The 286,454-nt window shown below is 34.4% G+C and overlaps 29 protein-coding genes, 1 non-coding gene and 4 pseudogenes across 51 annotated transcripts; 14 read left to right on the top strand and 20 right to left on the bottom strand.

Moving 5' to 3' along the window:
• Positions 1-89: 89 nt before the first annotated feature.
• LOC141678517 (uncharacterized) lies at positions 90-3,235 on the bottom strand. Of its 4 annotated transcripts, none has more exons than XM_074484866.1 (10): positions 2,836-3,235; positions 2,433-2,510; positions 2,231-2,335; positions 1,828-2,127; positions 1,667-1,744; positions 1,466-1,544; positions 1,283-1,366; positions 1,071-1,121; positions 837-974; positions 90-770 (listed from the first exon to the last, which is right to left on the bottom strand). In XM_074484866.1, exons 1-4 carry the CDS (start codon positions 3,113-3,115, stop codon positions 2,021-2,023), a joined length of 570 nt encoding a protein of 189 aa, XP_074340967.1. In that variant the 5' UTR covers positions 3,116-3,235; the 3' UTR covers positions 90-770; positions 837-974; positions 1,071-1,121; positions 1,283-1,366; positions 1,466-1,544; positions 1,667-1,744; positions 1,828-2,020. The 4 variants fall into 4 exon arrangements, with proteins under 4 accessions (XP_074340967.1, XP_074340968.1, XP_074340965.1 ...); XM_074484867.1 differs by having other exon boundaries at positions 2,231-2,326; XM_074484864.1 differs by lacking the exon at positions 1,828-2,127.
• A 15,428-nt stretch (positions 3,236-18,663) lies between these two features.
• Positions 18,664-22,704, top strand: LOC141677229 (auxin transporter-like protein 2). The gene is made up of 9 exons (XM_074483057.1): positions 18,664-19,121; positions 19,280-19,472; positions 19,659-19,844; positions 19,954-20,066; positions 20,178-20,361; positions 20,494-20,591; positions 21,286-21,493; positions 21,611-21,868; positions 22,250-22,704. Exons 2-9 carry the CDS (start codon positions 19,302-19,304, stop codon positions 22,451-22,453), a joined length of 1,422 nt encoding a protein of 473 aa, XP_074339158.1. The 5' UTR covers positions 18,664-19,121; positions 19,280-19,301; the 3' UTR covers positions 22,454-22,704.
• Positions 22,705-24,689: 1,985 nt separating this feature from the next.
• On the top strand, positions 24,690-25,615 carry LOC141676943 (small ribosomal subunit protein bTHXc). The gene is made up of 3 exons (XM_074482657.1): positions 24,690-24,897; positions 25,175-25,239; positions 25,361-25,615. Exons 1-3 carry the CDS (start codon positions 24,735-24,737, stop codon positions 25,493-25,495), a joined length of 363 nt encoding a protein of 120 aa, XP_074338758.1. The 5' UTR covers positions 24,690-24,734; the 3' UTR covers positions 25,496-25,615.
• Positions 25,616-29,269: 3,654 nt separating this feature from the next.
• LOC141676942 (uncharacterized) lies at positions 29,270-30,823 on the bottom strand. Its single transcript, XM_074482656.1, has one exon. It carries the CDS (start codon positions 30,598-30,600, stop codon positions 29,335-29,337), a length of 1,266 nt encoding a protein of 421 aa, XP_074338757.1. The 5' UTR covers positions 30,601-30,823; the 3' UTR covers positions 29,270-29,334.
• Positions 30,824-32,210: 1,387 nt separating this feature from the next.
• On the bottom strand, positions 32,211-44,503 carry LOC141677562 (RNA polymerase II C-terminal domain phosphatase-like 2). Of its 2 annotated transcripts, none has more exons than XM_074483555.1 (16): positions 44,071-44,503; positions 42,481-42,951; positions 41,441-41,651; positions 40,931-41,088; positions 40,759-40,829; positions 40,539-40,644; positions 40,361-40,450; positions 40,003-40,135; positions 39,569-39,897; positions 39,380-39,437; positions 38,769-38,890; positions 38,632-38,685; positions 37,762-37,858; positions 36,312-36,472; positions 34,431-34,510; positions 32,211-32,570 (listed from the first exon to the last, which is right to left on the bottom strand). In XM_074483555.1, the coding sequence occupies exons 1-16, from the start codon at positions 44,338-44,340 to the stop codon at positions 32,453-32,455; spliced, it is 2,529 nt and encodes an 842-aa protein (XP_074339656.1). In that variant the 5' UTR covers positions 44,341-44,503; the 3' UTR covers positions 32,211-32,452. The 2 variants fall into 2 exon arrangements, 1 of the variants encoding a protein (XP_074339656.1); XR_012557465.1 differs by having other exon boundaries at positions 32,511-32,570; positions 36,302-36,472.
• Positions 44,504-46,642: 2,139 nt separating this feature from the next.
• Positions 46,643-50,159, bottom strand: LOC141677563 (cold-responsive protein kinase 1). 2 transcript variants are annotated; one of them, XM_074483557.1, is made up of 7 exons: positions 49,780-50,159; positions 48,759-48,871; positions 48,448-48,658; positions 48,127-48,364; positions 47,264-47,414; positions 47,055-47,147; positions 46,643-46,932 (listed from the first exon to the last, which is right to left on the bottom strand). In XM_074483557.1, exons 1-7 carry the CDS (start codon positions 49,841-49,843, stop codon positions 46,846-46,848), a joined length of 957 nt encoding a protein of 318 aa, XP_074339658.1. In that variant the 5' UTR covers positions 49,844-50,159; the 3' UTR covers positions 46,643-46,845. The 2 variants fall into 2 exon arrangements, with proteins under 2 accessions (XP_074339658.1, XP_074339657.1); XM_074483556.1 differs by having other exon boundaries at positions 46,643-47,147; positions 49,780-50,152.
• A 3,731-nt stretch (positions 50,160-53,890) lies between these two features.
• LOC141678064 (uncharacterized) lies at positions 53,891-58,481 on the bottom strand. Its single transcript, XM_074484265.1, has 6 exons — positions 58,109-58,481; positions 57,329-57,464; positions 57,075-57,177; positions 55,838-55,928; positions 54,675-55,607; positions 53,891-54,439 (listed from the first exon to the last, which is right to left on the bottom strand). Exons 1-6 carry the CDS (start codon positions 58,112-58,114, stop codon positions 54,188-54,190), a joined length of 1,521 nt encoding a protein of 506 aa, XP_074340366.1. The 5' UTR covers positions 58,115-58,481; the 3' UTR covers positions 53,891-54,187.
• A 4,587-nt stretch (positions 58,482-63,068) lies between these two features.
• On the bottom strand, positions 63,069-66,421 carry LOC141678065 (vacuolar cation/proton exchanger 3-like). Its single transcript, XM_074484266.1, has 11 exons — positions 66,036-66,421; positions 65,834-65,901; positions 65,398-65,426; positions 64,824-65,020; positions 64,519-64,731; positions 64,257-64,388; positions 64,046-64,162; positions 63,891-63,944; positions 63,695-63,811; positions 63,506-63,596; positions 63,069-63,414 (listed from the first exon to the last, which is right to left on the bottom strand). The coding sequence occupies exons 1-11, from the start codon at positions 66,312-66,314 to the stop codon at positions 63,347-63,349; spliced, it is 1,365 nt and encodes a 454-aa protein (XP_074340367.1). The 5' UTR covers positions 66,315-66,421; the 3' UTR covers positions 63,069-63,346.
• Positions 66,422-76,767: 10,346 nt separating this feature from the next.
• LOC141677675 (GDSL esterase/lipase WDL1-like) lies at positions 76,768-85,732 on the top strand (annotated as a pseudogene).
• On the bottom strand, positions 83,092-85,348 carry LOC141677589 (uncharacterized). Its single transcript, XM_074483590.1, has 2 exons — positions 83,552-85,348; positions 83,092-83,225 (listed from the first exon to the last, which is right to left on the bottom strand). Exons 1-2 carry the CDS (start codon positions 84,603-84,605, stop codon positions 83,191-83,193), a joined length of 1,089 nt encoding a protein of 362 aa, XP_074339691.1. The 5' UTR covers positions 84,606-85,348; the 3' UTR covers positions 83,092-83,190.
• A 1,474-nt stretch (positions 85,733-87,206) lies between the features above and the next one.
• Positions 87,207-91,233, top strand: LOC141677590 (GDSL esterase/lipase WDL1-like). 2 transcript variants are annotated; one of them, XM_074483592.1, is made up of 8 exons: positions 87,207-87,348; positions 87,619-87,755; positions 88,622-88,785; positions 89,705-89,782; positions 89,965-90,105; positions 90,343-90,419; positions 90,501-90,650; positions 90,867-91,233. In XM_074483592.1, exons 3-8 carry the CDS (start codon positions 88,672-88,674, stop codon positions 91,069-91,071), a joined length of 765 nt encoding a protein of 254 aa, XP_074339693.1. In that variant the 5' UTR covers positions 87,207-87,348; positions 87,619-87,755; positions 88,622-88,671; the 3' UTR covers positions 91,072-91,233. The 2 variants fall into 2 exon arrangements, with proteins under 2 accessions (XP_074339693.1, XP_074339692.1); XM_074483591.1 differs by lacking the exons at positions 87,207-87,348; positions 87,619-87,755 and having other exon boundaries at positions 88,515-88,785.
• A 2,548-nt stretch (positions 91,234-93,781) lies between these two features.
• Positions 93,782-100,244, top strand: LOC141678768 (E3 ubiquitin-protein ligase APD1-like). 5 transcript variants are annotated; one of them, XR_012557907.1, is made up of 10 exons: positions 93,782-94,236; positions 94,739-94,845; positions 95,079-95,204; positions 95,289-95,385; positions 96,196-96,270; positions 96,359-96,441; positions 97,462-97,608; positions 97,911-97,983; positions 98,175-98,438; positions 99,212-100,224. XR_012557907.1 is itself a non-coding variant. In XM_074485147.1 (10 exons), exons 1-10 carry the CDS (start codon positions 93,990-93,992, stop codon positions 99,285-99,287), a joined length of 1,356 nt encoding a protein of 451 aa, XP_074341248.1. In that variant the 5' UTR covers positions 93,784-93,989; the 3' UTR covers positions 99,288-100,222. The 5 variants fall into 5 exon arrangements, 4 of the variants coding, with proteins under 4 accessions (XP_074341250.1, XP_074341248.1, XP_074341249.1 ...); XM_074485147.1 differs by having other exon boundaries at positions 93,784-94,236; positions 97,468-97,608; positions 98,108-98,438; positions 99,212-100,222; XM_074485146.1 differs by having other exon boundaries at positions 93,785-94,236; positions 98,108-98,438; positions 99,212-100,214.
• A 1,984-nt stretch (positions 100,245-102,228) lies between these two features.
• LOC141677442 (putative pyridoxal 5'-phosphate synthase subunit PDX1) lies at positions 102,229-103,440 on the top strand. Its single transcript, XM_074483377.1, has one exon. The coding sequence runs from the start codon at positions 102,312-102,314 to the stop codon at positions 103,236-103,238; it is 927 nt and encodes a 308-aa protein (XP_074339478.1). The 5' UTR covers positions 102,229-102,311; the 3' UTR covers positions 103,239-103,440.
• A 3,536-nt stretch (positions 103,441-106,976) lies between these two features.
• LOC141679033 (phosphoinositide phospholipase C 2-like) lies at positions 106,977-112,340 on the top strand. Its single transcript, XM_074485517.1, has 9 exons — positions 106,977-107,423; positions 109,628-109,824; positions 110,062-110,197; positions 110,342-110,584; positions 110,671-110,906; positions 111,015-111,132; positions 111,314-111,466; positions 111,570-111,656; positions 111,942-112,340. The coding sequence occupies exons 1-9, from the start codon at positions 107,103-107,105 to the stop codon at positions 112,233-112,235; spliced, it is 1,785 nt and encodes a 594-aa protein (XP_074341618.1). The 5' UTR covers positions 106,977-107,102; the 3' UTR covers positions 112,236-112,340.
• A 250-nt stretch (positions 112,341-112,590) lies between these two features.
• TRNAS-AGA (transfer RNA serine (anticodon AGA)) lies at positions 112,591-112,671 on the bottom strand. Its single transcript has one exon. It is a non-coding gene; the product is annotated as a tRNA-Ser (tRNA).
• Positions 112,672-113,678: 1,007 nt separating this feature from the next.
• Positions 113,679-117,276, top strand: LOC141676753 (uncharacterized). The gene is made up of 3 exons (XM_074482465.1): positions 113,679-113,925; positions 114,599-114,993; positions 116,671-117,276. Exons 1-3 carry the CDS (start codon positions 113,761-113,763, stop codon positions 117,107-117,109), a joined length of 999 nt encoding a protein of 332 aa, XP_074338566.1. The 5' UTR covers positions 113,679-113,760; the 3' UTR covers positions 117,110-117,276.
• A 1,181-nt stretch (positions 117,277-118,457) lies between these two features.
• LOC141676756 (PHD finger protein ALFIN-LIKE 1-like) lies at positions 118,458-122,660 on the top strand. Of its 2 annotated transcripts, none has more exons than XM_074482468.1 (6): positions 118,458-118,605; positions 118,757-118,869; positions 118,989-119,021; positions 119,653-119,875; positions 121,699-121,819; positions 122,156-122,660. In XM_074482468.1, the coding sequence occupies exons 2-6, from the start codon at positions 118,770-118,772 to the stop codon at positions 122,384-122,386; spliced, it is 708 nt and encodes a 235-aa protein (XP_074338569.1). In that variant the 5' UTR covers positions 118,458-118,605; positions 118,757-118,769; the 3' UTR covers positions 122,387-122,660. The 2 variants fall into 2 exon arrangements, with proteins under 2 accessions (XP_074338569.1, XP_074338568.1); XM_074482467.1 differs by having other exon boundaries at positions 118,460-118,605; positions 122,138-122,660.
• Positions 122,661-122,810: 150 nt separating this feature from the next.
• Positions 122,811-125,447, top strand: LOC141676754 (myb family transcription factor RLI1-like). Its single transcript, XM_074482466.1, has 6 exons — positions 122,811-123,230; positions 123,381-123,457; positions 124,087-124,126; positions 124,224-124,281; positions 124,686-124,755; positions 124,895-125,447. Exons 1-6 carry the CDS (start codon positions 123,125-123,127, stop codon positions 125,318-125,320), a joined length of 777 nt encoding a protein of 258 aa, XP_074338567.1. The 5' UTR covers positions 122,811-123,124; the 3' UTR covers positions 125,321-125,447.
• Positions 125,448-127,967: 2,520 nt separating this feature from the next.
• Positions 127,968-130,327, bottom strand: LOC141680983 (jasmonate-induced oxygenase 2-like). The gene is made up of 3 exons (XM_074487051.1): positions 129,491-130,327; positions 128,827-129,157; positions 127,968-128,342 (listed from the first exon to the last, which is right to left on the bottom strand). The coding sequence occupies exons 1-3, from the start codon at positions 129,988-129,990 to the stop codon at positions 128,094-128,096; spliced, it is 1,080 nt and encodes a 359-aa protein (XP_074343152.1). The 5' UTR covers positions 129,991-130,327; the 3' UTR covers positions 127,968-128,093.
• Positions 130,328-140,913: 10,586 nt separating this feature from the next.
• Positions 140,914-142,181, top strand: LOC141677674 (calcium-dependent protein kinase SK5-like). The gene is made up of 4 exons (XM_074483700.1): positions 140,914-141,081; positions 141,197-141,312; positions 141,705-141,872; positions 141,984-142,181. The coding sequence occupies exons 1-4, from the start codon at positions 140,916-140,918 to the stop codon at positions 142,179-142,181; spliced, it is 648 nt and encodes a 215-aa protein (XP_074339801.1). The 5' UTR covers positions 140,914-140,915.
• A 6,155-nt stretch (positions 142,182-148,336) lies between these two features.
• Positions 148,337-148,789, top strand: LOC141677672 (uncharacterized). Its single transcript, XM_074483697.1, has one exon. It carries the CDS (start codon positions 148,337-148,339, stop codon positions 148,787-148,789), a length of 453 nt encoding a protein of 150 aa, XP_074339798.1.
• An 872-nt stretch (positions 148,790-149,661) lies between these two features.
• On the bottom strand, positions 149,662-151,710 carry LOC141678068 (jasmonate-induced oxygenase 1-like). Its single transcript, XM_074484274.1, has 3 exons — positions 151,175-151,710; positions 150,307-150,637; positions 149,662-150,184 (listed from the first exon to the last, which is right to left on the bottom strand). The coding sequence occupies exons 1-3, from the start codon at positions 151,660-151,662 to the stop codon at positions 149,936-149,938; spliced, it is 1,068 nt and encodes a 355-aa protein (XP_074340375.1). The 5' UTR covers positions 151,663-151,710; the 3' UTR covers positions 149,662-149,935.
• Positions 151,711-163,091: 11,381 nt separating this feature from the next.
• On the bottom strand, positions 163,092-164,113 carry LOC141676637 (uncharacterized; annotated as a pseudogene).
• Positions 164,114-166,826: 2,713 nt separating this feature from the next.
• On the bottom strand, positions 166,827-168,274 carry LOC141677671 (uncharacterized; annotated as a pseudogene).
• A 19,937-nt stretch (positions 168,275-188,211) lies between these two features.
• On the top strand, positions 188,212-190,592 carry LOC141676613 (trihelix transcription factor GT-3b). 2 transcript variants are annotated; one of them, XR_012557093.1, is made up of 3 exons: positions 188,212-188,664; positions 189,268-189,922; positions 190,051-190,592. XR_012557093.1 is itself a non-coding variant. In XM_074482299.1 (2 exons), exons 1-2 carry the CDS (start codon positions 188,386-188,388, stop codon positions 189,835-189,837), a joined length of 849 nt encoding a protein of 282 aa, XP_074338400.1. In that variant the 5' UTR covers positions 188,212-188,385; the 3' UTR covers positions 189,838-190,037. The 2 variants fall into 2 exon arrangements, 1 of the variants encoding a protein (XP_074338400.1); XM_074482299.1 differs by lacking the exon at positions 190,051-190,592 and having other exon boundaries at positions 189,268-190,037.
• A 14,217-nt stretch (positions 190,593-204,809) lies between these two features.
• LOC141680992 (protein RESPONSE TO ABA AND SALT 1-like) lies at positions 204,810-207,998 on the bottom strand. The gene is made up of 2 exons (XM_074487059.1): positions 206,809-207,998; positions 204,810-205,194 (listed from the first exon to the last, which is right to left on the bottom strand). Exon 1 carries the CDS (start codon positions 207,541-207,543, stop codon positions 206,818-206,820), a length of 726 nt encoding a protein of 241 aa, XP_074343160.1. The 5' UTR covers positions 207,544-207,998; the 3' UTR covers positions 204,810-205,194; positions 206,809-206,817.
• A 6,692-nt stretch (positions 207,999-214,690) lies between these two features.
• Positions 214,691-223,601, bottom strand: LOC141678013 (phosphoinositide phosphatase SAC8). Of its 5 annotated transcripts, none has more exons than XM_074484195.1 (20): positions 223,328-223,601; positions 222,231-222,305; positions 221,635-221,762; positions 221,429-221,520; positions 220,721-220,778; positions 219,787-219,843; positions 219,609-219,641; positions 219,414-219,495; positions 219,210-219,316; positions 218,321-218,407; positions 218,081-218,158; positions 217,644-217,708; positions 216,402-216,500; positions 216,188-216,290; positions 215,892-216,000; positions 215,718-215,790; positions 215,542-215,635; positions 215,349-215,432; positions 215,113-215,179; positions 214,691-214,996 (listed from the first exon to the last, which is right to left on the bottom strand). In XM_074484195.1, exons 1-20 carry the CDS (start codon positions 223,476-223,478, stop codon positions 214,866-214,868), a joined length of 1,773 nt encoding a protein of 590 aa, XP_074340296.1. In that variant the 5' UTR covers positions 223,479-223,601; the 3' UTR covers positions 214,691-214,865. The 5 variants fall into 5 exon arrangements, with proteins under 5 accessions (XP_074340296.1, XP_074340298.1, XP_074340297.1 ...); XM_074484197.1 differs by having other exon boundaries at positions 216,188-216,287; positions 223,328-223,599; XM_074484196.1 differs by having other exon boundaries at positions 214,691-214,993; positions 223,328-223,598.
• A 756-nt stretch (positions 223,602-224,357) lies between these two features.
• LOC141678188 (E3 ubiquitin-protein ligase UPL3-like) lies at positions 224,358-227,403 on the bottom strand (annotated as a pseudogene).
• A 1,588-nt stretch (positions 227,404-228,991) lies between these two features.
• Positions 228,992-232,000, bottom strand: LOC141678190 (E3 ubiquitin-protein ligase UPL3-like). Its single transcript, XM_074484442.1, has 4 exons — positions 231,867-232,000; positions 230,388-230,561; positions 230,184-230,305; positions 228,992-230,090 (listed from the first exon to the last, which is right to left on the bottom strand). The coding sequence occupies exons 1-4, from the start codon at positions 231,906-231,908 to the stop codon at positions 229,892-229,894; spliced, it is 537 nt and encodes a 178-aa protein (XP_074340543.1). The 5' UTR covers positions 231,909-232,000; the 3' UTR covers positions 228,992-229,891.
• A 203-nt stretch (positions 232,001-232,203) lies between these two features.
• Positions 232,204-234,306, bottom strand: LOC141677668 (pentatricopeptide repeat-containing protein At1g04840). Its single transcript, XM_074483679.1, has 2 exons — positions 233,124-234,306; positions 232,204-233,039 (listed from the first exon to the last, which is right to left on the bottom strand). The coding sequence occupies exons 1-2, from the start codon at positions 234,304-234,306 to the stop codon at positions 232,207-232,209; spliced, it is 2,016 nt and encodes a 671-aa protein (XP_074339780.1). The 3' UTR covers positions 232,204-232,206.
• Positions 234,307-235,330: 1,024 nt separating this feature from the next.
• Positions 235,331-246,361, bottom strand: LOC141677523 (phosphoinositide phosphatase SAC8-like). 6 transcript variants are annotated; one of them, XM_074483502.1, is made up of 16 exons: positions 245,988-246,361; positions 244,778-244,852; positions 244,181-244,308; positions 243,646-243,744; positions 243,335-243,540; positions 243,033-243,141; positions 242,860-242,932; positions 242,684-242,777; positions 242,491-242,574; positions 242,255-242,321; positions 239,011-242,148; positions 238,820-238,938; positions 237,114-237,311; positions 236,923-236,992; positions 235,858-236,119; positions 235,331-235,476 (listed from the first exon to the last, which is right to left on the bottom strand). In XM_074483502.1, exons 8-11 carry the CDS (start codon positions 242,759-242,761, stop codon positions 242,120-242,122), a joined length of 258 nt encoding a protein of 85 aa, XP_074339603.1. In that variant the 5' UTR covers positions 242,762-242,777; positions 242,860-242,932; positions 243,033-243,141; positions 243,335-243,540; positions 243,646-243,744; positions 244,181-244,308; positions 244,778-244,852; positions 245,988-246,361; the 3' UTR covers positions 235,331-235,476; positions 235,858-236,119; positions 236,923-236,992; positions 237,114-237,311; positions 238,820-238,938; positions 239,011-242,119. The 6 variants fall into 6 exon arrangements, with proteins under 6 accessions (XP_074339603.1, XP_074339599.1, XP_074339604.1 ...); XM_074483498.1 differs by lacking the exon at positions 235,858-236,119; XM_074483503.1 differs by lacking the exon at positions 235,858-236,119 and having other exon boundaries at positions 238,820-238,897.
• A 472-nt stretch (positions 246,362-246,833) lies between these two features.
• On the bottom strand, positions 246,834-254,727 carry LOC141677667 (E3 ubiquitin-protein ligase UPL3-like). Its single transcript, XM_074483678.1, has 15 exons — positions 254,224-254,727; positions 253,962-254,066; positions 253,748-253,864; positions 253,461-253,634; positions 253,247-253,390; positions 252,742-252,915; positions 252,538-252,659; positions 251,272-252,445; positions 249,999-250,046; positions 249,698-249,745; positions 248,279-249,532; positions 247,977-248,183; positions 247,780-247,884; positions 247,345-247,422; positions 246,834-247,235 (listed from the first exon to the last, which is right to left on the bottom strand). The coding sequence occupies exons 1-14, from the start codon at positions 254,725-254,727 to the stop codon at positions 247,351-247,353; spliced, it is 4,248 nt and encodes a 1,415-aa protein (XP_074339779.1). The 3' UTR covers positions 246,834-247,235; positions 247,345-247,350.
• A 14,176-nt stretch (positions 254,728-268,903) lies between these two features.
• LOC141677665 (uncharacterized) lies at positions 268,904-269,908 on the bottom strand. The gene is made up of 2 exons (XM_074483675.1): positions 269,797-269,908; positions 268,904-269,695 (listed from the first exon to the last, which is right to left on the bottom strand). Exons 1-2 carry the CDS (start codon positions 269,797-269,799, stop codon positions 268,904-268,906), a joined length of 795 nt encoding a protein of 264 aa, XP_074339776.1. The 5' UTR covers positions 269,800-269,908.
• Positions 269,909-271,096: 1,188 nt separating this feature from the next.
• On the top strand, positions 271,097-273,547 carry LOC141677662 (uncharacterized). The gene is made up of 2 exons (XM_074483673.1): positions 271,097-272,243; positions 272,349-273,547. Exons 1-2 carry the CDS (start codon positions 271,097-271,099, stop codon positions 273,545-273,547), a joined length of 2,346 nt encoding a protein of 781 aa, XP_074339774.1.
• The last annotated feature ends 12,907 nt before the right edge of the window (positions 273,548-286,454 follow it).

The following is a 286,454-nucleotide window of genomic DNA, read 5'->3' as shown; positions in this document are numbered from 1 at the left end:
TGTTGACATGAATTAGTTAGAATCTCTGGATCAATGTTGGATGAGTTCTGTACATTAATTGACTTCATCCTGTTTTCAACTTTGTTCTCGGTGTCATATATGTAAAGTTGACAAAATTTAGGTGTCTCTCCATCATTTGGTAATAAACTTCCCATCTTGTGATGATTTACATCTGACATGCGAAATAGTTTTGGACCACGACTCCTATTTATTGAATTGTCAATCCTGCCATCTAGGGAAGAAAAATTGATCATTGCATTATAGGACCTTATAGAACGCAAGAATTTTGGTCCCGAGACTCTATCCTTATCCTGGTGAAGGTCCATTAGAAACTTTGGCGTCGGCTTAACCTTTGGAAGCTTGATTTCTCCTTTTCCACAACAGATAGTAAATAATGGAGGACTTTTTCTATTGCCCTTATTGACACGCTCCTTGTCCCACATTATAGCATTACAATATCGGCAGGTTGATGTTCGCGCGCCAAGGCTACAATATTCTGGACATATTGGCGAATGTCTGTTAACAAAATTTATTGAAGTAGAATTTGGATTACCATGTTCAGGATCAGGCATTGTTGATGCCTGAGTTTCTGAACTATGTCAAATAACTGTTCCAAAATGAGAAAAGTCAAATTCATTCTCAAATGGATTTTCATCTTCAGACTCATTGCCAGATACATCAGAATGTAAATCTTCTGAATAACCATCACTTGAAAAATCATCAGATTCAGTGTCAGAATCCGGTGGGTTGAGTGGAAATTCATCTGCAAACTGATATAATGTAAATGAATATATGGTCAATAAAAAAATATTATCAAACGTCTGCAAGAATTATACCAGTGAAGGCCCCTATTTGTGAATGTTCTGTAAATTCTGGTACAGTTTCATAATCATCATCAGAATCCGGTTGAAGCAAATAAGAAAATTCATCATCAAAATCACTAATATAATCCGATTTTGAATATAGGATAGTATCTGCAAGGTGGTAGATTATGCAACTTATGGGTAATTTAAATATTAAAACATGTGTAGGATTAGAAAATTATAATTGCACATTATATTTTGACATACCGTAATTTTCAAAATCCTCGTTTGTATAATATGCCAAATTATCATCCGCATCTGCAAACGACGTATTCAAGGCCCGAGAATATACAAATAAAGTTTCCTTATTTTATGAAATATTTAATAGTTAAATATCTATCACAAAATATGTCTCTTACAATAGACTATTAATGACAAATGTCTTATTGATACGCAAGATAATTAATATAGATTTTAACCTTTTCGTCTTTCTGCACAATTATTGTTGACCATAGACATGGATACATTCTTGTATAACGTCTGAGTTGGAAGAGTTGGAAGAGCTGTAAGAAGTGGAACATATTTTTAGGTTAGTTGTATATACATTCTAACTTAGTATAATGTAGTTCCTTTTGTATATCTCAAAATAATAAATATATTACCGCTTTATTTTGTGATATCACTATTTGGTCCGTCTGCTTACTCTTGAAGGTGAACAACTATCTTGAAACATGGTCAGACCTGCAACATTTAGGTATAAGTGTTTGTAAGAACTGGAACATATTTTTAGAACTTGTTGTATATACATTCTAACTTAGTTAATGTAATTGATTTTTTATATGTCATAATGATAAATATACTACCGCTTTGTTTTGTGATATCACTATTTGCTAGTTTGCTTTCTTTTGTAGGTGAACAACTACCTTGAAACATGGTTCGACCTGCAACATTTAAGCATAAGTGTTTCAGTTCAAATAACGTAATCCTTATGCATACTGCAATGTAGTATAATCAAGTAACCAACCATTTTCAATTCTTGTTCGATTTGTTACTGCACTTAATGGTAATACTGAACTGTTGCTCCAAACAGATTTGCTAAATTTCTTTACAGTGGATACATCACCTAGTATGGCAACTCTGTTAAAGAAGTATATTTGGACTGTACAATGTCTTATAGATTTGTGCACAGATATTAATTATGCAATCCAATTAAACCACTACAGATGAATAAATGAGTTCAGTTGTGTACATTTTTTGCTTTTTGTAGAATGATAGTTGTTCTCACACATGGATACACTCTTGTACAACATATTACATGGAATAGCTGCAAAAAATATAGCATATAATTATATTTGTACTATATATATTCTTACCCAATAAATGTAATTTAAATGGTTTTTTATATATCAAGAAAAAGAATATATTACAGCTTTGATTTGTGATTGGTCGTCTGCTTTCTGATGTCGGGAATGGATACTGCAACTTGAGGCTAGAAACAGGATTGTTATTTTCTTTTCCACCGACTGTATTACCTAACATGTGAATTTTTAAGTGACATATCTATGTAATATTAGAAATCAAAATCAAAATAAAATTATCACTCAATTACAGATTTCTATCACTCATTACCGCTTGGTTTTGTGATATCAATCATTGGTCGTCTGTTTTGTGTTGAAGGTGAACAGCTACCTTGAAATTTTTTTCGTCCTGCAACATTTGGGTATAAGTCATACAGTTCAAATTATTCAATATATGTGAATGTTAGCTAAATTAATAGAGGACTACTTTAATCTTTCAAAAATACTGATTCAGATATATGGAGCCTTCAAATATCTAAGCACATATTTAAACTGAACATTACATAGGTTTGAATATCTAATCGGTCGTATTTATCGTTGGAGTCTTCATATTCTTGCCAGAGTCAGGTTCAATATTCTCTTCTCCACCAAATTTCATATCTAAGAGGGTAAAATCTTAAATACAGATATTTATGAAGCCGTATAAGAATAAATTATAATAGTATCCATGATACCTTTTGATTGATGGTCAGTAAAAAACTTGGTTGATTTAAATCTGCCTTGATTAACTGGACTTGAAACAACATTCTGTTTTCTTGGCCTTTCTCTCTTCTTGACAGGATGATTTTCTGAATTGACATGAGTAACCTGTGCGTTTGCAGATGAACTGTCCTTCCGAGGTCTTCCTCTTTTACTTGGTAGTATATCGACATATGACGCACTCGAATCAAACTTCACTCTGTCGGGAATATCTTCACAAGTATTATCTCTTTTTCGTGATGATGATTGATCCATTACTTTGGATGTATTATCTTATTTTATGATTTTTGACATATTGAAGAACATATGATTCGAGTTCATCCACGAATGCATAAATGAGACCAGTGATGTGTTTTTTTTGTTTTGAATTACATGGATATTCAAAATATGGAAATCACGGATACTGTTACAATCATATGATCAACTGTGATAAATGATAAGCATAAAAACAGGCTCCAATGTTGGATGATTGTATAACTAATTAGGTGACGTGGCTTTTTTTAAGATTTTCTAGTTGTAGTGATTTTACTTTAATACCCTTCAAAAGTATTCAGGAATTATGATATACATAAATGACGAAAATAAATTTGTGAGCGCCGAATAATTTAACTTCATTTACATACTCATTTTTTAAATCAAATGTGAATATTTTTATTAAATATTTGAACCCGTGATATATTTTTTGAGCACAAATTTAAACTCTTGATTCCACCACTTATTTATATAGTTGTCTGGATATATTTCTAACTTTTGATTTTGCTACTGATATATCTCAAAAAGAAAGGTACATTATAACACTTGCTATTAGTCAAATTATAAATTAATTAAAACATTTAGCTCTTTGTAAAAAGCATAGACAATTTTGTCTTTAAAATTTGTTTACATTTATTTCGTATATTTTCATATTTTCGTGTTTACAATAAAATTCGAACCTGATCTGAATTTGTATTTGTATCACCATTCCTCGATTCTGTTCTTCATAAAATTCCTTTTCAATAAAATTCGAATCATGTCTGAATTTGAATTTGTATTTGCATCACCATTCCTTTGATTCCATTCTTTATAAAAATCCTTTTTCAAAATTATTAAAACTTTCGCGAATTACAATCATTTTCCGCACTTTGACACCAAATACTGAATAAAGTTTTTAAGGAATTATATTTCAGTCCTTGAACAAACATAGCCTAGATTCCTACTATATAGTTTGCTTGAGATCAAAGCATTAGGGTCTACTAAGGTGATGATCAGTCTACTGAATTCATATCTCAAGCAATGCAGTGACTTTAACAAGGTCATGACCCATAGAGAGGGACTAGAGCAACTACACATGTATATTTACATGTGTTGATGTGTGTGTTAGTAGGAGAATCCACTAAAAAGATTTGTTATTGACTTGAATTCTATCTTGTTAATTCTTCAAACAAACACTCTGTAATGGAGTTCAGTCTGGATTTCTCAGTGCCGGCCATGATATATACAATCCATTCGTGCATTTGGGATGATATGTCACGAGTCCCCTTTGTGACCCCTTAATAGTCAATAGATAAGACATCTGACAATCTTGCACTTGTTGTCTCAAAGTATTTTTAAAATAAAGTAGAACAAATTAATTTAGAAATATACATTTTCTAACAAATATCACCTTTTTGTATAATGTAAGGTGTGTGTATAAACAAGACTGCACAAAGAAGGCCTTGTTAGTTGTTATATGAGCTTGCTAGCTAGGTCTTATTCACAATGTATATTATAGTAGTGCAGGGTATTAATAATTTAATATTATTGTGTACATTAACCTAGTTTACAGATTGATGGTTTGAGAAGAGGGAAGGAACAAGCCCATTTTTTCTTGGGCTATATTTTATGGATAATTTTTATTCATTTTCAATGAATTAGATTTAAATGACATAATATATTTTTGTATCCATCTTAGTACAAATATAGAATCCAATTTTTGGTAAAAACAATTTATATACGAGAATATTGTTTAAAAAATTCATAATAACTATATTGCACAATTTTCATATTTTCAATATTGTATTTGGCTGCACGACAATATTATTCTCGATACTATAATGTTTTTATCGTGACCAGTAATTATAGTTTTGGTATGTAATAATTTTGCAAATTATTTATCATTCTAGGTAAAAACTTGACATATGCATGAATGAAAGAAATATATATCCAAAGTCAATGCGTATCAGGAACTAACAATCCATCAAGGGTTAGTCAGAAAAAACTAACAATTTGATAAACATTAATTATTTACTTGTATCTATAAAAATCTTGAATACTTTTATTATTATCGATATGGGATATTACATGAAAACGGCTAAAAAAACTATTTTAACATACTTTTTTCTTCCCATGGGGAACCTTTATTCAATTAGTTCCCAACAAACAATGTTTATTTTGACAGTAGGAAAGCATCATTATAATTTATAATAATTTATAATCTGTACAAAATCAAGAATACATAATTGTCTAGTTTTTTCTTCCACCATTACTTTATTATTATTATTATTTTCATGTCTTGCCAGTTGGCCCTACTTGGTATTAGGAAGGGAGCACGCACGTGACATGCACGAGTACCCTTTCGAGTTTCGAATGTCTGTCCACTCTTTATAACTTTAAACCACCATTAGTGCTTTAGCAAGCTCAATAAACAGTCCTATTCCATATTTACCCCTACAAATCCAAAACTAAACTACAAATTGTGGTTGTTTTAAATGTAATAAGGTTATTATTGTAAATTACTTGAACCGTGTAATGTAGTTGGGTCCTCAATGTGAAACTAGGGTAACCCTAATTCTGTCCCTTAACAGCTAATCAAAACCCCACAAATAATTATTAAACCTCCAGGGACTAGGACAAGGATGTATGAAAATCGAAAGGACCTTATACTCAATAGGTCACTAATGGTTTTATTTGCATCCTGATTCTGATTATTACCCGCTAAAAAACTGATTATAATCATTTTACATCTGGCATTCGACTAGCTATGAGCAACCGAGTTGTTATTGGAGTGCTAATGTTGATACAAGTGATTGTAGTATAGAAAAGAAAATAAAAATGATATGGTCCAAATTAATCCTTTATTTCTGTTAGATTTCTATTGGTTATGTTGATCGGATGGAAATGATCACTATTTCCGACCACTTGGTTATGTTGATGATGCAACTAATTCCTATCTCCGACCACCCCTTCACGGTCACTTGTTAAACAGTATAAGATCTTATTCGGTTATTCCTCTGTCACCTTAAGATTTTAGATAGATTAGTTAAATAACATGGTATCAGAGCTCAGTTTAGTGTTAAAGAGTATAAGATCATGTTCGGCCTTCCACAATTACCTTAAAATTTTAGATGGACTCATTTCTTAACAACTTTTCTATCGGTCGAATAGAATCCATTTATTTGTAGTGGTATCATGACCCTCCTTCACAGTTCACAGGGAAACAAGGGCAGTGCATACGGCACAGATACTTTTCAAGATTGAGGACAGAAGTTGGTGCCTGTGTGTGTATGTGTGGGGTTGTCAAAGTGAAGCTTAATTTTCAACCACAAGAGAGAATGATAAATGGGATGGAGGTGCAATGAATACTACTCAAGCAGACAGATGAGAAACACACCCATGCACTCCCAGTAATGTTGTATAAATTCACATTAATACACTCATTTCTCCCAATTTGCAGGCCTTCACCGTTTCCAGACTCTCACTAGCTGATGCTTCTTGTAGGGACTGGGCTTGACAAAGTCAAGTATAGTTTGTTTGTGTGGACTTTAGCATCAGCAACATAAGTACAACTGGGATTGTTTAAGCAAATGGTTTAGTAGTACATTTATAGAACTTCGGTTCGGGTTTATTTGCGCGTGGGGTCAAAAATCTAGCAATGGAGGTCCCATGCATAGAATATCAGATCAGTAAATTTGCATAATTAAATAGCTTTTCTTCTTAAGGTACAGTACTGTAGCCGACTGACAGTTATTCTATATTGTGCATAATATTTTATTATTTTGGGAATTTGCCTAATATTATGGGCTTATTCGATTTTCCTTGTTTTCCAATTATATGTGTGCCTGGTACATTTTTACAAGGAGCAATCTTTTGGTTCAAGAAATAGCAAGTATACTAATTTTAAAATATGTACTCCCTCCATCCCTTAAATATTATACGTTCACTATTTGCATGTATTTCGACACTTGTATAAAGTATAGTTTCATAATATTTTTTTTAAATTTTTTTTAAAATAAAAATTTAAACATAAAACTTTTATTCAGGAAAAAAAAATTTAAAAAAATATTATGGAGTTATGTTTTAAATGAGCATTGAAAAGCGTGCCAAAATGTAATATATAAAATTGAATGAGACAGAGGAAGTATTTGGTTAAGTGCTGAAATGAATATGTCAGTTTAAAATGTTCTAGAGTTTTTTATAATAATTATATTTAAAAAAATAATTTTATTAAAATTTATAAAAAAATTGTTTATTAATTTAAGTTATAAAAAATATTACATTTAATTGTTTTAATATAAATTTAAATATTAAAAAATTGATTTCTCATACCCACCTCATTCTAAGTATGAAAAACTCATACTTGGGGTTTGAGATTTGGGATTTAAGGAATTTGGGATTTAGGATTTGAAATCCTCAACTCTCAAGGATGCTCCAACGTAGATTAAAAGTTATCCTATAGAGCCCATCAGAAGATTATTTATTCCAACTAATAATTACTTCTAAGTTCTAAATATCTAATCAATCAAGTTTCAGCTTTCCCATTTCACATGATATTTGATATTATTCTATTTAAAGGTGAGCAAAACAATCATTTTCAACGTATAAATAATTGGACAGTTGTATATAAACATGGATAAACAATTTTATGTACAAATTCTGATGTCATACTGATGTCAAAACTATGTGTATTAGATATTCTAATAATACAATAAGCCATATTCTGGACCTACCCTATATATAGTGAAATTATTAATTATTGACAATATGTTATTATAACTAATCAATATTCTATATTTTTTGATATAAAATTAAATACCCAACTATAATAAAACTATCCATTCTAAAGTAAATAATATATATTATATTATAATGAAAGATAAAATATAATCAAATGGGAGCTTTTGATTAGATATGTTATGAAATATTTCTATGAGAAAGTTTCACACTTTTTAGAATTTGAATAAAATTTCAAATTTAGAATTAATATTTATTGAAAATTAATTGTTACTGGTTACCGAACTTAAATTAAATATTTGCTTATTACCGAAAGTGTATTTTAAACCGGAATTTTATATATAACATTAATTCTAGATAAACACATTATAAAATTTTTAAAGTGTAAATTGATTGTGAATTATTGTTAGTTAATTAATACATCCTGAGATTTGAATAAGGCGAGGAAAAAAAATCTTACCAAAAAATGTTGTTAATAAAAATGTATTTGTGATATATGTCTAATGAGAAAGTAAAATTAACAAGTTAGAATTAATAATCGATAAGTCATTGTAGGTGTATATGAATTGGTGTAAATCAGTTAATATTTTGTTAATTTCTAAAAAAAATGTATTATCATTGTGGATGATTTTCTAAATATACGTGGGCATATTTTCTGCATTTAATACGTAAGGCAAACAAAGTTATTGATACAGTCGGTAACTAATTTCCACATAAAAAATCAATCATTTTCAAATTTATACGATCGACAACTCGTTTGTATACACAGTCTAAATATATAACTTGTAGTTCGGTTATCGACGATAATGTTGTCAAGATTATCGGGATTCATATTTATGTCGTTCATATGCGGTGAGTTAAAACATATTATATGAGTCTATTCATTTCGCAGTGTGAATTAAGTTAGTCATTAGTCAATATAAACTGTTATCAATAAAATTAAAATATAATCGTGTTATGAATAAATTTCGTAAAAAATAATGATCAAATTTAATCATTTATCGACCACTTTTACTTTTAACTAATATTCTTGTTCTTACAGTGAACGTGCAAAACATGACAGGATCATCTCTTTATTTTGTGATTTAAATCATTTGTGTACAAATTTGTAAGTTTCAACAATAAAACTGAATAATCGATTATAAAAATTAATACCAAAATTCTATTTCACTAAAAGGGTGTTTGAAGTGTGTAATGGGCACATACTAAGGACTACGTTTTATTTAACTTAAGATCATTGCATGTAATAGGATCCGGCATTAACAAGAAATAAAATATGTCGTAGGAGAATTTTGATACAACAAAATAGAAGGTGGTTGTTGGAATAAAGCTGTTAAATGTGAAACCAATTAGTAGCCGCAAGATGAAACTTGCAACTAGGTTACCAAAAAACATGGGAGGTGGTTCCTCGATTAATTGGACCAGGTGTGTTGGATTGGAGTTCAAGTACCTTACAATTTCATGCATGCAGGCAAGTATTCCATTTAGCCTGTCACACAAGAGTATACGTCCCTGTTCACTAGCAAACTTTACGGTCGCCAAAGAAGCCCCAAGAAGCATCAAACACTTCTGATGAGATCCATGAAGCAATTCTTAGATAGCAAGCACTAACTCCCGGGGTGACTTCATAATGGGACCATCAGGTCGATTAAGGACAGCAACACACCTACTCAAGCTTCGTATAAATGTCCCCAGAAGCAAGGAGTACACCCGAAGGATCCACTGGGAATGAATGTGAAGACTGGAGTAGTATCTTCATTGGCCGGAAGGAATTAGTCCCACACATTTCATTCATTCAGTGCCTGCGGTGAGGCGCGACCCACAACAATCGGAATACCCCATAAGGGAATTTTCCTCCACTTCCCCTCGCATTTGTAATGCGAAAGTCATCGGTTCGATTCCGATAGTCGGCTTTTCTCTATTTATTTTCTTCGAGTTTTTACATGATTGAAAATGCCCTTTTGAAATTTGAAATCAAATAATATTGAAAAATATATTTTTATCTTATAGGAACTTACATTTATCTTATGGGAACTTTTACGCCCAACAAGTCTGATGCCTTTCTTGGCCCAACCGGATGATGATTTCTGACAAGTCTTTATGCATTTTTAGAGCAAGAAGCAGATCTTTTTTTTAGGGATTAGGTTGCAGCCAATAGAGAGTCAGCAAAATGCACATGTAGGCCCTTTTGACCCTTCAATTTTCTAGTAGGAAAGCGAGTTAGCTGGTATGGGCGGACCTAGAGGAGGGTTCACCACCAAGGATCAGAAAAGATAAAAAGGGTATGAATCTACCGGGTTAGTTTCTTGATCCCGTACAACATGCTTCTTCAGGCGATGAGCCAAGATCTAATTGTTCGACGTCACATTGTCGGAGGCGGTGTCGGCTCGTCTATTTCGGATTTCAATGGCCCCCCGCCTGAGGCACCCCCCCTCAACCGAGTATCGCCACGCGTCTTAACCTCGTCCTCGGCCCTAAATCGTGTTATCTCCACGCGTCTTAATTCCCTGCATATATATATATATATATATATATATATATACGGGGTCAAGCCCTTATGTGGTTCTTAAAAATGCCTTATCATGATTCTGATGAAAATAATAACACTATATATGATTATCTTGAAGCGGTACTTATCTCAGATTTTCTAGTGACTGTGATTATAGAAACTCGAATTATTATCATTATTCCAAGTATTCATCAATTATTAAGTAAATGCCATGTTTATCTGTTAATGAGAAATTTAATATTGTTAAGCATGGTTGTTTATATTGTAAAGACATTTTTGTAAAAGATAGGAGGATGTTCTTACCCTTATTTGCGGTTAGTTTGATTCCGAAAGCCCGACCTGGTAGGCTCAGGACCGGTAACCTCATATCGATGTATGTTCTTGTAAGCATACCATTTGACTCGGGGTGTCATGAGTTATTTCATAAAGCGTATTTATTAACAATTGTTGTAGGCTACCATCTGGAAGTTTATAAGTCCGAAAACCTTTTGCCAAATTTATATCATCTTGGAAGGGGGTCAAACTCGGGGTGACGTGAGTTATTTCTTAGGACATATCTTTTAGCAATTGGTGTAGTCCATCATCTGAAAGTTTATAAGTTCGGAAGTCTGTTTGCCAAAGTTTTATCATCCCGGAAGTGGGTCAGTCCGAAAATCAATCTTCCGTTAATTATAGATCGGGGATGACTATTTGGAGGAATTTGTACCCTCAAATAACTATCAGTTCTTCCGGGGTAACTATTATGAACTACTCTTAAAACTTTAGAAGCACCCTTCACATTATCTGAATTCCAAGTAGATTGGACCCTAAATTTTATATGGGCCTAAATCTTATCCATACTAAATTTTAGTTACAATGGAAATAAATTAAAATCAGTTAAATTTGTAAAATTTGATAAAGCTCTAAGGAAATATATTTTATAGTAGAAACTAAATAGTCATTCATAGATTCATCATCTTTGAGTGGGAATGAGATGATGAACGGGGCCATGTGAGAGATAAGAGATGGGAACATGCTTCCATATTTTCCTCCATTGATGCGGCTGGCTAATATAAAATCATGCCATTAATCATTGTTTCTCCCACTAGCTTTTAGTTTTCAACTTTAATTCTGGTTGACAATTTTCTTAACGGCTCTGTTCTTATTGCTCCACACCACATCAATTTTACAATATAGTAGTCAAACTTCTAAGTGGATTCATACTCTCGTGGCTACCTCAATCCCGTTAAACGTTTTCTTTTTTGACTTTTTGTACTGTTCACGGTAAGTGATTGACTACTAATTTACGTCTAATTTATAATATCAAACATAGTCATGAGTAATTTTGTTGGATTCGTATTTATAAGTACTTTAATACAATGAAGTTTTTCTATTTAATACTAATACGAAATTAAAGTTATTAACGATCAAAAATGTATATCGACAAACATGTCCAACACAAATAGGAAACATTTTTAGGGATGTATGGAGTATTAAACATGATTTTTAAGTTGATGGCCCCCTTTAGGCTTATTTGTTTTGTTTAAAGTGTGTGTCTGCACACACACATCCTATTTATATACACTATTAGAGAAGCTTAATCATAAAACCAGAAGCATCAAGCAGACAAATCCCAGTTTTAAGGGGGAAACTTTAGGGTTTATGGAAGTAGTAAAATATATCAACATGTGTAATATATGAGTTCGGATTATGACAAATAATTATTACGACATATTTATTATTACAATTTATATATATCTATATGGGCTGAGTTCTATGGAGTCCACCTTTTTATCGGAGTCCTCGGAGTCCATCTACGTTCTGCAAATAAAATATATTGTAAAACGTGTTATTTTGCAAAACATGTTACACAAATAGCATAACTTCAACAAAATCATGCAAATCTCATATATTTACGGTACAATATGTATGTTCTGCAATATGTTCTGCAACATGAACATTTATGTTCTGCAAACTAAACATGTTTTGTAGAATATATATTTTTGCAATGTTCTGCTTGTAAAATGTATGCAATCTACAAGATTTTTGATAGAATAGTGATGTTTGTCGAAAAATAATATGTTTTGTAATATTTTAAGCTATATTTTATTTGCAGAACATAATTGGACTCCGATGACTCCAATTAAAGGTGGACTCCATAGAACTTTACTCTATATATATATATTATCGTAGATAACCCGCAGCCGCTACTCTTCGGGTGCGCACTGGATAAATCTTACGGGTTCACGCAATAGCTCGCAAACCAATTTATATTTTATCTTATTATTATTTGTAATTTATATAAATCCAGATTTTTTAATACCGAATTTTGGTGAAATAACACAAGTCAAAAGAGTTTATTTTATATCGTTCTGATTTTCAGGTTCAATTCTAACTCATTCCAAATTTTAAGTTTAATTTTTGTTCATCCCAATATTTGTCATTTTCCGTTATCATAAGTTAATAACGGAGGCGCAAAGCTTTTGGTTGAATATTGCATAATTTTTTTACTAATTAATTACACACCTAAATTAGGAATCAAATTTATAACAATCGTACAAGAGTTCAATCACCGCACGAAGATCAGCTAAATATCATATGCTTGATCACCTCCATTAAGTTGGTACACTACCATAGCATAGTACCCCTAACATATTCAATTCATTGCTTTGTTTCCTGAGGGAAAAAAGAGAATCATTGAACTGTAATCATTATTTATATTTTATATTGTCTCTCCTTCACTAGATTCTACATGCTTGCGCTTTTATTACTTTTTATTAAAATCGAATAAATTATTTCTTGTTTGCCATTTTGATTACTTTACTATATCAAGCATGGAAACCTGGTATATCATCCCCAGCCTTTTGACTGTTTTTACATTATTCCAAATATTATTGCAATTTGACATGCTATTCTTCTTATCATGATAAATGATAGCTCGGAGCAATATTTTAATTGGATGAAAACACTTTCGGATTTTGGAAAAATTCAGTCATGAATATTCATGTTATTCTTTTGTCATTGGAATGTTAACAAACATACAAATGACAAGATACATTGTCAAATATTTTTATGATAAACAAAATTTAATGTATTCATTAAAACATTAAAAAACAGTTGAAACAAATCTCTGAACTGACAACACAACTTGGTTGAGAAACAAATAAACGAACTAAATAAATAATCGTTTTGTTTTCAGATCGATTAAAAATATAGAATAAATATTTTTGAAATATACATTGTCAAATATTTAAATTAAATAATTGAGATAAAATAATTTGCGTACGAGAACTTTCATTAAATCGACTAATTTTAATATAACATACTAAAATATTAAATATTTTTTATACAGGTTCGAATCTCACGGGAGGAGAATTTATGATTATGTCTCGTGAGTCAGAGTCTGTCGCTTAATTGCGATTTACCTTGGTTCACGTGGTTTGCAAACTATTGCGTGAGCCCGTAAGATTTACCCCGTGCGCACACAAAAGATAGCGGCTGCAGGTTATGTACGATAAAAATAAATCGACTAATTTTTTATTTTTTTAAAATAATATATAAAGATTTTAACATCATTTTATATTATTCAACAACATTGATTGTTGAAATACAATATTTGTATATATAAATATTTCAGTAAAATTATAAATTTTATTTTCTTGTTCCGAAAACAAAAGAAAAATTATATTAAATATCAATTTTAACTAGAATCGTAAACGAATAGAGTTGTTCGAGAATAAGCTCGATCTGGGCTCGATTGACGTTTGTTAAGTTTTTTTTTCAAAAGAGCCAAAGACCAAAGTAAGTACCGATTTTTTTTCATGGCTTTTCATTATTAATTGATTAGGTTTACTTTTGGCAAAAAAAAAAAAAAAAAAAAAAAAAAAAAAAAAAAAAAAAAAAAAATTGATTAGGTTTACGTTTCTAAGTAATCTTTTTTCTTGGTTTGAAAGTATGTATACATCGCAGGTCAGTAATGATGTTTGACTAAGATAGAAATGACGAGGTATAATAGTGGAGTGTTTGGCTTGTGGGGTCGCCACGCCGATTTTAACAGCCGTCTAGACAAGACTGGCATTCCAAAATGATGCGATTGTTTTAGGCCCTTTTTATCTTTCAAGCGTGCTAATTTCGGCGGGTCCTCCTCATCGGCTGCGCTTAACAAAGCGGCCCATCACTAAAATACAAAAGAGAAGAAAGCCACTTTTATTTTAGTTTTTTCTAAATTACAAAGTAATACAACAAAATACCGGAAAAGTTAATAACTTTCGAAAAAATGACAAAAATAGTCAATTTTTTTAAAAAATTAACAAAAATAGTCATTTTGCAAAAAGTGGCAAATTTTAGCCGATTTAATACTCCACTGTCAGTTGAGTATCCCAATTTGTATAAGATACTCCACTGATAGTTGAGTATTTCATATATGGGATACTCCATTGGCAGTTGAGTATCTCATATAAAGTGAATACTCCACTGATATTTGGGTATCCCGTCGGTTAAAGTTGACCAACTTTTTAGAAATTAGTCATTTTTGTAAATTTTATATAAAAATAAGTTAAATTTGTCGTTCACCCATAACTTTCTCAAATAACACGTGCCATTTTTATCCCATTCATGATAAAATAGTCAATAATAAGATGACAACTCAGCATTGAGAAAGAATTCGGAAATTTTTCGAAAATTTTAGCATTTCTCATAATTACAAAGGGATTTATGAAGTGATATATTCGATATTAATTTTTATATTAAAATGATAATGAGATTTATTTGATGGAGACTTTCTAAAAAGTGGCGCGCCGAGCCGTGTAAGATGGTATAATGGGCCTAACTTTAGTCCGAGAAGAAAAGACCATGAAAAAGTATTAAGGGAGTAGAATTTTTAACTTTTAAGGCAGTAGTAGGTTAGTGGGCCCACTAATGAAATTTAATTTTTAACTTTTAAGGCAGTAGTAGGTTAGTGGGCCCACTAATGAAATTTACAGGTCCATCTTCATTCTTCTCTAGTTATTTTCGAAATTCTACCTTGTTGGTATGCCAATTTCTACTATCTTCTCCATGCTTGTGTGTCTATACATTCAATTTTGTAATGTATAATTTGTGCCAAGTAGTATTTCTTTTGTCTTGTTCGATTGTATACGGTTAATTTATGCACGAAATTTAAAATATATATAATTTTATGAAAAAATAGGAAAAGTGATTATAGTGACGAAATTGATTAATATTTAAATAAATGTGTAAAGTGAGTGTGGTGCAAAAAATTATTATTATAAGTCAGGTGTAGTTAATTTTTATTGTATAAAGCTTTATTCCCTCAGTCACGCCAATTGTTATCGTTATTATGAGAGAGTATTCGGCGCGCATTTTAAGATAATATAAAGTATAGTTCAATAACTTGTAAAAAAATTCTTTTTCTGAATAAAAATAGAATGTTTAAACTTTTATTCAGAAAAAGATTTTTTTTTTAAAAAAAGTAATAAAACTATGTTTTCTATTTATCTTAAAATGCGTGTCGGATAGTCTATGGCAAACGATAACAATTGAGAGGGATAAAGGAAATATCATTTTTGGCACAGAAATGAACGGAACTAATAACAACTTATGACGTATCTGTTCGAAGCGTGACACGTCTATATACATGAGTCGTTCTGTTAATAATGACCAAAAATGATATGGTGAACAAAATTAGAGTACTACTTGAGAGTAACGATCCATGCGTTGCAGGGGAAGAGAACACAATCTAATTAATTATAATTTTTAACATTGTTGTTTTGTACTAATTTGCAAGTATGCCCTTGAGACAGGGAGCAAATTATCTTATAATCAAGTTTGTTTCTTGCTACAATGTTAAATTTTACTACACTTAAGCCGTAAGAAATGAAAAAATTTCGAATTTGAAGACTTCGCAGCAGTAGGATCAGTGACGGAATCAGAAATTGAAAATAGTTGGGAGATTTATTGAGGCTTAAAAGAGTTTTTCTACCTATTTTTAACCTTAAATCGTGAATCCAAAAATAAATTTTATTAAAATTTTTGATTCGGTCAAGACTTGAGCCTAGCCGGACGGGTAGTGACTATGGCTCCGTTTGAGAGTGCTGTTGAAAACTGTTGTGTTGTGAGAAAAAAGTTCTAGTGAAAAAAGTGCTGTCAGGAAAATTAGATGACTGTTTGGTATTTTTTTTTAATTTATGCATATTTTGAGATATAATATATAAAAATAATGTTTTTGAGAAAATTTGATGATGAAGCTGATAGATACTTTTTGCAAAAACTGAAAACAGTTTAACAACAGCTTTTAGATAAAAACGCTTTTCCGGACAACAATTTTTGGAATTTACCAAACACGTCTGTTCTAACTGTCTGCAACAACAGTAATAGTTGATGCCTTGAGACAATTTGGGATATTGTTTGACTTGTACCTTTCATGTAAGATTTAGTCTTAAACAAATAAGATCCCACTAATATAATGAAGTTGGATTAGCAAGAAACAAGATAATTATGTCAGCTGAAATCTCTTGATCAAAGACAGAGACTCCCAATACAAGAATCATCAAATCATCAAGTGGAAGATTACACTCATTTTATCCTTCACACCTTGGTTGAAAGGAAAATGTTAATCAAGAGCTATTTTTTATGTTTAAGAGCAATTAAGCTATATAAAAATTAAATTATCAGGTGCTGGATGCACATGACAATTTTAGAAAAAATTAATGCAAGAATAATATAATCTTTTCATAATATATTTGTTCTGAAAATGAAAAAAATGACGGTGAATTTAACATTTTACTAGTTTAACGAATCCTCTCTTCTTTACATTAAACTAAATCGATAGTTTGATCTCTATTGCATTGTAAGAATCGTTAATCGGATCTAATCGAAAAATATTTAAGTTTCGTATAATTTTATAAAGAACAAATGTTGCATAGTTCAAAACGAATCAAGAAAATATTCCAAAATAGTAAATAATAGTTGTTCTTATTCATGAAATTTAATTTATATGAATGCACAGGGATGCATCTCATATATAATTAATAAGATTGAAGGCAATTCATCATTTTGAAAACCGTCAACCGTTAACTTCCTAACTATTAACTATAAACTCCTGTTATGTAAAATTTTAAATATCAAGAATCCATACATCAAATTTGTTGATCCCGATCTCGTTTTCTATATTTATCCAACTCATCACCTGCTCAATCACTCCCGCCTGTTCTTTTCTTTTCTCCATCTACATCAGATCCAAATTTAGAGGTATGTGTTTATTTTTAATCATTTAATTTACTTGAATTAAGGTTGTTGATTTTTTCGTTATTTTGTTGGATTACATCTTTATTTGTTCCTTTCAAAATCTTGTATTATTGTCATAGAATTATATATGTAATTGGATTTCTGATTTTGAAATTTGGGGGTTTCCACCAATTTAACTAGTTCGATTATATTTTTGGGGGGTTTCCACTAGCTTCGTGATTAAAAAACTTGCAGATTTTATCGCTGAAATCTTGTTGAAAGGTAAAATACATTTGTGGTCAACATAGTATGTTCACTAACTCCTGTGTATACTCAAGTTGGCAATTCTGTGATCCGGCAAGTTGACATATTTTCCTGATTTTTTATTAGTAGATTGAATTCAATGTACCATATCATCATAGGCATGAATACAAATTAATGGCCATGAATTTTTTCTGTTTTTTTCACGGGCATACTTATTAGAGTAGTCCAAACGTGAAACACTCGAAATTTGCTAATTTTATTTATCAATGTACCGTTTAAATTTGAAAATAATATTAAAATACTGTTTTTGAAATATAGCTAACACCATTGAAGCACAACATATTACATATTCAGCAAATTTTAGCTAACCATTATTTTACAATATTTTAACTAACCAATTATAACTATCCCCCTCGGAGATACTCTTACTATTTGAATTTGATATATCCTCTCAAAATGCATTGTCACTATCGTATTAAAAAAATATTTTATATTTAGAAAAAAATTGTTAATTATAAAAAAATATACTTTAACTTAGTGATCTAAAATACGGGAATCAGAATTATTCGACGAAAACATGTTATAACAATTGATCAGAACACTAATCAGATGTATTTTAAAAAATACATAAGAATACTTAACTTATTAAATTTAATATATTAATTTAAGAAAATTATGCGGTGATTAATCGAATCGGCTGAATACCTTATAATATGTAATCGGGTGATTAATCGATAAAATCGGAAATTTTTAAAACACGGGTTTAAATTATTCATTTATTGAGATGGTACTCCTGCAACTGCAACCACGTTACAAAAACTTATTATAATACTAGTACTTGGATAGAACATATGATCATGTAGTACATAGATACACAACACAACATAGGTGCTTGTTTATAAATATGTGTAGTCACATAGACTAGCCAAAAGTGTGTGTCATTTTAGAGGGCTTATAGAGAGGAGGCTGGCTGTTACTAGTAGTAGCTGCAGAACATACACACATTTTTATGCTTTTAAGCCACCCTTTAGCCGCCTTTAACATCAAACAAGGCATTTAAGTCTCTTTTTTTCAAGATTTTCTGTAGCCGTTTCTTCTGTAACTGCCATTATGTTTGCAGAAAGCATTTAAAGTTGTGTCAATTGTTGGAACCAAGGATTCTTAAAAAACTCTCTTGCCTTTTTTTCAGTTTTTCAAGTGTACTTGTCTTGAGTTTTTAACTAGTTTAGTTTGCTTGTGAACACAAAGAACCATACAATATAAATATATATAGTTTCATAAGATCTGGTCTAAAGAGAAAGTTGCATCTCAAATAAGGTATATTTTTACATGTTTGCATCATATGTATGCTTATTTTAACTTTGTTCTTGTTTTTCTTTTGGGTTTATAGTATCTGGGAAATGGCCTAAATGGTTCTTGGTTTATGTGAAAGTGGTTTTTTTTAATTTTTAACTTACATGTTTTGTGTTTGACAGATCTTTGTTGATATCAAAGACAATGTTGGGTAATAAGCAAGCAGAGGAAGCTATTGTGGCTAATGAAACAGAACATGAAGCAAACAGAGAGGAAAGTAAAGAAGTTGAAGATACTTCTGTTTTGAACATCAAAAGCTTTCTTTGGCATGGAGGTTCTTCTTGGGATGCTTGGTTCAGTTGTGCTTCTAATCAAGTATGTGAAAACCCAACCAAACCAAGAAAATAAAGATAAAAATGAAAACTTGAACTTTACATGTACTAATATCAAGATTTTTTATGTTTTTTACCAAGAAAATGAAGATAAAAACTAGAACTTTACATGTACAAATTTCAAGATTTTTGTGGGTTTTTTGACCATTTTGTGTTATGTTGATTGCAGGTTGCTCAAGTGCTGTTGACACTGCCATACTCATTTTCTCAGCTTGGTTTTCTATCAGGAATATTGTTTCAAATATTCTATGGACTTGTTGGTAGCTGGACTGCTTATCTGATCAGTGTTCTTTACCTTGAGTATAGAAGCAGAAAGGAGAAAGAAAATGTTAGTTTCAAGAACCATGTCATTCAGGTAACTCATTTACTTATTTTTTTAAAATATTTCTGATTTTTAATTATAAAGTTATGAATTTAGTACTAATAAGAAAACCCCATTATTTTTTTTATTATTACTGTGTCAGTGGTTTGAAGTTCTTGATGGATTGTTGGGACCATACTGGAAGGCAGCTGGTTTAGCTTTCAACTGTACTTTCTTGCTGTTTGGATCTGTTATCCAACTCATAGCTTGTGCAAGGTAAAACAAAACTTATTATTAAAATCTTGAATTTAGACACAAATAAGTACTTAATGATTCTTGTTGTTTGTTTTCTGAAGTTATTGTTGTTTTGTTTTGATTTGGGAACAGTAATATCTATTACATAAATGACCATTTGGACAAGAGAACTTGGACTTATATATTTGGAGCTTGTTGTGCAACTACTGTGTTTATACCCTCCTTTCACAACTACCGGATTTGGTCTTTTCTTGGCCTTGGCATGACAACTTACACTGCTTGGTACTTGACCATAGCAGCTCTTGCCCATGGCCAGGTATAAAATACGACATACTCGTTATCCCGCTTAGAGACTCGTATAAATACACATGTTTCGTTTAAATGGTAAAACCGTAAAATTTAATCTCGATAATCATTTGAATGGTATGTGTTTTGATTTGTTCTTTAGGTTGATAATGTGAAACACTCAGCTCCTCAAAAGCTTGAGTTGTATTTTACTGGTGCCACTAACATACTATACACCTTTGGTGGTCATGCTGTTACTGTGTAAGTCTTTTATCACTGTCCAAGAATTTCATTTCTTTGCTTTATTTATTGTTACTATTTGTTCTTCATTGCTTCTGCTAGCAGCTTTTTGCCGGCCACATTGAGTTTCTTACCAGAAAACAGAATCATGGAAACTACTTTTCCTCTGTTTGCTAGAAGAGAATAAAATCAATCCCCATTTACTTATCTAAACATTATAACAATTTGATGGGCCTTTATTTTACAGTGGTAGATACTCTATTACATATTCATCATTATCTTGATCTTGTTTCTCTTTTACTTAATTTCATCCTTACTTCATGATTATATAGTTTATGGCATATACTTGCAAGTTGTATTTTGGACTTGGAGTACATTATTTCACATCCTACTTTGTTGTTTAGAATCCAATGCCCATACTTTTGAGATATAGCATATTCTCAAACTTTACTTACCTAATAATTTTGACCTATCAAAATTCTGTTTAGTCCCTACTCTAGTTCTGGATAATTAACAAAATAACCATGCTTAAGTATATGTTAAAGTTAAGAGATTCTTTCAGTTTAGACCCGGACTCTTAAGTGATAAATTGGAGGACTTTTATATATATCTACTATCTAGACTATTAATATTTTTGTCGTCTAATTTTATCAAGACAGTGGTCGGTAACTAGATTTTGTGACCTAATCGTGAAAGGTATATTGTCGATTTTCAGTGAAATTATGCACGCAATGTGGAAGCCACAAAAATTCAAGTATATCTACCTAATAGCCACACTCTATGTTTTCACCCTGACACTTCCTTCGGCTTCTGCTGTTTACTGGGCCTTCGGTGATCAGCTATTGGATCACTCTAATGCCTTCTCCCTCCTCCCTAAGACACGTTGGCGCGATACTGCTGTGATCCTCATGCTTATTCATCAGGTCAACTTCATACTTGTTACTTCCACTAGTGTAGATAAAGCACTCGTTATTTATCTTTCAGAAAATTAATATCTTTTTTGAGACCAAATAAAGACATGTATGGTTTCTGAATTGCAGTTCATAACATTTGGATTTGCATGCACACCACTGTATTTCGTTTGGGAGAAGGTGATAGGAATGCACGACACAAAGAGCATTTTCCTAAGGGCACTAGCAAGATTGCCAGTGGTGATACCGATCTGGTTCTTGGCAATCATCTTTCCATTTTTCGGACCCATTAATTCTGCAGTTGGGGCTCTTTTGGTTAGCTTCACTGTCTACATTATACCATCTCTAGCTCATATGCTCACCTACCGGAAAGCCTCTGCCAGACAGGTAAATTGTAATTCTTTCTCTCAATTTTACACTAGTGTACATTTTATAGTTATCGTAAAATTTTAGAGGGTCAGATGTGCCTTCAATAATTTGAGATGCCCATATTAGAATTGTAACAAGCAGTGCCTGAATTATTGAATACAAAGTGTACAATTGCAATAAAGGAATGGATTTGGTAATACATGAAACTGATAGGAAAATAGGTAGCAAGTCTTTTTCATTTAGTTAGAACCTTGTATAATGTCTGAAATTAGCTGGCTTGGTGTTGACCTCTGTATAATTGCATTTGTGACCTTTTCCTATTTTTCCCAACTTGTACCGAGTTTACGACGCAATCAACTCAGTTCATTTTCTGAAATTCTGCACTAAACATTACTGCAGAATGCCGCGGAAAAGCCTCCAAAATTCTTACCTAGCTGGACGGCAATGTACGTGATCAACATCTTCATCGTCGTATGGGTGTTCGTGCTCGGATTCGGGTTCGGAGGATGGGCTAGCATGACAAACTTTGTGAGGCAGGTTGACTCATTTGGCCTATTTGCTAAGTGCTACCAATGCAAGCCAGCACCTCCTCATCATCATTGAGTTAACTCATTGAAACTAAACAGAGTCTGAGCAAAGTCTCTCCATATTTTGTATTATATACATAGGGTGGTGTCAAATAGTTCACCTACATGTGATGTGTGTTGGATTTCTTCATCTTTCTTCATTATTACATAATATTTTTGGTTCTTTCCCCACCCCCCTTAGTAAAGAATAGTGTGGTTGAATTGTAATGATTTCTTTGCTATCAATGCTAGGCCAAGTTATTAAATCTACATATCAATTTATATATAGATCTTTTCTAAGTATTTACATGAATTATGTTCGGCTCGCAGAATGCTAGTTTAATGCGAAGAGTAAAACGTAAATAAAACGAAGAGTATGACATACACCGTCATATTTCGTCTTATCTACTATCTATTCTTCATGAAATCGTACTCTGCAAACCGAGTGAGCTGAATATATTTGATAGAAATCGTGCTCTACGAGCCGAACATACGGAAGAGTAAAATGTACGCAGTCACGAGATTCTTTTGAATTTCAATGAAAAAAGATAATATTGTAAAATTAACATGTGAATGTTGCATTTTTTCCCATTTCTAAGTAATACTAAAGCAATAATGTGGGCTTCAAAAAAAAGAAAGATACATGAGATTCTATATCAAAAATAAAATCTCTTCAACACAGGGAGAGAATGGGAAGTGGGCCTTGGATCCGACCCGTTCACATGGATATAAAACAATTGTCTGCCTCTAATTCACGTGCCGGTCTGTGCTTCTTCCCCTATATTCTCTCCTTGAATCACATGGTATTGATTTATGAATCAAAATGCATGAACTTCACTCAATCCACAACGTGCGGTCGGGGCGGATTCAGGAATTTTTGTTCCGATTTAAAAAAAATATTTTTAAATTTTTGAATTTTAAGGAACACTTTCAATTCTTCATATATTTTCAAAAAGAGTACTACTAGGTACCCCAAATATCTTTTCCAAAAAATTTACTAAATTACGTGGTTGACTGACGGATTTTAATTCATGGGCGCATATAAATGCACGCGGGGTCTCATATTATTATTAGGAAGGTTGCCTAATATTCATATGACACATTAGATTTGGGGAATTTTTTGGTGTAAAAATTTGGGATCTCTACCATTTCCTTTTAAAAAATATAATGATTAAAAAATAATTAATTTTATCTCCCGATACCTCTTACTACATCCTCTGATCATGATTGATCTTCCAATAAATTGTGTATATTCTGGGTCTTAAATTTGACCCTTTTTCATATAGTCTTCACATGATCTATAAGAATAATCAAGTTAATAATATTAATCCGTCAAAGTGTCACACCAACTAGTTAGTAAATTTATATGAGGATCGAAGATTTTCTTGTTTTTATACAGTATTTTAATTAGTTGTTGTGGAAACTAAAAAATGTGTCTAGATTGTGACAGCAGTCAGCAAGCTCTTTGTACAGCTATTATGTAAAGAATTAACACACTACTCCATAATTCACTTCAACTCAGATCAGAAGGGTTTAGTACATTTACAAGTATCGGAATCGGAAATATTTTTTAAAAAAACGAGTGTTCATATCCGATTATCAAGTGTGCGAGATTCGAAGATCTCATTAAAGATTATGAGTAAAATTGGTCCTACCAAATTATCCTATGCTAGAATTCGTACAAATTAATTAATCCACACGGTGATGTGTTCGATAAATTACATGTTTACTTTTTACTTTCTTCATTATAAAAAAAATTCCATTAAGTGATCAGCTCATTGTTCTAAAAAATAGAAACCGGTATTGTTCGGTAGAACAATCTTTCAATAATTAATCGGAGCATTAATCGGATTTAATTAATAAAATAAAAATATATATTTATTTTATTAAACTTAACTTATTAATTTAAGAAAAATGTACAGTGATTAATCGGATTATAAGATCGAATCAACAGAACAGATTAAAATAAATAATCAGATAATTAATTGATAAAATCGGTGATTTTTAGAATAGAGTCAGCATAATAAACAAATTCATATAAATGCAACACAATCATTGTTTTATGACCCATTGTTTTAACAGGAAATGGGCTTTTAAATATGAAGAGTAAAGTTGATGTTCAATTGTAGTATCCTATAGCAACATCAATCAGGCCCATACAATTTATGAGTAATGGTCTTTAAATGATAATTCAGCCCAAAACGTAAAAAGCCCAGTAAATTAACAGCCCAAAAAAGAAAACACCTTATCTTCATTATTATCCATGGTGTCAACATAAAAAAGAGCTTGTGAAGAAAATAGCAGGGGGGATAGAAACAATGGCATCACTCATACTTGGAGTTCCTCCAATGGCTTCTCACTTTAAACCCACTCTCTCTCCTCACATTTCATCCTCACATTCACAAACTTTAGGCCAATCCTTCACTTCTTGCACCACTTCTCTCTCAGTTGCTCCTCTCTCTCCTCCCTCCTATCTCTCTAGTAAGCTCTCTCTCTCTCTCTCTCTCTCTCTCTCTCTCTCTCTCTCTACATTTAAATAAGCTTAAATTGGGTTGACTTATCTCTCTCTCTCTCTCTCTCTCTCTCTCTCCCTTCTCTCCCCAATCTCTCTTTCTCTCTCTCCCTCTCTCCCCCCCCTCCCTATACATGTAAATAAGATTAAATTGGGTTGATTAATCTCTCTCTCTCTCTCTGCTATACATGTAAATATGCTTGAATTGGGTTAATTAATTAATGTGTGTATGTTCTTGATTTTTAGTTTACTGTGGGAGAGGAGACAAGAAGACTGCAAAAGGGAAGCGTTTTAATCACTCATTCGGAAATGTAAGATATGGGTTGTTGATAGAATGTGAAAAAGTTTCTATCTTTGTGTGATTGTATTGGGTATTTGATGGGTTTGAATTGTGTGTTTTGATGATATATGGTGTTTTTGTATGTAATGTAGGCAAGGCCTAGAAACAAGAGCAAAGGAAGAGGTCCACCGAGGGTGCCAGTTCCGCCTGCTCCGCCAAGGAAAGATAAATTCGATGATGGTGAAGTTGTTAAGATCGAAATCGATGAGTCTTTGTTCTCCAACTGAAATGCATTGCTGTAGTTTTTTATTTTAGTTTCAGCTCATGTATTATCTGAATACTGTTATTATGTGTGAACTACTTGTCAGCAATTGAAATTTGTGTATGGTTATTTTTATTGTTTGGTACTTGATCTTTGTTATTGCAATGTGTGTAATTATGTGATATAATTTGTAGGCATTCTTTACTACTGACATCATAACTTCAAAATGATTAGTTTAAGATCCAAATACACCTGGAGCTTGGATAGCTGGCCTGTAAAGAAGTAATCTAGAAGCCTGTAAAGAAGTAATCTAGAGCCTTTCTGGTAAGCAAGTTATAATGAATTTTCCACCCTTTTAATATGAAAGTCCGTTCTTACTGATAAATGTTGAGAATGTACTTACAAAGCTATCGGAACTCGGAAAATTAAGGAGGGGAGAAGAAAAATGACGTTGCATGGCTGCATTGTATACTTTTAGACAATGTTTGGAAAAGGATGGATAAGAGCTTTATGTTGGCTCATATTCAGTCATTTACAATGTACTTAAATGGCGTTAATCATTTTTTTAATGTTATTAATCTACAATAGACATATCTGTGACTGCTACAACCTTCTGTTAAGTAGGGTACTAGGGTGTCTTGGCCAACATTCTTTGCAGGTATTTGTTATTATTATGACTCTTCGCTGCTTCTTGTTAATTAGTAGACCTGGTATAGGTTTACATACTTGTTATGCTGAACTACTCATTAGCAATCAGAGTTTCTGAAATTGTTTTCATTTACAAACATTTGGTCTACAAATATTTGCAGCTATTATGACATATTCAGTTGTTAATATCAGATATATGAAAATAGACATTTATGTGGGCGTTTATCTGAAGTCAACCTCCGAATGAAGGGGATCTACAACAAATAATGGCCGGTTTCTTACAAGATAGCTCTACAAGATGTTTGATATGACTCTTTAAACATTTTAGTCGTAGCTGCTCTATATGCTCTTTTAGTTTTTGCGTTTCCTTTCCTAAGATAGTCGCTTAGTAAATATATCTAATTCACTTTAAAGTGGTGTTTGCTAGTGGTCAACCTGAAAAGCACTATGTTACCCGGACTTAGGTATGGGTGTCGGACACGGGTTCGTATCCAAATGTCGGACTCGGAAATATTCTGAAAAATTTACATGTTTTTGGCCAAGTGTCCAAGTGTCCAATACCCATGTCCGAGTGTCGCACGGGTACTCGAAGCAAAATGAAGAGTCTGGGTAACTAAGGAAAAGCACATTCTTCTGCTGACCTGCTGCTTCGAGTTCCTTCTTCTGTTGCTCTTTTTTCTAACGCACTTTATATATTTCAAATTTTGTGTACCCAAATGCCTTCTAATTCAAATTAGTCAGTCCTTTCGCAAGAAATTGTAGTTATTTCAAATTAATTTTCCATCCCCTCGCTGTAATTATTTCTTATCCCACCTAACTGACCAGTGTGCAATATATTTCTTTTATTTGAAAAGGTCCTTTAGTTAATCAATTTCATTTGTTTACACATATATTATTCTTTGCTTTTTCTAAGTTTCTATAACTGTATTATAAACATCTGCAACCTATAGCGAGCTCATCGTTGTATGCAAATTGCAGAGTCATATTTTACGTCATATATATCGAGTGTCCCCTAGTTTATTGCGGGGATCAGATGACATAAGAAGTACATGGAAACAGGTAGTAATGTTTTTCTATCTAGTCTTTTCTACTTGTCTTTTCGAACTTATCTTGTAGTTGTAAAGTTTGGTAGCGTAAATCCTTCAGGACTAACTAATTGATATCATCTGATTGGTAAATTGTTATGGAAGATGCAAAAATTCATTAGAGGTTGATGAAAGGTGGTGGAATGAAAGATATGTGAACGATAGTGTTCTAGGGGTTGTATATATACACGGCATGGGCCATGTAAATTGAGAAGAATGATTGCCTATTTGCAAATGGTTAATTATGTGACAGAACTTGTAGACATTCATAACTTACCAAAATCATAATTTCGAAGTGATTAGTTTAAGATGCAAATACACCTAGAGCTTGGATAGCTGGCCTTAAAAGAAGTGATCGAGAGCCTTTCCGGTAAACGAGTTATAATGAATTTTCCATCCTTTTAATATGAGAGTCCCATTCTGACTGATAAGTGTTGAGAATGCACTTACAAAGCAATGGGAACATAGAAAAATAAGTAGGGGAAGAAAAATGACATTACATGGCTACATTTTATACATGTAGATGATTTTTGGAAAAAGATGTATAGGAGCTTTATGTTGACTCATATTCAGTCATTAACAGCGTTTTTAAATGGTGTTAAATGGCGTTATTAATCAGCTATAGACATAACTGCACCTGCTGTGACCTTCTGTTGGTAGGGTACTAGGGTGTCTTGGCCAACATTTTTTGCAAGTATTTGTCTTTAATATTATGACTATTCGCTGGTACTTGTTAATTAGTATGACCTGGTATAGGTCTATATACTTGTTACTCTTTAGCAATCAGAGTTTCTGAATGGTTTTCATAGGTCCGTGAATGTTTGCAGCTTCCTCCATTCAGTTGTTGATAACAGATTTATGAAAATAGACATTTATGGGGGAGTTTATCGCAAGTCTACCTCTAAATGGAGGTGATCTCCAAAAAATGTAACAATGTCCAGTATCTTATAAGCTAGCTCTGCAAGATGTTTGAAATGACTCTTTAAAGATTTTTGTCATAGCTGCTCTATATGCTCTTTTAGTTTTTTATGTTTCCCTAAAAAGTAGCTAAGTAACTATATCCGATTCACTTTGAAGTAGTGTTTGCTCTTGTGGGCAAATTGAAAAGCACACTCTTCTGCTGACCTGCTGTTTCGAGTTCCTTCTTCTGTGGCCTGTTCTCTGACGTTTTCTTATGTGTTTCAGATTTTGTGTACCTAAATTCCTTTTAATTCCACAAGCCTTGTAGCAAGGGATTGTAGTTATTTCAAATTTATTTTCCATTCCCTCGCCGTAATTATTTATTATCCCCCTAACAGGTTCTTGAGTAAATTATTTCAATTTATTTACACGTGAATATATCCATTGCTTTCTGTGTTTATATCTGTATTATAAACATCTGCAACCTACAACGAGCTCATCGTTGTATGCATATTGCAGAATCATATTTACTTCATATATATCGAGTGTCCCCTAGTTATTGTGGGGATCAGATGAACATAAGAAGTAGATGTAAACAGGTTGTAATGTTTTTCTATCTAGTCTTTTCTACTTGTCTTTTAGAACTTATCTTGTAGTTGGGAAGTTTGGTAGTGTAAAGTGTAAACCCTTCAGGACTAACTATTCGATATCATCTGATTTGTAAAATTGCAATGGAAGTTGCAGAAATTCATTAGAGGTGGATGAAAGATGTGTGAATGATAGTTTTCTAGGGGTTGTATTTACAAACAGTGTGGGCCTTGTAGACTAAGAAGAATGATTGCCCATTTGCAAATGGTAATAAATCCAAAGAATAGTGCAATACAAGCTGTAGATGTTAGTAGGCACTTGGAAGTTTCTGAGATGATTATATGGCTTATATTAGAAGAAAATTTTAGCATCATGAAATCTTAAAGTAGAATATTTCATCCCATAATTCTTATTTCTGCTGCCTTGTCTGTTACTTCAGTACCTGTCTGTTATAGAAATCGGCAGATTTTTCAAAAATCGCCGATAAATCGCTCAAAAATCGGTTAAAAATCGGTTAAAAATATTTTAGAAATATTTTTTTTAATTATTTTTTTTGTAATTTTCTCAAGGGAAATATATTCATACAAAAAAAGAATCTATTTTTGCATGCTTAAATCCTATGTATTTACAGTTCATGCTTGCCTCAAGAGACATATTCATGCTTGCATATAGTACAATGCTCTAAGATTAACCTGTGCATTATGCTTCCTTGTTCAATTGTTAGTCTGCTACTGTGTTTGTTCCACAGGTGCATCCCATAAGTCTCGTCTGTGATCCGTCCTAGCTTATGTTCAATCCATCTTCGACGAACTTGTTGAGGGCCCTTGAAGAATGCATCAACACGACTCCAGCAAACGGGATAAAATGCCATAGGAGGCAAAACTGTAAAACTGTAGTCTTGAGCTGGTGTCAAATCTGAAACTACTCTGGAGACTAGGTATGGTCCATTATAACCCCATTTGTTTCCATTAAAATTTAATGCAAATTCCTCTATGAACTTGTACAGAAGTGGATGATGCTTGTCAAAGATTAGAACTGCATTGTTTAGCCTTGTCCAGTTCCCTAATGGGTTCATACTTTGTGCTCCGATCGAGTTCCTCAACCCCGAAAAGTCTTTCAAAACTATGAAATCTGTGTCCAAGTAAACCCCACCATACTTGTACAGAACTGCTAGTCTGATAAGGTTTGATAGGTTTTGTGCCAGTGGAATTTCTCCAGGATCCTTGATACCACTCTTCATATCATCAAACCATGACGCTGCTGGTGTATTTTTGAACAGTTGAGACAAGTCCGGAGTCACTGCAAGAACCTTAAATCCTCTATCAACCAAAGGTTTCAGAATCTTTAGTCCAGGAGAAGAATCCATTGTTCTTGATATGATCATCAAGCATCCATTAGGATGAGCTTTAAAAAGACTGTCCATGGTGAGAAACTCCCTCTCCCCAAACAAACTTATCGGGGCAATCCATGTCATAAAAAACTGTATTCTGCATCGATCATCTCCGAAAAACTCCTCCACTCTATCTTCAAACAGCATAGACACTGGAGTAGACTTCAAAAACTCAAACTGAGGCAATTTTTTCTTGAACCAGGCCATTCTTTGTTGTAATGTTACATCAACAGGAGCCACCAAATCACCATAATCTTCCACATGAACTTCCTCTTCATTGATCGCTCTTTTCTCGTAGGGTCTATATCGAAATTCAACATCACCCAAGTTCAATGGATGTCTTGTGCCATGACTTTGCAGCTCTGGTTGAAGTAGATAACTTTTAGAACTCATATTGACTGTAAAAATAAGAAGTAAACAGGTTGCTGCTACAAAGGTGAAATTCCGGAAGATATCGAGCTTGGCTCTGCGAGTTTCGAACATCTTCGAAGAACTCTCAGCTTGAAGAAGATTGATCATAAAGTGAGTACTACGCAAGGCGGAGGTCACTATAAATATAATATTTCTACATACGATGTATAATTTGACACTTTATTGTGTACTTTATTAGGATTAGGATTTGTAAAAGCATTGTTAACTCAGTAATTCTTGTTGAACTCTGCATTGCGCCTCCGTAACTTCAAGATATGTATTAATTGTTTTTCTGATTTTATCCAATTAAGTTTTATAATTACTAGCACTAGGAACTAGGAAGTACAGTCCTTTTAAAATATAAATTCTACTTGTATTTCCGCTCGGTAATCTGATTCTTTCCTGTTATTTATTTTATAAAAATAATGTTTATAGATTATTTTATTTGCTTATAACTTCTTTCTAAATAATAATAGTCGAATAATCATTGATTTAAACGAGTTATGACTTTGTGTATAAATGATTAGCCTTGTTGATATAACATAAAAAGGTAATATTGTTGCTTTTTTTTACAAGGGGTAATATCGTTGCCTAGATATAAAAGAAACCAGATATAATTATTAAATCAACCATGATGTAACAGGGATCAATTTAACAAATAAATATACCAAATAAATATACATTTTACTTTGATCAAACTAGACTTATGTGAGTGCCATGAGATAGCCCGTACTTAAGGGCTTGTTTGTTGTCATCTTAGGTTCTGGTTTCGATTCTCGTTCATCTCAAAATTTGTTACAATAGATACTAAATTGTAAGGCATATAAATCAAATTAGTCAAAAAAATAGACTTATCGAACCCTTTTTTTTGGCTTTATATCACTGCGATCTTTCTTTATTTTTTTCCGTAATTCAGTTCCTCAACCTTGACCACGCAGACGGTAAAATCTACTGAGCTAAGTTTTTCAAGCTTTCATGGGATGATATATAAACTGACAATCGGACCCAGGAAAACAGGCCCACAAGATGTTGCTCTCAATGTATCAACTGATAAAATGTTTTCCAGTTTAAGCGTACAATGATGCACATCCCTTGGCTAAAATCATACTCCCTCTGTCCGGCCAATAGTTTACATTTGGTTTGGGTAGGGTACAGAGGTTAAGAAATATGTATTGCACCCATTGATTTTTAATGTATAAAATGGAGACAGTGGAGTAAAAATAGTGTGAAAAGGAAAAAAATGTGGGAAAATGATTTACTATTTTTGATAAGTTTTAAAATGTAAAGAATTGAAATGTTATAGATAATATGTAAAAAAAATTGTGTCACTTCAATGTGCAATAACCCTTGTAAAAAATTTAGATAATCATTCGTTACAACTTACAAGCTATATTTGTTAAATCAAATTTCTCCTTAGGTAATTTTACCTAACTAATATTATACCTAATACGATTACAGCATTTGTAATTACCCTCAGCTAAAGTAACTATAACCATCAGAGATGTTCTTAGCATGTTGAATCGGGGAATAAAAGATAAACATAAAAACCCAGAAAAGATGGGAGAATAATCAAAGATAAGAAGAATCTTGCAAGTACCTAATCCACCACACATGTTGTGGCCCAAAGGAGTCGTGATTCATTTTCTAGACTTAGGTTGTAGCCTTAGACAGAAAGCTATTAAAACGACAGGGTAAAACTTGCTGCATCTCACAAAAAATACGTGGAAAAGGTAACAATTTATATAAAATTTGACCATTTATATAACAATGAACTCAAAATATTGGGTAATACATCCAATATTTTTTCCTGTGGATTTTTCTGACAGAGAAGGCTACTAGTGCTCACTCATAAAGAGAGAAAATTTATGTAGACCTTAATTTGCTTGGAAGATATAAAACCTCTAGTTATCTGAACCTCAATTTACAAAAAATTATATCTTAATCTCTTGCCATCAAAACTTTAGCTACATAAACCTGTTTTACTGCACTTGCTCTCTTGCCCATTCCTCTGGTAAATGTCGCCTGATTTCCACAATATTTCATCCTTAATTCTCTTCCTTGTATTAGACTCTGATAACCTGAAAAGAGCCAAAGTTCAATATAAAAAAAAACCTTTGACTAGTACCGACAAGGCGAAGATTCAAATGGTAATACCATCACAGATTAACTACAGGCTTGGAGATGCATGAACAAATGTACTTGCATGCATCCAAAATAATTAAAAAGGTAACAAGAAATTCAAATTGCACGAAACATTATGCACAAGGCATGTGTTCTAATTGAAGCACCTGTTAGTTCAGTTTACATCTATGTGACTGAAGTCTATTTTTTCATACCTGACAGAAACCCTAATCATCATTCGGATAACATGGTTTAAAAGAATTGAGACAGAAAAGTAGGTATAGCACTGAGATTAAAACATAAGGAAAAATATAAAAAAGAAACAAAGATGAATTGCAATGCAAAGATGAATTGGAAAGATTCAGGCAGATATTATTGAATAAGGAAATGGATTAGATGATAAAAAGAGAGCACTATAGATGTCAGTGAACTAGAGCAACTTAATTCTCTTTAACTACTCTTGCTGAGATGTGTATAGCACCACTCATCATGTAGCACCACCCCTACAGAGAAAGTTACAGCTATAACTAATCTCTCTGAGATATAGCAATAGAAAAAGTACACCTCGTGGAACTACATTAAATCTCAATGAATCGGGATTATATTTGTTTCTTATCCTTTTAATAACTGAATTTCATAGTGTATAGATAACAGGCAACTGCCTTATCCTTTCCCACTAGATTATTTAACATTGTAGAAATTACATTACCAACCATCCAATCACACCAAATTTTTTTATCGTTCACCAGAGATAACTGACCACAGACAACAATATTGAATTCCTCCCTCCAAGTTACTCAATGTTAAAGCTTTAACAACTTTAGCTGAATGTTAATAACACCATTAATCATGTAATCCTGCAACCCAACTTTAAAGAGAAACTTACAGCTATTACTACTATTTGCTTAGATATACCAATGTCAAAAGGGAACCACGTAAAACTACTTTTAATCTCAAGGAATCAGTATTACAACCAATTTTTATCCTTTTCAAACCGTAACTTATAAGTAAAGAGATGATAGGGGCAACTGCGCTCTCCTTCCATGTAACATGGAGGAACTTACTAGCATTCCAATCTCTCCAATTAATTCATCACTCGCCTTCATATGATAACTGACCAGACATACAATAATAAATTTCCTCCCTCGCCACCAGGGATGAGGCAGGACCTGGTCAGTGTGCCATTGAGTCATTGACACCACAACCTTAAATTTTGGTAATATAACACTACTTCAAAAATAACTATTATCATCAATTTTAATAAGCCCTTTTCTTTCCATATATTTTATTTATGCAATAACCAGACCCCCCTCATTTTGTGCACTAATTAATTGCATTTATTTCTACTTTGTTTTTATTAGATACATTGATACAAAAAGAAACATATAACATTCTTTCACTATTTGCAAGTAATGCTAAGAATTTGTATTGAGTTTCATTGGGAAAAAAATTGTACTCCCTCCGTCCCACTGGGATGTTTACGTTCACTAGTTGCACGGATTTCGAGGCTTCTATAAAAAATAGTTTCATAATATTTTTTTTAACTTTTTTTTGAATAAAAGTTTAAACATTAAACTTTTATTCAGATTTTTTTTTAAAAAAAACATTATGAAACTGTACTTTAAACGAGCATTGAAAAGCGTGCCGAAAAGTAACGTTAACAACCCAGTGGGACGGAGGGAGTATTATGTTTCGCTCTTAAAATTTTTAATTTTGTGATTCCGGACTTGAAAAATCCTAGCTTCACCACTCCTCGCCAACCCCACTCCCCAAAAGAAAAACTGAAAGAAAATATCAGAACATTGCATTGATCTTACCTGGGTGAACAGGCACGTTTTCGGACATGCTGCTGATTTACCTCATCAGGGCAAGAACTTCCAGGTGCTATTTCAACCACCTGCATAGTGTAAACACACATGCTATTGATTATTGAGTACTGCAAAAGAATATTGAAAATGGGAGCACCGAGTAAGAAGGTCTTATAATAATTTTCCAGTAGTTGAGCAAAATATAATTACCCGAGGCGCAAAACCTCGCAGAGCCTACGCGCAAGGAGCACACGTTAAATTGATTAATATTTAATATGTATATAATATTGAAAATCTGTGTGCTTTTGACAACACTGGTCTTAAAGGTATTGAAAAAAAAACTTCCACGGATTTAAAGTAGAATAATGGAAGGGCAGAAGTTGATCTACAAGAAAATTTCACCCAGGGCTAATTCTTATATGAACAGAAGTAGGAAAAAAATTGTGGTCATTTGGTATGGTGTTTAACATTCTTGTTTGGTTGTTAATTGTACAGGAAATAAAACTTATATAGGAAGTTAAAATCCCTATATAATATAGAAAGTGCCTACCTAGCCCACTCCCCTCTTGGTTACCCACAATTCCTGTATGATAAAACACACAATTATCACCTATATATGTGTGTGTGTGTGCGTGTGTGTGTATATATATATATCATCCTCAATTACCCAGAAAAGAAAGGCAAATTTCAGCGGCCTTTGTAGCTGAGAAATAGCCAGCACAAGTATATGTATACATTACACCTATATATATCATATGTTCTATCAATACAGGGAATTCTTTCTGTCAAATCAGTAATTTATCGATATTTATTTATATTCTAGTAGTGCAGAATGTGAGTTCTACCTTTTAAATTAGTATGCTCCAAACTCTTCTGTTAGCAGCTACATTTTGGACTGTCAACATTGTTTTACAAGCATTATCCTTGTTTTTATCGTTTGACAAAAATAAGTTTTGTTGGTATAATTTTATGTTTATTTGATCAACTATTTGAAAGTTATAAGAGGGCTACTGAATAGTTTGCATCAAGAAGCTAATGCTATATACTATATAGTTGTGCATGTAAAGTTCTTTCAAAAAAGTAGTTATTGTCAAGGTCATTACAGTCATTCAGAATAAATTATGTGAGAAGTAAAATCTTATACCAAACAACATGGGGGAAATGGATAACCGGGGAGTTTAATGTTTAATTTCCAACATGAGAACCAAACAGTTTTTTTGCAGTTTCCGGGAATTTGAGACGCACATGAAATTGCACTACCATGTGAAGCTAACTCCCATAATATACCAAAAACCACTTTGCTTTCCCATGAACAACCCCCCCCCCCCCACAAAAAAACCCCTAAAATCTACTACATATTATCACAAAGTTGTCACTGGCATTGCACATAACTTAAAATAAACACAAAACCAATAGGCATAAGGTGTATAGCATGTCACTGCCAACTGCTTGTGTAAATGAATGACAAAGAACTTGGTTGACAAATGCATGTAAACAATGGTAATCCTAGGTGAACATTCGATATAATATCAAATTCATGCAGTCACTCGTTCAATCAAGATAGAAAGAAAGCTGTAAAGTCGACCACAAAATAATACTTGGATAAGGGGTAGGTATTAGGGACATACAACCAAATCCTTACCAATAAACAGGAAGAGGCCTGCCAAAAAGAAAGCTGTGACAATGAGAATGGCGTTCTCACGCTCACCACATTTCCATGTTTTTGCTTTCAGATCTTTGTGCAATCCAGATCCAGGAAAGGAAGTGGTATTTCAAGAAAACCACTAGCCCTTATCTGGCCCAGCCCACATACCCCTTATCCAAGCACAGCCTACATTTTTGAACAAAGAAATTAGATCATGCATGGGCAGCAGCATCACCATTTCGCACCTCAGAAGTGCTTTCCTTTGTCAATGATGCACCATTAACTAGTTGCTCCGATTCAGGACTGACTGTATCCCACAAAAACCCTCTTTCAACTCCATTAGATAGCTTAATCGAAGTTCTGTCTACAGCTCTTGAAGTAGGGGCTACATGTGAAATGTACTTATCTACAGGAAACATACGAAAAAACACAGTTGTTAACATATGAACCTTGAATGTTACATGCATCAATAAGAGCTATCAAATCCTTTATTTTATATTCCACGAGTGTGCACGTCAAAACAAAGCAAAGTTGTTTAAAACATGTCCGATCAAGTAGAACATAAAAGGTAATCAAGACAATCAGTAGTTAACTACAACTTTTCTCAAGTCTCAACTATAAAATTTATTTAAATTCTCTAATTTTAGTTTTTTTATAAATTTAATGCCCGATATGTCCTTAACTTTGGTAACATAATATTAATCTGTCTGTAAATGTCATCAAAATATTAATAGCCTGTGTGAAAACTGGCTTTCGTTTAAATTACCGGAAATGGACAAATGACATGTTTGGATAACCAGAAGAATTTGGATTTCATTTAAATTCAAGACATTTAAATGTAAGTATAAATTTATAATGACAACTTAATTCATGTCATTTGAAAAGAATTACATGTTCCCAAACACAATATAAATGTATTTCCACATTGGGAATAATATATAGTATTCATTTAACCAATCGCACATCGTTGAAAGTTACCTACAAATGCATTTAGCATACATCAGCTTAGCTAGCCATGCAAATTGCAAAGCAAAGGATGAATTTCTACAAGAATTACTACCGATACAATCAAGGCAGAAATGAAATGTGTGTGGAAGTTTACATAAGATATACATACAAATAGAATATGTTGAGCATGCAGGGCGGGTCTATATGCAATTCTAGGTACTCTTGAGGATAATTAGAAAAAGAATAGCACATTATTAGTGTACAACGTTTTAGTTTTGCAAATAAAATTTAATGCTCATTTCAGACTTCTATTTAAAGTTGATTCTGGTCATTTTGTCCGAGGCAATTATATATATTTTATGACTAAGCTTGTACAATATTCTTCTGTCACTGAATCTCATCTGACAACGTTAATTCACACTGCGTTCATTTCTTCTCTTCATCTTCACTTCTGCTAAAATCTCCCGATCCACTGATGAATGTTACTTACACTAGTGATACTCTGATCTCTTAAGCTGATTTTGTAATTTGAAAAATGACCACATCTATCCTTTACTCTATATTACCTGGACTTTAGTTAGCCTCGAGTACCAGTTATCCAGTTATACTATATATAATATGAGGATTGTCTGTAATAAACTACCAGTTTTTGGTTCATGAAAAGACTACTTAAGAACTAAAACAACATATAACTCTAATATCCCCACACAACTTGAATGTAGATTTAAAAAAACAGCAGCAGCTTACCAGCAAGGTTGCGAAGAGCATTTCCAGCAGCCTGTTGCTGAGCATCCTTCCTAGTCTTTCCCATCCCGACACCAATTTTCTCACCAGTAAACAAGACCTAAACCAAGTAGTTGACACATATAGAGCTCAGGGGTGGGACTGAGATTGGCTATAAAACATTATTTTTTTTATATGCGATACTTATATTGCACTTTCATAGCAGCACAGGCAACTTTCCATGAAGTGATATACAGAACAAGCTAGAAAAATTATGGTGTCGTGAACAACTCTTAGTCACAGATAATACTGTTATACACATTTTTTGCAGTTTATACTCCTATATTTTAATTTTTAATACATTAAGAAGCAAGCAAATCAAAGTTTCTTTGACATTTCTTATAAAGTAATTCAATTTTAGAGATATTCATAAAGCGTAACGTCAACTCCAATGAAGCATTCCTATGGTACTACACAAGTGATACCTGCTCTAATAGCTAAATATACAATCCTCTGTTTTTGACTCATAAATAAAGACTTGTATGACCTAATAGAATTATATTTATGCGCACAGATACTATATAGTCACAAACTATCCTGTTGCACATCGAATCAAATAGCCGGAGCACGACAAAACTTGAGAAGCTTTAATAGCCAAGTAGGAAGAATTGTGACTCTCTCATCAATGATATTTCATTTAATTTTAACAAAAGCAACGGAAAGAATTACTAAATCAAATATCTTGGCAGGCAGCAGGCTAACTACCCTCCTTAAATCAAACACTGAGCACAAAACCAAACTGGAAACCATGAAGTATTTAAAGCCCAAATCCTAACCAGAAAAACATATAAGTCATTATGTATGAGTTGAAACAGGGCATCATGTTCCACTAACCTCAACAGAAAATTGTAAATTCTCGCTGGTGCTTAAAACAGGCCTGAACTCGACCTACATTTATAGATAAAAATATAAAACTTCAAAAGCAAAGATGCAAACCACAGGACACACCAAAATATATTGGCATCACATACCTTTGAGTTGCATTTCTCTCCAATTTCTTGCAGCACTTCAATGTAAAAAGGTGGTGGCAAGTTTTGCTTTATACCTTCAGCTTGAAGTTCTTGGCCATTAAAGGATGAAGAATTCCAAGAAACTATCAAAAAGTAAACTATCAGGAATCACAGAGACAGAAACAATGATCCATCCAGTAGAAAACTATTGATCACAATGAATCTCAGGAGTGGTATACTCAGAGTATCACTAAACATATTATGTGCATTGGTATAATTCATGATTTTTGCATACAAAGACAGTAAGGGATGTTGAGGATAACATAAACTGAACCAACAAGGGGAATCATTAAAAGTTATAGATCAGCAATCACAGAACTAAAGTCGGAACCATGATGTCTCAATGAATAAACAAGAAAAATAAACTGAACTGAAACCACAGCATGACATTAGGTGCAAATTCTGAAGCATCTCATATTTTTTATCACTACATCTCAGTGACAACCCAGTTTTAATATCAGAGATGGACTTATCTATTTCCTACTACTAACTGGCACATATTTGGAAACCTCGTAAAAGCTAGGCCCAACCATGTAATCAGTTAACTGTAACAATTAAGTAATCTCAGAAACCTGATGTTGGGATTGTTGATGAAAAATTTTGTTTCTGCAATTCGTGTCCGTGATATACCTGCAAACAGAAAAAATTCAACAATAAGCAGTTAAAGTTATAGTGCTGAAAGTAATGCTACTCTCTGAAATATATGAACGCGGAATTTATATTCACATTCACATTAAAATAGCAGTTCTAGAAATACAAACCTCTTCACTCTTTGGCAAGTGTGATGCAAAATCCACAGCAACCGCTTGCGGTCTATCAGGGTTAGATAAATCAGATCCTCGAACAATTTCTGGAGGTTGATTTTGAAAACGTCTTTTTTTCGCGTCTTCTTCTGCTAATCGACCTCCCACTGGTTGCATTCCAAGTACAGACTGTTGCCCAGGTAACCTTGACAGCAAAGGAGGATCTCCCGAGTCTCTGTAACGTAAATCTTGTCTTTGGTTCATCATGGGGATGCTTTTCTTCACATCAGAACCGGAATCAGAAAGGCAAACATCTCGCCGAGAAGGAACTCCAAGCAAACTGGGTTCTAAAAAAATATAAGGAGTTACAAAAACCATGATTAGACAGAGTAATTCGTACGCCATCTGCAACACATGTCGAATCCAAGAAAAATATAGCACTAGATGCATACTCTCTGAAGGTCCCAAGAACGCAGGTCCCGGACCATTAGGGGTAGTTACAGTAGGATGCTGCGAGATGTCAGCTCTCCATTCAGAATTAGTTGCCACAGGATAAATAGCTGAGTTTACATTAGCCTTCTCATCCTAAATATGATATGAAAAATAAGAACGAAAACACTACAATCAAAACATTAAATGAACTAGAGACATTATTATAATTTTGATTACTGACGAAAACATTAGGCGTGCATGGTTGTAATGGCAACAAAGTACACATGTGAAGAACGCTATCGTAACTAGCATCCCTTTAATATTTTGAATATTTAGGGAAGGGATAATTAAGAACATGAATAATTTTAGGAAGCTTACTATTGAGTTTAATCTCTGTACAGCTTCAGGACCGTTCATTCCCTCGGCCATAGGAGGATTCAGATTGTTGTATGGTACAAAGCTTGCATCCTAATAACAATAAACACCACATTGTACATACACTAAGAAATAAAAACTTCATTGAGAGATTGAAAATCCAGTAACACAAATGGCGTACCTCTGGCATCAAGTAATTGCTCACATCAGGGGCCGAAGGCAAATTTACAACTTCATCTTCATAGAATATTTCAGAGATACTTCTTAAAAGATTCTCATCGAACTCTCTGCTTGGCACATCAAACATGTGAATATTGCAAGTGTAATAAAGGTCAAAATGACAATAATAGATTTTCGTATTGGCCAGCAAACTAATATAAGGGAGTCTTGGCAAAACTTACTTGAAAAAACCACCTCTAACATTGCATGCAACATTTCTTGCCACACATAAAACTGGAACCACATTCGCAGTCTGCCCCAAATATTAAGTTATTAGTAATGCCACGCATTAAAAAAGAATATTATATGAAGAATTTCACAGAGATACAAAAGTACGAAAGCAAGGGATAATACCTCTGCCTGTGGAGCATAATAAGGAGTGAATGCAGGAACTACGTGCACTCGAGGTTGATCCTTGTCATCCCAAACTTTTAAGCGGTCATCAATCACCATTGCCATCTTCGGATGGCAATTTCCATCTTGAAATACATTAAGCAAAGACTTTCTAGCACCTGTCAAGTTAAGATTAAGAATGAAATAGATTGTGATTAAATATACAAAAATAACTGCAAAAATGTCAAGACATGGAAATGGAAATATAGGATCAATAATTATCAGTCATAGCAGATATCAGCATAATACACCTCTAATCAAGTGGTCTCTAAAGAGTATCATGATAAATTGGCCTTACAACCAAAGTGCTCAATATGTGTCTGCGCCTATATATATAGAGAGAGATAGATATATAGAAACAGACTTAAAGTGTGAGAGTAAGGAAAAAATAGAAAAGCATATGTAGTAGTTTTCGACAAGTTCAAAGTTCAAGCAACACATCTGATCATCTCCATATATCACAGTGCTTACCAGATTTGACGCACACAACACGGTCCAATAACTGTTTTGAAGTAATCAGATGGGCATCTGGGTCTAACAACCTCCACATCTCTAATGCATAATCTCTTTCTGCCATGGTACAAACGTAAACTTCAAATCTTTTTCTCCCTTTCGCAATTAAATAACTTCTCAAGTCATCCCAAGCAGGTCTTAACCTAACAAGCACACTAGTATCACGCACCTGAATAACAAATCAACAAGCCACAATTTAGAATATAAACCTTATGCTCCTGAAAAGAACCACAACATAACCTATAACATTCACAGATAAAAACTTATACCATAGCAGTCCATCACAAAGTGCAAGGTATGACAAATATTAATTATTATATAAATTTAAGGGTAACTGAGATACGATATTACAAGTTTCATATGATATATGCGTATCCAAAAAGGCAGTGCAGACTGTTATTGATGACTCCGCCTAATGCAAAGAAATGTGAAATGGAAGTGCATGCAAGTTTGATATGACAGGTTAATAAGATCAGTTGGTAGTAAACGGATCTAAAACTTAGAGTTTAGACTCGTAATCAGTTCTCACCATTTAACGGCACGCATTCCAATCCCCACAATTTTATTAGACTTGATTATCAGAATATAAATAAATTATGTCTCGTGTATGGATTGTGATCCATAACTATTCTCCCTTTTGCGGTTGGGAAACCCTTGGGGTAATAATTCTTCCGCGGCTGAATCACCCAAATTAATGTTGTTCTCGTTTTTATATCATATATTCTATCTTCTATAATCTGTCCTACATCACTTAGACACATGCATACAGTCTAAATTTATATTTAGTTACCACGGGATATTTTACTAAAAGACAGAAATACCGACATCATTGGTGGCACAAATTTAATAGCAAAATTATTTGCATCAAATTAGTGCATAATAAGGCAAAAAGGTAATCCATAATCAATCATGGTAATTTGGAACATCACATAAGCAAATACTAGCCAATTGCACAATCAATCACATTAAAAAAAAATATGTATACATAAATATCTGACCTCCGGGTTTATTCGGGTTAACACTATGTTCTTTTCTGGCATTCTAATAACAGGACGAACAACACGAGGGTGACTTTCCAACACCTTTGGAACCTCCTCCGCTTGGACTGTATACACCTTTCCATTATCAACAACAGAATCATTATCCTTATACTGCTTTAGAAAAGCACGATCCTCTATATACCTCTTCATCTCAGCAGTCATCCCTGCTACCCTAATGGGATCAGTTTCCCTAGAAATCCAACTCCGTAAAACCTCAATCCTATCCTCAAACGACTTCATTGTATTTGCAACGATAAGTGTCTCATCAAGATCAAACACAATCGACAAACACCTCAAATTCAACATCCCTAAACAAGCATTGTATAAACCAGGACGAACCGAATAACACCAAAAGCACGGATAATTCTTCTGTTTACTCAACATTGCAACTAGATGTATCTCTTCCTCTCCCAGTAACACCACAGCGGTCTATAAAAGTTTAACAAACTAATTATTACCAAAAAAATATGTATATAGATGTATTGTTCATAGAAACAAGCTAAGTTACGACAAAGGGAATGATGCTGTTCATTACAAAACCAACTACAATCATACATACAAAATATGTATCTATATGCACAAACATATAATTGAGACCTTCTGTTCATGGAAACAAGTTGAGTAAAGACAGAACAAAAGGGACTGTTAATTAGAAAAGTAAAACAATTAGTCATGCAAGTTATATAGCTAACTTAGCAGAAGCATATTTAAGACCTTCTGTTCATGGAAACAAGTCAGGTGAAGATTATATGAAATTAATTCCGTCATCACAAAAGTATATTATACAATTATACGAGAATCTAAATGTGCACAAGTATAATTGAGACCTTCTGTTTAAGTAAACAATTCAAGTGAAGACTAAGCATATAACGCTGTATCTAAATGCACAAAATTATAATTCAAAAAGTATAATTCGAACCTCGACTAAGCAAATGAGGCAGTCAATTACAAAACATAACACATTAAACATACAAAACACGAATTTAAACGGGTAAAAGTACAGATAAGACCTTTTGTTCACAGAAACAAGTGGAGTTAAGACTAAGCATATGAGGCTGTATCTAAATGCAGAAAACTATAATTCGAGGCTGTATCTAAATGCAGAAAACTATAATTCGAGGCTGTATCTAAATGCACAAAAGTAAAATTCGAGCATCAACTAAGGAAAAGTGGCAGTCAATTACAAAACTAAACACGAATTTAAGTGCGTAAAGCACAAACAAGACCTTCTGCTCATGAAAACAAGTGGAGTGAAGACTAAGCAAACGAGGCTGTATATATACGTGTAAAAGTATAATTCGAGAATCGACTATGCAAATGAGGCAGTCAATTACACATATGAAACACCAAATTAAACTCATAGAAGTACAAATAAGACCTTCTGTTCATGAAAACAAGTTAAGTTAAAACTAAGCAAAAAAGGCTGTATCTAAATGCGCGAAAGCAGAATTGGAGCAGCAATTAAACAAATGAGGCAGTCAATTACAAAACTAAACACAATTACACATACAAAACACGGAATTAAACGCGTAAAAGTACAAATTCGACCTTCTGTTCATGGAAACAAGTGGAGTGAAGACTAAGCAAATGCGGCTGCTCAATCATCGACTTCGATTCGAGCTTACACCGAACTGAAAACGGAGAAATCGTCTGCAAAACAGAAATAGGTAAGCACCGTTCGCTGCGAGGCGACAAGTGATGTATCCGAATCTCATTATTCGGAAACCGAAAGCTCTGATCCTTCACCGGAATAGCTTCTAGTTCTCCTAAACAACAATCACCATCATACACCACTGATTTAAACCCTAAAAAACTCATAATTTCAAAATCAAATCGAATCAACGGCTGTAATTGCACGAATCTTCTCGAATTGCGATGAAATGAGTTGTGATTTCACATTTAAACACTCTCTCACAACTTTCTCTCTCTAGAACTTGTGTTTCTCTCTCTAAAATAAAACCTTATATTTCTCTCCCTCTTTTGTAGCGGTTTGAAACAATGAGAGTGGTGGTGTTTATATACAGAGGCGTGAGGGGTCTTGTTACCAAATACCCTCGGTTTTTCACTTAATTACGAAAAGACCTAACTGTGTCTGTTGAATTATAGGATAAATGTAGGGGTAATAAATAAATTATGTCATGACATAAGTGTGGTGCGATACGGATGAAATCGCCTGCGATGAGTTGCATGATAACTATAGTGGTTTGATATTTTCAGCCGTTGGATTTAAATCTTATTGGGATGTTCACTGATTTAGAGATATGCATTTGTAGGTTAATATTTCCTTGTAAAGGAGGGGAATATTTATTTTTACTGGTAAAAAATGATTACTTTTACTAGTGTTGTTCAATTGTTTGGGCCAGTGTTCTCACACAAAATAGGCTTTGATAACGAAATATTATTTCTTTCAGCAAAAGGTCGTGTTCATTCGTAATATACTCCCTCTGTCTCATTTAATTATATATACGTATATTGGAATGATTAAATACAAATTAAAATAAAAATAAAAATTATGAATCAATCTAAACCATTAGATCTATCTAATCTAATGGTCCCCTTAAATCACCTCTGCATCCTCTTACACCCAATTTCAGTTTTTTTCCTCCGTTTTTAATTTGATTTTTCCCGTCAAACCGTATTTTTTTTTAAAATCCGATTTCACTATATTTTTCTACATCTACCAACGATCGATTTGCATATCATATGTGTTATTTTTCGAATTAGTTTTTTAAAATAATTATTTGGTTTCTAATTTTTATTTTAAATTGGTTTTTATTGGAGTAGCCCCTATATATATATATATTTTTTCAATACTCGACATGTATTTTATAATTAATATAAAACATATTTTTTTATAATTTATTTTATTTTTATATTATAATATTAAACTTTATATTTTTAAATTTTTATTTAAGAAAATAAATTTATTTTTCACGAGCACTTTGCGTGTCGAATTTCAAAGCCTGCCTAAAAGGTCAGATTTATCTACCAAGTTCTTTATTGCAAGTCTTCTGTGTCCCAATTTACATGTTATTTTTGATTTTTTACGGTCAAATTTATTTAATTTTAAACGGAAATTTTACATAATATTTTTCTGAAAATATTTATTAAATTTTAGTATTAGAAAATATATTTAATCTACTTTAATTTGCATCTTTCAATTTTTCAAAATAATGGTAGAATGAGACGAAAGACTAAAATATATCGTTCGAATTAATAATTTTCGTTTTGATATTGATTCCACTGCACCAAATTAAGCACATGTTCATTGTTTCAATTTTAAAACAAATCGAAATGTTGATGCTCATTCCTTTTCGCTCACTCTCTTTTCGTTAGAATCTTGAAATTATTCAAGTATCGCCTCAGTATTGAATTCCAAGGCGTTGATCGAAGCAGAATTTGTATTCTGACATTCTAGAGAACATATACAAAACATCACTTTTTTATTTATTTTCATTAATATCTCGTGTAGTTTTAATGTGCTTAAAAGTAGTTCACATGTTTAATGATCTCTGCCAGCTTAATCTGTCAACCCAAGAGAAATTACATACTGAAGCTGGTCAGAGTTGCTAGAAAGCGACGCGTTATAACGGAAGCAACGAAAGATTATAAAAAACGTAAAGAAATGAACACAAATAGGCAGAAGAGAAAAGTTTTATTGATTTTGAGCATACAGATTACAACATACGTTTAGGTCCCCCAAAATCCAGCCTTTGGGGCATATATCGATTCAAGACATATTCTAGCACCATGGTTCCGAAGATCGAACAGAAATGCACGAAGTGCAAAGCAAAGAAGCCTTCTTCAATTGTTGCTATGAGCCAAAACTAGGAAAAGCCAACTGAACTATCAAGGTTGCACCAGATCCTATTGAAGCTCAACCACAATCCGGCTCCCCGCATTTAGCCTTCTCAGTTAAAACCTGCAAAGGATGCTCAAAGTGGCTCATCATCTCCTGCTACGGCCTCCCACCAATCCGATTGTCCTTGCAGGTCGTCGGCCTTGAGAGCAATAGACGTATGAAAGTAGCGTGAAAAAGTAACTAGGCAAGCGATTAGTTGATAAAGCAGCCGAGCATTGCCATTTTTTCTCAGATTGTAATATAACAGACTTCGCAATGTGGAAAAATTCAGCACCTATTGAGTATCTTTTGATTGGTTTTACGGTTTATTATTCAGTTTGGGATGAATGTAAACATAAGAAATGATCATTGAACTCGGCACATCTCTAATTCATAAATATATGTACATAATAACACAAACAGAAGACATTTGGTATATGTATATATCTTATCTTGGAAGTATAGTGGTTACGCTCTGAAAGCTATCTAATTGGTATGAGCTTACAGAAGGATTGCTCTGTTTCTTGCTTGTGGTTACACCACCACCTGTATGTTGCGATGTGTAACGCCTGTAGACACCAGCTTCTGTTAATAACTTCTCGTTAAGGTTAACCTCTTTCGAGAGCATTTCTAAAACTTGCTTCATGGAAGGCCTTTGGTTTGAAGCTGCTTGAGTACAAAAGAGAGCTACCTTGATGAAACGCAACATCTCAGCTTCCGGATATTCTGTCAGTTCAGGGTCTACTAGATCCAGAAGTCTTTCTTCTTCTTTAAGCTGCCACGCCTGCAATATGTTACACATCATTCAGAATTACATCTAGAACTGGCATATCTATATTATCTGCTCATTTTTCTCATTAAATTAATTATGTAAAAGCAGCAGCAATGTAGCATAATTACCCATTCCACAAGAACCAAAAGATCCTCCCCAAATGCTGCTGTGCTACTACTTTTTCCGCTAATAATTTCTAGTATAAGCACACCAAAACTGTATACATCTGCCTTCTTCGTGAGTTGACCTAACATGGCATACTCAGGAGCCAGGTATCCCCTGAAGAAACAAAGATGATGATAGGACAAAGCTAAATACAGGAGAGATACGTGTGTTGAAGAAAATTTACGCAGGGATGCAATGCAAGTATAAGTTTCAGAGCTGATATACTCATAAACAATAGTTTTCTTGCTTAAACGGTACAGCTAATAGTGATGGTATCGGGGGGTTATTCTAAGGCTAGAGAAAGTATATACAGGTAGTTAATGGTAGTTAAATTGTATGACGGGCAATTTTTGGGACATGTTTATGATAATATTGACTCGCAGTGTACAAAATGTGCCTTTCTATTAGATGCCACCAATTCTCACTCTTTCAATGCAATTTATACTGTAAATTGAACACTAAATTCTGGCAGACTATCAACCTACAAACAATATAATGTCTCACAAAAGAGAATGAAAGATTTATTTGCTCAACCTATATCAATGTCTGTTGTACTTCCTATCATGTACTTCTCGCAAGTCTGCAAATCACTTCTTGACATTTACCAAGTTACAAAGATGAGCTTAAATTCCCAATGACTTCATGTAACATTCACAAACTCCCAAGGACTTCATGTAACATTGTAAGTCCAAATCCAATTATTATTATTGATATTGATACTCGAGAAAAGAGATCTCTAGTCTCTACCTACTTTGAAAATAATATGTTTGGAAGATACACTAGATTAAAATATAAAAGGAGCAATATGCAAAGGAGTCATGCTTACACTGTTCCAGCTACTCGAGTGCTGATATGGGTGACATTGTCTGGAAAAAGTTTAGCCAACCCAAAATCTCCTATTTTAGGGAGAAAATTTTCGTCCAGAAGTATATTGCTGGCTTTTATGTCTCGGTGAACAATTTGCGGGTTAGCTTCTTCATGAAGAAATACAAGACCTGACGCTGTGCCCATACAAATGGTAACTCTCTTAGGCCAATCCAGGTGAACACCTTTACCTTTTGAACCTGATGGTGAAGGACAAAAGTTTGTTATTGATTTTATACATGATCTTCACTTATACTGTATGTACAGAGAAGTCTGATCTTACGTAGTAAAATGCTAGAAAGGCTATTGTTCTCCAGATATTCATACAATAAGATCCGGTTTTTGTCCTCGACACAGCAACCAATCAGTTTAACAAGGTTTGGATGTCTGACAGTTGATATCATATTTATCTCTGTCAAAAACTCTTTGGTCCCTTGTTTGGATTCAGAAGAAAGTATCTTGATAGCAGCAGGAGTGCCATCTCTCAAAATGCCCTGCATTGAGTGGGGTGCAGCTCGGTAAGAATCAAGAAATTTAAGATACTGTAAACTCTTATGAATGCAATATTCATACATCATTTGGCACTGATCATACCCTATAGACAACTCCAAAACCACCCCCGCCTACTTTGTTTGATGGATGGAAAAAACTTGTTGCTGATCTCAAGGAATGGTAGGAAAAAAGCTTCACGTTGCTGATACCGATTTCTATTCATGCAGCAAAACATGAAGACATGATCAAGTTAGCTTCTATCAAAGATGTGATACTGGTAAAAGTAATCAGAAACCTCCTGATGATAAAATAAACAAGACAAAACAGTGTAACAAGGCAAACATTTGGCAATTAGTAGGCAGTAGCACATCAAAAAACAATTTTAGGTAAAACAATCTTAGGTATCAACTGTACGGAACATTTTGGCAACAATTTCATCTAAATTAGACCCAGGCGGGCCTTGAAATGTGTACATGTACAGCAGATTCTCTTCCAAGCAGGGAATGCCATGGTTTCAAACAACAACCCTAAATTTATCCTGCCGCATAGGTCACAAGGTTCATGATTCTAAATTAACCTGTTAAGGAATATCAATAATGATAGTTTAAGACTCGAGAAAGTACATTCATACAGGTTGAATTACAGGGAAGGTAATACAACTATACAAGAGCAATGCTTAAAAAACCAGAAGCAGCTTTTCATGATGCAAACAGATTCTTCAACTTTAATACACTCAAGAACAAAAACTAAACACAAAGCATCCCCTAATATTAGAAGCTAAATCAAAATTGTGAAGCAGCTGTCCTAGTATATGCCACTGAAGGTAAGATTGATCATATGAATCAGAGCAAAAGGTTCTTAACATATCAACATGTACTACTCCTAATTCTTTATTTTACTTGTTCATTTGTTTAATTCATGAACTGTTTAACATGTGCTAATCCTAACTCTAAGCAAAGTTGTCCTAAAGCAAATAACTCATACTATACTTTTCTTTACTATTCAGTTATTAAATTGTCATCATCCTGACATGTCTAAAAATAGAAAAATGTGATCTTTAAAACAATAAAAAAAGAATAATACATCAAAATAATTATGAATAAAAAGGGTATAAAGTCCAAACCTTGTTCTTGCTCTCTGCTCTTCTTTTTACTTGAATCAAATGCACCAAAACAACAAATTCCCATAGCTTGATATAACCTAAAACAAAGTTCTAACCTTTACAAAACCTTTCAACACCAAAGCTAAAACTTTCAAACTTGTTTGTGATCATGATCCAAACAAACAGATATTCAATGAAAACCCACAATCAAAACCTCAAATCTTGGCACCCCAGATGAAAATCTTGAAATATTATAAACCAAACAAGGCTAAAAAAGTGTGTTATAAATTTATAAATGTGTATTTGTTTAAAGAAAAACTAATCAAATGGGAGGTGCATACATTATATATACATAAATATTGTTGTGCTGTTGAGAAAGATGATGATGAGAAAGTAGGTGGGCCAAAAATATTATGGTTGGATTAAAATAAAAATTGACAAGATGAGTGAAAATGACTTGTAAACTCTGTTGTGTAGTTTTATTGGCCTGACAAACATAAACTTTTTGGTGCACTTGCATGGGACTGCTTTCAGGAAGGAGAAAAAGTCCACTCCATTAACATACTTTTGTTATTTCAATTTTCAAGCTGCAAAACTAACAAGATTATGATGAACTTTTTTCATTACTATAGTATAAAAAAGGATTAAAATATAATAAAAATATTAAACTATTGGAAAAGTAACAATCACTGCTAGATTTGTTCTTGTCAAAACTATAGTAAAACATGGAATTTCAACCATCAAACTTGTACATGTTCATATTTATAGTAAAGTTAGGTGCATTTCTCGAATTCAATTAGGTCTAAGTCTAAAGTCTAATCATAAAAATTGAATCAGTGGTAAGACTTCAAATTTTAAGTATTTTAAGGCAAGATCCGGATTCCAGTACAATATAATTAATCAACAATATATTAATCAGGGGTGGTTATTTTGTATTTTAAAATTTTTAAACTTTTATCACACCAATATCATCAATAAAAATATTTTATATAAAGTTTAACACATCATTTTTTAACTATTTTTAACATTTTTTTACATAACCACTAAAATATCCGGTCAAATACTCTCTATAAGAAATGATAGGTAACCAAAATTGATTCACAACAGGGTTCCAAAATGCTAAGTGGAATGTTGGCGTGTTGCGAATTAATAAGATGGACACTCCTACATTCATATTAAATTAAAATAGTCCTAAATGACACATTACCGATGTTACGTTATTTTTAAACTATTTTTTGGACTCAATTTTGGGTCCCTAATACTGTTGCTAATGTGGCCAATATCTATTTTAGATAGAGCGTGCAATCAGGTCGTGTTGTGTAATTTCGTATTTCGTGTACGTAAACATGAAACTCATATCCGACCCGAAATGATTTCGTATACCCATATGTGAAACTCATATCCGATTCGAATCGTGTCGTGTACTTTCCGTTTACTTTTCGTGTATATTAAATAAAAAATTAATATAATATAAAAAAAATCTATTTTCATATATAATTTAATGAAATATGGAGAGTGTATATATATAAATATATATATATATATTTACATAGTATTTTATAAAAACTTGTAAATATTTATATTATACTTATATTATATACATAAATATATGCATGTGTTATATATACTAATTTATAAATATATTTATCTCATATACTTTCGTGTACTTAAACTGAAACTCATATCCGACACTAAATCTATCGTGTAATTTCATATTCGTGTACATTCGTGTTTCGTGTACCAAAAATTAAAACTCATATCCGTATTTTTCGTATTGTGTTCACGTGTCGTATACCAAATTGTCCGCTCTAATTTTAGAGTACCTCGCATAATTCTAATAAATTCTAATAAATATTAATTTTAAGAGTTTAACAAGAAGTGACATGTTGTCCGATGAGGGCATGACCATCTAGAATAAAGAGGAGCACGAATTGTTAATCTGACATTTTCAGAAGAAAAAATAAGAGTCTTATGTTGAGCGTGCATACTTTCCTAATTTCCTTGTTCGAATAAGAATGATTCTTAAATCTTAAGTGCTTGTAGTCAATTTTATTTTATGCAATGAGACTATTACAGACTGCTTCAATCTTTTACTTTCCTAAAGATTGAACTTTTTTACCTCCATTCAAAGTAAAAAATATTTTTTTTAACAAAAAACACGAAGAATTTGTGCAGTGGTTGAGTACTCGAGTTCTTGATGTGTCCAAAAGAGGTTAGAGATTCGTGTGTCCGAGATTAAATATAAAAAACAGAACGAAACGATCCATTCATAAATCAGGCATTTTTAGTTCAAATTATTGGATATTTAAATACGATTTGTCTAATGCATATCCGCAGCCGGTAATTTTTACCGATCAAAGTCATTCCAGAAAACTATTCATACAAACCCGTCAATGTGTTCATTGAGACAAGGAAGACCATTTTGAATTAGAGTAACATGTTAAATATTTCTCCGTCTCAATTTATCTGTGTTGTTTGATTTTTGATTGTTTAATTGACTTTATTTTAATCGTAAATAAAAATTCATTCTTTCATTATTTTGTAAAAATGAAAAATATATATTAAAGTAAGTTAAACACAGTTTCTGATGATATAATTTTTATAAATATTTTCGATAATGTATTATGTTAAAATTTCAGTTAAAATTAAATTAATTTGACACTAAAAAATTAAACAAGACAAATAAACGGACACTTCCTTCTCGGGCAGCTAGCCAACATTTTTGAAATTGAATCTAAACCTCAATTGTAGCCGGCTTTCAATTATTTGACACCATTTTTTATGCTCTGTTATAGTTAGAGCCGGCGGTCGGGCCGACCGTGCCGGACCGAATTTGAATTTGTGAATGTTTATGCACAACAAAAACAGTGTTGAGATTAACAAGCCGCCTCAATTCACAGATCAACAGAAAGATATAACAATTTTGACTGTATAGATATCTTTATGAACGTGTGATTTGATTATTCCTTTTTATCATAAAAATATAGTAATGCAATAAATGTCATTTCAATGGATAAAAAATTAAAAATGTTTATGTTGAAAGTGTCATTCATAATTGTGATCAGACATTTATATGGCACGTAATAATCCCGGGACACGTGTTCCATCAAAAATAAAATTTTATATTTTATTATTATTAAAATATTTAAATACATATAAGTGCTTCCAAAAGTTAAACAATATAAAAATGTATTCATAAACCCATAATTTAAATCATGGATTATCGTTTATGGGCGAGTGTACGTTACGTATTTTAAGATGAAAAAAAAGTATAGTTTTTTAATCTTTTTTTAAAAAATTTTATTTTTCTGAATAAAAGTTTAACATTATATTTTTATTCAGAAAAAGAATTTTAAAAAAAAATTATAGAACAATAATTTTTATTCATCTTAAAATACGTGTCGAACACTCTCCCAAAAAGAATAACAATTGGGAGAGAGGGAGGGAATACGACGTACCTTTACTTTTTTTTATTTGTGATAATCTCTATTTAACTTTGGATATCATGGTGATATAACCCTGTGCATAGCAAGAAGTTCTATTTATTTTGTATGCTGTGGTTGTGGTTTGCATTAAAATAATTTTAATTTTTTTTTCCATAGTTTTGAATGACCAGAGAAAATTAAAAGCTAGACACTTGTTGTACTCAATAGGAGGTTACTTGTATCTGCTTTGGTGCATGGATCAGATTCTTAATTTTCTCTCATCATGTGTTTGCTTATTGAATAGGACAGGTACCCTGCAACTCAGGAAATGTTATTTAGATACTAACTTGAGCTTCTGGCTAGTATTTGCCAAAAAATTTCATTTTAAACATATTTAATGACAAAAATTGAGTAGATAAATAATGTATAAGCTTATATAGAGTAGAATGAAATGAGTTGCACACTAATCTGGCATTCTTTTAGTGAATCCTGACAAGCGAGCAATTGTTGCAACCATCTATCCGCGATAATTTTCACAAATAGGTTTAACACTGAAATCTTTTGTAAATGTATGGTGCCACGTCATTTATCCGTGGTAAAACTCTATCAGATGAGTTTTTTGCTCTCTGCGAAAAATTATAGCAGATAGATGATTGCTAATGATCAATTGTCGTGGACAAGCTTCCTTTTTTGTTATAGGAATGATATTTCACATAGAAACAGCTATTTGTACTGCATTCTGGTATTTTACACAAAGATAGACTGCAACTTAATGACAAACAGTACATATTGCTTGGTGAAATGATACAATTGGAAATCGAAAGGAGTTCGATGAGACTGCAGAGGATCATCCAAATATATATCCAAATGCAACTCAACAAATACATTTATATAGTAAAATACCAGAGAAGGAAAGAGTTTTTCCAGCTTCTTTTAGGTGATCAGATAGGTTCACTGACTCTTTTGCCTTTCAGATGATAACCAGCAAACTGAGTTGAACTTTGTTATTCGTGCTGGCTGTTAGAAGAAGAGTGTTCTTGCTCACTGCCAAGGTCAATATCTTCCGCTTCACTACCATCTAAATGGGAGTTGATGCTGAAGCTACGTTCTGAACTGGCATCGCTGCTTGTGATCAGAGATCTGGAAGTATCAGATATCCCGACTTTAGTTGACTTAGATCTCAGGCTGTATACAGAAGAAGCAGGAACGTCTTTCATTAGCGATCGCATGTTACCTGAGATGCTGCGCCTGATGTCCTGTACCGTAAGTGTCAATGAAACCAAAAAAGTCAGTTGTAGTAAAATCGGAAAGAACAAATGAAATAGTATACCGATGACCTCTTGGTCTACTGGTATCACCCTAGCTACCCTTACGCGATGTCGAGGATTCACATAGAAAATGTGTGTCACTTGATGCCCATATAGAGTGTGCATTTAGCAGCAACATTTTCATTATTTGAACTAGTAAATGGTGATAGATAAGTCCACATACCATATGCCTTATGGCCATTTCTAACGATTTCTTGGAGAGTGATCGGCCAAATCCAGAACTCTCTTGAGAAGAGGGCTTCTTAGTGGAGTTACCATGATTAGAGATGAGATAATCTTGCTTTGGTGGTGCTAGTTTTCTCATATTCACAACTCTTTCAACCATTTGAGTTCCCATTAAAACAGGGTTTACGTCATCATCAGTGTTGGAGTACTTGCGACTCTTCAATATCACAGGTCTCCCGCTGTTTCTAGAATTTCCACTGGAGACCTGTGCTTTTGATGACAAGTGTGGTTTCTGCCTGGGTTTCTCACTAGAGACAGCTTCAGCAGAAGATGCTTGAGAACTAGGTGCAGACGGCCTTTCCTTAGATGTTGAAGCATGCCTTTTGGACGATGTTGTCCTCAAATTTGGTGGAGCATCAGCAGAGACACCAGGCGCCTCAGAGGACTTCTGTGGTTTACACTTCGCTGCTGGAGAAACAGCACGTGATGGCACTGTTTTTTTAATGATTGTAGCTCTTGACTTTATCAGTGAAGAAGAACGACCGGCAGGAGCAGATGCACTAGACACACTAGATTGGTCAGATGACAGACATGGAGTTGCACATCTTGATGTCGATTTAGAAGATGCTAGTATAGAGGGCCTTCCAGTTGGTGTAGAAGAACGGGCAGTGGACCTTGTTGGCGTAGAGGACCTCTTATGAGGAGCCATAATTTTACTAGAAGGAACTGACGCTGTTCTTGAAGAAGGGGTAGAGGACCTCAAGGGCTTCACTGATGCAGGTAACGTGGGACGTCCTGTCGGTGTTGCAGGTCTAGCGACCGATCCTCCACCACCTGACGACGACGACCTTCTGGTACCAGCACTGGCAGATCTTCTCTGCCTACCTGAAGTTACCTCACTCGACGCAGATTCTAAAGAGGGTTCTGCTAGCTGCAAATGCAATACCAAATATTTTTAGCATGGAATTTTCGCTCACAAGCTACATATAGTCAAGTGAAGTGAAATAGAATCAACATTGACTGCCACAATAAGCCCATGTATTTGGAGAACTTCGTTATTATTTATCAATAGTAAATTTATTCCATAAACAAACACACACACACACCGGAAGCCTAGCAACTTGATAATTGACAAGTCCGACAAAAATATATAGTTCTTACTTTAGATCTTGGAGCAGTGGTTTGGGATTTAGCCTTTCCAGTTGCATTTATCACGCCCTTCTCCAATGTAGTGCGAGGTAATGTAAGAAGCCTGAATTATTTGAAAGTTATTCATAATGCATAGAGTAACCATAGCAATGAAAAGCGAATAATTTATTAGAAACATAGTACATCATATCAGGCCATATATGTTACTTGTATGGTTAATTATATTACTTTGAACTGCATCTCGTCCATAAAAAAGGAGAAATTAAAAATGTGAAGCAACATCTCAAGTGCTGTGGTGTCGTATGAATAGTATCCCATGATAGCTAGTTGTTCTCCCAATTCGAGCCAATAGACACCCAGAAAAATCAAAGAAAATATTAAAAAATATGGAAGATTTATTCAGCAAGGCATGCAATTAGCTCATACTATTGAAGGAAAGACATCACATAAATATTTCTTTTCTTAGGGTTGATAAAAAAAGGCCTGTTTTATGACAGCTGGTTTTAACGTGAGAGTAATATTCATAATGTCTGTAAACTACTACAGACTAACCATCTCCACATCTAGTGATTTCTAGCTCAAGTTGTGCTTATGAGTTTTTGTAGGTGATCTTACGTAAAAAGCATTATTAAAAGGAACTCATTTTTCTTCATAAGAAGTTTTACAGCTCTTAATCATTTGAAGTGTCACTTTAACTGTAATACAGCAAGAATAGCTGACAAAAACATACTTAAGGTATTAAGCATATGCAGAAGTCACAAGTTAAACAAACTTATTATCATAACTATATCTTGAGATGTTACGGCAAACAAACTCTGGTGCATCACTGTCACTTCTATAAATGTTGTCAGCTCCTCTTTATACAAACTAAGCTTTTGAATTTCGAATGATAACAAGCAAAGGACGCATTTATAGCGACGAAGTCATTTAATAGCTCAACAAACTGCACTGTCACTTCTGATTAGTAACTATCAAAATCAGGTCAGCACCATTTTTTCTAAGTTCCAACCACCTAACAAAAGCAAGATTACAAATTTCCTTTTAAAGGATTTGTGTGATTATTTTGTTCGTATAGATGTTTAACTTTTAAGTATCATAGCTAATGATTCATCAATCGCAGATTAATAACCTGATCTAAATGCATTTGAACCTTACAGCAGTTGGCTGTCTATTATACAAAACAAGAGCATCAACCATTAAAGAAAAGAGATCATGAGAATAATGATAAGAGTAAAAATATGAAAACTACCAGTCGTAATCAGTTTTGCCATTTTCAGAATCCAGGAATTCATCAGCTATTGTTTTCGGACCATGCACCGTTGTGTCTATTGATGTTATCTTTGGTTTTGATCCTGTAATCAAAGTGTATCATCATCAATTTTGGTCAACTTAAGCATCAACCAACAGAAGTACAAACATACAATCATACAACACAAATACATACTTATACTTTCAACTTCGTACTATAAATGAATAATGTAAGGACTTGTATTTGTATCATACCAAATGAATCATCAAAATCATCAGAGTTTTGAAGCAATGAAAGATCATTTCTTCCCATTTCACGGTTCCGCATCTCGAAAAACATTGACAAATCATCCTCATTCTCCTTCATCACATTCCTATATTCTACTGAAGCCTGCAAAGTTCACCATAACTCAAACTCTTAATCTACATCAAATATCAATAAAAACACTAGATTCTTAGTGCATAAACACAACAAGAAAAAACACACTACTTCAACTCTAAGCATTAAAAACTGATTTTTTTTTTATCAAAAGCAGCCACATTTCATGGATCTAAGTCAAACTTCAAACTTATTCAACAAACTATCAATCAACACACTAATTATTAAAAAAATATCATCAACTCATTAGAAAACTGCATGAGTTATCAACACATTTCAATAACATTTCTAATCCAGAAAGTCAAGAAAATCAACATAGTTTTTCCCTGCATCAAGAACGATCATTCTCACACAGACACATAGAGGGAGAGGGAGAAGGAGAGGGAGGGAGGGAGCGAGAGAGAGAGAGAGAGGGAGGGAGGGAGCGAGAGAGAGAGAGAGAGAGAGAGAGAGGGAGAGAGAGAGAGGGAGAGAGAGAGAGATCAACATACTAATTACTAAAAGAGATTATCAAATCATTAGAATTAAATGAGTTATCAATACATTTCAATAACATTTCTAATCCAACTAGTCAAGAAAATTAACATAATTTCTCCCTGCATTGAAAAATCAATAAACACACACACACACACACAAACTAAGAAACATGTGCTTACAGCCATTGATGCTGAAACCAAGCTAAAACCAAGATTGGACAAGATGGGCAATCACAAAATCTCAACTTTAGTATAATACAATTGTTCAAACTAAAGAAATATTGAAAATAAAGAAACTTTTGAAGAAAATTTAATTTAAAAGAGGGTTCAATAAATGAGAAAATCTGAGGAGAGTAGCTTTGACAAAAAGGCTTAAAATTTATTTCTTTTTGCTAGAGCGGGGGGAACAAACAGTGTATAGAGGATTTGAATTAAGATGATATAATAAAAATAATAAAATAATATATAAATGTGTGTATATTTATTTTGATTCTGCAGAATGCATTGAAACTCACGATGACATTTTTACCAGAGCATCCTAGGAAGTTGTATGATGTTTATGTTATGTGTGTATGTAGATTGTATGTAATGATGCCACGGTTTGATGCTGTCACTGTGGCTTTCCTGGCCCAACACGACCGGACCCAACTGAGATTTTACAGTGCGTACTGATGTGTACTGTATTGAGTATATGAGATACTGTTCAGTTGATATATTTATTTGTGATTTATCAGATAAAATCAGATAATTTATTGTTGATTTATAGTAATATGTCAAATACTATTCGGTTGATGTATTTATTTGTGATTTATCAGACAAAATCAGATAATTTATCGGTGATTTACGGAAATCGGTCAAATGCTATTCGGTTGATGTATTTATTTGTGATTTATCAGACAAAATCAGATAATTTATCGGTGATTTACGGAAATCGGTCAAATTAAATATATATTTTTGACCGATTTTTGAGTGATTTATTGACAATTTTTGAAAAATCGACCGATTTTTATAATCATGATTGTATATTCCAATTACTTAAATTTTATTTAACAATAAAATTATCAAGCATTTTGAAACAATATTAGTATTCGTGGAAAGAAATAAATAACAAAAGAAGAAAAATATCAGAAAGTTTGAAGTACTACCTCCATCCTGTTGTTTCTTGGATTTTTGGAAGAAAAAAAAAACTCGATTTGGTATAAATTATAATGACAATTAAAATTAAACGATATTGATATTAAAATGTTACAGATTTAAGTCGGAGTAATTATAAATTACTTCAATTTCAGCTTCTAAATTTTGTTAAAACTGATTTAGGAAGTGTTATCGAGTTGAACTGAGTCGAATATTTTTAAATATCAATACAGATTTTACAAGAAAGTCTAGACACCGTATCGGGTTTGAATTCGATTAAACGATTTTTCTATTTTAATATCAAAACTCGACTCGTAAAAATTTGACAACTTGACTAGGTGTCACATACTTAGGCCCGTAAATAAACCGGATTAATTTAAATCCATATTCATATCCATTCATTTTTTCGGATTCGTATTTGAATCGAATCGGTCCCGGATTTTTTATAAGCCAATTCATATCCGGATCTGTCCGGATCAGATATCCACGCCATTTATGTATATTTACTTTTAAAAGTAACTTATTACAAAAAACTATTAAATAAATTGGATTTTAGACACTAGATTGAATGAAGTATAGAAAACACGCATTGAACGAGGATAAAATTTCCAAATTAGAAATAGTAAACTTTTATGTATAAATCGAATCCGGTTAATAAAGGATCGGATCAACCTAAATTTATATATGCTTCATTTTTAATTGGATTTTTTTTATCGGACCGGATTTTGGGTAGAATTTTTAAAAAATAATTGATATCCATTAAAATAATATCGAATCGGACGAGGTCGGATCAAATTTTCATTCCATTATCTACACATACTCGTATTAAGGAGGTATTTAAATCTGTTCCGCAATTTATATTAGTCCATGGAATGACATGAAATATATGATATGATATGGAATCAATCATGAAAATCCAATATCCATATATTACTATTTTAATGTCAAAACTCGGCTCGTTAAAATTCGATAACTTGGCTCGATGCCACAGACTTAAGTCTGTTAATGGATCGAATTTAGATCAGATTGATTTAAATTCATATCCATATCCATTTATTTTTTTGGATTTGGATCGGATCAGTCCCGGATTTTTTATAGGCCGATCCATATTCGGATCCGTTCGGATCACAGATTTCAGATCAAATATTCGATGCATTTATATATATTTATTTATTAAAGTAACTTATTTTCAAAAATTATTATAAATTGAAAACATATAGTCATCGAATTGTAGAGTATATGATTATAACAATAAAAAAAATTGATATATCGAATTAAATAGTTATTTGAATTGAGATTGGGGTGATATATGGTTCTGAAAAATTAAAATAATTAGAGTATAATATGGAAATGAATTGGACTTTGGAGAGTAGATTGAATGAAGTATGGACAATGCGAATTGACCTAGGATAAAATTATAAATTAGAAATAATAAACTTTTTTATAATATATATAAATTGGATTAGGTTATTAACGGATCGGATCGACCTAAATCTATATACACTCAATTTATAATCGGATAATTGAATTTTTAATAAATAAATTTATATCCACTAAAATTTTTTGAAACTGGATCAGATCGGATCGAATTTTCACTTTATTACCCGGCACATACTCGGATTAAGGAGGTATTTAAATCTCTTCCGCCATTTATGTTTGTCCATAGAATGACATGAAATATATGATATGATATGGAATCAATCATGAAAATCCATATCACATGCAGAGCTTTGACTAGCTAGAAATAAGTGAAAAATGTACAAAAATAGAACACATGGAGCCCAATTAGAAAGATGCAACATTACAAAGAGTTGGCTAAAGTAGTACTCCTCCGTCCCTAAAAACGTTTCCTCTTTGTGTTAGACACGTTTGTCAATGCACACTTTTGATCGTTAATATCTTTAAATTCGTATTAGTATTAAATATAAAGATTTCACTGTATTAAAGTACTGATAAATACGAATCCAACGAGATCACTCATGACTATGTTTGATATTATAGATTAGACGTAAATTAGTAGTCAATCGCTTACCGTGAACAGTACCGAAAGTCAATATAGGAACATCATTTTGGGACCGAGGGAGTAATAAAGTATATGTTTTATAATTTGAAATTTAAAAGTTTGAGGATATTTGAAAGTAGTAGGCTTAACGTGGGTTTGTTTAAACTTGGGAGCTCTTGAGTGCCACTTTTTAATTGTTTCACGAGTTTAAGCATATATAAAAAGTACAAAATGCCAATTAATCTATTTACTTTAATTTTTTTTAAACTAATTTATGTTATTTAATTGAGTTGTTGAAAAGATGAATAGGGAGTTGTGGTGGTGGGTCACCTTTAAAATAAAAGTATCCCTCGAGTACCGTGAGTTTTTGAACTTCGGTGGGCCTCACGTTGAATAACTCCATGATTTGTGGGCCCAATTTGTATAGCCCGATGAGTTATTTAGGCCCCTGAGCAGGATTATCTGTTATCTGAACCCACAGTCCACAGTAGGGTTGGGATTTTCTATAAGTTTCGAATATTTCCGATTTTATCGATTAATCCTGATTAATTGCTTATGAGATATGTAATAGAATCTAAATTTGAAATTTAATTAATTGCTATGAATTCTTCTTAATCAGTATATTAAGAAAAATCTACTAAGTATAATAGATTTAATTAAATTTTAAAAAAATATGAAATATATATATATATTATGATAAATATAGATTATTTCATAAATAACTAATAAATAACGATACTAATTAAGTATAATTTAAAGAGCTAAGTTCCATGAATTCCTCATTTTTTTGTGGAGTTTATAAATTCTCGTAATTAAAATATTACGTACAAAACATATTATTTTGTGAATTGTCTTGCATAAACATCAATATTTTAATGAAAATTATTCATAACACATCCATTTTTTTGAGTTGAAAAATGCAAAACAAGTTTAGTGTGCAGAACATACATGTTTTACTCGTAAAATATATGAGATTGTAAGAATTTCATATAAATGGTGATGTTTATATAAAATGATTCACAAATAATATTTCTGGAAAATTTTACGTAATATTATAATTGCATAACGTAAGTGCACTTCAGGACTTACAAAAAAAAGGACTCCGTAGAACTTTATTCATAATTTAAATATGAATATACAACCGGGTTTTTTCCTCCGATTATTCCTTCATATTTATCCTCGACTTACAGACTAATCCTCAGACTAATCCTAATTCGATATTTCTAAGTATTAGTTCTGATTACCGATTTTTACTACGTTGTTTCTAGTGAATATTTTTTTCGAGATTAGCAAGGTCCTTTGTATTTTCAAATGCCATTTGAATTCATTTTCAAAATGATCGAATAATGGACACAGGAGGAGCCCAAAATGCTAAACTACAAAATACAGTGGTTTACAAAAGTAGGCCCATGATCACGTTAGGCTGTATTTAGTTGGCCCATTCCCACAAAGAAGACAAATTTTGATCATCTCCACTTAAAAAAAGAAATTTGACTAATCGAAGCTTTACAAAACCCCTCTTACAAAAATGTGAAGGGGTTAATTAAAAATTTACTTCCTCCGTCTCGGTTGATTCTTAACATTTGAAATGTAGAGTTCGACACGCATACTCATATCCACTATAGTTACATAACTTATTTTTAAGATTTTTTTTGAATAAAAGTTTAATATTTGAATTTTTATTCAAAAAATTTATTTTTTTATAAAATAAGTTATGTAACTATACTAAATAAGAGTTTTAAAATGCATGACGAATTTCCTATTTCAAATGTTAAGAATTTAGTAGAACGGAATAAGTTAGTAATGCCAACAGGAGAGGACCAAGATCCTTACAAAGAGAAATGTTAGAGTTCCCAAAAGCGTTCTCGAATATTGTGTCGTCATATTCTGTTGTTAATGAAATGGATCTCGTGCATTAATACAAATCACATTAAAAAAAAGTGTAATATATCATTTGGGAACACTTTTGGATCATTTTATGGAGGCATTACTATGTAGAATAAAGACATAAATTTTGGTGTATTAATTTCCAATTGTAGTTTCTGATTAGATGAAGAATCTGTCAGTCTGTCAGAGTTGGTGCTCAGAAAACAATTCAAGAAAAAAAAAGCACAGTTCAACTGTCAAGGTTCTATAGCTGAACACAACCTCATCTCATATCTGCAATGAAACAACAATTTATAAGTCACACTGTATTGAATATTTGATCAGTCCTGCTACAGATCATGCTCCAGACATTTTACATGAACTCTAACTAATGCATCTTCCATTTTTTCTGCAATTCAGACTCCGAAGACTCCTTTAGCTGAGGATCCAAGACCTAAGTCGATATTGTTCTGTTGGTGATCATCTGAAAGATATACGCGAAAAATGAGCAATAAGTTTATGAAAAGGATGCATTACATAAACTATTTTCGACAATTTGTAGTTGAAATGCTTACTATCTGTCCCGGAGGAAACAAAAAAACAAGCTCCAATAACTATGTAGCATAGCAGAAGAATGAGTCCTTTCAGATAGTGAGAAGTTCCATCCTGTTAAAAATTTATCGCGTTAATTTCTGTATCACCATAGTTTTAATTCAGCAAGATTACTTAACTAATGTTGAATTGGAATTAAGATTATCTCATACCTGCAGGGTGAAGGCTGTGACAATAATCGAAAGAGCAAGAGAGCCAGTTTCAAGGAGATTGAAATCAAGATCCATGTTGATTCCCAGTATCCAACCAAACAACACACTTGCTGGTACCTGTGTTCACGAATGTCGTTGAACATAAAGACTAATGTAGAATCTAAAGTGTCATTTGGCTTAAATGCTGTGTTCTTACCACAAACATAGCAATCTGAGTTGCAGAACCTAGAGCAACACCCAACGTAATGTCCTGCATTGTGCACGAAGACAGCATGTGTGAGTGAGAACAGGCCTTCATTATGAATTGTGATCATATAACACATAGAGCTTAATGCATGCAGTTCTACTAACCAACTTGTTCTTGAAAGCAAATATAACAGCTCCAGCATGTTCTGCTGCATTTCCAACTATAGGCAATAAGATGATACTAATGAACGTGACTGATATTCCCCAAGATGCCGAAGCTTCCTGTTAATTGATGGAGATTATTAGACTAATCAACGTCGTTTTACCTAAACTAAACCACACATATGAATAAAAATCCATGAGCAAGTTATTATACCTCAATAGTACCAACAACATACTCAGACAAAATAGCTATCACAGTTGTCATCCCAACAAGCCAAACAACTCCACTCCAAAATCCAATCACCGGTGTTTCTTCTAAACATACAACATCATCATCCTGTTCTTCCTGATCATGCCAGAATCACGTAAAATATACTCCTATTTAACACTCAATTAAGCATATATGCAATATTGACATTGTGCTTAGGTGCGTTCTCTATGTCACTAAATAAAATCAAGATTTATTAATTAATCACCTCTTGTGCTTCGAATAGTTTGCTATGAGTACAAAGCTGGAAGAAAATGTAAGCCATATATGCAACCAACATAATTATACTGCTTGCTCTCGACAATTGAAGAGTCGCCTCAGGACTATAAGCAGCAGATTCACCAGCATACCGGAACATCAAAGGAAGAACATGACATAACAATGCCAGCAACAGAAGAGCAGAGTTCACATCAGCTTGTTTCTGTTACATGTCAGAATCAGATAAATCTGCTAAATTTCGATCAATAGTACTAATAACAATGCATTAGAAATTACGATAAATTAACAATGTACCCTGTCATAATTTTGCTCTTTGTGTAGATTAACAAGGCCACCACAAAACAGAGAAGTTCCAAGAACCAACAGCAGATTAGAAAGAATAGAACCCAGAAGTGAATACTTGACAACATCTACTTTCTGTTGCCATAGAGCAAATATTGCTATTATCAGCTCTGTTGCATTTCCACATGTTGCATTTAGGAGGCCTCCCGCTGCAAATTTGTAATTAGGGGATAAGTAAAATATTAATCCTTCTAAAAATCACCGATTTATCACTCGATTAATCATTCCAATATATTCTGCTGATTTGATTTTATAATCCTATTAATCATTGCATTTTTTTTCTTAAACAATATATATAGTTTACTAAATTAATTATTTTTGTATTTAATTTAACACATTCAATTAATACTCCGATTAATCACAAATTATATAAATAATAAATGAAAGATTACTCTACCGACCAATGCCGATTTCCGTCTTTCAGAACAATGATAATGAGCTACAAATTCAATTAAAAAAAAACATGCATTCAACTTGTAACTATTTAAAATAATTTTTTTGGGTAAGAAATCTAAGAAGAGGGTACCTGTGGGACCAGTGTAGAAAGCAATTTGCCTGCATTCAAACAAAAACAAAAGGAGAAAAATAAGAATCTTATTTAATTTAATTGCAGTTTACTCTGTTCTAATTTGCTATCAACGATAAATCATAAAAGGCGGAACCAGAATTTCACAGCAGAACGGAGAAGATTCACAATTAAAACATGATTACACAAAAATTCACGATACTGTTCATTAACTGCGATGAGGCTAAATAAAATAAATAAATATTTTTAATTTTCGGAAAATTTACCATATACATAAAATAAAATGTTTCGAATTCAATTTTCTAAAAGACCGGAAGGGTCCCGGGCCTGGCACCCCACAAAACAAAAGGTACCCTTACATGTAGACACGCATCAACCATGTACGCATTTACACAAACATATCACGCATCTGGAGGACATAGAATTGAGTTCTTACTCGGTTAGAAAACTGATGCGCTCCGCAAGCATGGTGAGTCCAAGCATACTCAAAGCAAACACCCAAGGCTGATTTCAAATGAGAAAAAAAAAACCACATTATTTTAAATTTACCAAAATCAAATTTCATCGATTCGATCGAGCTACAAATCATTGATAAATATTAAATATTAGCGTTACGAACAATGAATAACATTTCTTACTCTGGCAACCCCGTAGCACTGTGCGATTATCGCTAGAGGCACAGCAGGAAGGAGGACACAGAGCTTGGTTCCGAACATGACCTCTTGTAAATTAACCAAAAATTTCTTAAGCACACTACACCGAACTTTCGAGGCGAGATCGATATCGGATTTTTTCCGTAACGACGAAGCCGATAAATTATGCGCAGTTCGGCTAATCCTGATCTCCTTGCTCACACCTTTCACATTCCCATTCTCCATTTGCCAGGGCTCAATCACCTGTTCTATTGAGTTAGACATAACTATTGCTTTCAAGTTTTAGTATCTACTACTCTTGTATTTATATAATTTACTTTTGTGGATAAATGATAGTAATAATTAGTTGAGGCATTAAAATGTGACAATGCAAGATGATGCATGGATGTATTGGTGTTATGTAAACGGTTATAAATAAAGACAATCATAGTCATTAACGCAGCTTCCAGGAAATTTCGTATTTTATTTTTTCTAATTTAAGGTGAATTTTTAGTTAAATTTTATACACATGAAATTTTATTATTTCCATTTTTTGATATAAATTTTGAGTGATACGGTATATTTATCAAAAAAAATAATTGACAAGGGAGTATCTTACCTTAATAAGGATTTCATGCTAAACAAGATTTGAATTTTAAAAATTGGTCTTAGCACCTTATTATGGTTAGGTAGCCATTTTTGTTGCATGTGTGAACCACCACCTCACGGAAATTAATTAGGGGACGGATTTGTTGGGTTGATCTGGATTTCAACCTGGTTAACGGAATAAAATAAAATTTTATCATAAATTTGTATTGAGATCACATCCTCATTTTCGTTAGCCAAGTTAAAGGTAAATGATACTCTCTCTGTCCGGACTTTTTTGTCCTATTTTTATTATCACTTGTCCTAAAACAATTGCCCACTTTAATAATAATGGTAAAAAACATGCGAATAAAAGGGAAAAAATAAAAAATAAGGTAAATATAGTAATTAAAGATCCGTATATAGTTAAATCTCTTTAAAGTAATAAGGCCGGGACCAAAAAAAAAATTATTTTAACGAGTTTATTACTTTATCATGAGTAGAAATACATTATGTCCATTATGTTGGGTCCGGTGAAAAATATTATTTTAGCGTAATAATCGATTATTACTTCATCGAGGTTTAACTGGAATGGCAAAATATTACTCCCTCAGTCCCGGCCAATTGTTATCATTTATTAGAGTGTCCGGCACATATTTTAAAATAAATATAAAGTATAGTTCTATAATTTTTTTTTTAAATTTTTTTTTTTTAAATAAAAATAGAATGTTTAAACTTTTATTCAGAAATAATTTTTTTTTAAAAAGTTATAAAACTATATTTTTTATTCATCTTAAAATGTATGTTGGACACTCCCTTAGAAACGATAATAATTGGAAGAGACGGAGGGAGTAATATATCTGGGTTGATTGAATACAATGTAGATTTTAATTAATGAATAAAAAACAGGACGGAATGAGTAAAATTTGAAGAGAAATACTAGGAACCCCAAATTTTTCCCTCATGAAATTCCTTTAATATGATGTGTCACATGCATAGATAACAACTTTTCTAATAATAATATAAGACCCTGCGTGTATACATCTGCGCACACGAATCGAAATTTGTCATGTGTCAGCCGCGTCATTGATTAGTGTGAATAATTGGAGATCATCAAAAATCGTTAAAAAGTAAAGGTAAATTGATTAGTGTGGGCCCGCAAGGGTTGACTCAGTTGGTTAAAAAGAGGAAAACTAACCTCTTGGTCACAGGTTCGAATCCCACGGGAGGAGAATTTATGATTATGCCTCCTGAGTCAGAGTCTGTCGCTTAAATGCGGTTTATCTTGGTTCACGTGATTTGCAGGCTATTACGTAAACCTGAATGGTAGCAGCTGCGGGTTACCTGCGATAAAAAAAATAAAAAAAAATTGATTAGTGTGATTATTAACTAAAATTACATATTCATATGAAGTGAACTAGAATCTTGTTCAAGTTGTGCATGCAACGTGAGGCAGAGGCCTAGGTGTATTGACAAATAAGGAATGAACGGACAAAAAAGTGTGTTATGTAGTTACAGGATGACGGATTTCTAATTCTGACATAAATGAGTTGTTTCCAACGAGAGGCGGGGAGAAATTTCGTATGAGAAGTTCCAAAAATTGTAAGAACAATTGCGATGCACATCAGGCCTTATCCGTTTATAGAAAACGGTCGATTTTTTTACGATAAATTATATACATATATTTAATTAATTTCATAAATAGCTAATAAACTTTTAATAAATCAAACAATATTTCAAAATCGCTTATAAATCATAACTTAATATTTCAATTAATTAGTTGCGATTTTCAAAATCGGAAATTAGTATAGTACACCTATTTCAAATAGTTGTCATTTTTATCTACAATTTTCTGGCGACGTTTAAAGAATCAACATAATTTTCCTATAATTCAGCATATTATCATATTATCAATTTTGATAAACATAAAAGTACAAATCTCCACTACATTATTTCTTTTGATGTATCTAAGAAATATATTCAAAATAATAATATGAGAAATGAATATGTCAAGTTACTAGTTCTTCTAAAATCTTAAAATGTATCATGATCATATCTTATATCTTAACCTAAGAGATATGAGATCCCTAACTACTAATTTACCGGATGTTCGGCTAAAAAATGGATGAAACACCTAATAATTCACTCTTCAAACCTGAATAAATGGGTTTTCGAGTGGGGTGTTAAAAAATGAGATATGATCACGATAAGCCCAATTTCCAACATTCTGGAATTTTACGAGAACTGCTAACTTACATGTTATCAGCCGGAGGAAGTAGGAATCAGGTTTGACTTACTACTACCCCCTAATATTCTCAATAATTATTGGAAATATTGATATTGTACCTTGACGGGTCTAAAAACAGGACGAGATCACCACTGGGTAATTAATAAATATGTATTATGGTGGGCTCAAAAAGGGACGAGATCCCCGCCTAGTAATTTACCACAAGCTAGGCCCAAAAATAAACGAAACACCTAATAATTCACTATTTAAACATGAATAAATGGTTAACTTCAAATTTTAGGAAACTGGACATTGCATCAAAACTCAAGTTGGTGATGTTCGACTCACTGCTCTACCACTCTTCAAACCCGAATGTTCGACTCACTGCTCTACCCCTATTCAAACTTGAATAAACGGATTTTTGAGTGGGGAGTTCAGATATGAGATATGATTTTTGTTAAGATATGAGATATGATTTTGATAAGACTAATTCCCAATATCTTGAGATTTTAAGAGAACCAGTAACATGAGAGAATAGGTAATTGATGGTTCTATAATAAAAAACACCCACAAAATATCTCTCCCGGTCATTTAATGACCCCATGAAAAAACCATAGGCCTTTTACCTATGTTCCTCCCTTACAATACCTTTGGAAATTTTGCCGTAGGGAATAAAAGCCTACGCCTACCGAGGGCATGTTCATGCGTAGGCTTCCACTACGATCTTATCTATTATCCCGCTTTACGATCTTATCTGTTATCCCGCTTTACACATGTCATTCACTCAGATATCCTGTCATTCTCCTCACCCCTTTCCTGCCTCCTATGTGTCTCCATAACCCGTAACGGTCACTAGACTATAAACGTAGTAATAATAAGGAGAATAAAAGAGGTGTCTCCATAACCCTTAACGGTCACTAGACTATAAACGTAGTAATAATAAGGAGAATAAAAGAGGGGAAGAGAGAGAGAAAAAACATGCAATCTGGTCAAAAAAAAATAAGTTCAATCCTACGGACAAAAACTCAAAATCAAAGTTACGACCATCAGTAATTATATTGAAATATTTTTTTATGATTTATGTCATGGATAATTATTATTTTGTTATATTTTAAGTAATTAAATGCAACCGATCGACCTATTCACAAGTTTTATGTAAGTGGATTTTTTTTACTCTATCTTGTGAATTTTTCTGGGTAAAAATAATGAGACTTTACTTTAATATATAAAGTCTGTGGGATTTTACCCGTTAATTTTACCCTATTACCCTCCTAACTAAGACCGTATTTACAAAAATATCCAACTACATCTATAACTTATACGGTTTGTAACAGGGCTGTCTTGACAAAAGACAAATGAATGCTCCCCAAATAAATACTCCACTTTTTACTGTGCTGCTTGATATCTGGTTGAAAACTACCGATACACCCACTTGACTACACGAACTGCCATTCATTTGTCAGGATTGAAGCTATATTATTACCGTTTCTTCCGGTCGAAATTAAAGCCTAATGTATTATACTGTAATCCCAAATTTTAAGATACTAAATGTTAATTTCAAATTTCAAATTTGAAATTTGAAATTTGAGCATCACATAAAGTATGATTTCCATCTCAAAACAAATTATTCCACTTTCTTATGTTTTTTACAATTTCAAATTATTTGTATCTTCATCTTCGTCTTTCTAACATATACAGTTTCTATGAATGTATTTTAGATCTTTTACTTTTGTCTCTCATGTAACTTTTAACTTATATATATCCAACAACATCAAATATTATTTTGCAGATTATATGTGAGTTTTTCGGGCAATATCATCTATTATGATACAACTAAAGGTGGTGTTTGTATTTCTGTTGTATTTTGTTTCAAGATTATCATTACTTTTTTTGCATTTTAACCGTTCGATAAAAGTTCTGTGAGTGTTGTTAATTGTTATTTTGGTATTTAGTTCATTCTAAATTATATTCGCAGTTGTAGATGTTATTACTAACCCTTTATACTACTTAATCATGATGTGTTTGTATTATTATTTACATTTGATTATTTTTTTAATGGGTATTTAACAACATCATTTTTTTCTTTTGCCAGATTGTGTAAACTTTTTCAGGAGAAAATAAGGTACAATTATACATTTAAGTTGTTTGTACTTACCTATTTTTGTTTGAAGATGATAACAATTTTTTGCATTTCAATCGTTTGATAAAAGTTCCAACAGAGTTTTACATAATTTGTAGGTTTTAATCCTTTCTAGATTGCATTTATATTGGTTGAGTCTATTTCTAATCTTTTTGATATAGATTGATGTGATACATTTATTTAGGCAGGAGCTTACAAAACAGAAATGTAATATTCTGAATTTAAATATTGAAATGTATATAAGCACTTAACTTTCATACATTATAATAAACTATTCTTGGACTATAAAGTAGTCGAAGTTTATAATCGGTTCTTACATATTGCAGGGAGATATTAACAATATACACCTTCTTACATGTATGAAATAAGTTAAGCACGCATTTTTTAGGTGGCATAAGATATTAATTCTATAATATGTTTTATGTATAGTTACTCTGTTCACCTTCATAGACAATTTTATCATGGTGACCGGTGATATTGTGTTATGTCTTTTTATGCAGGAGAGACTAATTAAATAATATTAAGAAAAATAATACGATGGTGCATATTGTTGTACCATCTTTGATATTGTGGACAATAATTGTTATCATCGACAACATTAGAAGTTGAAGAAACATCATCGAGAATTTAAAAGAATGATAAATGTAACTTATTTGTAGAATGATAGTTCCAAGGTAGTTGAAGCAACATCAAGGTTCATGTGATGGAGCGTTGACAAATTTAGATTCTTGGTTGATTTATAGGTTGATTAAAGAAAACTACTTGATGCAGCTTAGTTTTGTGTGGACGGTCCTTACACCCGAATATATACATTTTAAAGCCAAGTATTCATTTATATTATATCATTAATGAGGCCTTGCAGAATTGCAAAATTTGGGATTTTATTTATTTTTGGTCGGTATTATAGTTTGGTCAGTATTATAAGGGGTGAGATAGTGTGACTAACAATCATTAATATTTTGTGTTCAAATCTGTATGGTTTTTATAATTTTCATCAATAACAACATTTCTCTGTCTTTATGTTTGTTAATTCTTGCCTCTGAAGTTGCATATGGTAATTAAGATTAAAGAAAAGTGTAGGAATATGATTTTTTTGCTTGAAATCCTACCCTGAATAGTGTACAAAATTCACACGGGGTTTTAAACTGGCTCTTCACACAATTTTGTACGTGAATTCATAATCTGTTTCGAAGGGTACATTCGGACAGATCCAACGAAGGCTATGATAAATGTAGTTTTTCACAGGGATATTTTATAAATATATGTGAGTTTAGTTGTCACGAATAATTTTTTCGAGACATTTAAGACAACAAGTGATTGCATAAATTGTTGTAAGTTGACTTCTTGCAATTTGAGTTTAAATTTGACAATTGCTTTAGATCTTTTTAATCTAATTATTACTAATGGCATTCTCTTCTTTCTAGCGAATTAAATGGCGATCTCTTCAGTAATGAATTAAATGGCGATCTCTTCAATTTAAAAGTTCATAGTTTTATGATTATTGCAAGTTTTTACCTGGTCTGCATTCAATGTTGAACTGAAATTTCTTTTGGTCGTCTTCAACTTCAGTGAATTTTCATGTTTTTCATGTTTAATATAAGCATGTGAAAAGGTGATTGGTTGACTCCACTTTGAAGTATGAACAACTGAAGTGTAGAATGCACTATGTATCAGCTAACAAAATTGTGCAAATCTTGACCCTTAGTAGTGATATGCTTATATGCAGCTGTTACGGTGATTGGTGAAGTTGCAGGACTTTAGTAATGTATTTTATTCAAGTAGTGGCATGATAATATTATGTTTAATTTGTCTAGGTGATTTGAAGATCAGGATTTGTACTCGAATTCAATTGTTATAAATTATGCTTATGAAATAAAGTTATTAGCAAGCTCGAAAAGTATCTACTTGGTCCATAATATTTGGTATATATTTCATGTAGTCTATGTCCATGTTGGGAAGAATTTTTGGCTATTGTACTCTTCTATTAACCAGGCTAATGAGTTAGTTAATGTTGAGTCATATAACATTACAAAACACTTCTTACTTCAGAATTTCAGAGACAACTCTAAAGAGTCAAGTTCAAAATAGCTGCATTTTTGAAGACACATGCCATATTGATTGTTCTACGACCCTTTATGATATTGCTATTAATGAATTTCTCAGGATAAATGTATTGAAATCCCATTAGTTACATAATATATTATATGATTTATTCTGGCATTCTTGCCACCTTATGTTATAGATCTTTGTTGAGTTACTGATATACATCCTTCACAATATTATGAAATATAGATATGGATACTTTCACTATAATAGAAATCCAAGTTAATGAAGATCATACATGATTGATCTTCCAACTAAAGAGCACGTCCTAATACAATTTCCCAAATACTGCAAGGTTATAATACATTGTTAAGATATTGTCTCAAATGATAATAAAATTAGAAGGATATCCATTAAGCAGTTGCTTACAATAACATACATCATAATAATGCAGTTTTTTAACATTATCAATTTGATTAAATAATAATCAAACTGAATTCTAAAATGAAATAAAAATTGCAAAATAATTTCGGTTCTATAGTTTATTTTACAATAACTAGCTTACAAATTGCTATTACCATGACTACATAAATGTAATTTTAATATCATAAAATAAATTAATTTCCAAAAAAATGTTGTCTCGGTATTTATTATAATTAAAATTTAATATCTAACTACATTATATCATAACACATAAAATAAAACACAACCTATAAGTCGTCACTAACTAAAAAGAAAAAAACATTACTTCAAGTTATATGTGGAGGAGTATTATTGAGACTCAAGAAATATTAAATCAGGGAGTTCGTCGAAGAATTGAGGATGTACAGAGTACGAATATATGGAATAGTCCATGGTTGCCGTGTGAAAACAACGAGTTTCTTACATTAACACGTTGTTCCAAATTGGAAGAGGTGCATGTGTTTAATTTGATGCAGGAGGGAGGATGTAAGTGGGATGAAATTGTATTACATTACATTTTAAATGAAAGAGATGCTCAGATGATTAAAAAATACCGATCCCTATTGTTCACAGATCTGATTCGTGGTTTTGGCTGCTTGATAATAATGAGAAGTTCACTGTGAAGAGTTGTTATAGAAGGCTGCAAGAAGAACAGACATGGGAAAATCAGTGTTCCAGAAATCGCTAGGCGTGCCAGGGCGGTGAGGATACCTTCGAGAGATTAATCAGTAAGTCGGAGATTAATCGGACCGATTAATCGGAACATTAATCGGAAGAATATAAATATTATTTTTAATTTTTATAATTATATAATGATCAATATGTCAAATATTTGTTTAAAAAAAGAAATTAGAATGGTATCAAACAATATCTACACATTTGACATGCGTTACGTAATAATTATTGATTTACAATATTAACTATATTTTAGTTCACACTTTTAAATTAATTATAAGATGTTATTTTTTTATTTTAAGTAAGAAAATAAATATATTAGATTACTTGTTATTTCTTACCAATACTTTATATTAGAAATTGACATGATATTGTGTGAAATTATAAAATTAATGAATTAAAATTATAGAAACATAAAAAAAAAATTTTTTTTATTATTTTCCGCCTAGAGCGATACCCGCGAAAAACAAAACTTTAACTATTGATATAATTTTAGTTGGTGGAAAGAGTTAAGGGCCGCCTAGGACCGATTTTTGACGGCCTAGCCCGCCTAATCCCGATTTTGACCCGATTTTTTGAAAAAACGCCTAAATCACCGCCTAGGTCCGAGTCGGGGCGTTTTACCACCGCCTAGCGCCTAGGCGCCGCCTTGACCGATTTTTAGAACACTGGGGAAAATACAACGTTTTGGAGGAAGCTTTGGTCACTTGATCTACCAGGTAAAATTATCAGTTTTATGTGGTGCGTGTGTCGAGCATGCCTACCTACAGCCGTGAATTTAATAAATAAGAGGGTCGATATTAGCTCTTTATGCTAGGGCTGTCAAACGGATATGCCAATATCCGTATCCGCATCCGCAATCATTGGATTCGAATACGGATAATATCCGCTTTATTTCGGATACAGATAATATCCGTTTTTTTCGGATACGAATGCGGATATTTCAGACGAATATCGGATTTTTTGAATTTTTTTGTTGCCCCTACCGTTTTGACGATGATTATAGAACATTTTTTATGATTAAAATACAAATAATATATTTATATATGTAAAAGTATGTATACAATTATATAAAATTTGTATAAACGTAGTATTTAATACATTTACACACACTATAAACTAAAAAAATATATTTAAAATTATATTTTTATATAATTTAAATATTATATATGTATTTAGTTTCGGATTCGAATATCCCGAATTCGGATACGGATAATATCCGCTTTTTCTCGGATATGGATACGGATTTTTCGGACGAATATCAGATCTTTCAAATTTTTTTGACAGCCCTACTTTATGCTCCTGGTGTGTATGTTGTGAGGACAGTTTGGACAAATTTAGGAATGCAGAAAATTATTCATGAGGAGCAGCACAAAAATATTTCACATAAAATGCAACAGATTTTCAGTGGGTATGGACGGGAGAAACTGGCATGGATCATTATGATATGTTGGAATCTCTGGAATCGTAGAAACAAATGGGTGTGGGATAAGAATAATGTTTCTGCATTTGGTGTCCAGTCAATGGCATCAGGCATGTTCCAGGAATGGAAAAAATGACAACAGGAGAAGAAGAGTCCCCATTGAGCTCAAGGAGATGGAATCCCCGGCTCCAGAGGTGTGTCAAAATCAATACTAACGCTGCAACATTCACAGCAGACGGTACAAGGGGAATTGGTAGCGTGATACGAGATGCTAATGGGACTTTCATAGCTGCAAGAGCTCAGAAGATTGCTGCACAATTTCATCCAAGGGAAATGGAAGCTTTGGGATTAAAGGAGGCGTTATCATGGACAAAGAGTTTGGGTTTCAAGCGATGTGTGTTTGAAACGCATGCGAAATTGTTAGTGGATACGAATCAGGAAGTAAAAGAGTGTGCTTATTTTCATACTATTGTTTTAGATTGCGTTGAATTATTAAAGCACTTGAATTATGTGCTCGTTGAGTTTGTTTATAAGTCTGCGAACGAGGTTGACCATGAGCTAGTTAGGGCCACTCATTCTATTTCAGATGTTCACGAGTGAGCGGGTGTCCCTCCGAATTTCATTTATGATGTATTTTCTACTGATTTGATCTAATGATAAGAAAGTACGTTTTTGTCAAAAAGAAGAAGAAAAATCATTAATTTCATATTTCCGTTTTAAAAAATAAATTAAATGAAATTTGACATTTGTATTTAGAACAAAAATAAGTCTCTATATCATTCTTACCAACTGTTTTTAATTATTTTTCCAAATAATTATGCCTCAACCATGCGAAGTTCGCATAGCAAGGCATTCTAGTTGGGAAGTATATTGGTTCCACTATGCTCAAGTCTCAACTAGTCAACTTTCTGATAATTGTTAATGGGCCTTAAGTAATCTAATATCCAACCCAAGTAATATTATTTTCATGGGCCATGCCTGTGCTGGTAAAGTTTGAAATCACCGATTTTATATTATTTTAATATTTTCCGCCTATTCGATTTTATAATCCGATTAATCACTTTACTTTTTTTTAAATTTATATATTAATTTAATAATTTAATAATTTTTATATTTTATTAAATATATCCGATTAATATTTCAATTAATCACTGATTATGCGATTAATCACTGAAGATTGCTATACCGAAAAATGCCCATTCCTGCTTTCGAGAAGAATGGTTGTAACTTGTAAATGCTTAGTTGTACAATTGTCCCAAGTGAAAAAACACAAGTAAACAAATCTCTCTCCCTCTCTCTCTCTCTCTCCCTCGTATATATAAGAACACACTAGGATTTGATCAAAGAGGTGAGCGATGGCAGGAGGGGAGAGGCCGAGGTTTGTGTTGTTTGGATCATCTATAGTTCAATATGCTTTCAACAACAATGGCTGGGCTTCTATTTTAGCTGACCTCTATTCCAGAAAAGTCTCTCTCTCTCTCACTCTCTCTCTCTCCCCCTCCCTCTCTCTCCCTCTCCCTCTCTCTCTCTCTCTCCCTCTCTCTCTCTATTATTTGTATAAATGTATTTGTGATTTAATTTAGGAGACTGACTTTTATTTGATCATTATCTTTTAATTTAGTAGGCTCATTTTATGATGATCTTCTTTTGTGATGATTGTTTACAATTTTTTTCATGCTTATGTACAAATGTATAAATGGATATAGTGGCGAAACCATATATTATAATGGTCCCGGACTAAAATTTATGATATGAACTTTATGGATTATTTGGGCTCAAGAATAATTAGTACTTCTTTTTAAGATTAGAAATTTAAAATAAGACTTGAGATAAATTGTTACACCAAATTTCCAGGTTCGGTTTAGCCTGGGAAAAGCTCTCACTAGTTCCGCCACTGCAGGGATATGCTAACATATGGTAGAATTTTATAAAAATATAAAATAGTCATATGATGAAAGGATGTGAGAATTAGAAAGGAAGCGTTTTTTTTTTATCAATTTTTGTAAAATGGGGAAATTATAATGGATTATCTAAACTGCGAAAATTGGAAGTACCATAGTTAGGTAAAGATCGTAAAAGAAAGTGCTTGAAATTAATACAAGAACATTGAGTGCTACCATCTTCGTACCTTAGCCCATACCTGTTGTATTTGTCTATTTTCATTATACAAAATGCCACATCTAGTATCTTTCAGTTTATTGTAAAATTGGATTAGGCTTGAGAATATAACTGTTTCCCTTACATAAAATAGATTAGTTCTTCTTTGCACATTGAGGAGAAATCAGATATGGTTTGAGAATATTTGCTAAGTAATCATAATACATTTCAATATATTTGTCACTCGATGTGATAGTATCAGCTAAAATCTAAATAACTCTGTTCTTATCTTCTAACAAGTACCTGTGAATCATTTAGAACTATATAACTCTCCAACTTGTTGCTCTGATGCCATCTTGTCATCACAGAGACTTATTATATATTGCTTTATCAAAGTAACTAAGTAACTGGTTCTTATGTGTCATTAACTATTACCTTTTCTTGGCTTGCAAATGACAAGTATAGGCAGATATAGTGCTGCGAGGATATGCAGGTTGGAATTCAAGGCGTGCCCTCCAAGTTCTTGACAAAGTTTTTCCAAAGGTTTGCTCCATCATATGATCCTTCTAATATATATATGAGTTGAATGGCCAAAACATAACTAAGCTAAAAGCTCAAAACATAACTAAGCTAAAAGCTCAACTTGCAACTGGATGATCAAACTCAAAAAGCTTGCAATCAGATTTTTTTTTTCTTTTGCTAAAGAGCTTGCAATCAGAATACTAGAGTAATTAAGATTGCATCTAAGTCTTTGAACAAGAAAAAACTTTCACGACCGTTAACTACCATTGACTTTAGACTGAAGTCCAAAACTCATTGTAAATAAATCAAAAAACATGCATGTAGATTACAATACTAATTATAATTTAGCTATTAAACCTAATTATCAACTACTACCTGACGCTTGACCTTTATTAATTATAAAGTGATCTTTTTTTGCAAGATTCATAAATTAGTTTAAGGTCAATCAACTATAGAACTTGCATTATAGCAATCTGATAAACCATCCTCAGTAATATGACTAAACTTTTTCTTTCAAGTAGAATTTTGACATATTGTTTCTTTTCTTACCCTCTTCTTGTATAAACTAGACTGCAAATGTACAGCCAGATCTGGTAATAGTGTATTTTGGGGGCAACGATTCATCAAAACGGCATCCTTCCGGCCTGGGTCCTCATGTACCTCTTCCTGAATATGTCGAAAACATGAAAAAGATTGCTATTCATGTCAAGGTAATTATTCTCGGAAGCATAATATCGTTTTGCTACTGGTAGTCAGTCATGTACCTGCATGTTATAAGTGACATGTTACGCCCATGACTTCATAAATAAGATTACTTGATTGATATAATAAACAATTCTAATTTCTCAGCAAATAACGTGATATTTCTTATGAATCTGCATCCTACAGTTTCGACTATGTATACTGATCATATAACTATATGGATAACACAAAGTGGTATTATGATTTATGAGCTAAATTAACAAAAGAATTTGTACAGACTTCCTAAAAGCATATCTATCCTAGAAGATGCATTAATTAGATATGTAAGTTGTTCAATTGTGACTCAGAACAGTAAACTTGTGGTCTATCAAATCTTGAAAAGTAGAAATGCTGCATTAAAGTGTTGAAATCTGAATTAATATCTGCCCATCGATGTGCCTATCATGTCACAATTGTTTTTTATTTTTGGGACAGAGTTTGTCGGAGAAGACACGGGTAATCTTCCTCACTTCTCCTCCTGTGAATGAGACACAATACTGCGAATTTTTTGGGTGAGCTAATGTTGTCTTGGATATTACTAACTACTTAGTGTAATCAAAGTTGCTAATTTATCATTTGTGAACCCAGCGTTAGATTTGGTTGGCATAGTCGAACAAATGAGTTGTCCGGTGTGTATGCCAAAGCTTGCGTAGATATGTGCAAGGATTTGAACATTAAGGTTATTGATCTTTGGAGTGTACTACAGAAACAAAGTGATTGGTTAACTGCTTGTTTTACGTAAGTCCGCTTCAGTCATATACAATGAAATATTGTGCTCTTGATCCCCTTCCATTGCATTGATCAGTGTCATTGTTGTGCTTTTCATTTCCTTTTAAATGATACATTCTTTTAGTTAATAGGTACTCCCTTAAAGCAACATTTTACTTGTATGGTCTAATTAGCCATCTTGAACAAGTGCATATAAATGAAATTATCTTTTCTATGAATACCTGATCGAAACTAACTTCTCCAGGGACGGGATACATTTATCACCCGAGGGAAGCAAGATAGTGGCAAAGGAGATACTTGCTGTTCTTGAAGAGACCGATTGGGAACCAAACTTGCACTGGCAGTCTTTGCCTAGTGAATTTGATGAGGATTCTCCTTATGACTGTTAGAACTGATAATCATGCTTTATACAATGAACTTGAATTGTAAATGTTAACAATCTTCATTGACAAACTTAAACTCTGCATACAGATCTTCAAGATGAAGTTTTACAATTGTGTTCTTAAAATGTAATACTAACTCACTCACTCTACTAACACAGAGAATGTATTTATCCTCATTTCTAGATCCAGAGTCTTGTAACAAACTTTTAGGCCGGAAGAGAATTGCCAGCTAATTGCCAGCTCAGCCTTAACCATACACCCAAGCCTAGAGTACTCGACTTGCTATTTACTAGACTAGACTTGTTATTCAACATTCCCCCTCAAGTTAGAAGTTAGAGTAGGCAGAGCACTGACAACTCCTAACTTGGACAAAAGAACACGCAATGTGGTGAGTAGAAATCAAACCAGTCTTGAGTTTGTGACGCACAAGATGACAATCGATTTCAATATGTTTAGTGCGTTCATGGAATACGGGATTAGAAGCAATATATAAGGCAGATTGGTTGTCACAAAATAATGGAACTGGAGCAACATCATAGATATGTAGTTCAGATAACAAGGATACCAGCTAGGTAATTTCACACACAGTATCAGCCATACTGCGATATTCAGCTTCAGCTGAAGACCGAGAGACAACATGATGTTTCTTGCACTTCCAAGCAATGACTGTCCCTCCAAAAAGAATGCAGAAACCCGTCAATGACTGACGAGTCAAATGACAGCCACCCCAATCAGCATCACAGAATGCAGTCAGAACCGGATTAACTGAGGCAGCATAGAACAGGCCTTGAGTGGAAGTGGATTGTAAATATCTGATGAGCTTGAGAGCAGCATGCCAATGGATTGATCGAGGTAAATGCATATATTAAGCTAGAATATGCACAGTATAGGATAAATCAGAACGAGAAATGGTTAGGTAGATAAGTTTACCCACTAGTCTTCGATAATCAGATACATCTTGAAGGAGAGGACTATTAGAGTCATGCAACAATTCATGATGCTGCTCAATAGGAACAAGGGACTACTGAGACTTGAGATGAGCAAACTCAAGAAGTAAATCAGATGTGTACTTCTGCTGAGTCATAAAAATACCATCCTTATTCCTGGTTACTTGAAGCCCTAGAAAGTAATGCAATGCACCAAGAGCTTTGATTTTGAAATGAGAACTCAAGAAATCAGTTATCTGAGCCATAAGAACAACATCACTCCCAGTCATAACCATATCATCTACATAAACAAGTAGATAGACAACAGAAGATTCCTTAGAGTAAACAAACATACTGGGATCTCCTATAGTCTGAACAAAGCCAAATGAAATCAATGCAGAAGAGAGAGCAATAAACCATTGCCTAGGAGCTTGCTTAAGCCCATACAATGATTTAAGTAACCTACACACTAACTTCTGACCTGGATATTTTTGTAGAATTAATTCAGGAATCTTATAACCAGGAGGGCAAGTCATATACACTTCTTCATCTAATAGACCATGCAAGAAGGCATTTGTTACATCAAGTTGAGAGATATCCCAGTTATTCATAGCTGTCAAATCTAACAATAATCTGAAAGAGGTCATCTTTGCCACAGGGGCAAAGGTTTCAAAGTAATCCATATTGATAGTTTGAGTAAACCCCTTTGCAACTAACCTGGCTTTATACCTGTCAACTTTACCATCTGACAAGTATTTGACTTTATAAAGCCATTTACATCCTATAGCCTTTTTAGAAGAAGGTAAGGGAACCACCTCCCATGTCCCATTGGCTTCCAAAGCAGCTAACTCTAAACTCATAGCTTGGCACCATTCTGGAAGATCAACCGCTTCCTTATAGTGTTGAGGTTCAGAGATTTTATCAGCAATAGAGACATTTGAGATCAAATGAGCTGGTAAGCCAGTATAATCATTAAACTTGACTGGAACTGTCTTGTGTCGATGGGGTCTAACCACACGAAGCTCATATGAAGGTGTAGAAGTTCTGATAGACTCATCAGAGTAAGAAATATCAGTTGAACTAGAACAGTCAGTGTCTTGCACTGTTGCATCAAGGTGGGAATCAGACAGAATTGAGGTATCTCCAAAATTAACATCAAAATCAGGATGCAAGGGATCATTATCAACAAAGACAGATGACTCAGGAAACAACAAATATGGAGACTGAGCCTCTATAGTTTTAAAAGGAAATACGTTTTCAATAAACTTGACATCCCTGCTAACAACTACCTGTTTGGTAGTAAGATCAAGAACCTTGTAACCCTTTTTTTCATACGGGTAACCAAGAAAAACACCTTTAAATGACCTAGCAGCAAATTTATCACCTGATTTTGGTACCACAGTTGCGTAACACAATGATCCAAAAACTTTTAGCTGCTCATAATCTGGCAGAGAGTTAAAGAGTACCTGATAAGGACTTTGATTATTCAGAACTGCAGTTGGTGTTCTGTTGATCAGATATGCTGCTGTAAGCAGACAATCTCCCCAGAAAACGATAGGCAATCCAGCATGAAACCTAAGAGCTCTAGCACAATTTAGCAGATGTCTGTGCTTTCTCTCAACCAGACCATTCTGTTGAGGAGTATACACACAGGTATACTGATGAATAATGCCAGCAGCTTTGAAAAACTGATTCACCTCCTGATTTATAAATTATGTACCATTATCTGTTCTTAGAACTTTGACTGTTTTAGCAAATTGATTTTGAATCAGTGCTATAAATTCTTTGAGAACAGAAGGAACAATTGTTTTATTTGGTAGAAGATACACCCAAGTAGTTCTAGATTTGTCTTCAACTAATGTAAGAAAGTAATTACAATTTCCATGAGTTTTAAACCTATAGGGATCCCATACATCTGCATGAACAAGTTCAAACAACTCTGAACTTGTAGAGGTACTAATAGGAAAACTCAATCTAGATTGCTTAGCATAATGATAACTATCACAAACACCTAATAGTTTGTCTGAACATACAATGGGTAACTGAAAAACTATATCAGTGGGTACATGACCCAATCTAGCATGCCAAATATCCAAACTTGACTTATTAGTTGAAGTAGAAGCAGCTACAGTCTTCACAGCAATGTTACTCTCTGTCTGATGTTTCTTTAAAATGTCATTTGTCAGCATATACAGTCCATTCTCCTGTTTACCAAGTTCTAGAGGTATCTTCCATGTATGGTCCTGTACATAACAAATATCAGCTTCAAATACTACTTGATATGAGGTATCCAGCACTAGTTTTGAGATAGAGAGAAGATTATATGTAAATGAAGGAACACACAACACATTTGTAAGTGTAAGATGAGCACTAAGCTTAACATTCCCAAAATGAGTAATGTCAGCAGTTGCTCCATTTGGTAGCTGTAAAGTGGCAGTGCAGGGTTGAATGTCTTGAAGATAAGACATAAATGGTGTGATATGATCTGTAGCACCAGTGTCTATGATCCAATGACACTGGTTTGTAGCCTGAATCACACTATAAACTTGAGGAACAAAGTGTCTGTTACCTGTCATTTGAACAGTATTTACTGAGTGATTAGAATTCCAGCTTGGACCATCATTAAAGGGAACAGATGCAATATTGGATTGGTTTCCAGATAGAGACTGTTGTAGCATTTTGATCAACTGATGACACTGCAAATCTGATAAATTGAGAGGAGGAGATGAATTAGAGTATTGAACTCCTGCACTGATAGATGTATTAGTAGTGATTGTATGTGCAGTTATGACATCATCAGGAGAATGAACCACAGTAGCAACCACTGAGTTTCTAGGCGTCAGATTTTTAGGCTTTGGCTTTGGTTTTCCAAACAATCTATGCCAACTGGGATAACCATGAATACAATAACACTTCTCCTTAAGATGTCCACTCATGTGACAAAACTCACAGATAATTGTTGCATCAGAACCTTTCTTGTTGACCTGAAATCTTGCTTGTGGTTTGAAAGGATTGGACTGAGTTTTCACAGACATAGCTACATTGTCATTAGTAACACTCACAGCATTATGAATGTTTCTCTGATTCTCCTCTTGAAGAAGAATAGCATAACTCTGATTTAGAGTTGGAAGAGGCTTCATAAGCAAGATCTGGCCTCGAATTGCAGTATATGTATCATTCAATCCCATCAGAAAATGTGTAAGTTGAACATTTTGCTCACTTTCAATCAGCTTTGCGTTCACTTGACAAGTACACTGAGCACAAATATATCTAGGTTTATTCACAACACTATCAAGCTCATCATTAATAGTGCGAAACCTTGTGAAATATCCAGAAAGTGACAGAGAACCTTGCTCCAGGTGAGATAGTTCTTTCCTCAAATTAAAGAGCTTAGGCACATTACTCTGAGCATATCTAACTTCGAGATCTAGCCAAATATCTCGAGCAGTTATGATATACACCATACTATTTCGTATATCCACAGAGACAGAATTCAAGAGCCATGAGGTAACCATATCATTACATCGCATCCAGTGCATCAAGAGAGGTGCATTTTGTGCAGGTTTAGCACAAGTTCCATCAACAAATCCGTATTTTAGTTTTGAGGATAATGCAATAGACATAGATCTACGCCACTGATTGTAATTAGATTCAGTTAATATAACAAGTTAATATAACAAGTTAATATAACAGCAACAAGTTGCATTCCTGGATTATCTGATGGATGAAGGTAGTATGGATGATTACAATCAAAGGTTGAAGAGGTTGAGGTGGAACCTATGATAGCAGCTGAGTATGATGCAATTGTAGACATGATATACTAGATGTATGTGAACTTTGATCAAACAGATTGAATGCAATTAAATCGATTGAGATAGCATATCAGATTGCAAAGTGAACTTACACAACGAAGATGTGATTAGCTATACATGAGAATAAAGAGATTTTCAGAACGAACTTACACGAAAGTTATGTTTTGAAGATCAGCAACAAGAGATTAAACAAGATTGAGAGAAAGAGTTCTTCGATTCAACAGCGGAATTTTGAGTTCTTCAAGGCTCTGATACCATGTTAGAACTGATAATCATGCTTTATACAATGAACTTGAATTGTAAATGTTAACAATCTTCATTGACAAACTTAAACTCTGCATACAGATCTTCAAGATGAAGTTTTACAATTGTGTTCTTAAAATGTAATACTAACTCACTCACTCTACTAACACAGAGAATGTATTTATCCTCATTTCTAGATCTAGAGTCTTGTAACAAACTTTTAGGCGGGAAGAGAATTGCCAGCTCAGCCTTAGCCATAAACCCAAGCCTAGAGTACTCAACTTGCTATTTACTAGACTAGACTTGTTATTCAACAAATGACCATATAGCTTCTGACGGTAAGACCACCTTAAACGTATCTGACTTGGACTTCTACCGGGAAACTAAATGGAGCTAAGCAAAACGGAAGTCTAGTAATTTGGTTATGTTGTGCAAGATGTCTTTGTCGAATTTAATACATTGTAACCTAAAACATTTTTATTAGTGCTTAATTTTTCTTTATCATGACAACTGCCATTAGGGTGGATCATCTACAAATCAGTACCATTGGTACCTGCCCCTGTTCCAGTGGCACCTATAGTCCTATAGCTTCAACAATACTTTCATCATGATCTGCTATAGACAAAATATTTGACTTCCTGTACATGTACCGATTTTCGTAGCTAAAGCTGTAATCCTTCTTACCAACTAAATAATCCTAATTAATCATGTTCTTGACACCAAATTGTAAGGATGGTGTAACAAAAATAAGTATTGTTCATTAATGATGCTTTAGCAATACCCACAAGATGAGAAAAACAAGAAAACTTAGTTGATATACTACTCTGATGATATACAGGCGGATTGAACCTTACAAATTAGACATCAAATGAAGATTGTATCCCAAAAAACCCATGAAGTTGGCATAGACCCTTTATTTTGTTCCAAAATCCAAAGTACCATAAATTGTCAGACCCTTGGATACACAAAAATTAATGGTTAGAACTATGTCACAAGTTGCTCAGTAATTTTCATTAAGAAACAGGGAAAAAACATGTTAAAAGTACAGTTAAACCTCTTTAAGTAATAGGGTCGGGACCAAGAAAAAATATTCCTTTAGCGAGTTTATTACTTTACCGAAAGTAAAAATACACTGTGTCCATTATGTTGGGACCGGAGAAAAATATTATTTTAGCGAGGTTATTACTTTATCGATTATTACTTCATCGAGGTTTAACTGTAGGGACAACGAATAATAACTGGTTTGGCAAGTTAAAGGATCCTGTGTTTGTGCTATATGCAAGTATAGACAATGAGCATTTGATAATAAAACTGAGAAATGGTGGGAAGTGCTAGGCCAAAGTATCTGGGAAGCGCATGCTGGCTAAATTTGATTAATCTTGGTAATAGTATATTTTGGGGCCAATGATTCATTCAAACCACATCCTTAAATTGTTCTACATGTTAAGGTTATTATTATGAGTGGCATATTATCTTTTTTATTCTAGCCAAATGATGCTGGTAGTCTCCTACCTTATGCTGCAAGTGAAACAGTTTTTTTGCTAATTAATGACACATGCACAGACCAGAAGTCGAATTCTTGACCTCCCGCGAATGAAACAGGTATGTAAATCGTTCTCGAACTTATAACTAAGCTGCTCCGTCTAATGGTTGGTATTCTATTATACTTGACTGATCTCTTTTCTCCCTCCCTCTCTTTTTATGCAGTCATGTGTTTTACATCTGAGTTTGCATCCCACAGAATCAGAATATATTACAATTACATGGAAATAAGAAGCAGAGTTACAAGCTAAATTAGCAAAAGAATTTGCATTGACTTCTCGAAAAATTATCTGAGCACCTGCACCTCTATCCTGAGATCCCAATTTAAAGTAAAAAAACATAGTTACATGCAATATATCTTTACAAGCTGTTTTAAGTACTTTCACCTATTGTGCCAGTCCAAGTTGCAGTAGCTATTGGAACATGAAGAGTAGAAATGTTGCATGCAAATGTTGTATATATTTTATACTGTCACAATCTTTTGTTTCTGGAATAAAGTTTGTCAAAGAAGACAGGAGTAATCTTTCTCAGTTGTACTCCTATGAATTAATTTGTTTAATTTATATGGTATCTTGATCTACTTTGTTGAATCGTAGTTACAAATTTGTCATCCTCGTAAACTTGAGTGTTGGATTCGATGAGCTGCAGTGGACAGATGAGTTGTCCAGAGTATACGCTAAAGCTTGTGTATGGATGTGCAAGAAGATCAATATTAAGGTTATTGACCTTTGGTGTGTACTTCGGGAACCAAAAGATTGGTTAACTACTTGTAAGCCTTCTTCAATGTAATATTTACATTATTTTGCTCTTGATCCGCTTCCTTTGCATTGATCAATGTCATTGTCGATGTTTGTTATCTGCTTCCTGATTATGATATGTCCTACTAGCCACTAGTGGTGTAAAAAATTTGAAGCCATACGGCATACGCACTTCTTTGGAGTAGTAATGCTGATATGATGGTCTGATTAGCCATTTTAAATAATTACTGACAAATGAAATCTGCTTTTTTTAAGTAGCTCACTGAATTTTACTTCTCCAGGGACGGTCTACATTCATCACCTGAAGGGAGCAAGATGGTGGCAGAGGAGATACTTGTAGTTCTTGAAGAGGCAGATTGGGAACCAAATTTGCGTCGGAAGTCTCTTCCTAGTAAATTTGCTGAGGATTCCCCTTCTGGTAAGACCGCATAAAATTTATCTGATTCAGACTTCTACCTTGAAACTAAGTGGAACTCAGGAAATTGAAGTTTAATTATTGCAGATATACAGTGTCTTTATCCGTTTTAAGACATTGTACTTACGAAATTTCACACTAATGTTATTTGATTTCTATTTATCAAAGGCAACTGATATGATGGATCATTATCCAATCATGCTAAATATCTCATTTCCATTGTTCTGAAGTTACACAGGCGTGCACCGACACTTATAAGTTAATCTGTAAGATCTTGTTCAATCGTATTGAGTACCTTTTAGCAGATTTGTCAATTGATCCCATGCCACCAGAAATGGCGGAACCAGAATCTATAAAGATCCGGGGCTAATATGCGTGACTAATATAAATACACTTAAGAATTCAAGAAAAACTACAGATGTTAAGTTACTAAAAGTGCAGTATTGTTATCACTTAACTTTATAAATTAAGGTATTTCATGCAAAATGAGATCGATATTGCAAATATTTCATCAGCCAATAGGTTTGGAGTGACAAGGCTGAAAACTGAAGTAATATGATGTAAGACCAAGATATGGTTGGCAAAACTGGTGAAGAGTTAATCAAGGAATCACATCACTTCAAATCGGAAAACCAAGCTCTGCCCCTAAATTAGGTATTCATTACTAATGCACAATAATTTCTATCTATGTATCAACAACATCACAACTACCTTGTAAATATTCAGCTATATAAGAGAAAATGTAAAAGCTCTCTTTTCATGTTTTGAGTTGAGAAGATTCTGTTACACATATGGTTGAAGTTTCATATTTTCTTTTATCGATTGTTTGGTCCTTAGTTGGTTTAGCATGTTATAAAGTTGGATTGTAGGAACATACTTTGTAGCATTGGATCCTAAGAACTGATCTAAGTGGTTAGCAATGGCCGGAACTGGTCAGAGGCCGAAATTTGTTGTATTCGGATCATCCATAGTTCAGCAGGCTTTTCACAACAATGGCTGGGTTTCTATTTTAGCTGACTTCTATTCTCGAAAAGTAAGTCACTCTCTCTTCATATATACACCTCTTTATGTGTCCATATGTGCAAGCATATCTGTGATTTCATGCGTGCATAACTAATGATTGTACATAGGAGTTAGGATTGAGTAGTTTGAGTTTTGTTGTTGGTGGTGGTGATCATTATATATCTTCTGTTGGGGGTTGTTCTTAAGGTGTTTTATTATAGTGATGTTGGCCCTTTTATTTTACAAAACAAAAATTATTTGACTTTAACTTGCAATTCTGTGGGGAAACAGATGTGTTAGTAAAATCATAAAACGGTGAAACTTGGATAAGGAGTGTTCTTTCTTGTCAAAACTTTCTACTTCTGTTAATTTGACATAGAACTCAGGTTTTCATATGTTCTGTGTAGTCATTATGTGCAAGGAGAAATGGATACAAAAAAGTTGGAACAGCTGAACTGTAGAATTGGAATCTCCAACCTAGACTTATGCCGAATAAATATGAAAACATGAATTGCAGTTACAAGAATCAAAATCTTAACCTCAAAATGTTCAAAACATGGTGCTCAAAGCTTCTAGAATTCCACCTTCCTTTGCATCGGCCTGGTGTTAGATCTAGTAGAGTGGTGAGAACCAGCAGATCAATAGACCCTTACAAAGGATTCCACAATACTTTGTTCCTACGGGCTACGTCCATATCAACTACCATGCTTGTTAATTTTATTTTAGAAAGTTTTCTGGTCCATTCCAAAATTTCATCGGATATGAAAGCATTGTCTCCGTCTGTTTCTGTTAATAAGTACCTTATATATGCTAGAACTGTATAAACCTTCAAGTTGTTTCTCCAATGCCATCTTGTCATCACTTAAACAGTTGGACCTGCCATATATATTGCTTTACTAAATTAAATATACTTGTCATTAACTGTTTAAGCTTTAAACTGATTAATGTAGGCAGATATAGTGCTGCGAGGATATGGAGGGTGGAACTCAAGGCGTGCCCTCCAGGTTCTAGATAAAGTTTTACCGAAGGTTGTTACTCTATATGATTCTTCTAGTAGTACACCACAATTGTACTTTTATCAATCAGTTCAGGACATTCAACTCTAGAACTTGTACTGAAGCATTGTTAAATAATTTGACTAATAATCTCCTCTCAATAAGTAGCCTTCTGATATCAATTTTCTTTCTTATGCTCACCTTATATGATCTAGACTACAGATGTACAGCCCGATCTCGTAATAGTATACTTTGGAGGCAACGATTCGACGAAGCCACATCCCTCGGGCCTGGGCCCTCATGTCCCTGTTGCAGAATATATGGAAAACATGAAAAAAATTGCTCGCCATGTCATGGTAATTGTCTTGGTAGCATATTGTTTTTTTTGTACAGAAAATGATGCCGGAAGTTTTCCTACCTGCATGCTATAAAAGTGACATAATTATGTCCATCATTCCCAACTTTAATACTAAGATGTTCTATTAGCAAAAGAAAACAAGTAAGATGTTTATGGTTGATATACTATAAACCATATGTATGCCTAACATATCTATTTATGCCTTGCCCTATCGCAATTTTTGTTTCTGGACCAGAGTTTGTCAGAGAAGACACGATTAATCTTCCTTAGTTCTCCTCCTGTAAACGACGTCCAATTTTGTCAAATTTATGGGTGAGATGATGTAACATTCAATCTGTTTAATGTATTTGATATCTTTAACCTGCTTGGCTGAAATCATAGTTACATCTCCAGTGTTAAACTTGAAGAGCTGCAGCGAACAAATGAATTGTCCAGAATATATGCTGAAGCTTGTGTAGAGATATGCAAGGAGTTGAACATTAAGGTTATCGATCTTTGGAGTGTACTACAGAAACAGGATGATTGGTCAACTGTTTGCTTCACGTAAGTCGGCTTCAATTATTTACTAAGATACAATTTGCCTTGATCTACTTCTTTGCATTAATCAAATACCTTTGTTGTACACTTGTACCACTCTCCACTTCCTTTGAATTGTTAGGAATTGCTGATGTATTCTAATTATCCATTCTGAATAGCTGCGGATATATAGAAATCTGTTTTATGATGAGTAGCTGATTGAAATTGAAATAACTTCTGCAGGGACGGGTTACATTTATCACCTGAGGGGAGTAAGATGGTGGCAAATGAGATACTTGAAACACTTGAAGAGGCAGACTGGGAACCAAATTTGCACTGGAAGTCTTTGCCTACTGAATTTTCTGAGGATTCCCCATATGATCTTCTAGCTTCTGATGGTAAGACCACCTTAAATGTATCCGACTGGGACTTCTACCGAGGAAGGTAAGTGCAGCCAAGCAGAACATAAGTCTAATGATTTGGTTTTGTTGTGCCAGATTTCATTGTCCATTTCAAATCATTTGGCATTCTGCTTGATTCCTCCTTGTCATAACAACTTGAAGATAGTAGTATTTCAAAGTTTTTAATGTTTATTTGTGGTGATCTCTAATATTTTGTGATCCTTTGTGTTCATAAACTATCACTTTATTACTTTCTATAATGATTTGGTCATGTTGTGTAATATTCATTATCCGGTCAAAAGATGTATTTTCCGGACACTCCAACCGGTACCATGCCAGATCGTCTCAGGCCGAACACATGACATGTAAATCGGACCGACCGATCGGCCGTATACGACCGAAGGCTAATATTCTTTGAATCTTTGCTATTATATAAGCTATAACTTAGAAACAAATAAATTTAGATCCCAAATAATGCCAAAAGAATGTATAAATTTTTCTGACAATTGATTCAAATTTGATTTCAATGTTTTCTGTTCTAAAACATCTGAGACATAGAATAAAACAACCTGCAAATGTGCTCAATTCAGGACATGTACTCATGCAAATTCAAATGTGCAACATTAGCAACATTGCTTATACATCAATGCAATGCAACAACATGAATTTGACCATCTTCTGTTATGTTTTCCGCGAATCTTGTACCATCTTCGTTTGCAAAAGCCAATAGCTCCCCCAAAATCGAATTCAAGTGCTCCACCATTTTCCGCGAATCTTGTACCATCTTCTCTTGCAAAAGCCGATAGCTCCCCAAATTCCTCGATTGAAAAATCCCGGACGACACTTTTTTGCTTTCATCTTCCTTGTCCATAATAACAATGGCCAAAATGGAGATAAATATTTATTATTCCACCACCTTTATATAAAACAATACCATCAGCATTTCTCATTGCCTGAAGCTGTTGAACATCTGGTAATCTAACTCTCTGATTCGATTCCACCTCAAAAATGTCTGCACTTTGCTGTAATTTATCAGATTAATCATCACAGATTTGTTTTAATTGAAGCTATGTATTTGCATTTATGATTTTATGTTTATCATTTTAATCAACATAAACATGGATAATTAAGAATGTTCTGGCTATCCAAATTGTTTGAAGTTGTTTTTTTTTTTCCTTTTTTTAGTAGTACCGTAATGTACCATAAATTAAAAATTATAATAAAAAATGATTTTTATCACCTAAATAAAACACAAATTAAACATGCTTAAATAAACACCTTATAATCATTTAGCAAAAAAATATAAAAAATTAAAATGTCCCTAAATATGTTACAAATGTATGGAATGTTACACAAACTTAAGAAAACCATTATTTCATCCTAAGTGTTGTATTTAATTTAAATTTAAAGTTTTTTATATATTAAAAAGAGTAGTGATAGATTTCCAAAAAGATCTTTCCCAATTAGATCAAATAATATGACTTATACATGACGGATTGTGGGGATGACAACGAAAAAATGCCCTAACTCTCACATTTTCAACTAGAAAGACCCAAAACATCACAAGCTAAAAAAAAGGCCCAAGCTATCACAGATAAACGTCAAAAAAATATGCGTTTATGGGAATTGACCAATTTAGCCCTGACATACATCCCGTAATATGAGTATTTAGCTGAAAAGATATAAAAAATGTGTTTCCAAACAATACATGCTTTAAGTTCGTTTATACTTTTAAATAAAAAAATACTTTTGCACTCTAACCCATGTACTAAATGTGTTTTTGGTCTAACGTAAATTTTATATGTGTTTATGGCTTAAATTGGTTTAACTTTAACTTTAATTTTGTAGGAGACGCAAAGAAAAAATGCATTTCCATTTAGAAATGCTAAACGCAAAAAATAAATGCGTTTCTGTGTGATAAAAAGGGTCTTTCTGCGCGCGCATGAGATTTTGGGCATTTTTTTCAAAAATGTGATATTCAGGGCCAATGCCCGATGACAACCTTCGGTTTATAAATATCAGATTTAAATATTTGATTCATGTATTATTTTTATAAAATTATGTAAGGTAAGAATATGATATTGGATTTTTTTTCCGGATTTCGGACCGAGTTTGGAACGAATTTCAGGTTTCGGGTTGAATATGAGTTCGGTATAGCTAAGATCCAAATTCAGATCTAAACTCTTTCGGGTCTAAAAATAAGACCTGGATTCGGATCCAAATCCAAAAAATCGGATTCGGATCCAAATCCAAAAAATCGGATTCGGTAATTCCTAACGGTTCGAAACGGGTCGGGCATCCGTCAGGTCGGGTAAAATTTTCATCCAAAGCGGGTTTTTATTTTTGCGCACATATTTATACACGGGATCCCATAATATTTTTAGGAATGTTGTTATTCATGGAGTATGTCACACATCGGTATTTGGAGAATTTTTTGAGAAAAAATTTGAAAAATCTAGCAATTCTTTATTGGAGTAAAAATTATCATTTTCATTAATTTTAAAATAAACGAGAATATCCGCAAAATCCCTAAAAGTTTTATTAAAATCTTCCAAATTCTAAAAACCACCGTAATCCCCGTTCAATAATGTAATGAAGATGTTTGACTGGTCGGACAAATAAATAAAGAAAAATAAACTATAACCGTCGTTCTTACAAAACAGTACCTAGCCAACCACCAGCCCTCCCAGACCTAAAAGACAAACAACTTCACTTACCATTTCTACATTAATCAATCAATAAATGTGTACACACATAAATACAACACACTAAAAATAGGTCCCCTGCTTATATTAATCTCGTCACAGTTTCTGAGTTCGATTTTAGCAATACCAAGATTTATAAGCGTGGTTAATAAAATATTAATCCCGTCCCCGTCCCAGTTTCTGGTTCGGTTTTTGCATATATTGTAGAGGTTATGAATTATTATTAGTTTTGATCGTTATTATTTTTGTGATTTTTCTAAATGGATGCCCCGGATGATCAGCGAGAATTTTCGTCCACTCTCTCGCCAGAACTAGGAGTTATGGAGTATTCAGGCATTGCATCTACTTCGAGTTTAGTGTCACTGGTTCGACATGAAGACGAAGAAGGAGAAGAAGAAGAAGATGATGATGCAGAGTTCGAGCCGGTTCGAAACGAGCCGTTTAGTTTTCGAGTTAGTGAGACAACATGCTCATGCATCTGCCTGCTCACCACTATTTGGTTCTTGGGTGGTTTTCTTACTCTTCATGTGAATTTATATTTTGGCTGAGAACAATTTTTATCGCGTAAACACTGACAACAATTGTTTTGCGTTTTTATGTTATTGTTCTCACTGTTCTCGCGCTAAAATGTGTTTTGAGTGCAACCCTGGATAAATTTTACTGTAAGATTTAAACATGGAATGCGCCTTTTATGTGTTTTTTCCTGCAAATTTTTAATTTTAGGGATCTCGGGATTGTTCTGCACAGAGCGCGAGCTGCATATGTGTAATTGTGTGTCCTGTGATGTTTAAGAGTTGATCCAAAGTGTACAACTTGAAAGACAATTATTCGTATTTCAGAGTAATCTTAATATGTGTTCTAAAGTTCACCAACTACACTTTTTAAACTGAATTGTGTGAATGAAGTAATGAGATATGAAGATTGACATGGATTTAGGTTTATGCTGAATGAACTTTATATGTTTGTTCAGAGTCTTCACTAATTTGCTTCTCTGTACATTGTATTTCAGTATCTGTGACACTAATGTTAGGACTATACGGGTCTTCAACTTTAAGACTCGGGCCTAATTGTTCAATACGAATCAGAGCCAACCCTCTTTTTGTGGAATATGTGAAGGTAATCTTATGCATCTCCTAATCCTTGTTATAGTGAATTTTTTTCATGAAGCAGAGAGTTAGTACGGTACCTTTACTATAATGCCATCTGTAGTACCAGATCACTTACGATAATGTGATTAGGTGGGATAACACTTGTTAGTTTAGCAATAATCAATTTCCCTTCTGTTTCTAGTTATGTATGATTCGTATCTGCATATATGTTAGTTTAGCATGTTGTTATATAAGTAACAGGTTAAGCAATTAGATGGTACGAAACAAGGGCCAATGCTGTATGGGTTTTCCAAAGGTCCTCCTCTTGATGTTCTAGTTGTATCATCTGCAAACGAAAGAATGCATCTCCCAGAAAGGTCTCAAAAGGCAAGTTTTCAATTTAAGTACTTCCGTTTGATCCTCTTCTGGTTGATTATTATAGTCGATAAAGTTTTCCCTTGAATTTTACAGGACTGGATATATTTCCTAAATGAAGGGTCTGAGATGAACATATCAATGACTGTAATGTCTTCAAGTTCGTTGCCATTGGAGCTGGCGATCGGTGAAGGTATGTAGAAATTTGTCACACGGTTGTCATCAAGAATTTCATCTCTTATTTTGTTGAGTACAATCTCTGTATATCAAACATGCTTGATAATGTCTTAGGTAAAACATATTCCCCTGCTATCAATTTATCCCTTGCTGTTGTAGTAACTATTATTTGTGGTGCTTATCGGTTAATTTCCTCTTTTCAATTTTCTTTTTGAAGTGTAGGATTTGGGGTTGTTACTTGAAAATTTAAGTATCGAATAATTAAATACCATAGCCAGATAAGCATTTGCTGCATAAGCACATATCTGGTGTCTGAATCTTCAACAATTAGAAATTTACAGCATATATTCTAGAAAACATCAGAACTATCATTTATTTAAATTTAAGTTTAAAAGTTTGTCTGTAACATGCCACTTTTCGCAAAATATGAAGTAGCAGTTTTTGCTGTAAAAGACTCTATAAGACCCCTATGGGGTTGGCTTACAATGCTAAAACCTTGTTCAACATTAGGGGTTTGGTTTACTTTGCCAGAAAAGAAACGATGTGATTCTTTTCACCTTTTGACTGAGAAAGAAAAATGTAGGTTGTAGGCATAAGTAAAATTTATATCATTTAGTAACTCTTTTTGCGTATTAACCAATTATCAGCAGACTATGTTATCTCTCCGCGTCTTCCTTGATCAACATCCTTCCAATGTGGTATAGCTCTATATTCATTGCTGAAAATCATTTAGTTCCTGGCTATACATGCAACATTGATACTTTATGATGCCATTGTGATTGTTTATTATACCTGCAGAGTTCTCTAAATCCTAGATATTTGTTAGGGATTGAAGGTCTTACACAATGGCTTGACAACCCAATGTATCCAAACAACATCTTGTCATCAAACATAATTCATGGTTTGTCATAATAAGTATTCAATGCACATATCTTATATATCTGTTGGTTAATTAACTCTGCACTAACAACGGAATCTGTTTTTGAAAGGCAATGGAACGATCCATCACAGTGTTACTAGGTCATCTAATTACTATGTGTCGGTTATCAATCTGAATTCAGAAATTGTGGAGGTAATCATCATTTTTTTCTCTGAAATAAATACTATATCGTTTTGCGATGACCTGTGACAGGTGCTTTCCAGAAATTATTTCTCAAGAAAGCATTGCATACTATAAGTCGTGTACAGTCAAATGCATCCTTAAAATTATTGTTATTTGGAATTAATTCGTCACTCATCAGGAACTAGCTAAGAGGGAACATGCTGCCCGGATACATAATATAGTGGAGATGTTTTGTTTTTTTCATCGTAACAAAGTAAAGAACTGAGATATTTGGGAAGATGTATATATAGAATCAGAGAGTTTTGGTTAAGATGCTCAGTTTGTTAGACAGAATCTAAGAGAAATTAGAGAGAAGAGTTCAGATTCCAGAGGCTCAGACAGTTACATAATGTATAGGGCAACTGAGAAATAAGACCAAATGAAGTATTGAGAGGGAACCTAAAGTGAGACACAAGGATTTTGGTCGATTTTCAGCTAATATATCCATATTTGGTAATCAATTAACCTACTGAAATACAATTACAAGAATCCGACATTCTAAGTACCCATTAAAGTCTCTTAGTTTTGAAAAAGGGTACTGTTTTGTATTGCTGGTGAGTGATAACCCTTCAGTGTCGTTGTTATATGAAACTTCAGCTAGAACAATAATCATTTAAACGTATGGTGTTTATATTTTCCCTGCAAGGAAAGTTTCCCCGGTGGAATTCATATTGCTATGATTATCAGGAGAAAAATTAGTGGAATTTGGTTAGTGAGCATGGGTTGTTGTTGCTGTTCAAGATATCCTTAATTAGGCACTTGTTATTGTTTCTTTCACAACCATTGAGGACATTTAATAATTCATTTTACACTCTGGGAATTGGGGGGGGGGGTACTCATCTATATTTTCGTCATTTCATTAGTTTAAAAACGGCTTATTTTAATTTGTATCCCCGTCTTATATTTCGTGACAATTCAAGAAGTTGTGATGCCTTTTTAACAGTTTTTCAGGGTTTTGTTCACTCATATCTGACAGTATGTTCTCAATAGATGCAGTTGAACCTCACACTGAAAGCTTTAATTTATAACACAACCTGGGCATATTATAACTGTTCTCTGGCTTATGGTGAATGTACTTTTAGAACTTCATTTTCTGATGGAAATACGGTCGTTTTAACTACTCCAGGTACTAGACAGGTATGTCTTGCTAGCGCGCCTTTGTGTTTTGCTTATTATTATAAAGTTCCTGCTCATCATAAATTTAACAATATAACGTAATATCATTGCTATTAAAGTGGCTATTGTGCTCAGATAGTCTAGCCATACGCCATTCATGTGTATGTTTAATGTGCTATCTCTATAGAGATATAACATGAAACGTGTATAGAAGTAGAGAACTGAGTCCTTGATTTTTCTTTCATTTAAAACAGAATATATAGTATTTCGCAAATATTACTGCATCTATTTAATCACAACAAGCACTTGTTATTTATTTTCAGGGCGTATATTATGATGATTGGTATGTTGAATTGTCATATGGACCACGGTGGATCGCTTATACTGCTGGCTTGGGTACAGTTTTAATATTTCTTTCATAGTATTTCTTTCACCAATCAAAGTCGCATTACATTTTTAATTTTTATTTGGGATGTAGCATTGTATTTGGTTTGCGAGTATTCTATTTTTCATCTTGCAGGTGGAATCGCAGTCCTCATTTTCTTGGTTTTCCGCCTTAGGAACTGTTGTCGACATGTTGATAACAGACCTGAAGCTCAATACAGAAGAGCAAGATCAGAGAGAGCCCCCCTGCTTTCACCTAAAGATGATGATCAGTCGAGTTGCACCTCTTCTTCTGATTTTGTCTCTCAAGATGATGAGCGAGTATTGGATATGCTCGAGGGGCAGTCGAAAGATGGAGGAACTGACTTGAGTATCAGTCGTCTATGTGCTATATGCTTCGATGCTCCAAGAGACTGTTTCTTTCTCCCATGCGGGCATTGTGTGGCTTGTTTAGCATGTGGAATGAGGTAACAACTTTCTAGTTTCATCTTAATTACCCCTGCCTCAAAATCAATTAACAGTGGATTTGTCCTGAATCCTCTCATAATCAAATTCTAATTTAAAAAATGAAAAATATTAAACACTGAGATTCACGTTGCCTTTGACAATACTTGGATCTTCAACCTCCTGTAGAGGGGCGAGGGAGATACCACTAAAGCAAAATTCTTTGCATTTTATGTTGTTATGAACAATTTATGGTTCTTTTAAATTTTATGTTATTTCTTTGAAAAAGAGATTAAGTCATATCTAAGGTCTATTAGGTTAGACATCACATAGAACCAAGAAATTTGCACTTCTCCTAACACAGGGTTAAAACCTGAGTTCTTAGCCTAGAGGACAACCAGCACTCATAGTTGTGCCTTACAAACAGTTAAGTATATCTAGAAGAAACAAGCAGTTAAGCACTCATAGTTGAAACCTGAGTTCAACTATACATGTATTTTGTTGTAGCATGTAATCATATTATTAGAAATGACAGTTGCGTTTCTCAGTTAGGAGCATAGCTTAAACCAGCAATGGCATATCCTGCTTAGAGGCTAAAGCTTAAAATCTTTCATCATCCTATTTCCACCTAAATTTGCCATTTGGTGATTAGCCAGCTAAGTACCTAGCTAATATCGGTGAACTCAGAAGGACTTGAAAGTTTTCTGCATTTTTTTTTCAAAAAAGATCCGCATCTTGACTTTAACGCAGAATAGATGACAATGTTTGATAATATCACTGAATTGTAATTTTGCAGGATTAAGGAGACTTCCGAAACTTGCCCCATATGTCGTAGAAAAATGAATAAGGTAAGGAAGTTAATTATAGTATAGTAGCATGGATTAAGGATAGCTATGCAATTAGGCACAACCACATTATAACAGACTTATACACCTAGTTCAAGTTCTCTTGTGTTACATGGAGAAACACCCTGACTAATTATACTTTACAAACTCTAATGGCTCACTAAGTACTAGTAATTCAACTCTTATGGTATATCAATGGCTATAGTTTTGATCAGATAATTTAGATGAAGCTTTAATTCATGCATTTCTTGCCATTCAAAAGGAAGATAACAGCATTATCTTTTTCTTCCCATCTCTCTCATGGAATGGTTTTGAGTCTTTGTACAAGGAATCAGGTGTGGCCCTGTCTTTAGACGAGTAAGACTTGCGCCTAGGCCCCCGACACTCAAGACCCCCAAAATTTTTTAACTTCTTCAAGTGAATATATATGAATTTCCATGATATATGTATATTAGGGCCCCATAAACTGATTTCGACTAGGGCTACTCGAATCTCAGGGTCGGCCTTGTAAGTAATCTTATGTTTTTATAAATTAGTTATATGATAAAGAGAGGGAAATAAAACAAAAAAGAAGAGGGAAAGTTGGATTGAAAGATGGCCATTCAGCTATAAAGCTATACAGTATTGTGGCAAGTAGAAGGCTGCTTTGCTAGGTCTTAATCATCATGATTAGTGAGAATCTGTATGAGAATTTATCATTGTTTTCACGAAATCTTTCCTCCGTCGGCTTTAATTTTTCTCCTTTTCTCTTGGTCTTAACGATAGATAAGAGAGGTCGAGATTCAAGTTATATTGTAATTTTGAGTTATACTGTAACTTCGAGAATCGATTATGATATCATATGTGATAATTTAGATCAAATTTCGAGTTTTGTACTCGGATTGCTTTTAAAAAAAAATGTTGATAAAAAAAATTTTCTGTGTGATGTTCATGCAATGTGTACAAGTTGGTTTGAAAGACCCTTTACGGGAAAGTAAAGGGCCACATGAATCCTTTTCTGAAATTTTTGGAGCCTTATGAGAAAGAAATAATCAACTTCCCCTTTTGTTTTATTGTTTAATCCTGAGCCAGAAAGTGTATATGGTGGCGAGTCGCCCACATGCAAATTAAAAACATCCAATTACAATGACAAAAACAACTATAACCTCTGTTATATAAATTGGCCGATTTTTCAAAAATCGCCGATAAATCGCTCAAAAATCGGTCAAAAATATTTGTCCGATTTGACCAATTTCCGATAAATCGCTGATTAATCATCCGATTTTTAAAAAAATCGTCCGATAAATCGTAAATCGGTACCTCAACCGAATAGTTCCGATTTCCGAAATCTGTAACACTGACTATAGCCAAAAAAATCAATTACAAAGCCAATATATGAAAAAAACTCATCTTTATATTGATTAAATAACTTTACAAAGATATAACATGTTATTTTTGTTACTATAATTTTCAAGAAATTTGAACTAATTATCATGACTACTATCTGCCAACGCCTTTTTTTTTAATCAGACTTGACCCGAATTGGAATAAAATAGTTCAGTTTCGAGTTCGAACTCGACCAATCCTTTAATTTCAAGTTCGAAACTAGGTTCGTAAAAAGTTCGGTAAGCTTGAGTTCGGCTCCAAAACTCGAATTAATTTTACTAAATATTAAAAGAAACTCAAAATATGATATGTTCGGATCGAGTTTGACTCGAGTTAAATTCGATAAAAAAGTAAACAATACGTAAGAAATATTAAATATTTCTATAAAATTATGTTTATAATTAAAAAAATTAAAAATAATAGAGACCCAATAAGGCTCGCGAACTTTACGAGCCGGACAATTTGAATCTCGAGCTCAATTCAGTTAAAAATTCAAAAAATTTGTATTCAGACTTGCCTCACGAACAGTCTGGCTCGTTTACACCGTGATACAACACGATGCGGGGACGTTTGTCGAGCACCTTAATTCTTGTACAAGAGTAGTTCAAGAACACTGTAGTCATTCAGATTCAGCAGGAGAAATAGATTTGGACTTCATTTCAAGAAGAAAAATATGAGTCCCCAATTGCATTAATATTATGAGGACTGAGCTCGGCAGCGTAACAGAATCAGAGCCACCCCGTCAGACTTTTCACTCTGCGTAGCCCACTGTTTCCCACGTCGCTTCTTTCCAAACCTCAAATTGATTACTTTATCTTCTTAATTTTCTTTTCCAAGTAATTATATGATTAAAATATGACCAACTTATCTGTAATTTAAATTTCAATTTATAATGAAAAAATAGTCAAAATACACCATTTTTCACCTTTAAGTGCCCAAAATACCCAGATGCACGCGGACGGTCTTTTTTACCCACTAAATACGCATTTCTATCATGCGTATTCTTTTTTTTTTTTAAATTAACAAAGGATACGCATGTCAGACATGCGTATCCCCGTTTACTGTAACAGTTGATACGCATGTCTGACATGCTAAAAACAGGGTACGCCTCAGTCAGTATTTTGGGCAGTTTTCCCGCATGTGGGTATTTTGCGCACTAGATGGCGGGTATTTTGGTTTTTTACCCATTTATTTGAAATTTTTACAATCACATATTTTTTTTACAATTTATTTGATATCGACGTAAAATGAATTAGAGAGAGTATTGAACTGATTTTATTATATAAATTTGACTAAACTCAAATTTAAATTTAAATATGGATGTATAATTGTCCAAAAAGAAATCACGTCGACGATTATATTGAAAAAATCTGGTACAAATTATACATATCTTTATTAAAAATCTTAATTTTTAGTACTTATCCTAAAAAAATCAGAATTGAATAACAAAGATACTCTATCAATATCAATAATCAATAATAAATAATAATAAAAAAAGATCCTCATCTATTATCCGTCGGATCAAAATACAAAACACACATCCAACGGCTGATATTAAATTTCCTTAGCACCCCTTATTTACAAATGCATCCTCCTCGTCTCTCTACTTATTACCTTCGTCGCCACCACTCTCTCTCCCAATCTCTCTCTCTCTCTCTCTCTCTCAATCTCTCTCTCATTTCACAAATGGCGGGAACAGGAGTAGTAGCAGTGTACGGAAACGGCGCACTAACAGAAACAAAACAATCTCCCTTCTCCGTCAAAGTCGGTCTCGCCCAGATGCTCCGCGGCGGCGTCATCATGGACGTCGTCAACGCGGAGCAAGCGCGTATAGCTGAAGAAGCAGGCGCGTGCGCCGTCATGGCACTCGAACGCGTCCCAGCCGACATTAGGGCACAAGGTGGCGTTGCACGAATGTCTGATCCTCAACTCATCAAAGACATCAAAAACGCAGTCACGATCCCCGTCATGGCCAAAGCTCGTATAGGCCATTTCGTGGAAGCTCAGATTCTCGAAGCAATTGGTATTGATTATGTGGATGAGAGTGAAGTGCTAACCCTAGCTGATGACGAGCATCATATCAACAAGCATAATTTTCAGATACCGTTTGTTTGCGGGTGTCGTAATCTTGGTGAAGCGCTTAGAAGAATTCGAGAAGGGGCTGCAATGATACGTACCAAGGGAGAAGCTGGGACAGGCAATATCATTGAAGCTGTACGTCATGTTAGGTCTGTTATGGGAGATATTAGGGTTTTGAGGAACATGGATGATGACGAAGTGTTTACGTTCGCGAAAAAGATTGCGGCGCCGTACGATTTGGTCATGCAGACAAAACAACTTGGGAGGTTGCCTGTAGTGCAGTTTGCTGCGGGTGGGGTGGCAACGCCGGCTGATGCTGCGTTAATGATGCAAATGGGGTGTGACGGGGTTTTTGTGGGGTCCGGGGTTTTTAAGAGCGGTGATCCCGTAAAGAGAGGGAGGGCGATTGTGCAGGCGGTAACGCATTATAGCGATCCGCAATTGCTTGCGGAGATTAGTTGTGGGTTGGGTGAGGCTATGGTTGGGTTGAATTTGGATAAAAATGTTGAGAGGTACGCGAATCGATCGGAATAAAAAAGGGGTCGTTTGGATCAGAAGATTACGAGCAGATGTATGGTTGTTATGTGTTCGATGAAATGTTTGGTCTTGTTATGTTTGTTGGTGGTGTAAAAGTGATGGTGTATAATCCATCCAATTCTAGTTTCTATGCTCTGTTCTATCAATTAAGTACTTTGTTTGCCTTGTTATTTCGAATGAAATGAAAACATTGGTATTATCAATTGTTCTAGAAAATAAGACTTATGAAACTTGATTTTTGTTTTCATTAGCAATACTTGTGGTTTAATTTTATTTTAATTTGAAATTCGGAAATCGATCCAATTTGGTTGCATCTTCTAAATTTAATAGTATTGTTACTTGTGGTTTAATTGCAGCTTCAAAATTTGAGTATGGATAAAAATTTTGTGAGTAATGAAAATTTGCTTCGATTGACTCCGATTTTCGAGTACTTTTCTGAAATTTTACGAGTCGAGTAAATATTTTGCTGCGCGGTTAAAAATATATATTTACGATAAAGATTGTGCAATTGAGTGTTGAGTTTGAGGACATGAAAACATATTATTTGTGGCGGCTAATGTGCGGTGTGACCGTAGAACAACTATCCTTCGCATAGAGAACGAGTCCAACGATAAAGGCAGCAAATGGCTTTCGTCCTAGTGGATACATAAATTTGACCCGTATTTTTTTTAACTAGCAGACGCTACCTTCGGGTGAGCACCGGGTAAATTCTACGAGCTCACGTAATAGCCTGCAAATCCCGTCTATTAAGGTAAATCACACTTAAGCGACATAATCATAAATTCTCCTACCGTGATATTTGAAAATGTGAAAAAAGAGGATAGTTATCCTATATTTAACCAACTGAGTCAACCTTTGCTGGCCAGTTGAACCGTATTTAGTGTTAATCAAGTGGAAAATATGCTGAACTTCCACCCTCCGTTCCAATTTATTTGTCTAGTTTGACTTTATGCGTAATTTAAAGTGCATTGACCGCATAGTTTCATTGATTACTTTTTAAATTTTCTTTTTATGAATAGAAATTTAAGATTTGAATATTTATTCACCAAAAAAAGATTTAAAAAATAATCAAAAATTTATGTGTTCATTGTACCTTAAACTACGTGCAAAAATCAAACTGAACAGATAAATTGTGACGAAGAGTAAACAGTATTTTAAAAAACGGTTATTTGGAGAATAACTTTGCACTACTAATCGGATAATCGAAAATTTATAGAAAATACTAATCGGAGCATTAACGAGATATTTAAAATATGCAGTAATAATATTAAATTTATTTAGATTGTTATGTCAGTTTAAGAAAAATATTTAACGATTAAAAAAACGAATTGGGTCGAGTATTTATTACAACTTAGCTATTAAGCAGGCCCAACTATTAAAGCACATAGACTTTATGTTGTGTCACAAGCTCTCATCTATTTACTATTGAAGCCCACGGGCTTCGAACTTGCATGGTCCATATATTCATCAAAAAGTATAAGCCCAATAGCTCATTACCATATTTGAAAATATAAAATTGTACTCCCTCTATCCAATTCATTCGATCTATATATTTCAAAATTTATTAAAAATATTTAAAATTTTATAATATAAAATTAACTACACTCGCTTATATTTACTATTTTTTCTACTACATTAATTTTATATATTAAATATTGATCGATCTCATCACTTTACTCATTTTTCGTAATTTTTCTTAATATTATTCTTTTTTTAACCTGCATGTCGAAACCAAATATACGACGGAGGGAGTATCTTTTTTAGAAATGATATGCAATTTTTCCAGGTACGATGTTGGTAATACATATGTTCGACAATTTTTGTCATTTTTAATTTTTGTACAAAGAATAATAATCTCTGTCCTGTGGGTCAAGATTTCTTATATGTGGACAATTGTTGAGCATTTTATTCCTCTTACACTTCACCAAAACAAAAATGGCGGGCTACCCATTTTTGCATTAAGACAAACTAAAATAATTTATTGCACACTTTATTGTGGGAAGCTCGAAAACATCCGAAAATATTAAAAAGAGTGAAATTTTATGAGTCACAAGAAGATTTTTCTTATATTATATTCAATGGCGGGATCATAATTTCAAAATAAGCGGATATAAAATAAAATATTTGTCAATATTTTGATGATTACCTAAAATTTTCTACCATTTTTTTACCTAAAATTTTCGAAATTAAGCTTGGTAGTTAATATGATGAACACAAGAACACAACTAAACTTTGGGCCACTGAATTGAAAGAGATACCCCTCCGAATAAGTCAAATCGTTCGTGAGTTACTCAATATCGGCTCGTAAAATATTTAAATTTAATTTGGTAATAATCAAACCGAACTCGAGTTTTTTGAATTATTTTCGAGCCAAACTCGAGTTTCAACTTACTCGGCTCTTAAGTTTCGTAAGTCTTATTTAGTTTCTATTATTTTAAATTTTTTATTATAAATATATTTTTATATAGATATTTAACATTTTATTTATATTAATTATATATTTAATCGAATCCATCTATTCATATTTTGAGCTTTTATTAATATTTGATAAAATTTATTCAAATTTTCGATCCGAACTCGAGTCAATCAAATTTTTTACGAGCCGAGTTTCTAATAAAACTTGAGCCGAGTGTAACAGTACACGACTCAGTTTGGCTCGATTACACCCGTTCCTACGCCCACATTCATGAATTGATTTTTGATATTTTCTGAGCGTAGTTAATGACGGTGTGGAGCTCACCATGTGTACCTTATTACGAAGGGGAGAAAGAAGATATCACGTGACATGTAGTCGACAATATCAGTCTCTCTTGCTATATCAACTGCTACAAAAGTTTATGTGTGCGTATGCTCAAATCTGAAGCTTAAAAGATCGAATGAATATATAATAGGGTGAATAATAAATTTAGCCTATTTTTACACAAAATTGACAAAAATAACGAGTTTCTGAAAAGTTGGTCAACTTTAACCGATGGGATACCCAACTGTCAGTGGAATATCCATTTTATACAAGATACCCAACTGGCAGTGTAGTATCTCATATATGAAATACCCAACTACCAGTGGAGTATCCTATACAAATTGGGATACCCAACTGACAGTGGAGTATTCAATCGGCCAAAATTGACCACTTTTTTCAGAAGGGCTATTTTTATTAAATTTTTTCAAAAATCGACTATTTTTGTCATTTTTTCTATATAATATTATCATGCAAGGTCGATCATGTCACAGAAGTAGTTGGACTAATAGAAGAAAGTTTGTAAAATAACTTTTCTATGTGAAAACAGAAGTATAATATCCTCTTTTTTCTTTAATGCTAATTATAATATCTTTCTTGGTAAATTACATCAACTTCTTGCATGTCAAAGCTGCAATATGATACTACTCTCTTCGTCTCTCTCAATTGTTATTGTTTTTAACACATATTTTAAGATAAATAAAAAATATAGTTCTATAATTTTTGAACTTTTTTTCTGGATAACAGTTTAAATATTCTATTTTTATTTAGAAAAAGAAATATTTTTAAAAAAATTATAGAATTATACTTTTTATACGTCTTAAAATATGTGCCGAATCATGTGTCAGAAACGATAACAATTGATTAGGACCGAGGGAGTAATATTGAATTAAATTACATACTCAATTATTCAACTTTCCGCTATATATATGATTATATTCTTTTTTCAGTTACCCTACATAATCATCCAACTGCACCTATATTTCCACCTTCTACTTGTACACACAGTCACACACCCACTTTCGCTATTTATATACACGTAACATAATACTATAAACTACTAAAACACTGCACATTCATCTCTCTCTCTCGATCTCGATCTCTCTGGGCATATAACTAGAAAGATGTCGAAGGAAAGCTACGGAATATGCTGTTGTTTCCTGAGAAGTTACAAGTTTGGTGCAGCTAAGGCACCGCAAGAAATCAAAGAGTTGTTCAAGCTTTACTCTGAGAATGGAGTGATGAGTGTGGATCATTTACAAAGGTTCATGAAGGAGGTTCAGGGAGAAGGTGAAGTCACCATTGATGATGTTGAAGCTGTAATAATGGAGGAAATTGGCAAACACCGTCACCTTCATCCTCTTCGTCGAAAGAATCTTAATATTGAAGCTTTCTTTCAGTATCTTATCAGTGACATCAACTCTCCTCTCCCTTCACCTTCACAGGCATGTTCTCTAATCTTTACAATTCTTGTACCTATCTTTCTTAACTATATTTTGCATTTTGTATTTAGAAAAAAAATCATTTTCATATGAATAGAATTGAATAGAAAGATCTTCGGGTTCGGGATGAAACTGGTAACTTAACGTGGTATCGAAAATAAATCTAACAGGAGAGGTGAACAGTTAGAAATAACACTTCAGAGTTGTGATGAAGTACAGAAACAGAGATATTTAGGTGTTTAGTGAGAATATAACAACAGTAGTCAATTTTAAAAGGTTAATAGGGATCAAAAGATAGACAATAGGCCACGTGATTTGAAGTACTTTGGTCAACAAACTTACAAACTTGAGACACTTTCTGAATTTCTGATAAACTGGAGTTCGGGTCTACCGCAAAATGTATGTTCCAGCATATTATATCGCGATTGTTTTCGAGGATACATATAAAGTAAAAGTAGGGTGTCTGGTTGTCAATGCACGAGGAAGTAGAGCCGCAAATGAATACAGTCGTTCGTGAACAAAATTTGGGATCGGCTCTTTTAAGTGAATTTGGCTCGGTCCGTTTAAATCGAGAACATAAAAACAAGCTTGGATAATTAAACGAGTCGAGCCGAGTTTTTTGTATGTTCCATTCGGACTCGGCTCGGTTCGGCTCGGATAAAATTTTTATATTTAACAAATAATAAATATTTAAATATTTAACAAATAATAAATAATTTGTATAAAAATTTAAATTTTAAATTTTTTTATTTAATACTAATTTAAAGTAAAATGATTAATATTTTTAAAATTTAACAAATAAATTGAAATAGTGAGTTGTTAAAATAAATTATATCATTATAATATTTTTAAGAAAAAAATAAAGTAATTTTTAATAATCATATTTCTCAACCACTTAAAGGGGTTTGCTTCCTTTATTTTGTTTTATAAGTATTTTCTAATCTAAACCAATTTAACTAAAATATCAAAAATTAGTAAATCTTTGACAATCGACATCAACAATTTAAAAGTAATGCACGATTTTTAAAGTTATGAATGTCTCGATAATTTAAAATAAAAATGATTTTGTTCTTAAAACTTGACTTGTGAAATAAATTGATAAAATTATAAGAATTAAGAAACAAGTGGAGAGTGTGGTGTGCGTATATAATTGAAGATGAAATTAATATTTGATATCTATATAACTTATAAAATTATAAATTATACCTTAAGTTTTGTCGATTAGAGAATATATGCGCACTATTAGTGGAAAACTCGACTCGGTTGTTCGTGAGTAAACTCGTGTTCGGCTTGGCTCGGCTCGTTTATAAACAAACCGATCGTGAACATTTTTTTTCGGCTCGGTTTTTAAACTCTGCTCGACTCGGCTCATTTTAAAAAAAATTATGCTCGGCTCTGCTCGGACAAAACTCGACTCGATTCTATTCGTTTGCAGCTCTACGAGGAACCCATATTTTACACATATAACAGTGTGTACTCACATACAATTGCATGTTACAGAAATCGTCGATCCTGAACCATTTATGTTTTATCTTTTTATTTTACTAGAGAGTAGAAAAGATACTTTTTATTTTAAGTTGGAAGAGTTAAAAGTGTGGGATTCATACTGGGATTGTGCGTGTCAGAGTGTCAGTATTGACTATTGAGTAGCAGACTCAGACATCAACTCACCTTCAAGAACCGACTCCAGTAATTAACAACACATTAATTAACAACACATTGAAGTAGGACAAATTATATATTCCTCCTCCCGACCTCTGCAACTTCGTCTCATTTTACTTGTCCCTTTTAATTTTACGTATGTTATGAAATTTAAGAGATCGTAATATTTGTCTAAACCAACATGTAATGAAAAAGAAGAGACTAGAGATAAGAAAGGAGAAAATGTTAAATTCAGAGCTACTTTTTAAGTTTTAGAGCAAATATGTTGTGAAAAGAGGGTATTATCCTCATTAAATTTTTCAAGAGTTATTGATGTACATTCAGGGAGGGCAGTTTAATCTTTTCGTAGCTTATTTGCTCTGGATGTTAAAAACGAGCATTGGATTTAACATTTTTCAAGGGAAATTTTAGAAAATTGTTCATAAAAGTATTGAATATGCAGAGATATATAAATAAGGTACAAAAAAGACGGATAATTAATAATTCAGAAATGAAATTATGTGTAATAATTGTTTTTATCAAAGTATTTTGCTCTAATCCCACAGGTACATCAAGATATGGCAGCTCCATTGTCACATTATTTCATATATACTGGGCATAATTCATATCTAACAGGGAATCAACTCAGTAGCAATTGCAGTGATGTCCCAATTAAAGATGCATTGCTCAGAGGCGTAAGAGTAATTGAACTCGATATGTGGCCTAATTCTACCAAAGACAATGTCCATGTTCTTCATGGAGGGTATGCACTCGTATCATGTTAACCGATGTCTATTGCCGTTTTTCTAGTAGTGGTTCTTGCTTTCGTTGTATACGTTCTGATGCTCATGAGTAACATGCATGCGCGTCACATACTCAAGGCAAATGTACTAATGATGGTCAATATGCGCGATTTTAAGTGTTGATAAGGATTTCATTGTATGCTTCTTTATACGAGTTTGCTATGGACTAATCGATGATTATTCGTTTATGAACATAGGACGCTGACAAAGCCAGTGGAACTCTTGACATGTTTAAAATCTATCAAGGAACATGCTTTTGTTACGTCTGAGTATCCTGTGATACTAACTCTAGAAGACCATCTTTCTCCTGATCTTCAAGCTGTAGTTGCCAAGGTACATTCATGCTTTACAGAAAGAATTTTAAAAAGAAATTAGAAATCGACGTACTCCAGGCAATTACTCAAGGAATTGCCACAGAATAGGGTATTCGATTGCTTAGTATGACACCAAAATCATGTACATTTGTTATCATTGTAGATGGTTACTGAAATATTTGGAGATTTACTTTTTACATCCAAGTCGGAAAGCTATCCAGAATTTCCATCTCCAGAACTATTGAAGAAACGGATTATTATTTCGACTAAACCACCAAAGGAGTATCTCGAGAGTAAAGGTGTTAAAGTTGTACCAAATCATAATCCGAAGGGAAGTAATCTTTTGGAGGAGAATGGGTGGGGAACTGAGGTCGATATCAAAGCTACATTTGAAGAACTATATAAGGTATACTATATTCTTAGCATAAATACTAGTTTGGTAACCAGTACATCTCTTCTTCGTGATGAAATGACTTCAATATGGCATAGCAGAAGTGTGATCCAGAGGATGCAGAAAGTCTCGATGAGGATATTTCAGAAGACGAGGATGACAACTTGAAGCAAAAAGTTGATCCTGAATATAAAAATTTGATTGCTATCCGGGCAAGAAAGCGAAAAGGAGGAGTCAAGGACTGGTTTCATGATGATCCAACAACAGCAACACGGATTAGCTTGAGAGAACAGAATTTGGAAAATGCTGTTATACGGCATGGAGCAGATGTTATCCGGTAAGTATACATATGCATTGATAAAGCATGTTGAAACTGTACATGCATCCTTTTTCAAACACAATCTTGTTTTATCCAATTAGTAACTCATACTTTGAGTTTTTTAAGGTTTACTAGAAGGAATCTGCTGAGAATATTTCCTAAAGGCTCGCGAGTTGATTCGTCCAATTATAATCCGCTAATCGGGTGGATGCACGGAGCACAACTTATAGCATTCAATATGCAGGTTTTCTTCTACTGTTACTACGTAAAGTGGCCTCTAGAGTCTAGAGATCACTTCTGATGAACGCAATAGAGACCCTAATACATTCCAAAACTATGTTGCTAATGTTTTAAATCTCTGTCAAACATATGAAGATTTGAATCTGTGAAAATTGAGTGGAAAAAAACTATGTAATCTGTAACAGGGGCATGGCAGACCACTTTGGCTGATGCAAGGGTTGTTTCGAGCCAATGGTGGGTGTGGTTATGTGAAAAAGCCAGATTTTTTGCTGCAGGATGGCCTAGACAATGAGGTTTTTGACCCTAAAAAAGAATTACCAGTAAAACAAACTTTAAAGGTGGGTAAAAGGATTTGAGAAATGGCATGTCCATCACCATTTCATTGTTTTTCTGTTCAAAATATTGCGAAAATATGTCCTTTAACTTGACATTTTTGTTCAGATTAAGATTTTCATGGGAGAAGGTTGGCATTTAGATTTCAAGCACACCCACTTTGACCAATACTCCCCACCAGATTTCTATGTGAAGGTATCACCACATGTGTTTTCTCTACTTACGCGATAGTCAAATGTCTACTTATCATCGGTTAGGTCTTTTGAAAGGAATGCAATCCTTATATGCAATGAAAACACATTAGAATGCAATCCCAAGGAAGAAAATTTTGAACAAGCATATGGAGTTTTTAGGGTCTTCTTTAGGTTGGTGTCAAGACGATCTTGTGCTTAGACAAATTTGACATGCCTGGGGAAATATATTGGATTACTGGTTGGTTCTTACAGGATAACATAATGAAATGTAGTTATATGCACGCAGGTGGGAATTGCTGGAGTGCCTGCTGATTCACTGATGAGGAAAACAAAGATAATTGAAGACGACTGGATACCAACATGGAACGAAGAATTTGAGTTTTCCTTGACAGTTCCAGAGCTGGCATTACTTCGGATTGAAGTACACGAGTATGACATGTCCGAAAAGGATGATTTTGGAGGTCAGACATGTCTACCTGTTTCAGAACTGAGATCAGGGATTCGAGCTGTGCCTCTTCATGACCGGAAGGGAGACAAATACAAATCCGTGAAGCTACTAGCCCGTTTTGAATTTGTTTGAAACTTTAAATTGTTTTTGTTGGATTGGTTTTGCTTATAATCTTTCTTAATACTGTTGGAGATCTTATGGTTCTTGCTTATAGATTTGCTGCATTCTTGTGTTTAATTTGTATCGTAGTACGGAGTACCTGTTGTAGAGTATAAGATCATGCTCGGTCCTTTCTCTACCACTTTAAAATTTTAGTGTGATTGGTTACTTAACATAGTATTAGAGCTCGGTTTAAGGAGAGACTTGAATTCGAATTCTCCCATATTGGTTATATTTGTTGTTATAAATCGTAGCAAAACGTATCCCTGCTCACTTTTCACGCAAATATTGGCTAGAATCTGCAGCTCAGAGCTGTGAAAGTAAAAAACGTGGTCGGCAGGATTCGAACCTGCGCGGGCGAACCCACATGATTTCTAGTCATGCCCGATAACCACTCCGGCACGACCACATTGATGTTAAACATTACTTTTAAAGATATTAGTATTAAAACAAAGAGGTGAGATATCATATGATGGTCAAATACATGTCTTGGACCTTAGTATCAAATCTAAAAGAAAACAATATACATAAACCTTCAAGGTGTTAATATAAGTGGTAAAATAGTAAGAAACATATTAACATAAGTAAAAAAAGGCTTGAATTGTTTAGAAAATCAAGAAACAAATACTTAAATTTGAATGTCGGTCAATATTCAATATAAACAACTCAAGCATATACTATCTTACTGCCTATCCTATGTACAATTTTTTATAATTCACAGTTTATAACTTTGATAATTTTTAATTTTTTAAAAGATTAATATACATATATTGTTGTAATATTGTCTTTGTATTTGATATTTTGTTATATTATTATTGCCACAAATATGTAAATATCATGAAATATACGTTTGTGAAATTGCATTACAACTATATATACAACTATATATAGTTGAATATCTAATAATATTTTATCTACAGTTATATTATTATATCATATTTTGTTATTTAAATAATAATAAAATAATATAACTCTTTTATATTTATAATTTGTTAAATTTCTAATCATATTATATCTAAAATTGTATTAGTGCACGTGGTTGAATAATAGTAGAAAAATGTAATTAATTTATGTATATGATTTATTAAAAATATATATATTTTTTATAAGTTATAATCTTAATCGTCTATTTTTAATTTTTATCAGATCAAGACAAAAGTTTTGGATTTTTTTTTTAAATTTTATTATATATAAAGGATATAATAAATTGAATTTAAACTCATCAAATTTTATTCAAATTCGATTTTACATTTAAAATTCATAAATCAAATTTATAAACAAAAAAAGAATCACTAAATCATAGTGAAATGGAATGGAATACAATTATGACTTTGAATGGGCCATGCAATATAAAAGCCCAATTGATACAAACAATTGTGAGATCATCAATTCAAGAACCAAACGAAACCTATATACATATATATACAACTTACACACAACTTTTAGTCTCTCTCTAGTCCTTGGAGCGAAAGAGAAGAGAGAGAGATTACAAAGAGCCATGGGAGTTGATTACTACAAGATTCTTCAAGTGGATCGAAACGCAACAGTAGATGATCTTCGAAAAGCTTATCGTAAGCTTGCTATGAAGTGGCATCCTGATAAGAACCCTAATAACAAAAAAGATGCTGAATCTAAATTCAAAACTATCTCTGAAGCTTATGATGTATGAAACTCTCTCTTTTTTAATCTTTTTAATACCCTTTATTTTGTTTTTTAGTTAATTTATTGATTTAATGTTGACCCTTTTATTTGTGTGTTTGTTTTTGTGTTTGTGAAGGTTGTTTAGTATGCAAGATTGAATCTTTTTGATGACCCAGTTTGATTTCTTGGTTAATTTGTTGATTTAGTGTTGACTGTTTTATTTGTGCGTGTTTGTGAAGCTTGTAAAGTATGCAAGTTTGAATCTTTTTACTGACCCATGTTAATTTGTGTAAAGTGTGCAAGTTTGAATCTTTTTAATACCCAGGTTGATTTTTGGTGTTTTGATTGGTTTGTTGTTGTGTTTGTGTGTGTTTTTGAAGCTCGTAAAGTTTGCAATTTTGTATCTTTTTAAATCCCAATTTTGATTGTTTACTTGATTGGTTGATTTTTTTTCTTGATCCTTATAGTTTGTGCGTGTGTCTGCGTGTGTGAAGCTTATAATGTATGCAAGTTCACATCTTTTCGAATTGATTTTGGTTGATGGTTTGATCTATTCTTGACCCTTTAATCCCTTAGTAGTGTGTATGCTTATGATGTATCCAAGTTCACATATTTTGTATACCCCATATGGTTTTTTAGTTTCTTTAGTGATTTAATATTGAACCTTGTGTATATCTGATATTATGTTTTTTCAGGTTTTGAGTGATCCTGAAAAGAAAGCTGTTTATGACCAGTATGGCGAGGAAGGGTTAAAAGGACAGGTGCCACCACCGGGTGCTGGTTTTGAAAGGCCTAATATGTATAAGTTTAATCCTCGTAGTGCTGATGATATCTTTTCTGAGCTTTTTGGATTTGGTGGAATGGGAGATATGGGAGGGGCTCGTGGTGGTGGTCCGTTTCAGAGGAATTCCCCGTTTGCAGCAGAGGATGTATTCGCTTCTTTGAGGAACAATGCCAATGAGGGTTCTGGAAGTACGCCATTGCGAAAAGGGGCCGCGATAGAGAGGACATTGCCTTGTAGTCTTGAGGATTTGTACAAGGGAGCTACTAAGAAGATGAAGATTTCAAGGGATGTCATCGATCCGACTGGGTAAGCTTCTTATTCCTTTAAACTTTTTACCTATGGTAAGGTTTAGATGTTTTTATGGGGTTTAATTTTGTGTGCACGAGCGTATTTTGTGGTATTGATCGACTTGCATTGTTTGTGGAGTTTGCTGATCTAACCATTAGTTAAGTTTATTATTAGGTCTAGTTATATATGGAAATTAACATCAAATTTATGAGTTGTTGATTCTTTTACATTATTTGTTTTAACTTTTTATCTTTCCAATTGGATATCTTTGCTGAGCTTTCCGTATGACAATGTTAACTGAGTTATCTGTATCAATTACCTGCCATTGATTGCCCCCATACTTGTCGGAATGATAGTATCTTTTGGAGTCTAGCTGTAATTATGTAGTCGCCTCTATATCTGATGCTTCTAGCATAACTTTTTCTCCCTACATGTTATGGATTTTTAGACAGTATTTATTTTGTTGTTAGTTTAGTTGACACTAATTTTGTTGTCACTTTTATTTTGTCGCTAGGGTACTCTTTTAATTTTAGTCTCACGAATCTGCGCTAATAGTATTCATATCAACTTCTAAATAGGTAATGTGCATTTACAAAAAAATAAAATAAAACAGTATCGCATCCTTGTAATAAAATACAGTATATTTTTTGATCGTTTCACTGTCTGTTGATCTCTTTAATTGGATACATTTGTTTAGTATTATATAATATTTTCCATGATCCTCAGACCATCCTCTATTTTAGGAACATTGATATATATATATATATATATATATTTGTGCGGGTGTGTGTTTGTGTTTGTGTTTACTGTAATTTTTAGAGGCTTTTGACCGAAACCGTGGCTGATGGTCACAAAAAATATTTCTATTTATACACCTCTGTATGCTTTCTTGCTTGTGTTGACTAGTTGAGTGTGTATCTTTTCACTTTACCCCTAAGATTAGTAAGAATTTTCTTTTCATCGTTGAAGCTAATAAAATACTTCTGTGTTTGGCACTGTGAATTCAAGTGTGTTCGTGTATGAATGTGGTAGCATTGTAAATGTTCCACATTAAAAAAAGTGGGCTTGTTCGACATTAGTTATCTATAATCCTAAATAAAACCAAGACTAATACGAGTACTTGTGCTAACACACTTTTCAACTGACTAGTCCATATTGGACTCGAGTAGGCTAGTATCACAACTTCATAAGTTTAACTGTAGGCTGAAGGGGACATTTAGTAATCACAGCACATAAAAATAGTAAAATCTCTATTTTAAATATTTGATCTCATCGAAAGTTTGTATTTGATTGCATGACTTATGACTATATATTGAGACAATACCGTAGCATTAGCTGGACACTTAAATATATTTATAAAGAAAGATAACTTAACGTTGTAACAGATACAGAAAGATGCCCTACCCCTTTTAATTAAAAGGTACTAAATTAATTTTAGATATTCTAGTTTAAGTTTGTCGGAGAAAAATGATTACATTACATTAAATCTTTCTTTATTGAACATAAATTTTTTTAAAACATATAGAGTCTCACTTTGTTTTTGTTTCCATCCCTGTTATATTCTGGCAACTGCCATTTGTTTTCTCTTCATGGGAAAATGAATGCTGTGGGTTGCCCCCTGTACCGGTGAATCTGCATATCGGTAGTCATGGATGTATTTAACTGTATTGTCTTTCTTTATTTTTATTTATGTAGGAGAACGGGCACAACGGAGGAAATCCTTACAATTGATATCAAGCCTGGTTGGAAGAAGGGAACCAAAATTACTTTTCCACAGAAAGGGAATGAACAACGAGGTGTTATACCCTCCGATCTTGTTTTCATAATTGACGAAAAGCCTCATAGCATCTTCAAGAGGGATGGAAATGATCTCATTGCCACCCAAAAGATCTCTTTGGCAGAAGCATTGACAGGTTACACTGCACAGCTTAGTACCCTTGACGCCCGTAGCTTAACGATCCCCATCAGTTCCATCATCAGTCCAACCTATGAAGAAGTTGTTAAAGGGGAAGGAATGCCCATCCCGAAGGAACCTACTAAAAAAGGGAACTTACGAATCAAGTTCAACATCAAGTTCCCTGCAAGGCTCACCGCGGAGCAGAAAACTGGAATTAAGCGCTTGCTGACTTCCTAATGACACCACCTGTACTCCTGTACAGCTCTCCAAAACTTTTGTATGCTAGAGTTTTTTCTTAATTTTTTTTGCATCTTATGAAGTGGAATCATTGTGCTGATTCAGTTCGGATTTCATCAAAGGAGCTGTTTAGATTTTTGAAATCAAATTATCAATGTTATAGATTATATTGCTTGCCTTGTTTTTTTAAGTTTAGGTCTATTCTGGAATCAAATGTGATTCCGTATTTACCAGTTCAAGTGGGTACTGGGTAGAGAAGTTAATGCTTGATTCGATGTAACACGTTATCCGTCTCCATCTCTATCTAGTTAGGGCATAGGGATTTAGTTTACTAAGTAGGCATTTCAATCTGGTTAACGGAAATGAGTTTCGTTTTTCTTTTCAGATGTCATAACTAGGGCTAACTAGGGCTGTACAGAATTCCGTTCTGGACCCGTAACCTGGACAGGGTCTACTGGTCCAAGACCCGGAGGGAACCGAACATACCTTTGGTCCGGTCCCCGGTCCTTATGACGTTCAAGTAAGGTGTTTACCTTGATAGGTTTCTTTTCATTTCTCATTCACCTCTACATTTAGATTTTTTCTCTATTTTTATTAGGAGTGTGATATTTGCGGGTATAAAGGATCTCACGACTCACGAGAGTCAAGTGGTCTCAGAAAGGCGCCTAGGCTCCCACTTCTGCTATTGCCACTCCAATGCTACATTAAACAACGATGATCAAAATTCATAACTTGTGGATGATGTTTTCATGAGTTTAGATATGATTTTCATTTTGTTTTAAAATCAGATTAGTAAGTTATACAAGCATATATTTGTACGTACAACGGTGTTCCAAAAAGTCACGTGATTAATCAATTAGTTAACCAATTAAATAATAGATAGATGGTTTTGTCTCGATTAAGCAATAAATGGCAAACGAACGGTCATGTCTCGATTAAGTTACAATATAATAGTTTTGTCTCGATTAAGCGACAAACTGTAGATGAACGATCCTGTCTCGATCAAGCGCCAAATGATAGACGAACGGTCCTGTGTTGATTAAGTTACAGTTTAATGATTTTGTTTCGATTAATCAACAAACGGTATACAAACGATCTTCTCTCGATTAAGCGACAAATAATAGACGAATAATTCTGCGTTGATTAAGTTACAATCTAATAATTTTGTCTCGATTAAACGACAAACGGTAGATGAATGATCAAGTCTAAATTAAGCTATAATCGAGTCAACGAGCTGTACTTTAAATATTTGATCATACATCTTGTATCCATTGATAAGCCCATACATGTGATTAAACAAATCCGTACAGAAAATAAATAATAAGCCATACCCATTGATGAAAATATTCTGTTTGTATACATCCCTAGATTCCAAAATTTATATGCTGCTCTGCTAATAGCAAAACTAGAAGTACACTTAACCAAATCAAAATAAAGTTAAGAAAAATAAAAAAAAAGGTAAACAACAGCAGCAAACAAGAACATATCAGCATCAAGTACACATCTTCTCCTCTCTCTCTCTCTCTCTCTCTCTCTCGTTTTTATTAATTTTTATCAAATTTTATAAATACCCATCTTGATCTTTAAGCACATATACACACAAATTTATTGTATCTATACATTTATGCTAAATTAAGGTTTTTTCAGATCTTAAAATTTGATGGAAATGGCTTCCATTTCTTCAACCCCACCAAGTGTTGAAGAGATCTTTAAAGATTATAGTGGTCGTCGTGCTGGAATTATTCGAGCTTTGTCTTTAGGTACTTTCCTGGTTCTTGAAATTTATTATAATTGTGTAAAGATTGAATCTTTTTTAATTTTATGTGTTTGTTTATGTTTTTGGATTGATGGGTTGTTTTTATTTGGGGTTTTTGATCAGATGTTGATGAATTTTATGGACTTTGTGATCCAGGTATGTTTGATTGGTTGAGTTTTGGTTTAAAGTTTCGATTTTTATTTGGTTTAAGCTAGATATGGTAATGTAATTATGTGTGATTTTGACTTGGGCGTGTTTTTAATGGTTAAATTCTGTTCGGAGAAGTTGTAATGTACAATGTATAATTAAGGTCTTGTCGGAGAAGAACTACTAAGTACTATCTTGTGAAAGTTCATATTTTTGGTAAACTTTTTTAATGTGAAGTGGTTAATGTTTGCTTTGGAGTCTTGGACTGCTGACTGAACTTCATGCTATACCATGCTTCCGATTGTTCAAGTTAATTTAGTTGAGAATTGATTAGTGGCGAGGCTCCTTTTATCCCTTCCCCACGGCCTAAGGTCACGGATGGAATCCACACCCCCCCTCCTCTTGTGCAACTTTTAAAATCTGATGTTTTGAAGATCATGTAACGTACCTAAAAGTATAAGTTAAGTTAGTAAATTCATTCTTCTGGTTGATGTTATGAGCCCTGAGTGAGTAGGGTAGACTGGATCTAACTCATTCCTTTGCTATAATCTCAGTTTCAGTTTTTCTGAACAAGATAAACCTTCCGAATTTTTCTTTACATTTCTAATAATCATTTTCTATGTACTTTTGAGTCGTTTAGAGAAAGAGAACTTGTGTCTTTATGGACATCCAAATGAGACTTGGGAAGTCAGTTTACCTGCCGAAGAAGTTCCTCCAGAGCTTCCTGAGCCAGCTCTTGGGATCAACTTTGCAAGGGACGGAATGAACCGTAAAGACTGGCTATCGCTAGTTGCTGTACACAGTGATTGCTGGATGCTCTCTGTGGCATTCTATCTTGGAGCTCGTCTTAATCGAAATGAGAGGTACTATATTTTGACTTTCGTAAATTCACTTTTGTGTTTATCTGCTCTTTTTAAATGATACAGTAAGACATTATTATGTTGTCGTAATTGGCCCAGACAGAGTGAATAGTGGCCGTAGTGTTATTGATCCTCTCATCTATTTACATAGACTCTTAGCCTTGGTCAACCAAATTTCCCTCGTTATTCTTCTCATATCTAAACTAATACTTCACCGTTAGAAAGCAGGGTAAATCTGTTTTCAGAATTTACAAATATGGAAGAGTTAATTTAGATAATGCAGTAGAAGGTTTAAATTGATAAAATAAAGATTCTAGACATGTAGAGGAGTAGAGTGATCACAGTAAACAAAGTACGAGATGAGGTAATCATAATCTTTAACAGGGTGGTTAAAAACGGATTTGTGTAAAACGAATATCTCCAAACGCTAATAACTGGACACAAGGCTTACGATTTTTGTATGTTTCTTGGTTGGGTAATGAGTTTTAACAGAAGCATACAAATTTTGGGATTTGCTGTTTACCTTTTACTTTCAAATGTGAATTTCTATTAAACAGCATGTGTTAAATAGTCCGCAGACCTAATTCATTGGCACAAGCTATGGAACGAGAGTAGGGAAAGAAAAAATGGATCGTGAGGACAAAAAAGGTAGCGATTGTCGTTAATGATGCTAATGTGGTCAGCTGAATGAAGCTGTTTGCATGTTAAGGAGAGTCGGAGACTGCATGTAGATTGCGTCAAATGTTTGGCTGACGAGAATTTTGTTTAATTCGGAGTCAAGTTCTATTCCTGGAAGTAAATCTTATGAATTGGATCTAGCAAAATACTAGTTTTCTAAAAGGATATATGAAGTTAATTTGGCAGTACTTAGTGAATCGTGATGAATTGGCTTGAGATTTTCTCTTACAAATTAGAGAGTTCCGAAATTCAAAACTTACTTGACATATTAGATATGTCAAAGAAAATCATAATGTTATCAGTGCCTGGTGTGTGGTTTGGTTTAGTCACTATTGGGCAGTAGTCGAATCTTGAATTCAAAATTTATTGCACGATTGTTTAACATATGAATAAGGGCCCACATTTTCACATGACCAAGAAGAATGCACAAAGATCCGGAAAAGTTGTGCTACAGCTTGTTCGATTTATAAATGAGTTAAATACTATCTAGTAGTGGCGGGTTTTTTTCCCGCACCTTTGGTTAGTACCATAGTATTAATTTATTGCTCGTTAATAGTTACTTTTGTTGGGAACTAGTTGCTAGATTCCTGGAAATATTATCTCAACTGCATTTTCATTTACAGACTTGGTAAAGTTCTTTACCATATACTTGTTAAAGTATATTAGAGCAAGTCCAATGCAATGCTATCTTTGGTGCTATTGCTATATTATAGCACCAAATGCAAAAATACTCAACTCCAAAGGGGTGCCATACTTAGATGCAAATATGCATATATGCATCCTTGGTTCTATATATATTTGAAACCAAGGATGCATATATGCATCCTTGCCACATCATCTATTACTACAAATGGAGGGGAAAAGTTAAATAATTATTGTCTTGTACATCTTAAAGTATCAAAACAATATTAAATTAAGTAGAAGTTAAAAGATTTATGGAAATTTGAAACTAGTTATGAAACTAGCATTGGAGTGCAACTTTTATTTTAGCACCAAAAAACACTTTTTGGTGCCAAATTATAGCAATGGCTATAGCCATTTTGCATCCAGCATTGGACTTGCTCTTACTTGTTAAACTTCTTTATAGATTTGAGAGAGAATTTTATATGGCAGCTGTTTTTAAGCACTTTTTTTGTTCTGCTGAACAGGAAGCGTCTGTTTAGCTTGATCAATGATCTGCCTACTGTATTTGAAGTAGTATCAGAAAGGAAACCTGTAAAAGAGAAGCTCAGTGGAGATGGTGGAAGCAAATCTCGGGGAAGCACAAAGGTGAGATGAATTAAATCGGTTGATATAATTTCTTATGAAATATCTATTGTCTGTTTGTGTTTTCATTTGTTAATATGAAAATATAATTAGAGAGAGGTTTCAACACAACGCAAACTTTAAATAAGCATGTACTGTACATTGATAGCATTCTTTGCTTAAGAACTCTGACTTTATTCGAGTAACACAAAACTTAGGTAGAGAAGCTTGAGTGATAAGTCTAATACTTTCTAATCGTCATCATTGAGGTTCACCATCTCTATCCATTGTAGTTGAAGTTGTTCATTTGAATGTAATCAATTTTAATATCTTTATTTATAGAGGTCAAGTGATGGACAGGTGAAAAGCATCCCAAAAATGGCTGATGAAATTTCTGAGGAAGATGAAGATGAACATAGTGAAACGTTCTGTGGAAGCTGCGGTGGAAATTATAATTCAGATGAATTTTGGATTGGCTGCGACATCTGTGAGAGGTGGTACCATGGAAAGTGTGTTAAGATAACACCTGTCAAGGCTGAGAGCATAAAACAATACAAATGCCCGTCCTGCATGAAGCGTGGAAGGCAGTAGCGCTAGCAGTAAAAGCAATATATCGGGGGTTAATGGTTCATATTTGTGGCTGACAAAATAGTTTAGCTGTATTACCTTTTAAAAATTTCTGTAACGAATTTCTTTCTATGCGTGTTTGTAACATTTGTTCTTTAAATGGGATGAAGCTATCTCTTCCCTATTGAATTATAGCTCTAGTGATATATATGAATCCATAAATTTGTTGTGAATTTGTGATACTTCAGCATCCTGTAGTCTAAATTGAAACAATCAATTGATGCGTGTGTTTGATTTAGATTGTTGTTTATGTGGTATCCTAGAGTATCTCGCAGACTTATTTCATTTTAGTTCCTTTATCTTATAAGAGGTCAAGTACAAGAATTTGGATCATGCACTATCAGTTTGACACGCCTAATATGATCCACTTGAGAGTCATATTACTTAAATTATCCTATAAGAAGTTTGCATTGTACAGCTGCCATTTCAAGAACCTATTCAGGTCATAATCATAGTTTTCTTCATCTGCTGATATTAACTAGGAATTTGGAATGTGAACTGTGGACTCTGTTATATGCATTTCATTCAGATACAACATAGAGCATCTTAAACCTTACATTCTTGCTTTGTGCTCATCGCCTGAATTAGTCTTCCCTTTTTGTCTGGCAGCTATTTTTTTAGTGTTTCCACACCAGTATAACTCTCCTACATAGTCGCAACTATTTCCATGCCAGGAGGCCAGAAGGGTTTTGCAGTTCCAACATGGGTTCAAGTCGCTCTGATAGTTCTGCAAAGGAGCGATTGAAATGGACACAAGAACTGCATGATTTATTTGAAAAAGCAGTCAACCAGCTTGGAGGTCCTTATAGTAAGTGTGATGTCTTATTTCACTCACTGTCATGCACCCTTAGGTTCTATCCATGGCTTATACCATACTATTGTCTGTCGGTAAATTTCTCTGTATCATCATGCAGTCACTGAACCTATAGAATCGTATATAATTGAGTTATTTCCTCAGGGGCAACACCAAAAGGTATCTTGAAGGCTATGAGAAAATCTGAGATCACGATCTACCATGTGAAAAGTCATTTACAGGTTCTTTCTCTGTGTGTGCGCCGGCATGCATGCATACTGTGTAAAAGATCATTTACTAGTTTGAAGCCTTTGTGTTGTCCCAGTGATGATTATATCGATTTTTGCTGACATTGTACATCTGAATGTCCGAAAGTAGGTCTTGTGTTATTTTTCTGTTACCTATTTTGAAGGGAAATTGGCAGTTTCATTAGACAAGTCGATCTATACACCATTCTTTGGTCAGAAAGAGATCACACTTTTATGACCATCATCATACAGGCCTCAAATGATGACACACATGCACATAAAATACAGTATTTAGATATCAATGATTCTTAGATAGTTGTGGCAGTCCTCGTATGTTACAAGATTATGTTTAATTGATCATTATGCTCATATGACTTGTCTACTTATATGCATTATTGTGTTACAGACTTACAGTTTGGCTTGACCATCACTTATCTGATAATAGTAATAATAATTTTTTGAATGTTTGCATGCATGTACCATGTATGTGTAAGTTTTTCCATTCTATGAAGTGTTTAAAGTGAAAGAAGAAAAACAAAATTTTAATTTCCACACAAACTTGCCACTGCATTATTTAGCTAGTAGATCTATCTGTTTCTTATTCACTTAATTTTGTTCAACAGAAATACAGAATGTCGAAGTTTACCCCGGAAACGCCCAGTAGTAAGTTCTGGAATTTCCTTCATTTGTAAGATTTGATTTGGAGAGTTGAATTATTAAGACCTGCTAAAGTTTATTCTACATATGACTAAAAATGCAGAAAACAAGTTTGAAAGGAGAAGCATTTCAGAAATTTTACCGAACTTCAGTGCAACGTCGTGAGTTGATCCATACCCTGTTCATATACTTTTAAAATTTTTAGGTATAATTTACCCTTGTGTGGAAACTGGTGTGCAATTGTATATTTGAAAATCTTATTATGTAATCTTGCACTGCTAAACAAAAAAGGAACCGAGATTCTAAGGTTGGGAAACTTTTAGTTGCGGATTGCAGATGCATTAGTTGCTAAGAGCTTTTTAATAAAATTCCTTCTGCAACTTAAAATTGCAGATGTGCATCCATTTTTTCTGTATCAAGTATCAACCGATATATCTGTTTTAAGGCGTAGGGTGTTGGTTTAGAAATATGTCTACAACTGTGGCAACTGAAGTTCTCTGATGTATACATTGATAAATGAATTTACAGATGTTTTGTCTCTACTTAACAATTAATATCCATACAGGGGTGCTCAGCTAAACGAAGCATTGCAGATGCAAATGGCAGTCCATAGAAGAATGAATGATCAACATGAGGTAAGGCTTACGTTAAGTTGCTAACCTAAAAGAGCAATGTATTACATACTCGAAAAGTTATTTATTTTTGTATACAGTCCCTTTTAGGAAATCAGATTGTTAGAAACTAATGCAATAAATTTGCATCTCTTCTTAAAAGGTACCGAGGAATTTGAAGGTTAAAATTGAAGCACAAGGAAGGTTCCTTGAGAGGATTGCTGAAGATTATAGAAACTGTCCAAACATTGCAAAGCGTACCAAGATTTTATCTCCTATATCACTTCCATCACTGTGTGAGGAGTCCGAGTCTAGTGCCAAGGACTTTGAATCTGATTTCGAGAACAAAACTGAAATTATGTCTGATGAGAAACTTCCAGCACCAAAGAGGCTTCGGATTGAGTATGATAATTTCCAACAAAGATACGGTAAATGTGCTTCAGAGGCTTCGGATACCTATCTGCAACAATCTGTGCTTTCACCTAAGCGATCAAAAATTTCGTATCAATCTCCAGAACTTAGCTTCCCGTGGAATGCTACTGCTTACTGCCAGTCACCTCTTATGCCAGCTTCATATGGTTCTTTTTAGTTTTACAGTATGTTTGTTGGACTGCAATAGAATTTTGGGTGTCTGATGTATTAAAAATAAAACCCAATCAAATATTTTCAATAAATACCGTCGAGCTTGATAAACTGTCGAATGTTTGTCATATGTGAAAATGATATGAATTTTGTTTGTGTTTTTGTTTTAAGGTATTGAAATTTGTTTGTGTTTTTGTTTTAAGGTATTGTAAAAGAAAATTTAGCACTTCTAAAGTATCCTTATGATCTGGATAAGAAAGAACCCCTATCGAATGTAACGTAGATATCAAAATTTTCATCGCCCCTATCGAATATAACTCTGAAAGGGTACATTTGAAAGCGACCTGGTCAGGAGCAAGCAACTATTCAAGCATATCGCATATTACATTAGAGTTTTTTATGTGCATACATGGAGGCTCATCTTCATATATATTGTGATAATTTATCGTGATATGATATGCTGCTAACAATCGTTTATCTGTGATAGAGGCGATCCCTCTGTGGTCCCGTATATATATATGTGTTAGTGCTCTAAACTATCGAATGTTTGTCATATGTGAAAATGATATGAATTTTGTTTCTGTTTTTGTTTTAAGTTATTGAAATTTGTTTGTGTTTTTGTTTTAAGGTATTGTAAAAAAAATAGCACTTCTAAAGTATTCTTATGATCGGGATAGGAAAGAACCCCTATCAAATGTAACGTAGATATCAAAAGTTTTCATCGCCCCTATCGAATATAACTCTATAAGGGTAAATTTGTAAGGGACCTGGTCAGGAGCAAGCAATTATTCAAGCATACCACATATTACAGTAGAGTTTTTAATGTGCATGCATGGAGACTCATCTTCATCCATATTGCCATAATTTATTGCGATATGATATGCTGCCAACAATTCTTTTAAAGTACATGGGGGAACGTAAGCAATGTGCCAGGCACGACATTGGAATTGATTGTTAAATCTACACCAGATAGTCTACAAGTTCTAAATTAGTCTTCATCAGCTATCTGATCTGAGCATGAACAGTCTTCATTCCTCTTAAGCAAACCAAACTAGGCTTATATCGAAAGCAGCTCATAGTAGAGGATTTTGTACAAGACCTACCCCAAATTGGCTTAATCATATCTGTATCGTGATCATAGAATGAAAAGATGCCCTTTTGATACCATCCAGTCTTGCCAATGTCATCATGCTCAAATCCCTGTGTTGGCCTCATTCTCCTAAGAAATTTGATTTCGCGACCACGATCAAAACCCTTCACACGTGTTTTCCTAACAAACTGAAAATCGTCTGAGTACATAATGTAACTCCATTTACCAAATTCTCCGTCGTCCTCCTTCAAAGAACTTAAACTCAGAGGCCACACTAGGTCATAGTAGGCCACTGGTTCATTACATATGACCAGTAAGGACAGTCCTTTACGATAGCCTCTGGAGCGACACTATGCTGCTGCCATGGAGACATATTTTTCGCAAGCTGAAACACATTATGAGGAATAAACAAGTCTGTCCATAAATACACTTTAGCTTCAAATACTTAACTTGATAGAAGTTGCTTCAAATTACATACATTTGGATAATAGTGTAAAAACACAGAGAATATTCTGTACTTTAGCTTGTATACATCATATATTAACATGTTTGAAAATGTCAAAGAGAAGCTCAAGTTGCCAAGAGGATAATCCCGCATGTTTTTGACAAAATTTGAATTCTCGACCTTCCGAAACATGATCAGAAGAGATATCCCGAATTGAGAGAGCATTTGTAACTTGGAGATTTTATATACAAGTTTACAATTGAACTTTTAGCTTTGAGCGGGGCCGGCCCACAGGGAGGGCAACCGACCGGGACCCATACCTTCAAATAAGTCCAAAATTCAGAAAACCTTAATAGTATATATACATTTCTTTAATATAAAAATCAAAAATATTATAAATATGTCCTTTTACTTGTCTTTTTAGTAATTGTTATTTTAAAATTTTATAAAATTGGGTTTTTTTCCATTTTCAAGTGACACACTTTTCTAATTTTATAGTTTAGAATTAAGATTTAATAATATAGTTTTATTTGCATTATTAATATATTGTTTGGTTTAGAATTACATAATTTATAAATGATATATTTCTTTTCGAACAGTTTCAATTTTTCTTATCGTGACTTTGCTAATATTTATGAAATTATCATATTGAATGGGATCATGATACAAGGACCTAGTTTTCGCTTTTTTATTTTGTCAAATTTAAATTACGTTAACATCGGTATGATATCATATATACTACTCCCTCCTCTCGAAATGTTATTTCCGTTTTGATTTTTTGTACTGTTAATAATAAGCGATTGACTACTAAGTTATATCTAATCTATAATATCAAACATAATCATCAGTTATTTTGTTGGATTCGTATTTATGAGTACTTTAATATAATGAAATTTTTATATTTAATACTATTACGAAATTAAAGATATTAACAATCAAAATGTGTACTACACAAATACGAAACGTTTTTAGGCACGAAGAGAGTAGTAATCTTCATTGGCTTTGAGCCTTATCTCTTGGACAGATGAGCTCATTGTCAGGCGATTTTGAAAGGAATGTTTGGACACAAGTACACAACTTAATCCTGATCAAGTAGGATTTCAGACTTGACCATTGAAAAGCTTCAATAACTACAATCAGAAGATCATTTCATTATTCAAGATGCATCTTGGCACAGTTCAACAACATTCCACACAAGCAATCTACTATCTACATCTTATTTACAAAATGTTCTCAGAACTAAATTTATCGAGGCGACTTAATTGATTCAACTGAAGTTTTTCCACAAGGTCCTCTGGTCCTAATGAACGTTCTGTACTCGTTAAATGTCATGGGGAGATATTCTGCTGGAACTGTGGGTGTGATCAGCTCTGTAGCAGGTTCTATGATTTTATCGCCCTTCGGATTGTAAAAGAAGGCCAATGAAACCCGTTCTGCAGATGAATTTACAACCACACGATGCTCCACGCTCTTGTAATTACCATTACTTATCACCTGCATCCAGTTAACACAAAGTTAAAAACATTAGCACGTATTTAATTTGATATCAGCTGACTGAACAAAATGATGAAGATCATAAACAGAGCTTTTCTATCTGTTATTGTTTAAGAACGGTTCTGACATGTTAAGTAATCGGTCCATCTGAAACCTTAAGGTGATAGAGGAAGACCCGAACAAGATCTTATACTCTTTAACAGAGACTATACACAAAAGATATTGTTTCATTTATTATATTCGAATTATTATCTATATCTGTTAGGAAGAAACACTGTAATGTCGTAATCTGTTTTTAATACAAAAAAAAAGTTAACCAAATCACTGTTTACAAGTCTTTCTCAGTTGTCTTTTGCTTAAACAACAAAAACAACTGTGCTGGCTAGATTAGTATATCTTATCATGACTTAAACAGGGAAGATTTTTCTAAACCATAATTAGGCACGTGTGTAATGACTTATTATAACCATGCAACTAGATATACCTCTAGTTGGTCTCCAATGTTGACAATGAAAGCATTAGGAACAGGTTTAACTGTTATCCAGTTGTCATCTTTCCGAACTTGAAGCCCGGATACTTGATTGTCAGCAAGTAAGATAGTCATGGCTCCGGGATCCGAGTGCGGCGACAACCCGAAAGTCAGGTCCGGTTGAGGGCATTTCGGATAGTAATTCACCCTCAAAGATGCACCAACTTCATCTCCTCCTAAAGCTTGTTGAAGACGGTTCTCTTCTAATCCGAGGTTGATCGATAAAAATTTCATCAGCTCCCTGCATAGCTTCACCAATGCTTCGTTGTACTCTCTAACTATTTCCCTGCAATGACATCAAATGTGACAACATCAATCTCACAGTATGCATCGTAACAAAGTTTTTTATAGTTATATTTTTAAGTATATGGAGCAGAGAACGTGATACGATAGTCTAGTGATAAAGGTTTATCCCTGTCGTCTCATATCCAATTCTCGCTCATCTCCAGATTTGTTAGAACAGATGGTAATTACTTTGTAAGACATGTTCAAAAAAGTATAGGGAGCGGAGAAGTGATGAAAATATAAGAGTGGTTGATCTTTGTCAAAGATCAAACACTCTTATATAGTTATATACTTTGTTTTACTCCTGAAACAAAATTTTACGTTTTTTGCTTACTTGCATGAGGATGGGTAACTAGGCCACTTGTGCTCATTCCTTTGACAAGTAGGAAGGTAGTTAAGAAAATAATAGTCACTCCAATCCAACTTGGCGCCCTTTTCAATGCCGAGGCGGCTGCCATAACCTTCGTAAGTCGTCGGACAGTTCGCGTAAACTTGTTTATCTTCAACCGGAAGGTGAAAGAACTCACGCCACACTTCACGAACACGATCCATCAAGTGGTGGCTCACGCCATGGTTCACGACTTGGAAGAACCCCCACTCACGACACGCACGTGAAATGAGCGCAAGCGTGGTGTTCCGGACCAGAATGTCTTGTGACAACATGTTTTGGAGATCAATGACAGGGATATTGATTTCGCGAGATGGTGGTGTTAGTTTGAAACATGGTTTGGTTGATTGACGCTTAATGTATCGCTCAGGAATCACTCTTATGCCACTGTCGGATAAAGATTGGACCCGAACAATTGGCTCTGGCCAGCTTTGTACACAGTTCATTGCTTCTTTATGCTAGGTTTGACTGAGCGAGAGAGATCGAGAGAGGGAGAAACAAAGAGACAGAGAGACAGAGAGACAGACAGAGAGAGAGAGAGGGGGGGGGGAGAGGGAGAGAGGGAGAGACAGAGAGAGGGGGAAGAGGGAGAGACAGAGAGAGAGAGAATGAGAGAGAATGCGAGAGAGAGAGAGTATGAAAGAAAGATCGAGAGAGAGAGAGAGGAGTGGAAATATGTTACTTTGAAGAACCGTTTGTCTTGATGAGGTGCTAGAAACCGAATGATCATATATAGACGAGATGAGAGTGAAATGATTTGAGTGACCTAGTGGATCAGTTTGAGTTTCGGCGCCGTGATAAACTTGACTCCTCGTGGTCTATTAATGAGTCTATTTTTATTTTTGGCTTATTGTTGCTCTCTATAGATAGCATGTACGTGTATGCGTATGTACCTCTGTTACGGTATATTAAAACATCATTCATCACATAATATTGTATTTGTGCCGACACCTTAATTTAAGAAGACGGAACTTCATTATGTGATATATTTGTCCAAATTTTTTGTGAGAAGATTTCATGTACACATCAAAAAACACGGTCACAGAAAACAGCACGAAATCATCTGTCACCATTAAGTGTACCAGAAAGGGGATCCCGTATAAACGACTCCCTATATGAAATGAATATATTTATTGAATTGTTCAAAGGTCTTATCACTATATTTATTGACACCATAATAATTAAAAGGAAGTTTATGCCCTTCCGAAAACACATCTACAAACTTCAATTGTGTGTTGTGTGTACTTGATGTTACCCACATATATTGTTTCTCCGACATTATTGACATTGTATAAGAATTTAGATGCTTGCTCGTTCGGCTCCTTTCGTGAACACTATTATGCCCTTCCAAAAACACATCTACAAACTTCAATTGTGTGTTGTGTGTACTTGATGTTGCCCACATATATTGTTTCTCCGACATTATTAACATTGTATAAGAATTTAGATTCTTGCTCGTTCGGCTCCTTTCGTGAACACTATTGACATATCCAAAATCTTTCCCTTTAAAGACATCCCTCAACATCTCACATTCATCAAATACATTTTCACGATCGTTCATTTCTTCATTTCTTGAGTCACCTTCTTTTTCATGATAATGCCATATGTTGTAAGTCTCAAGAAAATCAACTGCATATATGTGAAACTTGATGTCGAAAATCAGTTGAAAGAGTTCATTGTTACATGTATTACACGGACATCTAATCAAAAATTCCGGATCATCCGGTTCTTTGCTATTTTTTATTGCAAATGCCAAAAAATCTTTAACCCCTTTATTAAATTCTTCCGTAAAACCATAACCACCGGGAATAATTCGTTTAGTGATCCAATCAGTATCATAAGACATTTACAAATGAAAATAAAATTCTAAATCAATAATATATAAGAACACATACATACACACATATATGGTGAACATGTAAACATTAAAATTTAAATCACACATTTAAATGCATATAAATAATATAAGAGGTGATTAAAATTTAATATTTACAGATTGTTAAATTCGTTGTTATGTCATCATGTATTTTGAATAATATGAAAATATATTTTTGTGAGAAAAAACAAGTGGAAAGAGTGAACTGCCAAAAGGGACAATAGCATTTTGCACATAGTAATTTATGAAAGAATTGATTTTCCGGTCATAAATTTTATTAAAAAGTATTATTTTCGAACGACTAACAAATGTTTGTACGTGGCATTTATTTTGGAAGGTGTGCAAATTTATGACGGAAAACATTTTGTCGTAAATTATATTTAAAATGATGTTGTCAGATCCAACAAAACTTTTATTTTCCTTTTTGAAATTATATTTTATAATGGAATAATAATAAAATCGTAAAATTTACACGACGTCATTCTCCTGAGGGACTGATTGCCATATTTTTTTTATTCACTTGACGGTAGATTTTAATAATAAAATAATAAATTAATGACATATGATGATTTCCGTCGTAAACAATTAAGTCATTACGACAAAAATAATATTCCGTTGCAAGTTAGAATACTGCTATCTTTAAATTTATCATCCCATTAAAATGAATAGATTGAAGATACGAAATGAAAGTGATGCCCTCGTATATTGGGGGCTCTAGTTTTTTTTTGTTGGTGAGATATATAATCTCGAATATAGATTGTACCGATATTGTAATATCCCGTAATCTTTAGAATTAGATTATTAATTGAATAATAGAAAAAAAAAGGGATTAAAATTAGATAAAAACTAGAATTTAAAATTGGATTAGACTAATGGACCTAAAATTTGGATCATATACTAATATGGGTAATTTGTAGGTTAAGATATAGGGTTTGGTATCGTTATAAATACACCCTATTCGTCTGTCTCGCCTTAATTAATAAAATTCGTAGGGTTTTATTCACATAAATCAGCAATCTTGTAAAATTCGTAGAAAATTCATCGTAAGTCGGAATTCAGTGATCCTGGACTTTTCGGAAAGCTGTTTTCGTTCTCTTCAACTTTTGTGTTTCGTGTTTTTCAAGAAAATGTAATTTAGATGGTCAAAAAGAGTAAATTCAGATCTGGTCAGGTTTTGAGGTAAGTTTTCGATCGATCTTGCTAGTGTTTTCAAAATTGTGTGTTGTGCGTTTATATTTGATTATCAAAACTTGGGCTAAGTGATCATATATTTGATATTATTATGTGATATAGAATATGTATCGATGTATATATGTGATGTCTAGACGATAATTTGAGATCTCTGATTTGTGCCATGGTTTGTGAAAATATCGAATAAGAATTTAGGACCGCAGTCACCGGATTGTAGTGACAGTTTTTTGAAAATTTAGGACCGTTATCACCGAGTTGTAATAGTCTTGGCATAGATTATGGATTTTGAATTATTGTTGTTTATGTGGTATGTGTATCGAATAAGAATAAGAATATATATCGAAAGTGTGTGTTTCGTATATCGTATCGTATAAAATATCGTATTTTGTTATATGTGTATAAGTTGCTTGACCTACTAGTTGGATCGATTGTTTTTTCTTGCTGGGCTTCGCCGCTCATTCTTTTAATATTTCAGGTTTCGTCTAAAAAACTTGAGTTGGTTAGTATTGGAGTTCGAGGACCTTAGAATTGGAGTAGATTGACTTGTAGCCTTCCGCTTTTAGCTGCGTTTTTGTAATCGTAATCTTTGTAATATACTTTTGGATTAAAAGTGTATTTTGTATTAGTTTTGGTTTAGAATTAATAGTCCGGAAGTGCGGGCTATTACAGATATACAAAAGAGAAAAAAAGGAGTTTTCTTCTCACAATAAAATTTATCATCTAACCGAAAATCATGCATGATAGTCTCGTAAACTTAGACAATAACGCCTTAAATTCTGAAAAGAGAACACCCAAAAATAAAATAAAATAAAATACGATTATTTATCTGAAATCTTTGCTCCAGTAGACTGCTTGTTAGAGATCCCACATTTTGATTTTCATAACTTATCCATCTACCTTCCTATTAAGATACCCACCTAAAGTATATGCTCTAGTTGAATACAATTGATCTTGGCCTCACATCTCTCTAAACAGAATTTCATGTACCTACAAATTTGTTTATTTTAAAATTTTTATTTGATCCAAAATTCTAATGGAAATTTATGTCTCTGGATTTCTTAGACATTGGCCGACATGATGCTTTTGACAGGAGTATATATATATTCATCACGTTGCAAAATTGCGCCCATAATATTTGTAAATTAGTAGTAGTTAAGTGGGTTAAGAACAGCACATTTCCAGCTTCGAGAATATAACACTTTTGGGCACAAAACATCAATGCCAAACATACGTATTCTAATGTTAACGTTTCACTTGAAAAAAATGGAATCTAAATACTCTAGTCAACTATTTATATAAAAGAAAATATCCGATTTGTTAGTATTGTCAATTCGAAAGGTGCCTCCCTAAATACAGTAATTTTACATCATTTCTTACAAACAAGGTTTGATAAGATAGTACTCCCTCCTTTCCCGTTAATTGTTATTGTTTTTAAAAGAACGTCTAACACGTATTTTAAGATAAACATCATTTCTTACAAATAAGGTTTTATAAGATAGTACTCCCTCCATTCCTCTTAATTATTATCATTTTTGTGTCTGACACGTATTTTAAGATAAATATCTTTTTTTTTGACAATATGGCTTATAGTCTTATAAATGAGTATCTGTTCTTGTAAATCTGCGAGTATCGAACCCAGTACCTGGGATGACTGAGGATATACTCTTAACCATTTGAGTTATCCAATCGTGCTCAAGATAAATCTCTTAATTGTTATCGTTTTTAAAAGAGTGTCTGACATGTATTTTAAGATGAATAAAAAGTATAATTCTGTAAATTTTTTTTTAAAAAAATTCTGAATAAAAGGTTAAAGTTTCTACTTTTATTCGAAAAAAGAATTTTTTTAAAAAAAGTATAAAATAATATTTTATATTCGTCTTAAAGTGGGTGCTGGACTCTCTCTCACAAACGATGATGATGATTGGGTGAGACTGAGGGAGTATATATCATTTATGGACAAAATTCGACAAAAAACAGCGGGGGTGATTAATCGAGGCCTGTTAATTTGTCAAAGGCATAGAGTGGTTTATGTCGAGCAAATGGAGAAGTAGCAGACAATTTAAACATGGTTTGCTAATGCAATTATTATTTTTGTGGAATCTTTCATATCTATCCACTTCAGTTTCTGCAGTAGTATCAGCTGGAAAACTAACATCAACTACTGGGTAGTACAAGTTAGTGCTTGATATTGTGCATGTACCTGTTTTTGACTAATGGACGTACACTCTAGATTCCATCTGGGATTCTCGTTAAATTATACTACCTCCGTCAGTTTTATACGTTTACTATTTGTACGTATTTCGAGTCTGCTATAAATTATAGTTTTATAATATTTTTTGTTATTTTTTTTATTTAAATAAAAGTTTAAACATGAAACTAATTTTATTTAGAAAAAAAAATTTTAAAAATATTGTTGAGTTATATTTTAAAGGAGCATTGAAAAGCGTACCGAAAAGTAATGTATAGAATTGAATAAGACAGAGGGAGTATTGTATAAGTGAAAAAACAGTTGCTCTGAACTCTTAACACGTTGAAATGCCTTTATCAGGATTATAAATTATGAAAATATCGGGATAGTAGAAAATCATATTTGAGCCATTCCCCGGACCTAATACCATATTTAAAAATTAATCCGTCTAAAATTTCAAGTTATCAAAAGAAAAACTCTTTTTTCAGGATCTTATTCTAACCGCTTCTCTAAAACAATTCGTGGATTACAATTTACAAGTACTTTTCGCAAGATCAACATTTAAATTTTACTAAAATAAATCTTAACTAATTTTAACAAGCAATTATTCCCTCAGTTTCGTTTTAGAAGGTACGTTTTTTATGCTAAATACATAATTTATTAAAAGTGAAGTGAAGAAAAATCAGAAAGTGAATATCAGTCAGTAAAATCTAAATAATTTTGAGGCAATATTTTCTCCGTCCCATTTATTTTTTAACAATTTTTTTGTCATATTTGATACATATTTTAATTTTTTTATAAAGTACAACTTTATAACCTTTTTTAAAAAATGTTTTCCCTTTTTTATATAAAAATATAAACATTATTTTAATTATTCAGAAGAAAAAAATTTAAAAACATTTAGAAAGCTATATTTTATAAGAGACTTAAAATAGATCCAATATAAAGAAGCCAGTGTTGACGAAGTAAGTATATGTTAAGGAAATCATTAAATATGAACTAAACCTCCGAAACAAGAAGAAAAATGCTAGTATAATATTTAAAAAGGATCCCAAAATAGTTCTCAAATGTCACATTAGATTCCCTTCGTTATAATGCAATTAAAAAAGATGATTATCATGTATTCATCTTAAAAATATTAAATAAAATAATTTAAACTCTCATATCACTTATGACACAATATTTAAGATTTTTTTGATATTCAATTTAAAATCTCTGCTTGTTAAGAATTTTTTTGACCACTTTTGGATTCATCCTATCAAAAATTATATTTTGGTTGGTACTAGTTTATGTTGTTTTAATTTCTAAATGACCTGATCGTTTATTGGTTTTGGATGCAGCGGGCTAGGGTTTGCGAAGAACAAGCAAACAAACGTAATCGTGTTTGAGTACATGAATAATATATCCGCGTATTAAAACAGTGAACGAAAGAAAGAGGTGATATGAATTAAAAATTCAAGTTCAGTGCTTAATTGTCTTCTTAAAGTGTATTAGGCCTCCTCATATGTGTGAGCGAATCGCTTTCAAGAATAAAACGAGTTATAGTGAGTTGCAGTGAAGTAGAGCGTCATTATCAGCGAGTTTGAACCAAACGAGAAACTACTGTCCACGAATACGGAAAGAAGAGAGGTTTTTCGAATGAATAAAACCCTACGACTTAAGGATGTATATATAGCGATAACAAAACTTGTGCTACTCCACTAATTAATTAAACCGCGTTAATTAGTAATTATTAATTCGTAACCGTCTCGAATTAATATTCTGTCAAAATTATTCATATAAAAATGAATTAATTATTTAGAGCTCAACCCCGGTGGAAATAAGAATTAGCAAAAATATTTCATCATTAGACGACTCAGTTTTCTGTTACATTCGTGTCCGCGCGTCGCCAACGCGACCTTTGAAAGTTTTGAATTAGCCTCGAAATCCCATGATTTGCACCTCTGCACGCACGTAGAGGATGTACCAATACCTTAGTATCACATAGGGCTGTAAAATGATCCAGGTAGAACCGGAAACCCCCGTACTCAAGTGTAGTATAGTTTTAGTTTTAGCGTGTCCAGATTTGGGTCAGGGATCATAATATTCGGATACGAACTGATCCGGGGTAAATGAGGACCAGATTCAAACCGAATATGAGTCGGTATCGTATTTTCATTTCCTAACCGGGTAGTTTATGATCCACCGGAGCCACTAACATTAAGTATCATTTTTATTTCAACTATTCAGATATTTATTAGTATAAAATAAATATAATACTATAAAAATAATAACCATAAAAGTCATATTTTATAGGAAAGTTAGAAATTACATAAGATATTAAGAATTATAAAATGATTATTTACTTACAAATATCACTACGCCATAAGTGCACATAGGCAACGGTTTTTATCCAGCGTTGCACGAAAAGCGTTGCATTACATTGAAGCTACCGTTGCTAATAAATGTTAGTGTTGCGCAGCATGCAACAGTAGAGGTCATAGCGTTGCATTAGATATTTTTTATTTAATAAATGCTGACGTGGAAAATAAATCTGAGGTGGCATGTTGGGGACCCACGGGTGCTGACGTAGCATGTTGATGTGTCATGCCACGTCAGCATTTTGGGCCCCACATGTGGGACCCACTGGTGACGTGGCACTTCAGGCTTTGCATTTGCTTTCTAGTGTTGCAGTTGGTTATTTAGTGTTGCGTTAGTTATTGTACTATTCTTAAAATTTATTTGTTATATTCATGTTCTAATTTTTTTAAAATAATTTTTAATTAATCCAACCGTACGAATGTTGTTTCCTACTAGTTTTAGAGATGTGTAATTTTTTTTAAAAAAATAAATTTTATATCACGTGCATTTTTAATAATCAAATCCTGGTGCACACGGGTTCACATTACGTAGTATTGTTCCGGATGGTGATTCTATTTTTTTAAAAATTTTGTTCAACAATCCAACTGTACGGATGATGATACCTACTAATTTTAGAGATGTCTAAATATTTTTTAAAAAATTTAGATTTTATTTCATGTGTTTTAATAATAGTCAAATTACGGTCAACACGGGTTCATATAACCAAGTCTTGTCCCGAGTGATGATTCTATTTTTTTAAAATTTTGTTCAACGATCCAACCGTACGGACGATGATACTTACTTATTTTAGAGATGTTTATATATATATATATATATATATATATATTTTAATTTAGATTTTATATCACGTGCTTTTTTAATAGTCAAATTACGGTCAACACTGGTTCCTGTTACCTAGTATTGTCCCGAGTGATTAATCTATTTTTTTAAAATTCTTGTTCAACGATCCAACCGTACGGATGATGATACCTACTAATTTTAGAGATGTCTAAATGTTTTTTTAAAAATTTAGATTTTATATCATATGTTTTTATAATAGTCAAATTACGGTCAACACGGGTTCCTATAACCAAGTCTTGTCCCGAGTGATGATTCTATTTTTTTAAATTTTTGTTCAACGATCCAACCGTACGGATGCTGATATCTACTAATTTTAGATATGTCTAAATATTTTTTAAAAAATTTAGATTTTATATCATGTGTTTTTATAATAGTCAAATTACGGTCAACACGGGTTCCTGTTACCTAGTATTGTCATGAGTGATTATTCTATTTTCTTAAAATTCTTGTTCAACGATCCAACCGTATGGATGATGTTACCTTCTAATTTTAGAGATGTTTAAAATTTCTTTTAAAAAAATAGATTTTATATCACGTGCTTTTTTAATAGTCAAATTACGGTCAACATGGGTTCCTGTTACCTAGTATTGTCCCGAGTGATTATTATTATTTTTTTAAAATTCTTGTTCAACGATCCAACCGTACGGATGATGATACCTATTAATTTTAAAAATGTGTAAATTTTTTAAAAATTTTAGATTTTATAGCGTGTATTTTTATAATAGTCAAATTAAGGTCAACACGGGTTCCTATAACCAAGTCTTGTCCCGAGTGGTGATTCTATTTTTTTTAAATTCTTGTTCAACGATCCAACTGTACGGATGATATTACCTACTAATTTTTGAGATGTGTATTTTTTTTAAAAAAATTTAGATTTTATATCGTGTGTTTTTATAGTAGTCAAATTACGGTCAACACGGGTTCCTTGTAGATTCTTGTCTAGAATGATTTCTATTTTTTTAAAAATTCTTGTTCGACAATTCAATTATACAAATAATTGTTCCGATTAATTTTATCATTGTCGTGTTATTTTGACATATATTTTACATTTGTTATACAATTTTTTTTATAATATTTTAAATTGTAAATATTTAGTAAAAAACTGAAAAAATAAATAAATGATGTTGAGACATAGATCTGCACACTTTCCCATGCCAAAAAATTGGGCGGCTATTTCAGATTTAAAAACCTTTTCTATTCGGGTCAAACCCGACGCAGTGCATCAGTTTTAATCTAGTCCGTAGATCTAACTGAGTGGGTGAATCTCGATCGTTCTTTACTTAAATATATAAACCAAAATATCGACTGCTTACATCATTTTCACACAAATCTCTCTGCAGTCTCTCTTCGTCTCTCTCGAACCCTCTCGCCACTGACCCTAAACCCTACTCTTTTCCAGCTTTGTTCTTCTTCAATTCTCACCGGAAAATCTTTCAAAACACTCAGATACTATTATTTCATGGTTTTTCTCTTTGATTTTGAGTTACAGTCGGGCTGCATGCCGAGTTTGATAAATCAAATCTCGATTTCGTCTCAAATTGTCAACATCGATTAATTGATGTTGAGACTACGAGCGAAATCTACATTGTTTTTAAAGCCTAAATCATTTATAAAACTCTCGATTTTGTTTAAAAATCTCGAATTCGATTCGATTTATTTTTCGATTTAAAAACCCTAGTTTCAAATTTATTTGTTTTGATGATAAATGAGTTCGATTAAGCTTGAAATGCTTTAGTTGATTGATTCGAAGTCGATTTTGTCAAAACCCCCAAATTTGTTTTGAAACCCTAGTTTTATCTCTATGAGTTTTGATTCGATTTAACTGTCATTTGAGTGTTCATTGCAGGAGAATGATGAAGCAGGGTCGGTTGTGGTTATTTGAAGATCATTCGTCATTGAAAGTCGCCGACTTCAATGTGGATTCTCGGCGCGTGGTTCGAATATGAGGTGCTCCTAGCTCCGATCTATGGGTTTTGGTACGTCTCGAGAAGTTTCGAGGCCTCGAGCAAAGGTTCAAGGATGTGTGTGGCTTAATTTTGGCAAAAGATATGTAATGCTTGATGTTCGAATTAAAAGTGAAGGTTGTTGTTGAATGCTGCGATTTTTGGATGAGATTTAGTTTGTGATTTTTTTTTATTTATGGTAAGTACCAAGAAGACATCGATGCATTGGGCTCGGGTAATTTCTAAAAATCCCTTGTTTTTAAATTCGAATGTGTGAATTGTTGGGATTGTTGTGGATATTGATGTTTGGAGACACTGTTTAGATGAAATATATATATATATACACACGTTTGATGCTTACTTGACTACATTGGATACTATTTAGTTGAGTTATTTTGTGTATGCTACATGGTTGTGACGTGGCTGTTTGTAAAGATGCATCCTGTTGCACCCTGCATAGGTGCCTCGTATCAAATATGATTGGTGTTTGATGTTGCAGGTGCTCTCATCCTCCTGGTAGTAGCTATACATCTGCTCCATTCCTTTTTAATCTCTATCACTTTCAGAGTTCATGTTGAGTAATCACTTTGGACAATTTTATTCTCATTTGCGAAAGTGGATCATCTTTTCGAAAGGAGCATTACATGTTTTTAAATACATCTAGATTCAAATAATCTCAATACAAATTGATATGTTGGTGGTGCACCATGAGTCCATTACGACTTATTTCTGTTAGCTTATATCCATTTGTTGTCAAGTAATAATACCTTAAAACTAACATTACTTACTATTTTATACTTGTACGTTGTTTTACATCCAGGTCAGTATCTTTCTGATGTTGTTGGAAGTCCTTATTATGTTGCACCTGAGGTGCTGTACAAATATTATGGTCCTGAAATTGATGTATGGAGTGCTGTCGTTATTTTATATATCTTATTGTGTGAAATTGATGTTTTTTTTTGCTTCATGTGCATGATTTCTGCAGAAACCGACTCTGGTATATTCAGACAGATTTTAAAAGGAAAAATAGATTTTGAATCTGATCCATGGCCGCATATTTCAGAAAGTGCAAAAGATTTAATACGGAAGATGCTTGAGAGAAGCCCAAGAGAAAGAATAACTGCCTATGAAGTGTTATGTGAGCCATTGCCCATATGTGTTTGGTATCCAGTGTACTTGTGTTTATTTTATGTTTTTGCTAAAACTCTTTTTAATAAATATACTTCTTGACAATGTAACTGAGTTCATATTAGGTCATCCTTGGATCGTGGATGACAGGGTTGCACCAGACAAGCCCTTGGATTCTGCAGTTCTGACACGACTTAAGCAGTTCTCAGCTATGAACAAGCTAAAAAAGATGGCTTTGCGTGTATGTTCTTTCTCAATGACCTTCTGCATATTTTGCGATTTTAAATTACCTATATTTTTATTAGTACCTGCACATACTTGAAGCATATTGTAAATATTGAGGAAGTTGTGCAGATTGTGCTAAGGTATCAATGTTTAAAATATTTAACAGAAAATGTATAAAATAATAAATATAAAATAATTATGCTGTGGATCATGACTCTTAAATGACATAAATTAGGGAAATTGATCGTTGCAATAAGAGGTTATGGAACAACAAAAATTTTATTCTAAGCATTGGGAAGGATTAGCCATGATAGTCTGATTTGACAAGTCTTGGACGGAAACTTCTTATGTAAATGTCTAAAGTAACATATGTGGTACATGGCTCTCTGTCTCACCTTCTGTTTACAGGTCATAGCAGAAAGTCTTTCTGAAGAAGAAATTGGCGGCTTAAAGCAACTGTTTAGAATGATAGACACTGACAACAGTGGCATCATAACCTTCGAGGAGCTGAAACATGGATTAAGAAGAGTTGGCTCTAATCTAATGGAGTCTGAGATCCATGATCTTATGAATGCGGTACTTGTTATATTCATATTGTGTCTCATTCATTTTACAGTTCTCCAAATTTTCATTATTTATTAATAACTAAATGGTTCAATCAATTCATTAAAATTGTCTCACTGGCAGGCTGATATTGACAACAGTGGCACAATTGACTATGGAGAATTTCTCGCTGTTACTTTGCACATTAACAAGATGGAGAGGGAGGAGAACTTAGTCAGAGCATTTGCTTTTTTTGACAAGGATGGGAGTGGTAACATAACCTTTGACGAGCTGCAACAGGCGTGTAAAGATTTTGAGCTGATTAGTCTTGCATGTTTTTAATTTTTTGTTGTCAGATGGTGAATCTTGTTATTCTTATTTTGTTCATTTTTATTTTCTAGGCTAAAGTTCCATTTAGTTTCCTTGCATCAACATCGCCTCGGGGTCTATTTTTAAAAGGTTTTCATTTGAAGATGTACCACAGTTTCCAGTGATCAAGAGGAAAACGGTACTACAATCATTCAAGGCACTCAAGGCGAAACTTCTTAGTGACTTATTTCTTTGGTATCTTTCTTCGTTTGAAGAAAGATTTGATGTACTTTTGGTGTTTTAAATTTAGAATTGGGCGTATGTATTTTAGTATTTTTTGTATGTTTAAAACTTATTGGATTCCTGATATGGTTGTTTTTGTTGGATGCCACTTATGGCAGGTATAATGTAAAAACAGACCAATTATGGCCAAATTTTTATGTTTTCTAGTGTTGCATATTCCATATTATGATGTTACATATTGCTTTTCACTGTGTTACATTTGATTATAATACTGTTGCAATTTAAAAAATGGTGTTGTATAATGTGGTATATATTGTTGCAATTGAATGAAAATAGTGTTGCATATGCATCAAAATGGTGTTGCATAAATAATATGGGCCCCACATATGACGTGGCAAAAAGGGTCCCACCGTTGACGTGCCATTGTGGGCCCCACATGCTGACGTGGCAGGATGGGACCCAGCAGACGTGGCGTACTGATGTGGCTCTGGGGACCCCCTGTTGCTGACGTGGCATCTGATGTGTCAGTTGCCACGTAGGACCAAGTGTACTATCCTGTCAGGTCTAATGCAACACTTTCTGTTGTTGCCGATAGGTGATTTACTGTTGCAAAATCCACTTGATGCAATACTTTCAAGTGTTGCACAAAATGTTGCATTAGGTGTCTACGGCCACTTCCACATTGGCAACCCCCCTTGGTGTTGCCTATTACCTTATGCAACACCATTTGGGCCTTATGCAACTGTATAGTAGGGGTTGCATATGTGCACTTATGGCGTAGTGTATAATGGGTTAAAAATATTTCTACATATGCGGTCAAATCGAATATGAGCCATGGATCATATTTGGATATTTGTGTATCATCATTTTATGAAAAATAATATGAGACCTAATTTGAAGTGAGTGTATGAGTGCTCATAGCTGAGATCATATTTTATCCGAACTTAATTTTTCTGTCAAATTTGGATCATTTATAAAATGGATACGAGACATGTATCATATTTTCGAGTCATATATAAGCCGAGATATCAGATATTCCGGATCAATTTACAGCCCTAATAACATATTTAGACATTATTAGAGTGCTGTGCTATATAAAGTAATGGAAGCTCCTTTTTCATTTCAATGTATAATATAAAATTTTATAGCAACATTTTCACTTTAGAGGAATGATCTTTAGATACCCATATTCCATTCATATTTCGATCATTTTGAGTAATTTAAAGTGTATCGAAAAATTTTCACGGAGGAACATGCATTCCAAATATCACTTATTACTTACACACAATATTCTCATACATGACTTAACAATATGGGGCTCAAACTCACATTAGGGCTGTACAGATATACCGCTCAACCGCATCCAACCGCTCAACCGCTCGCAACCGAACCGCATTTGCGGATAATCGCGAAATGCGGATTGGTTGTGGATTCAAATTTTAAAAACCGCTCATTCGCGGTTTGGATGCGGTTTTAAATTCTTGAAAATCGCAACCTCAACCGCAACTCGCAACATATATTTATAATAAATTATATTTCCAAAAATGTAGTTGATATCATATAAATTAGTAAGTATACACATTTATTAAATAATCTTAAGTTAATGTTAAGACATCATTCATAAGATTCACAATCATTATAAGATATATAACCAAAAAAATGAAAAATATAATCAACATGTAATTTTTTTTATCTTTTTCTTTTTTCTTTTTTCTCGCCTCCACATTTTTATATGTTTTTAATATTCTTGCTCTACACGGAGCATTATTTTATTTATTTTTTAATATAATTTATCACGTAACTTAAACTTCAATTTATTAATATTCCGAATTTAATTTTTTGCAAATTATTAATTATTTTAAAATAAGTGGTTGAACCGCAAACCGATCCGCAATAACCGCAAATTCGCAACCGCAATTGACGCGGTTAACCGCAACCGCACGTAAATGCGGTGGCGGATGACAATTTTCTAAAACCGCTCTTCGCGGTTTGGTTCAATTTTTACTCCAAAACCGATCCGTTCCGAACCGCGTACACCCCGAACTCACATTTTCCAACACTCAGGTTCACGTACCTAGTTTAGTGAGTAGTAGTCAAGTTGTTGGTGACATTTATACACTGGCCACCATGTTTTTTTGGGACTCCACCAAATTGGTGTTCCTAGCACAAATACACAAATACAGAGTAAAATGGCCCGATCTCACATGGCACACAATTTTTTTGGTTATACAAGTTCCACGTACATCCTTGAGATTTTTATTCCATTGAGCCGCGAATGCTATTTTTGGTGGAAGTGCAGACCTTCATGTTTTGTGGCCACACTTCCATACGACACTGTGTCTATAATCTTCAAGATCCTGCTCGACTTTATTCCGAGTTTTCGAACTGAGTTCTTTTCTAAACTAAGTTTTGATCTCGAACTTGAGTTATTTTCTAAATTGAGTTCTGATACGATTTTAAATAAATAATATATCTAAAACTTTAATATGATAAGGAAAAACTCGAACAAGATCTTATACTCATTAACAAGAATCAGATAATCATAATCTGGTCTTCTTTTCCAAATTCCATATTTATTAGTCTAATCTATTTAGATGAATTTATTTGTTAAATATATGATCTTATTAGGGATTTGTTCTAACACCTTAAGTTTTTAGATAAGCTGGTTACTCAACATGGTATTAGAGTTTAGGCTGACGGGAGGACTAAGGTTCGATTTTCAGCCACCCCCAATATTTTCACAATTTAATGTGGACACTAAAGACAATTAATTCAAGTGAGGGGGAGTGTTAAATATATGATCATATTGGGAATCTTTTCTAACACTTTAAGATTTTAAATGAGCTGGTTACTCAATATTATTAAATGAACAATAAAAAAGAAACTAATCTTACATTATATCATGATTCTCATAAATTCAAGTAAATCACCAAATTGCTAATGCTTTCACCGCCTCTCATGAATAGGTTGAATTCTCAGATTTACAATGACCAGAACAGTGAAAACTAAAAAGAATGTTGCTCATGAATTGGTTGAGCTACCGGATTTATAATGATCAAAACTATTAAAAATTAGAGATCGATTTTGTACATTATATTTTACGTATAGAAAACTAAAAAGAATGTTGCTCATGAATTGATTGAGCTACCGGATTTATAATAATCAAAACACTAAAAATTAGAGATCGATTTTGTACATTATATTTTACGTATAGAGTAGTGCTACATATATAAAATTTGGTATACAAGACATTTATATATGATACGTAATATTTTAATTGAGTTGTTAATGTAAATGCAAGAAATAATTCCAATCAATGTCTATATCTATCATATATTTATTTAATATAAAATTTTATATACAATTTCGTGAATATAATATTATTTAAAGGAGGACGCAGAGTCCTGTTGATTAGTCTAAATTTGACCTTTTCGATAACATAGTAGCTGTAGATAAATATAACAATGCATGTTCCCATCACCACAACGGGCCCCACTAACAGTTGCTTTGGATTAATGAAAACAACAAAAAGAAAAATAACAAAATCTGGAAATTATTATCTTTCCGAATTTACTCCCACTTAATACTCCCTCCTCCGTTTTTTATTATTTGACATTTTGACTTTTGAAACACATATTTATGTGTTTTGATCGAATAACTAAAATTAATATTTTCTTTGTCCCAACTATTTGTTTACATTTAGGTTGGACACGAAAGTTAAGAAAAATGATAAAAAAAATGGTGAAATGTTAAAAAAGTGAGTAAAGTGACGAGACTGATTAATATTTTATGTATAAAGTTGATATAACGGAGGTAAGTAAGTTTATTTTTATATTATAAAAACTTTACTATTTTTGAAAAATTTTGAAATATAAAGAATTGAAAGAGATATCCTAGAAAGAAAAATATAAAGAAATGGTTAAGACAGAGGGAATATATTTTAAATATTTGTATGAATTAAAATTTTGATTATATACCATTCCTTAAAAAAAATTTAAAAATTATTAATTTAACTATACAGTCAAATTACCTAAAAATATGTGCCAAAATTCAAAACGTCAAATATTAAAAAACAGAGAATACTTCCTATGAGATGAAATTTGGATTGTCAATTTTGAGCCCACCAAATAAATAAGAACTGCAGGGCAGGGCGTCGGCACATTAAGAGTACGGCAAGGTGAGAGGTGTGCAAAGCTTGGCATCTTCTTACTAAAAGTGTTTTAGAAGGTAGCGCCTAACAAGACGAGAGAAGCCGATGATATTAATGATATGATATGCCGACAACATTAAGAACTCAACTGATGTAAGTTGATACTATTGTCTTAATTAAGAAAAGCAAACATAGCTGAATGGGTGGTCAACAAAGATTTTGTAGTGTCGTGTATGTTTTTATATGTACGTGTGTTTATCTCCGTCAAGTGGAGTTTATTTACTAGTTACTGGTTGATAAAGCGGATACTCGAATGCAGTTCCACAAGCTAGATACATGTATTTCACACGAGTACAACAACAATAGTAACAAATTTACGACAATAAAAGGTCTAATTAACAATTGCAAACGTAAATTTAATGTCTGGTTTGAGTTTTATCGTAAAGATAAAAAGTACACACCATACCATGATGTTAGTTATAAATGTTACTCCCCGTGTCTCGACCATTTTTTTACACTTTCCTTTTTTGGATGTCCCATCCAATTTTTTATATTTCAAAATTTACCAAAAATAGTCGATGAGTCTCACATAAGACATCGCCAAAACAGCCTTCATCACTCATAAGGCAGTCTATGCCTTCATCATGATGCCTTTCGGGCTCATCAACGCCGGAGCCACCTACCAGAAAATTATGAACACAAATTTCAAAAGCCAACTGGGGAGGAATATAAAATCTTATATAGACGACATGATCTCCAAGTCACTCATAGTCCCAAATCACATAAAAGACCTCAAGGAGTGTTTTGACAACCTGAGGAGATACAACATGAAGATGAACCTAGAGAAATGTGCATTCGGGGTACCTTCAGGCAAATTCCTGAGATTCTTGGTCAGTGAAAGATGAATAGAAGCAAACCCGGAGAAAATCAACGCCATAATAGAAATGAAGATACCTCACACTCAGAAAGACATCCAGAAGCTGGCTGGATGCCTAGCGGCCCTGCGCAGGTTCATCCCGAAGCTGGCGGAAAGATATCTCACATTCTTCGAGTTGCTAAAAGGTGCCCGGAACAAGAAGGTGGTGGATTGGACCCCAGAATGCCACACAACTTTTGAAGAAATCAAGAGGCACCTGATGAACCCCCTGGTGCTATCAAAAGCCAAGCCCGGAGAGCCTTTATCCCTCTACATCGCCGCCAGCCCCAAGGCTGTCTCTTCGGCTCTGGTCCGGGAGGAAGGGGGAATGCAAAGCCCCATCTACTATGTCAACCAAGTCCTCAAGGACACCGAGACTCGGTACCCAAACTTGGAAAAATTCGTCTTGGCCCTTGTGCACTCCAGCAGGAAGCTGAGGCAATACTTCCAAGGCCGAGAGATTAGAGTGGTCACAGATCAGCAACTCAGGAAGATTATCCAAAGCCAGATGCCTGCGGAAGGCTGGTTAACTGGGCCATTGAATTAAGCCAATTTAACATCAAGTTCGTGTCATGCACGGCGATAAAAGCCCAGGCCTTAGCAGAATTCGTCATGGAATGCACCTTCCCGGAGCGACGACTACCCTCCTCTGAAGAGGTAACCGCGGAAGAAACCAACCCGGGAACGGAATTCTGAAAGCTCTATGTGGATGGATCATCCACGGCCGAAAGATCCGGAGCAGACCTCATCCTAATCAGCCCGGAGGGCTTCACCATTCAACAGGAAATAACTTTTGGATTCAAGGCAACGAATAATCAGACTGAATATGAGGCACTCATCTCCGGGCTCAAATTGGCAAAATCTCTTGGTGTTTCAAAGATGATCGTCCACAGTGATTCTCAGATTGTGGTCAAGCAAACCAGTGGAGAATATATTACGAAAGATCCAACACTGGCACAATACCAAACAATGGTACAGAATATCCTAGAAGCCACCCCCGACATCACCATACTTCAGATCAACAGAGAAGAGAACTCCAAAGCAGATGAGCTGTCCAAGCTCGTACAAAATACGTCGGACCTCGCCAGTTCAGTGTACTTCGAAGAACTCAAGACACCCAACACAGAGCGAGCGAAGGTCCTGTGCATCGGGAGCGCAGACAATTGGATGACCCCCTATGTAGCTTACTTAAAGGATGGGACGCTCCTAGAAGACCAGAACAAAGTTAGATACTTAAAGCACAAACCTGCTCGTTTCTTCCTGGAAGATGACCAGTTATACAGAAGAACCTTTTCAGCACCCACCCTGAAGTGTGTGGAACATGCCAGCTAAAATATTAAAAATGTGTTTTTTTAATTTGAGTACTAAATGTTCCAGCAACTTGTAATTTTCTGGAAGTTTACAATGAGCATTTGAATTGTTTAAGTTGATTGTATACGTTAACTATAGATAGGATTCAGAACCGAAACATAAATGACAGCTGAAACTAGATCCCCAACTGTTATATAACATTAAGTGCGTCTTGTATAAAGTTTATTAAGAATCGTTAAAGAGTATAAGATATTATTTGGGTATTCTGCTTTACCAGTTTAAAGTTTAGTATGATTGGTTACTTAATATTTGGACGCTCCTTTTAAATTTTTTAAAAAAATTCAAAATTTTGGAGGGATTTTCAAATTTCATCTAAAAATTCAAATTTAATTTTCGATTGCTTTCGGTCGAAATTAGCAGGTCAAAATTAAACTACTTGCGGTTGAAATTACGTTAAATTCAACCGATCTACAAAATATCACTCCCATATGTACGATCGGTACCAAAACCAGTCGTATTTAACTAAATTCAACCGCTAGCGCTCGAATTCAGTTAAATGCGATCGGTTTTTGACCAGTCGTATTTAACCGTTTCTCTTATAGTGTATCAGATATTGGTTTAGGGATGTATTCGGATTCGAGTCCACTCACTCTATTTATTTAATTTAAATATTATTTGTTAATATTGTATTGGTTATATTTGTCGTTGATAATTATAAATTGAAGATGTGTCAAACACTATAATATCCTGTTTTAGCCTTATTCTACCACTCTAGATTTTGACTGATTACTTAATAAAGCTATTGATAGGATTCCAAGTCTAAACCATTAATCTCCGCAGCAAATCAGGTTATTTACGACAGAATTCAGCAACATCATTCAAAGGGAGACAAGTTAAATTTTCAAATTATACTTTATTATAAGATGCATTTTCTCAGCATTCGAATGAACTGATCAACTGTACATAATCTCATACAAACCAGAATAAAAATACCACCTTATTAGTGTCTAGGGCACAATATTAAATATCAGACACAATTAGGCTAGTTGTATATGCCAATCATATCCCATGGAAGTAGGTTATAGGACTACAATCTTACATACCAGTCATTATTTTACTTATACAGTTAATATTACACAGTGAAATTCGTCCAGTGGAATGGTTAATTTATGGCAGTGATTTGAGTGATTCGACTTGTGATTTTCCCGAAGGACCTTTTGTTCTCATGAAAGATCTGTACTCCCGGAAAGTCATTGGTGGATACAGTGCAAGATTGCTGTCTGATATTAGCTTCTGAGCTGGTGCAATAGTCATATCATCCTTAGGGTTATAGAAAAAGGCAAGCGAAACACGTTCTGTAGTCGAATTCGCAATCACACGATGCTCAATACTCCTGTACTTTCCGTTGCTTATCACCTAGCAAATATTTGAATCAGTTTTTAAAATTGTTAAATAACCAGCTCATCTAAAACCTTAAGGATTCAGAGAAGACCTCAACAGGATACTATGTTATAACACGAGTATAATGCTCAATATACCTGCATTTGATCACCGAGGTTTACGATAAAGGCATTAGGAATAGGCTTAACGGTCACCCAATTATGGTCTTTTCGAACTTGAAGACCCTCCACATGATCATCGGCAAAGAGGAGAGTAATACCACCTGGATCCGAGTGTGGTGAAAGACCTAGTGTAAGATCTGGTTGAGGACACTTCGGATAAAAACTTATTCTCATGCAAGCACCATTTTCCTTTCCTCCAAAAGCTTTCTGGATGTGATTCTCTTCTAGTCCAAGGTTCTCTGATAAAATCTTCATCAACTTTGCACATACTTTCACCAATGCTTCATTGTATTCTGCTGTCAATTTCCTATAATTTTGCACAAAATTTTGATCAGTGCATGTCACAATTACTAAAACTAGATTAAAATTTTAATCTAGTTTGTCTATTGAATCATCCAACGACAGAGAAACAGTTTTGTTACATAAAAGCTCCTGTAAGTGCTTGCCAGGGACCAGGTCCCTTATGTAGTCCCATGTTATTACTGTACTATATATATGTTATTGTGAAAATAGAAAGTGATGAATATAAATTGTATTAGAAAAGTACAAGCAAGTAAAAAGAAAGCTCAAAAGATAACACCACTTTTAAAACATCATAGTACAAAAAGAACAAAATCCATTCTCACATGATCCTGTCTAATTCTCACCTAATCAAATTCACCACATGAAAAACAGGATAATTAAAGGATGTGTATATATGAAGTTTAAGCACATGGTTTGAACTTCTTATATTACATTTTAAGGCAACTGCTCGCTAATATTAGGTAAACATACTTGGTGTACTAATTTAACTGGGAACTAAAGAATTGCATGGGATTACACAAAATTGTAAAATTGCAAGTACCTGCATGATGAAGGAAAACCAGGCCATTTGTTTAGGTTTCTCTGAGAGAGTGGAAGATAATTGAGGAAATAATAATCGCTCCAATCCAATTTCGCATTAGCCTCAACTCCAAGCCTGCTACCATAACCTTCATAATCAGTCGGAGAATTTGCGTAAGCTTGCTTTGCTTCCACCGGAAGGTGAAAAAACTTGCGCCAGACATCAAGAGCTTCTGCCATCAAGCGGTGACTCACGCCGTGATTCACCACTTGAAAAAAGCCCCATTCACTACATGCAGTGTGGAGGAGGGACAGAGTGGTAGGGTTACCGGAGAAAAGCTTTTCGAGATCAATGACAGGAATTTGAGCATGGCACGGGTTAGAGGCTAGTGACAAAGAAGGCCTGTTGCATGGTTTCTGCACGTAGGTTTCAGGAATCATTTGCATGCCGCTGTCGGATAATGTTTGGACCCGGACAACTGGTGCAGGCCAATTTTGCAGGCAATTCATGATTCTAGACCAATTCTTTTATGAGAGGATTGTTGAGTTTAGATGGTCTTGTTGTATGGAGCGCTAGGTCTTTGCTTTATATAGACGGAGTTGAATATGATGAAGTATACAACACAAATTATCAGATAAACATAACACATTATTGATCATGGCAGACTGAAAATAAAGTGGGGCAAATCAAGACTGAAATTCGGCTTAATAAAAAAATCTAGTAGATAATTCTTTTCAAATTTCGACTTTTAATTAAATAACAATAAACCTTTTTTATTAATTAATCTCAGCTAATATCAAAATATTGACGATGTGTATTGAAATTCTAATTACGACAATATCATGTCACATTTATAACGTAATTTTCGTAATTAGAATTTGTTTACATCATAAAATGTAAATATATTATATTTTTTTGTTAATTATTCTAATTTTTGATATCCCGTAAATAGGATAAAATTTCTTACACCAAATGCGGAAGAGTAGTGTGAGATATACAGAATTGTGTATAAAAAATTTGTACAGAATGACATGTGAAATATTTTAATTGAGATTGTTGATATGAATACATATGTCCATTTTAATTAAAATAATATATATATGATTTAATATAAATTTTTTATCAAATTCTGTATATGAAGCGTTTTTGGGTGCGGAATATGGAAAGATATAGTTGCACAATATGTGCAAGAGCAGAAAACGGTGCCGACGGAGTACAAGTTGGTTTATGATGCTTGTTTAGCAAGAAAGTTTGTAATTTCTGCGATTTCTACTTTTTAAACTTGATATTATAAGTTGCCGCACACTATACGCTAGCTATCCCTATAATTAGCTCACGTGTGTAAATTTGTGTACCATGTGTGTATTTAAATTCCTTCCATATATAATGATTCTCTCTTTCAATTGCCTTTTATAGGGTATACAATTCTAGAGGAATCTCGACGAAATCAGAAAAATGTTATCATAAGTGCACTGCACCTTGGAGTCCTAACAAGTATACGTAATGCCATTGGGAAATGGTTATTCAAAGATTGTCAAGAATATAAATATCTTTGTACTTATTCTTTGACTAATAATTAAATTTAATATTATTACATGTGAAAATTGTTCAATAACAATATGTTATTGTTGTTGAAAAGTATAAGATTCTGTTGGATTCTTTCTCTATTACTTTAAGTGTTTAGTACGACTGATTATTTAACATGATATCAAAATTCGGTTCAAGGAGTGTCTCGAGTTCGAGTCTTACCGCCCCCATTTATTTAATTAAAATATTTATTATTGGTATTGGTAATTGGTATGTTTGTTACTGTCAATCGTAGCGAAACGTATCATACTGAGAAGAAGTATTGAAGAGTATAAGATTCTGTTGAGACATTTATCTACTATCTTAAGATTTTAGTGCGGTTTTAGTGCGATTTTAGTGTGACTGGTCATCTGTGACATTAGTGACAAATAAACGTTATTGGAAATTTGTCGATATATCGGGTTTTAGCCAATGTGATAGTAATAAATAAGCAATATCACAGTGAAAAATAATAATGAGATGACGTGATCTTGATAATTACCAAATAAATTCAGTGTTAAATTTATCCGTGAAAAATTATACAAACATGTCATTGCAACCATCAATTGTCGGGACCACGAACCATTAAATATAATGTAAAAATAGAATTTATTTAGCAACAAAAAGTGTAAAAATGTACAAGGCATGAAGTCGTTAACGTGAGCATGCATGGTCCAGATGTTGAAGTATTAAAAAACACGTGAAGATTATAAAAATCTACAATAATAATAGAGTATGTACATAATTCAATTACACAAGCTAGGACGGGACCAATTCATAATGGTAGGCTTTTATATTATAATATATATATATATATATATATATATATAAATACATTCGCCCACAAAAACACCCAAAATAAGAAAGGATAAACATCAGATAACGATGCCTTTTGTTGTAAGATCAATTCGATTGACAAGATTTGTTTACATATATTTAAACTACTACTTGCGACTTTCGAGATATATCAATAGTAGTAGTACCTACGTGATTTAATTGAAACCTAATTGCTGCCTACTGATTTTCTACATTATTGATCCGCATGCCGATTTATATGTATTTTTTTAGTGAGCTTAGTGATGACATGTTGCTATCATTTTACCATAGTTACTTTGTTTTTTTCTTCAACGTGACAAAAATATTGTAGATAAATATTGGCTCAAAGGAGAAGGAATATATTAATATTATAATTGCTCCATGACATTGTCAATGAGTCCACGGGACCACACAAAAGATTATGTTAATATAGTAATAAGATATGTTAGCTAATTTTTTTTGTTAATTAAGGTGAATTGTGCATTGAAAATTTGTATAAATTTTGAAACTCTAATCATGCAAAACCCTGAATGAAGTTGTAGCTAACTATTATATATTCGCTAAATTTGTGAAAAAAGGCCCCAAATGTCACTTTTGGGGGCAAATGGCCATCATTGTCACTTTCTGAATAATTGGCCCCAAATGTCACTCAAAAACGGAGTTTCGGGTGAAATTTTTGTTATTAATGAAAAACGCAATTTCGTGTTCTGTTTTCAATTTTTTTTAAAAAAAATAAATTTGAAAACGCAACTTCAATTCGTGTTTATGGGGGCAAAACGCAATCTCAGAATGAGTTTTTCATATTAACTCATTTTGGATCTGCGATTTGATTTTTTTTTTTTGCATCCTGAGAAAAACTCGGTTTGAAACTGCGTTTTTACGAAAACTCATTTTGAAACGCCGTTTTTATATCCATAAACTCAAGACGAGACTGCATTTTTTACCGAAACAATTTCTGAAATTGCGTTTTCAGCAAAAACTCGGTTTGAAACCATGTTTTTCAAGAAAAACACGAAACGAAACTGCGTTTTCCTTTTATTTAAAAAAAATAAAAAAAAAATTGTTATGGAAAAACTCAACACGAGACTGCGTTTTTCGTCTATTTTTAAAAACTTCACCCGAAACGCCGTTTTCAAGTGACATTTGGGGCCAATAATTCAAAAAGTGACATTGAAGGCCATTTGACCCCAAATAGTGACATTTGGGGCCAACACCCTAAATTTGTTGAATCTATAAAAAGTTGTAACAAAACTATAAACATAAATTTATTATCATAGCCAGTCATATTGAAGCGTAACATCATTCAAATTCGACAAATTTTAGATAATTATTGTTTATATTATTTAGCAAATCATTTTCGCTAACACCGCTAGAGATGTTTATGTAACACCGTTAACAAATTTTGATTTTAATTTTTTTAAGCTCATATCAATAGTGTAACACCCCTTTCCTAAAATAGAAGGAGATATAACATATAATCCATAAATATGTAACCAGAGCACTGAAACAATCTGTAAATAAATAATTAAGTATAAATAATGCTATAAATCCAAAATCCTATTCAATAAAAGACAGGGTAGCTCTCGATCGCACAGTCTCAGATCTCCCTAAACATCTGACAGAAAAAGAATACGACATGAGCCAAACGTTGGGTACGGATTGGAATACAATTTATTAAAAACAGGAGTACAAATAATATTTTGAAATTTATAATAAAACAGATATTTTAATTAAACAAAGCTGAAACAACGAGGGGTTATGATATTTCATACCGAGATCAGAACAGATACAGATACACACATCATAGGGTACCTAATGTGTGCAACATAGGGTACCTAATGTGTGCAACATAACGGATAACGTGTTTGGCATGTACAACGTCACCGTAAATTAAATCATAAATCAAATTCTAGGTGCACCCATGTATCTTGAAACAAATATCAAATGGTCAAAGCTCATCCGAAGAGCTAACAGAAGGATACGCCAGCTTGGAACCATGCACACAAACATGTATCAAACATAATATCTGGACGACTCGCAGTCAGGTAGAGTAATGATCCAATCATTCCTCGATAGTAAGTGATGTCCACCTTTTTACCAGACTTGTCTTGATCAAGTTTTGTGGCAGTTGCCATCGGAGTCTTAGCAGGCGTTGAATCTTCCAAATGATATTTCTTCAGAAGATCTTTGATGTACTTCGTTTGACAAATGAAGATATCATCTGATTTCTGACTCACTTGAAGTCCAAGGAAGAAGTTCAACTCACCCATCATACTTATCTCATACCTAATCTGCATAAGCTTAGCAAACCTTGCAAAAAATGCATCATTCGTAGACCCAAATATAATGTCATCAACATAGACTTGCACAAGTATTGTATTACCTTTATAATTCTTATTAAACAGAGTCTTATCTACGACACCTCTAGTGAAACCATTTTTAAGAAGAAATTCTGAGAGAGTGTCATACCATGTTCTCAGCGCTTGCTTTAGACCATAAAGAGACTTGAAGAGAAAATAGATAAAATCTTCAAATTCAGGATCTATAAAGCCATGGGGTTGCTCCACATAGACTTCTTCTTCAAGCTCACCATTCAGGAAAGCACTTTTCACATCCATCTAATATACCTTTAAGTTTGAATGTCTGCAAATGCTAGACATTTGATATGACACTTTTCACATCCATCTGATATGACACTGTCACGGAAGTGTCATATCACCAGTGCCGCAATGACATGACTGTAGTATTCCTACAACTGGTTAATTTGGTATACCCAATATCACTAATGGTCCAGATAAAATAATTTTGCAAACTTTAAAAATACTTGATACTGATATATCAAATTTTCTAAACAGATTTGTAAGAGGAATAATTTTAAAATCACTGAAACATGTATGCAAATATTTTGAAACGGAAATGAGGCAAGTCTTTAAAAATTTCAGAACAAAACTAAATATATACTTTAATATCTTAAAACAAAACTGAGATAGGCAATTTTGAAAAAAACATAAAGATATATACAAATATTTTAAGAATATTTATTTGAGATTTGTATTTTTGAAAAACACGGATAAAATAAATTTTTAGATATTTTCAAAACAGGTTTTTAAATAGTTCTAAGGAGTCAAAATTTTGAGATGAGAAATAACATAGCGAACAGAAAAAAAAACTGGACGCGTAAAATATATTGAATCCTAATACGAGTAGCGCTGAATAAAAAGAGCTAGAATCCGTAACTCGAAAATATCAAGCTCAAACACTAATGAAATTCGCTACGACCATCTACATTTTTCGGCCCCAACCTATTTATAAAATTACATATCAGCCGTAGCGAATTTGGGGTTTAGGTTTGATCTATTCAAGTAAATATATATGATGGGTGATGATTTTGCCTATTCAATATTACAGATTCAATTTTTATCACCCGTGCCTCTTTTGTGACGCCCTCCAAATCCGGGGTCTAGATTTGGGGGTCACTAGCCCAAAAAAAACTATAATAAAATAATCACAGCGGAATAATATAATAAATATGTCCCCTTGCATGCAACTGGATCGATCACATGTAATAGTATGAAACATACACTAATACAAACCGACTATTATTACAAACCATAAGTCTAATTAGTTTTACAGATTATTCAAATTTTATTACAAACCTCTAGACTATTCAAGCGTCCCAAAACAATCTACCTGGAGAACACACCAAACTATCTACAAGCACTCGACTTCGTGTCAAACCTGGAACTCAAGCCTGCTCTGGCTTAGCTGAAAAATTAGATTGATAAACAAGTATGAGCGAAAGAAATGCTCAGCAAGGGTATAAAGTGTGCTTGAAATGATAAACCACATTTTGATAATAATTGTTCAACATGATAAAATCAATGATATTTGATCAATAATAAAAGCTTCACAATCTATCAGCAATAAACGATAATTTTTAGATTGGAATCTAACTCCGACGGACGTACTATCACATGCTGATCTGCCCGTGTGATAGTATTGGATCATGGTTCGTAGAAACATGTCCCAAAACACGAGTACTCAAATAAAAAGGTAATATATCTGCATGTGGCACAAATTGTGTTATAATATTTCATATAACACATAGAAATAGCCCTCCGCTGGACCGTCCATCCCGGTCACTTACGCATTCATCCAATCCATAAAACATTTTGATCAAAGGAGCTGAACCAAACGACATCATTAACAATATAACTCCCCATTTCTCATGGTCCAGAGCTATCTCAACAATCAATGGCGAAATAACTAGAACAATTAGTTATTCGCTAATCTCAATTCAACGTTCCACTGTATAGAGTAGTTTATAGCGAAATATAAAACGTTTAACTATTCTGAACTTAGAATAGTATGGAAATTGAAGGAATAAAGTTCAGAGTCAATATCACTTGAATGATAAGTGAAGATATAAATACTTGTATAATATGATTCGAAATAAACGTCACTTGAACGATAACCTCTCACTATAACTCTGCTTATAGCTGCTGGCTACTATCTCCGTCTAACACTTGACTGCACTCCTTGCTACTTGATCCTATAAATAAAAGGACTATCTTAACTGACGGAACCAAACTCAATCGACGTATCTATATGTCTTGACCTATACCCGATCGTTTATAACTAATCATAGCATTTTAAAACTGCCAGATAACATGCATATCACGTAACACGTAATCATGTCATTTATATATCACGTAATCACATATTTCATGTAGCACATAAGTCAGGTTGTCAAAACATAAGTTTCAGTACGTTCAGAATTAAAATCAGGTCAATATTAGCGTTTATCGATCAGATACTGACTCAAAAGGATTAACAAATCAAATGACATTGCAATACAAAAGAAATTAGGTCTTAAAAGTATTTTTATTGAAAGCGTGGTGTTTTTCTGAGTCTGTGCGTAATACGGGACGAACATTTTAATTATTATGAATAAAATAAGAAATAAATGAAAATAAATCAATTAATAATAATATTAATTGATTTTTAAATACCAAAATATAATTTTTAAAAGCTTAAAAATAATTTTAAAGAATTATTTGAATTAATTATAAATAATTTACATTTATTTAACTATTTATAAATAAAATTAATTGATTAAATCAATTAATCAATTAATTAAATCCATAATTTATTAACTAAAACTAAATTATAAATAATTAAATCAAATTGGATTTCTAAAAATAATAAAAGAAAATAAATTTATGAATTCAAAATATATAAGGAAATAATTTTTAGAATTTAAGATAATAAATAAATAATTTTTTAAAGTAAAATAAATGATTTTTAGAATTTTTGAAAATGAATTTTGAAAAAAATAAATAGGAAAATTACACAAACAGGTTTTAAGGTTGAGTTTTAGGGGAATAAAAGATCAAAAGCGGGTCGGGTACAAAGACTAAACGGGTCAAAGATGAACAAACCGGGTCGGGTTCGAAGACCACCGGTTTCTGGAAAAACTCCAGATTCTGGCGGCTCCTCGCCGACTCCGTTGAGTTCCATAGCCCCCTCAAAACGCATCCGTTCTCCCCGGTTTTTAAACCAAAATCCATCCCTGACGACCCCGAAACCCAGAACACACGGCAACTACATCAACCGATACTGCAACTCCGACCTCTGGCCAAAAGCCATTAAAGTCGGCGGGACCTTAAGGTTTTCCGGCAAAAAAAAACGTTCTTGATGATTACTCAACTAAAAATCACGTTTTACATACCAAAATAAAGCTCAAATCAATTTCAAACTATTCTAATCATCAAAATCATCAATAACATCATGATTAAATCAAAAATTCGAATAAAAAAATACAAAACCCATCAACTCGGGTTCATCGATCCCGGACTAAAACAACTCAACCAGGTACATAAATCGATCTCAAATATCATTTTAAAGCTATTGGTAACTTCAAAATCATGCAACAATCATCATATTTCGAAATCGAATTTCAAGAATATGAACTAAAAATCGATTTTGCAACATACTTACCCTCTGATTATGAAATTGGTATCAATGGAAAGCTCTCATTAAGAGGATTGTGTTGATTACTAGAGCGTTAACATAGGTTCAGTAAATCTCTCAAAATCAAAGGATTTTTGTCAAGAACAAGATTACACCCCCAAAGTTTGTTCTTAGATTTTCTATTTTTCTGAATTTTTGTTAAATAAAAATAAATAAAATAATCTGATCAGCTTATTTATATTATTGCAGAAATTAATACCCTAAAATAAATTAAGGGTGTTTTTATCCCCTAATTATCATAATTAGGGCCAGAAATAATAATTGCGGGGGAATAATTTTAAAAACGATAAAATATAAAATTGATGTCAAAATTCCGCAAAAATTGTGAGTAATTTGAAAATGCAAAATTATTGGGTATTTGAAATACGAATAATTTTATAAAAATAAAAACACAGATTTTGTGGGGTTTGACGTCCCGGTGGGGTCCTGGTCCATTGAATTTGGAAGCACAGAAACGATCCCTAAACACATAAAATACATTCAAACGCGCATAAAATAAAATAAAACGAATATCTCGATAGAGACACGAATAAATATGAGTCCAAATTATAGATTGATTCATATAAATGCAGTTTAAACACATTTTAATCAATCGAAAAAATTTCTGGTTCGCACGGAAACACAAATAGCATTTTAAAACACGTAATATCATGGCAGTAAACATTTTAACTTATATAAACACATAATATTTATTTATTTAATATAAAATACTCACGAAATTTTCCCGGATATTACATCTTTTCATTCTAGTTTTAATACATTGTAAAAATAATTATTTATAAAAAATACTTTGATAAAAATATATAACTATGTAAGGATAATTAGGTAAATTCAGTGTGTACTAAAAAAACAGGTACTAGTAAATTTGTTGTTGCTATCTTTTTGGAGATTAATATATCCACATTGCTATTTTGTAGGAGTAATTATTATTTTCTTTCCAACTTTTCCAGGAAGTTGATGACCAAGCCTTGAAGATGTTATGTTTATATTCATAAGTTACGATCCCATTGTATCGAATTAAGTTGACGTCATATCTTCACGTCTATTATTTTCTGTCAGCAACTACTCTTTATGTCAATTATGAAATTGTCCATTCTTGAATTCTTCATGTTCGGACGGGTAAAAATTTGATCACACCAATCAATAATGTAAGTTTTAATTTTTAAGCATGTGTTTCTATGCTTCAAAAGGATATTATGGTTCTTGTGACTTTTTGGACCTCTATAATTCTAATTATGCTAAAAAGGATCATTTCTCTAAAATGCATTCCTTCAAGAAAAAAGGAACCATATTTATTAGTTATCGTTCTTTTATTTTGGTGAACAATCATGATAAATTGAAAGCGACATTATATGGTATAAATGCAAAAAAGTTTAAATAGGACCAGCTTTGGAAATATAAGAGATACATGTAGAGAAAATTATAATTTTTTCAATTTAGTAATTGTTGACGACTAATTATAAAAGATACAATTTAGTACTAACAAGAATAATGAATTGATAAGTATCTAATTCATAGGATCATAACAGCCATCTCCTACTGTCAAGAAAATGTATAAGACATGTTACATCTTCAAATGATACTAGATTGGTTATCGCCTTACATACACCTCAACCTTAGTTATTCAATGTGTTATCGCCAAATCTCCTAATTATAGTGAAAGTGATGATAAAGATAATTGTAATTCATTGGAGCACAGGTACAGTATATCCATTTTTTTTACTTTCTTATAGTGGTCCGAATTTGTATAATAGAAGTCTTACATTTGTAATAATCGTAGTAGGCAGACTTTGAAAGTGACGATGGTATGTTGGACGGTTGTGCATGACATATAAAGAATATTTAAGGAAATGGAAAGAAATGAAGATATATATTAGCTCTGAAGAATAGTGGCGAGTGTCCTAGATTTAAGAAAATGATGAGGCAAAATTAGAAAGGAAACAATGTTTAGTTCAGTTTGTGACATGGTCTAAGATAACGTTATTTAGCTACCAGACACTGTACTGAATATAGGCAATTTGAGGTGTCGGATTCAGAAAATGAGTTCCTAAACACAATGAATCAGATGCACATGATAAATAAGACAAGCCCGATTAAAAACAGTGCCTAAACCACGAAAAATCAAATTTACAAGACAAGCACACTGATGCATTTAAAACAACAAATTTTCATTGATTACTTAAAATCAATATAAACAGAACTATGTGGCATGTCAAGAGAAGTTGCCAACTTTTGGCACCCTCTTAGCACCTCCTCTAAATGGAAAAACACCAATAATTACATTAAAAGTATATATTATCCATATCCATTTCATTATATCTAGCTTTTATATTATTTATTTGGGGATCATCTAGGCACCTCACGTGGGATGCCAATTATTGGACTTGAATGGTGTTAAATGTGATATAAATGAAGGAACTATTAAAAAATTATCATATATGATGTGTTGGACATGCTTGGAACCTCTAAAAGGTGCCAATAATGGATATACTCGCCATGTCGTATGTGGCATGTCTGTTAGGTGCATGACCTATTTTTACCATCATAATAAGCCTACTCAAGTATCAATGTTTATTTACATTGCCAAGCGGATTATACTATTTGAAATGTATTTGTCTTGTTTGCTTTGTAGACAACTCATAATGCTATAAGAACTTAGGGAAATTCCCTCTAATAATTATGTATATAATATATATAGGTAAATTAACTTGGAAGAAGTTTAATGGAAATTGTTCAAGCAGCAAGTTGAAGGAAGAAGACTCGTGAAGTCAATAAAATGCAGAAATTCTCTAAGTCCAATATTCATGAAGTCTATCAGAGTTTATGATCGTATTATGAAGTCCATCAGAGTTTATAATCATATTGAGAAGTCTATCAGAGTTTACAACTATATCGAGAAGTCCAAGTTTTGCCTATGTTGAGAAGTCCAAACTTGTTTCAGATTGTGACGTCTGATTTTGTACTGCATCAGAAAGTCAATAAAATGTTACATTGTGAAGTACAAAATTGTTCTATCTCGACAAATCTAAAGTAAACTCTAATAATGTAGTCAAGTCAAATGGAGTTCATGATATCTTCACTCAATCTCTTCACAACAAGACAAATGAAGGTACACATTATCAGAAAAAAAAATAGATCATTATCAGCATATTATACATGGAGTTGAGGACAAGTGTCAAGTCTACAGCTAAACTTAGAGAGAAAGAAAAGATCAAACACACATTAAAAGAAATGGAGCGTATGGAAGAATAAAGTGATTCTTGTAAAAGCTGCAACGTGTCGCCTCTGCAGAATAGGACATCTAGCTATGAATGAGGGTGCCCATCATGTAGTACACATGTTTAATCGTTTACAAATGTTTAATCGTTTACATTATATGATAAGCTAGCTTCAACATAAAATAATGGAAATATATTTTTTATTCCTCATCAAGTGAGTTGAATTGCAGATACATTAATTTCATAAATTAATTAGGACAAGTTTCTCCCAAATTTCACACATCATATAGAAGCATGTCAACTTCTCAAAGCTCGTCTCTAGAGCTAGCTATTCTATTGCTAACAGAAGATGCATATACTTTAATTATGGATTCATAAATTTCAATGCCTTTCAAGTACTCATCCTTGTTCAAAAACTGCAAAACAGAAATACATCAAAGGATCAGCACATAATAAATATGTATAAATTGATTAATGTAAATAGTGATAGAAGCACTACCTCAGTGTGATCATGAAGGAGAATGGGGGTGTTTGCCATCGAAGAAAAGCCAAATGCTAGGAGTCCTCGATTCCTATAGTAACGAGCATCCCTCGAGGCACCAGCAATTTCTGGCTTACCAAGTTTTCCTCCAGCTTTGGTGATTGCTTCGTGTAGTAGTGACCACCAATAATTTGATTCATCAGTAGCTGTGATGATAGGCTTTTCAAACTTCTCATACACGGAAACCTTCTGCTTAAATTCGAACGTCATGTTACGTGAGCTCGGAGCCCATTCTTCAGCAATTCGTCTCTCCAACGATGCTTCGTCAATGGTTGGAGGGACTCAAATATCAAACCCAACCTCAGCTTCAGATGGTTGCATGTTCATGACAAAACCATTTGGAGACTGAGTGCCAGCTTTTAAGTAAGCCATATTCACCGAAACAACCTCACCTTCAGCCCTTAGCCCTGCCTTAACCAAGTCAAATTGAGAAGCCCTAAATCTTCAAACACTCTCAATACTCTTCATCAAATTTTCCATTGCAGTGTTGTCATAAAGATTAGCACCATGTCCAGGAGATCCCGTAGCCCTGATAACGAGCCACCACGGAGACCTCTCTGCATAAAACACTCTATAGTACTCATTAGGAGATGCACCACCCTCATTCAACACAAATTCAACATTCATCTTCTCAAAAATATGTGAATCAACAAATAATTTTTCACCATCCGCCCCTCCTACCTCTTCATCAGGCACGTAGGACAAATAAATATCGCGCATTAGCTTAAATCCAGAAATTTTCAGCTTCCGAATACCCTCCAGATACTGTAACCCTACACATTTCATATCCTGAGAGCCTCTACCATAAATCTTATCACCATCCACAATGGCATCAAAAGGCGGATGAAACCATTTATCTTTCTCAGCAGGAACAACATCGGTGTGAGAATTAAGTAGTATAGAAGGAAGCATAGGGTTTTTTCCAGGCCATTTGGGTAGGATAAGAGGTTTGCCTTTTACAAACTCAATGGATTGGTATTCTAATGAAAGAGACTTGGCCTCAGATTTTAAGAAGTCTGCTGCTTCATAGTAATTGGGATTTGGCTGTGCGGTGTTTATTTGCAAGTATTTTCAAAATCTTGAAATAATTAGTGATTCATCATCAACCTTGGGACTGCTCATTAGTACTCTTTTAATATTGCAGAAGCAGAATAAGCACACGAGTGCTATTAATGCACATGAAAGAAAATATTTTTTTCTCCAAATCGCCATCCTCATAGTTTTAACAAAGAGAAGACTAATGTTGGTAAGCTTATACAAAAGATAGGTGATGGACAAGGTATAAAATTCGCCTTATACTCTAAATAAATGTTAGTATTTCTGAAACAGTAGATTTACCTTTTTATAACAATAAAATTTGATTTTTGTGTGTTTATTAGTTCTTTTTGAAATATTTTCTTGGAAAATATTGATATCTGCATAATATCAATATTTCAAGAGAGGTTGCCAACTTTTGACACCCTCTTGGAACCTCCTCTAAATGGAAAAACCCCAATAATTACATTAAAAGTATATAATATATATATCCATTTCATTACATCTAACTTTTATATTATTTATTTGGGGACCATCTAGGCACCTCATGTGGGATGCCAATTATTGGATTTGAAGGGTGCTAAATGTGATATAAATGAAGGAACTATTAAAAAATTATCGTGTATGATGTGTTGGACATGTTTGGAACCTCCAAAAGGTGCCTTTAATGGATATACTCACCATGTCGTATGTGGCATGTATGTTAGGTGCATGACCTATTTTTACCATCTTAACAAGTCTACTCAAGTATCAATGTTTCTTTACATGACCAAGTGGATTATACTATTTGAAATGTACTTGCCTTGTTTGCTTTGTAGACAGCTCATAATGCTATAAGAACTTAGGAAAATTCTCTCTAATAATTATGTATATAATATATATAGATAATCAATTTGGAAGAATTTCAATGGAAATTGTACAAGCAGCAAGTTGAAGGAATGAGACTCATGAAGTCAATAAGTTGCAGAAATTCTCTAAGTCCAATAATCGTGAAATCTATCAGAGTTTATGATCGTATTGTGAAGTCCATCAGAGTTTATAATCATATCGAGAAGTCTATCAGAGTTTACAACTATATCAAAAAGTCCAAGTTCGTCCTATGTCGAGAAGTCCAAACTTGTTTCAGATTATGAAGTCTGATTTTGTACTGCATCAGAAAGTCAATAAAGATGCTATATTGTGAAGTACAAAGTTGTTCTATCTCGACAAATCTAAAGTAAACTCTAATAATGTAGTCAAGTCAAATGGAGTTCATGATATCTTCACTCAATCTCTTCAAAACAAGACAAATGAAGGTACACATTACCAGAAAAAAAAACAGATCACTATCAGCATATTATACATGGAGTTGAGGACAAGTGTAACGTCTATAGCTAAAACACACATAAAAAAATGGGTGTATGGAAGAACACCATTAAACTTAAAGAGAAAGAAAAGATCAAACACGCATCAAAAGAAATGGGCGTATGGAAGAATAAAGTGATTCTTGTAAAAGCTGCAACGTGTCGCCTCTGCAGAATAGGACAGCTAGTATAAATGAGGGTGCACATCCTGTAGTACATTGTCTTTTATATATTGAGTGCACCACCCATTCTTTTGTTGTGTAACATATAGGAGATAACACTGATATATATGTTCTCTCTCCGTAATATGTTCTTGACAAGAAGCCAAGAAGAACACCATTAATTTTCTTGGAAACTGTAAAATGATTTATTCACACCTTATATAAATTAAATTGAGTAAATATCTCTGCGTTCCTACATAGTTTTATTTCTGCAGTTAATTTTGTTCCCGAATTGTAAAGTTTCATAGTATTCGGAAAAAAATCTTGATCTAGTCATTCACCCCCTTGCCTACCTTGTTTGTTTTCTAATAATGTCACTCTTGGGTACCTTCACTATCAGAGTCACAAGGGTGTCCAAGGAGTGTTAAGATAAATTGTCAACATTTGACACTCTCTTGGCACATCTTCTAAATGGAAAACACCAATAGTTACAATAAAAGCATATATTATCCAATTATATTATCCAATAAAAGCATATATTATCCATGCCCATTATATTACATACAGCTTTTCTATTATTTGTTTGGAACTATCTACCCACCTCGTATATGGTACCAACTATCCAATTTAAAGAGTGTTAATGTTTGGCACAATTAAAGGGTGCCTCTGTTGTAGATACTCTTACAGTCTCGTAAAGAAACCAATTACTAAGATGTTTACAAATTTTCAAAATTGCATGTCCAATGGTTTGTTTATAGTCTTACAATTTAATGTAATCTCCTTGTATTACACATGTTTAATCGTTTACATTATATGATAAGCTAGCTTCAAGATAAAATAACGAAAATATATTTTTTATTCCCCATCAAGTGAGTTGAATTACAGATACATTAATTTCACAAATTAATTGGGACAAGTTTCTCCCAAATTCCACACATCATAGAGAAGCATGTTAACTTCTCAAAGCTCGTCTCTAAAGCTAGCTTTTCTATTGCTAACAGAAGATGCATATACTTTGATTATGGATTCATAAATTTCAATGCCTTTCAAGTACTCATCCTTGTTCAAAAACTGCAAAACAGAAATACATCAAAGGATCAGTATATAATACATATGTACAAATTGATTAATGTAAAGAGTGATAGAAGCACTACCTCATTGTGATCATGAAGGAGAATGGGGGTGTTTGCCATCGGAGAAAAACCAAGTGCTGGCAGTCCTCGATCCCTGTAGTAACGAGCATCCGTCGAGGCACCAGCAATTTCTGGCTTTCCAAGTTTTCCTCCAGCTTTGGTGATTGCTTCTTGTAGCAGTGACCACCAATGATTTGATTCATCAGTAGCTGTGATGACAGGCTTTCCAAACTTGTCATACACAGAAACCTTCTGCTTAAATTCGAACGTCATGTTACGTGAGCTCGGAGCCCATTCTTCAGCAATCCGTCTCTCCAACGATGCTTCATCAATGGTTGGAGGGATTCGAATATCAAAACCAGCCTCAGCTTCAGATGGTTGCATATTCATGACAAAACCATTTGGAGACTGAGTGCCAGCTTTTAAGTAAGCGATATTCACCGAAACAACCTCACCTTCAGCCATTGGCCCTGCCTTAACCAAATCAAACTGAGAAGCTCTAAATCTTCTAATACTCTCAATACTCTTCATCAAATTTTCCATTGCAGTGTTGTCATAAAGCTTCGCACCATGTCCAGGAGATCCCGTAGCCCTGATAACGAGCCACCACGGAGACCTCTCTGCATAAAACACTCTATAATACTCATTAGGAGATGCACCACCCTCATCCAACACAAAGTCAACATTCATCTTCTCAAAAATATCTGAACCAACAAATAATTTTGCACCATCCGCCCCTCCTACCTCTTCATCAGGCACGTAGGATAAATAAATATCGCGCACTGGCTTAAATCCTGAATTTTTTAGCTTCCGAATAGCCTCCAGATACTGTAACCCTACACATTTCATATCCTGAGAGCCTCTACCATAAATCTTATCACCATCCACAATGGCATCGAAAGGCGGATGAAACCACTTGTCTTCCTCTGCAGGAACAACGTCAGTGTGAGAATTAAGTAGTATAGAAGGAAGCATAAAATCTTTTCCGGGCCATTTGAGTATGACAAGAGGTTTGCCTTTTACAAACTCAATGGACTGGTATTCTAATGAAAGAGACTTGGCCTCGGATTTTAAAAAGTCTGCTGCTTCATAATAATTGGGAATTGGTTGTGCGGTGTTTATTTGCAAGTATTTTCGAAATCTTGAAATAATTACTGATTCATCATCAACCTTGGGACTGCTCATTAGTACTCTTTTTATATTGCAGAAGCAGAATAAGCACAAGAGTGCTATTAATGCACATGAAAAAAAATATTTTTTTCTCCAAATCGCCATCCTCACACTTTTAACAAAGAGAAGACTAATGTTGGTAAGCTTATACAAAAGTTAGGTGATGGACAAGGTATAAATTTCGTCTTATACTCTGAATAAATGTTAGTGTTTCTTAAACGGTAGATTTACCTTTTTATAACTATAAAATTTGATTTTTGCGTGTTTATTAGTTCTTTTTGAAATATTTTCTTGGAAAATATTGATATCTACATAATATCTGTCATAAAATCACAGAAGAATATTTAATGAAATCATTTTATCGTATGTTTGTGCGTTTCAATTAAAAACCAGATAGCTGAGCAATTATTTTTAGAACCTTTTATTATTATTTTGTATTTTTTATCGGTCAATGATCATTTGGTCAAATCTTATCTCCCTTTATCTAGATTCAAATTTCGTGGTAGGATATCCGAGTATGAATCTATATTAAAAGAAATTAGTCAATAATTCTAAATCTTTGTTCTTGTGCTAGTGTTTTAGCATAGTGTTAAATCTCGATAAAGTAATAATCGATAAAATAATAATATCGTTAAAACAATATTTTTCTCTGTTACTAATATAATGGACACAGTATATAATTTTTGTTCCCGATAAAATAATAAATTCACTAAAAAAAATATTCTTTTAGTCCCGATCCTATTATTTTAAAAAGGTTTAACTGTATTTTGGCCGTATTTGCATCAGTTTTGCTCGTGTTCCTTGAGTAAAAAATATATTTATTTATTTTTGCTTCACAAGATCACACTCTATAAAAGGTTATCAGGGTCAAAATTTCTAATCATGTTTTTCTTTTTCTTGGGTTTCTGTTTTTCTTTTTCTAGGGTCTATGCTAACAAGTAGTTGTAAGCCTCTGTTTGAATTCGTAAGGCCCAACTCATAAATATTAAGAATCTGACCAACGATTGTTAAAAACTGAATATTTTGTTTTGCTTTAACCCAATTTACCCAAACAAGAAATAAATTAACCAAACAAGGAAGAAAAAAGTATGGATCGGTTCTATTTGGTTTCGGTTTAAAACAGAAATCGTACTTTTACGATTTTAAAAACTAAAAACAAGGCAACGCTAACCAAATAACTGGTTCAGTTTCGGTCTAAAAAATTAGCGGTTTCAATTATAATCAGTTTAGTTTCAGTTATAAAACCGATATATATATATATATATATATATATATATATATATAAGAAAAAATATATTACGTGGGAAACCAAAATTTTTTAATTTAAACTTATTAATTTAAAAAAGATGAAAGAAAAATATTTGAATAAAATTGCACTGATATCCTTTGCGATCCTCGGACAATATGAATAGGTATTTTTTTTGGTCCGGACAATATGAGTAAGTTATTTTTGCCTATCTTTAATGCGAAAACTTAAACCAAACTAAACCAAACAAACATAACCAGTATATTCCAGTGTTACGGATTTCGGAAATCGGAATTATTCAGTTGAGGTACTGATTTACGATTTATCGGATGATTTTTAAAAAATCGGATGATTTATCGGCGATTAATCGGGAATCGATCAAATCGGATCAATATTTTTGACCGATTTTCGAGCGATTTATCAGCGATTTTTGAAAAATCGGCCGATTTCTATAACAGAAGTATATTCTGCTTAACGGAGGGTCCGACAAAAATAAGATGTATACAGCTTTTCACTCATTTCGAAGGATAAAGAGATTGTTTGTCAAAACACCCCACTAGTGTGTCTCAAAATACGTAAAAAGCAAAAACTTAGACACTATTAAAAATACTTAAGTTATTTCTATTCATAAATTCCTCAATTACTTGGCTCGACCTCACGGGTGTGGCGAACAAATCTTATTACGCGTCCGGACAATTCAGCTATAGTAATCGCATGATGACACGTCGACTGGCACAGTCGGTGAGAGTACATGCATGAAAAAAACGCGTTGTTTTTTGAATAATCGATTAAAGTTGAAGAAAATCGCATAAAGTTTTAGATTTTTGTAAAAGTAAAATCAATTTCGGATTTTGTGCGGTGATATTACTACAATTTATGACATATATATATAAAGCCGGTTTTGATGCATGCATGTAAGAGGTCGCGTTGGAGATTTGATCTCCTGATTGATGCATTATGGAAAAACAGAATTTAAATAGACCTAGCAAAAAATAAGAATCGTAAAAATAGAAAATTTATACTAAATTATAATAACCGTAATAAGATATAATTTGTTTCAATAGTTATTTTTTTTTATTTTTTATATTAAATAAAAAAATATTATTATTCATCTAGTAAACTATTAAATTGCTAAACTACTATATATAATTTTCTTATTTTCCTAAACTACACATAGCTTATTTCTAATTATTTTATTAATTTTATTATAAATTTATAATTATTATACATTTATATAAATAGAAGTTAAAGTTATTTTATGATTAGATAAATAAATTTTTAAAAATATTTAAATATTAACGTGAACTGTGTGGGGTTTAAGCTAGTACCGTTAAATCTCAAAATCAGGTAATCCCTTCGTCCCAAAATATTAGTTTCTTTTCAATCTTTACATTCATTAAGATTTTATTTTACTTTTATAAAGAAAATATTAATTTAATAATATATTTTCACTTCTGTCCATCATAAAATGCATGAATGTAGTATATTATTATAGTCTTATTCACCCCTTATCGATTACTCCCTCACTCCCTTTCAATTGTTTACATTTCTGAGACAGTGTCCGACACGTATTTTAAGGTCCATAAAAAATATAGTTAAGTAACTTATTTTTACAATTTTATTTTTCTTAATAAAAGTTGAATGTTTTAATTTTTATTTAGAAAAACAAAATTGTAAAAAAAAATTACAGAACTATACTTTATATGTACTTTAAAATGCGTGTCGGACACTCTCTACAAAATGTAAACAATCGAAAGGGACGGAGGGAGTATTATACAACGTTCAAGAATGATAATTTTGGAAGACTATCAATAAATTTACCTTGAAAGTCGAAAGTAGACATATATTAGGGGAAAAGAAAAATCTTAAAAGAAAAAATTAGCACGGGACAGAAGGAGTAATAAGTATTTTATGAATGTACGCTAAATTTCCTATATTTATACTATATACTTACTATACTATAATAACCGAAATGAGCTACAATTTCTAGTTTGGTTAACCCTCATTTTGTTTATCCCTTTTCATCACGACCGTCAGATCTTCTTCATCAAATAATCAGAGCCGTTAGATCCAAAAACTAAAAAAATAAACTCCACAAGTTCCCAAGTTCAAATCCCGTCAACAACAAACATTTATATTATTATTATAAAGATACATATAAATTCTCAGGTTTGAATCTCATTAACAAAAAACATTTATATTATTATTTATAAAGATGCATATAAATTTTCAGGTTCGAATCTCACCAACAATAAATATTTATATTATTATTTATAAATAAGATTTCATCAATAATATACTATTTATAATATATGAACTTAACTTGAAATTATACATGTTAACGGAGGAATTTGGTAACAACAAAATTTGAGGTTCGTACCGGAAACAAGATCTGTGACGGCGGTTCTTCGTCGGAAACGTGAACAGTAGTCGGTGGATCCGATGAACAGTATTCGTCGGAAAAGATGAACAGTGTTTGGTGGTGGTGATTATTGGGGGCTGAGATTGCTTAGGGTTAGTGGTGGCTCCTTTGCGCTCTCGCTTCTGACCCCTTACAATGTGCCTACGTACCCCTATTTATAGGGGATCAAGCCCACGTAGTTCTTGGGGAACAAGAAACCTAATGGGCTTAGATTTCTTATCCCGAGGCCCAATGGGAAACCCACTGGAAACCGTCTTCTACTAGCTTTAGGAATGTCCGCCGATGAGGCCCAACCACAAAGGCCCAAGGCTCGTCCACGGCTTCGAGACTTCACGGATGAGGCATCTCCCTGGCCAAGGATAACCCTCCGCTACCAGCTGTTTCTCAAGTCCGTGGACGCAGGTATAGACGTGATTCACCCCAAATGTTGGACGCATCCTTGTCCCCCGATAAGGAGCCCCTACCAGATTGCAGGACAAGTGATCCCAAGCTTTTGGGTGCAAAATGCAGGATACTCCAAAATCTCCCAACGAGGACACCCGTTGACTACAGAGACAGAGCTCCCAAAGCACACACCAGATTTCACCCCACATCCCCAATGAGGACACCCATTGACTACAGGAGGAGGCCTTCAGTCCAGGCATACCCCTGGAGGTCTCTGACCACGGACACCGCATTTCCTGTAGATATGCTACAGGAAGGAGTTCTTCAATAGAGTACCTGCATCAAATAGGTTAGTAATAACATTCTCCATCTTCCTTGAGTCTTCCAGAGAACCCATCCAAGCAGCACATAAAAGTTGCATTTATATGTCAAGTAGAAGTTGAGGGCGCGCCCTGACATCTCTGCATGTTGGCGCCGCCCTGTGTCACCAGCATTTGGTCTCTTCTTAAATCATTCTACATCATTGGGCGCGCCAAAAACTATGCATCTTTAGGGCTCGCTCCAATTCTATCCAAGCCAACGAGCAAGTCAATCATGTCCAAACAATCCGTCCACGGAGCCTTCCTTGCCCAAGGCGCGCCCTAAGGCTCACTACACTACAGGTTTCAATTAAGAAATTTCTCTCCTCCTTCTCGATAACTGGGCGCGCCTCCTCCACCTGTTTGAGGGCGCGCCTTTAATACTGGATAATCATAACTGTCAATTCAGTTTCAGTCAATCGGGACGCAATCTTTGGGCGCGCCTTCTATTTATGGAAAGTCAATCTCATCTTTTTCCTAGATTTCAGGCGCTTCTCTTTTAATTCTGCTCATTTTATTAATCTTAATCTAAATATTGTTTATACCAATTTTTGGGCATAACAACTACCCCCCAAATTCCATATGCTATTGAAAATGAGATTGGAATTTTTCTTCACCTTTATTAGAATTTGTATAAACAAATCTTCCAATACTTTTTACAGGGCGCGCCCTGAATAGCAGAGGGCTTCTATATATTCAATATTCTTATTTTCCATGCATTCTAGATTGATGCCAACCTTATAAGGCGCGCCTTCAAGAGGGCGCGTCTTAAAATTTGAAATAATTTGAAACGGTTTTCCTTATTCTTCGGGAATCGTGACTGACATGATAGTTTTAACAGCTGTCCTTTTCACCTATAAATACAAGTCACCATCAGTCATTTCCATTTTTACTTTTTACTTTCTCTCTTACTTCACCCCCTTTTCCTTTTCAAAGTTCCACCACCGGCAGCACTACTCTTCTGCTCGGAATCCTATCTCTCGTTCATCATTTCTCCAGTTTTTTCCGATCATTCCCTTCTCCATTCGAAAAGGTACGTAAAGCTTCTTTCTTTTTTGAATTTCATTGCATAAATCCCATTGCATGCTACTTTGTCTCTTCAACTTCTTTGAATGTTCTTGAAGATATACATAAAATGGTGTATGTACTTGTGTATGTATATATAATTTCAAATTTTTACTGACTTAGATCCAAAATTATTGAATTTAACCGTTAGACTGATGTTTTTGAGAATTCTAATCGTTAGTACCCTTATGTCTTAAAGACCATCAATTATGACCATCCGTGCCTTCAAAATCCGCCAGCAACTTAGGACGCGCCTTATCTTTAGCTTATAATCTGTAAACAACCATAATAAGGCGCGCCTATTTTTAGTAAAACTCATCCTTATGAATAAACTATGATTTTCTTTATGGCGCACCTTCTCATGAGAGGGCTTGTTTTAGAAGGGAGCTGATATAGATCATAGAAAGTACTCTTCTCTTACACCCCCACCTATCTATCCCATTTTCTTTACACTTTTGTATCTCATTCTTTCGTATGGGGCGCGCCCTCAATATTTCTTTTGGTTTTCTTGACAGCTGGAAGACGAGGGCGCGTCCTCTCCCTTTCACCCTTTCAAGAATTTTCTCACCAATTTGGGGATTTATTCGCCCCCAAACACTTACTTCGATCCTCAACCTCCGAACGCCCACCACACTCCTGAATTTATGAACCGGGTGGCGCGCCTTCTTCAGGATTCTAAAGAGGGTACCTTGATGGCAGATTCCTCAGATAACTCATCCACGGACAATACTCTATTATCTCGTAGGCAAGGCAAGCAGAAGCTGGTCCAAAAGGATAGATCTCCAATCCCAGATAGGACAGAGCTGGACGATGATGATTGGTTTGAGAGTTTGAACGCTGATAGATATAGGGGCATTGAGAGGGGCGTCAACGTAGGAGCAGGACCCTCTAAAGTATCCTATAGGACTGTATCCCCAAGTCTATCTCCCCAACACACAGAGGGCGCGCCTACATCTCCCGTTCTTGAGGGCGCGCCTGAAGCAAGTGCGTCCCCTCTTCGTGATGAAGAAAATTTCTTTGATGAAGACTCCTTCCAATTTTCCACTTCTCCTGAACCTTCTCCAATCCCTTTTCACCACTGGAAAGTTTCTGATAGTGAATTGGATTTTGACTGGGATGAATTTGAACCATGCACTGAAGCTGTGAAGAAGCGTTTTAGGAAGGAGCATGGGAAGCTTTTCTGCGTGGGCATGTCCTCAGCTTGTTCAGATGAGCAACTGGGATGGCTTATGGAATTTTATGACATGGAGGGCATATGGGCGCGCCCTTTAAGCATGATGCGGCCCCATATCTTTAATTATGGGAAAAACTTTAAAATTCCCAGAATGGTGACCAGCCCCAAGCTGGTATCTTTGGGTATAGGCGCGCCCTTACATCCCTACCTTAGGGAAGTGATAGAACTATATGATGTGGCTCCACTTCAACTTTCTCCCAACAGCTATAAGTTTATCCTGTCTCTGTTTATTCTCTATACGGACTTGGGTTTCCCTCAACCGTCAATGGCAGAAGTTGCTTATTTTTTCAATCTAATGAAATCTGACCATGGGTACTACTATCTGGTGGTGGACAAGCAGCACAACAAGAAGAGTTTTTCCTCTGGCAAGCTTAGCCATGAGAAAGGCTGGAAGGAAAACTTCTTTTATCTATATGACGTTCCCAGAATAAGGATAAGATTTAACAAGTCACCGAGTAAGGGCGCGCCCTTTTGTCTTTTCCCTTGTGTTATTTTTACATTTTTTCTTTCTTTTCTCATCCTTATACTTTTTCAGACAGACCAGCTTCAAAACCCCTTAAAGGCGAGCCCAAAAAACGAGCTCAAGCCCTCCTTAGAGTGGCTTCTGACAGGTGGAACTTAAAAACCTTAGTCACTCGAACCAACTTGATGCGAGTAGGAATCCTTTCTGATCAAGTAGGAGTGACGTGCAAATATTTAAAATTTAGGAAGGGTGCTCCTGTTTCTTGTGTTATCGACTTAGACAGCGAAGAAGAAGCTGAAGAAGAAGAAGAAGAAACAGAGGATGGCTCCCTACAAGGCCAAGATCCTTCAGGTTCATTCACTGTAGAATATAAAGGCGCGCCTTTTCACTATTGGCGCGTCTTACTTCTTTTTTGTTAACTCTTCATTGCCATACTGAATAGAAAACTTTCGTTCATTTAATCTTTTTGCGTCTTTAAGGCACGCCTTGTTACTCTAGGCATAACATTTTACTCATGTTTATCAATGCTGTCTCTATCAATTGTTTCTATTTATTGCATTGTTCAACATATTTGACTGTCATGTTTAACTTAATATGTCTTTATGTCTTGTGCAGAAGTGGCTCCTCCAAGAATCCCCAAGTCTTTTGGGGTGCGCCCTGGTGATAAGCCTAGGCCCAAATCGAAGAAGGATGCTCCTGCTGCACAGGCATCTGTTCCAACTTCTGCCTCCATCCCTCAAACTGCACCTGCTCCAAAGAGGCCCATCATTGACCTTAGAAAAGCAGGGCGCGCCTAAGAGGCATAGAGCGGAGGACGTGCCCTCTGGCTCTTCTGTCGCCTTGAATGCTCTCGGCCCCATGGGTTCTCTTTATGTTTCGGATGGGGAAGTGGAGCAGTGGCAGGCCATGGACTTGGGGGATGCTGCTCGTGCTTCCATAAAGGCATCTTGCCAACTGTTCATCCATTCTACTCGAGTGGTGGACAAGCTACTGGAAGAGGGGGCGCGCCTGGACAGGTTGTAGGGGGACAATAATATTTTGAGGAATACCCTCAGGGACATCAAGGCCAAGGATTCTGAGATTTCTTTTCTCAAGGATGAGGTTGCCAACCTTACTTCTCAGCTAGAGATTGCCAACAAAAAGTCCGCCTCTCTCCATACTGAGCTTGGTGCAGCCAACCTGAGGGTTGAGTATCTGGAGGAGCAGCAGAAACTAGGCTGGCCTGATGAGAAAAGGGAAATATCTGATGAGGCATTTGTCAGTGGTTTTCATTTCTACAGGGTTGGTTTTGTGGCCAATGATCCAGATTATTCCTTTGAGAAGTTCGAGGAAGAGACTGTTGCTGAAATGGTGGAATTTAAAAAGGAGCATGCTGCTGAAATCAAGGCGAGGAGAATAGAACTTGGGTTGGAAGAAGAAGAAGAAGGGGAGGGCGCGCCACAAGAGGAAGTCTCCAAGGACGCGCCTGAAGTTGATCCAGCTGTCCCTCTTCAATCTATTCCTCCAACAGACCAGTCCCAAGGCGCGCCTTGATCATTTACAGTTTTAAATTTCAAATACTTATGAGGAGCCAGCCCTCTTTTGATGTTGTGCAAAGTTGTATGGCTTGTTTATTCTGCTACTCTTTTATTCTTGCATGTATGACTCGTTGTTGATTTCGTCTTTACTCAAAAATTTGTTAAGGCACTTCGATTTTTCCCTTGGAAATCATATGCTTCCATGGAGTATGTTACTATATGGCGCGCCCTTTAACATATTTTTTTAGTGTAATTAATTTTTGTGTGATCTCAAAGTTTGTCATTGTGTTTCTTTCTTCGTATTGTTCAGATATAAGGGCGCGCCATATTGCAGTTAATATGTACTTGTTCCTTTCCATTAGTACCTTTGCAATATTTTAATTGACTTATTAATCCCAAGGCGCGCCTTTGTTTGGGGGGCTTTTGCTTTAGTCTTATTTTGCTGGCCATGTGCATTTATTTCCTCCATCCTCGTTTACTATGTCTGTCTTGATTATAAAGCAGGAGCTATCAGATAGGGCGCGCCTCTTTATAGGGCGCGCCATTGATGTTTTTCGGATGAGAATTTTCATGTCAAGCAAATATAGTAATTTTTGAAGTAACTTTTCTCTTTTATTGATAATGCGCTCTAGTGCGTTTATTACACCAGTCCCATGGCTACTATGCACTATGGGGAAATTATTTGAAAATTTTTCTTCCTTCTGCTAGTGCCAAGGTTTGCAGTCACATGTACTACCCCCCTAGGCTAGGAGGAATTTATTTGCTACTAGCCTATTACATAAGAATCAAAACAAGAAAATAAGGGGGACACAACCACACCCTACTGATAATACTTCCGCAAATGTTCTGCATTCCATGCTCGAGGGATAAGTTTACCATCCAGATCTTCTAAGCGATAGTTCCCTTTCCAGAGTATAGCTTTAACTTTGTACGGTCCTTCCCAATTAGCTCCAAGTACCCCGTGCTGAGCTATCTTAGTGTTAGGCATGACCTTTCGCAACACGAGATCTCCAACCTTGAATGGTACGGATTTTACTTTTTTATTGAAATACCTTGCGACCCTCTGTTGGTACGCTGCGAGCTTCAATTGAGCGTTTGCCCGGGCTTCATCTAACAGATCCAAGTGGAGTCTCTGGTTAACTCCTGCATCTTCCTCGAAGAACGCATCTCTTCGTAGAGATCCTGGTCCTACCTTTACAGGAACCATGGCCTCATACCCATAGGTCAGCAGGAAAGGGGTTTCACCTGTGGTCGACCTAGGTGTCGTGTTGTAGGACCAAAGGACTATAGACATTTCTTCTGGCCAATCTACTTTCTTCTCTTCTAACTTTGCCTTCAAGGTATGTTTTATGATTTTGTTTATGGCTTCTGTCTGACCATTACTCTGCGGATGATAAACCGCAGCGAAGTCTTTTTTAATCTTTAAATTTTCACAGAGTTTCCTTAACTCTTTACTATCAAATTGTTTTCCATCGTCTGAAATGAGCTTGTAGAGAATACCAAACCTGCACACTATGGAATTGAACACGAAATCCCTTATCTTCTTTTCCGTGATCGTGGCTAGTGGCATAGCCTCTACCCATTTGGTGAAGTAGTCCACAGCCACCATGGCGTATTTCACACCCCTCTTTGCTTTGGGTAACTCTCCAATGAGATCAATCCCCCACATGGCAAAAGGCCAGGGACTTGTCAATGAGGTAATGGTGGATGTCGGGACGTTGGAATAGTTGGCGAACCGTTGGCAGCGATCACAAGCCCGGACAAAATTGAAAACATCTTCCCTTATAGTCGGCCAGTAGTACTCTTGTCTGAGCACTTTTAATGCCAAGGAACCATCCCCCAAGTGATTGCCACAAATCCCTTTGTGCACCTCTCTGAGAATATAATTTCCTTCTTCCCTGTCCACACAACGTAACAGTGGCTGGTTAAATCCTCTCTTGTATAGTACCCCGTCATACTCGACATACTTTGCAGCTTGGTACCGAAGGCGTCGAGCCTGTAGTTTATCCTCCGGTACAGCCCCTGTCTGAATATAGTTATGGATGGAGGTCATCCAGTTTTCTTGTGGGATTTCTTGCGTTTGAAACACCTCCACCTCCGGGATACTTGGAATTTCCTGGATTCCCAAAGGGATTTGTCCAAGTTGAACGTTGTCCATCTGTGATCCCATCTTGGCCAAGGCATCCGCATTACTGTTCTCTTCTCACAGAACACTTTCTAGTCTGGCATTTAAAAATTTTCCCAGTAGGCGTTTTGCACATCTCATATATAGCTCTGTCCGCGGTCCCCGGGCTTGGAATCCTCCGTTGACCTGGTTCACAACTAATTCGGAGTCACTCCGAACTATCAAATTCACGGCCCCTACCTCCAGAGCTAATTTCAGACCGTTGATCAAGGCTTTATACTCAGCATCATTGTTGGTAGCATAAAACTTGAAATGGATAGCACTCATCAAGCGGTGCCCCTCCGGAGTGATCAAGACTATCCCGACACCTGACCCGTTGTTGTTTACGGCCCCGTCCACATGTAATGTCCACCAAGGGTGGGGGAGTTCCTGCTTCTTTTCGTCCTGATGACTTTCTTGCGGGGTTGGTTCTGCCAGCACTATGGCCTTATCATCAACTTCTTCATCGAACTCAAGTACGAAATCGGCCAACGCTTGTCCTTTGATTGTCGTGCGAGGACAATATTCCGAATCAAATTGCCCTAGCTCTACGGTCCATTTTAACATTCTTCCTGACGATTCGGGTTTATGTAAAATATGCCAGAGCGGATAAGCGGTGCGAACTTCTATTCGGTGAGCCTGGAAATACGGTCTTAGCTTTCGTGCCGCAAGAATAAGGGCGTACACTAGTTTTCCATGTTGGTATACCTGGTTTCCGCGTCCAACAACCTTTTGCTTACATAGTATATAGGCCACTGGTGGCTTGCTTCTTCCTTTACCAAGACGGCACTGACGGAATATTCAGACACCGCCATGTACAAAATTAATGTTTCTCCATTTTCTAGCTTGGCTAACATCGGGGGATTTCCCAGTTATTCTTTGATTTTCAAAAAAGCTTCTTCACAGTCCGGGGTCCATAGAAAATCCTTACCTCTCCCTTTGATCGCTTTGAAGAATTCTTTGCACCTATCCGACGACTTCGACACAAATCGATTTAGGGCCGCGATCCTTCCTGTTAGACTCTGTACCTGTTTGACACTGGTGGGAGATTTCATGTCTAGCAGAGCTTTTATTTTTGTCGGGTTAGCCTCAATTCCCCGGTAGTTGACCATGAATCCCAAGAATTTTCCCGACTCTACGCCGAACACGCACTTCTGCGGGTTTAGTTTCATCCTATATTTTCTCAGGATATGGAACATTTCAGTTAAGTCGGCGACGTGATCTTCCGCCCTTTTCGATTTCACGAGCATGTCATCCACATACACTTCCATAGTCTTCCCAATCTGCTTCTTGAACATTTTATTTACCAACCTTTGGTAAGTGGCACCGGCGTTGATCAGACCAAATGGCATTCCGATATAGCAGTAGAGCCCTCTATCGGTGATGAAAGAGGTGTGCTCCTGGTCAGGCTCATACATAAGGATCTGGTTATACCTGGAGTATGCGTCCATGAAGCTGAGCAGGGCATGTCCCGCCGTGGCGTCGACCAACTGATCAATTCTTGGTAGGGGAAAACTATCTTTTGGGCATGCTTTATTTAGGTCGGTGAAGTCCACGCACGTTCTCCATTTGCCGTTGGGCTTTTTTACCAATACTGGATTTGCTAGCCATTCTGGGTAGAAAGATTCTTGAATTAGTCCGACGTCTAGGAGCCTTTCTACTTCTTTTGCCAGGGCTATAGCTCTCTCTCCGCTTACGGCCCTTCATTTTTGTCGAACCCCTTTATGCTTGGGGTCGATATTCAATCGGTGGCAAATTATTTCTGGATCAATCCCCACCATATCAAAATGGCTCCATGCAAATACATCAAGGTTTGCCAACAGAAATATTGAAAGACCTTCCTTTAACCTTGGTGCCAATTGGGACCCTATTCTCAGAACCTTATTTGGGTCTTTTTCATCAACGGGGATTTCGATCGTATCTTCTGCTGGCCCCATCTTTTCCGTCGGCATTGGTATCCGGGGATCCAAGTCAGGGGGATTATAGATCTCCTGGTCTTGTAGAGAGGGTGCATCCCCTTTAGGAGGTGTGCCTTGCGTAGTAGAGTCATCAACTTCTTCAGTATGTTTTGCGGGCGAGGGTGCTCCTGCAAGAGGAATGGCATCACCCTGTTCGAGGCTTTGCAAGACATCGAATCTTCCTTCTAAACGTTCCCCATGGAAATCTGCTTGGACTATGGTATCCATCGCCTCCTCTTCTTCCAACATCTCAATTCTGATTGCGTCTTCCAAGTACAACATTGTCGAGGGCAACTCAGAGGGATGTTCTTCTTCTTGCTCAACATAATAGTGGACTCGGATTTCCTCGGTTGGTTGCTCAATGCTTTTCTCCCGATCCACGTCCGGAGTATCATCGGCGTGTGAGTCTTTTCTGAAACCTTTCATTGCTTGCCTGTAGCACTCCCGTGAGTCATATTGGGAACCCCTGATACTTCCCGCTCCATTCGGCGTTGGAAATTTGATAGTTAGGTGATGAATTGAAGTGATGACTCTCATTTCCCGCAGAAAAGGTCGTCCCAATAACACGTTGTGGGACGATTCCTGATTCAGGACCTTAAATTCAAGCATCTTTGTTACCGACAATGGGCTTTCCCCCAGTGTACATGGGAGCCGAATCGACCCCATGACTCTAACTCCTGCACCTGAAAAACCATAGACCCACGAGTCTTCCCCCGACATATCCTGATTAGGCAGTCCCATCTTTTTGAAGGTGCTGTAATAGAGGATGTTTGTTGAGCTTCCATTGTCCACGAAGGCTCTATGGACATTCTTTGTTCCGATTTGGATGGAAATAACCAACGCATCATTGTGTGGGTGATGTACCCATCGGGCATCTATTTCTCTGAAAGTGATATCCATGGACTCACCCTTAAACACCTTGGGTGGCCGGGTTTCCACCCTATGAATATCTGTGAGAGGCCTGAACCGGGCTTCCCTAGCGTATTTTGCCAAGGCTCGGTTGCTGCATTCCATTCCGGGATCTCCCCCGTAGATTGTTCAGATACTGCCATCTCTGATAAATTTATTTTCCTTCAGGGTATCATTGTTTGTCCCGCGTGGGGCTCATCTTTTCTCTTCCCTTGTCCTGTCATCCTTGTGCTTCCTTACTTCCATGACTACCCATTCTCCGAGATATCCTTCCTTGATAAGCGCTTCGATTTCGTCTTTTAAATATCGGCACTCATGCGTGTTATGTCCAGATGATTCATGGTATTCGCAATATTTTTTCTTGTCTTTGCTTTTCCATGATGATAAAGCTTCAGGTTTTCTAAATAGCCTTTTATTTCTGTTTACCTCGTAGATATGATCGATAGATGCAACCAAAGGCGTGTACCGACTTGTCTTATAGTCATAGTTTGAGGGAGGGCTCAATCCCCTCCTTGTGCTTGCTGTATTTACCCGATCTGGGCTTCGACTATCCCTTCGGTATCTTGGGCTTGGAGACCTATCCCTCTTCCTTCCTTTGTTTCTCTGACTCGACTGTGAAGTCGGTTGTACATCTGCCAAAGATTGTTCTATGGCTTTAAAAGATTCTGCCAAAGCGAAGACATCTGCGAGAGTGGCCGGATCCTTTCCTTGCAAGTGCTTCCAAAAATCTGAACCAACCCTTAATCCTGCGATCAAGAAGCTTTTTAATGCTTCGTCCGATGCTCCCCTCACGCTAGTAGATTCAGCATTGAACATTTTGAAGTACGATGTCAAGCTTTCATTTTCCCTTTGCCTAACGTTAGCAAGAGTTGTGACAGAGGGCGCGTATCTCACCGTGGCTTGGAACTTGGTTAAGAACAAATTCTTCATCTGATCCCACGAGGTGATCACCCCTGGCCCGAGCTTTTGAAACCACTGCTGGGCACTTTCTCTAAAGGTTGCTGCCAAGAGACGACATCGAGCCAAGTTCGGGACTTGGTACACATCCATATCTATATTAAAACGACCCAGGAATTCCACCGGATCTGAGTTTCTGTGGAAACGGAGATCGCTAGTAGTGTTGCGATACCCGGCCGATAATTGTGCCTCTCTTACTGCTGCCGAGAATGGGGAAGGGATTTCGGCTGTAGCTGTCACCCTGCCTTCGAGGTGGTTAAGTAGCATTTTTAGATCTCCTATATTGAAAGTTCCCACGCCAGGAATGGTCTGCATTTGGGGTTGTGGACCTTGGGGTTGCAATGGAGGTGTTTTCACTTGATTCCCCCCGAGAGGGGCTTGCTGCTGGTTCGTATTCTGGGCGTCTTCGGGCATTATGATTATTTCAGGATTTCGTTCTTGGTTTCTTCCTTGATTCCCTTCTCCACCTTGGTCGCGGCCTCGGACCGTACCGCGATCATAGTTTTCTACATCTCTGTGATTATCTTGTTCCGCGTAATCATAGCCATCTGCTTGGTGATTCCAGCTGGAATCATTTTGATCGCGGTAGTTGCCACGACGGTATCCGTCCAAATATCTGCCTCGGCCTCCACCTCTTCCTCTCCATTGAGGCCTTCTCCATCGATCGTTTCCATACCCACGTCCATATCGATCTAGCGATCTGCGGGGAGGAGCTCTCTCATGATCGCGGTGCCGCTCCCGATTTTCCTGGGGATTCGGGGGCACACGCGTTGGATCGCGGTGCCGCTCCCGATTTTCTTGGGGATTCGGGGGCACACGCGTTGGATCGCGGTGCCGCTCCCGATTTTCCTGGGAATTCAGGGGCACACGCGTTGTATCATGGGGCGTCACATCTCCGCGATCAGCTTCTTTATGCCATTCAAGTAACATCATTCTCAAATCGTCATCGCCCAAGCGAATCCCCAAGCGATCTTTCAGAGCTGCGAAGCCTCGTTGCTGATTCTCCGGCATCGACTCCGCCTGTCGGCGTTCCTCGAGACTACGTCCAGAGCGGTGCGGATGGGTGGCTCCCCGGGTATCTGTTTGCAGAATTTCCCGTCCATCAGCATCTTCTTCCACTAGCTCAATGATCGGGGACGTGTCATTAGAATAGTCCAGGCGTCGCGGGGTTATCGGCACACGCCCTCTTTCAGTGTGGCCATGGCCGGCCGAGACATCCCTATCTGTCATGGGTGCTTTTCCAGGTGCCTGAGTCGCTCGGTTGTGGCGAAGACCCCTCCTGGCCTTGCGACGTTCCACGGTGCTCAACCTTGAATCGAAACCATTCAAAGCATCGCCCATGCGATACAGTTGTTCCAACAAGTCGGCGTTGCTGATGAGCACAGGTGGCTGTCCTCCAACGTCCGGCGTGGGACGGTCCGTCATTGGCGGAACGTAGGGTTCATATTCGTAGCTATGATCAGAATCTTCTTCAGAACTTCCATCGTAAAAACTTCCATCGTGATATTGAGACATCCTTCCTCCTAGATGTAGATCTTGATTAGCCCCTCCTTCTAGCGCCAATTTATTGACGGAGGAATTTGGTAACAACAAAATTTGAGGTTCGTAGCCGGAAACAAGATCTGTGACGGCGGTTCTTCGTCGGAAATGTGAACAGTAGTCGGTGGATCCGATGAACAGTATTCGTCGGAAAAGATGAACAGTGTTTGGTGGTGGTGATTATTGGGGGCTGAGATTGCTTATGGTTAGTGGTGGCTCCTTTGCGCTCTCGCTTCTGACCCCTTACAATGTGCCTACGTACCCCTATTTATAGGGGATCAAGCCCACGTAGTTCTTGGGGAACAAGAAACCTAATGGGCTTAGATTTCTTATCCCGAGGCCCAATGGGAAACCCACTGGAAACCGTTATCTACTAGCTTTAGGAATGTCCGCCGATGAGGCCCAACCACAAAGGCCCAAGGCTCGTCCACGGCTTCGAGACTTCACGGATGAGGCATCTCCCTGGCCAAGGATAACCCTCCGCTACCGGCTGTTTCTCAAGTCCGTGGATGCAGGTATAGACGTGATTCACCCCAAATGTTGGACGCATCCTTGTCCCCCGATAAGGAGCCCCTACCAGATTGCAGGACAAGTGATCCCAAGCTTTTGGGTGCAAAGTGCAGGATACTCCAAAGTCTCCCAACGAGGACACCCGTTGACTACAGATACAGAGCTCCCAAAGCACACACCAGATTTCACCCCACATCCCCAATGAGGACACCCATTGACTACAGGAGGAGGCCTTCAGTCCAAGCATACCCCTGGAGGTCTCTGACCACGGACACCGCATTTCCTGTAGATATGCTACAGGAAGGAGTTCTTCAATAGAGTACCTGCATCAAATAGGTTAGTAATAACATTCTCCATCTTCCTTGAGTCTTCCAGAGAACCCATCCAAGCAGCACATAAAAGTTGCATTTATATGTCAAGTAGAAGTTGAGGGCGCGCCCTGACATCTCTGCATGTTGGCGCCGCCCTGTGTCACCAGCCTTTGGTCTCTTCTTAAATCATTCTACATCATAAGGCGCGCCAAAAACTATTCATCTTTAGGGCTCGCTCCAATTCTATCCAAGCCAACGAGCAAGTCAATCATGTCCAAACAATCCGTCCACGGAGCCTTCCTTGCCCAAGGCGCGCCCTAAGGCTCACTACACTAAAGGTTTCAATTAAGAAATTTTTCTCCTCCTTCTCGATAACTGGGCGCGCCTCTGCCACCTGTTTGAGGGCGCGCCTTTAATACGGGATAATCACAACTGTCAATTCAGTTTCAGTCAATCAGGACGCAATCTTTGGGCGCGCCTTCTATTTATGGAAAGTCAATCTCATCTTTTTCCTAGATTTCAGGCGCTTCTCTTTTAATTCTGCTCATTTTATTAATCTTAATCTAAATATTGTTTATACCAATTTTTGGGCATAACAATACACAATGAACGTATAATTATATAATTATTATTTAGTATTTAATTATTTATATAAAATTTTAATAAAATTATATAAAACAGGAATAAATATATATAAACATTAATTAAGACCGTGCATCGCATGGACTTAAGCTAGTTTATCATAAATATGAACAATCATCTTATTACACATTGTATCGTTTGATTCGAGAGATCTCGAAATCACGTTTGGATTTCAGTTAAAAAAAAATTGAAATTATGAATGTGTTCTGATCAATTCAACAACATACCTGATATTTATTGAAGAAAATAGATTTATGGTTCTCATTAGTCAAATAAGTGATTTTTTTTCATACGTTGAGGGGGAGGGGAGGTTAGTACGAGGGAAAATGAGAATTTTAAAATCACAATTATTTATTTACTTCTGCCCATGATTTATAGAAGTAGATTAAGGCTATTTATCATTCGCTAATTTCAGAAAATCACTAATTAATTAATTAATTAGAAAAATCTGACTTTCACTTATTTCAATGCAATTTTTGAATTTTCTAATTTGGATAAAAGTGAACGAATTTTTTCAAGGGCACATGGTAAGAAATAAGAATTCGTATTTGATAAATCGTCAAAATTTTAATGATAGAGAGCTTATTATAAATGATGGACCTTGATGTACAAAAATTTTCACCAATAAACTTTTGACAATTCATAATATATATATGAATTCTTGACGTGTGTCCTTGAACCCGGGATGACAATTTGTACCGAATCGATAGATACCCGATCCGTATTAATTAGACAATTTGTCATATTGTTTCACCAAGAATTTCATCCTTAAATGTATGATCCATTGCATTCTCGAACCTGTAATTTAAGCCCCAATAATTTCAATATCTTCATTAATATGAGTCCCTTCCTTGAATCATTAATATGAGTCCCTTCCTTGAATCAGATCATAGTAAGTGTTCACTAGAATTTATGGGAATCAAAGTGCAATTTGGTAGAGAGATTTACAAAGCCGAATCTGAACTAAACCCGATAAAATCTGATGGGTTTGGGTTTCGGATTTAGTAATTCAGATTTTTCCGGGTTCAAGTTCAAATTTAATAAAAAGATTGGATTCAGATTTAATTTCTGCTAAATTCGTTTTGACTGACCCGATTACCATGCATGTCTTGAACACACACTAAAAAAACGGTTAAAAAAATGTATTATGTATTCGGGTTTTCTAATGTGTGCCCAAGGGCATATAATAAACACTAACTTCCATGAGTTTGGTGGATTTTGATTGGTCCTCTAATTATAAATATTGAAGGACCCCTGCATTTACAACAACTCCACCAATCAAAAATCACCAAAATTATGTGAGTTAGTACTTATTGTGTGACCCTTACATATTTACATTAATTTCAAAAGACAAGACCCAGAGTACAAGGAAGAAACTAGGAACTGAAAACCTTGTATAACAAGTTTATACAACTAGAACTGGTCACTTGAAACCAAAGGTCCCACCCCCAGTCTTTATGCTTCTGCTTGGTACGCTGTCAGCGTGACGCCCCTCAAACGCAATGTGAACAAATGAGAATTGGCTGAAATGCACGGCTAGGATATACGAGAATTAAATTCAGAAGAATTTGGGATGAGCGAAATAAGTGATATATTTTTTGTGTTGATAGGTTGTTACTTGTTAGTATTTGAAATCTCATCGACTGATTTAAAACTCTTATCTTATAAAATTATATAAATTATTTTCTTCGTAATAAATATTAAATATTTAAATTATTATTCAAGAAAAATATTTTTTTTAAATAAATTATGAAACTGTATATATAATACACAATAAACTAAAAATATGTGTCGAATATATTTACCAAAAATACTAACTTTTCTATTTTTTTTTGCGATTTTACTATCTTCTAATTTTTTTTGCAAAAATACGGAATTAACCAAAATCAACCAGATATGCAACTAGTTGAATAAAGTTTTTTTGGTTGATATGAGTTTGCATTTAGTTGCAGAAACTGGTCAAAATTTGTATTCAGTTGATTCTAGTTGCCGAAAAACAGTATTTTTGCAAAAAAAAAATTGAAAAATATTATTTTTACAAATTAAAAAATATTTTTGCAAATTCTTTTGAAAAATGACAGTATTTTTATAAAAATATTTTTAATCTTAGATATTTTTCAAAAAAGCATTTCAAATTTTAATAATCTATTACGGAGCATGTATATCAAAGCTCTCCCTAATATATGTAGATCAGGGTTGAATTTATTTTAATAATCTATTTATCGAATAATAATTTATGAAAGAAAATGATTAATTAAGTTGACGCGTAGAAGGATGAGAGAGCCGTTTGTTGGATTTCACTTTTTTTTTGTTCTTACACGAACAAATAGCAAACAAACTCTTTCAAACTCAAATACCAAAATCATTCTTTTATTCTTCGTTCCCATTTATTCACACTATCCTTCATATAAATAAACCACTTTTTTCTTCTCTAGACCCATCTTTCTCTTTCTGATCAGATCAACCTTTTCTTTATCACAAAGTAATATATGTATCTACACATACTATATTATATATTTGAACTTAGTTTCTAGATATGGATGCAGGGCATCATCACCATCTTCTTCATCATCAACTTCAACATCAGCAAGTGAGTCTTAATATTGATACAGGTGGAGATAGGTTTCCTCAATGGAGTATGCAAGAAACCAGAGATTTCTTGATGGTTCGGGCAGAACTCGACCCGACTTTCATGGAAACAAAACGAAACAAGCTTTTGTGGGAACTGATTGCTTCAAAGATGAAGGAGAAAGGTTATAATCGAAGCGCTGAGCAGTGCAAATGCAAGTGGAAGAATCTCGTTACCCGATACAAGGTACTTTTATTACCGACACGTCTAATCTAGGCTGTAGTCTCGACTGAACTTCAAAATTCATTAGATACTTTATTTTTCAATTTAGATTTTTAGTTTCTATATATCAATAGGATCAAATAATTTAAATCATGACTGATGTTAAAAAATTAACGATAATTTATTTTAGCCCCGACTATTTCATAATTCTGATTTTACCGTAGATTTTCTTCATACGCGTTTTTATGCAAGATTTGAAAACAGGCAAGCACCTGTATATGGACTCTTTTTATTTGTAATCATTCAATCATTGTTCATTTTAAATTATACATGATTGATCTATCAAAGACTCAGAGAAGTGATATAGGAGTATATATATATATATATATATATATATAGCTAGCCTGCACCCTACAAGCAATATATGTTGAGTAGATACTCTATACGCTTTTACACAACACACCTGTTATTTTCTATTACGCGTTTTCTTGCAATGTCAGTACAGATGATTTTTGAATAGATACATTGTACAAATGTTATTCTAACCACACAGTTTGTTCGTGTCGTGTAATTTCGTATTTCGTGTATTCAAACGTTAAACCCAAACATGACTTGTTACACTTTTAGGGATGTGAAACTATAGAGCCAGAAGGAGTGAAGCAGCAGTTTCCGTATTACAATGAATTACAAGCGATTTTCGCGGCAAGAATGCAAAGAATGCTATGGAATGAGGCAGAAGGAAGTGGTGCAGGAGGTTCTAAGAAGAAAGCTACACAACTATCATCAGATGATGAGGATGAGAATGAAGAAAGTGATGGGGATCAAAAAGGAACTACAAGTGGTAAGAAAAAGAGGAAGACAAGCAAGCACATTCCGGGAAGTAGTAATACTAGTGGTGGAAATGTGAATGCTAGTGTTAACAGCTTGAAGGAGATGTTGGAGGATTTCATGAAGCAACAAGGTGAAATGGAAATGCAGTGGATGAAAGCGTACGAGGCGCGAGAGGAGGAGAGGAGAATGAGGGAGATGGAGTGGAGACAGAGAATGGAGGAGTTGGAGAAGGAGAGGATTATGATGGAGAGGAGGTGGAGGGAAAGGGAAGAGCAAAGAAGTGTCAGAGAAGAAGCTAGAGCTGAGAAAAGAGATGCTTTGATAAATGCACTTCTAAACAAGCTTAGAAGAGAAGATAAATCTTAGATAAATCTTCTGTAGAGGTCTTCATATGTTTTTCATCTAGATCAATGTTCTTGTTTTGGACACGAATTAAGGCTTTGCTTTAGAGGTTTGTCTTTGAACTCTCTTCCTTGATATCTCTTGCTAGCTAGGAGAAAATTTGGTTAATTTTATGCTTGGTTTCAAAAAATAACCTGATATATAGGCATCGCTTTTTCATGATATTCTTTCATTTAGTGTTGAGGAGCTTCGTTGTCGATTCTATCTACGTCGCAAATGACCTGATTTGTTGTTGTGCTTCCATTTTTGCCTCTCTCTTTTCTCTATGATTTGTTTTTCTGCAGACATATGTATGTTGCACATACATGCAATGCATCATGCAGGTTAGTATGTTTCAAATACATGTTAATATTTCCGTGATCCTACGCGCTTTTAGTAAATGAAACTCTATAAATATTGCTTTGCATTGATCTGTAGAGGTCTCTGAGAAAACCACAGCTTGTGCATGTAGGGACTGCATATGTTGTGCTACCTGATTATAAAACTGCACGTGATATAATTTTGTCCTGGTTAATCTAGCTTGTCATTCATGTTTAAATTAGTACGCATTAAGCTAGTAATTTAAATAATGGTTTTCTAATGTGTGCCCAAAGGCACACAATAAGCAATAACTCCCATGAATTTGGTGTATTTTGATTGGTACTCTAATCATAAATATTGATGGATCCCCGCATTTACAACAATTTTATCAATAAAAATGCACAAAACTCATAAAATTTAGTGTTTATTATGTGCCATTAAGCACACATAGTACTGAGCTTATCATTTTTATTCACCTTAAAATATATCTAAAAAGTCAAAGGATATTGTATTTTGGGACGTTGATAGTGGTGAACTTTATTGGAAGTTGCTAACCAAAGTAAAGAGTGAGCAATATGCATGTTTATTGAGCTGTTCGTAAGTACCCCTCCATGCATTTTTAGGAGGGATGGGAATTTTACTGGACCCGGCGGATATATCCGGCCTGTTTTGATCCGTTTAGATTTATTTCAACCTGATTTTTTGGATTTGGATCCCGATTTGAATCTTATTTATATATCCGAAAAAGTTTGAATTTGGATTTGGATCTTAGGTATACCGAATCGATACCCGATCTGAAACCCGAAATTTGTTACAAACCCGATTCGAACCCAAAAACCCGAAAAAAATCCGATAGCATATTCTTATCTTACATAATTTTAAAATATAATACATGATGTATATATATCAAATATTTAAATTTGAATATAATGTTTATAATCGGGCGTTGGATAATTATCGATAATTATATTTATTATATTTGACGCTAATATTGAATTATCTAAATATGTAGAGTTATATTTTTTCCGTCGAACTTTTAACCTATATTTAGGAAAGTAAGATTTCGGCCACAGTACAAACCTTTATTGATAATATATAAAATACTTTTTTGTATTCTTAACATTCAAAAAAACGTGTTACGTAACGTATTTGTATAATAATATAAATTTATTTATTTTTCATTAATTACTTTTAAAGTATCCAAATTAAACCCGAAATCGACCCAAAACCCGAAAAAACTTGATGAATCGGATTTTTTTTTAATAACCGGACCCGAACCCGATCCGAACCGAAACATAATGAGTCGGATTTGAATCTTACGAAACCAGATCCGATCCGACTCGTAGCTATCCCTAATTTTTAGTTGTCATATTTGTAAATATACACGTATTAAGAAAAATTGAATTTTGAAAGTTGTTTCTATGCATGCCCCTATTTATTGCATCAAATGCTAAGGTTTAAGTATATATATTTGTTGTAAAGTCAATGTAAGAATAATCAAGGGGTAAATATGAAAAAATATGTATAATATGCATTTGAACAAAAATGAAATAATTATTTAGGGATAATTTTTTTTATAAATACCACAATTAAAAAGGGACGGAAGGATATCTATTAGTTGGCTATAACAATGTTCTAACAATAATTTTTGGATGATTTTGACTATCGATGATGATTTTTTTGCATCCCGGTCCACCGTCATTATTATTTTAAATAATTAACCAATTTTTTCACATAACTCCTCCGTGTATAAGCTCTTCTTACATAGAAGTACAACGTGATCAAATTTGCTTTCTGTTTATCATTTTTTTACATTGCTTTCTTTCCGAAAACTAAGCACAGCAAGTTGAAATTTATTGGTTGAATTTTGATCTTTAAGATAGTGAACTATGTATTTTCTTTTCACTGTCGTTTTCGTTTATATCTTGACAAAAACACTGGATAGGAAGAAGATCATTCCAACTTGGCTAATTTGTCAACAAATTTCATTCCCCACCCACTACAAGTACCTATATACTGTAGTAATTTAAGGATGTGCCATCAAATTTTTTAATCTTTGACATTGTACTATATACTATGTGTTAATGCAAGAATCTACTCCCTCCGTCCCTCCCAATTGTTATCGTTTCTGGAAGAGTGTCCGGTACACATTTTAAGATGAAGAGAAAGTATAGTTCTTTAACTTTTTTTAAAAATTATATTTTTCTGAATAAAAGTTTAAACATTCTATTTTTATTCAGAAAAAGAAAATTTTAAACAAAAGTTATAAAACTATACTTTCTATTCATCTTAAAATGCGTACCGGACATTCTCCCAGAAACGATAACAATTAAGAGGGACGGAGGGACTATCTCTCTAGTCTTCCCTCTATCAATCTAATTAAGTTTTATTACTTCTTCTGTTTCATTTTAACTGTCTCTTAACTTTTTTCACACATCTCAAGATGCATTAACGGCATTTATGAAATTTTCTTTTTATAAATAAAAATTTAAATTGTATATTTCAGAAAAACAAAAATATAAAAATTATTATTTTAACTGTGTGGTCAAAGCACTTATAAATAAGTGTAAAAAAGTCAAATAATTATTAAAAAGAAAAAGAGGGAGTATTTGATTTGCTCTCACAATTTCCGGACACATTATCAATATTTTTACCTTGTAAACTGAGCTATTCAAAACCGAACGACCCGTCCTCGGTAACCCGGTAACTTTAGACTGTACCCCAAATTCTAAGTTCGATTTCAAATTGACGCTTAGACCCGGGCAGGAGGTCATAATAGTGGAATTTTGTACCAGTCATGTTTAGGATTAGAATTAGGATTAAATAGGATTAATCAAGGTGTTCATAAACTGAACCTAATCATTATATTTGACCTTCTCAAGTTGTGGTTAAGATAGGCCTCTTTGATCATGGAATTAAGCCTATAATTCCTTGTAATTTTGTAGTGAATCATGTCATTTAATTAATTTGCATGTCCGAACTTATCACAAAAAATTCGCAACTTCATTTGGCTTTAACTTCTAACAAGCAACAACAAAGATCTGTCGAGTATTCGATTAATAATGAGAGAATGCAGGCCTTTTAGCACTGAAAACCTACTTGTTATATGTTGTGATAAATGAGTCGACTTTAAAACTTTTTTTCCTTAGCGGCCGACAATAGCAATTTAGGTGCATTGTACACGAATTTTGAAAATGATGTCCGGATTTTTTTTTAAGATCGTAATTTTTTTAAGAAAATAATAAAATCAACAGTAGTTATAAACATGGTTGTAAAAATCGGTAATCGGTACTAATTGGTTTAGGTACCGATTAGGGATTAATCGGCAAATCGGGGATTAATCGGAACAAAAATCGGATATATTTAAATATTTTAATAATATTTAATATATTTATCTTATTTATTATGAAATATAGAATTCAAAAATAATTTATAAATATTAATCTGATTTCAAAAAATAGATCGGTCAAATATTTTTTAATGATTAATCGGGGATTCTTAAAAAATCGGGGATTTTTAGAACAGTGGTTATAAACAACAACATGATTTAAAAAATTAATGTGAATATGTATAGGGGTTACTCTAATTAAAATCAATTTTACAATATATAAACTAGAAGCCAATTTTTTTTTTTAAATTACTTCGAAATATATCATATATAGTATGAAAATCGATCATCGAAAGACGGAGAAAAATACAATGAAGTCGGATTAAAAAAAACTTACCATTTGATGAGAACAATCAAATTAAAAACGGAGAGAAAAAGCTGAGATTATGTATGGGAGGGTGCAAATTAATTGGACGTGGGGGACTATTAGACTAGATTAATTTCTAATGGCTTAGATTAATGTCTAATTTCTATTTCTATTTTAATTTTAATTTTTATTTAATCATGTTGTTAATCTACGAGTTTATGATGATATTCAGATTGCAACATAACAGCAGTTTAGAGTCCAGAGATTGCAGTGATTCAGATTTTCCAGGAGGCTATTTCTCAGGATTAAGTTTGTTAGGGTTTTGTGTTAATCTTGTTTATCTGGATAAACCTTATCTCAAACAAACTCACCACCTTATCTTATAAATCAAGTTTAAATTTCTCAAGCCTTATCTCTTTACTTGATTTATCTTTTTCAAACGTACTAACAGATTAGTTTCAAAGATTCATTCAAATATTTTCAAACAAACTTATCTTCCAATCTTATCTTGTGTTTGAAAATAAATCTGTTAGAACTTTGCTTATAAATACAACTCTTCATTTCAGATTTGTTGCTAACACTTTTCACGAGAATCTTTCATCATCTGAAATCATTTTCTTGTTTCATACCCGAGATATTCATATCCAGAAAAACAAGAAACCTAGTTTGAGTTGTAATCAATTTGTTTATTCTTGTACTTGTATTCATATCAACTTTGTGCCGGGTTGTGGCAAGCTTGATTTCAAAGTATAGCAAGGTAGCTAGAAGGCTAAGGAATAGCAGTGGGCTAGGTAACAAGGTAGCTTGGGAAAGGGTTTCTTTCAGGTGCTATATTTGTAATCAAGGAAAAGATTGTAAGTTCTTTTATTAAAGTTGATATAATACATTCTCTATGCTAGTTGGCATGGGGACTTGGATGTAGGCCATAGACTAGGTGTAGGGGCCGAACCAAGTGAAAACTTCTGGTGTTTTTACTTTTCAGTTTTTCAGCATTCTGCATTTTATTTCTGTTGTTTATTTTCTGCAGTGTAATTGAGACTGTCCCATACCCTGTCTCATTTGTAAAGGGACTGTCCCATTTGCATAAGAGACTGTCCCATTTGCCTTGACAGTTAGAATATTATTTTATCTATCGAGCCATCGAATTTCATTTGGTATCAGAGCATGTGCATTTAATTCTCTTTTTAGTGTTTATTTTGCTAGCGATCCATGGCTCAACCAGATAGGTATTCAAACAATTATCCACCACTGCTTCATGGTGCTGAAAACTACAATGACTGGAAGTTTCGAATGAAAATCTTTCTCCAGCGTGATGCATTTGAATGGGATGCTGTAGAAAATGGTTTCACAATTCCTATGAAAGAAGGGAAGCCAAAATCTCTCAAGGATCTCTCTCCCGAAGAAGTGAACGCAATGAATTCCAATGCTAAAGCTATGAATTCACTTCTCAATGGCATGGTAGCTACAGAATTAAGAAAAGTCTCAGCATGTACTACTGCCAAACAGATTTGGGATACGATCAAAGTCAGCCACGAAGGCACGTCTAAGGTACGTGAAGTAAAATTAAGTATGCTAATGAGTGACTATGAAGGTTTCAGGTTGGAAAAAGATGAAAGCGTGCGAGATGCTCAAGGGAGGTTTCTGACATTGATGAACTCCATCTCACTTCTGGAACGGATCATTCCTCAATCTGAGATAAATAGGAAAATCCTCAGAGCAATGCCAAAGAAGTTTGCTCCAAAGGTTACCATTCTGCAGGATTCAACACTGCTTTCGACTATGGATACTCTAACACTGTTCAGTGAATTGGAGGAATTCGAAAATCAGCTACGTAGATATGATGAAGAAGATGAAGCTCCTCGTAAGAAAACTCTTGCACTTAATGCAGATGCAGATGAGTCTCCTGACGATTCTGATGAAGATATTGCTCTTCTAACAAAGAAGTTTCATAAATTTCTTGCCAAACGGAATGCCTCCAAACGACCTGTGAAATCGCAGTTTATGAAGAAGGACTTCAAATCTAATCCGAGCAAGGAGGTTAAAGTGAATCAAAGCAAAGATACTTGCTTTGAGTGTGGAAAGAAAGGGCACTTCAAAAAGGACTGTTACAAGCTGAAGAACAAAAAGAAGGCATTAATTACTTGGAGTGATGATGAATCTGACGTGGAGATCGATTCAGACGATGAAGTTGCTCAACTTTGCTTTGCTGGACTAGAGGACAACTCCAGTGACAATGATGAGGTACAGAATATTAAGTATAATTCAAATATATCTTCATCTATGTTGAATTTGCAGGTCCAGGTTAAAAAGTTAAAAGAAAAGAATGCTTATTTAAAGCAAGCTTTAAGTGAAGTTCTTAGTGAAATGGATGATCCCATGAAGGAAGAAGCCCTAGTTGCTGAGAACAAATCATTGCTTGAAAGGGTTTCAAAACTTACTGAAGAAAATCAATATCTCAAAAATGAGATTGAGATGAAGGATGTATGCCTTGAAGCCTTGAAGAAAGAGTCAATATCTGTTGATTCAGAAACCGTTAAAGAAGACAGTGCTCCTGATCCCCTTGTTCCTGAATTAAAGCAGAAAGTCGAACAGCTTGAAAAAGATTTAGCTAAATGTTTTCATGGAGAAGGAACTTTGAATGCTCTTCTTGGTGAACAAAAATCTTCTCTTGATAAAGGAGGTTTAGGATGTGAGTCAATCAAGAAACGTGCATTTCAAGGCGGTTATAAGCGAGCTCCTATGAAATATAAGATGCCTTATGAGAAATGTCGAGATTGTGGCAAAGCTGGCCATCCTACATCTGAATCTAGATTATGTGGTATCAAGGGCCACTCTTCTAACTCATCTTATAAATCTTCTACTAGATATAAATCTGCTAATACTTCTGTTAATATTGTTCAGATGTGGATTAAGAAATCAGATAGACATTTATATAAGATTTGTGATACTAACCAACCAGGACCCAAGTTTAAGTGGGTACCTAAGGGATAAAGCAATTCTTGCAGGTTTGTTTGAAGGTCCATGTTCCGCGAAATAAATGGATCATCGACAGCGGTTGTTCACGTCACATGACAGGTGATAAATCCAAGTTTCTATCTCTAGTTGCCAAGGAAGGTGGCTTAGTTACTCTTGGAGATTCAAACACCGTCAGAATTATTGGAAAAGGCACCATTGGTAATGACAGGTTTGCCATTTCTAATGTTCGTTTAGTTGATGGTTTGAAATATAATCTTATTAGTGTAAGTCAACTTACTGATGCTGGTCATAAGGTTAAGTTCGATAAAGATGTATGCTATATTGGTACTCATACTAACGAGTTTGCTTTAGTTGCCAAAAGAAAAGGAAATATTTTCGTATTAGATTTTGATGAACAGCAAGAAGAAATTTGTCTTGCTACTGTTCAAGATCAACAGTATCTTTGGCATCGACGTCTTGGCCATGTTCACATGGATCTTCTTCGGAAGATATCTTCTCATGATCTGGTTCGAGGTCTACCAAAGCTGAAGTACAAGAAAATAGAACCTTGTTCAGCTTGCCAACTTGGAAAACAGGTGAAAACTTCCTTTACTGCTAAGAATAAAGTATCAACTTCTGTTCCTTTGCAGCTCCTTCATCTAGATCTTTTTGGTCCAGAAAGGTATGTAAGCTTAGGAGGTAAGAATTATGCTTTTGTTATAGTTGATGATTATTCTCGTTTCACTTGGGTATTATTTTTACGAACTAAGGATGAAGCTTTTGTTGAGTTTAAGGATCTTATTACTAACCTTGAGACTAAGTATTCATTTAAGCTCAAGACTATTCGTAGTGATCATGGAGGTGAATTCGAGAAGGATTTCATAACCTTCTGTAAATCAAGAGGAATCACTCATGAATTCTCAGCTCCTCGAACTCCTCAGCAGAACGGAGTAGTAGAACGCAAGAACAGGACTCTACAGGAAACTGCCAGAACTCTACTGCATGAGAGTAAGCTTCCAAGAAAATTTTGGGCTGAAGCGGTACACACTTCCTGTTATGTTTTAAATAGAGTGCTTATTCGTCCTATTTTGCTTAAAACTCCGTATGAATTGCTTAAGAAAAGGACTCCTAACATTAGTTATTTTCGAGTATTTGGTTCCAAGTGTTTTATTTTAGATACTCAAAATAATCGAGGCAAGTTCGATGCGAAATCTACGGAAGGAATCTTCTTGGGATATTCTACAACAAGCAAAGCTTATCGTGTTTATAATTCTGTCAAGAACAAAGTAGAAGAATCCATCAATATTTCATTCAATGAATCTTCAAGAAATATATCTCAAATTGATGAAGACACTGCGGATCTATCGTCTCATTCCCAAATGAGACAGTCTCATTCCGAAAAGAGTCAGTCTCATTCTGACAAATCAAACAGTCAAGACTCTCCAGGTCCATCTCAGTCTTCTGATAATTCTGCAGAATCTACTCAAGCTTCAGATGAATCTTCTGGCTATCCAAAGACTCCCGATAGTGTTTCAAATTTGAATTATGTTACTCCTCTGGATAAATCTTCACAAGCGGAAATGAGGCAGTCTCTTTTGAATGAGACAACTCCTATTCATTTCCAGGCAGACAATTCTAATGAGGAAGAAATGAGTAATATTCAACTTCCTAAGTCCTCTAGGACTGTGAAGAATCATCCACCAGATAATCTTCTCACTGATTTAGATCAAGGGATTTCTACTCGAAGCAGACTTCATAATCTATGTGCATTCTGTGCTTTTGTTGCTGAGTTCGAACCAAAGAATGCTCAAGAAGCAGTTGCAGACGAACACTGGTCTGTTGCAATGCAGGAGGAATTGAACCAGTTCGAGCGGTGTGATGTTTGGGAACTCGTCCCACCTCCTCAGGATGCCAAGATCATTGGAACTCGTTGGGTTTTCAAGAATAAGAAGGATGAAGATGGCAACATTATTCGAAATAAAGCTCGTTTGGTTGCTCAGGGATACAACCAACAAGAAGGAATCGATTACGACGAGACATATGCTCCAGTAGCTCGTTTAGAAGCTATTCGAATCTTAATGGCCTTTGCAGCTCACAAGAAGTTCAAGCTCTATCAGATGGACGTCAAAAGCGCATTTCTAAATGGCTATCTCAAGGAAGAAGTCTACGTGAAGCAACCTCCAGGTTTCATTCACGAGAAGTACCCTAACTATGTTTACAAGCTCAAGAAATCTGTCTATGGATTGAGACAGTCTCCTCGCTGTTGGTATGAACGTCTCAGTCAATTTCTTGTGAACAATGGTTTCATTCGTGGTACACTCGATCCAACTCTCTTTATTTTTCATAAACGTGATAACTTTCTTTTAGTACAAGTTTATGTTGATGATATAGTATTTGGATCTTCTAACGAATCTTTGTGTAAGTGGTTTTCTGATTGCATGCATAAGGAATTCGATATGAGTTTGATGGGTGAATTGCAGTACTTTCTAGGTTTGCAAATTAATCAGTCTCATGCAGGAATATTTATTCACCAAGGCAAGTACATAAAGGATTTACTCAAAAGATTTGCACTTGATCATGTCACACCTAAATCAACTCCGATGAGTACTTCAGTTAAGCTCACTAAGGATGAACAAGGTACACCTGTAAATGTCACTAAATTTCGAGGTATGATTGGTTCATTGTTATATTTAACTGCCTCACGACCTGACATTATGTATAGTGTATGCTTGTGTGCTCGTTTTCAGTCTCAACCTAAAGAATCTCATTTGAATGCCGTTAAACGTATTTTTAAATATTTGAAAGGTACGAGTGACTTGGGATTATTTTATCCAAGCTCCTCTTCCTTTGACTTAATCGGTTTTTCAGATGCTGACTATGCAGGGTCACAGGTTGATAGAAAAAGCACAAGTGGTGCTTGTGAATTTTTAGGAGATTGTTTAGTTGCATGGCATAGTAAAAAGCAAACTTCAGTAGCTCTTTCTACCGCTGAAGGAGAGTACATTGCAGCTGGAAGTTGCTGTGCTCAAATTTTGTGGATGCAACAAACATTGCAGGATTTTGGTATTTCTTACTCAAATATTCCTATATATTGTGATAATACCTCTGCAATTAATATCTCTAAAAATCCTGTTATGCATTCTCGTACTAAGCATATTGATGTTCGTCACCATTTTCTACGAGATAATGTTTCTAAAGGTAATATTGAGCTTATTTATATTTCTACTGAGAAACAGCGTGCAGATATCTTCACTAAGCCTTTAGCTGAAGATAGATTTTGTAAAATGCGTCGAGAATTAGGTATGTGTTCTCTGTAATTTATTACGTGATTTTATGTATTTTATGTGTTTAAATATGAATTATGTCATAATACTTAAATATATGTTGTGTATTTATTATTTGAGTTATTAGGTTCCTGTTTATAAATTTGTGGTTTGTTATTTTATTTGTCCGTGTGTTTATGCGTGTATATAGCATTAGATTTTGTAAATCTTTTGATTAGACTTTTCATTTCCTTGAAACTCGTGCATGTATCATTCATTCAATACATCACTTCTGTTTTGCACCTCTTCATCTCCTCTTCCATCTCTAACTCTTCAGTTTCTACTTCTTTTTAAACTCTCTTTCTTAATCTTTTCATTTTCTTTTCTCACTCTACTCTCTCATTCTCTCAAAATTCTATCCTTTCTCTCTTAACCCTAAAATCTTCTTTCTTCCATGGCTCGCCGTTCGAGATCCACCGCTAACCAAACCCCGACCCCTGCTCCGTCTGGTTCGAAGCGTCGTCGTATGGCCACAGTCGTCTCCGAAGCATCTAGTGAAGCATCTCCTAATTCTTCCGAACGCCATGCAAGGGAAAGCACTACTAAGGCATGGAACAAGTCCATTCTAAAAGAAAGGTTGTGTGATACTGATCTTCTCTCCAGGATTGGCGTATCATCATTGTTTGAAGCTGTTGGGTGTGCTGGGTTATTATCGCCGTCAGATGAAATCTATCCAGATTTGGTGAAGGAGTTCTATGCGAATTTTTCGATTTTGGCCGACAATATTGTGTTCTCTTCGGTGAAAGGTAGTCCAGTTTGTTTTAAGGCGGATTTGCTGGCCAGGCTCACAGGCGTATCCGATCAAGGTCCCTGCCCGTTTACCACTCATCAGGCGTTTGACGAGATTCCTGGATTGCAATATGAGGAACAACTCAAAGCTATTCTCGGTGACAACTTTGTTTCTGTGTCTGTCAAACCATTGGTAACTGATTTAACTCCTATGTGCTTATTATTGTTTAAATTGTTTCACTCGAATGTTTTGCCTCGTAAATCTGGTCGTGATAGAGTAACATTTCAGGATTCTATTCTTCTGTCAGTGTTTGTTAAGAAAACCCCTTGTAATTTGGCTTCATTGATTATTTCCAACATGAATCATTGTGCTAAACATGAATCCATGCATCTTCCATACCCTGCTTTGTTAACAAAGATTTTTCAGTATTTTCGTGTTCCTTTTGAGACTGCTAAATCAGAAAGTTTGAATGTTGTTTTTGACTTGTCTGTGTTAACTGCGAATGGTCTCGTAGTTACTGAATCAAATGATTTGTTGTTTGATGATGCTTCTAGGAATGTTGGTGGTATTCCTAAGTCTCCTAATTATGCCTCAGACCCCTTTGATCAGCCTACCAATACTCTTCTTAATTCTCTGTTGATCAAATTAAATGAAAATTCTGTTGCTTTGGCTAATCTTAATCAGCATTTTGCTTCTGTCAAAACTCTTGGATCACTAACTTCTGAAGTTAGTATTCTAAATGCTTCTTTTGAGTTGTTTAGGAAGTATGTTTGTTCATCTTTGGATGATATCAATGCTAAACTCTCTGTATTGCATACTTCTGATGTCAAGTTGTCTAAGACCATAGATTTTGAGTTTGGGACTCTGCAGGAAGGGATGATTTCCTCTGCTAAGGCATGGGAAAAGGAATTTGTTAAGTTGTTTTTTAAGCTTGGGTCAGAGACTAAGTTTTTATCTCAGCAGTTGTCAGCCATGCAAGACAAGAGCAAGATGTATTGGCACAAGAAAAGAGACTGGATTGGAGATTGTACTCTAGAAGAAATCACTGCTCCTCTGCCACTCCCTGCCATTCCTCCACCTTCAGTTTTTGGTATGACCAGAGAAGAATACAAGGCTAAGATTTTTGACTGGCTCCGTGAAAGGGACGGGAAGGCACCAGCTAAAGATGCTTTTGACAAGCTCTTTTCAGAGTATGGCTCAGCTCCGGTGTTTCCTTCATCCCAGAACAGAGCTTCTGGTTCAGGCAAGGGGAAAGCTCCAGTTAACGTTGTCGATTCTGATTGAAGGACCCTTTTATGATGAAGGGGGAGAAATTTAAGATGTTTGATATTATATTTTTTTTTAGACGATGATGGGTTTATTTTGGTTAAGACTATGTTTCTGAATGGGTGTTTTTGATTCTGAATGGTTGGTTTATATTTTTGATGGATATTTTTGGATGACTTTGTGATTGACTGATATTCTGGATTTGTGGATTTGTTACAACTGGACATCCTGGTTTAGGGATGGGTTGTTACGTTTTTAGTATTTAATGATTGAGACGGTTTTATGCATATTGTTCTGGTGTCTCATTCACTCTTTAGTTGTCTCATTCTCATATAATTGCATATATCATAAACTGCAATATATTCTGTTGGTTCTAACTTTGTTTTACAGGCCTTTAGTGTTTTTGATAGGGGGAGCATTTATGCTTTCTTTGTCATCATCATAAAAGGGGGAGAATGTTAATCTACGAGTTTATGATGATATTCAGATTGCAACATAACAGCAGTTTAGAGTCCAGAGATTGCAGTGATTCAGATTTTCCAGGAGGCTATTTCTCAGGATTAAGTTTGTTAGGGTTTTGTGTTAATCTTTTTTATCTGGATAAACCTTATCTCAAACAAACTCACCACCTTATCTTATAAATCAAGTTTAAATTTCTCAAGCCTTATCTCTTTACTTGATTTATCTTTTTCAAACGTACTAACAGATTAGTTTCAAAGATTCATTCAAATATTTTCAAACAAACTTATCTTCCAATCTTATCTTGTGTTTGAAAATAAATCTGTTAGAACTTTGCTTATAAATACAACTCTTCATTTCAGATTTGTTGCTAACACTTTTCACGAGAATCTTTCATCATCTGAAATCATTTTCTTGTTTCATACCCGAGATATTCATATCCAGAAAAATAAGAAACCTAGTTTGAGTTGTAATCAATTTGTTTATTCTTGTACTTGTATTCATATCAACTTTGTGCCGGGTTGTGGCAAGCTTGATTTCAAAGTATAGCAAGGTAGCTAGAAGGCTAAGGAATAGCAGTGGGCTAGGTAGCAAGGTAGCTTGGGAAAGGGTTTCTTTCAGGTGCTATATTTGTAATCAAGGAAAAGATTGTAAGTTCTTTTATTAAAGTTGATATAATACATTCTCTATGCTAGTTGGCATGGGGACTTGGATGTAGGCCATAGACTAGGTGTAGGGGCCGAACCAAGTGAAAACTTCTGGTGTTTTTACTTTTCAGTTTTTCAGCATTCTGCATTTTATTTCTGTTGTTTATTTTCTGCAGTGTAATTGAGACTGTCCCATACCCTGTCTCATTTGTAAAGGGACTGTCCCATTTGCATAAGAGACTGTCCCATTTGCCTTGACAGTTAGAATATTATTTTATCTATCGAGCCATCGAATTTCACATGTATCTTATTCAAGGACCGTACTAACAGTTCTTGATCACCGCCACCTTATATGTATATCTGTCACCCGCCTTTAACCCGTATCATTGTTGTCATCTCCATGTCAAAACAAACCACAAAGAATCTTCAAATTGTTGCAAATATGCAAGAGGCTGGAATCCTCGTAAAAAGACACCGATGTCTTGACTCTTCGATGCTGCGATTCGTTAAATAGATGATCAACTTGTGAGACTGAGAACTAATTTGCAGACTTAACTAGTCAGCTTCATAATTGAACGTAGCTGTTGAAAATGGCTGGAGTCTCATCGGTGTTGACACAATTCCAGCTGTACCGTGACCTTTCACTTGATTCACTGGTTATCTAATAGTATAAAAATTCCAAGAATGCGGTGAGATATCGGAAGGATGCATGGGGAAGTTCCAGGGGCATAAAATCCTGTAAAGTTGGAGCTTGTGATTCTAGTGTTTTTGCAGCAGACTAACAGGTAAGGTATGGTCACCTGCAGCTAGTGTCGAGTTGTCTATTGTTCAATCAAATACAGGAACCAGGAAATATAAATTTTTTCACAAATCCAGGAGCATAAAATCCTGTATTGGTCTAAGAATGGCGTGATATTTCGAGAAAATGATTAAATCCCAGACTTTTTCTTATATATCTTTTGTTTTGACCAGGTTGTAAAAATTGATGATCGGCACTAATCGGTTTAGCTACCGATTAGGGATTAATCGATAAATCGGATATTAATCGGAGGGATTAATCGGAACAAAAATCGGATATATTTAAATATTTTAATAATATTTAATATATTTACCTTATTTATTATGAAATATATAATTTAAAAAAATTATCGGATTCAAAAAATACATCGGCCAAATATTTTTTAAGGATTAATCGGGGATTAATCGAGGATTTTTTTAAAATCGGGGATTTTTAGAACATTGAGTCTAACATTCTGGTAAAAATTATCAGATAATTATTTTTAGACCCACAGTGACACATTACGGAATCTTAGGAAAAAAAACACAAATTTGTAAATACGAATTCAAAAATTCACCAAAAAAAGGGGAGAAATTTTTTAAGGATTTTTGATAAATAGGATTTTTGACTAATATTTTAATTTCAATACGTATTTCGCAGAATTTTTTATAAATACTAATTTGAATTTATTAATTTTAGGACCGTTCTTTGCATGCATTATCAATTAGTATAATAATAAATATTTAATAATGACTTTGAAATATATGTACAATACAATATCGCTAAACGTGACCTAGGGTCCTAATTGTAGTAAATTTACAATACAATATGCTTGAGATTAAACTAGTCTTGTACTTTGTCCGGAGTTTGCAGTCGCCGGTCGGCCTTTAGCAGCTTGCAGAGGTCGGCCTGCCCTGCAGGGGTGGGGGGGGGGGGTTACAGTTACAATGCATGACAGAGAGCGGGGCCTCGGGACACGTGAAGCATCTACTATGATTTTTATGAATCCATCTTGTGAATTCAAGTGACTGCCGCAATCGTTGACTTTTGTTTTCAGTTCATTCCCTCTGTGTCGAGAAACCAAAAGCACCCCCTTCGTCACTTCTGTGCTTCTGTGCGTAGTGTAGTCCCCATGTCGATTCTTATCAGAATCTAGACTCGACTTTTTCTTGAGGATTAGACTCGATTAGTTAGTTCGAGTTCGATAAATTTATTGATTAATTTATTTCACACAAACTTCAATAATATACACAAATCGAGTTTTCAGGTGTCCCACCGAAATATATACGTTTGATTTCGGCACGGAGATTAAAAAAAAGTGAAATGTTATGAGAAAAATTAAGAAAAGTGGGTAAAGTAGAGTGAAAAAATCTTTTAAAAAAAATATTCACAGAAAATTCATATTCTTTTGTTCAGTTTAATATATTTGCGTTATGTGGCTCCCATGTTAACATGCCGCTTACATGGTGATGACGTAGGATGTGGCAACATGGTTCGGGAGCTAAAATATATAATATGGAAGTTTTCGTGTGAACTAGGGACGAAGTTTAAGTTTTAAAAACATAGCAAGAAATAGCAAATCGGGTTGTGATGACGTAGGATGTTGCATGTTGAAAAACTTGTTAACAATTTAACTTAATTGCAGCATCAGAGAGCTTGAAGCCCATTAGAAGCCCAATATAAAATTATGATATGCAATTTTAGCCAAACAAAACTATTTCATAAGACTTCAAAAAAAAACTATTTCATAATGTTGGTAGTTTTGCTTATTCAAATTTAATTAAAAATTATATTTATTATTATAAAAACTTCATCCTTAGAATTCTGTTCCATTGCCTACTCTGAATCCTATAATTTAACCCAAAAATTTCAATATCTTTACATCTGTTAGCCCTTTGCTCGAATAAGATCCTATTATTCTTTCAATAAAAAATTAAAGTACAATTTGGTAGAGATCTACAAACCCGAACCCGAACCGAACCCGCATAAAACCCGATCGGTTCGGGTTCGGGTTTTATAATTCGGGTTTTTTCGGGTTCGGGTTCTGGTTTGACAAAGACAATCGGGTTCAGGTTTGGTATTTGCAAAACCCGTTTCGACCGACCCGATTTCCATCCCTCGTTGTTAGTTTTGCTTATTCAAATTTAATTAAAAAATTATATTTATTATTATATTATATAATAAAAATATTACAAACACATAACCAACCTAATTTCAAGGCTTTTAAAAGGATTTAACACTTCTTAGTTACAACTCATATATGTAAAAAAACCAATCCCCCCATTTTGACGGTAAGATATAAATAAAAGAAAAGAAAAGGGCATCAAATATTTAAAAGGTTATGAAAACAATATAGAGGCATGCAAGACAAAAAGAAAATGCTCCTTTAAAGGAAAGGAAAACAGATAATCCCATATTATTACTTAAATTTAAAGATAAACTAGGCCAACTTGCCCTTGAAAAATACATCAAATCAAAGAACAACAATATTGCCTCAGAAAAAAAAAACAAATTAAAGAACAACAAAATTGAAAAATAATAGCAGATCCACGTGTCGCGAACCTACATACTAAGGAAGCAATACAATCCAACATGTCTTCATATGATTGGTCTCAGTGACATGGCACTACACTTTATCACTTTATCACTTTATCTAGTTAAAGATCTTAGTTTCATTTTAATAATAATAATTATTATAATTAATATTTAAAGTAGTGCATGTCACTTCACTTTATCCTTTTTTTTGTTTAAGTTTAAGGTTGAGGCCAGTTGAAAATTGTACCTCAATCTTTCAGAGTTTTACCCTGTTTCTTGCTTCTCTCTGTAACCCTGTAGTCCTAACTCGGAGCTGCATCTGAGTCGCCGCCGCCAAGAACTTAACAGTCTGCACCGGGTTCAAAATCCCGGCAACTCGCTCAGCCGTCCGAGTCCTCAGCAAATCCGCGTTAGAAAGCACTGCCAATAACTCAGTTTGTAACTCATCCAACACCGAGTTAATCTCGCCCATCTCATCACCAACCGGAGCCCTACCGCCCACTATCATAAGCTCACGCGCCGCCACACTTTCTTGAACCCTAGCTAACTCATTATTCAGCCCTTTTACCCCAACCCTAATTTCAATTTTGAGGTGGTCAATCATTTGTTTCTGCTCCGCCGTCATATCACTTGCTGCCACAGCCGCCACCTTGAAAGCTAGGTCAGGGTTGAAACCGGCTATCCACAAGAAGCTTCTCTCGAAAGGAGTGAACCAAGGAGGGTTAAAAACAAGGAAAACATTGTGATTCGACATTCTTGATTTTTCCTCATAGTATTCTTGGTAGTGAGAAAAAACCCTAGCACTTAAATCCTTTAAGTACTCATCATCTTTCGATTCTCCGTGTTTTTCGAGCACGGATTGGAGTTCGTCAAGATAGTGTTCTTGACGAACTAACCAACCCTCAAAGAAAGTTTCGAAATCTGCACCATTTTTAGGGTTAGGGTTAGAGGAAGAAGAGGAAGAACAAGAAGGAGGTGCCATTGATGGAAATATAAGTGTGTGAAGTAATAATCAAGAAACATGTGTCAAATCTAATAGATAAGTATAACTTTTTATAGTAGAGTGTTGTAAGCTTTGATTTTTACTTAATATAGTAGGAAAAGATGAAATTGATATTTTTTTATAATTGCTTAAATGGAAGGAAATGTGTATAGGTGCTTCGAGACTAAGGTAGAGAGTCGACCTACAAGTGGACAAAACAAGGAGGATGGATTCTTATTCTTATCTAGGTGAGAGAGCTGCCTGTTTTTCTTTTCAAAGTCTGTGACATTTGTCTGTAACCGAGGTAATACAACTGTATCCTCAACATGTTCTTCGTGGTTAAGGTTGAAGCTAAAACAGAGTAGGTGTGGTAACTGAAGCAGTTAAAAGAAGAAAGCTTGTGGTTTTACATATGACTTTCAGTTTTTTTGTTAACGAATTTTGTGTGGCGTGTCATGTCATGCACATTGCACACATAATTAATAAGTACAAATTTTTATATTTTTGACTTTAATTGATCAACACTTTTTAATAGTTAGTAATAGTGGTACGGACGCTCCTCTGCATTCAGCACTAATCAAAACATTTCAAATTTAACTAATTCTAAAAAGGTTTTAAGGACAATATCTTATTACTAGATTCATAAATTCGAGCATTCACTTGAAATTAAGTGTCCGTTTGGGAAATCATAAAATAAGTAACTTATCACTTAATTGAATAAGTGACTTATAAGTAGTAAGTAGATGAATACTTATAAGTTATATAAGTGTTTAGATCATAATTTTACTTTAAGTAGTCAGATTTTTTTTACTTAAATTAACTAAAATAAATAATTTTTAAATATAATTATATTAATTTGTGAATTTTAAATTACATTAATATTTTAAAACATATTTTTTAAAACTAAAATTAATAAAAAATGAAAAATCAAAATAATTTTAAAAAAATATATCTTTACTAACATTCAACTTATAAATTTGATCGACAAACACTACTCAATAAATCATAAGTTAGACTTTTAAGCCCGTGCCAAACACGCTATAAAACTGGATGGTAAGTACATAATCTATGGATAGTAAGTACATAAGCCATCCCAATCAACAATTTGTTTTGGTCAGTAAGAAAAAAGGACTTTCTTTCATATATAAAAATTTATCATATTAGAAAAGGTCATAGGTCATACATGATGTCCGACAATCTTAGACAATAATATTTTAAAATAAAAAAAATATTGAAATAAAATAAAATAAAATAAAAATCACTTATGTGAAATATATCTGAAATATATGCTCAAATTGACTACTTGATTAATCTAAATCTTCTTTTAAAAACTTGGGTGGGTCTTAACCAACTAAGCTATACCCATCTATACCCATACCCATGTTGAGTTCGAGGAAGTTCAATACAATACTACAAGTGTTGTTATTTCGTATTTTAAAATCAAATGCTAAAAATTTCAACTCGAGTTCTATCCTAAATATGCATATATGCATTCTTATTTCTAAATTTGAAACCAATGATACATTTATGCATCCATGTCCATCATCAAGTAACCATAAATGACATGTATATTGATAAATTTTAATTAAGTTATAGGAGGGAAAGACACGTAGTTTGCAGACTATTGCGTAAGCCCGTAGAGTTTACACAGTACGCACCGAAGGGTAGCGGCTGCGGGTTACCTACAATTAAAAAAAAGAGTTAAATTTGAAATTATTTGGTTTCAAAATATTACTAACATTAGAGTTGAAATTCCATTATAACACCAAAAAAAACATTTTTTGATATTAAACTATAATAATGACTTTAGTTATTTTGCATTTAGGATTGGACTTGCTCAACGATATGAATGTTAAACTCTCCATTTTGTAGGCATATCTCGAACTCGTGCATGCATATAGTATATAAGAGAGAGAGACATTGTTAATTATATTTGGAGGACATTTGTCACTAAGGGACGGCCCCTTTAAATACACACAAGTCACCCCCACCGTCCTAGAATAGAGAGAAAATGTGAAGAAAGAGGTGATGGCGGTGCCTTAGTCTGTGATTTCAATAAAATTTAATGTTCATCAATTATGTACAAATTATTAATGAATTTTGTAAATATTTTATACTTATTATTGTGTAAAATTTTCAATTATCGTTTTGATCTTTTCTCTATTTTGTTAGAGCATACGCATCCATTAAATTTATTAATTTATCAATTCATGAATTAAATTGATAAAATTGATTACTATTCACACTGATCAATTATTTTTGTTGATTTGTATCTACCCATAAAATTCCTTCAATTCATCAGTTACTATTAATCAAGTAAAAAATTATATTTTATATCATAAATTTTAAAAAAAAACAACGAAAAATAATGAAAAGTAGTTTTATTCCGTGAACTTCACCAATTGATAGACATGGACAAGTTCATTGAAAATTCATGGTCATAAACCGATGGAAAGATGATAATTGATGGAGTGAAAAAAATAGGTTGCATACTATTTTAGTAGAGTGAAATAAATAATGCTCATAAATCAAATTTTTTCCCTGTCAGTGCACATGCTCTGAAGGGAAAGTATTCACAAATCAAACTGAGTGACACTGGAAATTATAACAAATTCTGGATAAAAGTTTAACCCTTACAAATGTCACTAACTTCTTTCTAAACAAAAGAAATACAGTAAAATTTTAGAAGTAGAAAATTGTTTGTATTAGATATGTAATTATATTATTTATAAATGTTATTAGAATTTAAGAATTCAAGGGGACCTATCTTGAGGTACCAGATGTAAGCTTAAATTTCTTTGAAAGAATTTGCCAACTTCACTTTAATTAGTTCGAATTAACACTGACCCAGAAACTAAACTTTTATTATAAATCTTTTGAACTTTCTATATAATACTCCGGTATTTGATCTTTTCTGCACCTAATTTTATGTGTTCTGACTGTTGGCAAAATATCTAAATTTTTATTCAATAAAGAAAATTTTAAAAAATTATTATTATTTTAACCACATGCTCAAAGCAACTAAAATTTCATGCACAAGAGCTAAATTTATCTTATTTGATGGTAGAGGTGGCCAAACGGGCGGTTAGCCCCGCCCCGGCTCGCCCCGACTCGTCAAATAAACCGTATCAACTCAACTCGTAACGGGCCGAATCTAACTCGGCACAATTCGTAAAAAATAACGGGGCGTTCATGGGTTCAGTTTCTAGGATTCGGTAATCGGCACGACACGGCACTCTTAACCGGCACGGAACAAACCCGACACGCGAACCTGCTCGATTCGTTGGAACCGTTCGAATCGCGAACCCGCGAACCAGCTACAACCCGTTCGAACCGTTCGAACCGTCAGAATACGCACGCGCCTGCACGTTCAAAAACTGCCTCAGTCTGCAACTTCTGCAAACCTTCATGCCTGCATTTAAAACTTTTGCAGTGAACAACCTTTCTTCTATGTAACGTAAACCTGAGCCTCTAACGTCTCTTTTCTTTAAGCTTTCAAGTCCAACGGCTAATATTTTCTCCCTATAAATTTTGCACCAGTTTCATTTTTGTTCCACAGGTCACAAAGCCCTCTCTCTCTCATTCTATCTCACTCTCACAATCTCTCATCTCTCATTCTCTCTCACTCTCACAATCTCTCTTCTCCTCGCTCACTAACTCTCGCTGTAAAAAAATTCCGGCGACCTTGTAATTATTCCGGCGATCTTATAAATTTTCCGGCGAAAAAATTAAAATGGAAGAAGGAAGGGGCACAGGCACAGCCTCATCACACGGTTCAACTCAAGCAACATGTATGAGACCACCTCGACCCCTGCAACCTGGTAAGTTATTATTGTTTTTTTATGTTTAAAAAAATATAATTTCGATTATTATTCATTTTTTATGTTTTAAAAAATGTAATTTCGATTATTATTATTCATTTTTTATGTTTTAAAAAATATAGTTTCGTTCGACTTTTAGTATACTTAGTTTTTAATTTTTTTGTTTTTAAAAATATTTGTTCTTTAAATATATTTTTCTGTTGTTTGCTAAAAATGCGAATAATTCAAATATATACTTATTTACGTGTTTTCAAAATAATTTATATATATGGTTATTATTGAAATAATTCGAATGTGTGAGTTTGGTGTTTCAAATTTTGTAAGCCATCCGAATTAAAAAATTTGTAAGTTTGGTTATTATTTTTAATTTTGCAGGTAGTGCTTCCAGTGCAAGACATCAATCACATGTTTGGAATTATTATTCAAGAGAAGCAATGGAGGAAGATCCGAATAAATTTAGAGTGTTTTGTTTACTTTGTATTCAAAATGGTCGAAATCCACAACCTTTTATTCACTCTAAAGGCTCCGGTACGGGTACACTTGATCGGCATTTACAAAAACATCACGACATTACGAAGCAAAGTCACGAAAGTGAAACCGCGCGGGGAGGTTCACCACAACAAACACAAATGGGTGGTTTTGTGACATAGTCTCCCGGTGGAGGTATGCCTTTCGTCTATAATAGAGATAAAATGATTGAATCTTTTGCTACTTATGTTACACTAGACGAGTTACCTTTTTCTCACGGCGAGAGTCCGGATTTAGAGCATATGATTAAAGAATCAATAAACCCGGCATTTAAAAAAATTCCTAGGAATACACTTAAACGTCACACACAAAAATAATATTATTCTCAGCGAGCACAATTAATTGAATATTTTCGTGATTTTGATGGTATGGTTTCTTTAACTAGTGACTGTTGGAGTTCAAGTCAAGGTGAACCATTTATTTGTGTTACGGTTCATTGGATTGATTCCGAATATTTTTTACAAAAACGAATAATTGCTTTTGATGTTATGGATGAGTCACACACCGGTTATAACATAAAAACAAGAATAGTGGAAACAATGAACAAATTTAATTTATTTCACAAGGTGTTTACGATTTCTTTGGATAATGCTTCGGCAAATGATAAAGCTATTTATTATATTTCACAAGATATTCCTACCGTATTAGATGGCGCTTTCTTGCATATTAGATGTTGTGCACACATACTTAACTTATCAGCACAAAAGGGGATTTCACAAATAACAACTTTTTTATTACCCATTAGAAAAATAATTAAATATTTACGGATAGCACACACATTAAAGAGACAATATAAAAAATTATGTAGAGAAAATGGGTTACTACCCAAAAAGTGGGGTATTGATTGTCCCACGAGATGGGGTTCGACTTATAAATTACTATGTGATGCAATTAAATATAAGGTAGTTATCACGGAGTTGTATAATTCTGATCCAAGAAACCAAGTGGAGGATAGATTGTTGAGTGTGTTAATATTGTTACTACTTTAAAAGAATTTGAAAAAGATCAACATTTTGGTTCAATTGTTGTTGATATGAAAATTAAGTGGATAGAATATTTTACTGAATTTCCTTATGTTTATGGTGTTGCATGTCTTCTTGATCCTGGTGTTAGAAAAGAAGGTTTAGAAAATATCCTAGAACATTATTACATGGTGTTAGGAGTTTCATATAATCATATTCTTTATGTAACTAATTGTTTAGATTTATTACATCGTCTTATAGATGTATATACTCCCAAAACTCCAAATCTTGTATCACCTAAGACTAGTAATAGTAGTAGTATGTTCAATAGTAAAGTGATGGATATACTAACTAAAAAACAAAAGTGTAGAATTTCCACTACTTCTTCTGCACCTACAACTTCTTTTAGCATGACTAGAGAGTTTTTTTCTTATCATTATGAGTTAGATGAGCATTTTTCAATACTAATATGGTGGAAAAATCATGAGAACCAATTTCCGGTGTTAGCTAAAATTGCGAGGAACATTTTAGTAGTTCCCGCCTCTACAATTGCTTCTGAATCCGCTTTTAGTGCCGGTAGAAGAGTGTTGGACGAAAAGAGATCAAGTCTATCGCCGGATGTGGTAAAAATATGTGTTTGCAAAAAAGATTGGGATCAAGCCGCGAAAAGACAACAAGGAAGGAAAAAAGACGACTCGGATGGAGAAGAAGAGGTTTGGATGACAATGGACACATCATCGGAATCAGGCATGTCAACAACCGAACAACAAGAACAAGAAGAAGAAGAATTTGAATAAATGAAATAGTAAAATGATAGAATATTTTAATATTGCATTTTTTAATTTTCTTTTAATTTGTATTTTGTTCAAAATGTAAAATGCGGTTTGTTCCGTTTTTTAGAGAGGAGTCCTCTCAAATCAATTGTAATATTTTTGTAATTAATAAAATTTATAGAGGTACCGTCCTCTTTTCTTTTATTTAATTTAACACATGTTGATATTTAAAAAGATAAATATTTAACATAATTATTATTTATTATTATTATTATTAGCCGCAAATAATAAAAGTGAATGATTCAACAACCATTAGTTTTATTATTATGATTCAACCACATACTGAAACCACTTACAAGCTACAGACATTGACATTGACATGACACTTAAATTCTTAAAATAACAATTGCTCAAAAATAAACAGTATCAGACTCGCATAACTCGGTTCAAACGGTTCGAACGGTTCGAACGGTTCGAACGGTTCGAACGGTTCGAACTCGCCCGGCCCGGCCAACACGCGAGCTCGTATAGCTCGTACAAACCGCGAGTTGTACGCGAGTTTAAGTATTTTGATTCGGCACTAACCCGGCACGGCCCGTAACATTGAACGTGCCGACCACGAATCTGCTAATACGGAACCCGCCCCGCCGGAAAACCGGCCCGGCACACACGGCACGCCCGTCTGGCCGGCTCTATTTGATGGACCAGGTATTAAGTAACTAACTTAGGGTCTGCACATATCACTATCCTAAAAATTTCAACACTAAACTAGGCCAGCTCTTATAATTTGACAGTACAATTTTTCTTTCAGAGTTATATGGTCTCCAGCAAGTTCCTTCCTAAAAAATGAAAGTAAAACCTACTCCAAACTCAGCCGATTCTAGTAGCAACCGTAAGACTAAACTTGCTGCCTCAAGAGAGTTGTCATATGAACCGTTACGGACTCCGAAAAGTCTGACAGTTTTACTAATTAGTATCAATGTACCAGCGGTCCAGCACAACAAATTTGGCATTTTCCATAGAAAATACATATATAACTCATATAACTCTCATCACTTGAGAATTGGGGGCTAAAATTTGTCAATCTGATATATCTGCATCCATAATATCATATACTTCATATACGTAGTATATTTTTTTATATAAGGTAAAAGGTGACACATTAATAAAGTTTAGCACAGTTTTTTTTTGGACGCTTATTTCATTCTTATAGAAAAAAAATGACTAAAAATTTACGGTTATAGAAGGCCACACAAGCGAGGCCTAGAACAAATCTGTCTTCCATTTGATTTTACCAGTGCCATAACTCCGGCAGTTGCACTAGCACAGAGTAATGAGGACAAAAAGCTCTGTGCATTCTGTCCAGCTGCTAACAAGACAATACAAAATGAAGTTTTATTTAATAGACAAAAACTATAAAAAGATTCGACCAATTGAAAAGCATATGCAGTGTTTCTACTTTTAAAGCGACACAAATAAAAGTACCTCGATTAAGTGTGATGGACGTCACCGTTAATCCTCCAATTAACAATGCCGATGCAACTGGTAGATACTGCAGGTTTCCAAATGTAACCATATCGACAAAAGCACAGATTAGCAGAATATATATAGGTTTACAATTGGCTATTTACTTCTATTTACAATTGACTAATGTAGCTAAAAATAGCTTAAAATTTTTACGATTTTATCCAACTAATTGAAAGATAGAGGAGAGTGCTTACACTAAGTGCTTCATTTCTGTTTGGCAAGGATGGAGGAGGACCGTATTTGACAGTATAATGACCACTTATAAGATCTATTGCATCCTGAAAACAGTGAGCAAATTTTTTAAAGCCTTCTAATATACAAAGAGCCCCCTCCCATTTAAAATTTCAGAGATCCTCAAGTTTTTAGACTTCAAGTTGAAAAGCTTGCCTGTCGCACACCATCTTGAAAGTTATTATAATAATATCTTGAGAGTGCACTCATTCCATCTTTAATTAGTCCTGCCATGGTCTGCTTCCCAAATCTGTATTTTTGCAAGACAAACAATGCATCACAGAAATATAATAGTATACACTAAGAGAATTGCTAAAACCTAGTCTAAATACCTGACAAGGTCCCGTTTAAGCGCATGAGTTCCCGCATATTCAAGACTTATCTCATCACCTTGCTCAACCCACACTAACAATAAAACAAAGTCAAGCTCAGGATCGATAACATAAAAAACAGGGGATTTCCCCTTGCCGCTGATAGACAAAGGAATATCAGCATAAAGTCCATACAGGTCTTAAAAGTTTCAAAATCTTCTCCAAACATAGTTATGCAGTCAATGGAAGAAAATGCACCAACTCTTTGAAGTTGTAAATTTAACGATTTCCTAGCCAGAAAGCTCTGCAGCAACATAATGGAAACGACAAGAATTAATCACCGGAATTTACTATTAATACTTGGCTGAATTTGCAACTCCAGTCAAAATATATATAGATAAACCAATAGAAGGAACATCTGCTGAATATGTTACAATGTTTTTTAATTCCCTAATCTTTTAAACTATAATGCTAAGAACCAATCCAATTACCTGTGTAACATTTGTTCGATCAAGGCAATCAATGCAGTTCGATCTAATAACTCCTTTCTGCTCTGCTAATATCTCTCCCTTTGATCCTAAGAGAAAGTATCTGCTAAGCTGGAACGCAACAATTAAAATGGGAAACCAGCATATTTGCAATTCTGATATGATTAGCAAGACAAAAAATGAAAAATGAATTAACACCAGTTTGTTCGTTCTTTACCCTTGTTTTTCGAAGTCTTCTGAAATTTCGTCATACAGAAGTTGTATATTGTCGAAGTTTCCATTGCCACATTTTTTATGAAAGTCAAATGAGACATATCTGAATATTAATGAACATCCATCAAAAGTTAGTTTCCTGCTTGTCAAGCCATCTGATCAACATAATGTCTGAACTGAATGGTTCAATCCAAATTGTTGGAGTGGATTATTCTGCTACTTTTGGGCATGATCATATAATTATGGCATCATTCAGCTAAAAAGAGAACACCCAAAGAATTGTAAAATGTGAAGAATTCAGCACAAGCCAATTCTTAATCATTTTGTTGCAACAAATGGCACAGACAAAGTATGAAAACACATTGACTTCAGTATCAGTTTAGGCATCAAGAGTTAATAACGTGAAAGCTAAAGATGTGTGATGAGGAACGGGAATAACGAATTAATATATATGTTACTAATTAGTTTATATTTGTTTAGTGTAGAGATAAATAATGTATTGTCTATATATTTTATATGTGGGGTTGGGAGTTTATTAATTAAGTAGTTTATTTACAATAAAGCCCAATTGTTTACGGGTCTTAGTCTATTAGGCTTATTACTAGGGGTTTATAGTCTATATAAGTGATGTAATCCCCCACATTAGTAGGAAGCTTTGATTATACATTTTTCTTGGGAATAATATTGATCTTATTCTTGGGATTCGTATAATTCATTGCTTATCAATAAATCTCTTTAATCCCTTTGTTCTTGTTTTATAATATAATTCATCTTTTTGAATTCTTGTCCTGCATTAATGTGTCAAAATTCTTAATTAATTAGCCATAAATGACCCTAGTTACATAGCGTAGTTGCTATCGTACTGCATTTTGTAATTTTTTTTTTCTTATTAGCTAGCAAGTTTTAGCCATTATGTTTTTGTAGAGGAGACGATACATGCTCAAATCCGTTATGGGATGGTGATTGGTGCATGATGCAGGACACTGCATCAGTGCATGGTTTAACATCAACATATGTATGTTTATTTATTTATTTATTTAATTTAATAGGTAAATACATTCACACAACAAGCTTGTCTTTGACAAGGTACGGCCCGCGACATTACATAGAGGGAGCGAGGTAGATACTGTTGGACCATGTGGTCATTGGTGTATATTGTACGTTACCTTACTCTTATTCACATCCTTATATAGAAGAGGACAACTGGAAATATAATATTAATACCAAAACAAGAATGACATATCACCTCACATTTTGCAGCTTCTCCATTTCAGCAGCATACGCCGTACTTAGTTCTCCCTCGTCACCATGCTAATAGGTACAAGCAAGAGATTTGATTACTTACAGACTTTTATCGTTGCAAAGAATAGATATATACACACCAGAGCAGTGTGCAGAAACCTCACTTCCCCGTAGCCTCATATTGTGATTATTACAATTCTAGAAGAGTTACAGTTTTACATCTCGTGTGTGTGTGTTTCTAGAATTTATAGGTGTGCAAACCTTCTAGAGTATTTTATTGGATAGGCAATTTCTATAGCATGATCTGTGAATGAGTTCATATCCATGCTACAAAATTATGTAAAGATAGATATATTTATATTCAAATTGATGATCTCCACACTCAGCATATAGGAACATATAATTAACAATACTTTGACTTTGGAAAGGAAAGATAAAAACCTTGTCTGTTAGGTCAACTGCAACAGTCTCTCCATATCGTTGTAAAAGGTCATGAAAATGGCGCTCCAATACCTTAGCCTAATTAGTTGGCATATCAAAATTTCAAAACAATAAAAACATAACTTAAAATATACTACTTTGGGGGGGGAAAGATGAGAATCACAATACAACAGAAATACTTAAATGAGTAGGCACCTATTTTCTACATATAACAGTTTATAAGTTTGAAATAACACTTACGGTTTCCTCATGGCTAATAATGTTAAGTCTTGGCTTATAACTCAAATCAACAATTTGCTCCCATAGAAGTGGAATTGAACCACGGACCTTTAAGAATATAGGTAAATAATAACTAATCAGCCTGAATCATCAGAAACATGAAAAGATGAAAACATTAAAGATAAGTAGATTCTGTTTGTAGTTCCCCTAATATCCTAGAAATCCCAATGCTGGGAAGCTGCATGCACCTGAACATATATACATGTCATATGCCTCCCAACATTGTGAAGTAATTAGCAAGTTTCATCACAACTGTATCTGGATTGAAGTTAAAAAATAGCTAAACAAAAAATAATCCTACAATTATTGTTAACAAAACTGATAATAGACAAAAGAATATTCAAATGCAAGTCTAAATTAATATTATATTTCTTCTTTAAAACCAAATAGACAATAAAATTAGAAGGAAGAAACATCATATATAAGATAACAAATACAATATATATATATGTATATATTATATATGAGCACATATCAATGGACAAATACTACACTCTTGTGTTACAACTTACAATGTACTGCAAAACCTAGTTTAAATAAGGTGAAGTTGAAAGGCTATCAATACTTGATATATTAGAACCAACACATTATTCTTCATCATAAGATAATGGTTTTATCAAATATTTGGGGGGGGGGGGAGATTAACATGTTTACCACACAATTGTGTTCAAACATGCACCAGCACTTGTGATTTATGCCGAAGCTAAAATTACTCCTATTTTCCGAATAAAGCCGTAACTATCAAGGTTGATCAAAATGTTTACTTATATTTGTTAATTTGACATGCAGAAGAAGATATCTGTCTCCATACATCTGAAGAGGTAAGAGCCATACTTTGACATAATAATACCTGCAGAAACGATGAAATAAAACCATCAAATTCTATTAACTGCTCAGTTTCAATAAAATTAGCAGTATCTCCTTGTAGATTAGCTCCTCTTCTCCACATTCTTGTACCTGCATTCAATTATTCAAATAGATACTTATAAAATTTTCCATAGGCCTGCTGTCAGGTATATATATTTATCAACAAATACTCTTCAAATAAATGTACCTAAGCGTCGGGTAGACCTCCTTGAAATCAATGTAACTGTTGCAGGTAAACGTTTAAGCTTCAGCTTACCAGTCTGGAAACTTAGTTTAGGTCAAGTAAAACACCATTATATTAGGTTAAGAGAGCGTAACTGTTAATCTGATTTATCTACACATTATCAAGCGCGCGCACAACTATAAAATTATTAAGGATATTCCCTTGTAGTAGAGGCATAATGAACCCATCAAGCTGCAATAAAAAGGCATGATACATTAAGAAAGAGCTGACATCTACAAGTCAACCTGGGAAAATAGTAGAGCTCTGTTTAGAGGATTTAAAATGCATTCCAAAACTCTTGCATGATACTTTTCTACAAACAAAAAGAATATCTAACCTTATTTTCAATAAGCTCCTCTATAATGTATCTGTTCCAAACATATTGTGGGTCAGCCTGAAACACACATATGGACCCCAGATTAGAAGCCTGTTTGAAAATGATTTAAGTGCTAGCCTGGTAAGAGAATATATGATTAAAAAATAGGCCAAGGAATGGGAAACTTAATATGCAAATTACGACCAATGAGAAATCAATAAACCTTTAACTTCAAATGCAAGACGAAAAAAAGCAACTACGTGATACCAGCAGCGGAGAAAAATACAAAGTCATCAGAGGGGTTTGGAGCCCGATAATTATTAATGGACCATGTGAGTTTATGTTGTCAAAACTTTTTACAATGAATGAGTTTGTCAAATACATTAGCCTTGGTCCTTGTACAAGGAAGTGGGTGCAAGTCTTTCAGGAAAATTCTTCTCTATAATGAATGAAAAAGTTTATGTTTGGTTCCTAGAAGTCTAGAACTCTCTTCACTGATATTCATTAGAACCAATAATTTTCATCAGAATTTTTTTTTTGTGATATCAGTGTATGCTATAGATCTCAGATTGGGAAGCCTGTAACAGTAAGGACACAGCTTCCGGATGCTACAGCCTTAACTTACATAGTTAGTTACACCTAGTTAGCTCTTACAAAGTGATGGTGAACCATTCTACTATAATACAACATTGAAGTATAGAGCTGGACCATTCTCGATAATTAAATTAGATATATGCAGTGTTGAACACCTTCAGTAACTATTATTACTATAAACCAAGTGCCTTAAAGAAGGAATATCCCAGAGTTTGAAAGAAGAAAAAAGAAGAAAATTACTATAAAGCCCCACAAAGGCATCTAACAGTATTGATGTAAATGGTTTTAAAAAATCAATTTCCAGTTGTTGTATATGCACAGCTTATCTTTATGCTAGATTATCTGATTTATGTGAACAAACCTGCTTCCACATTGGCTTATTCATCCATCCGTGGGCCAGCTTGAATCTTCTCTGTAAGCTGGAACCAATCAGTGTAGTTATTTTAGAGACAATAAGGTATTGATTGCCTGAATATATTTATGAGAAATTACCAAAAATACTACTTTTTCTAAGTTTGTTTGCAATTTTACTATCTTTTGAAAATAATTGCAGAAATACGGTTTGCAACCAAAATCAACCACATATGAAACTTCTCTAAAAAAGAACTGATTTTTTTTGTTGCATTTGAGGTTGCATCGGGTTGCATTTGAGGTTGCAGCAGGTTGCAAAATCGTATTTTTGCAAAAAAATTGAAATATCATATTTTTGCAAATTAAAACCTAAAAAAATTGTATTTCTGCAAAAACACGTATTTAAAAAAAAACCTCTATAATTATTATATAAACAGAATATGTAACAGTGTATATCAGTTTTGAATTATTTCAAATATTTATTAAACATGGATACCGCTCTGCGGAGAACACATTTAGGGTGAGAACAGTAATTCTGCAATCCTAAAAAACTGTGTGCACAACTATTGTTCTCACATTTCCTACATTTTTTTATTACATTGTTCTGCACAAAAAGTTCTCACGATGAAAACCGTTCTCAGCCAAATCACTCCCCATTAGACATTATTAATAAATTAAAGAATTGTTCAAAGTCCAAGGGGCTGCTTAGAAATCATACTTCACTGTAATATCTGTTTCATATGAATAATACAAGCCAGGTGTTGATTCCACCATTTTCAACAGGTTCAAGTAGTAAGATTCATCTCTTTTCTGCAAAATAAATAGAATAGAATTTAGTATCATTTAGACAATGATTTAGTCTATAGCAATTAATAGGTGCCTCATTAAATTCAACTTTTATAGAACACGAAAGCAACAACGTACTTCTTCGGAAGTTAAAGGTCTTGAACCCTGGCTACATGATAAGAACTTCATCGACATCACCTGGTAAATAGGGAAACCAAGATAAGTTCCCACTTCCCTTCGAGAAGTTACAGCAAGTATGTAAGTTCCTGGACCAAAACCAAAATAACGAGTTTGCAAATAAATTTAACAAGCAAGCAAAGAAAAATAGTTTACATATGTACATAATTAATTGTTGGACTAGCAGCCTGGAAATGTTGTTTAGAAAAAGAATAGTGATTTCCGTTCAATATGATTATATTTTGTATTAATTAATTCATTCAATATGACATTTCATATCACTATATCAGGTAACAATGAAATTAAGGCAATACGGTAAAATTTGTTTTGTACTGCCACATAGAGGGGAAAAGTGAACGTTTTAGATAGATTAGCTGATCCTTTGATGTCAGATGTTTACTTCTGCAAAATAAACTCCACTACATTGCTAGCAATCCTAATGCATAACTTGGGCTGAGCACATATATTACTATGAGCTTTATTTGCAAGTACATCATCCATTTTCTGGATATTGCATAAAATAGGAAATTAGGTACTCGAGTTGTTTCAGCTGATACCTGCAAGCAACCTAATTGTTCCGGCCACGCCATATATAGTAGAGACCTTGGAGGGAGTCCCTGAACAAGTATCACCTGTTGCAGTATATTATTAAATGAAGTTCCAACATTCACATTTAGATCGCGGCAATCATTTTGAGTAGTAAATCGATCTACTTGTAGCAGACAAAGTAATTTGGAAAGGAAACATTCAATCTGCTTAAGATATCTTCTACACATACTCAATTTATATATCGATAAAAGTTCGGAGAACAACTTCTAGTAATTAGAGAACCGGGGAATGATCATGTTCTGGACCATTTATCATCATGTACTCGGCCAAAATTTGTAACTAAAACTTTCGTTGAAGTTCTAATAATTTCTCAACCACTTAATTGTCGCCAGATGAGATAACTTTGCAGGACAAGAAGTATGTTACTCTAGTTTTAGTATCACGCGCCTTCATTTCCCTACTCAAGTAAACATTAATGCAGATTGCAGAGGACAATATCTATCATGGCTCTCTATAGAATCTTAGTCATTCAAATAGTTCTCCATCGAACCTTATGCAAATCACGCGTTCTCAGTTCTAAGTTATAAGTTGTTTAGCAGATCTCCCCCCCCCCCCGGTACTATTATACTTGGTTACTATAATATGCACTTCTAACTCTCTCTCTCTCTCTCTCTCTCTCTCTCTCTACTATTATAGTTGATGTATCAGGTATGCACTCCTCCTCTCCCTCCCTCCCTCTCTCTTCCTCTCTCCCTCTCTCCCACACTATTATACTTAATCAATAATAATATGCACAACTCTCTCTCTCTCTCTCTCTCTCTCTCTCTCTCTCTCTCTCTCTCCTCCCTCTCCCTCTCCCTCTCCCTCTCCCTCTCCTCTCCCTCACTATTATACTTAATCAATAACAATATGCACAACTCTCTCTCTCTCTCTCTCTCTCTCTCGTATTAAACACTTAAAATGCTAAACTAACACCAAAACTCATACTCCATACCAACATATCAACTCAATCAAAAAGTATACCTAAACAAACTCAAACACACAAACAATACACACAAATTCAACAAAATTGAACTAAATCAAAATACACAAAAAGTGCACAAACCGTGAAGCTCATCTATGTCGCCATCTAAACGAGAAATCGAGAAGCCTTGATCGGGCGAATCAACGGCTTTGATCACAAGCTTGTCTTGAAATTCGTGTAACTCTAATTCACTCCAGAGCTTGAAATGATTTGAATTCGATTCAATCTCCATTATTTCTTGCTAATCCAATCGAGACTAGTAGAAATTAAACCATTTTGAAAAGTTTGTTATATATTGTTGATTGTGTAACGTGAAATGAAAATGAGGAATAAAATAATAGAAGATTAATGAGGTTTGTAAAAGACTAAAAATACTATATACATTTACATAATTGTTATATTAATAATTGATTTGGTGGTCCAACTCATCAGATAAGGATTCATGTGATATTAGTAACTAATTATTGTTTTATTTATTATTATCATATTTAGCAAGCTGGCTAATCTTCTAATTGTATAAGATTAGATAATTTAACCATCTTTCTTTTTTAAATCAAATTTCATTAAAGCAAAAAACAATCAATCATAATATCCTCTAACACATTGGAAGGAGTATCAAGTTCTTATTTTCTATATCAGAACGTAGTTTAATTACGGTATGAGCTACCTTATTTACTTGTTTTCGAATATGTTGAATTTTGAAGTCACTTTTTTTACAAAAAAATGGATCTATACCCTTTAAGAGTATTTCCCACTTCTGATACATAATACTTGAACAAAGCATTCACTACGTTAATCGAATCACTTTCGATAATATATTTCTAATCCCCAAATTAATACATTAAATGAATCACTTTCGATAATACATTCCTAATCCCCAAATCAGAGAGCCAACTTCTTGCATCCCCATGGCTTCCGCCTCCAAAACCTGTCGCCTCCTCACTTATCGTCCTATGCACACCTGCAATGAGTTCACCTCTAGCATTTCTGAGCAATTGAATGAATTGTATGTTTTGTAAATAAGGAAAAAGAGAAATTTTTGATGTTGATCACTTGAGTGCAGTAACTATTTGCGGTATTAGCATTTCTGCCAATTATGCGGAAGCAAAGGAGAATGAAAAATTTCTCTTGTAATAGCAACCAGAGGAAAAATAGACAAAAAACATGGTGTCTTGATACAACTGAGTGCGGCAAAGCAAATCACATAAGTAACAACAAAGAGCAATGAAATGGTGACAGGAAATGATGTTTCTGGAGACGACACTGAAACGCCGATCAGAGAAGGTTATGTTCCTATTCGTTCCGAAACTGGAGGGAGCTAACATTGAAGAGCACCATTGAAGAAAACTTTAAACATCTGAGAACCTCCATGTCGATGAATAAACCACACACTGTATGCAGATAATATGCACAAAATTAGTGCAAAATTGTTATGTGCAATAATTGGCTTCAACAGATAAATTGCATTCCATGTTCCAAAATAACTGAAAAGTAAATTACCTTCCGTTATTTTTAATTACAAAGCATATACTCCAACTCCTTTGCAGAGAAAATTTGCAAAGATGAAATGTCAAACACCTGATTTGAAAAAGCACATAAGTTGCAATTCAAGTGAGAAATGCTGAAAAACCACAGAGGTTATATTATTATTATCACAGTATATTGCAAAAGAATAACACACTTTCATATGACTAAACCATCTAACAAAACTTATAGAAGATGTGCATGTTTAACTATCTTTTTCACAAAACTGTGCTATTACCACAAATTTTTCCAAACTCCGACAGCTTGGAAAAACAGTAGGATAAGAACCTGATGAAATAACCACAGGAATACTAATACTGGATAATCAAATATGAATATTAGTACAGAAATGTGATTTTAACGGCACGGGTTAATAATACAATGAAGATAAAGATAAATGGACCTGCTTAACTCATTAAACCCAGCTCTTAGAGCCTCTAACTGTCTCTTAATTCCCGATCCAGCTGTAAAGTCGAATATATAATCTATATATTCCTTCAAATTGTTAATATACACCTGCCAATTTAAGGGAAATATACTTTCATGAGAAACACCTCTATCAAACAGCAGATACCATGATGTTTTAATTAAAAATTTAATTTAAAGATTACGACTAATACATTCTCAGGGAATGGATAGTCGGGTAGAGTAAAATCATGGTCGGGATCTTCATTTGCATTCTCATTCTCACTAAATTGAATTTCAGAAACTTCATTATTGCCACCCCTTGATCGCGGGAATAATTTCACGTCAACAAGGGCTTGATATCTGAGCAAATTCTTTCCCAATTCAGGATCAAAAGAATTAATATCATGTAAACCGAGGTCCTGCATCAATGAAGAAATTAATACAAACATATTGACGTGACATGGACGGTACGAAACAGCTTTGAACCAAAAATCAGCTTACTTGACTAAGCAAAAGCTTATAGAATGCTGATGATAAGGACAGATCTAAAGGCCTTTTATCTTGAAGAGCAGTTGCCAAAACACGGCCAAGCAATTTAAAGTAATCAACAATTTTTTTAAATGTGCTGCCATCAGACAAATCTACATTCGGAGGCCAAGAACTTGGAAACAGCCCACAAGGTGCCTGGGTTAAAGCATCAAAAGCCATAACAGTATTACCCGTGCTACCTATCTCTTTAACTTCCATCATGGAATTGACGGATGCATTATTTAACCTCCACATTTCAAGTCCTACCTTCTGTAACTCAAGAACTAAAAAGGTGTAGAACTCTAGAGTTGATTCCAACTCTATGTCAACTTCCCCAAAATATACTTCAAGAACATATTTCCTCTGATTATTATCCATTTCCATGACTCGTGCAATAGATTCAAGAGTGATATCTCGGGACACACGAACGTTCCGCTGTCGCAATCTTCCAACTCGCACCCCTTCTTTATTCTCTGAGCCATGACCATTAACACCCTTCAGCTGACAACGATGATAGAATGCGCGGGAAAACTGAAAAACAGTCAAGTAGAATACTGACGCCGCATCTCAAATGGAAACAAGAATGGACATGCTTATGTCAGTTGACAACACCATGATGGAAGATTTTTACTACAAAGTGCAAGTGCATCCTCAACCTGTCCAACTAATTTTAAAGTGAGCCGATTATTGATAAATATATCACCAGGGACAATACCATCAATTCCGGTACAATTATTTAAACTCGACATCTTTCCTTCACAAAAAGGGTTTGCAATTACCTCTCTATGTAACTTTGAAGAAGACTTATTCAACCCCTCTAATACATATAACAGTACCAGTATATTATAAGTTGGATCACTTTTTTCTAGATCACATAGAAGTTCCCTATATAGAATGTTATGCAAGAGTGAGTTTTGCTGCTTTGATGAATCAGCGGGAGACACCACTTCTCTCGATTCACATGGATACATGGAGCATGTTCTTTCAACTAAGACCCTATTGGTTGCGTTGTTTGCACTTTGATATGTAATGGTGTATCTACCACTCATTAGCCCGACTCTATCACTATCTATGTCACTGACAGCCTCGTCAAGTAAAAATTATTGGATGACCTGATAAATTGACATATTCCTACTAAGTTGCTTCCCACCTGCAAAAAACGTTAGCCTGGGAGATGCTACAAGTCTTTCACACCATTCTCTAGTTGTGCTGAAACCCCCGCGTACCTACATATTTAACCAACAGCTCAGCCTAATTTTCCATTCTTCACATTACAAGAAACATAAGTGAACAAAGTTCTAGAGAACTATTTAATCCTCTCATTAGCAGGTTCTCTAGGACTGTTAGAAGTTTGAATTATTAATAATTAGAAGGCGTAATACATACATCATCCTGGTCTTCATTGTCAGAGAAATCATCATTTGACTCCTCGTCCTACAAAAAAAGAATCTAGTTAAATAATACAACAAATGTAAGTAGGAACTGTAAGATAAAGATAGAAAAAAACCGCGGAAAATAGTTGATGGGCATCTATTTTACTTATGGCGAAAATAATTCTCCATTCTTCACTTTACAAGATCCATAACTTCACGGAGTTTTAGAGAAAACTATCTATTTAATATTTCAAACTAATAAATATTTGGATGAATATCAAGTAAAAGGTATAATACATACATCATCCTGGTCTTTGTTGTTAGAGATATTATCATATGAATCCTCGTCCTACCAAAAACAAAAATAGAAGCTGGTTAAATAATGCAACACATGCGAGTAGGAGCTGTATCATAAGATAAAGACAGAGAAAAACTGTGAAAAATAGTTGATGGCATTAACTTTTCTCATGGTGAAAATAATTTTTCATCCTTCACATTACAAAAAATATAAGTCCACGGAGTTTGAGAAACTATGTAATCCTCATCATTAGCAAGTTCTTTAAAATGTTAAAAGTTTGGATGATTATCAAGGAAAAGGCATAAAACATACATCATCCTGGACTTCGTTGTCAGAGATATCATCTTTTGACTCCTCGTCCTACCAAAAACAGAATCTAGTTAAATATAATACAATACATGTAAATAAGAACTGTAGGATAAACACAGTGAAAAATTGCGGAAAATAGTTGATGACATCTATTTTACTGACATATCGCAATTAACCGTTCAACAATCATGACATAAAAGAAATTGAAATACATTACCTTCTGAATGCTGCAGGAAATTGATCATTGAAAACAGAATTTTAACATATATGAGCAGCAATTAGAACCTTTGTAACAAAGATAATGAAGGGTGCATGGCCGGGATATACCCACAAGCCGGTAGCAACTTGTATTTCTTTACATCAGGCAGATGTGCAGTTTGATAAAACACTGTAATGGGACTTCAACAAGATTCTTGGTAGCATATTCATTTTTAGGTATGTAACTTGTGTCAATTCTTATTTTTTTTTCTTTTTAATTATAAACATATACATAGAACATAACATGCATCTACTGTACTTGCAATTATATAAATATGATGTTCAACAAGCAACTCATAAGAAACATATCTTCACCTCCAAGCACGTATCTGATCTAGAATGATCAACAACAGGGATTAGCATAAGCTTAATAGTGACACTAGTCTACAAAGCCAATCACATGTCTAATGTTACTCTATCTAGTTTTAGTAATTAAGTCAGGGACTGCCTAATGCCATCTCGATGATTAGCATTCCACTTATAGTAATTAACTTTCAAGGAAAACCACAATAATCAATTAGTCATGAAGGGTATATTGACCCAATTCAAGCACAACTATTGTAGTAGAATAGTAACATCAATCAGGCCTAGACTTTGGTCGCACTGCACCTACGGCACTAATTAGAGCAGGTTTTCAATAATTCTAAGGTATTAGTCTACAAGCCAGCCTGCCTCACCAATAAACCGTTCAGAATTTGTTAGAAGTGTATGTTGAGATATGGTAAAGTCTTTAAACCAACCCAAGAAAACTAGGTTTCGGTGAGTAGAAAGGAGCCAATTCTGACACTAGAAGAACTAAATTAGATGTTACCCCAAATATAAGATTGACTATTTACAATAGCATTTCCAAATTAACCACTACAGCAAAAAATGTTTACAAATGCTCAACCTAATACTTCAATACCCATAAAATTTATTTCAAACTAAACATTATCAATATATAAATGAGAATTGACAGATGCATTATAAACCTTTGAAGAAAAAAGTATACTTACAATTTTCATTTGTGCACCTTTATCAACTGCTCCTTTACGAGCATCAATTCTCATATGAGTACCACTTTCTTCCTTTTGAGTCAAAACAGTCTTTCCCTTCCTCTTGGATGAGGTATCATTCTTCTCTTGTGCCAACAACACTCTAGCACTAGGTGGCACGATCCCAATTTCGGATGTCTTTGCTGATGCTGAATGATGAATAAACTCATCTTGTTGAACTAGCAGCTAGTGTTGCTAAAGGATTAAATACAAGAACGTGTGAAGAATAATCAATAAGAGATTCGTCTTCCTTTGCTCTACAAAGATGTAAATTACATTTCCGACTTAAAACACTTAGCCCTGATGACAAGTGCCCGTAACCGTTATATGACCTATCACCATGGCTCAGAACAACTGGGAAACGCTCCAGGTAGGACAATGCACTCTGAAGGTATTTAACTAGAATACTCATAGGAGCCATTTTCTTATCTTGAAGACCTAAAGGAAGGGAAACTGTAATGAATGACTTGCATCTTCTCGCTGCTTGCTCGTGGTATAGGTCATTGGAAAGCATGGAATCAGAAATATTTCCATTGGAGTGAAATCCGCAGGATAAATATTTAAGAAAAGCATCTACAACACCACTTTCAATGAACTCAAAAGTGGAATAGTCTCCTTCAATTAAAGTTCTAAGTATCTCAGATATTATAGGAGTAGCCAGATCCTCCTTTGCCTTTGATCCTTTAGATATAACTTTCTGATCATCAAACGTAACCAAATTAAAGCAAAGGCTCTTTAGATTTTGTAGCTCTTTAGAACTAGCATCTATATACTCAGGATTATATTTAGAATAACTAACTTTTAAGGCCTGCGCAGCTGATTTTACGCCAACAAACATATCGGAACTAGAAGTTGGAACTTTTATGAGAATTGGAGGGGAACCAACAGATAAACCTGAATGTTTAAAACTATCCTAATCACATGATAATGATTGAGGAAAAGCAATGTCAGGAGGTCTACTTATTATAATTGTGTCCACTGCCTGCAATACACCTTCCCTCACAAACGTCTCGGAGAATATCGCTGGACATTTGTTCATTAAAGTGTCAGCTATCTGCAAGGCAGATATCAGCACTTGTGGATCTTTCCGTGCTAGAATTCCAGCTAAGAACCTAGACATCAAAAGGAAAATCTTGCATTTCACATTCAATTGACAAAGCTGATCAACATTATTCACATATGTAATTCTGAGAATATATTGTTACCTTGATATGTTTGTTACACTCAAAAGAGAGTTGATCTTACAGGCTCTGGTAAAGTGCATAAGCTTAGAGATAACAGAAAGGCACTTGTGAGGAATAGGACCATTTGAAATCGATCCACATATCTGCATGATGGATATAAAGAATAAACTGACAAACTGTAGGCCACAAGAGCTTTTTCTAGATCTAAATAATCAGGATATTCACCTGCATTAATACGGGAAGAAGATCCATTTCAAACTGCTGAAGGAGCTTGAGCCATTCCTCGGGTAATTTCTCATGAGTAATAACCTCTGTCGCAATCGAGTCATGTCGCTCCGGAATGACAGGCAGAACTAGAGGGGAAAGAAGATCATTTGCTAGGTTCACAATCTCCAAAATCTGTTTCAAGAAAAACACGCATATGCCAACTAAAAACTTATAATATTCAAAACAGTAGAAATGCCATAAGTAAACAGATAAAAATTACCAAAACCAATCAGGTGTAACTATGCGAATGGAAGCATTAATGGATTTATTTGTATATCTGATCCGGTTTTACAACAATTTAACATAGAAATTTATGAGTTATAACTATATTTAGAAATTTCATGAACAATAAAATTTCTTGTTTCACAACATAAATATATTGTGTCTTCTTGAGACAACACATGAGTAAATTAATCAAGGAATTAAATTAGGCTACATTTAAATACATATTGACATGTACCTGCTCCCGAGGTAGACTTATGAATTACACAAACACACATTTACACATAAATTATGCTCCACAAGTTGAAAGAATGAATATTCAAATTCATTAGCCTTGAAGATGACAAAATTCACAAAAAGAAAGAGAATTGCATTTTACAGGCATAGGCAATAACGAAATCATGGCACCTCAGAATAAGGATACTGACTAGAGCAAAAAATGACACACTTGGAAAGTAATTTTTTTCTAGACTAATAATTTATTTTATTAAGAAGTTACCAGAAAAGAAAATTTTCAATTTTTAGAAACTTGGTCAAGCATATCAAGTGTACATTTTAACAATATTCAAAGACTTATTTTCAAGCCAACCTAGTTACAGAGATATATTTGAAAACTGTCAATCATGTGTAACCATATACATATTAGGACAGAAAATCTTGGAAGTCTGACTGATCTTAAATTGAATAAATGTATTTCACAGCATGCCAAGCAATGAAGAAGACTCTAACTAATTCAAACTTGTGCCAAAGCGAGACAGCAAAGTAGGCTGATTTAATATACTTGGTACCTGCTACAAATATAAAAAAGGAATTATATAGGTCATGATCAGGTGACCAGTTGCAAATACATCCACAAACTAATAAACTTCTTTTATTGTCCCCAGACAGCCGAATGAGCATCCTACTATTATGATATTGAGCACAAGTGAGAACCTCTAGTTGTGAACAAAATTCATTCATCCTGAGAACTAGCTGGCTTATTTGTTTCACAGCAATGACCTGGCCATCCGGCAAAACCCCTCTGTACATACCAAATTACTTTTAGCCAAGAAATTAGTTTCAGGAAAGCCATCTATAGCATTTTTTCTAGCTCTGCATAGGTAAATTATTGAAGAGGTTTCCAAATTTGGGTGCTTTATGATGACATATTGAACACAGTGGAGGAAGTTTAGCAGGTGCATGTGGCATATGATATAGTTGCTTTTAGATTCTTACTTGAGTCTTGATTATGCCGGTCAGCCAGTACCTTAGATACATGGTCTTGATTAGGGTTATAAAATTTCCCCATGTGTGCTTCAAACAAGGAATTCAGACATCCACCATGATGTTCCCTCCAAGTACTCTTATAATTCATCCGATGAAAAACCATCTTGCACCCATGCTGGTAACTTAAACTGGTTAAAGAGGAATTAATGTCTTCGCTATCTGTACCACATCAGATTCATCCTGGTTATGATTTCCATCTCTATATAGAAATCTCCCTATCTTTAGATCCCAATTGATGTCGAATATCAAAAACGTTGAAGTGTTCAAATTAAGCTTCAAATAGACAATGTTACCAGTAATCTCGGCATGAACAAATTCCATCCTTGAAATGATGGAATCTCTTTATGTCTCTCAACAAAATTTCCCTCTGACACATCTTACTGACATACTTCATCATAGAATGGCAATCTCCGCACACTCTCAAATTCTTCACGATTCTAATGGTGGCCCCCGGAGTGGTACTAATGAGAGCAAAGGCAAGTGCCAATTTTTCACTGTGACGACCCAGTGACTCTTCCTTGTCTTCTTCTTCGATGTTATGAAGTATCCACTCGGTTTCTGGCATATAGCCCTGCTCCCTTGCACTAAATGTTATGTCCTCCAGTTTCATGTACAGCTCTTCTGTGAGTGCATGGGTACGATCACCTGCTACAAAACTATGAACTTGACCCCCCAACTCAATATAACTCCACCCGGGTTCCTTGTCTGCACCTGTAAACTTCATTTCACTTCTTACCCTCTCAACGTCTTCCCATCTCCCTACTCCAGCGTAGACATTTGACAGAAACACAAAGCTCCCTGGATGTTTATCCTCGAGCTGTAGAATATGTTGACATACATATTCTGCCATTTCAATATTCTTGTGAGCTCTGCAAGCGGAAAAAAGAGCTCCCCACATCACAAGGTCAGGTTCTAGAGGCATATTTTCTATGAAACTAAGAGCTTCATCCAATCGGCCAGCCCTGCCAAACAAATCCACTACCACAGCATAGTGTTTTATCGTGGGTATAATGGAATATTCAAACACCAAGGAATCAAAGTAATATAGTCCCCACTCAACTTGTCCAGCATGTGAGCATGCTGTTAACACCGCAAGGAAGACAACTTTATCTGGTTTCAATCCTGTCGGACACAAAATTGTTAGAGATCCTTCTATAAAGAAACATGCACAACATCATATTGTCGGAAAAACAAAAAATCACACACCTGATAACTTCATCTCATCAAAATACCGAAGAGCTTGCTCAAAGCAGCCGTGTATTGCCCAACCCCATATCATGGCAGTCCAAGTCCGGAGGTCTTTATTCTTAGTCATGGAGAAGACTTGCTTTGCAGACTCTATTAGTCCACATTTTGCATACATGTCAATCAGAGCATTTCCAACATCTATTGCCATCCGAAAACCACTAGTCCATGCGTAACTGTGAATTCTAACTCCATTATCAAGAGCTCCCGCTTTTGAACAGGCTGAAAGTGCAAGAACAATAGTAAGCTCATTAGGCATCACACCCTCGACCAACATTCTAGAAAACATCGCCAAAGCTTTTTTAAACTGCCCCTCACGAAGGAATCCCGAAACCATAGTAGTCCAAGTAACCACATTCCTTTCCGGCATATTATAAAAATAATATTCAGCCACATCAACCTCACCTTTTACCATAAAGCCATTAATCAAACAATTCCACGAACCGACTTTCCTCTCAGGCATTGCCTCAAATAACTCTACAGCCTTCCCCAAATCCCCGACTTTACAACACCCATTAATCAACACATTCCAAACCAACACATTATCTCTTTCACACAATTCATCAAACACCTGCAATGCATAACCCAACAAGTCAACTTTAACATACATATCAATCAAACTCACTCTAACAAACCCCTCAATCTCAACACCCCTCTTCACAACATCACAATGCACCATCTTTGCAACACCCATTTCACCTTTCTCCGCAATCGACTTCAAAACAGAAGGGTAGGTAAGATTATTAGGCCTCACATTACGCCTCAACATACCAACAAAACAAGAAACACAACCCTCAAACATAAAATTCTGTTCAAGCGCTCTGATAATAGAATTGTAAACAAACAAATTGGGGTTCGAAAAATGATTAAAGATTGAAAAGGCATAGCTAATTGAGTTGTTTAAAGAACAGAAAGAGATGAGTTGAGTGACCACCCAACTGTTTGATGAAAGGTGGAGGCGAATAATGTGTGCGTGAAGTGGTTTGAGCTGGTGGGTGTTTTTGCAGGCGTGGATTAGAGATACAAAATGGGTCTCCAGGGGTGTTATATATACATTTGTTGATTCGTTAAGAGAGGAGGTTTTGGCGGGAAAATGTTGTTTGCGTTTTGAAAGATAATTAGCTCCAGCACAAACAAGTTTCATGGTAATTTATGTTTGTTTCATAATTATTTTCACATTATAAAGCATCGTTTCTCTGTGTGAATGTATTTTTTATTATTACTGTATTTTTTATTGCCAAAACGTTAATATATATTACTCCCTCAGTCCTATCCAATTGTTTTCGTTTCTGAAATAGTGTCCGACACCCATTTTAAGATGAATATAAAGTATAGTTCTATAACTTTTTTTACGAATTTTCTTTGTCCGAATAAAAATAGAATGTTTAAATTTTTATTCAGAAAAAAAAAAAATTTTAAAAAATTATAGAACCATACTTTCTATTTATCTTAAAATGTGTGTCGACCACTCTCTTAGAAACGATAACAATTGGGAGGGATAAAGGGAGTATATGTTATAAAAATAGGCTTTTATCACAGTAACTGCGTTGTCTGGATGGATATGATCTAATTTGTTTGGTCAATTTTATAACACATCAAATTTAAATTTCCTTGTAACTAAATTACTAATTATAAATTTCAGTTAAAATGTTTGTATTTGGTTTATTACAACCTCACTATTGATTAGGTAGTTAATTTTGATAAGCACTTTATACTAAATAGTTATGTAGCTGGTGGTGAACATGGCTGAACCCCTTTTTTTTGCCTGGAACACGGATAAAATGTAATATTCATATTTTGTAATATTTACAAAAAAGAATTGAAATTTGAAGTTTCACGAAAGTTAAAATACAACAAATCAGACACTTATAATTTTTTTCATTATCCAAGGAAATTTGAGTTTGGTTATCCAGGAAAATTTGAGTTGCGTTAAATTATACTGAAACAAATGAAACCCAAAATAGCATGGGAGAGTACGGTTTGGTTCGGTTCGGTTTGATTTTTATATGAAACCGGAACCGAAACCCAAGATCTTCGGTTTTAAAAATCGAAAACCGCAACCGCAACCGAATCAACAGTTTCGGTTTCGGTTTCAAAAGTCCCGGTTCGGTTGCAATTTTCGGTTTCGGTTTAAAACACCGGCAAAAGAAAAATAATTATAACTTGAATAAAAAAAAGTACGTTTAATTAAAAAATCCAACCACATCATCTGAATTTTTACATGAATCAAAATAAAAAGTGACATTACAAATTAAACATCTGAAAGCCAAACATTTAAATTCATTATCAATCTTCTCGGAATAACCTCTGGCTCCTGCACAAAAAATGCCATACATCAGAAAGAAGCTTTGTAGCTTTGATTTCAGATATATAAACTTCAGGAAACTGCTTTCTAAATTCTTACAGAAGTGTACCAGTGCAACTCATCGATAATATGACTAGTTTGCAGCAAAGAGAACCCAATCAAATGAACTTACGATACTGTGTTGGGCTCACTGCCCCTTGTAAATGGATATATAATTAATTTTGGAAAAAGCAGAAAATAACCTTCTTAAGAGAAATTCAGAGAAGAGAGTCAGAAGTGCTACAATTAATATGGGATCTGGTTTTAAGTTCTTATAACTTATAAGAATAGGGACCAACCCATAGGCCCCTTGAAGAAAAAAAATAGTACTGTAAAAAGAATGATATTTACCTGGAACGATAGACCTGTGCTGAACATGAGAACAAGAACAAATTCCAGATGGTTTGTTCAAAAAGTGATACTTAAAAAATATGTCTTAGAAAATGACAACTAAACCTTGTAAAAAAAAGAAGATAAGAATACAACTTCAATATGACTAAACCTTAATTTCCCCCTAAATGAAGATGCAAATTAAGAAAACATGACTGGTTCACATGCATTTGCAAAAGTGTGGGGTTTAGGCAAATCCTTTCTTCTCGATTAGGCAGCATGGCTACAAAACAAGGAATAGCCAGGATTACTCCCTTTGTGACTAAAAATTAAAAAACATTCCCTTGAATCTCAAATAATTGCTACAACTTCTAGAACTTCACCTGTAAAGTTGTAGTTTTTATGAACATTTGCATTCAAGAATTAGCTAGATATAATTATATATTTGGATTAAAAGAACAGCTTATTATTTTCTTGCAAATTTTACAAGACAAAGGAACCAAAAACCAGTAACAGTGTTCATTCCAATAACTCATACATTTATCATATACCAATCACTTCCAGTCTTCCATTACAGACCCCAAGTAAAAAGAAAATAGCAAATAAAGAAAACTGGAACTAAATTAGTTACTGGCCGGAAGGACATCTGAAATATAGCTTCTTACAACATTTGCTCAGAGATACCACATTCTTCTACTTGATGTTTTCAAATGACAATTTAATTGACCTATCTGATCTATACATGAATAAGAATAAAGAATAATCTGAATACTGGAATTTGGAAGTTGAGTCTTATTTGATGTTTACTGCAGATTGTGCAAACTTAGTTACAAATGCAACACAGAGCATATAACCATTTCAAGACTGAATGCGACACATATTCAAACATAAGAACAACTCATTGTAACAAGGAAATCATATTATATGCAATTATCCAACATAACCTAAACAATTAGCATTGGTCAGTGGTCACAGGTTTAAAGAACTAAGCACAATATAATAAGCAGTTAAGCACAATATAATTAGCCAACTCTTGTGATTCACAAACAAAAACACACACTGAACTAAACAAAGTTAGTATATTACCCCTATGGGCAGCCTTTTTAGTTGTCAATGTCCAGCTTTTCCATCAAAGTTCCAACAACTTTGAGCTCCGCTGTAACATGATAACATCAGAAATAGCATTAAACAGAAAAGAAGCAGAACATAACACTGAGCGCTGAAACAGAAAAAAAAAACAGAATATAACAGAAACAACACAGAGCAGAATTATTTACCATCTTCCATTTTCTCATATTGCAGATATACTTCTGGTTCTCCCCTGAGATCAATCAAATTTCCAGAAGTGCTTAACCAGTCTTGACTGCAAATCAGGGCTTCTGCTGTTTTTGGTGAAAGTGAACTTCGATACGCGTCAATTGTTCTTCCACCTGTGCTGAATGCTGCCTCTGAAGCAACGGATGAAACCGGCATACCTAAGATTAAACATATGAGCCTTAAGTGTGTGAAATTTATCATCCTTCGACAATTTCTCAAATTGTAATATTTTTTGCAATTTATCTAGATTCTTACGCAACGGCGGTTTAGGACACACTAATTTCAAGTGACTCATCATAGCGGATGTACCATTTCGGAAAGAATTGCACGCAATTATCACACCACAAAATCAGTGGCGGAGGCAGTACCAGACCAGAGGAGGTCTGGGCCCTCCCTGAATCCGGGCTTTACGTAGTTTCTATTCTTTTAACTTAAGGTCCAAACTTCTGCAAAACACTGACTTGTGTCTTTTTTATTTGAACTTAAAACTTCACTTAAATTTATACTATACTATAATAACCGGAATGTGGTATGATTTGTAGTTTGGTTAACCACTCATTTTGGTTATCCTTTACATCACGACCGTCGAATCTTCTTCATCAAATAATCAGAGCCGTTAGATCCACATACTAAAAAAAATACACTCCACAAATTCTCAGGTTCGAATCCCGTTAACAACAAACATTTATATTATTATTTATAAAAATACATATAAGTTCTCATGTTCGAATTCCGTTAACAACAAACATGTATGTTATTTATAAAAATACATATAAATTTTCGGATTCGAATCTCACTCACCAACAACAAATATTTACATTATTATTTATGAATAAGATCTCATCAATCATATACTATTTATACTATTTGAACCTAACTTGAAATTATAATTATATAATCATTATTTAGTATTTAGTTATTTATTTAGAATTTTAATAAAATTATATGAAATAAAATTAAAAATATATAAATATTAACCAAGAGCCGTGCATCGCACGGGCCGTAAGCTAGTAACAATAATGTATTAATACTGGTTCATCTTCATTCATCAAAACAACACTGCAAGTCTCCTATTAATTCTTTCCGGGAATCCACTTAATTTGTCATGTACCTTGTTGAATGTGCTCTTTTTTCAGCTAATTTTATAAATTTGATTAGATATTTTGACCTAGGCATACAATCTGAAATTGAGTGATAGGGATATATTTTTCTTAGAAATTAATTGGTGTATTTACTAGTTTTTGTTGTGAAAAAAATATGGTGTAATTTGGCCCTCCCTCAAGTTTAAGTCTGGCTCCGCCACTGCACAAAATTGACATTTAGCTTTCTCAAAACCTTTTGGACAGCCTGTTACAATATCAAAGTAGTCCCATGCTTGTAAACTTTTTTTCCCAATAGTATCAGATTCCCCCCCTATTATCATCTTCTTTCCCTTTATCATCTACCAAGTCAACATTTATCTACATAAGAACAAATATAAAGATAAATACAGAGTATGCACTATGCAGCACTATAATGACTCAATGTAATAGGAAATTATCCAACAAATTAACTTGTTTCTTCTAATATTACACAAACGACACTTTGTAATTTGTATATCCAACAAATCAATTAATTATATTACACAAATTAAAAAAAAAAGTTGCATAGGATTATAATATCATACCACTGGAGTCGGAGCAGGAGGTACTGTTTCTTGGGAAGGAGTTTCTTGATCAGACATGGCTTGCAACTCGCGGAAAAACTTCAGGAAAATATCGAATTCACAGCTAGATTACTAAGGAACTAGAAAGAACAGAGACAATATAATTATAAACTGTAGATAGCAAAATTAGAATTACAAAGAACCGGAGTTACCTATTCGATAATTGAACCGGAGTTCTGATAACTGATCTCCACTCCATAGACTCCACCTACAGATTTTGAGCGAGTGATTTTGTTCTGATAACCTCAGTCTTGGTGTATTGCTTAGCAAGTGCGGCGATGAGCGGGAGAGCAGCTAACCTAAGGACAAGTCTGGACTCTGGACTACTGGAGGAATATTCAATAACCAATATGGACTGAAGTAACTTACACAGGCCCAGATGATTAAAATTACTGGCCCAAACTTTAAATTCTTAAATTAAATATTATATCTTTATGATATATATTTTATATAATATACATATATATATATATATATATTTATTTATTTATTAATATATTATAATAATCGGTTCGGTTTCGATTTTTTCGGTTCGGTTTAACTCCAAAACCGAAACCGGACTTTAAGTAACGGTTCGGTTTTTCGGTTTTTCGATTTTAATTCGGTTCGGTTTTAGCGGTTCGGTTTCGGTTCGGTTTCGGTTTGGTTTCGGTTTTTCTGCTCAGCCCTACAGAAGACCACTAGACCACTGGGAGAAGACTAAGGCATCTCCAAGGGTATGCGCCTGTTAGCAATAAAACCTACATGGTAATAATAATTTCAAAAATACAGATGATATGTAAAAAAATCACAACTCCAACGGACACACCTGTTAGGTATATTTTTAGATGTCTATAAATAAGCACGTCAAATTTGTTGATTGAAGAACCGTCATCTATATTCGTCATTTCCCTCTCAAAAAATTCTATCATCAGCTTTATTTCTAAAATGAAGAATTATCCGGCTTTATCTAGGACAGATATTGATGTATATATACTTGTTTATCACACAGATATATATATATATATTATTTTAATTTTATGTCATGTGAAGTGTGAAATTATTTAATATAAAACTATATTTTTTTCATTGTTAACCAAATTTATTAAATACTTATATTAAAATTTTAATATATATTTTATATTTTTAAAATATTAATAAACTAATATAATAATAAAATTTGTTAAATATTTTATAATATATACATAATATTTTTAACTAATTCTTCTGATGTTTATATTAAAAGAATAATATCCATAAATATATATTAATTAATTTAATATTTTAGTTTCACATCACTAAAAAAATAATTAGTTTGTTATTAATAATTTCTTCATAACTATATATGTTAAAAACAATCATTTAATATAATTGTTGAAATTTGATAATAACAATAAAAACTCTTTTCAAATATTGCTAATCATTTTAGTTAATACTATTCAAGTATAATTGCTTACAAGTTCAACAAATTTTACATAATATTTATTTTGTACTATTTTAGCTAATGAATATGACTAATAGTCTCGAAGATGCTCTAAAAATAGGAAATATCAACTGCTGTGATATTGGGCTCGGATTGTTAATTTTGCTCGGCCAATTGAATTGGCCCTATTGATCGGGCCTTACTAGGTCTTTGTATCCAACACCACTCGAATCAAAATTCAAAATCCATAAATAAATAAATATCAATGTTGTACTTTTACACTATAAATAAATGAGTATATTAATTCAAACACCAACGTCTCTTCTATAAATATTTTTGCAAAAAACATTTCATTGCAAGATTTTTTTTATAGTAGAAAACCCGCAACCGCTATATTTCAGATGCTCACTATGTAAATCTCACGGGCTCATGCTGCCTGGAGAGATGGACATTTCTCCGACCCCGATCCGATCCCCACCCCGAACCAGACGGGAAATCGGGGATTTTTTCGAATACGGTACAGGATCAGGGAGATATGTATAAAAAAATCGGGGATCGGGGCCGGGGCCGGGGATTAGTGTCTCCCCGACCCCGAATCGTATTTTAAATAAAAATAATATTATTATATATAAATATCTCAAATAAATATTGAAATATATAAAATATATTATTATTTTAAATTTCTTATATTCTAAATGATTTAAATTTACTTATCATTTATGTTTATAATAAATATTATTTCAAATAAAGGTTAAACATTAATATTAATTTTTTTAAAAAAAATCTATATATTATGATTTATTATGTGATTTTTTACTGAAAAATATTATTTAAAATTTAATTTTTGTTAAACAAAAAAAATAAAAAAAAATCCTTGAATCCCCGCGGGGATCCCCGTTCACCGTTTGGGGTGAGAAACGGGGAGTAAAATAATTCCCGTTCGGGGATCGGGGCGGGTTCGGGGATAGGGGGCGGGGATAGCACTTCCCGACCTTAAAATGACCCGATGGTCATCCCTAACTGCATGCAAACCACGTGAATAACGATAAAACGTATTTAAATAATAGGTTCTGTACATAATTATAAATTATTCTTCCGTGGATTCGAACATGTGACTAAGAGGATAATTATTTCCTTTTTATCCAAGAATCTTGAGTTTGATATTTTTCAATTTTTTTAAGTCTGATCCTCATTAATAAATAACTTCATTAATAAATAACTTCTAATACATTGTGTATCAAATAGTCAAAGATCATTTAACGACCCCATTTGTTAGTTTTAATAAATAAATTATTAAAACGGATTAAATATTTCTTCTAAATTACAACCATGCATTACAAAATAAACCCTAGTAGATATAGTAGTTATTTATTTAACAACCAAGAGTAGGAGAGAGAGAGAGTTGAGAGAGGTATATGAGAGAGAGGAGGCATCTAACATCTTTAACTATTTATCCAAATTTGGTGACTTGTTTTGTTCGCTTCTACGCTTTTATCTTTTAATCACTGCCCTTTATCATCTCCTCCTTCATTATTGATTATACATTTACACATATTTTAATATTATTTATTTATTTATTTTGCTCCTCAACTCTGACATTCATGCCAATATATTTATTTCACTCTATTTCTTCCCTTTTTTAACCCCCCTTCTCTCTCTCTGTCATCCCCTTCACACCCTCTCTTTCTATCTCTCTCCCCCCTCACACCCTCCCTCTCTTCTCTCTCACCCCTACACACCCCTCTCTCTCCCTCTCTCATCCCTTCACACCCTCTCTCTCTTCTCTCTCACCCCTACACCCCTCTTTCTCTCTCTCTTCTCACGCACCCTACACACCCTCTCTCTCTTCTCTCTCACCCCTACACACACCCTCTCTTCTCTCTCACCCCTACACAAAATGAAGTTCTTTTAATAGACAAAAACTATAAAAAGATTCGACCAATTAAAAAGCATATGCAGTGTTTCTACTTTTAAAGTGAGACAAATAAAAGTACCTCGATTAAGTGTGATGGACGTCACCGTTAATCCTCCAATTAACAATGCCGATGCAACTGGTAGATACTGCAGGTTTCCAAATGTAACCATATCGACAAAAGCACAGATTAGCAGAATATATATAGGTTTACAATTGGCTATTTACTTCTATTTACAATTGACTAATGTAGCTGAAAATAGCTTAAAAATTTTACGATTTTATCCAACTAATTGAAAGATAGAGGAGAGTGCTTACACTAAGTGCTTCATTTCTCTTTGGCAAGGACGGAGGAGGACCGTATTTGACAGTATAATGACCACTTATAAGATCTATTGCATCCTGAAAACAGTGAGCAAATTTTTTAAAGCCTTCTAATATACAAAGAGCCCCCTCCCATTTAAAATTTCAGAGATCCTCAAGTTTTTAGACTTCAAGTTGAAAAGCTTGCCTGTCGCACACCATCTTGAAAGTTATTATAATAATATCTTGAGAGTGCACTCATTCCATCTTTAATTAGTCCTGCCATGGTCGGCTTCCCAAATCTATATTTTTGCAAGACAAACAATGCATCACAGAAATATAATATTATACACTAAGAGAATTCCTAAAACCTAGTCTAAATACCTGACAAGGTCACGTTTAAGCGCATGAGTTCCCGCATATTCAAGACTTATCTCATCACCTTGCTCAACCTACACTAACAATAAAACAAAGTCAAGCTCAGGATCGAAAACAGAAAAAACAGGGGTTTCCCCTTGCTGCTGATAGACAAAGATATATCAGCATAAAGTCCATACAGGTCTTAAAAGTTTCAAAATCTTCTCCAAACATAGTTATGCAGTCAATGGAAGAAAATGCACCAACTCTCTGAAGTTGTAAATTTAACGATTTCCTAGCCAAAAAGCTCTGCAGCAACATAATGGAAACTACAATAATTAATCACCGGAATTTACTATTAATACTTGGCTGAATTTGCAACTCCAGTCAATATATATATATATATATATAAACCAATAGACGGAACATCTGCTGAATATGTTACAATTTTTTTTAATTCCCTAATCTTTTAAACTATAATGCTAAGAACCAATCCAATTACCTGTGTAACATTTGTTCGGTCAACGCAATCAATGCAGTTCGATCTAATAACTCTTTTCTGCTCTGCTAATATCTCTCCCTTTGATCCTAAGAGAAAGTATCTGCTAAGCTGGTTCGGTCAACGCAATCAATGCAGTTCGATCTAATAACTCTTTTCTGCTCTGCTAATATCTCTCCCTTTGATCCTAAGAGAAAGTATCTGCTAAGCTGGAACGCAACAATTAAAATGGGAAACCAGCATAGTTGCAATTCTGATATGATTAGCAAGACAAAAATGAAAAATGAACTAACACCAGTTTGTTCGTTCTTTACCCTTGTTTTTCAAAGTCTTCTGAAATTTCGTCATACAGAAGTTGTATATTGTCGAAGTTTCAATTGCCACATTTTTGATGAAAGTCAAATGAGACATATCTGAATAATAATGAACATCCATCAAAAGTTAGTTTCCAGCTTGCCAAGCCATCTGATCAACATAATGTCTGAACTGAATGGTTCAATCCAAATTGTTGGAGTGGAATATTCTGCTACTTTTGGGCATAATTTTATAATTATGGCATCATTCATCTAAAAAGAGAAAACCCAAAGAATCGTAAAATGTGAAGAATTCAGCAGTTAATAGGTGCCTCATTAAATTCAACTTTCAGCAGTTAATATCTGTTTCATATGAATAATACAAGCCAGGTGTTGATTCCACCATTTTCAACAGGTTCAAGTAGTAAGATTCATCTCTTTTTTGCAAAATAAATATAATAGAATTTAGTATCATTTAGACGATGATTTAGTCTATAGCAGTTAATAGGTGCCTCATTAAATTCTACTTCTATAGAACACGAAAGCAACAACGTACTTCTTCGGAAGTTAAAGGTCTTGAACCCTGACTACATGATAAGAACTTCATCGACATCACCCGGTAAATAGGGAAACCAAGATAAGTTCCCACTTCCCTTCGAGAAGTTACAGCAAGTATGTAAGTTCCTGGACCAAAACCAAAATAATGAGTTTGCAAATAAATTTAACAAGCAAGCAAAGAAAAATAGTTTACATCTCGTACATAATTAATTGTTGGACTAGCAGCCTGGAAATGTTGTTTAGAAAAAGAATAGTGGTTTCCGTTCAATATGATTATATTTTGTATTAATTCATTCATTCAATATGACATTTCATATCACTATATCAGGTATCAATGAAATTAAGGCAATTCGGTAAAATTTGTTTTGTACTGCCACATAGAGGGGAAAAGTGAACGTTTTAGATAGATTAGCTGATCATTTGATGTCAGATGTTTACTTTTTGCAAAATAAACTTCACTACATTGCTAGCAATCCTAATGCATAACTTGGGCTCAGCAAATATATTACAATGAGCTTTATTTGCAATACATCATCCATTTTCCGGATATTGCATAAAATAGGAAATTAGGTACTCGAGTTGTTTCAGCTGATACCTGCAAGCAACCTAATTGTTCCGGCCACGCCATATATAGTAGAGACCTTGGAGGGAGTTCCTGAACAAGTATCACCTGTTGCAGTATATTATTAAATAAAGTTCCAACATTCACATTTAGATCGCGGCAATCATTTTGTGTAGTAAATCGATCTACTTGTAGCAACATTCACATACTCAATTTATATATTGCGGCAATATTCACAATTTGGAAAGGAAAGATTCAATCTGCTTAAAATATCTTCTACACATACTCAATTTATATATCGATAAAAGTTCGGAGAACAACTTCGAGTAATTAGAGAACCAGGGAATCATTATGTTCTGGACCATTTATCATCTTGGACTCGGCCAATATTTGTAACTAAAACTTTCGTTGAAGTTCTAATAATTTCTCAACCACTTAATTGTCGCCAGACGAGATAACTTTGCAGGACAAGAAGTATGTTACTCTACTTTTAGTATCACGCGCCTTCATTTCGCTACTCAAGTAAACAATGATGCAGATTGCAGAGGACAATATCTATGATGGCTCTCTATAGAATCTTAGTCACTCAAATAGTTTTCCATAGAACCTTATACAAATCACACGTTCTCAGTTCTAAGTTATAAGTTGTTTAGCAGATCTCCCCCCCCCCCGGTACTATTATACTTGGTTACTATAATATGCACTTCTAACTCTCTCTCTCTCTCTCTATTATAGTTGATGTATCAGTATCAGGTATGCACTTCTAATTCTCTCTCCTCTCCCTCCATCCCTCCCTCCCTCTCTCTCCCTCTCTCCCTCTCTCCCTCTCTCCCACACTATTATACTTAATCAGTAATAATATGCACAACTCTCTCTCTCTCTCTCTCCCTCTCTCCCACACTATTATACTTAATCAATAATAATATGCACAACTCTCTCTCTCTCTATCTCTCTCTCTATCTCTTTCCCTCTCTCTCTCTCTATCTCTATCTCTTTCCCTCTCTCCCACACTATTATACTTAATCAATAACAATATGCACTACTCTCTCTCTCTCTCTCTCGTACATAGCAATAACAAATTAAACACTTAAACTGCTAAACTAACACCAAAACTCATACTCCATACCTACATATCAACTCAATCAAAAAAACATACCTAAACAAACTCAAAAACACAAACAATACACACACACACAAATTCAACCAAATAGAACTAAATCAAAAACACAAAAAGTGCACAAACCGTGAAGCTCATCTATGTCGCCATCTAAACGAGAAATCGAGAAGCCTTGATCGGGAGAATTAACGGCTTTGATCACAAGCTTGTCTTGAAATTCGTGTAACTCTAATTCGCTTGAAATGATTTGAGTTTGATTCAATCTCCATTATGTCTCGCTAATCCAATCGAGACCAGTGTTAATCAAACCATTTTGAAAGTTTGTTATATATTCCCACCCTCCCATTTTATCTGGCGGTCAAATTGACCATTTTTTGACTGAAAATTTCATATAGTATATAATCGGTCAAAGTGAATCAATTTGATCACAAAAATCAAAATTGGGACGGAGGGAGTATGTTGATCGTGTGAAATGAAAATGAGGAATAAAATAATAGAAGATTGATGAGGTGTAAGTAAAAAACTAAAAATACTATATACATGTCCATAATTGTTATATTAATTATTGTTTTATTTTATTATTATCATATTTAGCAAGCTGGCTAATCTTGACAATCAACCACAATAGCCTGCAAGGAGGATGAGTAACAAGGATGAGTAAACAATTTTCGTGTACAATTTTCTCATGTTGATCACTTGAGTGCATTAATTATTTGTAGTATTAGATTAAGCAAACCACATATCCGTTACAATTTTCGTGTACAAATTTTATGAATTTGAATGTTCATCAATCTATTCATGTTTGAATTTTACAAATAAATAATTTATCAAACCATTTGGTGCCGACGTATAAAAGCATATAAGAATTCACATCAACCCTTTAAGATTTTTTTTTATTTGTTCGGGATAATTGGCTCTACCAACATAAACCGACTGTCTCTCCTAATACCAACTATAAAATCTTTACAAGCACCATGGAAAATCACTCAGTGATATGCCTGTCAAAGTTATGATCAGTGACTTAGTATGCCAACAAATGTAGGAGCTGCGTTAATAAAAAAGATGAGTGTGCAGATTATGCAGAAGCAAAGGAGGATGAAAATTTTCTCTTTTTAATAGCAACCAGAGGAAAATTAGACAAAAAAACACGGTGTCTTCATACAACTGAGCGCGGCAAAGCAAATCACATAAGTAACAACAAAGAGCAATGAAATGGTGACAGGAAATGATGTTTCTGGAGACGACACTGAAACGCCGATCAGAGAAGGTTATGTTCCTATTCGTTCCGAAACTGGAGGGAGCTAACATTGAAGAGCACCATTGAAGAAAACTTTAAACATCTGAGAACCTCCATGTCGATGAATAAACCACACACTGTATGCAGATAATATGCACAAAATTAGTGCAAAATTGTTATGTGCAATAATTAGTTTCAACAGATAAATTGCATTCCATGTTCCAAAATAACTGAAAAGTAAATTACCTTCCGTTATTTTTTATTACAAAGCATATACTCCAACTCCTTTGCAGAGAAAATTTGCAAAGATGAAATGTCAAACACCTGATTTGAAAAAGCACAGAAGTTACAATTCAAGTGAGAAATGCTGAAAAACCACAGAGGTTATATTATTATTATCACAGTATATTGCAAAAGAACAACACACTTTCATATGACTAAACCATCTAACAAAACTTATAGAAGATGTGCATGTTTAACTATCTTTTCCACAAAACTGTGCTATTACCACAAATTTTTCCAAACTCTGACAGCTTGGAAAAACATTAGGATAAGAACCTGATGAAATAACCACAGGAATACTAACACTGGATAATCAAAGATGAATATCTGTACAGAAATGTGAATTTAACAGCACGGGTTAATAATACAATGAAGATAAAGATAAATGGACCTGCTTACCTCATTAAACCCAGCTCTTAAAGCCTCTAACTGTCTCTCAATTCCCGATCCAGTTGTAACGTCGAATACATAATCTATATATTCCTTCAAATTGTTAATATACACCTGCCAGTTTAAAGGAAATATAATTTCATGAGAAACACCTCCATTAAACAGCAGATCCCATGATGTATTTAATTTAAAGATTAGAGTAATACATGCTCATGGAATGGATAGCCGGGTAGAGTAAAATCATGGTCGGGATCTTCATTTACATTCTCATTCTCACTAAATTGAATTTCAATAACTTCATTAATGCCACCCCTTGATCCCGGGAACAATTTCCCGTCAACAAGGGCTTGATATCTGAGCAAATTCTTTCCTAATTCAGGATCAAAAGAATTAATATCATGTAAACTGAGGTCCTGCATCAATGAAGAAATTAAGACATAAGGCAGAGTTAAACATATTGACTTGACATGGATGGTACTAAACAGCTTTGAACCAAAAATCAGCTTACCTGACCAAGCAAAAGCTTATAGAATGCTGATGAGAAGGACAGATTTAAAGGCCTTTTGTCTTGAAGAGCAGTTGCCAAAACACGGCCAAGCAATTTAAAGTAATCAACAACTTTTTTAAATGTGCTGCCATCCGACAAATCTGCATTCGGAGGCCAAGAACTTGGAAACAGCCCACGAGGTGTCTGGATTAAGGCATCAAAAGCCATAGCAGTATTACCCTTGCTACCTATCTCTTTAACTTCCATCATGGAATTGACAGATGCATTATTTAATCTCCACATTTCAATTCCTACCTTCTGTAACTCAAGAACTAAAAAGGTGTAGAACTCTAGAGTTGATTCCAGCCCTATGTCAACTTCCCCAAAATATACTTCAAGAACATATTTCCTCTGATTATTATCCATTTCCATGACTTGTGCAACAGATTCAAGAGTGCTATCTCGGGACACACGAACGTTCCGCTGCCTCAATCTTCCAACCCGCACCCCTTCTTTATTCTCTGAGTCATGACCATTAACACCCTTCTGCTGACGACGATGATATAATGCGCGGGAAAAATGAAAAACAGTCAGGTAGAAATACTGACACCGCATCTCAAATGGAAACAAGAATGGACATGCTTTTGTCAATTGACAACACCATGATGAAAGATTTTTACTACGGAGTGCAAGTGCATCCTCAACCTGTCCAACTAATTTTGAAGTGAGCCGATTATTGATAAATATATTGTCAGGCACAATGCCATCAGTTCCGGTACAATCATTTAGACTTGACATCTTTCCTTCACAAAAAGGGTTTGCAATTACCTCTCTGTGTAACTTTGAAGATGACTTATTCAACCCCTCTAATATATATAACAGTACCAGTATGTTATAAGTTGGATCACTTTTTTCTAGATCACATGGAAGTTCCCTATATAGAATGTTATTCAAGAGTGAGATTTGCCGCTTTGATGAATCACCAAGAGACACCACTTTTCGCGATTCACATGGATACCTGGAGCATGTTCTTTCAACTAAGACCCCATTGGTTGCCCTGTTTGCACTTTGGTATGTAATGGTGTATATACCACTCATTAGCCCGATTCTATCACTATCTATGTCACTCACAGCCTCGTCAAGTAAAAATTGCTGGATAACCTGATAAATTGACATATTCCTACTAAGTTGCTTCCCACCTGCAAAAAACGTTAGCCTGGGAGATACTACAAGTCTTTCACGCCATTCTCTAGTTGTGCTGAAACCACCGCGTACCTACATATTTAACCAACAGCTCAGCCTAATTTTCCATTCTTCATATTACAAGAAACATAAGTGAACAAAGTTTTAGGGAAAACTATCTATTTAATTCTCTCATTAGCAAGTTCTTCAAACTGTTAGAAGTTTAAATTATTATTAATTAGAAGGTGTAATCCATACATCATCCTGGTCTTCATTGTCAGAGAAATCATCATTTGACTCCTGGTCCTACAAAAAAATAATCTAGTTAAATAATACAACAAATGTAAGTAGGAACTGTAAGATAAAGATAGAAAAAACTGCCGAAAATAGTTGATGGCATCTATTTTAATTATGGTGAAAATAATTCTCCATTCTTCACTTTACAAGGTCCATAACTCCACGGAGTTTTAGAGAAAACTATTTATGTAATCCTCACCATTAGCAAGTTTCAAACTAATAAATATTTGGATGAATATCAAGTAAAAGGCATAATACATACATCATCCTGGTCTTCGTTGTCAGAAATATCATCATTTGACTCTTCGTCCTACCAAAAACAGAATCCAGTTAAATATAATACAATACATGTAAATAGGAAGTGTAGGATAAAGACAGTGAAAAACTGCGGAAAATAGTTGATGGCATCTATTTTACTCATGGTGACATATCGCAATTAAACGTTCAACAATCATGACATAAAAGAAATTGAAATGCATTACCTTCTGAATATTGCAGGAAATTAATCATTGAAAACAGAATTTTAACATATATGAGCAGCAATTAGAACCTTTGTAACAAAGATAATGAAGGGTGCATGGCCAGGATATACCCACAAGCCGGTAGCAACTTGTATTTCTTTACCATCAGGCAAATGGGCAGTTTGATATAACACTGTAATGGGACTTCAACAAGATTCTTGGTAGCATATTCATTTTTAGGTATGTAACTTGTGTCAATTCTTATTTTTTTTCTTATTAATTATAAACATATACATAGAACATAACATGCATCTACTGTACTTGCAATTATATAAATATGATGTTCAACAAGCAAGTCATCAGAAACATATCTTCACCTCCAAGCACGTATCTGATCTAGAATGATCAACAACAGGGATTAGCATAAGCTTAATAGTGATACTAGTCTACAAGACAGAAGGTTAATAAAAGCCAATCACATGTCTAATGTTACCCATTCTAGTTTTAGCAATTAAGTAAGGGATTGCCTAATGCCATCTCGATGATTAGCATTCCACTTGTAGTAATTAATTTTCAAGGAAAACCACAATAATCATTTAGTCATGAAGGGTATATTGACCCAATTCAAGCACAACTATTGTAGTAGAATAGTAACATCAATCAGGCCTAGACTTTGGTCGCACTGCACCTAGGGCACTAATTAGAGCAGGTTTTCAATAATTCTAAGGTATTAGTCTACAAGCCAGCCCGCCTCACCAATAAACCGTTCAGAATTTGTTAGAAGTGTATGTTTAAATATGGTAAAGTCTTTAAACCAACCTAAGAAAACTAGGTTTCGGTGAGTAGAAAGGAGCCAATTCTGACACTAGAAGAACTAATTTAGATGTTACCCCAAATATAAGATTGACTATTTACAATAGCATTTCCAAAATTAACCACTACAGCAAAAAATGTTTACAAATGCTCAACCTACTACTTCAATACCCATAAAATTTATTTCATACTCAAAATTATCAATATATAAATGAGAATGACAGATACATCATAAACCTTTGAAGAAAAAAGTATACTTACAATTTTCATTTGTGCACCTTTATCAACTGCTCCTTTACGAGCATCAATTCTCATATGAGTACCACTTTCTTCCTTTTGAGTCAAAACAGTCTTTCCCTTCCTCTTGGATGAGGTATCATTCTTCTCTTGTGCCAACAACATTCTAGCACTAGGTGGCACGGTCCCAGTTTCGGATGTCTTTGCTGATGCTGAATGATGAATAAACTCATCTTGTTGAACTCGGGGCCAAAGAAACTCTTCCACAGCAGCTAGTGTTGCTAAAGGATTAAATACAAGAACGTGTGAAGAATAATCAATAAGAGATTCGTCTTCGTTTGCTCTACAAAGACATAAATTACATTTCCGACTTAAAACACTTAGCCCTGATGACAAGTGCCCGTAACCGTTATATGACCTACCACCATGGCTCAGAACAACTGGGAAACGCTCCAGGTAGGACAATGCACTCTGAAGGTATTTAACTAGAATACTTATAGGAGCCATTTTCTTATCTTGAAGACCTAAAGGAAGGGAAACTGTAATGAATGACTTGCATCTTCTCGCTGCTTGCTCGTGATATACGTCATTGGAAAGCATGGAATCAGAAATATTTTCATTGGAGTGAAATCCGCAGGATAAATATTTAAGAAAAGCATCTACAACACCACTTTCAATGAACTCAAAAGTGGAATAGTCTCCTTCAATTAAAGTTCTAAGTATCTCAGATATTATAGGAGTAGCCAGATCCTCCTTTGCCTTTGATCCTTCAGATATAATTTTCTGATCATCAAACGTAACCAAATTAAAGCAAAGGCTCTTTAGAAATTGTAGCTCTTTAGAACTAACATCTATAGACTGAGGATTATATTTAGAATAACTAACTTTTAAGGCCTGCGCAGCTGATTTTACGCCAACAAACATATCGGGACTAGAAGTTGGAACTTTTATGAGAATTGGAGGGGAACCAACAGCTAAACCTGAATGTTTAAAACTATCCTCAGCACATGATAATGGTTGAGGAAAAGCAATGTCAGGAGGTCTACTTATTATAATTGTGTTCACTGCCTGCAATACACCTTCCTTCACAAATGTCTTGGAGAATGTCGCTGGAAATTTGTTCATTAAAGTGTCAGCTATCTGCAAGGCAGATATAAGCACTTGTGGATCTTTCCGTGCTAGAATTCCAGCTAAGAACCTAGACATCAAAAGGAAAATCTTGCATTTCACATTCAATTGACAAGCTGATCAACATTATTCACATATGTAATTCTGAGAATATATTGTTACCTTGATATGTTTGTTACACTCAAAAGAGAGTTGATCTTAGAGGCTCTGGTAAAGTGCATAAGCTTAGAGATAACAGAAAGGCACTTGTGAGGAATAGGACCATTTGAAATCGATCCACATATCTGCATGATGGATATAAAGAATAAACTGACAAACTGTAGGCCACAAGAGCTTTTTCTAGGTCTAAATTAACAGGATATTCACCTGCATTAATACGGGAAGAAGATCCATTTCAAACTGCTGAAGGAGCTTGAGCCATTCCTCGGGTAATTTCTCATGAGTAATAATCTCTGTCGCAATCGAGTCATGTCGCTCCGGAATGACAGGCAGAACTAGAGGGGAAAGGAGATCATTTGCTAGGTTCACAATCTCCAAAATCTGTTTCAAGAAAAACACGCATATGCCAACTAAAAACTTATAATATTCAAAACAGTAGAAATGCCATAAGTAAACAGATAAAAATTACCAAAACCAATCAGGTGTAACTATGCGAATGGAAGCATTGATGGATTTATTTGTATATATGATCCCGTTTTACAACAATTTAACATAGAAATTTATGAGTTATAACTATATTTAGAAATTTCATGAACAATAAAGTTTCTTGTTTCACAACAACATAAATATATTGTGCCTTCTTGAGACAACACATGAGTAAATTAATCAAGGAAGTAAATTAGGCTACATTTAAAGACATATTGACATGTACCTGCTCCCGAGGTAGACTTAATGCAGGGAAGATACCGGAACCAGTGAGTATATCTTTCAGAATGCCGGTAATCCCGTTGCCTAACAACAGTTCGGATCCTAAACGTGAGCTACTTGCACAGGTAGAAAGTAAGAGAACCAAGGCCTGCACATTCCTACAGTTACAAAGACAGAAAATAATGCAATTAATTGACAAAATCAACATTAATGATTACCCTATAAGCCGATGTGTTTAAAGAAGCTTGTCCACCTCCAGAGTTCCCACAGGAAATTAGTGTTGCCGCCTGACTAATAAAGTCATTGTTTTTTATGACCTCATCCAGCCTTTGGGGAGATGATACAAGTGTCTTCATAATATCGTTCAAGCAAATTAAAGAGAACTCTACAACCTAAAATTAAACATAAAATTAGACAGGTAAAAGAGCAACTTAATAAGATGCAATTAAAGATACCCTTAGGTTCCACCATTGTCATTATAGCTGACACAAAAAAATGGTCTTGCCTCAGTATCAGGATCCTTGAGATATTGTTTCAGAAAAGGAACGGCACTTGTTCCATATTCAGCAGTATCAGCAGTGAATTTCTTGCATATATTCAAAGCCATGGAAAGTGCAACATGCTGTGTATGAACAAAAATCGTTTATATTTTATTTAGATGCAAAGTAACACGGATGTTTATGAAACTAATCTACTGCATAAAATTTGTAATGAACTACCTTTAAAACTATTGAGCGACGACAGTGGAGCACTGGCATGAGTGCCCGTGCCTTTAAGCAAACCATTGGGTGAACCTGAGATAGCTCTTCTAGCCAATGCAAACACTGTTGTTATCACCACAAGATTAGCAATTTGAAATTTTAGAGAATTATAGTAAGAACAGAGGAACATTATATATTAATCACATAGCAAAGTGTCAATATTTAATACTAGCTAGTTTTAAGCTTTTAGCTGCATGAGAGGTTCTTTTAACTTGCTCACCTGTTCAGCCAATTTGTCATCCTGAACTTCGACATAAGCTTTCACTAAAACGGTTACTCCATCACATTCCACAACAGAGTCACTAGAGGAGGGAAATATTTTGCATATTTTAATGAGCACACTGAATGCAACATCCTGCAATCTAGCTTCACTCTTCGCAATGTCGGGCTGCTTAAGAATTTTCACAAGTTCTTCAACAAAAGAGTGCACTGGAAAATTTATAAGGTAGTCCTCAGGGCAGGTATAAAGATTCGCATTAACTAATTTTAATGCATTAAATTGCCTTGAGTTGTACAGATTTATCTCAGCTTTCTCTGGATCAGATTGCTTGTTCTCTGGATCAGATTGCTTTTTCTTACTTCTCTTCGCATCAATTTTTTTCTTACTTTTCTCTGCATTAAGATTCATTTTACAGTTCTCCACATCAACGTTCCTCTGCCCCTTCGTTGATTTCAGTTGTATCAGTAACTTATTGAAATTCAGATTTTTCGGTACAGTTTCCATTGTTGATTTAGTAGCTTAGAGTATTGGCAATCAACACTACCTTGTCTACGATCAGATATTATCCCAATTATCTAAAATTCAGAACGGAACGCTAGCAAAACGTTACAATCCTTATATTCTGCACAAAAATCAAATTTAAACGGAATTAAACAAACAAACAGACTGATTGATAAAATTATTAGACACATTGTACTAAACAAGTAAGATAGGGTCGATATCAAATAAAAAACACATTGTACTAAACAAGTAAGACAGATCGATATCAAATAAAAAAACCCTAGTTTCAGTTCCCTGATTACAATCAACAAACAAAACATTATAGATAAAAACAACGTTCATTATAGGAATATGTATCTACCTTGATACTGTTATAATCCTTCGTCTCTTTGCGTGGGGGCTTATGGTTTATAGCAAAGATCGTTCGAAATATATAGGCATCGAATTCGACTAAATTCAATTCAAATTCAAATATAAGATTTATTCAACTGGCTGAGGTTCAACTACTTTTTGACTGAGGTTCAGGAACTCCCGGAAAAAAACATTCGAATTATTGGCGGATAGTAATAATCATATTTTCATTAATCACAATCAATTTACAAATTCAAATTTAGGTACAAACAATCAATCAATCATCAATCAATATAATAATAATAATAATAATAATAATAATAATAATAATAATAATAATAATATATAAAGGAAAACCCCCGGGAGCTCCAAAATCATCTGAAAATTATCTATCTATTTTTCTAGAACTACTCTATTTTATTTCAATAAAATTAAATTTACATATATACATTCGAATTAATAGGGAATGTAATAAATTTTTAGAAGTCAATCCTATATAGAATTTGTTTATTCGAAATAATAGGGAAGATTAAAAATATTTACAAAGTCAATCCTATGTAGAATTTGTTTGTTCGAATTATCTTAATAATCTTTATATATATAAAGGAAAACCCCCGGGAGCTCCAAATTCGTTTGAAAACTATTTTTCTATTTTTCTAGAGCTCCTCAATTTTAATTCAATTAAATAAATTTTATTTTATACATTAAACAATTCTCTGCATGCAAAAGAGTCAGGAAAGACCCATTATCATGGAAGTTAAAAGGGGCGGATAGACCATCGATGTACAAATCTTTAAAATTGTTTATCAGAACCTTATTTTTTTATTTAATTTTGCAGGACGTTGGCTCTTGAGTGTATATAAAGATATCCAATACAATATTCTTTATATGTAGAGGTTTGCATCTGTTTATTTTTTTAATATTTAAATACTTTTTTTCTAAATTATAATATTTTTTTTATTAGTATTGTATTTGACGAGAGGACGGCTCAACCTAAATTTTATCTAAATCATAATATATTTTTTTATTAGTATTGTGTTTGTCGGAGGACGGATCAAACTAAATCTTATCTACATTTAAATAAATTTTTCATTAGTATTGTGTTTGATGGGAATGCGACACAAACTAAATTTCATCTTAATTTTAATGATTTTTTCATTAGAATTGTGTTTGACGGGAGGGCAATTCAAACTAATTTTTATCTAAATCATAATAAATTTCTAATAGTATTATGTTTGACGGGAGAGCGGATCAAACCAATTTTTATTTATATATTATAATATTAGTTTATATTAGAATTTATCTAATTAATATTTTTCTATTACAATAGGCGCCGTCCTAACAAAACCTCATAATTATGAGGTTATTATCGACTTATGAAGATGTGATATAAATTGGTATGATGAAGAAAAATGACGCCACTTTGTTATGTTAGGTATATTATAACATGTGTCGGCCTAACAAAGCGTGACACAAAATGAGCAATAATAATTATGATTAATTATTTTTTTAGTTATAGTTCATGTTTTTCTTAAATAACATTCCTATTAAATTTTTTAAGATTTTTTAGGGCCGCTGCGCAGCGCGGCTTTGTCGACTAGTATATAATATATATAAAGGAAAACCCCCGCAACTCCAAAATCGTCTGAAAATTATTTATCTATTTTTCTATAGCTCCTCTATTTTATTTCAATAAAATTAAATTTCCTTATATACATTCGAGTTAATAGGGAATATAATAAATTTTTAGAAGTCAATCATATTTAGAATTTGTTTATTCGAAATAATAGGGAAGATTATAAATATTTACAAAGTCAATCCTATTTAGCATTTGTTTATTCGAATTATTAGGGAAAATAATAAACATTTAGAAGTTATTTATATATTTTTCTAGAGTTTCTCTATTTTAATTCAATAAAATTAAATTTTCTTATATACTTCCGAATTAATAAGGAACGTAATAAATATTTAGAAGTCAATCATATTTAGGATTTGTTAATTCGAATTAATAGGGAAGATAATACATATTAATAGGGAAAATAATAAATATTTTGCAGTCAATCCTATTTAGAATTTGTTAATTCGAATTAATAGGAAGATAATAAATATTTAAAAGTCAATCATATTTAGAATTTATTTATTCGAATTAGTAGGGAAGATAATAAATATTTAGAAGTCGATTTTATTTAAAATTTTATGTAGAATTAAAAATATTTAGATTTTTGACGGTAGGGCGGCTCAAACTAAATTTTACCTAAATCATAATAAAATTTTAATAAATATTTAGAAGTCAATCATATTTAGAATTTGTTTATTCAAATTAATAGGGAAAATAATAAATATTTTGGAGTCAATCCTATTTAGAATTTGTTAATTCGAATTAATAGGAAAATAATAAATATTTAGAAGTAAATCATGTTTAGAATTTATTTATTCGAATTAGTAGGGATAATAATAAATATTTAGAAGTGAATTTTATTTTAAATTTTATGTAGAATTAAAAATATTTAGATTCTTGACTATAGGGCGGCTCAAACTAAACTTTACCTAAATCATATAAAATTTTAATATTATTGTGTTTGACGGGAGACCGGCTCAAACTAATTTTTATTTAAATTATAATATCAGTTTATATTAGAATTTATCTAACTAATCTTTTTTTTATTACAACAGGTGTCGGCCTAATAAAATATCATAATTAGTACGATTATTATCGACTTATGAAGACGTGATATAAACTGGTATCACGAAGAAAAACTTACGCCATTTTGGTATTTTATGTATATTATAACATGTGTCGGCCTAACAAAACGTGACAAAAAATGAGCAATAATTATGAATAATAATTTTATTATTATAGTTCATGTTTTCTTAAATAATTTTCCTATTAAATTTTTTAAGAATTTTTTTTGGGCCGCTGCGCAGCGCGGCTTTGTCGACCAGTACTTATATAAAGGAGAAGACGCAAGCGTTTAGGTGTCGTCGTCTCATTCTAATTTTTTAATTTTCTCAATTTTTTGAGTAAATAAATATGAAAACTACAATTACCATATATTCTCCTAAAGTTTCTACAAAAACTTCTATTAAAAATTTTGAAATCAACTTACCATCATAATATTCTCCTAAAACTTCCTCTTTCTATTTAAAACAACTTACTATCTTAATATTCTCCTAAATTTCTTTTTAAAACTATTTCTCCTCTTTTTTCTTAAATCAACTTAATATATTATGTTTTCCTAAAATTTTCCTTTTAATTTTTTACCCTACAAAATATCATAAGGACAAATATCTATAAATATATAGTATCTCAAAATTTTTTAAAATCATTATATCATCATATTATTATATACTTACACAAATGAGAAGACGAGAGCAGTGAGGTTGTGACTCTCATATCGTTTCAATCTATTTTTGTAATTTTCTCAAATTTTAAATTATTAAAGAGAAAAAATATTACATTGATTAATGACAAATGCATAATATAATTTTGTGATAATTTTTTTGAATAATGAGAGAGCGGCTCATTGGACTAAAAATGATTAACGAGACAACGACTTTTTAATTTTTTTGATTTATTGTATGTATTTATTATTTATAATTTCGGAATGACCAAGATCAGATAAGAAATATATATAAATATATATATATATATATATATATATATATATATATAATAAAGATAGAATGTTATATTAGAAGGCCGTTACGAAACGCGGCTTAATAAACTAGTATTCAATAATCAAAATTCAAACATATTATTCGGCTAAATTCAAAATTCCAAACACAAATCAGGGTGAGAAACGGGTTTCAAGGTATTTTCAAGATTTTCAATTTAAAATGTTATAAAAATTATGGATTTGATTTGATTGTATATAGCTATATATATGGATTAAACTATGTATATCCATATTTGTATCAAATTTCAAATATATATATGGATTTCACTTAAGTTGGAATTTTATTTAATATTAAAATATTTTATATTTTATACATTAAAATATATATTATTATTTATTTTAATGTAATAAAATATGTAATATGTTTTATAATATACTAGCTTACGGCCCGTGCGATGCACGGGTCTTGGTTAATATTTATATATTTTTATTTTTATTTTATATAATTTTATTAAAATTCTATATACATAATTATATACTAAATAATGATTATATAATTATGATTTTAGTGTTTATAATTTCAAGTTAAGTTTATAATAATATAAATAGTATATAATAAATGAGATTATATTCATAAATAATAATGTAAATGTTTGTTGTTGGTGGAGTGCGAACCTGAAAACTTATATGTATCCTTATAAATAATAATATAAATATTTATTGTTGACGGGATTCAAACCTGAGAACTTATATGTATATTTATAAATAATAATATAAATGTTTGTTATCGACGGGATTCGAACGTGAGACCTTGTGTAGCGTATTTTTTAGTATTCAGATCCAATGACTCTGATTATTTGATGAAAAAGATCCGATGGTCGTGATGGAAAGGTATAACCAAAATGAGTGTTAACCAAATTACAAATTATACCTCATTCCAGTTATTATAGTATAGTATAGATAATATCGGGGTATTTTACCGGAATATTCATTTTGAACTTGAAATGTTCAAAATATCTAAAGACGCGAATTTATGTCCTAAATATCCATTGAATACGTATTTGGGATCATATTCAACCTAAATTTTAAAAAGGTCCACGCATGCTGAACAAATTAAAAAAAACAGTATAAACATGCTAGATATACATAATCGATGGGTGTGGGTGTTGTAGGGGAACTTTCCGTCAAATGATATTTTGTGCACATAGGTTAGCTTGCCCCGGCTCGCCCTGACGGCTGACTTGCCTAATTGAACATATGAAACCGGCTCGTATCGGACCGAGTTGATATCGACATGAATCGTAACAGTAATACAGCCGCACACAAGTTTGTATTTCATGATGTAATGAAAGAAAGTATCTATATAGCTACTATTAGAGACAGAATAACATGACATGCAACAGTTTATTATATACTCTACTGTGTGCATACTAATAAAGTGTGATTGATGAGTTGTAAAAATTTTATTGGTGGAGATTTTTTTACATGTAGGGGATCCATAATTATTAATGAGTTATTCATCAATATTCTCATCAATAACTAACTCTTCGCATGTGCCCATGACACACACTAGAAAAATCCTATTATATAAAGTAGATCATAAAGTTGTGTACTTAAACTCAGTATCGGAGATCGTAAAGCATAATGTTTTATATTGTTATTCTTATAATTGTTAGGGTAACCGACTTATCTAAAATTTTAAAATGTTATTTATATTCTAACAAAGAATAGATAATTCATTCTATGCAAAATAGCCCTGTAACTTTCAGCGCATCCCAAGAGCTAAATTCTTTTACAAGTTTTACAACTCATCAGGGTTAGTATTGAAATAACCTGAAATAAATTTAACCATGAATACATGAACACATGAACTTGAAATATATAACTAGCAGCTCCAAAACACATGCAATCATAATTAACAACTGTAATATTTATACAAATATTTATACAAAGGATTTTTCTAGTGATACCAAAGTTTTGTTGGTTTAATCTAAACTAAATAAACTGTTCTTGTCTGATTGTTCAACTGGGTCGTGTGATATGACTTGGTATGCAACGTCTTTGAGAGTTTGTAGGATTCTAGTGGAATAAAGATAGGTGGTGGAGAATTTGTAGGTAGCAGTTTGTGTTAGTTCCTAGTTTGTAGCAGTAGTTTTTTTTTGCTTTATATTTCCTTCTGTAATTCAGTATCATCTCAATGAGACTAGTTTTGAGTTCTCACGTTCTTGTTTTCTCAGTTTAATACATAAACACCTATATCTATATATTACTCTAAGTCACATATATACATCTGGGAGCTATATTGCAGAACCTGTGTCTATATTGTGGTATCAGAGCTAAGGAGATATTAAAGGTGTCTTAAGTAACCGCGATGGAAACAGGAAACAAGCTGAAAGAAGGGGGCGTCGGCCTTAATTACCCGATACTGTCAAGAAGTAATTACACATCCTGGGCTCTAAAAATGAAGGTCTTCATGCAGGCCCAGAATGTGTGGGAGGCAATAGAACCCAAAGATCAAAACACTAAGGTGGATGACAGAAAAGACAGGGTTGCATTGGCAGTTATTTACCAAGGATTACCTGAGGACATACTACTGTCTATAGCAAATAAACGGACAGCCAAGGAGGTCTGGGTAGCCTTGAAAACAATGTGCCTCGGTGCAGACCGTGTCAAGAAAGCAAAGGTGCAGACGCTTAAAGGAGAATTCGAGATAATGGAGATGAAAGACACTGAGACGTTGGATGATTTCTGCATGAAACTAAGTGGAATTGTGACAAACATTAGAGCATTGGGAGAGGAGGTCCAGGAGACTTATGTTGTAAAAAAATTGCTAAGGGCAGTGCCACAAAGATTTCTGCAAATTGCTTCAACACTTGAGCAATTTGGAGATTTGGAGACAATGACGATTGAAGAAGCAGTAGGTTCCCTCAAGGCTCATGAGGAGCGTCTACGAGGAAAAACACAATGCAGCAATGGTCAGTTAATGCTTACAGAAGATGAATGGCTCAAGAGAGAAACCGAAGGAAAACTCCTACTCCAGAGAAGAGTGGGAAAAGAGAACAACTCAGAAAAATAGAAGCGGTGGTAATTCATGGCGTGGCAAAGACGGGCGTAATGGATTCAAGGACAAGAGCCAAGTGAAATGCTTTAACTGCAATGTATATGGTCACTATGCAGCAGATTGTAGGAGACCATCACGACGAGAAAAGGGAAACAAGGTTGAAGAGGTTAACATATCACAAACCCAGGATGAAGAACCGACACTTCTAATGGCAAAGTGTGAAGAGAAACAAGACGGTATCATGCTGTTGAATGAGACGAATACGGTGCCAAAGCTGGGATCAGTCAAAGATAAGAGAGACTCTAACGTCTGGTATCTCGACAATGGGGCAAGTAATCACATGACGGGTACGCGATCAAAGTTTAAGGAGCTCGATGATAGGGTAACTGGTTGTGTGCGGTTTGGTGATGGTTCTTCTGTTGAGATTAGAGGAAAGGGAATTGTATCATTCAAATGCAAAAATGGGGAAGAGAAATTACTAACAGAGGTATACTACATCCCGAATCTTTGTAATAATATTATAAGCCTAGGCCAATTATCAGAAGAGGGGAATAGAGTTGTGATACATGGTACTTATTTATGGGTTTATGATGAGTATAATAAACTAGTGATGAAGGTCAAAAGGTCGGGAAATAGACTGTACAAAATTATTATTGAGAATAGCAACGAAACTTGCTTGCTGACCAAAGCGAATGAAGAAGCGTGGCTATGGCACTCCCGTTTGGGACACATAAATTTTCCAGCAATGACTCTGATGTTCAAAGATAATATGGCAAGGAATTTTCCAGTAATTATTCAACCAAAAGAGGTTTGCACAGGGTGTTTGATGGCCAAGCAAGTGAGAAAATCCTTTCCTGCTAAAGCAAACTACAGAGCCAAACAAGTACTAGAGCTAGTTCATTGTGATTTGTGTGGTCCTATAATGCCGGAGACACCAAGGGAGAATAAGTATATTTTTCTTTTGGTTGATGATTATAGCAGATTCATGTGGGTATATTTACTGAAAAGCAAAGATGAAGTACTTGATGCGTTCAAGAAGTTCCGTGCACAAGTAGAAGATGGGCCAGAAAAGAGAGTGAAGACACTACGCACATATAATGGAGGTGAATTCTGTTCAAGCCAATTTAAATTTTATTGTGAAAATGCAGGGATAAATCGACATTACACGGCTCCCTACACACCCCAACAAAATGGGGTAGTGGAGAGACGTAATCGTACCGTGGTTTCCATGGCCAGGAGTTTGATGAAGGAGATGCGGTTGCCATCATTTTTCTGGGGTGAATCTGTCAGGCATGCTATCTATCTGCTCAATCGATTGCTTACTCGTGCTCTGTCAAAACAAACCCCGTATGAAGTTTGGACATGTGTGAAGCCCAGTCTTAGCCATATTCGAGTCTTCGGATGTGTTGCACATATGAAGATTCCAAATACACAACTAAGAAAATTGGATGATCGTAGCAAATCGGTTATTAACCTCGGGAAAGAGCCTGGTACTAAAGCGTACCATTTGTACGACCCGGAATCAAAACAACTCCACGTTAGTCGTGATGTGGTTTTTGAAGAAAAGAAAGTATGGCCTTGGGAAAAACAACAGGAAGAAGTCACAGTGGCCCAACAGAGCTATTTTACGGTACCTGATTTTGAACCAGAAAGTACAGAACAAAATGATGAAGTAGAAGGGTTTGGGACTCCATCAAGTGTTAGTACAAGCAATGGAAGTGACTCGAGTGGTCAGGAATCAAGAGGAAGTGTGTCAACTGAAGTATCAAGTGGGGAGAGTTCTCAAAGCGACAGTGAACCTCGAAGGTTCAGATTACTCAGTGACATATATAATGATGCAGAAGAGGTAAAACTCGGCGAAGAATTGTTTCTCATGGGCATAGATGAGCCTGTTAACTATGAGCAGGCATGCAAGAAGAAGGAGTGGAAAACCGCAATGGAAAAGGAGATCGAATCCATAGAGAACAACAATACGTGGAAACTAACTGAACTCCCTCCAGGAAGCAAAGCTATTGATTTGAAGTGGATCTATAAATTGAAAAAGGATACAAATGGAATTGTGGTCAAGCATAAAGCAAGGCTTGTAGCAAAGGGGTACGTTCAAGTACATGGTGTAGACTTTGAAGAGATATTTGCTCCGGTTACACGAATGGAAACAGTTCGCTTGATTCTGGCCTTGTCAGCTAAACATGGATGAGAGGTTCACCATTTAGATGTTAAGTCAACATTTCTTAATGGTGTGTTAGACGAGGTTGTGTATGTATCGCAACCTGAAGGGTTTGTTAAAGAGGGTCAGGAATATATGGTGTATCGATTGTATAAAGCTTTGTATGGACTTCGACAGGCTCCTCGTGCATGGTATGCAAAGCTTAGTCGTTGTTTAGAAGAAATGGGTTTGACTAGATGCCCGTATGAGCATGCTGTGTATACGAAGAAGGAAGGAAATGAATCTCTGATTGTGGCAGTGTATGTCGATGACTTATTAATAACCAGCACAAGCACGAGCATCATTGAACGCTTTAAGAAGGAAATGGGTACTCATTTTGACATGAGTGATTTGGGTAAGCTTGCATATTATCTGGGTATTGAAGTGCAGCAAAGTGGGGGTCTTATAAAGCTGAAACAAACTGCATATGCTAAGAAAATGCTCGAAAAGGCAGGTTTAAATGACTGCAATCCGACTAAATATCCTATGGATCCCAAGTTATTGATCACAAAAGATGAGGGAGGAGTAGCAGTGAATTCCACGGAGTTTAAGAGTTTGGTTGGAGGTCTTCGCTACATGGTGCACACTCGCCCAGATCTGGCGTATGCTGTAGGAATTGTGAGTCGCTTCATGGAAAGGCCAACACAAATGCACCTTAATGCAGTTAAGCGTATTTTGCGATACGTAAAAGGTACACTGAATTACGGACTGGTTTACTCAAAGGATAGCAAGAATAACATGATCTCTGGGTATTCTGATAGCGACCACGGTGGGAACCTGGAGGATAGGAAGAGTACTGCAGGAATGGCATTTTATTTGAATGAATGTCTGATCTCGTGGGTCTCTCAAAAACAGAAGTGTGTTGCTCTATCTTCATGCGAGGCAGAATTTAAGGCAGCCACTGCGGCAGCATGTCAGGGGATATGGCTTCATAATTTGCTGGGAAACATTACAGATAATATTATTGGTCCGGTGGTTCTGTATGTTGATAACAGGTCAGCTATAGATTTGGCAAAAAACCCTGTTTTTCATGGTCGTTCCAAGCATATTGACATCCGTTATCACTTCATTAGAGAGTGTGTGGAACGAGGTGAGATTGTGATCAAGCATGTCCACACTGGAGAGCAGAAAGCAGATGTTCTTACCAAAGCTTTGTCCATTGTTAAGTTCGAAAGGATGTGCAGGCTTTTGGGAGTTAAAGATTTAGCTCAAGTAGTTTAGATTAGGGAGGTGTTTGTTGGTTTAATCTAAACTAAATAAACTGTTCTTGTCTGATTGTTCAACTGGGTCGTGTGCCATGACTTGGTATGCAACGTCTTTGAGAGTTTGTAGGAGTCTAGTGGAATAAAGATAGATGGTGGAGAATTTGTAGGTAGCAGTTTGTGTTAGTTCCTAGTTTGTAGCCGTAGTTTTGTTTTGCTTTATATTTCCTTCTGTAATTCAGTATCATCTCAATGAGACTAGTTTTGAGTTCTCACGTTCTTGTTTTCTCAGTTTAATACATAAACACCTATATCTATATATTACTCTAAGTCACATATATACATCTGGGAGCTATATTGCAGAACCTGTGTCTATAAGTTTACACATCTGATTATAAAAATTTCACCAAATACATAAACACGTGTTTAATTATGCAGTTTTAACTCTCAAGTTAACGATAATCAGAGACGCATCTTGGTCACTAAAAGAAAGTTGAATTTGCAGCAAATACAAATAACTATCATTCACTAATTGATAACTGTTGTGATTACATCACATATGTCACGAACCAGGGCACCAAACCACTAAAATGATCAAATATTTTATATCACATTATTAATTACAAGTAAAATTGAAATAAAAGGATGCGGATAGAAGCAGCCAGTGAGGTATAAACTGCTGTCATTCTGTGTCCTAGCAAAGAGCCAAAGGCAAGATGTTCCCCTTGTAAATTTATATCAGAAAGCCTATCTCATCTATCAAATCTTTAAAATTTATTATTCAACTCTTCAAGATTTTATATTTTATATCTTTGTTCCGAATGTTAACATCACTTGATTCTAAAGGATTTCAATATCTAGGAACATGCTTATGCAGTGGATAAAGAAGTGATCTTGTTAGATGAGACCCTAGTGCAACAGCTCCTCTTTCTAGTTGGTTAAACAATGATTTTGTTTATCTCACTCTCAATTTGGTTTAAGATTTTCTTGACATGCAAACTATTACTTTGTTTATCTCACTTTCAACATGATCTATGTTTGTCTAAATATGCAGTCAAGTAACATGTCACAACTGGTCAAGGCTATCTGCATGATTCTGGATAAGTGATACTATTGAATATCTGATTCCTAACAAGACTAGATCTAGTGACCAAGTGACACTTGCTTTTTCAAATAAATATAGTTCAGTAAAGCGATTGTACAAAACACCTTAACTTACATCGACACTCGACAATTTCTATGCTATGCTATGAGAGTAGTCAGCCCATATTCCTATTTAACAAAACATAAAGGTTGTATTTGAAATGCGAGATAAATACACCTGACACTACAATTTAGTCTTACATTCTGCTAGAGTATCTCCGGATCCCGGGAGCAGGTACCATGTCGTCTTTGAGTCGGGAACTAGTTTTCCTGATACAGCAATTCTTGGACGAGGAGAAATTCAAAGATACCGTTCATAAGTAAGTTATTTAGCATATCTTATCTTAGATTTTCGGCTCTATCCTGTTGTTAATTTATTATATTTTTCAATGTAGGATCTTATATAAATTTGTTCGATGGATGTGCAACTTATTTTTTTCAGTTTTGTAAATTGTTATGTGTATTAGTCCTTCTTCAAGACAAAAATCGAAGTCTTCAGGTTTCAAGAACTGCTTAGATTAGACTTGTTTAGTTCATTTGTTATGTTCCAATTTTATATAGTCAATCATTGATCATATTAAGAAAAACATAAGATGAAAAGATTTGAACTATCTGGCACTAGCATAGTTGGAATCTTGATGTAGTTGGAAGGACTAATCATTCTATTTGATGTAGTTGCCGGCCTCACTTTAACTGGCTACTTGGAATTTGGAATAACTAAGGGAGGCGAAAAGTATGGTAATGAGGGTCTGTCATTTGGAAATGGTGAAGTTGTTGAATCGGATAAAGCAGTTGTTGCTGCTGATGATGCGCGGTGTTCAAAAACTGGAGTGTCGATTCTTGGACAGGGTGGACATGCTGTTGATGCTGCAGTAGCAACTGCTTTGTGCCTAGGTGTTGTTAATGCAATGGCTAGTGGGATTGGTGGTGGAGGTTTTATGGTTGTTCGGTCTTCAGCAACTTCACGAACAGAGGCAATCAATATGAGGGAGAATGCTCCTATAGCTTCTTGTCATTTGGAAATGGTGAAGTTGTTGAATCGGATAAAGCAGTTGTTGCTGCTGCTGATGATGCGCGGTGTTCAAAAACTGGAGTGTCGATTCTTGGACAGGGTGGACATGCTGTTGATGCTGCAGTAGCAACTGCTTTATGCCTAGGTGTTGTTAATGCAATGGCTAGTGGGATTGGTGGTGGAGGTTTTATGGTTGTTCGGTCTTCAGCAACTTCACGAACAAAGGCAATCAATATGAGGGAGACTGCTCCTATAGCTTCTTCCCAGGTTATTGGAATGTTAAGTTTCTGTTATAGCATTTATTTGGTAAACCAGATTTTTTGTTACCAGTGATGATGATAATTACCTCAAACCAATTACCGGAGGCTCTTCAATGGTCTTGTAGTATTATGGCATTGTGATTAATTTGTGTATTTTTCAATTCATAGATGAACTTGTAAATTTGTAAAAATATTTAGTTTGTTGATGAATGTATACGTGTCCAGGTTTACTCTCTTTATAGTAATGCAAGAGCTGCAAAATGCGGTCTCCATGAAATGGAGATTGCATTTTGCAGCTTTGTATTACTATAAAGAGAGTACACTTTGATTTGTATGTATTTATCGCCAAACTTTTAGTTTAATAGTTGAACTCGTCCATTTGAGCTAGTATTTTTGGTTTTTGATTTGGTTCATGATTTTTTGATTGTTAGTTTGTTGGTCGAATGATTCATGGTTTGGAAATTTCTTGGTTAAATGTTTTTGGATCTGTTTTGTGGGGACTTGCATATATGCAAGTCAATTTTTTTTTACCATTACTCAATAGACAACGGTTACTGTCACAATGTGTAAAACAATCATCTAAATAAGGTGTTCAGACAACAAGACACAAGACCGGTTGTTTGAACCTCATTTACCCAACACTACTAATAACCATTGTCTGTGAGTTTTCCTTTTAATAATGGTATGTAAAAACCATTGTTTGATGTTCAATAAGATAAGTGTTATAATAAACACTTGTCTAAATTACACAACATAAGGCCAAAAAATGTAGTCTCACACTACCCTAAGTTAGCTTATTAACAACGGTTTTTGACTGTTATGTGAAAGATTTATGACAACAGTGCAGAATCCGAACTGTTGTCTATCTCGGTAAGAGGATGCCACAAAGACAAGTCTTTCAAAAAACAGCTATAACCGTTGTTCTACATGTACTCCAACAACAGTTTTTCGAGGAAAGGAAATTCACAGTTGTCTACGAATTTGGGGCAACAGTTTTTTTGTCAACCGTTGTTTCATAGGTGTTGTCTGATTGCAAATTTCTTGTAGTGTCTAGTGCCTCAACAATGTGATCCACTGCTTCAAGTTTGTGCTTTGGAATTCAGAAACACAAACAATTAGTATAGATGCATCATCGATGTTAAAACATGCTTTGGAATCCAGGAACATAAGTAAAAAGATATTATATCACTCTGGAAACTTTGTTCACTTAAAATTTAAAACACAAGTAACAAATAGATATAGTGGATAAGGAAAACGAAAGTAATATATAGATATAGTGGAGATAAACAAAAAGAAAAATAAAGAGAGTATCAACCCCTAGTACTCATCATCTTAATATATAGTTCCTTAATCCCCTAGTACACTTCTTAATGGTTCGATTAATTGAGGCTCTATCAGCATCCCAAGTGACTTTTACTTGGATGGTTGGCGCTTCTGGATCATCAAGTTGAATAAATTCCCCTTCTTTTTCAGCATCAAACTCCAATATGGCCGAGTAATCCTCACCATCACAATTGAGTACAATTTGCAAGGAGAGCGTAGTATCCAACGGAACAGCCACACGGGATTTGGATAATGGTATAATTCCATCATCATCATCCACATATACTCCATTATCAGCTTCGGCCAAAAATAGTAAGCTTTGACATATGGGTAGAGACGAGGCTGCGCTGTTGCTGGCAGAAATAACTCCGTAAACATCTTCACAAGCAGAGGTGTCTAACAATTTAACCTCGACTTCTGCTACTGTAGCATTAGGCATCAACCCAAAATAAACTACAACGTCTCCTAACCCATCCCGTGATTCAATTCTTTCATCCCACGACGAAACACAACCGCTAAAGGTTTCTTCCCAGTCTACCATAATAGTGCCTTTGTAGGCACTACGGAAGAGATCAAACTCTATATAGAGAGACGCAGAACGTGGGGTTGGTGATCCAACGTTTACCATTATTGGATCCCTATCTTTAATTGATGGATTCCAGGGCATTACTTCTTGCACATTGTATAGGTACTGAACATGATAATCAGATATCAATTTGATTGTGCCAATTTGATCAATGGGCTTTACTTCATCATTGCCTACGTATCTTATTTGATACACCTCCATTAGGGACGCCTTCGAGACAAAAAAAAACCATGGTTAGCGCGCAACACATAAACGATAAATCAATCTTTGTAAAGAATCGATTAAAGAGTTGTATAGAAAGAAAAACAAACCATATTGCCGGCCTGAGAAAAGGAAAACAACGTAGCTCCGCCTTTGTATTTCAGAATCCAAATCGCTAGGGTTACGGTTGATCGCTTATATTTTTATAAGGGAACAGAAGGGAACAGAAAGTAGGGCTTTGTCACGTAGGGCTTTGTGCCTTTGTCACGTATATATAGCTAATAAAAGATTTTCATGCAAGGCCCAAGGCCCTCGCTCTTGTAGTCCTGTGCCCGATTTTTGTTTGCGGGCACGCGGGTGCCCGATTTTTTATGAGAAGATACTCATTTGTAAGGTTATAAGCCATATTTATCATATCATCAACTTATATTTATGATTTATATTTATTTTTTAATTAAATCTAGAAAAAAATATTTCTTACTTATGATTTTTATTTTATTTTTTAGTTAAATGTAGACAAAAATATTTCTATAAATTGTTACAGACTAAAAGTAATTAAGTCTTATGACGGGTATAACCTTTATTTGAGGTTAGACTAGCGGTCAAATATACGTTTCTTCATTATTACCTTACATAAGTCATACTTGTAAATAAGCCGGACTAAAAACAACCGAAAACCAATATTGATCTCCCGAGGCTTGATTTGCTATTGTTGTATGTTTGAACTCTCGTCGCAGACGATGTATCTCACGCTGTCGTCAGGGGCGGAAGGAGCATAAGACCAGGGGTCACCATGCCCCCCCCAACTTTCCAATTTTCTCTTATTAGTAGTATGTATTCTATGTATAAATTAGCTGTGAGATTTAATTGGGGCCCCCAGATTTATAGCCCATTTATATAGGTATAGATAAATTAAGAAACTGGCCCATATTTTCATATTATATAAGAGCCCAATGGACAAGTCAAATGGGTCCAAAAAGAAAATAAAAATGCATATAACAATAAACAATTCAATTGAATAATTGATGTCACAGACTCACGCCTCTACATTCTACAACTCTGGTTACTCTGCACAAGTTCTAGTCTCCGGGTCGGCGGGTCTGCAGGTAGAAACTTTAAACTTTCAATAATTTCATTACTAATTTGTTATCAATAATCATGTATTCATGTTATGTGTTGTTTGTGGACTGATATTAGTGTAAATATAATCCCTAATAATCATTATTATTTTTATTGATTAAAATTTGGGAATTAGGCTCCTGAAATCTGAATGAGTAATGACTGAATGTATACCGCTTTACTTCCCCTCAGTTTAGCATAATAAAAGTTAAATGTCTTCCTTTATTGATTAGAATTTGGTTATTAACTTATTTGGGAATTATTGTTACTTGTCTGTGGTTACAGTACAGAATGGTAAAATCAACTACAATTGATTCATTTTTCAAAACGAAGAATGTTGAAACTTCTCAAACTCATTCTGTACCTCAATCAGTTGATCAAGGATCCAATGTTCCTGATAATTCTTATAATTTGAATTCTCAAAGTCAGCCTCGAAAGTCTCCAAGAATTGATAAAAATGAAAATGACATCAATTCAATTGAGCGAGATCCAGGATTACGACGCCAAATATGGGATTATCCTATTGAAAAGCGTGATGAAATTCGAAGAGCTTACATCAAATCCGGTCCATATCAAATCGTTCTTTCAAAGTATCCAAGATCAAAAGAAAAACATCCGCGTAGTTTTCAACCATCATGGTTTAAACTATTTCCATTTTGGTTAGAATATTCTCCTACTAAGGATGCTGCTTTCTGTCTTCCGTGTTACTTGTTTCGACCGCAGTATGGGCATTCTGCAATTGATGCATTTACAGTAAATGGTTTTCAATCTTGGAAAAAGGTGAGGGATGGCAAAAATTGTGCATTATTGGCACATATCGGCAAAGATGCATCTTCTTTTCATCGCAACGCTGAACGAGCATGTGACGACCTTATGAATCAATCTGAACATATTGTTCAAAGGTTTGAGAGACATACTGCTGAACAGATTATTCAGAACCGTCTCCGATTGGAAGTTTCAGTCAAAGTAGCCACATGGCTTGCATTTCAGGGATGTGCTTTTAGAGGTCACGATGAGACTAAAGATTCATTAAATAGTGGAAATTTTAACGAATTATTGAAGTTCATAGGCTCTTACAATGATAAAGTAGCAAATGTGTTGGCTAATGCTCCAAAAAATGCAACCTATACATCACCAAGAGTGCAAAAAGAAATTTTACACGTCTTTTCAACCAAAGTAATGAAGGTGATTCGTGATGAAATAGGCGATGCAAAATTTTGTTTGCTCATTGATGAAGCTCGGGATGAATCCAAAAGTGAACAAATGTCTATTGTGTTACGATTTGTTGACAAAGATGGCTATGTGGGAGAAAGGTTCTTTGGTCTTGTTCATGTTAGGGACACTGCAACAATTACATTGAAGGAAGCAATTTATAATGTCTTATCTAGTCACAATCTTGATGTCCAAAATATAAGGGGTCAAGGTTATGACGGTGCAAGTAACATGCGAGGAGAATGGAATGGATTGCAAGCTTTAATTTCACGAGACTGCCCGTATGCTTATTATGTTCATTGTATGGCTCATCGTCTATAATTGGCATTAGTTGCTACTTCAAGAGAAGTTATTCCCGTGCATCACTTTTTCAAAAAGTTGAACATTATAATCAATATTGTTGGAGCCTCGTGTAAGCGCAATGATCAACTGAAAGCTGCCCATGCTTCTAATATTGCTTATTTTTTTCAAAATGATGAGATTCAAAGTGGTAAAGGAAAAAATCAGATTGGTACTTTACAAAGGGCTGGAGATACTCGTTGGAGTTCTTATTTGAAATCTGTTTCCAGTTTGTTGAAAATGTATAGTGCTACATGTGAAGTCTTACTCAATATCATTGATGATGGAGTTACGCCTACTCAACGTGGAGATGCAGACGCAACGTATGAGGCATTAACTTCATTTAAGTTTGTTCTAATTCTGCATATCATGAGGAACATTTTGGATATTACTGATTTTCTTTGTCAAGCTCTACTGAATAAAGCTCAAGACATTTTAAATGTAATGCAACTTGTATCTTCAACTAAGTTGTTAATTCAAAAGTTACGAGATGAAGGATGGGATAAGCTACTATCAGATGTGAAAACTTTTTGTGAATCAGTTAATATTCCAATACCAGACTTAAGCGTTCAATATGTTGCAAGAAAAGGAAGAGCTCGACAACAACAAGACAGATTTACAATTGAGCATCACTATAAGGTCGATATATTTCTTGCCGTGCTAGATTCTCAATTGCAAGAATTGAATATCAGGTTCAATGAACAAACCACAGAGTTGCTTATTTTAGGTACTGCTTTAGATCCAAAAGAGATGCTTATATCGTTTAGGATTGACGCTATTCAAAAGTTGGTACAAAAATTCTATCCACAAGATTTTTCTGAATATGAGATGGCTCAATTAAGGATGCAATTAGAGCATTTTGATCATGAACGACAACATCAAACATTTGGAACATTGTCAACAATTTCAGATCTGTCTCAGTGGTTAAAAAAGACAAAGAAGGCTCACGTGTATCCACTTGTGTATAGAGTGGTAGCTCTTATTTTAACTCTTCCGGTTTCCACAGCTACTACAGAGCGATCATTTTCAGCTATGAGTTTTGTCAAAAACAAGCTTCAGAACAAAATGCATGATGAATATCTCACTGATTGCCCAATATTGTTTATTGAGAAAGAAATTGCTCGTACTATCAATGTAGATTCGATTATATATGATTTTCGTGACTTGAAAGAGCGGAGATCTCTATTTTAATATTTCAAGATTATATGTTCCAAATTTTTTTTATTATGGTCGTCTTATTTTTCTGCCAGATTTTTTATCTAATTTTTTTTATCAGACTAGGTTTTTTATTTTGGCATTACAAGTTGTTGATTGAAATTTGACGAAAAAATGGCAGGATCATACTGGACAAATATACTCAATTGCCTGCTGGTAAAATGGTAAATCTTTTAATTATGTTTTTTTCTTCATTACATTACTTGTCGATGTTAAAAAAAATGTTGGCCCCCCTTTTCATTGAGTCTGCGTCCGCCCCTGGCTGTCGTTCTAGCTTAGCTTGTAGAAGGCGAGTTTCTTTCTCCAGGCGTTCGAGCTCTTCATCAGAGTACATTAGTTCCTCAAGTTCTTCCACCTCCTGTGACTTTATGTGTTCAACCTTCTCCAAGTGTAGGCGCATATCGCTGGAGACTTGCTTATCTTTGATGTTTGAACTCGTCGGCGTTGATTTGGTTTGTACTTGCATTTTCTCGCTGGCGGCTCTGTGACAGTCGGATCCAGCAATTGGTCGTGAATAGCTTACTCTGGTCGAGGAAACAAACGTCTCAGATGTAAGAACGGCTGCTTCTACGGTCCTTGATCGTCATGATACTTTGGAATTGTGGGGATCTCCACCGTGATCTCTGTTAGGAGCACCGGTTCAGCTTCTTGCGGATCGATCTCCTCCACAATCATTGTTTGTTTGGATTTCAGGAATAAATCTCCTTCTGCCTCCAAATGATGTACCCGAATATTTACCAAATATACGAGAATAATATTTAAGGAGGTATTTTCTTTATTCAGTTGTCCAACCCTTATATTCAGTTGTCTAACCCTTACAAATAAGCCTTAACTCCCTTTTTATACGAAAGCCTAAGGGGCTTTTTAGTACAATTAGGCCTAATGTGCCTTTAATTAAATACTATCTATTTATTACAATAAAGTCATCTTGGATCTTTTGCTTTGAGACCATGGTCCAACACTTAGCACTGCATAGTGTATTGCAATGTTTCATTTGAAAGTAAATAAGAAAACTTCATCAGATTCTAAAGTAAAGGTCATATCGCCCCAGAATGGTTTCTCTGCCTAAGTAGTGAAACGACCTGAATTAGTGAGTTTGACAACCTACTTTGTTCAAATTCATGCAAGTATATTATAAAGGAGCTGTGTGTAGGCTCCCCGTCCACAATGTATACTTTCTAGAGGGACAGAGGGAGTACATACTGTTAGATATATTTGATAATGTCATGGCTAATATGTTTTATGTTTAGATTTCAGATCTTATTTGAACAGAACAAATCAGTACTTAACTAATCAGTACTTATACTGGACATCAGAACTTAAGGGATATCAGTACTTATGTTATCAGGAGATAAGCATCAGGAGATAGATATCAGAACTTAAGTGCTGAAGGATGATCAGATAAGGACAGTAGCTGATTAAAGTTAAAAAGATCAAGATAAACATAAGAAGAGATATGCATGAAGAAGGAATTCCGTAAAGAATGGAATACTTGGAAGAAAAGATATCTGATTGATATATATTAGGAAGCAGAATTATATTCCATATCAATTAGCGATTATCTTGTAACTGTGTAATATATAAACACAGACATAGGGTTTACACTATAAGTGTTATCATTATCGAGAATATTATTTACTGTAACCCTAGCAGCTCTCGTGATATTTTGTTCATCACTGAGAGATAACAGTTCCAGATTGTAACAGAGTTTATTGTTTCAATAAAGTTCGTTTTCTGTTACATAAGTTCTTGAAGTTTGATTTGATTGTAATAAACACTGTATTCACCCCCTCTACAGTGAAAGTGTGACCTAACAAGTGGTATCAGAGCCTTCTGTTAACACACATACAGTTAAAGATCCAAATACAATCATGTCTGATACAGAAACTCCAACTAAGCCTACCAAAACTGAGGAATCATCAAAGATATCAACTCAGAGTCGATATGAGACTATCAGAGTTCCCATATTGAGACCATCTGAATATTCCATATGGAAGGTAAGGATGACCATGTTTCTGGAAGCAACAGATCCAGAATACCTTGATAGAATCAAGGAAGGGCCTCACAAACCTACCAAGCTCGCTGTTGTAGTTGCAGGTGAAGCAGCAAAGACCGTACCAAAGGAAAAGAGTGATTACACTGCTGAAGATATAGCATCTATTGCTAAGGATGCCAAGGTACGACACTTATTGCATAGTGCCATTGATAATGTAATGTCAATCAGGGTAATCAACTGCAAGACTGCTAAGGAGATATGGGATGCACTGGAGACAAGGTGTCAAGGAACTGAAACAGTTAAGAAGAACAGGAAGACAATACTCACTCAAGAGTATGAACACTTTGACTCTAGGACTAATGAGTCATTGACTGATGTATATGATAGATTTGTCAAACTCTTGAATGACTTGTCATTGGTTAATAAGGAGTATGATCTTGAAGATACAAACCTTAAATTCCTGTTAGCTCTTCCTGAATGTTGGGATTTGAAGGCAACAACAATAAGAGACAACTATAATCTTGATGAAACAACTCTTGATGAAATCTATGGAATGCTCAAGACTCATGAACTTGAGATGGAACAAAGAAGCAAGAGGAAAGGAGGAAAGTCAAGGACAGTCGCTCTCAAGGCTGAAGAGGAATCCCCCAAACCACCTTCCTCAAAGAAAGACAAGGGTAAAGCTCTTATCATAAAGTCTGATACTGAGTCATCAAGATCTGAGAGTGATGATGACTCAGATTCTGAAAGCTTGCCTGAAACTGATGCTGATGAGGAGATGATGAAGCTGTGTGCTCTTATGGTGAAAGGAATCACAAAGATTGCATACAGGAAGTTCAGGAAGGGAAAGAAGTTTTCCAGGAAAGGCATAAGTTCTGATAAGAAGAATTTCAGAAGATCTGAAGGAAGAGGAGGAAAGTCTGACAGAGGAGATTACACTAATGTTAAATGTTATAATTGTGGTGAGAAAGGCCACATATCTCCTGATTGCAAGAAGACCAAGAGTGACAAAGGCAAAGCTCTTGTCACAAAGCAGAAAAGCTGGACAGACACCTCAGACTCTGAACGTGAGGAGAACTATGCATTGATGGCAAATGCTGATAAATCAAGTTCTGAGAGCAGTTCTGAAGCTGCTGAAACAAAGGTACCTCAGACTACTTATGCTTTTCATACTGATGATATTAATGAGTTGAGAAGATATCTTAAAACCATGTTTGTTAGTTATAGAGATCAAACTTTAACATGTGAAAGATTAACTTCTGAAAATCTTGCTTTTAGGAAAAGAAATGATTTCTTAGAAAAAGAGTTAGTCATGTTCCATCAAACTCAGAAGGATAGAGATGATGCTTTTTATGTTAGGGATGAAGTGCTAAAAATGAATGAATCTCTAAAAACTGAGTTAGAAAAGGAGAAAGAGAATATCAGAACTTGGACTAACTCTGGCAAAACAACTCAAAATTTGCTAAGTAGTGGAAACTGGAAAGAGGGCTTAGGTTATGGAGAAACTAAAAATGAAAAAGGAACTGTAGAAATTAAGCCTGTTGATAAGCAAAAGCCGAAGTTAAAACCTGTTAAGTTTGTAACTGAAAAATCTGAAAATGAGAAATCAGAAGTTAAAAAGGAATTAGCTTCTGACAAACTAAAACAGAAAAAGACAGCTGAAGTTAACATAGGCTTAATGACAAAGAAGCAGCTTAAGCATAAGCTGAAAAATGTTAAGAATGCAAACAAGGTAAAATCACCTAGGAAAAACAGGAATGGAAAGGAAGGTGTGAATAAAAGCAATAACTATAAATCTGTTCCTGATGCTCCTAGGAAAGCGTGTCATAACTGTGGAAGTTCTAACCATCTGGCTTCTTTTTGCAGGAAGAATAAGAATATCAACTCCTTATCTTCAAAATCAGGAGTTAAGAGTCAGTCTGTTAGATACAAACCACAAAATCCTTGTTTTCATTGTGGTAGTTTATGGCATTCCATTTATACTTGTAAGGAATATCATAGTTTGTACTATGATTATTATCAAATAAAACCTTCTTTAAAGAAAGTTTCTGTTGTTCCTTCTAGTGTAAGTTCTGATTCAAAGTCTGGTAGTATAAGTTCTGATAAGAAAACTGTTAACATAAAATCTGATGCTAAATCCGCTGCAAATGTTAACAAACCTAAAAAGGCCAAAGGATCCAAGCAAGTCTGGGTCCTTAAAACTAATAATTAGTGGTCTTTTTGATTGCAGGGCAACAGGAAAAATATTTTAGTTCTGGACAGTGGATGTTCAGGACATATGACTGGAAATAAGGCCCTGCTATCAGACTTTGTGGAGAAAGCTGGCCCAAGTGTTTCTTATGGAGATGGCAACATTGGAAAAACCTTGGGATATGGCAATATCAATCTTGGAAATGTCATCATTAAAGATGTAGCTCTGGTCTCAGGACTTAAACACAACTTACTGAGTATAAGTCAAATCTGTGACAGAGGTTATCATGTTGATTTCTTTGCAGAACATTGTGAAATAGTTAGTAAATCTAAAGAAAAAATTGTTCTGAAGGGATTCAGGCGTGGTAACATTTATGAAGCTAAGCTTTCAACAAGTTCTGATGGTTCTGCAATCTGTTTAGTGAGTAGAGCCTCAACTGAAGAAAGCTGGAATTGGCACAAGAAACTCTCTCATTTAAACTTCAACAAGATAAATGAACTGATCAAGAAAGATCTTGTGAGAGGACTGCCAAAATTAGTGTTTGTTCCTGATGGTCTTTGTGACTCATGTCAGAAGGCTAAACAAAGAAAATCTTCGTTCAAGAGCAAGACTGAATCATCAATTCTTGAGCCTTATTATCTACTTCATGTTGATCTATTTGGTCCAGTGAATGTCATGTCTATTGCAAAGAAGAAATATGCGTTGGTCATAGTAGATGAGTTCACCAGATACACATGGGTGTATTTCTTGCACACAAAAAGTGAAACTGCATCTATCCTGATTGATCATGTCAAACATCTGGATAAATTGATCAAAGATTCTGTGAAAATTTTAAGAAGTGATAATGGCACTGAATTCAAGAATCTGATAATGGAAGAGTTCTGCAAAAATCATGGAATAAAGCAGGAATTTTCTGCTCCTGGAACTCCACAGCAAAATGGAGTTGTTGAAAGGAAGAATAGAACTCTCATTGAAGCTGCACGAACAATGCTTGAAGAAGCAAAGCTTCCAACCTATTTCTGGGCTGAAGCGGTGCAGACTGCTTGTTTTACTCAAAATGCAACACTCATTAACAAGCATGGAAAAACACCATATGAGATGGTGAAGAACAAGAAGCCAAATCTCAAATACTTTCATGTATTTGGATGTAAGTGTTTTGTTCTCAAGACTCATCCTGAACAGCTATCCAAGTTTGATCTAAAAGCTGATGAAGGAATCTTTGTTGGATATCCACTTTCTACAAAAGCCTTCAGAGTCTATAATTTGAGAACAAAAGTGGTCATGGAATCTATCAATGTCTCTTTTGATGACAAGAAGATCACTGGACTTGAAGATTGCATTGATCATGATCAGCTGAGATTTGAAAATGAAGATTCATATTCTGATACCTTAAGTCCTGACAGTCTAAGTCCTGATACTGTAAATTCTGATGGATTAAACTCTGATGTTATTGAAACTGTGGTGACTACGTCAAAGGAAGATGCACCAATGCAGGGGGAGCATACTCAAGATATTATCACATCTCAAGAAGCATCAGAACATACATCTGGCTCTTCAAATTCTGATTCGTCAAGTTCTGATAAGCCAAGTACTGACAGTACTGAAAATCTAAATGCTGAAGGATCCAACTCAGAGAGCAGAGTTTCAGGGGGAGCATCAGAAAATGAAATCGAAGACAACATGAATCATGGGGGAGCATCCAGTTCTAGAGAAAATCTTCCATCTGCAAGGAAGTGGACAAAATCACATACACCTGGTTTGATAATTGGAAATCCTGAGGCAGGTGTCAGAACTAGAACAGGTACTTCGAATGAATGTCTTTTCAATTCTTTTCTCTCTCAGTCTGAGCCAAAGAAAGTGGAAGAAGCTCTTCAAGATGCTGATTGGGTGCAAGCAATGCAGGAAGAGTTGAATGAATTTGAAAGAAACAAAGTCTGGACCTTAGTGCCAAGACCTAAGAATAGATCGGTTGTTGGTACAAAGTGGGTATTCAGAAACAAAACTGACAGTGATGGCATAATTGTAAGGAACAAGGCAAGGCTGGTTGCAAAAGGATATTCTCAACAGGAGGGAATTGACTATGATGAAACATTTGCGCCAGTTGCTAGGTTAGAAGCCATAAGGATATTCATGGCTTATGCTGCTCACAAAAAGTTTACAGTCTTTCAAATGGATGTGAAAAGTGCTTTTCTCAATGGAGAATTGGAAGAGGAAGTATATGTTGAACAACCTCCAGGCTTTGTAGATTCCAAACATCCAGATTATGTCTACAGGCTTGATAAAGCACTTTATGGACTTAAGCAAGCTCCTAGAGCATGGTATGAGACTTTAGCTCAGTTTCTTCTGGAAAGTGGATTCAACAGAGGAACTATTGACAAAACACTGTTCTATCTCAACCATGGCAAGGACTTACTTTTGATCCAGATTTATGTTGATGATATTATTTTTGGGTCTCCAAATGACAAACTTTGCAAAAAGTTTGCCAAACTAATGCAGTCAAGATATCAGATGAGTATGATGGGAGAACTTAGTTATTTTCTGGGCCTTCAAGTCAAGCAGAGTGAAGAAGGAACTTTTATTTGTCAATCTAAGTACACCAGAAACTTGCTGAAGAAATTTGGAATGCAAGACTGTTCAAGTGCATCCACTCCCATGGCCACTGCAACAAAACTGGATAAGGATACTGGTAATTCAGTAGATATTACTGATTATAGAGGTATGATTGGCTCACTTCTCTATCTAACTGCTAGTAGACCAGATATCATGTTTGCTACCTGTCTTTGTGCAAGATTTTAAGCAGATCCAAGAGAACCTCACTTAACAGCTGTAAAAAGAATCTTTAAGTATCTTAAAGGAACAGCTGATCTAGGATTATGGTATCCTAGAGAATCAGATTTTAAATTAATAGGTTACTCAGATGCAGATTTTGCAGGTTGCAAAATTGACAGAAAAAGCACAAGTGGTAGCTGCCAATTTCTTGGAGGCAGATTGGTTTCTTGGTATAGCAAGAAACAAAAGTCAATTTCCACATCAACTGCAGAAGCAGAGTATATTGCTGCAGGAAGCTGCTGTGCACAGATTCTTTGGATGAAGAATCAGTTACTGGATTATGGGTTAACATATTTCAAAATCCCTATTTACTGTGATAATCAAAGTGCTATTGCTATGACAGGTAATCCAGTTCAACACTCTATGATAAAGCACATCAGCATCAGGTACCATTTCATCAGGGAACATGTGGATGAAGGTACAGTGGAATTGCATTTTGTTCCCACAGATCAACAAGTAGCAGATATCTTCACAAAACCACTGTGTGAAGCTACCTTTACAAAATTGGTAAATGAACTTGGAATGATTTCAGGTTCTTTCTCTAAATCTGCTTAAACTTGTTCTATGTTATCAGACTTTATGATCAGTATTTACAGAATTAATCTCTTTGTATATTCTGTGCATTAAGTGATAAATGTTTTTAAGTACTGACTGTTGTCTGATACATATCTCTTAACTCTAATAAGTGATATATCTGTTTAAGTAATCATTCAATGCTATGAGGATAATTGTGCTAGATACTGACCTACTAGTCTTCAATAAACAAATGATCCCATGAAAGAAGTAATTATTCTGTGGAAATCTTATGACACAAGCAAATTCTGATATTTGAGCTTAGTTTAGTTTACTTTATTCATCTTATTACTAAGTCCCAAATTAGAATAATGCTACTCATCTGTTTAAGTTCTGATTCTAGTAAAACTGCTGAATGTACTTAGTGCTGATAAACCTCACTTATCAAAAGAAGAAGAACAAGAATCAAAGAATAATATCAGGTACTCCTTTGAGATCTAGAGTAAAAATGTGAATGGGACGACCCAAGTGCATAGCTGGTATTAAGTAAATATGCATTAGAAAAGCAAAATATTTTCTTGGTGACTGTTCACACTCTATGATTACTGGAGAAATACTCTGATAATAGCATAAATTCTGATAAGCAGTCGTGACTCACTTACACTGAGAAGCCACTGTAAAAGAGAATTTCAAAAGATGCATAAAATTAGCACAAAAACAGTTGAGGTGGACTCATGCATGAACTCATTTATCAGTAGGTTTCAGGATAATGACAGCTCTTTAGCAAAATTTTAATTATGACTTATTTCTAAGATGTACTGAAGTAAAACAGACTTTACTCTTTATTAGTTATTTAGCTTAATGCACACACAAATCACTCCATATGAATGAAGAAATTTTTGTGGTGGTCTATGTTCTTTTAGACAAACAGTCACTGTGTCCCTTTGCACAAATTCTGAGGACACGTTCTAGTTATATGCTCTGATGATTAAGTCCTGAAGACTATAACTCAGAACTTGTATGAAAACTTACTAAGATAGATATTCCTTGTTCGAGTTAAGACATTATGTTCTGATGACTGTTAAGTTCTAGTATAGGTCTAAGTTCTGATTTTTCAGTCTAACCCTTTACTTGACTTATCTGTGAGTAAAATTTGGTAACAGTCTCAGATTAATTTCGAAATGTTGAAGTGGAAGATTAATAGTCTATGGTTAGGACTGATGGCACTCGTCCTTGAACAGTTCACTCTTGTTACATGTGCACATTCCTTTTCAAATGACTATTATTCTTTTTCAAGTCTAGGGAGACGAGGTAGACTTAACTCTATCTGTCAGCATTAAATATCTTCGCGTCTCCTGGCATTCTCTTGCCTATATAATCAGTCACTTCACATTAGCCTTTTCATCAATTTTTCTCACAATCTTCACTTCATATTCTTTTTCAAAAGCATCATGGTTCGATTCAACATGTTTTTGAATTATCAAAATTTTCATATGGAGCTAAGCTGCGCTGACTGGCAGCAGGAGTGGCATGTAACTGCCATTCCTGAAGAAATATGGGGCTCTGTCCCACAGGCGGTGCTGAACTAACTTCTGTTCTTCGAGATGGACTACCAGCTTCATCTTGATCGATTGGAGGCGGAACGGCGGGAAGCTATCCGTCAGCAAGAGCGAATCATTCGACTCGCTATCTTGTTTGTCGAAGATAGGAAGAGGAAGATGACTTAATCTCGTCTTCTTCCTGTTCTTCTTCATCCTCAGCTTTGTCAGGCTTCTTAGCTAGGACTAAGGTTGTTGATATTAGATTTAGAAGCTTAGGACAAGAATGTAAAAGTTCTGATGTAATTTCAATTTCATCAATGTATTATTTTGATATATTAATGGAATTTGTTTTAAGTCTTCTGATCTTTTCTCTGAGAAATTTTGATACGCATTGATAAATCCTGATAAATATTCTGATGATCGTATAAATTGTGTCTGATTTTAAGTTCTGATAATGTTTTATCAGTACTTACTTAACTGATTGATTTTACTCATTCTCACACACAGTTTTTTTCGGAATATTAATATTGCAGAGTAAAATATTTGAATTAGTGGGAACAGTTTCAATTTTAAATTAAAACTGATTCACCTTGATTAATGGAATCTAGGTAAGTGGAACGGTTTGTTTTTCCTTGAAAAACTGCAAGTGGGTGGTAATTATTCCTTATTTACCGTGCCCATTACTTTTTGCCTTCTCTATGTAAAACAGGTGTCAAGGTATTAACCACTACTTTTAAATGCATGTCTGCCATGTGTCCTCAACGGTTACTTTTTGTGTATAAGTAAAAGAGAGCAAAGATTGTCAAATCTTTTATTTATCATTATATTTTATCTCTCTCTTTACTTTTAAACTTTCTCATCTCCTGACGATTTTCTTTTCAGAGGCATTTTCTCAAACACATTACAGGTTACCGTTTTCTTTTCAAAACATAATGGCACCCAAGGACATTCTCTTTGATGGAGCAAAGTTTGTTCCTAATAACTTCTCTGCGATACTACACACTACAGAGGCACCCTCTGAATTTCATTTTATTCAGGACTTTCTCACAAGTTCTGATATTGGGTTTGCTCTAACTGAGCCTACGTCAATTTCTGGGGTTCAAGTACTGGAGTTTTGGAGGAGTGGAGTATATGACAATGGTGGTGCTCACGGGTCCCCAAGTTTAATATTTTCATCAGGGGAAAATGAGTATGTTGTGACTCTGTCTACGGTTAGACAGGCATTACAGCTTCCTGAGGACTGTGTTTATTCTACTGTTGATGACTCAGTTCTTCAAAATATGATGGTTAGTCTGGGATATGAAGGAACATTGACCAAGCTTGGACAGTTGAAGAGATCTTTCATAAGGAGGGAATGGAGTTTCTTCTTTGATTGCATTACCAAAGCTTTCGCCAACAAATGTACAAATTTTGATGCAATTCCCATATTCAGCCAACAAATCGGGTATGCACTTCTAAATCACACTGATTTTGATTATGCACGTGCAGTTTTGGGTTTTATTGGGGATAGGATGACAGAAGATCGCAATATTGTATATTTTGCAAGATTTTGTCAGCTTATTTATAATTTTTGTTGTAATTCCCCCCAAAATTTTGGTGATCTCATTCCATCTTTCAGAATAGCTAAGAGAGCTTTTACTGATTTATTATCTTCTGATAATAAAAAGGATGTGTTAAGACCCCTCTTAATACCTTTATCTGTCAAACAAGCCTTAATCACCTATGATCCTGTTAAGTACACTGCACTTTATCCTAATGTTCAAACATCAGAACCTGGTTCATCATCACCTACCATCTCTACTCAGCCACCTCAAACCTCTCAACCATCTCTCAGAACATATCTCAAGTCCTATGTGAAACCTACATCTTCTAAGCCAAAGAGAACAAAGACTGTTTCTCACACACCTCAGAAGAAGAGGAGGATCACCTTGAGAGATGACTCAGATTCTGAGGAACCGATTCTTTCTTCAGAACCTGTGGTAACTGCAGCTGAGAAAAAGATTTCTCAGAAGGATTCTGAACTTGGAGGATCTAAGCTTCTCAAGAGGCTTAGAAAAATGACAATTCCTGACACTTCCAAGGACTCTAAATTACCAAGGAAATACAAGAAACAGAGGGCAAAAAGGCCAGTTTCAGATGATGAGGAGGAAGCAGCTAAGGAAGGGGATCAGGAATCTCTGATCTCACAAGAAAAAGAATTTGCTCCAGTTACTTCTTCTCCATCCACTCCATCTCAGGAAACTGTATCTGACAAGGCTGATTTCCCATCTGTGTCTCTTGGTCATCAAGGCACAAGTGCTGATAATGCTGATCAACACTTAGTTGTGCCTGGAGTAATTTTCTTAGAAGCTCCAACAGCAACAAATCTTTTGCCAACAACTGTTACTGATGCTATTAAGACTCCGGAATTATCTAAGTCACCTTCTCTGCATCTAGACACTGATGGTCAGACTTTAGGTGAGCATCAGGATTTGGCTGTTGATCAGAACTTATCATCAGATCAGCAATTAGAGGATGCTGACATCTCCATTGCTACTCACACTGCTATTATATCAGATGATTCTGATTCTATAAGTTCTGATGCTGCACATGCTGGAAATACTGGTGATGCTGCTCCAACTGCAAATACTGATGCAGCAGGTCCTTCAGGACACATTCCTCTTTCTAAGTCTGAACTAGTAAAGAAGTATGTTACAGAGGAACCACCAGTGCCTTGGAGTGAAACTCCTGCAGGACAGGAGTGGACTAAGGAATGGAACTCAGTCTCATGTATTCCATCTGCGTTACATCTTACTGAGCACTTTACTAAAGCTGATGAAATGTTAAAATCTGATGATTTCAAAGCTCAGCTTCGTGTCACTGCATTGAGTACTAAAAATCTACAAGGTCTTCATTCAACTACTTATGCCGAAATCCACAAGATTCAGGAGAACTTTACCAAACAAGAACAAGTTTGGAAACTTGATAAGAAAAAGTTCTTTCAACCATCTATGGACAGGATTGCTTATATTGAGAAGACTCAAGATCGCCAACAAGCACAGATTGATAAAATTCTGCAAAATCAAGCTTCTCAGCAATCACAACTGACAGAAATCCAATCTTCAGTGGAATTGCTTATCTCTCTTCTACTTCCTGCTGATGCCAAAAAGGGGGAGAAAGTGATTAAGTCCAAATGCAAGGATGACAAGACACTGCAAGGAAAGGATGATGAAAAAGATGACCAAGGAAACTCTGGAATGGGTGGAGGTCATAGTCAAAGTAAAAGATTCTCATCAAGAAATGCTGAAATTGCAAGTCACAGGATAAGTTCTGATACTGGGAAGAGATTAAGTTCTGATACTGGTAAAAGAATAAATTCTGATGAACTTCTAGATCTTGATGAAGAAATGTCAAGACAGTTATTTCTTCAAGAAAATCCAGGAATGGACTTGGAAAGTTTAAAGGAAGAAGAAGCTAGACTTAAATCAGAGAAAGTCACATCTAAATCCGAAGCTTCTGGTAAAAAGTCACTTCCAAAACTGAAAGGTATTGTGATTAAAGAAAAGGCACAAACTGAAGCAACATTTGCTGAATCACAACCAAAGATAGATCCAAGATCCAAGGGTAAAGAAAAGGTTGGTGAACCTGTTAAAGTTTATGTACCTCCTGAAGATGAAGAAATTACTGATGACAAAGATAATCTTGCTCTGATTTCAAGAAAAGTTCTTAAAACAACCTCTGACACAGCTCAAGTTGTTCAGAGTCAAGAAATTAAAAGTTCTGATATTCAAAAGAAGCAAGTAACCTCTGACACAGCTCAAGTTAACTTGATAT

This window comes from Apium graveolens, chromosome 8 (genome assembly GCF_009905375.1).
Source record: "Apium graveolens cultivar Ventura chromosome 8, ASM990537v1, whole genome shotgun sequence".
Taxonomy (NCBI): Eukaryota; Viridiplantae; Streptophyta; class Magnoliopsida; order Apiales; family Apiaceae; genus Apium; species Apium graveolens.
This window is presented reverse-complemented; position numbering and strand designations above follow the sequence as displayed.

Excerpts from the sequence above, each read along its gene's own strand:
- LOC141678517 (XM_074484864.1), bottom strand. The coding sequence starts at position 3,115 with ATGGATCAATCATCATCACGAAAAAGAGATAATACTTGTGAAGATATT. Across the intron at positions 2,336-2,432 it reads TGATATCACAAAACCAAGCG|GTAATACAGTCGGTGGAAAA; the intron begins GTAATGAGTGAT and ends TTCACATGTTAG. Across the intron at positions 1,745-2,230 it reads ACCAATCACAAATCAAAGCT|GTCGAACCATGTTTCAAGGT; the intron begins GTAATATATTCT and ends TAAATGTTGCAG.
- LOC141677229 (XM_074483057.1), top strand. The coding sequence starts at position 19,302 with ATGTTGGGTAATAAGCAAGCAGAGGAAGCTATTGTGGCTAATGAAACA. Across the intron at positions 19,473-19,658 it reads TCAGTTGTGCTTCTAATCAA|GTTGCTCAAGTGCTGTTGAC; the intron begins GTATGTGAAAAC and ends TGTTGATTGCAG. Across the intron at positions 20,362-20,493 it reads CAGCTCTTGCCCATGGCCAG|GTTGATAATGTGAAACACTC; the intron begins GTATAAAATACG and ends TTTGTTCTTTAG.
- LOC141676943 (XM_074482657.1), top strand. The coding sequence starts at position 24,735 with ATGGCATCACTCATACTTGGAGTTCCTCCAATGGCTTCTCACTTTAAA. Across the intron at positions 24,898-25,174 it reads TCCTCCCTCCTATCTCTCTA|TTTACTGTGGGAGAGGAGAC; the intron begins GTAAGCTCTCTC and ends CTTGATTTTTAG. Across the intron at positions 25,240-25,360 it reads TTAATCACTCATTCGGAAAT|GCAAGGCCTAGAAACAAGAG; the intron begins GTAAGATATGGG and ends TATGTAATGTAG.
- LOC141676942 (XM_074482656.1), bottom strand. The coding sequence starts at position 30,600 with ATGATCAATCTTCTTCAAGCTGAGAGTTCTTCGAAGATGTTCGAAACT.
- LOC141677562 (XM_074483555.1), bottom strand. The coding sequence starts at position 44,340 with ATGAGTTTTTTAGGGTTTAAATCAGTGGTGTATGATGGTGATTGTTGT. Across the intron at positions 40,645-40,758 it reads GTTAGAGGTGGTTTTTTCAA|AGAGTTCGATGAGAATCTTT; the intron begins GTAAGTTTTGCC and ends TGTGCCAAGCAG. Across the intron at positions 40,451-40,538 it reads GCAATTACTTGATGCCAGAG|GATGCAAGCTTTGTACCATA; the intron begins GTACGCCATTTG and ends TATTGTTATTAG.
- LOC141677563 (XM_074483556.1), bottom strand. The coding sequence starts at position 49,843 with ATGGGAATTTGTTGTTTTGGTGCATTTGATTCAAGTAAAAAGAAGAGC. Across the intron at positions 48,365-48,447 it reads CCTTTCTAGCATTTTACTAC|GTTCAAAAGGTAAAGGTGTT; the intron begins GTAAGATCAGAC and ends CTTCACCATCAG. Across the intron at positions 47,415-48,126 it reads ACTCGAGTAGCTGGAACAGT|GGGATACCTGGCTCCTGAGT; the intron begins GTAAGCATGACT and ends TTGTTTCTTCAG.
- LOC141678064 (XM_074484265.1), bottom strand. Across the intron at positions 57,178-57,328 it reads TGATTTTGATGATTCATTTG|GATCAAAACCAAAGATAACA; the intron begins GTATGATACAAA and ends CTTTGATTACAG. Across the intron at positions 55,608-55,837 it reads CCACTGCTCCAAGATCTAAA|CTAGCAGAACCCTCTTTAGA; the intron begins GTAAGAACTATA and ends TTGCATTTGCAG.
- LOC141678065 (XM_074484266.1), bottom strand. The coding sequence starts at position 66,314 with ATGTCTAACTCAATAGAACAGGTGATTGAGCCCTGGCAAATGGAGAAT. Across the intron at positions 65,427-65,833 it reads CGCATCAGTTTTCTAACCGA|GCAAATTGCTTTCTACACTG; the intron begins GTAAGAACTCAA and ends GTTTGAATGCAG. Across the intron at positions 63,945-64,045 it reads TTGCTTTCAAGAACAAGTTG|GACATTACGTTGGGTGTTGC; the intron begins GTTAGTAGAACT and ends TGCACAATGCAG.
- LOC141677589 (XM_074483590.1), bottom strand. The coding sequence starts at position 84,605 with ATGTCTATTGCATTATCCTCAAAACTAAAATACGGATTTGTTGATGGA. Across the intron at positions 83,226-83,551 it reads AAATACTGTTCAAATGACAG|GACCATACATGGAAGATACC; the intron begins GTAACAGACACT and ends TGTTATGTACAG.
- LOC141677590 (XM_074483592.1), top strand. The coding sequence starts at position 88,672 with ATGGCCGGAACTGGTCAGAGGCCGAAATTTGTTGTATTCGGATCATCC. Across the intron at positions 88,786-89,704 it reads CTGACTTCTATTCTCGAAAA|GCAGATATAGTGCTGCGAGG; the intron begins GTAAGTCACTCT and ends TGATTAATGTAG. Across the intron at positions 90,106-90,342 it reads AAATTGCTCGCCATGTCATG|AGTTTGTCAGAGAAGACACG; the intron begins GTAATTGTCTTG and ends TTTCTGGACCAG.
- LOC141678768 (XM_074485146.1), top strand. The coding sequence starts at position 93,990 with ATGGATGCCCCGGATGATCAGCGAGAATTTTCGTCCACTCTCTCGCCA. Across the intron at positions 97,609-97,910 it reads CTACTCCAGGTACTAGACAG|GGCGTATATTATGATGATTG; the intron begins GTATGTCTTGCT and ends ATTTATTTTCAG. Across the intron at positions 97,984-98,107 it reads CGCTTATACTGCTGGCTTGG|GTGGAATCGCAGTCCTCATT; the intron begins GTACAGTTTTAA and ends TTCATCTTGCAG.
- LOC141677442 (XM_074483377.1), top strand. The coding sequence starts at position 102,312 with ATGGCGGGAACAGGAGTAGTAGCAGTGTACGGAAACGGCGCACTAACA.
- LOC141679033 (XM_074485517.1), top strand. The coding sequence starts at position 107,103 with ATGTCGAAGGAAAGCTACGGAATATGCTGTTGTTTCCTGAGAAGTTAC. Across the intron at positions 111,133-111,313 it reads TTATAGCATTCAATATGCAG|GGGCATGGCAGACCACTTTG; the intron begins GTTTTCTTCTAC and ends AATCTGTAACAG. Across the intron at positions 111,657-111,941 it reads CACCAGATTTCTATGTGAAG|GTGGGAATTGCTGGAGTGCC; the intron begins GTATCACCACAT and ends ATATGCACGCAG.
- LOC141676753 (XM_074482465.1), top strand. The coding sequence starts at position 113,761 with ATGGGAGTTGATTACTACAAGATTCTTCAAGTGGATCGAAACGCAACA. Across the intron at positions 113,926-114,598 it reads CTATCTCTGAAGCTTATGAT|GTTTTGAGTGATCCTGAAAA; the intron begins GTATGAAACTCT and ends ATGTTTTTTCAG. Across the intron at positions 114,994-116,670 it reads GATGTCATCGATCCGACTGG|GAGAACGGGCACAACGGAGG; the intron begins GTAAGCTTCTTA and ends TTATTTATGTAG.
- LOC141676756 (XM_074482467.1), top strand. The coding sequence starts at position 118,770 with ATGGAAATGGCTTCCATTTCTTCAACCCCACCAAGTGTTGAAGAGATC. Across the intron at positions 119,876-121,698 it reads CGTCTTAATCGAAATGAGAG|GAAGCGTCTGTTTAGCTTGA; the intron begins GTACTATATTTT and ends TCTGCTGAACAG. Across the intron at positions 121,820-122,137 it reads AATCTCGGGGAAGCACAAAG|AGGTCAAGTGATGGACAGGT; the intron begins GTGAGATGAATT and ends CTTTATTTATAG.
- LOC141676754 (XM_074482466.1), top strand. The coding sequence starts at position 123,125 with ATGGGTTCAAGTCGCTCTGATAGTTCTGCAAAGGAGCGATTGAAATGG. Across the intron at positions 123,458-124,086 it reads ATGTGAAAAGTCATTTACAG|AAATACAGAATGTCGAAGTT; the intron begins GTTCTTTCTCTG and ends TTTGTTCAACAG. Across the intron at positions 124,282-124,685 it reads CCGAACTTCAGTGCAACGTC|GGGTGCTCAGCTAAACGAAG; the intron begins GTGAGTTGATCC and ends ATATCCATACAG.
- LOC141680983 (XM_074487051.1), bottom strand. The coding sequence starts at position 129,990 with ATGAACTGTGTACAAAGCTGGCCAGAGCCAATTGTTCGGGTCCAATCT. Across the intron at positions 129,158-129,490 it reads AGTTACCCATCCTCATGCAA|GGAAATAGTTAGAGAGTACA; the intron begins GTAAGCAAAAAA and ends ATGTCATTGCAG. Across the intron at positions 128,343-128,826 it reads ACATTGGAGACCAACTAGAG|GTGATAAGTAATGGTAATTA; the intron begins GTATATCTAGTT and ends AACTGGATGCAG.
- LOC141677674 (XM_074483700.1), top strand. The coding sequence starts at position 140,916 with ATGATTTCTGCAGAAACCGACTCTGGTATATTCAGACAGATTTTAAAA. Across the intron at positions 141,082-141,196 it reads AACTGCCTATGAAGTGTTAT|GTCATCCTTGGATCGTGGAT; the intron begins GTGAGCCATTGC and ends AGTTCATATTAG. Across the intron at positions 141,873-141,983 it reads TCCATGATCTTATGAATGCG|GCTGATATTGACAACAGTGG; the intron begins GTACTTGTTATA and ends TCTCACTGGCAG.
- LOC141677672 (XM_074483697.1), top strand. The coding sequence starts at position 148,337 with ATGATCGTCCACAGTGATTCTCAGATTGTGGTCAAGCAAACCAGTGGA.
- LOC141678068 (XM_074484274.1), bottom strand. The coding sequence starts at position 151,662 with ATGAATTGCCTGCAAAATTGGCCTGCACCAGTTGTCCGGGTCCAAACA. Across the intron at positions 150,638-151,174 it reads GGTTTTCCTTCATCATGCAG|GAAATTGACAGCAGAATACA; the intron begins GTACTTGCAATT and ends GCAAAATTATAG. Across the intron at positions 150,185-150,306 it reads ACCTCGGTGATCAAATGCAG|GTGATAAGCAACGGAAAGTA; the intron begins GTATATTGAGCA and ends AATATTTGCTAG.
- LOC141676613 (XM_074482299.1), top strand. The coding sequence starts at position 188,386 with ATGGATGCAGGGCATCATCACCATCTTCTTCATCATCAACTTCAACAT. Across the intron at positions 188,665-189,267 it reads ATCTCGTTACCCGATACAAG|GGATGTGAAACTATAGAGCC; the intron begins GTACTTTTATTA and ends TTACACTTTTAG.
- LOC141680992 (XM_074487059.1), bottom strand. The coding sequence starts at position 207,543 with ATGGCACCTCCTTCTTGTTCTTCCTCTTCTTCCTCTAACCCTAACCCT.
- LOC141678013 (XM_074484195.1), bottom strand. The coding sequence starts at position 223,478 with ATGGAGATTGAATCGAATTCAAATCATTTCAAGCTCTGGAGTGAATTA. Across the intron at positions 221,763-222,230 it reads AACAATTAGGTTGCTTGCAG|GAACTTACATACTTGCTGTA; the intron begins GTATCAGCTGAA and ends GTTTTGGTCCAG. Across the intron at positions 220,779-221,428 it reads GAAACAGATATTACAGTGAA|CTTACAGAGAAGATTCAAGC; the intron begins GTATGATTTCTA and ends GATTGGTTCCAG.
- LOC141678190 (XM_074484442.1), bottom strand. The coding sequence starts at position 231,908 with ATGTATCTAAGGTACTGGCTGACCGGCATAATCAAGACTCAA. Across the intron at positions 230,562-231,866 it reads CCGGCATAATCAAGACTCAA|ATTTTGGAGATTGTGAACCT; the intron begins GTAAGAATCTAA and ends TTCTTGAAACAG. Across the intron at positions 230,091-230,183 it reads AGTGTAACAAACATATCAAG|GTTCTTAGCTGGAATTCTAG; the intron begins GTAACAATATAT and ends TTTGATGTCTAG.
- LOC141677668 (XM_074483679.1), bottom strand. The coding sequence starts at position 234,306 with ATGAAACTTGTTTGTGCTGGAGCTAATTATCTTTCAAAACGCAAACAA. Across the intron at positions 233,040-233,123 it reads TGATGAGATGAAGTTATCAG|GATTGAAACCAGATAAAGTT; the intron begins GTGTGTGATTTT and ends TGTGTCCGACAG.
- LOC141677523 (XM_074483502.1), bottom strand. The coding sequence starts at position 242,761 with ATGGCAGGACTAATTAAAGATGGAATGAGTGCACTCTCAAGATATTAT. Across the intron at positions 242,575-242,683 it reads TTCAAGATGGTGTGCGACAG|GATGCAATAGATCTTATAAG; the intron begins GCAAGCTTTTCA and ends CACTGTTTTCAG. Across the intron at positions 242,322-242,490 it reads AGAGAAATGAAGCACTTAGT|TATCTACCAGTTGCATCGGC; the intron begins GTAAGCACTCTC and ends GGAAACCTGCAG.
- LOC141677667 (XM_074483678.1), bottom strand. The coding sequence starts at position 254,727 with ATGGAAACTGTACCGAAAAATCTGAATTTCAATAAGTTACTGATACAA. Across the intron at positions 253,865-253,961 it reads GTCGCTCAATAGTTTTAAAG|CATGTTGCACTTTCCATGGC; the intron begins GTAGTTCATTAC and ends GTTCATACACAG. Across the intron at positions 252,446-252,537 it reads AGTGTAACAAACATATCAAG|GTTCTTAGCTGGAATTCTAG; the intron begins GTAACAATATAT and ends TTTGATGTCTAG.
- LOC141677662 (XM_074483673.1), top strand. The coding sequence starts at position 271,097 with ATGGTAAAATCAACTACAATTGATTCATTTTTCAAAACGAAGAATGTT. Across the intron at positions 272,244-272,348 it reads TCAAGGTTATGACGGTGCAA|TTGCTACTTCAAGAGAAGTT; the intron begins GTAACATGCGAG and ends AATTGGCATTAG.